Source organism: Rousettus aegyptiacus, unplaced genomic scaffold (assembly GCF_014176215.1).
Source record: "Rousettus aegyptiacus isolate mRouAeg1 unplaced genomic scaffold, mRouAeg1.p scaffold_m13_p_15, whole genome shotgun sequence".
Lineage (NCBI taxonomy): Eukaryota > Metazoa > Chordata > Mammalia > Chiroptera > Pteropodidae > Rousettus > Rousettus aegyptiacus.
In genome coordinates this window covers 764,883-1,053,240 of record NW_023416290.1, presented here as the reverse complement: position 1 = coordinate 1,053,240, position 288,358 = coordinate 764,883, and the positions used below count along the sequence as shown (strand labels likewise).

General features: G+C 42.3%; 1 protein-coding gene and 1 long non-coding RNA gene across 3 annotated transcripts; one reads left to right on the top strand and one right to left on the bottom strand.

Moving 5' to 3' along the window:
* The first annotated feature begins 71,457 nt into the window (after positions 1 to 71,457).
* CNBD1 (cyclic nucleotide binding domain containing 1) lies at positions 71,458 to 235,263 on the top strand. 2 transcript variants are annotated; one of them, XM_036232746.1, is made up of 14 exons: positions 71,458 to 71,545; positions 84,132 to 84,204; positions 87,366 to 87,479; positions 87,812 to 87,817; positions 92,448 to 92,603; positions 123,386 to 123,531; positions 127,320 to 127,513; positions 136,484 to 136,621; positions 137,595 to 137,727; positions 148,527 to 148,636; positions 151,096 to 151,246; positions 173,321 to 173,388; positions 192,804 to 192,863; positions 203,889 to 204,005. In XM_036232746.1, the coding sequence occupies exons 1-14, from the start codon at positions 71,458 to 71,460 to the stop codon at positions 204,003 to 204,005; spliced, it is 1,554 nt and encodes a 517-aa protein (XP_036088639.1). The 2 variants fall into 2 exon arrangements, 1 of the variants encoding a protein (XP_036088639.1); XR_001597916.2 differs by lacking the exons at positions 71,458 to 71,545; positions 84,132 to 84,204; positions 87,366 to 87,479; ... (8 more) ...; positions 173,321 to 173,388; positions 203,889 to 204,005 and adding exons at positions 189,942 to 190,025; positions 235,105 to 235,263.
* Positions 235,264 to 244,538: 9,275 nt separating this feature from the next.
* LOC107514930 lies at positions 244,539 to 254,909 on the bottom strand. The gene is made up of 3 exons (XR_001597917.2): positions 254,686 to 254,909; positions 246,529 to 246,568; positions 244,539 to 245,871 (listed from the first exon to the last, which is right to left on the bottom strand). It is a non-coding gene; the product is annotated as an uncharacterized LOC107514930 (long non-coding RNA).
* Positions 254,910 to 288,358: the final 33,449 nt, after the last annotated feature.

Genomic DNA, 288,358 nt, shown 5'->3' with positions numbered 1-288,358 from the left:
ACTGTGGAAGTATCTTCATTCTTTTACATTCTTTGACAAAGTCGATTGGCCCACTTCAGTATTTGCTTCCAATTATGGACTCTCATTGCTTGTTTATTTTTTATGATCTAGTAAGCTAACTGAAAGCACTTCAGTTAATTGAACATCATGATCTACTTTTATGTAAGGAGATTAGTAGTGCATTTCGTAAAGAAGATTGTCTATATACAATTAGCTCCCTAGCTAAACTGCTTTCAACTGGATTCCATTCCCCGGCCACCTTCTTCCCCCATATTCTATATTTATCAATGATCTGAACCTGATGTTTTAGGAATTTCTGAGCTATACCAGGATATTCTTATTCTAACAAAAAATATGTCCAACTGCTAATGAAAGTGACTGTTGGCTTATGAAAAATAGCTGTGGGTTATCTCAATAAAAAGCCAATGCATACAAAGCAAATATATTAATCCTTGACCCAACATTACTTTTCAACACTCAAATTTACCGATATTGAAAACTTTATTGGTCTCTTAGGTTTGAAGAATGAATGTAATACATAACAATTTAAAAATCTTCTGGGAATGATTATTAGTCCTTTAATTAGAAGCCAAAATCCATTTATTCTGTGGGTTTTAGCCTCATGGTTCTCAGAGTCTGCTGGATATTTAATTTGGAATGTCTTGTAATCACTTTATGATCAACCAACTTAAAAACAAATTTATCTTCTTTACCACCACTCTAGAAGCTTCTTCTGACCTCCTGTTTTGTTGAGGCTCTATCATTCCTTTAATCTCCTCCCTCATCCTTATTATATGAATCGGTTACTTGTTCCTCTGATTCTTCCTGTACAACTTCTGCTCCTTCCTTCTTCATTCTCATTTCACCATCAGATCTGAGCACTTAGAGAATGCTTTACTGTTGTAATAACTTCCGGGTTGGCTACAGGAAGCCACAAGCAATGTGTTTGGAGTCTAGATGGCTAGCTCATGTGTGTGGGTGTTGGGGAGGGGAATCTCACCCACAAGAGGCAATAAGGAGTCCACCAGAGCAGTTGTTTGAATAAAGTGCATATTTTTCGGTAATATCAAAGAAGTCACTGGTTTCATTGAATAGAAGTTCTGAAATTGATTGATAAATATTTCTCATGTTTAATCTCCGTATGCATTTGTTAAGAAATTTAAAAATAACTTATTTTGAAATAATTTAAAGCTTACAGAAAAGTTAGAACACTACAAAGAAATCAGTATCTGCTTCATTAAGATTCTCCAGTTGGGTGACATTTTACATTTTACTAAATTTGTTCTCTTTGTCTCAGTCTCTCTGTATATATGCTAGTTATCATTAGTCTTTTTCTGAACCATTAGAGAGCAAGCAGCAAACATGCTGCCCCATCATTCCAATGTATTTCCCAAAGACAAGCTCTCCTGTATGTAATCACTGTTCAAACCTCCAAATCAGAGACTCAATGTTGATGTAACACTGCCACTCAATTCACAGTCTCTGTTTAAATTTTTCTGGCTGTCTCAAACCAAATTGTGGAATTTATTAACAACTTCAATTTAAAAAGCCAAGTAATAAAAGAGAAGTCTGGATGAACTAAGCTTTCAGAAAATTTTTATAAACTAGAAATTAACCAATTATGGGTATATTAGCAACTTTTATCATTTTTAAATTTTTTAAGGTTCTTTTTATTTCAAATAAAAAACCCCAAACTAATTTAAGCAAAAGGGGGACTTTATTAGAGAGATAGGGAATGACTCCTGGATTCAAGGACAGTGTTGTCTTGCCCTCAGGGTACTTAAACATTTCTCTGTTCTCTGATTCTCATCTCTTCACGTGTTTTGAATTTTTCTTTCTTTTCCTCCTCATTATGTATGATGGAAAATAGCTGTTAACAACACCTGGCACTCACAGTGTCACAGTTCAGAATCTTAGAAAATGTCATAAGTCCATAATTGTTGGACCCAACTTATTGGCCTAATTGTGTCACTGTCAGATGCCCATTCCTTGAGGGCACGGTAACACTGTACAAAATGACCATTCCTGTAGCTATTTTGTGTATGGAACAGGAACCATTTCCAGCAAATTTTGAGAGAATATGTTGGGAGGAAATGTATTTAGAACATTCTATATGGCCTTTTGCTTTAAAAATAAATGTTTCTAATCGTTTTCTCTCTTTCGCTCTCAGCATAAAAGAATCAGTCTTCTTAAGTGCTAGAAAGACAAATTTAGATAAATTTCGATATCATGGGAGGGCTCAGTAGACAGAAAGAAAAGCTGTGTGGGTGACTGGAGTGAGCATCATTCCACAGTTGCTCACGAACTCTCGTGGGCTATAATTTATTTAAAGAAATGCTTAGGCATAATGAGGAGGGTCTTAAAGTTTTACTCTCATACTGCTTTTCAATTTCACATATAAATCAAGAGCTGTAAAATTCAAACAATGCAGAAGTGCTGACTATAGATATTGAAAGTTCTCCAAGCTCTCTCCCTGAGCCCTCGCCCCATCGACAGTTTGGCACGTAGTCTCTCAATTATCTTCCATATTTTGGGGGAAGGAGTATGAACAAATAATATCAACACTGACCATAAAAGAAAAATCAATGCTATTATTGGTCAAGCTTTGATCAATTTATAGGTGATTTACATCACGGCAGTTACTACTACAGTATTAACTTTCTCCTGCCTATGAGGAAACACACTGTGAGTGAGTGAGTAACTCTGGACGTTGCAGTGAGGCAGGAGAGCCATGGTGTGAACTGAGGTCTGCCTCATCCCAAACCTGTGCTCTTTCTACTATGATAAGAGTTCGAAAGATCCAATTCAATGAACCTGTTATTTGCCGAGCACTTCAAAAATTATTTCTATTTTTCACAAAAACTTGGTAAGATAACAGCAATCGATCCTCTTCTGAAGAAGAGATCTGCTCTACCAAAGCCGAAGGGTAAGGACAGAGCCCAGATCTGCAGCCAGCGCGCTGGTGCTCCATGGGTTCGGCCTTTTCCTGCACACTCTAACACTGCAATAGGTTAAGAAAGCAGCATTCTGTCTCTCAACACACTGCCGTGCATGGCATGTCCTTTAGAAATGATGTGAACAGGTGTTCGATTGGTTTCCACTCCTGTGTCCACTCTGACAGAGGCATGGTGGCTGCTCAGAGCACTTGGGTGAGGGTTCCTGGGCCAGTTCTGACTCAGAGCAGGGAAGTGCCTGTGATGGACTCGTGACAGAGTTGTGGCCTTAGTGCCCAGAATCTGCCATCCCTGGCATGATTATTTTAAGAAAGCATTAGATTACTAACCACTAATTAATTACATTTTTTACAATGATTGGCTGTCCTCTCCCCTTGAATGGTCTATTAAGGAAATAAAACTAGTTATAATTAAAGAAAGAACAATCTACGAGGGGGTCTACACAGCTATGTACTAATTCTCAGATAATATTTTATATATCTAGATAAGCTATTTTAATATATACCAAAGTCAAATTAATCAGTACAATGTGACCAGCAACCTTATTTGCTCAGTCTGCTCTATTCCTTCGTAGTGTTATCCTCTGCGGAAAGACAGAAAATTTTAACTTTCTGCTCAGTCTATTTTTATGCTACCATGTTATCTTAACTTTTTGCACATCTTTGAAGCAGCCATTAATCTGTGGTTAAGAAACCAACTTTAATCAGTTTTTCAGATACTGGGTAGAATACTGGATCTTTTTTAATCAGGTAGCTTTGAGAGTACAGATAGGTCTGACAAATAGGAGGGCGTTGGCATTAACATAGGAGAGGGGAGGTGGACCTAAAACTGCCTTTACTCAGTCTGCATGGTGTCTAGACTAAAGTTGCTTTACTTACACCATGAATTTCAGTAACTACTTCAAGCAAAACTAAGAGAAGTTGAACATGTTTTTCACATGGCTACTTTGTGCAAAATGAATAGCAGGGACTGTTAGAAAAAGTTTGATCTTAGGGGGAAGATTTTTACTTTAGGACAAAGCATAGAAGAGAGTTTGGGAAATGGAATTCCTAGGTTATAATCCTAGTTTAATAAGCTAACAGCATTGATCTTTAGCCAATTATTTATATTTTCTTAGGCTCCTTATTTCCTTGTTTTTTAAAATGTAAACTGTAACAAACATATATAAATGCATAAAACAAGTTTTCAATCTGAAAATTATAAACATTAAAAAAATCACTAACGAGATCAATAGAACATGGCCAGAACAGAAATCTCACCCATTTTGCCCTCCAGAGAACCTTCCTACTCCCCAGCACCCACCAGAAGCGATGCTGCACTTTCCTCATGAAAACCTTTCCTACTTGTCTTCATAGTTTTGCCATATTTGTGTGCATTTCTAAATGACAGTTTTTGCTTATTCTTACTTTATATAAATGGAATGATATGTCCTATGTAACCATATATTATTTATTGAGTATAATATACTGTATGTATATATATCTATTAGATCGAGTTTGTTAATCATCCTGTTCAATCATCTATATCTGTACTGACTTTTTAAACAAATATTTAAAATCTCTCATTGTGATTACACATTTATTAGACCTATAAAAAATAGGTCTGTCACTTTGTGATTTTTATATTTTGATCTAATATTAGACCTATTAAAATTATATCTTGGTGAATTAAGAAGCTTTTTTAAGAATCTTTATCTTTCTCTATATCATTTGCTAATGCTTTTTGCTTTAAAGGATGTTTTGTCTGATATTAATATTGGTAGATTTTTTTATCTTGCAATATATATATATTTTTTTCTTATACTTCCAACTATCTGTACTGTCATGTTTTAGGTGTATCTATAAACAGCATATATAGTATTTGAATATTACTTTTTAACCAGTCTAACAATTTTTATCTGGACCATTTAGTGCATTTATATTTAATGTAAATTACCAATATATTAGGTTTAAATGTTCCATTTTATTTTATGCTGTTTGTCCTGCTTGTTTTATTTGTTTGTTTATTTTCTGCCAGGAAGAAGAAGAGTGAAAGGAACAGTCTGCACTTGTGGTGAGGAATTTTTTATTGAGTTGTCATTTAGCATCTCAAGAGCATGCAGTATTATTTTTAATTATCTAAATATAATGCACCTCTCTCATTACTTATAAGATGCGACTACTCTCATCACCCCTTCCTCCTTAATAAAAATGTGTGCTTTCTTATCTTCTTTAATACTATTTTTTAAAATTATTTCCTCTTTTTTTCCCCAATGGTTTGGGTGATATCCACTCTGTCTCTATTCACTTTGTGGTTATGCTAAAAATTCCTACATTTATCTTCAGTCTATTAAAATTTGCTATACAATACTTTCACTCCTCTCCAAGACTATATAAAGACCTTAGAATATTTAACTCCAATTACTTCTCTTCGTGACATGTTATTGTTGTTTTATTTCTTATCCTCTTGTTAAAACCCCATGAAACATTATTCATATTATTTTATATAGTCAAAGTTCTTTTTGATTTAATGCATAATTGATCATGTTTGGCCCTTTGTTTCTTCCTGCATTTTAGACCTTTCCTTTGACATAATTTTTTGTCTGTCTGAAGTACATCCACAGAAGTTTCCTTCATGACAGTTTTCTGGAGATAAATTCTTACATTTTTTGTTTGAAAATATTTTAATTTCACCGTCATTCCTGGGAAATGTTTTTTTCTAGAGACATTCTTGCAGTAGATTGACAGATTATTATCCTCTGGTTTCCAGTATTACTGTTGAAAAGTCAGTTCTCACTCTAAAGCTTTCTTTTGAAGGTAATCTTTTTTTTCTCTGTCTTCTTAAAAGATCCTTTATCTCATACTGGTATTCTGCAGCTTCATTATGAGGTGCCTAGATGTATACTTCTCTTAATATATTTTTATGAGGTTTGCTGGGCATCTTGAATCTATGGATTAGTGTCTGTAACACACTACCTCCAAGATGGCTCTGTGACCCCACCTCCTAAGACTCATGCCCTTACAGAGTCCTCACCCACATTCACCAGGGTTGGTATGTGTAGGCAATCGAACGTGGCAGAAGTGATGATATGTTGCTTCTGAGACTGGGTGCTGGCTCCTTTCTCCATCTCACTCTTGCTCTCTCTTTAGTCATTTTCCCTGGGGAAGTCAGCAGCCTTGTTGTAAGAAGCCATTCTGACAGGCCTTTGTGATGAGGAATAGAAACCTCCTGCCAACACTCATGTTAGTGATCTTGGCATTAGATCCTCCAGTCCAATCAAACTTTCAGTGAGTTCCCATTTTATATGAGAGAAAACTGAAGACCACATAGCAAAGCTTTATGCTGCATTTTCCTTCAATGAGATTATAGGAATTATGAATAATTTATCATCCACCAATAGCCTGACAATATTTTGGTTAATAAACCACCTTAAATGTAGGGAAATGAACTAGCTTTTAATTAAGAAAATACCTCTAGGAAATAAGTGGGGACTTAAAAAGTCATGTATAAAATCTAGCCTCCTGTTACTTTTCGTTTTTTTTTTTGTTGTTGTTATACGAATTGTAGTAATTGCTGCAGTTAGAAAAGTGAACACTAAGAAAGCCAGCTGGAGGCTAGACAAGGATGGAATCATTATTTGATAAGGTTATCACATTACCGGGTCTGGTTCTCAGTTCTGCAGGCCCAGAAATTAATTTTTCAAGCTTGCCCCTAGCTGATATTCTCTGGGCATTCTTACTAAATCAAATCCCTAAGAGACTGTTGTGTTGTCCAGAGTTCCAACTTATTAACTCATCATTTTAAATACCTAACTTGCAAAGTAGCATGTTTGTATCGTATGAGTGAATTCCGTTTCTTCTCAGCAAAACTACCAGAAAAGACAATTTATAAGGTGAGCATGGAACCAGGTCAGTGCAAATGAACTGGATGATTATATGTCTCTTCTACCTGTCTTCACCTGGGGTGTGTTTGTGGGAGGAGTTGGGTGTTTATCTCTGAATTCTATGTGCCTCCTCTGGACTGTCCTGGATGCATCCTCTGTAGAGACCTCTCCTGTCTTTCCTCCTTATCATTCTCTTTTTGTTAATATTCTTTCTTCATAATGAAGACAGTGATATTTATTTGAATATTTTCTATAGTCCTTGTATGCAGAGGCTATAGCCTAATCTTAAATACAAATCTGAAATTATCCTCTTTCCAAATTCCCCAGTCACCAGTTTATAGGTTTCTTGGGGGAGCAGGGGTGATTACTATTATTATTACAGAGAACTATTATAACTTATTGCTTGTTGATTTTCTATATTTCATTTTATTTTCAAAGTCTCTGTGTGTGTGCCTGCTTGTGGGAGTGGAGGTAAGATGTTTGGCTGTCATTCTTCTGTGTTTATTAAATCTAGGACACCATTATGAGAAAAAAATGAACTGTATCACTAAGAAAAAACCTGCCAGTTATAATACAATGCTTTGGCACTTAGGCCCTTTTCACATGTACAGAAAGAGCACTTGTAGACTCATTTAAACATAAAGTTTATAAATTATATATCATTCCTGCTCATGCATAAAAGGGAAATAAGAATCATAAAATATTTTTAAAAATATCTTTACATACTAAACTCTATTCTTCTGAATCGTTTTTCAATTTAGAGTTATTGACAGGAGTGATTTCAATACAATGTCACCATTAGTGCCATCAAAACTACCGATGATGCAGTGTTTATTTAAAAAGTGCTCCATGGACAGCCATTTGTAAGCCCGATGCTTGACTTTTCCTATCTGACAGCTCACAGTTGTCCTTTTCCTCCATTTAATCGCAGGGCTGCTCTTTGAAGCCAGCAGGAATGGTGGCCCTGTGCAACACGTGAATTGATTACACCAGCTTCTCACTGCTTTGAAATTTTTCCCATTTATTTGGAGGAAACTGGCAATTTATCCCACCTTCAGTTGCATTTCTTGACGTGGAGGGGTGATTCTTCAACACCTTTCAAAATTGGCACCACCTGGAAGCTTGTCAGAAATGCAGAATCTCCGGTCCTGTGCCAGGCTCACTGGACCAGAATCCACATGTTTAACAAGATCCTAGGTGATTCAAGTTACAGAAGCATTTCCATGCATCGCAGCTTTATCCTCTTGTAGACACTTTGTTTCTTAATTGGGGTAATGTTCTTGGTTGCTCTTTTGCAAGAAAATACGGATTTGTGGTCATTTCTCCAACAATGATTATTTAATCATTTTCCCCACTCCTCTATTTCTATGTCTTTTTGCACATGTAATATTACTTAGTTTCAATGATAAATCAGTCTAATTTTCGAAGACGTTTAAAATGGTAATTACACTCACAGTGCCAATACTGCCTGTAATTCAACTGAAACACTAATAATATGAACAATGTAAACAATTATGGTCACCGTTCCTGGCCTACAGTGATTGTAAAATGTCATATCTCAATTTCAGAGATATTAAAATAAGAACAAAATGAGCGTGCTTTAGGATTAATGAAATGTGGTAATTATTTTGTTAAACACTAGGCGCCTTCCTGCCCTTTGCTTTTTGACTCCTTTTTCCTGAAAGAAAGGAGGCAGCAGCAGGGTCCATGTGAGTTCAGCCTTGTGCTCGGAGGATGAGAGAGCGAGTGTGTGGATTCCGCCCAGACAGGAACAGGGAGCAGAACTGGGGAGAAGGCCTCGGGACTGCGGACAATCCCGTCTGTGAAATATTTCTTTTGGCATTCCTCCTCAACACAGCAGTCAGAAATCCCCTGCTCTGCTGCGGTCGCTGGTCTCACTCCTCCAGAATCCCCATGGCGGTCTGGGCAGGCTCCTCACAGCTGATATTTGCACTGCCACCAATTCTATCAGGTATAGTCAACTGCCGGTCCCACAGAGTGCCTCAGGGTAAGCCAGGGTTTGGTCAGAATAATTTGGCTGAAGTAAAATAAGGATATGAATTCAGTCTTGTCCAGAATTGTTGGATTGCGCATTCCATATTTTTTCTTGGTAAATTCTCCAACGGTTTGGGACTATGGTATAGTCAAAGGTATTCAAATGTTAGAATATTGAGCACAGGACAACTCAAGTTCATCCACATGAAAGCTTCCAGACCTCAAATGCCTCCATATTTAATCTCCATTCCGTCCTTTTCTTCCCCTCTGTTACCAAATGTCTTGCTCATTGAAAGTCCGTAACGTTTATGGGCAAATTTGACCTGTAGGTCAAGCACTTATGGGAAATGTATCTTTCTGGAAGTATGTCTTTCAAAATCTTTAGAATAATATTCATGCTGGAAGGCAACTCGTATAATATTTACTAGATTTAATTTTCTCTGATTAAATGTATCACGCTTGATAATTTATTTTTCCCTCAGATATTTTTGCATTTAGAGTAAGCAATTACTGGGAGGAAAAACCCCCATCCGTTTTGTGGACGAGGTCCTGTCAGCCTCAGGGCTCTTCCACATCAAGAAGGAAAGGGGACAGCGTGAAAGGAAGAGACCGGCTGCTTGCCACGACCTCCGGTAACACGCAGCGCCACGGGAGGCCACACTGCCGCGACACGGAGACGGAAGCCTCGCGGCCCCCGCGCTGTCTGTGCTTCGCCAACACTTCTTCATTCTGCACTGACACCGAGATTCCTATTCTTTTCTCATAAATATTTAAAGCTCGTCACTACAGAAACTAAGTTAGCTAGTTCCAGGTGGAACCTGAATATCAAGTACTTTAGGGAGCAGAACTGGAATAGTTTAAAAAATAACAGAAAATATGGTTGTCATTTACATAAAATTCAAAATTTGGGAAGTGTGGATTCATTGTGATTCTATTTATTAAAGAGTTAAGCAACTTTATTTTAGCCCAAATCATTGTTCTTTCAAAACATCTGATACAATCTTGTCTGCTTATCAGGAGGACCCTACTGGAGGCCATCTACTCGCCCCACTGTGAAACGCCGGGTACTGAATTCAGCTGGTTCTCTTGAAAGAAGTCTGAGTAGAATGTGTGTTGCACAGGTACGAGGCTCCGGGCTGCCAGCGCCGAGATGTCCACATGGAGGTAAGCATATACTTTTATTTCTGTTTCACTGCTGTATTTCATAACTAACACTTCAACAAATTGATAGTTTGGAAGTACAAAGTAGACAGCTTTGCAATATGGTTTTATAAATAAACAGTATTTAAAGTAAATTCAAAAGCATATTTAGTGTAGAAATACACGTGAGCGTTAGCAATACAGGCAAGCAGAAATGGTTGTAACTAACTGAGACTTCTACTTTTTAGAGATAATACTTGTAAAAATCTTAGTCTTTAATTCCCTTTCTCTGGCTCTTCATGTGGATAGATACAAATGTAGATATCTGTTGATAAGTAGATATAATGTTTGGGATCGCACTGTACGTGCTTTGCCACTTTTTTATTTAGTAATAACACGTCATGAATGACATTCAGTGTCAAATATTACACTACATCTTATTTTCAAGTCCATAATCACAGTATGAATTTAACAAATTCCTTAATGTTGAACAATTTCCCATAAACAGAAACTTACGAAAGCAAGTTCTAGTCACCTTGAACTTTATTAGACTGTGTTTACACAAATGAGGGTTTAAAAAGTATGGGGAAAAAAGAGTTCAGGGGTTAATATGGTGCCTAGATGCAAGATATTTTAGAAAATAAATTGTGGTCAACTTTTAGATTAAAGAGTGCTCACAGTAGTTACATAAAATGGATAGTTTTCTTCTCCACTTACACAGATTTAAGGAAAACAACCCCAAGGACTTGTCACTTGCGCATGGGCAAAGCCTCTTTAAACATACCTGCTGTATATTCTTCTGCCTTTTGGAATCTGAAACTATTAACCAGTTCTAAAGGACTTTAAACTTGAAAAGATTATGTAAGGACCAAAGAATAAAGATCAGATTTTGAAAGTTGTTCAATCTCAAAACTACATAACTATATGGGATTTTTGACGAATAACTAGTTTATACCCCCGCGATTACGATGTGACATAAGTAGATGGCAGAAAGCCTTTTCTTTCCGAACTTCAGTGTTTATTGAAAGACATATTTTCCTCCAAATAATGATTTCTACTTTTAACAAATATCTTACATTTGTTATTTTAATAACATATTTTAATGACTGGATTTAAATACACTATAGACTGTTTGCCATCTAAATATGTAGAGATGCTTCCTGCGACCTCTTCACGATTTACATAACATATAATTATAGAGAATGCACGTACAGCATTATGTAGGCTTTGTCATTTGACACCTTGTAAGATTGCAGGTTTTAGGAACCTGCCGCTCTCGTCAATTAAACATATCCTCCCATCTATTTAGCCACTACTATACACACAATCTTCAACTTATCGCTCTGACTAATATAAACAGAACATGGTCATTTTCCTGCATGGCCTCAGAATTTATGCACTAGGGTAGTGCACATCTACCCATGTAGATATAAGAGCACTAATAAAAAGCAGCTTATGATAAAGAAATATTAGAAGAAAGTATTCTGAAAGTATTGGGGGAGAAGGCCAATTTAGTTTTGATTTGGAGAAATCAAGATTCGAGCTATATTTTAAAGAAAGAGCAAAACTCAAATAGGCAGATAAGAGGACTACTAGGACGAGAGGTCTCAGCAGAGGAATAAGTATGAGGATATTGGATTTATACAGACGGGGGTCGAAGTTGGGATTTCTCTGTTCTGACTGCAGTTCAAGTCCCTAAATTCTTTAAATCTCAGTTTCCTTATCTAAAGAATAGAAAAATACTACTGATACTACCTAACTCATAGGCTTTTGGGGATGAATAGTAGAATAACAATTGTGCCAAATAAACATTCGATAAATTTCAACAATGACTATTATTAGACTCTAAGCTACAGCATCTGGTAGTATTGGTTTTGGCACATAATACATTTTTCTTAAATGAATGAATTATGCTAGAAATATCAATTTGGACAAAGATACAGAGGTATTTATGTAGGGTAAGCTGGGGGAGTGGAGACAGTTTTTTTGACTGTCCACAGGGAAAGCAATGACGGTGTTGATGTGATGACTTTGTACACGTGGGTGGCGCTGAGAGAGGTCATTAGGCTATGAATTAGGGCAACACCAAGGAAGTAGGATGGAGGAGATGGGTGTGTGCCTGTGGAACCCATAAAGAGTCTTCTGATTGCTTGATGGAGCATGAAGGAAGGGGAAACGTGAAAGTGGCTCTGAGGTTCATTGGAGAAATATTCCAAAGGGTGAACTTAACACATTCTATTTAAATATCGTAAGTTGATATTCTTATGGTGCAATCTACTGACAACAGAACAAACACTGATTTCGGACACAGACTTATGCTTATTACTTGTCCCTTCCACTAACATATATGTCACTTTAGAGAAGGTACTACTATACCTCTTAAAGCCTCGGTTTCTTAATTTCTAAAATAATGACAATAATATTCATAATATTTGTGTGTTTTTCTCAGGTAAACAGTGAAATGCTATACAGAATTAATTGTTTTGCTTTATTTTAGTCTAGAGATTTTGAAACAAGGTAAAAACTACAGGCAAATTTGAGAATATGTAAAGATAATTCATTCGACAATGGCAGTTGTTAGAAAAAAGATGAGAGATCTATGTATTATATCCACATTCAGATAAAGAAGCAAATCCAGAGACTAAACAGAGGAGAGACCAGAAAATTGAGAGAATGTAACTCCAGCAGGGCAGGGCCTTTATCTGTTTTCTCTGTTGCTGTATTCCTAACATCCAGCACAGTGCTAGGTCTATAGCAGGCCTCAATATATATTCACTGCAAGAACAAATAATAGCCGGAGGATTGTAGGTTTGAGAATACCAAGAAAGAATGCTTAGTTTGTATTCTAAGGAGAAGTTGAACAGCAAAGTCAGTATTGGAGATAAATAAAACATTGGTGATTTTTCAATACATAAATTTTATCTAGCCTAAGGCGGAGGGAAGCACAGAAAGAGATGAGGCAGAATAAACAAGTATTGCCTCATCATCTACCAGGTTTGTAAGACACGGAAGGTGAGAACCAGGACTGTTAGTTTAGGGAGAGGCAGTGCTAGCCCTGTGCTCCTCTCATTCTGTACACCTCTCCCAGGTGAGAGCATCCATCCGCGAGCCCTTAACGCACATCTGTTAGAATGTGACTCCACAGTCTTTTCCTCCAGCTTAAATCTTTCTCCTGAGGTTTAGATCTAGGTATCTAATGACATACCCTTATTTATTTCTATTTAGATTTCATGTAAAAAGTATAAACTCAGGTTTAAAATTTAAACTGGTTTCCTTTTCCTCAATCACTCCTCCTTGCGTATTTTCTATTGCAGTGAGTGGTACCCTCATCCATCTACTGCCCTAGTAAGAATTTTAGCATTTCCTATCCCACTAAAACACCCATCCATTCATTTTTTATGAGGGACAGAATCATACTCAATGTAGCTCTAAAACATTATGGGGCTTATTTTAAGGACGGAGTGTCCCTTTTTTTAAGTACAGGAACATTAACAAGAATTCAAATGTTTTCTTAGAAATAAGACATTTAAGAAAGGATAGCTGGTACCCTAGATGAGATATTGTAATGTTAACCCATTGAGGGAAATGACTCTGACAATATTTTACACTATTGTCTTCCCAATGCTTAACATGGTGCCTGGTTCACTGAATCTCACTGGGAACAAGAGGATACTTGCTGATCACAGAATGAGGGAAAAGAAAGTAGACAGACCAACGAAACATTTTACCAAGCCTATAGCAACAACAAAAGAATTATTCCTTAAGAGCCAGTAGCCATAATGACCCAAATCCTAATACCTGTAAGACGGATTCAGTATATATCTTGCCTTCAGCTTGCTTCTCTCCTAAGCTACCCACCTATGTGGATGAGAAAACTAATCATCTCTTACTTTTCCATGCTCGCTTAATGTTCCTCCACACTTTACCTAGATGACATCTGGTTGTTGATGATGAGGGGTCTGGGAGGAATCTTGCATTCTCTAGGCCCATAACTGGCACATTCTCTTCCTAAAAGCGAGCTTCACAGGGGTACACATTATAACACCCCCCACCTCATAAGAATTAGCTAAAGCAGCACTGGGGAGTGTGTGATTTCGAAATTTAAATTATTTTATCAGAAAATTCCAAAGTTATAAACAGCAATAAACTGAAATATGCAAGAAGAAATCAAATAAAGAGAAGATATCCATAAAATACAGTATAGGAAAAAAACCAGCAAAAACAATAGAGAAGATTAACTGAACACAAAACAGGTCTTTGAAATGATTAATGAGATATGGAAACCTCTGGCAAAATTGATAAAGGAAAAAAACGACACGTAAATAGACAAAATATAGAATGAAAGTGGGAATACTTATAAACACAACAAATTAAAAATTAAAAAATGTTAAAACTATAATCAATTTAAAATCCAAAATGAAATATATACATACTTTAAAAACCATAAAGGTCACAAAATTGGAAGAATTTTATAGAATTCTGTTATAGAATAATAAATATAAATAAATTGAAATGGTACTCAAAGATTGCTTTTTATGAAAACTGTGCCAAAATTCTACCAATCTTTCAAGAAGCTGATAATTTCAAACTTATAAATTTTTTTCCAGAATATAAAAAGTAGCAAAATCTGTCAAGCCTATTTTACATAGCTAGCTTAAGCTTGATTCTAAAACTGGGTAATGACAGTGCAAGATGCCTACTTTACTTATAAACACAGATGTGAAACTCATTAATAAAACATTAGTCAACTGAACTCAAAAGTATGTAAAAGTTACACATTACAAAACCAGGCTTTATCTAGGAATTCATGGATATCTCGATATATAAAAAAAAATATATAAGAATTTAACTTACTTATTAATTGACAAAGGTAAAAATGATAGTTATCTTAAAATCACAGAAAAACACTTTTGATAAATCCTATCTCTTATAATACCCTTAGGAGGCAAGAAATGGATGAGAAATTTTTTAATTTGGAGAAGGTATATATCAAATTCTTACTGTAAGCACATTAGATGGAAAAACTGGACATATTCTTTTTAACATCAGGAACAAGATGAGGATTTCCACTACCACTGTCACTGTTTTAGACAATATTGGATGCTCTGACAAATACTATAAGAAAAAACTGAGTTGTAAGGATTGGTAGGAGAGAAATACATTTGTCATTTTTACAGGTAGTATGATTATCTATTATATTCTTTTCCTAGGGCTGGCATAAGAAATTGACCCAAACTGGGTGGATTAAAACAACAAAACCTTATTCTATCAGAGTTCAGTGGACCAAAAGTCCAAAATCAAGTCCAAAATCAGCCGGGTTGGTTCTCTCTGGGCAGTCTAAGGGAAAACCTGTTCAGCATGCCTCCCTCCCAGCTTCTTGTGTTTGTCAGAAATCCTTGACATTCCTGGGCTTAGACACACTGCTCAAATATCTGCCTCCATTGTCACATATCCTTATTCGTCACCTGTGTGTCTTCACATGGCCTTCATATAGGGACACCAGTCATTGGATCTAGGGCACACCTTAATCCAGTATAACCTCATCTTAACATATGCAAAGACCCTATATCTAAATAAGGTCACATTCTGAGAATCTGGGTGGACATGATATTTGGGGGATACTATTTCATTCAGTACATCTGCATGGAATAAACAATCTAACAAAATCAAGACATGAGAATGAATACAAAATTTCAGCAAGATAGACACAAAAGCAACATTTAATAACCAATAATACTTTTCTACACTATATCTAGAAAATATAATCAGATAAATATTCTCAATAGCAACAAAATCCATAAAATTCATGGGACTTAGTATGTCCAGGAATACAGAAGACACCCATGAGGGAAATTTAAGTGCTCTATTAAAGTATACAAAAAGATCTAAATAAAAAGGAGATTTCCATATCTTTAATGGGATGACCTCATATAATAAAGATGTGTATTTTCTTATTAAAGTATAAAGTCAATGCAATCCTAATCAAAATCCATCTAGTTTTTTTGAGGGACATGATAAATTTCTTCTAAAATTTACATGGAATAATAGAGATATAGAAATAGAAAAGTCAATTGTGAGAGAGAAAAAAAGATGGGGCATTGCATGCTTTAACACATACAAACGGAAGGCAACAGCATATTAGACTGGATGCCTGTGGAAGGTGAGGGAAATAGGAATAAAAACTAAAGGTAATAAATATACAAGTGAATGAAAAAGGACCTTGTTTAGACCAACGTATGAGGAACTAAGGCTTAATGTAAGTTACCTGGCGAGGCCAGAGTCAGAACAGCAGCATTCATGAAGTGATGTCAATGCTAATACTTTCAACATCATTCCATACATTAGGTATCTGTGTGCCAAGCCTGCATATCCCTATGTTTCTTTCTATTTATGTATCTATGTATCTATTTTTGTATCTGTCCATCTATCCTCCTTTTCTCTCCCTCTCTCTGCTTCAGGTACCACAGCATCCCTACATGATGAGTATTCTTCTCCACATTTAATAGATGAATAGCGGTTGCTCAGAGAACTCTTGCGTCTTTCTCCGTCCTCACCTCAGCGCAATGATTTCTGCTTCCTTTGCCCCCTGCGGCTCCTGGCTGTCTTCCTGGTGAGTGTTTCCAGCCGGACCATGAGTGTGTATGTCCGCACTCTTCTCCCCTCCAATCACTTGCTTCTTGACACCATGACCTCCTCGTTCTCCTCAGCAGGTATATCTGGAGAAGCAGCTGGACCGAGCAGTAAACTGCAGGCCTGCTAAGGGTTTTGAACTTAAAGTTCAAAAGTCTTACAATGGCTGAGGAGATTCTTCATGGTCTGGCCTCTCTGCCTGAACACGGGGACGGTGGCAAGGTGAGCGAGGCATTTAGGATGCAAAATTTACATATTTAATATTTAAAATTAAATATGAACTGATTTCATCCTCTTGATATTTTCAGATGAGAAACTGAGGCATGGAAAGGCCATGTAACTGGCCAAGCTCACATGACTAGTAGCGCTAGAACTGGGTCTGAATCTAGATAATGTGGCTCTAGAAGCCGCTTACCCATGTGTAACCCCCCCCATATGTGTGTGTGAGTGTATAAAAGATTACCTATAATGTTAAAAATTAATACACTATAGTATTCTATTAATTTTTAAAATTTGACTACTGCTCTAAATATGGTAACAAACTATTTACTTAAATGAACTTTAATATTATTGAAAGTTTTATTAGGAGTTTCGAATAAAATTATGGGAGAGAGAAAACCTACTGAGCACTTATTAATGTGTCTAGGTCACAGTGTTAGAGCAGTTAAATGCTGTTTCCATTCTGGTGCATTCACTGGAATATATTTTTTGACTTGACTATTTTTTTCCCAGTAAGTCCAGGATGAGAGAAAGAAGGGAGTAAGTCATGTAGGAAGTTTCACTGCATGGGGGGGGAGGGGGCACAGAATAGGAAAGAGGGCAAGGGCTAGTTTTATAAATAACTAAAACTATGAACTTGATAAAATTATTCTTAATAAGTGAGAGTGCTGAAATTTAAGAGATGTGTGCCAGATGGTATGATGGAAACGCAACAATATTTTTCCCCATACGCTTTCCCTTGAATTCTTGGTAGTAACAATTTTCCGAATCTGTGCCAGAAGGTTCCGGATTAGATTCCGACCATGAGAACCTGTCGCACAAGATTTAGAATGCGGAGAGCAGAAGAAAGCATTATTGCTGCTGTGGGCAGGTTCCCCGGCGTCAGCAGGAGGGCGCATGTGAGGTTCTGCCAGCGGCTTCCCAGCACCCCCATGTGAGTCCCCCGCTTCGGGGCTGTAGGCAGCTGATCACCACTGGCGGTGGTGGCCTGTAGGCCTGAACTTCCTGACTTCCCGAGAACCAGCAGAGGCTGTCCATGACTTGGTGCTGCCCCAACTTTCTAACTGGTTTTTGTAAGCCTGCAACTCCTTTTATTAAGTTTATTTCTGTGTGAACTGCCTAGACTGGATCCTGGTTTTTCTGACCTGACTCCTGATTGCTATACAGACATTTTCTTAGCAAGAATATTTTATTTGATATGTTTTAAAATTTTTCTTTCACATGATACTTTTTAAAAATTTTGTTAGAAAATAAAGGGAAACTGTTATTTATTGCCTTAAAATGTTTTACTTGGGTCATTAAGATGGGCAAATCATATCGGTTATTCAATAATTTATATTTGATATAATGTTTATAACTTGTTTAGTACCCTCAGAGTTTCTGGAATAAAGTTGATGGAGATTTTCTTGATAGATAAGCACTGGCAGATTTTCAAGACAAAAAGAGGAAGAGCCTTTCAAATACTCTCCAGAAAGAATAATCTCTTCTTCAAAGGAAGATGTACGCACATCTCCTGATTTCTCTGGCCATTCCTACTTTCCACAATATTATGTCATTAAACTAAGACTAGAACTATGATGACTCGCCTTTGGACAGGGTTTTTGGTTTACAAAGCACATTCCATATATTGCACCAGTGGATCCTCACACATTTAAGCTCGCTTCCTGTATGTTTCCCTAACTTTCTGTACTTTCCCTTATTGTAGCACTTATGTATTATATCACATTTTTATGCATCTTCCACTACTTAGATTTCAAACTTTTTGAGAACAGGAATCATGCATTAATGATCATTGTTTGCCTGATTAGGCCAGGGCCAAGTTTTTAGCAGATGTCAGAAGAGGTATATTTAATGGATGGATATAAGTGGCTGAGGCTGAGTTGATCCAAGACCTTGAAATCTGCGACCTTTTTATGATGTCACTTTACATCTCATGCAGAATATATTTAAGATACCAAAAGAAATGATCAAACTAAAAAAATAAAAACAAAAGCAAACCCCACAAAATATTTCAAGGAAAACTACTTGGCATAACCAATAAAAGGAGAAAGGGAATGTGGCCTTATCATTGTTTTTAACTTGTTTTAACTCCAGTATACCTTTTCACCATATCTCCCTTAACTCTCCAACATAAATATTCCATGCTGTCCAGTAACTCTTAATAACAGAGAGATGGTTAAGAAAAACAATTCATGTTCTGTGCCCGGACAACTTGACAGATACTACATTTTAAGTGGTATGTCTGAGAAGTTCAGGGAAGCAAAGAAAAAGCAGCGACAGATGGGGGGGTTCGTTCTAAGCCGAATTTTAGGCAATCTTTGTGTTGATGAAGAAGAGTCTGTCATTCCAGAGCACTACACTGTGCAAAGAGCTCCACCAGTGCTGAGGAGACGGCCATGTGCCTGGTGTGGTGTCTGTCCTCAGGAAGCATAACACCAGGTGGGAGAGTCAGCTATTCAACAGGTATGATACGGTATGATAAGAGCAAAGGATGGAGCTTCATTTTAAGGATGCTCTTCATCATAGGCTTGTGCTGATGCCATGCCAACAGTCACAAAGTAAAGGAGTAGGATAGACTTGTGTCCTCTTTACCAATCACCTGCTTCCAGAAACGAAGTACAGTCTGCCCCAGAGGTTATTGCTGTGTTTACAACAGTTGGTTTAGAACTAACTGTCCCAGGCACAGAAAAAAAAAATCTTTACTAATTCATCTGTTCAACTACTTTTTAAGGTAAAGATAAATTAATGTAAATTTTTCTGTCCTTCCTATTGCAGGCCAGAATGGATGCATATAAAAAGTGTGCATATTTAAATGTCTAATTTACAGGAATACTGTCCAAAACAGGCACTGGAGTGAGTGGGTGATGTAGTTAAAGTGAAGGAGGACTTGGATCGGAGAACGGGTTCTTTCATGGACGCAAGGCAATTTCACATTTCTATTTTGCACCGAATTAAATTGACGCAGGTGTGTATGCTAATATTACATATTTTGGCTTGTATATCTATATTAAAGAAATTTAAAAAAATTATACATCATCTTAATTATACCAGTCGAAAATTTTTGCATGATTTAATCTACCATTTTTTTCCCCAAAGCATAGTGACTTTTTATTTTGGTAGAGATTTCTTACCAGATAAAGCGCACATTCATCAAGACCTGCTGTAATTACCTAACAGACGTTAAAAAAAAAAAAAAAAAGACCCATCTACTTTATAAAACAAGAGTGATTACTACTACTTACTGATTACTTAAATATTCATGAGAAAAAGTCTCCAAATTTAGATGGTTATATATTTAAAGATGGGGCACAGTTATGTTTCTTATAAGGAGCTATGGTTACTCCTCATCCCCATGGTGGAGCTCTGGGAGAGCTGTGGAAAATGTCTTTCTTGCTTTCTGTACATTTAAAAGGCAGTGAGCAACAGTGTGGGAGTTTTTCTCCTGAGTCAAATGGACCAGATCAGGATGATTTTGCCTTGGATGCACAAAATTTTTAAAATTTCTTCTGATTGCACATGATTCTTCGAATATTGCATATCTGAATTCTGAAAACGGACATGTCTGTTGGGTTTTAAAAATCTTTGCAGATAATGGAGCACTGCCAAGCGACCAGGGGAATTCTAGAACTGTCTGGAAAATACTGGATGGCGTAGCAGGACCATTTCATACACCTTGGGTACACTGTTTTTCTGACACCTCAGTGTTAGAGCTGAGATGAACTCTCGGAATACTCAAGTCCAAGTCCTAATTTTACTGATAATGAGCTGAAGATTCAGAGAGGCGATGTGATAAAAAGTGAGTTTTACTAGCAGGAATGAGATCAAAATTCAGGCTTCCAGGGTGCCAGTTCAATGCAAGTTCTGATATTTTGCAATCTGTAGACTTTCTTAGACTTTAGGGATGAGAGCTGCAACCCCCACATGTGGCTTTTCCTCCAAGCAAGGTTAGCAATTAGAAGATGTACCTCTGCTCCCAGTATCCCTTCCTCTGACCTTTTCCCTAGGCCACTTTCTTACCCTGTTCCTTGTGCTGTGGGTTGTTCCTTTTTGCCTCTAGAAAACGTGCTATCCCACTAACAGCTTCCCTTAGAGACAGCCACGTAGTTCATTCACTAGAAGACAAAATGGGATGATATGGCACAATGGGTGAAAAGAAAGGCAAATCTTCCTTTCTCTGACATGAGATGTTCTGTCTTGTTTGATCATTAGTTTTTATGTATAGTACTATAACTCTCCCTAGTAGGTTTTGTGCTTATAGAGGGCAAAGAAGGGCCCTGGGATTGTCTCCCCCCTACCCCCTCCATTTGGCAGGAAAAGGAGAGCTCAATGAATATAATGTCACTACAATCCTATTTGAGTAGCACTTCAATTGAGCCAGCAGCAGAACACATAGCACAAGCTTAGTACGAGTCTGCGAGTTAACTAAGTCATAAAGCTAAGGACACATTTCCATTCATCTTTCTTTGAGCTTATAAAATCTGATAACAAGCCAAAAGCCATCTTAGAAAAATTTAGCATGTATTGTCCAAAGTTTGGTCAGGAAAACAAACACTACTCAAGATACCCCAAGCAGAAAAAAGATTCAGTAAGTTAGATAAATTAAATTAGATAATAAAGGTAATTGGATGTTTATGAAACCACTGGCAAGATTGGAAGACCCTGAAAGTCAGAATAGTGCCCTCTGCTCCCAGGTGTTGTAGTTTTCAGAATGTCCCTGGAGTCACAGAAAACCACTGGTTATGTTCCCAGCTGCCTCCAGACCTGAGCTAGGAGAGTCCCAAGCAAATACCCAGAGCCACATGCAGAATACCCCACCTGCTGACGCCCGTGATCTGTGGTTTTATCTGCCTCAGAGGAGAAACAACAATATGCTCTGTTTCTCTTTGCCTCTCTAATTTCATGCAAGTGCTTCTGGCTGACGCAATTCAACCTGAACCTTCCCACAAAAATTTTGAGGAGTGTAGCTTTCAGGCTTCTAGCACTAGAGAGCATGGCCAGGTAGGTGAAATAGTGTCAGGATTCTAAAGACGATCCATCCATCACTAAATATTTGACCCTCTTTTTAACTTTGGATGGCGAACATACAATGCTGTGTGTGTGTGTGTGTGTGTGTGTGTGTGTGTATACATAATGTATTACTGAATTGTACACTTGAAATCAATCTGATTTTATTAACCAATGTTACCCCAATAATTTTAAAAAACAAATAAAAATAAATACAGTCCAATACATAACAGTTTCCAGAGTTTTTAATTCCTCTGCTTTTACCAATTATTTTAGATTTTGTTAATTAAAAAAATCCTTCTGGATATTTTATTCATTTATTCATCTGGTGACTTGAGCATGTAACTCATATATGTATAATGATTTTGCCAAAAAGAGTAATTTCAGAAATTATTCATCAGAATATCCTGTAAGAGAGAATGTGGTGTTTGGACCATTGAAAAAGTTCTTCAAATAAAGAAATGGTGTGGCTATACTCTGACGAAAACCCACCTCAGGGAGATAGTTGGCTTGAAAGAGTTTTATTTTTGAAAGGAAAATATGGTAAATGTGAATCATTTTAAAACAATTCCATTTGCTTTTGGGAGAGACTATGGGATTATAACTTTGAAGCAACTTACTAGCATAACTAACAGGTGTATGATTTTTCTTTGCTTGTACCAATGATAGTTCCTAATATGACAAACACATACCTCGAAACCTTTATAGTAACAAATGAAGAACTGCTGATACTTGAGGGAAAATGAAAGTTCCTTTTGCAAAAATAATACCATTTTCTTGACATTTCTGCAATTTCCTTCCTCTGTATATATTTAACGATTTACACATTTCAAAGCTATCAACATATGAAAGTTAAACATCTTATTTCCCATAGAAAGCATCAACTAATGCATTTTGGAAGAGAGTCACACAAACGCATACATACACACACAAAGATGAGAGATTACTTATGAAAACAGCTATCTATAAGTAGGGAGAGAAATAAAAAAAAAATCCTTTCACCATTGTCATGGAGGGAAAATTGTACTTTTGTAGGTGTGACAGGATAATATTTACTGATTTTTTGCTGGCCCCATAAGTGTCGGTAACGGGATAGGGAGGTGTTTTAAATACCACAGAGGTGGCCTAGGCAGAAGACAGCCCAGGGAGGTGTTTGGGAGGGAGAGGGATTGACAAACAGGAGTCTCTTGAGAGCGGATGTGGGGAGAGTGAAAATCTGGGGAACACAAAAGACTAGTGAAGGATATGACTTGTATTCCTTTAATGCCTCTTGAGAGATATGAGTAAAGCCTGGAATTCTGCTTCACTAATTATTAAAATTAGTAATATTATTTACCTGCTTGGGTTATCCTTCCTTAAACATAATGCTGCTCCTAAATGGAGCCACGTGAGTGATGGCTCACATGGGCGTCCTGAGCACAGGAGGCCCATAACTGGGAGACCAGCTATGGAGTGAGTGTGCCCAGGGGAGTGGGAGAATTCTGCCTGCTGCCCGTTCCCCTGGATAGCTGCTGCACGCCCCTGACGCGGGGGCTGCAGTTTGGGGAAGAGGTGCTCATGCAGTGTGGCATGACACTTCAGAGGCTGCTCACGGTCAGAGAGTCCTACACAAAGAGACTGACTTCCATAAATAATAAGCTAATCGGTCTGTCAGCTCAAAGACACCCAGCTTTTTGTCCAGCCGTCTCTTCACTTTGTGTGTCTGATCTCGTATGTGAGTAACCCATGGGGAGGGGCTCTCATTGTCTTGGTCTTAAGGACCATCTGTACTCTTAGATTTTCTTCTGTCAGGATTAGGTTATTTATTTAATAAACATTTAGTGAGCATTCACTATGTATCCAGATGCATACTCAGGGAAACGGGGTTAAGAAGTACACAATTTAAGTTATAAGTAAGTCACGGGAATGTAGTGTGCAGCGTAGAGAACAGAGTCAGTACCATGGTATTAACTATGTATGGTGACAGGTGGGTCCTAGACTTATTGTGGTGATCACTTTGTAAGGGCTATAAATATTGAATCACTATGTTGTATATCTGAAACTAATATAATATTGTATGTCAACTATAATTAAAAATAAATTTAAGTCTTCATGGAACTCTCATTCAAGAGGGAGAAACAGGCATTTAACAAGTAAAAACATTATGACAATCACAGGTTCTGGGAAGTACACAATAGGTAAGAGGCAAAGTGATTAGGTACAACAGGGGGGGATACCATAAGCCAAGAGAGAACTCTCTGGAAAGACATTTCTCAATAATGAAAAAGACTCATCATGGGAAAAACTGGAGAATATTCTAGGCTGAGGGAACAGCCAGTATAAAATTTCAGCAGCTAGAGAGAGACCAAAATTTGCTTCCATGTGCAAAGATCTACTTTGCTGATTCTCCGTGTTCTTTCTTTTCCATTTCATAATTTTGGGAAAATTTACTTAACCTTTTAAGTCCCAGTATTCCTATCTTCACTGAAGAATAATGTATAATTTTGAATTTTTTTATGGAAACTAAATGAGACAATAAAACACCTAGCACTGTCTCTAGCACCTAAATGATCACTTTTATCATCATCATCATTAAAAAAATAAAAATACAAACTAAAGGTGATGATAGACCTTCCAAAATTCTACCTATATCCTTTTGGTTTTACCTGGCTTTTAGAATGGCCTTAGGTTGCCACTGATGTTAGGCCGAAATTCATTTCAGAGCTGTGTAACTGGGAAACACCTGGACAGAAATCTTATAGTTGTTGCTATGGACCTCTCCCTACTCAATCGTGTTACCACATGACTCACTGAAGAAGTTTTAGAAATCACTGCATGAGAGAGAAACACTTTTATCCCTGTCCCCCTACTGCCCCAATCCATCTGTCATAAAAGAATAAATTGGCTCTTTATCAATGGATTGGCAAATTGATTCAAGATTTGAATCATGCATATAGAAAACTTAATAGTACTCTATCAATAAGTATTAACTGTCAACATTTTTAGTCTGATCATCTAGACTCCAATGTCTAAACTTAGGACAGATTTCATACTTGGCGTGCTGCCCTGAATGTTTCCATGAACTCTGAAGCAACTCCTCCCTCAAATCAGCTCCATTGGAGTGTATCGTTAGATAAGCTGGAGTTGTTCAACTGTGAAACATGAATTTCTTCTAATTCATTTCACTCATGAGACACACTTATGAAATTCTCACTTATTATTTAAGAAGTGCTTTATAAAGAAGCAAATATACCAAGATTATGTTTAAAATATACACATACGCAACCCTTGATTTACCTATCTATCCTTCTTTGAATGTATCTATCCTTACTTTGAATCTATTCTTTACATTGAGTAAAATAACTCATGATCCTCCGAAAAATAGCAACACTAAGTAGTATTACGTAGAGGATATATATTTTAAAAGATAATTTTCCTTAAAAGAGCAAGAGCTTCCAAACGGCCACTGGAAACAATAATTCCAAACAGCTTTGACTTCCGCGTCAGATCAAAGCTTCAGTCAATTTTCTTTTGTAAAAGTCAAAGCCTCCGGTTTTCTCATCTATAAATTTGAAATAATAATAGTTTACCTAACATGTGGAGTTATTGTGAGGATTAAATGCATGTGAAGTGAAGGCACATAGCAAATAAAAAACACTATGAAAGACCCAGAGAGAAACTATGGAAGAAAAGAAAATTTAATGTTTTAGTACCTTTAATGGAGTTTTTTAAAAATTACTGGAGTAAAACTGGTTAATAAAATCAAATAGGTTTCAAATGTACAATTCAGTAATATGTCATATGTATACTGCATTGCATGTTCGCTGCCCAAAGTCAAATTTCCTTCCAGTCACCAAATATTTGACCCTCTTTACCCTTATCCACCTCCCCCTCCCCCTTCCCTCCCTTTAACGGCGTTTTTTCCTGCTTTTCTGAACAAGCCGCCTCACATTTCCATTTCGCACTGCCCCCCACAGCCCCACCATCTCCATCCTTTCCTTGCTGTTGCTCTGAGCAACATCTCTCCTGCCAGACTCTTGCAGCGCCTTCCACCTGGCTCCCTGCGGCCTTGCTCTTCTGTCCGGGGTACACATCATTGTCACTGATGTCAGGGGATGACTAATATTGTAATTACTAATGGAGCTGGAAATAATAGGATAAAATAAGAAGTGTTAATAATGTGAGTTGCCAAGAATAACAGTGACTGAGTGAATGATTGCTATAGTAAAAAAAAAAAATATTAAGTATTGTTATGCTAATATGTTAATGAGGGGGTTAGAATGAATTCGTGTAAGTTGATAAGCATATGTAGAGGTGTGTAAACAGACATCACTCTGAATAAGAGCTTTACTACTAAGAACAAGCCCCCAACCGCAACCCCGCAGTGCTTTCGGTGTTGCTCGAGTGCTGGGCCTCTCAAACCCAGACAGGAACCAGAATGATAACTCGGGATCCAAGGTGAGGCACTACAACGAGGACGACAGTCAGGAAAACTGGCTGTGGGACTGGAAAGCTGGGAGTCTGAAGCCCACTGCTCACTATTACTAACGGCACAAAGACTTTGGAGCAGTTAGTTATTTAATCTCTGAATGTCAATTCTTTCCTAAAAATTATTTTCCTAAAAATATGAACTAAAAATTTCTATTCTCGTCCTCATAGAGGTGTTTTAAATGCTGCATTAGGTAACACATGCAAATTTACAAATATGCTGCCTGAGAAATAGTCAATAAACTGTAGTTATTAATACAGAAACAATGATATAAAGAATAACTGGTTAAGTTTTGAAGTTTTCCTGAGCACTGAGATGCTAAATCACCAATGTGCAATCATATTTTAAAAACTGCTAAGCAAGGGAAGGGTTTTCACAACAAAGACCATCTCTGTATGCAAGAAGGAAGGTATATCACATCTTTGGATTATGAACAAAGTCCATGGAAATGGAATTTGATGAGAACATGCTATGGAAACTACAACTGAAACTTTCCTTCCTATCTCTTTCTGAAATACCTAGCCCTCTCAGTGAATCCACTAACTCACAAGCTGCAGTATGAACTATATGATGAGGAAGGGGTGTGTGTGAGTTTCTGTGAGTCTGTGAGCGTTAGCATTTCTTCGTCTGCCCCCTCCCCTCTGCCCTCATGATTCTGTGCTCTTCTCTGCCCAAGCTGAAATCCCCGTACAATAACCGCCTGAACTCCTTTGTTCCATGGCTTTTGTTTGTTTGGGCCAGTGGTCTCCCGCTGGCTGGTGGACAGGGAGGAGGCAAAACAGCAAGGCTGGGGTACTGGTTTCCTCCCCACCCCTCTCTCCTCCGCTCTGTTTCTACAGCCCTCTTCCTTTCCCCAGAGGGCATCGCTCCAATTAGGCTGGTTCTTATGTTAATAGATCTCACTAAGTTCAAATAACATGAATTCCCCTTGTGCCCCTTTGGGACTCCCAGTGGATAATGCTCTCTTCTGTTGCGGTCCCTGGGTTCCAATAACTCTGCCTGCACACCCTCTAAGAGTCCTTTTGAGGACGACTTAGCCCTGAGTACATCTCAACCAATACTGTATTTATGTGTACGTGTTTCAGAAAAGAAGAGAGGGGAAGAGGATTATGTTTGACTTCTTTTGAAATCAGTCTATGGTCTTCTGCAATTTGCCTTAATCACTTCCTACCAATATGTCACATTGTATAGGAGACCAGTTAGGGAATATGGAATATAGAGAGATAGAAAACACAGAAAAAATAAAAAGAGGAAAGAAACAAAAATTAAATTCTAATTAAATTCAAAAAACATTATTTTAGTAGTGTATTCATTAACGGTTAGATAATCAGAGGACAAGAGATAAATACTAGTTCTATTCATTGCTAGAGCAGCCCCAAGAAGTAGAAGTTGTGAATTGTTATCTTTTTTTAGAGATTTCCATCAGCAAAGAGCATCTTTAAATAAAAGAAAGTTCAGCCATTCAAGATGGCAGAAAAATTCCATGATTGAAAAGCCACGAATGAAAACAAAAGTAATCTGTACTTGTTTAATTTTGAAAAATAGCAGGAAAAATCTGGATTTAACTTTTCAGGCCAAAGTTGACTCTATTTGTTCTAGATATACGTTAGCTCAGATAACTGAGCTTGGGTTAGTAAGTGGTTTCTAAATCGTAGCAGCTCCATTTGTTAAGAGAATCATGCAGAAACAGATATTATCTATAATACACTGTACCTGCACCCTGCTGCCAGAGGTTGATTTTAAAAACCTAAATGAAAATGTAAACACAAATGAGAATTTTTTTTTTTTTTGGATGGCAACATTATATTGCAATGTGGATGTGAAAGTCTATTTCTGTAACTGAAAAGAAGCAATCTGAAGAACTTTTCTAAAATAATTCAGCTCGAAATTTACTTCTAGTTAGATTTCTTTAACAATCCTTTGCATATTCAGTTTTGTCTGTGCAAACATAGATTCAATTTAAGAATTATGGTTCTAGTGTTTTCTAAATTGTTCCATAATTCATGTACTAGCAGCAATACAAAGAATTCACAAAAATATTTTCTTATGTATTTAGTGATGAAAAAACAGAGCTAATTCCAAGATCTTCAGAGTCTGTACTGTAAGATTTTCTTTTTTAAATTTAGATATCAGTTGTGTGTGCAAGGTCATTTTTTTTTCTTTTTCAATTAGAGTTGACATTCAATATCATTTTATATTAGTTTCAGGTATACAGCATAGTGGTTAGACATTTATATAATTTACAAAGCGATCCCCCCAATTAGCCTTGTACCCACGTGGCACTAGACAATATTATCTACTGTATCCCCTACGCTGTACCTCACATCCCCATGACTGTTTTGTAACTACCACACAGTCTTCTTAATCCTTTCCCCCTTTTCACTCAACCTCCCTGCAAGATCTTTTCTAAGCCTCTATTTCATTATTTGTTTTGCCTTGGGAAAAGTTTGTTTTTATAATTTCAGGTACTTTAAACTTATTTACCAAACGATATGAGAGTTTCATAAATTTATGATATTTACAAAGGCCACATCTTGAAGATATTGCAAACCAACTTCATAGGCACTTGATAATAACTGGAAATCACCTTAATTTCAGCTTTATTTCCACCATCTACTCCTTTCTCATGTGCCAATCTTTATTCACTAAATGCTGAGCTTCTATGCATTGTAACAATCCAGTGGACAAAACAGACGACAATCTCTACCTTCCTGATGCTCACATTCTATCCTTTCCCCACAGGCCACTTCTATCACGTTATCTTTGTTTTCTAAACACACTTTACATTTATAAACCTCTTTAGGAATTTAGGAGTAGGACAGAGTTGAGGAGAAGAAATGTGAGAAATGGAAAGCGAATTGGTGAGATGCTGGAGACTGAGCACATAGAAGTGACTGAAGGGCACTACTTTGTTCTTTTTTAAAAGGAGAGGTGTTCGGGTCGTCATAGCATAAGCCCCCTCCATTTCTGCTAACGTTCAAGGAGCACATACAGTCAAGGGAAATAAAACAGATGTTCAATGGCAAACCGACAAAGCAGCTGTATTTTTCATGCCCTACGAAGCACTAGTGAGGTTTTAGGTTTTAATTGTCAGTGCCTGACAACCCTACTGCCAAGTGCAATAGAATTTATAACCTTTTTGGATGTATTGATACAAAAGAAAGGAACCTCGAAAAAGAGCAGGTGATGAACCTGCCACCGCTGTAAATTTCTCCAGTGTTGTATGTAAGATGTTAATATTTCAAATTTTACTCTTTGAGAGAAGTGATAATACAGACAACAGATATAACATGGCAAATATTTAGAGTCTAAATTAAACTCCTGCGGAGAGCCTTTTCCTAACTGAACTTAAGTTCACAGTTCTTAGATTTTAAATGATTGGCCGAAACTGACTGGCACCTTGGCAAGGTTGAAAGCAAGATGATCTCTGGCTCCTCTCCTTCCCTCAGATGCTGCTGCCTGTTGTGGGCCTTGGCAAGTAAGGACTGTGTCTTGAAAATATCATTTTTGCCTAAGATAAATGTCTAGGGGTTGGGGACTGGTTACTTTCTAAATTTCCTGGATGGGACCTTTGCAAAATATGTGTTGTATTAACTCTTCGGATTTTTTTTAAAAAGTGAGGCATGTTAGTGACTCAGTGTTGAATGAAGGAACCTCACTGATATTAGTTTCATTAATTTATATTCTCCTAGAACATCATCCATTTCATACAGGATTTCAAATACATGTGAGGCAAGTAGCCTCTAAATCCTGTCTTTGAGTCTGTTCTTATTAATGATTTCAAATTTTGTGCTTTTGTGTGCTCCTTTTGTTTTTTTTCCCATCCTCCTTTGATTATCTAATAGCCTATTAAGTTTCTTAAAAGAATTATTTCTTGGAATCATTTTCATGAATTTATATTTTAATGTTTATCAGTTCATTGTTTCTGGTATCATTGTTTGTTTCCTTGTTTACTTTTTTCCACCTTCTTGACTTGGATGTTTATTAAATTTTATTTTTTTAAATGTAAGTATTTAAGGCTATGAGTCTTTCTCTCAGCACTTTATCACATAATTTCTAATAATTTCATTGTTATCATTTCTGGATGTCTTGCAGTTTATTTTTTATTTCTGTTTTGATTCAAGTTTTTTTTTTTTTAAATTAGATGGTATGCTTTTCTTTTCTGGTTTCATTATTAATTTCTAGTAAGTTTTGTGGTCAAAAGTATGTTGCCTTTGCTATTTATATTTTTTGAAATTTATTGAGTTCTTTTTGCTCATTAAACAAATTTTATTAATGTACCATGGACATGTAAAACATAGGCATAGTTTCTTTTTCATGATGAGTTGTATACACAGTGGTTACATGCTACAGTATTATGTTCTTTAAGATTCCTATATATTTACTTATTATTTGTCTACTTGCTATATCGAGGATGAGAGAAGTAAACTAATGACCTTTATTACTAATGCATTTGGCTATTTCTCCTTGTATATCTTAGATATTTTGTGAATATTGGTGGTGTGTCATTTTGTCACAACTAATTGTGTGGATTGTACACATTTTCTTATAAAGCATGATTGTATAGTTTGTTTCTTTGTGTGTGTGCTTCAAGTAAAAATGATTATGGTATCTCTTTACTTTCCATTTTCATGTGCCTTGTATTCATTCATATTTTTATTTTTACCTTTGTGATTTGTTTTAGGGGTCTCTTGGACAAACTAATACATGGATTCAGCCCACTAATATAAAGGATATGTTTGGTGTTTTGTATTTTATTCATTTTATTGTAATTCTTTGTTTTTCTTATATTTTTGTGTATTTTTTTGAAACTTGCAATATGGTTTGAATGTTTTGCTGCTTTCCCTTTCGTTTAATTTATAATACGTTTATAATTATTGTGATTTTCCCCCTACATTTCTAACTGTAAGATAATGCATTTTATTCTTTCTTAATGGTCTATTGAGTAGTAACTGTTATTAATGATAAAATAATTGTATTTGTTTTCCCACCTTAGATCTTTCCTTTCCATACCTGATTTTAGTTCATAATAAAACTTTCCTTAGTTCTTAAATGTGTTTTTCCATTATTTTCAAACTTCAATTATAATTACTGGGTTTATCAGATTTAAATGACTCTTGCTTTCCCTATCTCCAGCTACAAAAGATATGAAAATCAGGAGCTTAACTAAGAAATGCCTTGGTGTTAGACATTTTGTGTGCATTTTTTCCAGTGTCCTGTGAACCCAAATATTTAAGTATTCTTAACTTTCTGGATAATTTTTTTTTAAAACAAATCTTTTAATTTTTCTCTACCATTATGTTGGATTTCTTTTTTATCAATATCAATTTCATATATGGTAGAATCTTATTTCTGCTCCATATGTATGATTTTCTCTCTAATCATTTAATTTGCTCATTTTCATCTCCTTTTGCTTCCTTTCCCCAATCCTGTCTTCCGTATACTTTACTGTGTTTGTAGTGAGTGATATGTACCTCTAAGTTTGCTGACCACATGAAATTCTCATTTCTATGATAGCAGTTTTTTTTCTCCCCCACTTTTCTAAGTTCCACCTTGTCATATTTTACCTTATTCTGGTTTCCTATTTTTCCCCAGAGCTAATGTCTCTTCGTTTTGAGTTTTTATTTTTTGGTAGAATTTATTCATTGTATTTAAAAACTTCATGATGACACTGACGGTCATAATTTTCATTTGCTAGTATTTTTCTGGTGAGTTACTCATCTCTCTTGTTCTTTTACTCCTCTTTTCTTTCAGTACATTGGTAAAGATTGTGTACAAAGTCCTTGCATATTATTAATCAATTTGTTTAAAGAGGTGGGTTCTACTTAGACTACATATTTTCCAGAAGTTCCTATGAGAAAGGGGCCAAGGTGGTCTTTTAAGCTGGCAGAAGTTCTTGTTATAATGCAAGCAGGTGTGTGAGTGAGGCATTTTTCAGTCTTTACTTCTAGTCGTCTCAGACTGGCAGTTCCAGGGCTGTTCATTATCTAGTCTGCTTCAATCTGTCTCTCCAACAGACTGCTTCCTGACAATACAGTCTGCTCGCACGATTCCTCATCCGTCTCTGCTTCCAGCCTCTCTCTTTAATGACAAGGCATTTTGGAGGTGCGCCCACAGCTAGCCTGTGTGCTCTATTCTTGTTAGCCCCTCGTTATCGCCTACTTTATGATATAAGAGGTTGTGTTTCAGGTTTCTTCCTCCTTGTTATGGGTAATTTCTGAGATGAGAAGGGATCAAGCACTATTTCAAAATCAGAAGTCCCATGTTCACTATGAATCTTGATTATCTAAATCTCTTTACTTTCTGCGAATATGATGCCATAATTAGTTGTCTATATATATGTGGTGTTGTATTTTAAGAGAGTTAATTCTCTTTATTCGAAGTTGGAAAACTGGCATAAGAAGTCATTTATTTATTTCTAAGACACTGGCAGAAATTAATGATATTATTAACAACACAGAGGCTTAACACATAAGTTTTGCAGCCTAATAACAGGATTAGAATTTGGGTTCTATTTCTCACTTGCTATGAAGTCAATATGCCTCAGTTTCCTCATCTATAAAATGGTGAAAAAAACAATCTTTTTCAAAGAGTTCTTGTGGGAATTCACTAATACATATAACGTGCTTATAACAGGACCTGGAACCTAGAAGGTATTTGATAAATGAAGATGTTATCACCAACATCACCACCATAACTATTTTCACTATTGTTATTGTTTCACCATTTCATAATTACAATGGAAGTTAAGTCTAAAGTTGTCAATATTGCATCTTAAAATCTAATTCTTCCCAGCAGCTTCACTTCCTTTAAAATAGCTAACTCACAGGCATGGTGCAAGATGTAATTGAGAGGTAATTAAAATCAAGTCTTAATTTAAGGTTTTAAAGAAATGATGTTGAATACTAATTTGATATAGACTATGTTGAGCATTTAAAAGATGCTTAACAGAGCCAAATGTTTCAAATTTCCCCTTGATTTGATAACGATGAAGTGGAATACTAAATAAAGGAGCTTTCAGGTAAGATATTGGTAGGAAGACTTTAGAAATAAAATGATCAATGGGAAGACCAATGATATTAGATGAACATCCAATCATTTTAGAGATATTATTTGTTACTTTCTGAAATTAATTTATTGCACATCTCTTTGCGTAGGGACTATCAATGTTTACTGATACTTCAGGAATTATATTACCTACAGAAGAAAAACTGTGGTTTAACTGGCTCTTAAAGTTGGAGGGGGCTCTCGTGCAAAAGTTCTTTACTGTACTCCAGGCAGGCAGTAATTTAGTCTTTGATTAAATTTCTGTCTGAAAAGCAGGCCAGTCAAATTTTGTGGCATTTGTAATTGTTATAGAAACCTACTGAACTAAAATGTGTGTCCCTATTACTTCAGTATTTGGAACCAATGTTTTCCTCCTCTGTCATATTAAGTACAACCACTTTTCAAAAAAGCTACTATGAGACATTATTGTGCTGTGTAGTGAACATGAGCTTTGGGTCACCCAGTCCTGAATTAATATACTGTCTCTTCTATTCCAGGTATGACAGGTTATTAATTTTTTTTCAGTCTCAAATAAATCTATGGGTATTTTTGATTAAAGTCTGTTGCCTTCATTATGCCAGAGGTGGAAACTTGGCTATTTTTTCACACAATTATATCCTGAGTGGTGAACACAATACTTGGCAAAAGTAGGGGGCTTGTATGATGTCTACCCAGCATAGCTGATCAATTATGACTCATTATTAGTTCATCAGAGTCATTTGAAGTCATCTGATGTACAACCCGATTTACAACTCAAAACTTTTATTTAGAAACATTCTCCACAGTATGCAACCTTATTCTTGCCATTTCCTAATTTATATCAACCTTTTCCTTCTGCCTTTTCAGATACTATCTGTTCTTTAAGGCCCAGTTCAGACTCCATTACTTCCTCTACCTGCCTTGAATACTGTAATCTATGGAACTCTCCAAACCCTAATAGTACATTTTGTTATGTTATTTAACATTTAATAAGCTTGCTTGTGTTATTTAACATTCTTAAGTGTATTTCGTTGCTTTTGATCTTTCAAGGAAGGACTCTGTTATGTGGCATCTTCTATGGTGTCACAATGAAACTAAGTGGTTAATGCATAATTGTAGCGGTTTTGATTGGTCTCTGACACAGGATGGTCCTGAAGTATCATCTGACTAAGTTTAAAGGATATTCAACTTAGTTTTCATACCAATATGTGTAGAGGCGGCAACAATAATCACTCTCCAGCTTAGGGAGCTCAGGCTTGATGAGTTAAGCCCCTTCTGGTGCTAGTGTAGAGACTGGACTGCGTTTCCAGGTCCCTTGCACTTTGGAGTGTAACAATGTTTTAGGACATTGTGGGGGCTGGCCATATGTCACAAACAAATGAAGTCTTGTCATGTACAGTGTCACCCTGATAGGCAGCCCATAAGTGAGGTGCTACCTGCACAGATAGAGTGAAATCCTCTATAGCACTGATGGTTAGACAAGCAGGTATAGATCCTGAGGGTGCAGGTGGTGAAAGATTTTTACTGAGAAGCAGGTAACAGGTAAGGACTGAGCAAATGAAATAGGGTAACTGTTTCTTGGTCTCTAATTAGACTTTAGTCTGGTAGTAGGCCTTCTTTTCTGGGCAACTTTATTGAGTGGTTCTGTGATTTACAGGGTCTCATCTGGTAAACCCCGTACTTGCGCCAATACTTTTTCCATCTGACATATTTTGCTTAGAATGATAATCTCCAGATACACCCATATTGTCATAAATGGCTCTCCTTCTTGATCGCTCTATTTTCTTTGCCCATTCACTGTAACTCCAATCCTCCATTCTCTTTTAGTTTTTTTCCCTGTAGATACTTAGGACCTATTAAGCTTGAATTATTAGCAAATGAAAACTAGTGGTCAAGAAGGCAAAATCCTCCAATCCTATCATGAAGTGAAGGGGAAATAATTACTCTTGTTTTTTCTAATTTCATAGAAAAAGAAAAACTCAAACAGTTAAGTTTCCTTACTGATACAAGATGAATGTTCATATCCTGCCACATGTTTCTTGTTTATATATTTTCTAAAAATATTTAAATTCAGGAGTGATATGCACTTGCCTGTTGTCTATCATCTATCAATCATATCTAATCTACCTACATAACCTATCCTCTTTTAGTATCATCCCCTTTCATGAAACACAAAAAAAATCTATGATATATATTTTTGAAATAGAGATTTTAAGTTATTTTGATTAGCATTTTTATCTTCTGTTAATCAGGGAACCTGGGAATTTTGGAACAAGAAAATATCTTACAAAGCACATCATAACATTTTTACATACGTAGTCCATCCATATTTATAACAACTCTTCCAAACTGCCATCCAGAGTAATTTGGGTTATTTCTGTAAAAATGTAATGAAATAGGTATTGTTTTTAAAGAACACAGTCTGTTCAGATCTCTTTGAATCATCTTGACTCCATAAAACTGTATACATGTGATCCAAATAAATTTTTTGCTTGAGTTATGTATCTTACGTATCAATTACGAAATGCCAGTTATTGCAAACACCATCAACCCTAATTTGGTGTTTTGACTTTGTCGATGGTGGTCTGCTAAAGGCGATCGATGCTCTTGTTAGGCTAAAGTTCCTCCCTCCCCCGCTCCCCTGCCCATATGTATCTAGATCAGTTCCTGTGTAGGTAACGGCCCAGCTTCACATTTTAGGAAATTGAAATATATGCTTTCTATGGTGAGAAAAGCTTTCAAACTTTCTTTTATCTCAATTAAAACACCCCTTCATGAACTTCTGGACATGAAAGAAAACACAATAATTTTTTTCCCCACTTTGGCATTCAGTCATGGTTGATTCCAATTCTTGTTTTTGGACTTTATATTTTATAATTTATTTTGCTTTTTTATTATTCCTCAATAAATTTAAAAATTTAATTTGTATTCAAGTTTCAGCAAAGACTCTGATACATAGTTTTAAAAATTCTAAATATCATATTTGAATCATCAATCTAATATTTACTTTTCTGGAAAGAGTTTATATAAGAATATACAACACAAAATAACTAGGAAAAAAGCAAGTAATAGCTTCTTTGAGCTCAAAGAATGTGTTCCCTTTTACTTTTCATAAATGAATACTTTTATCATATAAGTTTAGTGGGTTTGAGGGCATAGAACTCAAAATGCGCCTTTTTTGGGGTAAAGATTAAAAGGCAATACTGAAAACATCAACACTTTAGGAGAGGCTTTATAATGCACTGCCAGTAAGCTTTTCTTCTTGAATGGGCACTTATATACTCTTGTGCAGCAAATTGCCAAGAGTGTCTAATGCTCATTGACACACCAGTTCTCAACAGCACAGGAAGATCTAGCGGGTTTTCTGAGTAAAACCTTGCTTTCATAATGTACCTAAAACCATATACACATTCTCATGACAGCTTGTAGTGGCTTATGAGTAACTGTAATTTTTCTTGTAAAATGTATTCTTTCAAACCTCCAATATTTATGTGACATTTAGCCTTATTCTTGAAGTATAATGCACATGTGTGGATAAATATACTTTAAAATATCCCTAAAATGAAGAGTAAACAAATATCCAAAATGTCTACTTTCAAGACTTGATATCATAGTTTTTAAAATTTTTTCAATAGAAATATGAGAATAAAAAGCACATTTTAATTCTTTTTTTAAAAATTTTGATCTTTAAAAATCATTTAATAAGCATAGGTATAGACATAAAGCTTCTGTTGGCATGCACCAATCAATGAACAGTTGTGTAATCTAATATGAGGAGAGACACTGCTGACTCATTACATCGCCATGGAAAAACATCAATTTTCCCCAACAGAACAAATCCCTCATCGCCTCACTCTTGACTTTGAATGCTCCGGTTCCTTGGTTCCATTTTCATTTAGTTTGTGCTCTGCTTATGGTATTGTCCCTACAATGCTTGAGGGCTCTAGAAATTTAGGAGTTACTATAGTCATTGTCAATATAGTCGAGAACTGTTTTCCCACAACAGAGCACCTTTGACCACTTTCATTATTAACTTTGCTTCTTTGTAGCAGGCAGTATTTTAGTCTTTTCATTTTACTGTCACTAAAAAGCTCACACAGATTTGACAAACATTTTTTGGAGTCTCCGTGCCATGTGCATAGGGGGCAAGGAAGGGGACAGAAGCACGAGGAAATCCTCAGAGAAGGCAGTCTCCTCTCTTTGTATGGCTCTTGCCATACATGGTAAGAGACACGGATAAACCAACAGTTGCTGTACACTGTAACTGACATGTGCTGTAATAGCAGTATGCCCAGAATGCTATTGCTGACCTCTATCTGGGGCAGAGAAGAGCAGATTCATAGGGGATATCAGTCCCGGAAAGTTTTATATTCATGATAATTTAAAAGTGAATCAAAGGCTAATTAGGTCCATAAGAAAGGAGATACAGAATCCAATCTTCTACATAAATTTACAAGGAATGGGCTGGCAATAGTTACCAGTGATTAAGTATAAGACAATAGATTAAGATGGGATTTGTTTATCATCTTGTAAAGTTTATGATGTTATACATATTTATCATGGTCCTTGCCTGTGCCCATGACTCATAAATTTTTAAAAATTATTTTTTTAAAGAGCAGTTTTAGGTTCACAGCATAATTGAGGGGAAAGTACAGAGATTTCCCATATGACCCCCGCCCCACACATGTACAGCCTCCCCAATTATCAACACCCCCCACTAGAGGGGTACACTTGTTACCAGTGATGAGCCTACACTGACATATCGCTATCACCTGAAGTCCACAGTTTACATTAAGGTTCACTCTTAGTGCCATACATTCAATGGGTATGGACATTTATCTGTCATTATTATATCTTAGTTTCACTGCCCTAAAAATCTTCTGTGCTCTGCCTTTTTACCACCCCCACTCGACCCCTGACAACTACTGATTTGTCCACTGTGTCGATAATTTTGCCTTTTACAGAATGTCATGTAATTGAAATCGTACAGTATGTAGCTTTTTCAGATTAACTTCTTTCACTTAGTAATTAGCTTTTAAGTTTCCTCCATGTCTTTTCATGGCTTGATAGCTCATTTCTTTTTAGTGGTGAATAACATTCCACTGTCTGGATGCACCACAATTCATTTACGTATTCACCTACTGAAGAACATCTTAGTTGCTTCTAAGTTTTGACAGTTATGAATAAAGCTGCTATAGAATATGTGCAAGTTTTTGTGTGATTTTAAGTTTTTAGCTCCTTTGAATAATTACCAAAAAATATGACTGCTGGATCACATGGTAAGAGTATGTTTAGTTTTATAAGAAATTGCATTTTGTTTTCTTTCCCTTATAGATTATAGTACCTTGAAGACAGACTATGTTAATTTTTCTCAATATCTGTCCTAAAGTCATCTAGCTCAGTCCTACCCCGAACAGCTCCTAACATACTATCTTAATGAATACTTAACATTATGTGTATATAATGAAGTGGGGTTTTTTTGCTGAAATCATAACATTCTGACCTTAATATGGTTTTATAATGAGCTAATTTTTAGCCCAATTTTAAATAATTACTAAGTGTCAATCCATTTAACGTTCTTGATATTCATTTTTAAAAAGTTCTTTAAAATGAAGCAGTTGACCTAAATGATTTTTAAGATTTCTTCCAATTTAATAGTCTAGGATCTAGTTACTAAGTTTTATTTATTTTGTCAAATTTAAATTAGGGCTTCAAAATGCCACATGTCAAAATAATATACAGATTGTATTCTCTAATCTTTATAGGAGAAAAGTATGGCTGTTCCACCTTAAATAACTAAGACACCTCTAGAGCACTTTGTAATATCTATATACTGCTTTATAATATCTCTATAGCACTTCACATGTTGTTATTATAGATGAGGAATGTGAGATTTTGGACATTAGATAATTGGCACAAGCTCCCCTTGTAAAAACCAGCAGAACTACTGAGCCTTCTGATTCTAGGGACAGGTTCTTTTCATCGAAGCAGTGATGGGGACTGGGGAACAGGACTCCAAGGACATTTTCAGTCCACCCTCGCTGTGACTGAAAGCTCTGTGTTTTCCCCTTTGACTTCTTTCCCTCTTTTGCAAAGTGAATATTTTGTAGTGAAGAACTTCTAGCTCCTAATGGTGATTTCTAAATGCAATGTCTGCTGCACTGATGTGGATGAATGCACACAGAATAGAGGATGTTATCGAGAGCTGATAAAACCCTTTCTAGGAATAGAGAAGAAATATTTATAAGCTTTTGGGGATATCACCAAAAACTTCTGCCAGGGCAGGGTATTAGGTCATTGGTGGATAATAGATTTTTCTAAGACAGTTTATTCAGGATATATGATAACAATATTCTAAAAAATTATAAACTCTCTTCCCTACAAAAGAATGTGTGTTTTAGCAGATTGTTGGAGCAGATGGAGATATGACATTCACTACCATAATTTACATTAACATGCTACAAGATAGATTTGCCTTGATTAAAAAAGAGCCCAAACCACTTCAAAGATTCAGAAACAGCTTTTCATCAGTTCATTTAATCTCATTTAAACTTGATTTGCTTTAGTCGATTTCGAAAAAAAAGACATTATAAATTTATGCCAGGTACAATGATATACCGTAGTAAAATCCTTTAAAATGTTCTATCTTCAAAAAATTTAATTCATAAAAATGATCTCTTGTTGCCAAATGTGTCTCCTTACTTCATTATAATGTTCCCTGCTTACTGAAATAGAATAGTGAATGATGCATCTACTCAAGGAAGCAGAGTAACATTTAAACATCTGTCCAGTATTATCACATGTACTGAAAATTCCTTTCTTTAATCTTGAGGCCTCACTTTAATGGAATTAAAATTCTTTGTTTTAGATTTTTCTTAACTAATTCAACACTAGAATTTCTATACTTGACACTGATAAAGTACTCCTCACCTTGGAAGGTTCAATCTAATTCAAGCTATTCTATTATTAAAAGTATTTTGAATATTGAGTGGATTGTGGGAATAGGGACATGATAGGGACAAATAAATGGGATCTAATCATAACCAAAGTGTGAAGTAATGGCTATTCACATGAGAAAAATTACCTGGTCAGTTAGATTAGTCTGTTAGATCTCTACAAAGGTGTTTTTCTTATAGTACATGCCTAGTATATATTAGGTGCTTTTGGTTTTCTTGTTATTGATTGGGCATATTACTGAAAGCTTAGCTAAATGGAGTTTTTCTGGGCTTCAAGGTTAAAGATGGGCAAATATTACTATCCCAAGTTGAAGCTTAATGCATACAAAGTTGAAGTTCTCAAAAATATGTGGCTTTTTCATAGAGTAGTCACAACTGCTGTTTCACAGCGGCCTTGTCTTAATTTACACAATAATGAGCTATTGAAATTTATTAAGTTGAAACATGAAAATCCCTCTGTAGTAGTTTACTGCCATCAAAACAAAATGTATATACCAAAATGACGTGCATTTTTGCTCTCTACTACATTGTATACAAGTTTGGTTTTTATGCAATCAGTGGAGACTTGTATATGAATCATCTTTTTCAAAACAAAGCAAGATTTATGAACTTTGATACAAATAATGACACGTAGTGAGTCAGAATAAGATCAAGTATATTAGTCAGTATATTAAAGTCAGTTTCACATCTGGTCTGGGCTTTTATGAAGCCATGCATAACTCCATGGTAATATGCAAAAGCTTAGAGTACTTTATGTAGAAAGCTATTAATTATCACCAACTACGGGAAAATGTTTTCATGAAATAAAGAATGCAAACTCAGTAAGATGACAAAGCTCTCAATTCTTTCAAGGACTTGGATAGAAAATAAGGTAATCTCTGGATAATCTTCAGAAGATAAAGAAACAGTTTTTCTGCTGGAATCACAGTAAGAATATTTGTTTAAGAAGTCGTATTTTAAATGACTAGAAGAGAAAAATCCTTTTAGTATCAATTAGAGCAGGAGCATTACTGTTTATGGCACATGCTAATAAACTATTTTTAAGTGCATTTTTTAGCATAATCAAGACATCAAAGACTGGAGTAGAATAATAATCTTTTTTTTTAAAGGCAGTGGTGCCTAGAATATGATTGAGGAGAAAAACTGAAGGGAAATTATTTAGGGTTTTATGAGGAAACATGGACTCATACAGGGATGATTAAGAAAAGGTGGAAGACAGAACCCCCCTCCCACCCCCCCCACCCCCTCACCCCCCGCCCCCTACAGAATCCTGTTTAACAAGACATTCTGGGAGAATGCATTATGGATATTGTTGTTGTATGACCCCCATCCCATAGAAAGTGAATCAGGGAGGGCTAGAGAAAGAAGGAAAAACAATTTAGTGGGACCATTTAGTCCTTCCATTGGTTAATCTCCTATCACACCTAATGAACACGACGCAAATGGTGACCATTATTACAGTTAAGTAGAATGAAGGCTTCTATGTGGATGAATGGGTAAAATTCCCATACCATATATAATGTGTATCTGTAGGGTTGTATGGGGTACATGTGGGAAGTACGTGGGTGGCAAGGAGAAGGGAGTAGAGGGTGGATACTATGGGGCTCCCTTATCTGTATCACTCAAGGCAATTGCAAGCCATGGTGGACATTATGTGACAATCACTCTCTTCTCAATACACAATTCCTCTTTCTGCATGGAGCCAGAGACTAAATATGGGCTTATGTTGTTGCCTTTTTATTTGCATCTGTGCAATTTTCCCAGATACCATTTGCACATAGACTCTGATGATGGGCATGATAAAACTTTCCTGTGAAATGTTCTCCCTGGATGAGAAATGTATAATTCTAAACTGGGCATATGTTACTTAGGAATTATTTCCACTCATAACTATATACAGGCTGATTTAGATACACTGCTTCTTTGAAATTTCTATAACGGCACTGAAAAGATCTCAATTGTTATTTTTTTATTATACTTTGGTAAACATTCTAAATTTTTAGTTTCTGAAATATTTAGCCTAGTCCTCCATAGTTGGATTCTCATTCAAAGCTGCTAATATATTAGTAGGCTATCAAAATGGTGATCTGTATGTCTGCCATTTATCTGTCTGTCTCTTAACCTGCCTGCTTATGTATGTATGTATGTATCTATCTATCTGAATGTGAATAAATATACATAAATATCACTATAAAGGGTTGTGTGGGCTGTTCCTGATGAGGAATATTGATCCATAAGAAAGCAGTATTTAGACATCCCATATTCAACCAATAAATAGGTAGCTATGTAGCCTTAGGAAAATCACTTAACACTTTGTAGACTAATTTTAAGAGGATGAGAGGGTATAAGATAGTGGGAACACAATGGTGAGGAAATGGGAAAAAGATGGCTTTAAGGAAGGTTTGATATACTTGATTTGATATGATTTAAAGACATTGGAGAAGAAATGGTTTGGGGGTGTATGTGTTTGTATGTGTATTTACATGTAAGCATGGGTATGCGAGGTACAAAGAGGGGGCTATTTGGGAAGGCATGCTAACAGTCTTCAAATATTTAAAATAATAGTACCTATCGGATGAGGTATTAGGTTGTTCAGCATAGAAAAAATAACTTTTCTCAGGTAGAATTAACAGAGAAATAACAAATTTTTGTTGTTTTTCAACGTGAAGAAAGGTTGACAGCCTTATTATTCCTAGGATAGAATGTTCAAGTATAAGATGGACAAGCACTTGAATCATTGATGGTGGGGCAGTTATGAGCAAGAATGGTGGTATTAGGCAGACCTCGATCTGATTATAGCTTTACCACTTAACTCGTTTTGTGACCTTTGGCAGATTCCTCGATAGTTTTCAGCTTTGGTTACTTCCTCTACAATATAAATTAACCACTGGATTTTTTGTGAGGATTGAAAGAGGCAATATGTATGAAATTATCCAGCATAGTAAGTACTCAATACTTTTCTTATATTATAGGAAGGAGTGACTTAAGAATCATATGTAAGTTGTTGTATATGATACAGAAAATATAAACAACAAAACCCCAAAATGGCCCCTTTCACCATTGCTGACTCCTGTCAATCTGAAAAAAAGAGAGTAATTGGTGCATATTATAAGATAATTCAAATCATACAAAAGGCAAAAAAATGAAAAATAAAAGCTTCTCTCCTTAGTTCTTTCATACATGATAGCCACTGATGTGAGTCTTTCTAGAAAGACAAGGGTGCCTACTCTTGCCACTTTCATTTAACATAGTATTGGAAGTCCTAGCCAAAACAATTAGGTAAGATAAATAAGTAAAAGGCATCTAAATTAAAAAAGAGGAAGCAAAATGGTCACTATTCGTGGATAACATATTATATATAGAAAATATAAAAGACTTAACTGAAAAACTGTTAGAATAGATGAATTCAGTTAAATTGCAGGATAGAAAATAAATATACAAAAATCTGTTGCATTTCTATACACTAATAAACTATCAGAAAGAGACATTAAGAAAACAATCCCATTTACAATTTCACCAAGACTAAAACACCTAGGAGTAAATTTAACCAAGGCGGTAAAAGACATGTACACTAAAAACTATAAAACATCAATGAAAGAAATTGAAGAAGACAGAAATAAATGGAAAAATATTCAGTGCTCATGGATTGAAGAATTAATATTGTTAAAATGTCCATAATACCCAAAGCAATCTACAGATTAAATGCAATCTCTATCAAAATCCCAATGGTATTTTTCACAGAAATAGAACAAATAATCCAAAAGTCTGTACAGAATCACAAGACCCCAAATAGCTAAAGTGATCTTGAGAAAGAATAAAGCTATAGATGTCATATTGTCTGACTACAAACAATATTGCAAAGCTATAATCAAACCAGTAATCAAGCCAGGGTGGTACTGGCATAAAAACAGACACACAGATCAATGGGACAAAAATAAAGTGCCCAGAAATAAACCCATGCATATATGGTCAATCAATGTATGACAAATGCCAAGAATATACAATGGGGAAAGGAATGTCTCTTCAATAAATGGTGCTGGGAAAACTGAACAGTCACATTCCGAAGAATGAAACTGGACCACTACTTCACACCATACACAAAAACTGACTCAAAACTTATTAAAGACTTGAATGTAAGGCCCCAAAAGCATAAAACTTCTAGAAGAAAACATAGGCAGTAAGCTCCTTGGCCATTAAGTATTGGCAATGAGTTCTTGGATCTGACATCAAAAGCAAAAAAAAACAAAAGCAAAAATCATCAAGTGAGACTACATCAGACTACAAAGTTTCTGCACAGCAAAGGAAACTATCAACAAAATGAAAAGGTAACCTACAGAATGGGAGAAAATATTTGCAAATCATACATATGATAAGGGGTTAATATCCAAAATATATAAAAAACTCATATAAGTCAATAGCAACAACATAAAAATCCAATTAAAAAAAGGCCAGAGAATCTGAGTAGATAGTTTTCTAAAGAAGCTATACAAAGGGACAGCAGGTACATGAGAATATGCTCGATATCACTAATCAGGGAAATTCAAATCAAAACCACAAGATATCACCTCACACCTCCAGAATGGCTATGATAAAAAAGATCACAGATAATAAATGCTGGCAAGGTGGTGAAAAGGGAACCCTTGTGCACCGCTGGTGGGAATGTAAATGGGTGCAGCCATGATGAAAACAGTGTGGAGGGTCTTTGAAACTTTAAAATAAAACTACCATGTGATCCAGCAATTCCCCTTCTGGGTATCTATTGAAAGGAAATGAAAACAGTAACTCAGAAAGATACATGCACCCTCATGTTCATTGTAGCGTTATTTACAATAACCAAGACATGGAAGCAATCTAAGTAAGTGTCCATAGATGAATGGATAAAAAATAAGTGTGGTGTATATATACAATAGAATATCATTCAGCCATAAAAATGAAATCCTGTCATTTGTGACAACATGAATGGACCTTGAGAGCATTATGCTAACTAAAATAATCAGGCAAAGAAAGACAAACAGTATGATTTCACTTATGTGTGGAATCTAAAAATAAATAATCAAAATTCATGGATACAGACAATAGACTGGTGGCTGCCAGGGGTGGAGGGCAGAGGGTGGCTGAGATGGGAGGAGGAGGTCAAAGATGCAAACTCCCAGCTATAAAGTAAGTCCTGGGAGTGAATGTGCAGCATGAGGACTATGGTCAATACATTATATATTCGAAAGTTGCCAAGATAGTAAATCATAAAAATTGTCATCACAAGAAAAAAAACTGTGTGTGGAGATTGATGTTAACTAGTGATCATTTTGCAATACATCAAATACCAAATCATTATGTTGTACACCTGAAACTGTTATGTCCAGTATTCCTCAAATGAATTAATCAATTGAAAATATAACAACTCCCAGTGATCCCTGCCTCCTGATGTTTACTCCCTTGTGTAATCCCGTCCCCTTAAATGTAGTCTGGTCTTACTGACTACCTTGGAAGAAACAGCACATAGAAGTGAAGGGAGCTACTTCCAAGGTTAGGTTAGAGAGACTGACTACAAATTAAAACCACCTCTCAGACTGGCTATCACCAATAAATCAATAAATAGCAAATGCTGACGAGGATGTGGAGGAAAGGGAACCCTGTGTACTGTGTGTGGGATTGCAAACTGGTATAGCCACTGTGGAAAACAGTATGGAGGGTTCCTCAAAACATTAAAAATAGAACTATCACATGACCTAGAAATTCCACTTTTGGTTATCTGAGGAAAACAAAAACACTAGTTCGAAAAGATATATATATATATCCCTATGTTCACTGCAGCATTATTTGCAATAGTCAAGATATGGAAGGAACCTAAATGTCCACTGATGAATGAATAGCGCCATAAAAAATGAAATCTTGCTATTATGCAGAGCATTATGCTATGGAAAACAAGTCAGACAGAAAAAGATAAATGCCATATGATCTCACTTATATGTGGACTCTTAAAAAACAAATGAACAAAAAACCCGAGCTCACAGAAATAGAGAACAGATTGGTGGTTGCCTGAGGGTGTGTGTGGGGGGGTGAGGGGTGGAGTGTGGGCAAATGGATGAGGGAGTCAAAAGATACAAACTTCAGTTATAAAATGAGTTAAGTCCTGGGGATGTACTGAACTGGGTGGTGACAAGTTAATGCTGTGCTGCATTTATGAAAGTAGCTAGGTGAGAAAGAGAGGGTGTTTTAACTGCTCCAACTAGAAATCAGTAGCCAGAGGAGGATATGGAGCCTTGTGACTTTACCCAGCACGCTCCATGGGGAAAGTCATGTGTGCTTTTGTACCGTTATGATGACTATAGGGGGCAGTGTCTGTCCTTCCTGCCTTCTGACCAGAGTTTACCTTGAAGAACTTCAAACTGGCTGTTTCCAGACCCTGTCCCCAGGCTCCCTGACACCACAACAGGACGACCCAACCTCACCAGTAAGAACACTCTCTCCTCTCCATGTTAAACTGTTGATCAGCGAAATGCACGCACCCTGATGACACCTCAACAGCTCCGGGCACGCCTCCCTCTCACTTTCCAAGTCAGAGCCCCGTTTCCAGGCTTCCTGAAGTCATATTCTCAGGCTAGTCCTCAGTTTGTGCTCAAATAAAACCTGTTTTGTTACAGCTACAGAGGTTCGGTCTCTTTTTCCATCCACTTAGCCGAGTGGATCCTGAACGTTCCCACTACAGGAAACAACTCGTAACCATGGGGGGTGGCGGATGTTGACTGGGTATGTCGCGGTCACGCTGCATCGTACAAATACCGCATCACTGGGCCGCACCCCCGGAACTAACAGGGTGCTGTCTGTCATTCACACCACAATAAAAAATAATAATAGGGGCTGTCGGGAATGGAAGAAAAAGAATTAAGAACAAAGGTCCCGATTTGTAAGAGAAGGAAACTGACGCACTGTTTACAAGTAAGTTTAGCTTAAGTTTTCCGATGTTTGGGACTTGCTCCGAAGGCCCGGTTTGGGGGGACTTCCCTGACGGGAGTGGGGCGGGGGGATGACGGGCGCGGCCCCGTTGATGTGGCCCGGGGTACCAGGCGCGTCCGGGGGCTGGCGCGAAGTTGGGGGGGGCAGGCGTGAAACGGGGCAGGGAAGGGGGGGGACGGGGCTGGCGCGGCCCAGCACACAGGAGGCCTGGGGACCGCCCGAGGCGAAGGCGAAGGCGCCGGCCCGGGCGCGGATTCCCGCGGATTCCCGCCCCTTCCCGCCCCTTCCCGCCGCGCCTCGCCTCGCGCCCCACCGCGTGGCCCGACCGCCTCCCGCAGGCGCCCGAGCGGGCGCGCCCCCTCAGCCAACAACGGTCTCTCAGAAGGTCACCGGGCACGGCCCGCTTCGACCGTTTCAGGAAAGAACAGAAAAGAGAACCTTCTAGATCCAGTCGCGGTCCCTCCAGGTCTGGGCCGCCGCGGTCGCGGGCTCCTCACGCCGGCGCTCGCCCTGCCCTCCGGCTCCGGCTTCGCCCGCGTCGTCGCACCGCCGCGTCCAGGTCCTCCCAGCCGCCCGCAGCGTCCTCCCGGGGCCCGGCCTGACGACACGGCCGCCGGCCGGGGACACGCGGGGCGCCGCGGCGGCCACGCTCGCCGCGCGCCTCAGGCGGGTCTCGCCCGACCGCTCCGCGAGCTCGCTGTGCTCGCGAGAACGGGGCCGGCCGCGCGGGCCCACGTGGGCGCGAGGTGCATCCGCGGGCCGCGGCGCTGCGGCCGCGGCGGGGGGCGCGTGGGTGATGTGACGGGGCGCGCGTGCAGGACCCGGGCCGCTGCCCACGGCTCCTCGGAGGAGTCCACGAGGCCTGGCCGCTCCTCAGTCGGCCCTTGGCCCGCTGCGCGGCCGGCACGCTGTCCGCAGGGGCCGCGGGAGGTCGCAGGAGGTGGCGAAGCTTCCCCCCCAGGCGCCCTCACGGTTGCCAGTGCATGCTGAGCTGCCGCTTGGCGTTCACGACCCCGGGGGCTGGGCCGAGCCGGGGTGGGGCAGGGTCACCGGGAGACAAGGCGCCCGGGAGGGGAACGGTGGCGGCCACTGCCGGTGTCTGGAGAGCAACTTAGGTCGTTTTGGGGTTAACTTCCTCGGTGAACTATTGCGTCTCTTCTCTGGGTCCAGATTTGATGGGAGTTCCCTAACCCAGTGGTGACGACGGAGCGAAACAAGCCTCAAGTCTGCTGCTCGTGCTAGGACTGGAAATCCGGTGAGTCTGTCGGCCGCACAGGTGTCCCGAAGGTCACCTTTAGAGCTTTCGCTATGTTCTTGGGTGGCTTTTCTTCCTGTAACAGACCAAGAACGGATGATCTTCCAGTAAGATAGACAGAAGGTAGAAATAGCGATATAGAGAGAAAGATGATAGAGATAGATACATAGATAGGTGATAGAGATAGACATAGACAAATAGAGATGTAGAAATACAGATATATAGACAGATGATACGGATAGAAATAGATGATAGAGGTGGAGAGATAGAGCTAGAGACATGGAGATGCAGAGACAGAGAGATACACAGGTGATAGAGATATAGAGACATAGAGATAGAGATATAGATGATAGAGATACAGATGGAGAAATAAACAGATACATGGAGAGAGATAGATGATAGAGATATAGACAGATGATAGAGATAAAGAGGCACAGAGATAGAGATGGATGCAGAGAGAGAGAGAGACAGGTGAAGAACATCATGAGAGGGATCACAGTGGAGCAAGAATACCAGGGGACCAGGTGGAATCTTTGCGATCTTTTCTGACAGCCTTAGGAGTCACAGTCAGTTCCATTGCATTCTATTGATCACCAGCAAATCACTTGAAACACAATCTGCCACTAGAGGCAACCAACAGTACATTCATATGTTATCTTTTAAATAGCTTACCAAAGGGACAATGCTGCATACCATGCTGCTTTTCCTTTAGTATTTAATCTTGGAAATCTCTCCCACGATAACTCTGGATCAAGCTAATTCTAACGATTTCAGGGCATTCCATTACATGAATCTAACATTATTTTAAAAATTACTGTCATATTCATGTAATTTTAAGTTATTCTATTTTTTTTTATTTTTTTTGATATTAGAAAACCACGTTGTGATAAATATCCTTTTAGATATGTTCATGAACGTTTGTAAGATTATCCTTGGGGAAATTTTTTGAAATGAAACTGGTTAGTTAAAGCACGTGTGCTTTTAAGTCTGAATAGACATAGTCAGATTACGTCTCCAAAAGCCATGCTAATTTACATTTTTATCAATAGTGTATGAAAGTGCCTTGTTCCCACATGTTGGTCTGTGCTTGGTATCATACAACTCTAACATTTTTACTTTATATATGAATGAGGCTGAGAATTTTTCCCTGTGTTTACTGGTCTTTACAAATGTATTTGCATTTGGAAGTAGGAGGGGGCAATTATCTATTCATATTATATTTTCTTCTTTTTAATATGAGCCTTTTAAATGGTAAAAATTAGCTTTTTGCTGTCATAAAAACTGCACTTTCATCTACTTCGTCATTTGCTTAAGGTATTTATTGGCCATAAAATTTTAATTTTTTCCCTATAATTTAAGTGATTAATCTTATATATTTTAGTGTTTGGGTTATGTGTTATCTTTATCTTCTCATCAAAATTGTAAGCACATGCACTTATATATTCTTTTAGAACTTTAATGACTTTATTTTTTAATATTTTAGTTTTGATCCATCTAGAATTTGTTTCCCAGAGAGGGGAACTGACTTCCTTCAGTCACACAGCTAGTGAGTATCAGAGCCAAAGCAAGAAGCACAGCTTTTCGATATCTAGAGTCTGACGTTTCCATTAGGGATTATAAGAGATGAAATCCATTCTGGCCCATTCCAGTAGGAGAGTTTATTGATCGAGCTAAGAGAGCCCACAGAATCTCTAGGAGAGGTACATATGGGCCAGGGAAGCCTGGTTGTTCTGATTGCTCAGCCACATACGGAGGCTTCCATAATGGAGATATTGTAGCTCCCAATGTTCACTGCAGGTGACAATTGGGCTGGACTCTATTAGAGGTTCTATCAGAGGCTCTATTACTGATGCCATTACAATCTGCCACCAGAGGCATCCAACTAGTGAATATTACATGCATATGTCATCCTTTAAAAAGCTTACCAAATACCATAGCCACCTCACCTGTCAGAAGATCAGTTCTCTCTTTTGCATTGCTAAATTGCAAACCCAACTCCATATGGTGCATTCAACTGGCAAAATTTAGGCCATATGTTTGTGCCTTAGGTGCAAGGGATCCTGGGAATGCAGGAAATTGACTTAAATTGGCAGCCATGAAGGTTCACTTTAGCCTCCATCCATTCTTGTCTGATTTTCACTGTTCTATGTGTTCTTTCTTGGGAACAGAAATATCTGTTGCCTACATAGTTCCTGGGAAAAGCAGAATTTTCTGGCATACCAGCAAAGTCAAAAAGTCCTCTCATGCCTTTTTATCAGGAGACAGTAAAGAGCTTGAATATATCTGCTGGTTTTGCCTCTGGTATGCAGATGAGGCAAATAGTATTCATAGTACTTTTCTGAAGTTGTTTGAGAATTCAGCATAAACAAAGTTAATTCACATATGATTTGGTTATTTTCACTCAAACCGTAAATCCAATTTAAAACACCCTTGTTAAACATCTGTTGTAAACTAGGCCTTGTGCTGCTCTCTACATTCATTGAACTTGTGAGAATGCTTTCATAGTCTATGATAAGATTTTCAACTTATAGAGCTTAGTATTCAGAAAGAGGATAAGGAAATAAAATTTTTCATATTAAAAGCATCTAACTTTGGCAAATTTTTGATGGTCTTTTGAACAAAGTATATTTACTTGCTACCTAAAATAACTGAACAGTCATAAAGAAGTTACATATATAAAATTAAATAGAAACGATTAATCACCCTACTTATATATTGAATTATTCAGTGAAGAGTATTGACAGTACACTTGTCAGCTTTAAGCTATATTTTTGTTTATAGAGCCACTAAACATAAAATACTTTTGAGAATTTGGAGCCTACTAAGTCATAATTTAGACATTCTGTTGGCAGATATGCAATTCCTGCCTTATATTTGTTAATTTGACTACTTTCCTATCTTAAATAGCATCATGTCCAGGTACCTGAAAACAGAAATAGTCTGTAAAAGAAATGCAGTAAGAAACTCTAATCACCCTTTGGCTTTCCTTAATTTTCATGGAAAATCTATTTTGAAATTGCATACCTTTTGATTAAAAACAATTATCATCAACTCTATTATCAACTCTAATATGAGAGTCTTTTGAAATAGGTGAAATAAAAATAGTAAATCACTTTTCTCCTGTTACCAGGGCTGTAACTGTGTGATGCTGGGCACGTGCCCCAACACCTTTGGCTCTGTTTCAATATTAATAATATGTCGATATTGTATTTTTTAGCCTCTGATATAATATAAGGAAGCAAAGAAAAGAGGAGTTAGGTGGAAAACATTTTGCGTGGGGAATTATTGGGATTGGGTGAGTTATGGTCAGACGTGCAGCTGGACTGCAGAGCCACTGCTGAGGAAAGGCAGTAGAGGAGACAGAAATAAATGAGGAAATATGACTTATAAAGATCTCATTCTATTTTTAACACAGAATTACTATTTTAATAAAGATTCTAAAGCCTTCAGAGTGACCTGATGGACAGAGGGGCGTGGGGGTTGAGGAGCTGGGAGACGGGGTGAAGGTTTAAAGAAGTACAAATTAGTAGTTGATAGATGGTCACAGGAATGGGGAGCACGGCATGGGGAATGTAGTCAGCAGTAATGTATTGACTAGGTGGAAAGCCAGAAGAGAGAAAGGACAATTAGGGGGATTGTTTTATAAATTATAGACATGTCTAACCAATGTACTATATATTTGAAACTAAAATAAATAAATTTATAAAAAATAAAAGTAAAAGCAAAGAAGGGATGTACATCTATCTAGTCATTTATCCTACATTCCAGAGAAGTGTTACGGAATGTATTCTCAGTGTAGTCACTGTTCCAGGATTACCAATATTTTGAGCAAGATTGCTGAAATGATTTTGGACCTCGTCCATAGCACAGTGGTGATGGTTGTGCTCCCATTCAATGGTCTCTGGTGAAAGTTTTCTTGACACTGAGAACATGTATTTGCAAATGACTAAGGTTGAAGAAAAGGGAGGAGTCTGCAAGCTCACGATACAGTAATTAGTCAGAAGAATAGGCAGAACTAGACACTTCAAACCAGGTTCCATTGCACAACTCTAGTAGTAGTGGTAATACATAATTATAGCTAAACCAGTACTTTTTCTCTTCAAGTTTCATGACCAGCCTTTAGGTGCATCATCTCATTCAACCTTCATAACGACCTTGTGAAGGTGCTGTTTTTATTATCCATATCTAAAAGATGGGGAAACAAAATCTTCAAGAATTTAAAGATAGACTCAATGTTATATAGGCAGAAAATGACGGAGCCTGGGATTCAAATCCGGCTTTATAAGACTGCAGAACTCCGGCTCCAAATCACTAAATTTTATTGCTCTTTCAGTAGCATTCTTTTATGCAATAAATCTATCACTACTTTAAATCTCTTAAAGTAGAGGGTAAAACGAAGGGAAAATTTATTCTCTTTTAAAAACTGAAACATAGTCCCTAGAAAGACTAAACTAAATAAGATAGATCTAGAAGTGTATATTCATTCATTCATTTAATTAACATTTATTGAACATCTACAATAAGCCAGGCCCTCTGCATAAGATATTTTCCCTCTTCCTAAGGAAATTACAGTCTAATAGAGAGATATAAAGACATGTATGTTCGAATGTTAGATATCCCATAATAGAGATCTAATTAGAAAAAAAGAGGCCAAAAATAAAGAGTGATGGGATTGGAGAAGAAAGTCTTCATGAGACAGATGCATGAAATGAGTCTTCAAAGACAAATAGATCTTTGCCAGACCAACTCACAGTAGGGGATAGGATAGGATAAAGGCTACTAGTTAGTGCTAGTCAGGAATACGGACAGGGCTGTGTTAGAAAAGGCAGGGGGTCGTGGAAGAGCATTGACCATTCCAGGCACTGTACAATCTAGAAACTGATTGTTTTAAAAGTTAAAAAAAAAAAAAAAAAAAAAAGGAAAGATAAACCTGGAAAGCAACTCAAGAGTTTTGACTTTTAATTTGCATGGTAAAAAGACTTACTGATGAATTTTAAGCCATGACAAAAATATCAAATTTATGTTTTGGGAATATTACTGATATATGAAGGATAAATTTGAATTGTGTGGAGAGTGGTCTGGAAATTTAGCCTACAGAGTAGAAGACAGAAGAAATATCTATGAGATATGAAAATAAGTTAATAATTCTCACTCCCGAATCACATGGTCATTATAATTTCTTACCTACAGAACTATAGTTAATAGTCACACAATGTCTGACAAATAATACATGTTTAATGCATATTTGGCTTAGAATTACAGCCTTGAGGTCATTTTAAGGAAAGAAATAATTGTTCAGTAGAATGAATTTTAAAATGATTTTAGGGGCTTGTGGGAACCATAAAACATTATTCTGCACCATATTCATCACTTATTCCTAAGGAGTACAGCATCAAGGTGAAACTGAAGAAAATAACAAATGTGTCTCAAATATGTGTGTCCAATAGGAAGGAATGGAAAGGAACTTAAAATAATCAATTTGTGACTTTGTTTACAAAAAATTCTCTTTGAAAATAGCTTTTGAGTAAATTACCTTTAAAAAGCTCTAACCACTTTGGAAAATGTGATCTTCTATTATAAAGTCACTTTTGGACATGAGAGAAATAAAGGATTTAACGTATCTTAGAATCATAGTTGCGGATCTTCATGTGGTGCTAGTTATGCTCTCTGAAATGTATTCCCTAGCTATGTCAAATAATTTATTTTAAAAGTGAAAAATGGCATTAGTATGGCAAACTCATTTCTCACTTATGATGTCTGCATATACATTATTGTACTGTAGTTTATCAGTGAAATGATTGTGTCATAGGAAAAAAATTTCAGGGTTCTTAGTGAGTAAATAGCAATTAAAAGATGGTAAAATTTGCTCACTGTTACCTGTATTCAAATTATGCTAGCAAATAATCAGTGCTTGGAGGGAGTACAACTCAAAGGGCAGAGCCGTTCAGTAAGGGAGGCGTGTCTGCAGACCCCCTTACGTTTGCACGCACGTAATGCATAATGGCACCTTCAAGAGTGGGCAATACCGCTGCTTCTCCCAGAAATCACCTCAACATTCTAACAACTCACCATTTGAAAATAACGGCGGATTTAGTCTGTGACCTTGTTTCTAGGTTGCAAAAACGCAAAAAAAAAAAAATCAAGATACTAGAGACATTTCCATAACAAAAAGGTGGACATATTTCCTTATATAACCAGACTAGAAGACATTTCCTTACAGCTTACCAAAATCATGGTTTTCTCTTGCTTTTTCTTTAGGACCTTATGTTAAAATGCTGCCATCTTGATTTTTCATCTTCAGTCATTCCCTCTTCCCTGGCCTTGAAATTTGCTTACCTTTTGCATGTCTAAAAATTTCTTCCCTTCAGAATTTTCTTTTTAACACCTAAAATTGATATTCTTTCTGTCTTTTTTCTTACTGGAACAATAATTGCTGTTTTCCTGACTTCTTATTTCTGAGTGAAACAACATTTAAACATCAAAACTGAGCCATTTTAATTTCTTTACTTTCAAAATTCTTTTCCAATATGTTACACAGTCTATAGATTTTCACCTGAAACTTTTTCCTGTATCTGTCCTCTTCCTTCTAATCTTGCTGCCCAAGAGGAAACTTTCATTATCTCTTATCTAACTGGTTTCTTCACTTTAGAACCCCTTCCTTTAATTCATTCTAAACAGAGCTGAGGGATTAATCCTCCTAAAGCACAGACTTGAATACATACTACTTATGCTGATAATCATACTAGTGCAATAACAAAAATAAGCTTCATTTGCTTCTCATTTTCTTCTTAATTTCTTTACCTAGCATCCACAACCCTTCCAATTTTGACCCAACTATTTTCACTGTTGTGTTTCTCACTTTTCTCCTTCATGCATTCTGTGTGCTTTCTCCTTTCATTCCTTCTTCCAATCACTTCAGGCTCTCTCATCCCTATGCTTGTGCATAGTTTTTCTTTGTCAGAAACCCTGCCATCCCTGACCTCTGACAGTTGACATTTTATCTATCATTTAAGGCTTATCCAAAATCCCATCTTCTCTATGTTTTTTTCTCAAATTCCTTGATAAGTTATTTCCTTCCTATGAACTGAAATTTGAAAACTTTTTTTTTTTTTTTGTAGAAACAGGGTATCTAAGCAAAAGTTTTCTTATGATACATTTATCTTCTGCATAATTTAATACAAGAAACTTTGTAGAGACAGGCCATTGGCAGTTGTCTGGACTCAGAAACTTCAGTTGTAGGTGGAATATTTTGGACATTATCATCATGATCAACTACACAAGGCCTCCTCTTGTTTGTTTATTCCCCTTTATCCCTATTCCTTTAGCCATTTCCCTCTGCTCATGGAATAAGTGCAAAAAAGTATATCTTTTGTGTGCATGTTCTTATAAAACGTGTACTGTTGCCGTGTACATGTGCATTTAAATGGTTTTTTTTGTTGCTTTTTTTTTGTTGCTATGTATCTCATGTTATTTTATTTTTTCACCTATGTTTCTCTGTAACTATATAGTCCACTTATTCTAAACAAGGCCTGGTACTCCACACAGAGCTGTTTTTCAGTTTGTATGCCTGTGCGTGGTTATTTGAGCTGTTAAAATACAGAAATGTCTCCATATGGTTTGGTAAATGGTCTCTGCTGAGGATCTCCTGGGGGCTCCTTCTCTAGGTCTCTGGCTCTCTCCGTAATTCAGCATCCACAGGGTTAACCTTGAGACATTTGGGGGACAGGGGAAGGAGAAGGTCTCTAGGACCCTGCTCCAGGGCCAGTGCTGATTTTCATTCTGACTCATTGGGGCTGATGCCATACAATTTGTTACATATTTTGAGCACCATTTTGATCGGTGTGAATCCACTACATTTTGCTTATTTGTTCTTCCAGTGACAGACAACTAGATTACCTCCAATTTGCTGCTGCCTCAAACAATGCTTGATGAACATCTTTGTATATGTTGCCTTATGGACATTTTGGGTTGTGTTATCAAATATAGAATTCCTGAGTGATAGGTTGAGGCTGGGTTGTGACCCATCATCATTCCACAGCAGTAAGCAGAGAAAGCCCAGCAAAAGCAGTTTCCTTTAAAGCAGGGCTTTCATATCCTCTGTTGGAGAAAGCTTGGTCACATAGCCACGATTTGCTGCCAGGAAGGATGAGAAATGTAATTACTGCTTGTCCTGTTGCGTGCTTAGGTAAAATTATTACCATATAAGAAAAGGAATAGATTTTATATAACAATTAGCAATTTTCCATGCAGGAGAGGGTTAACTCAGCAGGCCAGGGTTGCTCAAATCTGCAAATTCTCAGGAAGAGTTTGTCTCCAGTACTGACTCTTGGCCAGTGCATAGGAGACAAGCACTGAGCCTTTGGGATAGTCTACTTGATAAAAGTGTCTTTGTGTGCCTAAGGCCCTAGGCATGAGGTACCAGTTTGGTCCAAGGATTTATGTAAGCAGTGTGATTCACAGTGAATCCTTGTTTCTGGTCTGTGAGGGGCTAGAATCTGAGTAGCTGAGGTCAGTTATGCAAGCAGGTACCATAAGCCTGTGTTACTGACCCCTCACTGAACACCCTGGACTTTAAGGCTCAGGCAAACTTCCTGAGTGGGTAGCATTTGGCACGTTTCACACATTGTGGCTGGGAGCATTAAATGCATACATGCCACCCTGCTGAGAGGAGATACGGGAAACTCGTGTCTGATTTCAACCGGAATTTGCCTTTTAGACCTTTTCCCTTTGCTGATCTTAACTGGTACCTTTTTTTGCTATAATAGACTAGAAATGTGAGTTTAACAATTTTTCTGAGACTGTTGATCTTTCTAGTGAATCATCAAGCCTGAGCATAGTCTTGGGGGTTCCTGACACAGACCCAAATTTCATCCTTAAAATAATGAGGAAGAAAAAATTCAGTACTCTAAAGTACTTAAAACTGAATGCATAAATAAAGTTTTCAGAAAGGGGTTCATCCTCCCCACTTTTTAAAGTTCCTGAGAAAAATCGAGTATGTGGGAAGTTGTATTAACTCTTGTAAATCACAAGTACTCTGTAGCTCAGAGCATCTTGCACTGAGTCACATTAGAGGGTTGCACAGCCTCAATATGTCCCTCGAGCTCATTCTGTGTCAGTCTGATCAGGCCTCAGCAGCCGAGGTCCAAGGGGGGCGTCGTCAAGCACCACTTTGCCACACTTGATAAGGTTCACTGTTCGCTGTTGAGAGCTATTTCAAGGAGAGAATTGGAAGAATAACACCCTTTTACTACTCATCATTTGAGTTGGCATGGAAACATTGTTTCAGCAAGTTGGCATGGTAACCACCTTCTCCATGATCCTGAAGAACCTGAAGACAGGGCCTGAGACTTTGGCACACATTTTAGAAGGTTGCTGGTCCCTGAGACAACACAATACCTGTCTGATTTGGATTCTTATTTTTAATTCTATTCATAGTTATTACTTTTCTTGAAAAGAAATATTTCCTGCTTACTCTTATGGGTCTATTACGTTAATATGAGCATCTAGCACAACCATTTTGCGTGATAATGGCCTTCAAAGCCGTTTAATTTACTTACATGGTAGTCATAGAAAATTTTTCTCTTGGGCTAATTGCTTGGCCAAATAGTGTACTTTCTATTCTCCATTTATTTTCATCCTAAATGTACATCACTAAAATGTACTCATTAATATCGTCGGATATGCAATATGCCACGAAATTATTTTGTTTTGAGTCTGCATATATCACTGAAATCTATTACTTAGGTGAAAGACATTAAGGTGAATGCTTGGGTAAATAGAAGTACATACTCAGTTTGCTATAACTATTGTAAATTTGGGAAGAATGGTTACAGGAACAAAAACAAAATGTAAACTTCTTAATGTTCAGGATTTGATAATTTAATGGCTTATTATCTGTTTAGCCTAAGTTTAGGTTCATCCATATGAGATTATCATTTTTATAAGTAAAAAAAGATGAATGAATATTAGCAGTTATATGTAGTTCAACTTACTATATTGTCTTGATTTTCTTAGGGTTTAGTGACAGAGCGTCATTCCAAAGCAACTAATTCCTGTGAGACTGTGTTTCTTAATGGTGGGAGTCACTCTGATTCATCTTTGACATTTCTACAGTTTTTTGAAGATAGCGTTGTGTATAATACAGATTTATAGGGAATAATTGTAATTTTTCTGGCTGGTTAACATCAATGTCCTTTTTAAATGGTACCTTGCCTTTGTTTTGTGGAACCGCCTCTCTTCCACTTTGTGTGGTTGTGGTGGCTGGTAACAGTCTCCCCCTGGGGGAGCAGAGGTCTTGAGGACCTCCCTCCCCTGTGAGGTAATGGGCACATGACCCAAGCTAGGTCAGCTGGCCACCTGGAGAACTCTGAACGTGAGCAGGTGATGCCAGAGTGGGGAAAGGGGGTCGGAAGTGGCAGATTGATCGCTAGAATTCGCGCTCCTGTGCTGTCTGCGGCCCGTGGCTCCTGCCCACCTCCGCTTCTGACCCTCCAGCCCAATCTGTGAGCCCCCTAACACACGTCCCACGTTCCATTTTAAATTAGAATCTATTTCTGTTGCTTATGACCAAGAATCCTACTGTTAAGATACTTATTGTTGTATTATTGCCTTATCTTCATGAGTTATGAATAAATAAGTAAAGTTGGATTCGATGAAAGTGAAGACAAGACTAATTATCTAATAAGCCTCCCCAAAATACCTAATTTAACTGTGAAGCAGTTGTTACAGAAAAATTTTAGAGGAATAATCTACTACTCATGTTGAAGAAGAATATTTTTTATTCAGAATTTTTACAGCTGCCTCCTTTCTGCTATTCATTTCAGTCAGCTGAAAATTGACACAGGAGAGATTAAATATAATTCAAAACAACTGAACGACTAAGTATTGCTACTTCCTAACATTTAATCAATCAACCAATCGAGCATTTGGTAGGCATTTATCAAATACTTACTATATCCCAGGCATTATGCTTTGCCACGTAGACACAAGAGTAAGCAAATAAGAAATGATGATGACAAGTATTCTGTCCTAAGATGAATCAGTCTAGTAGTAGGGAGAACATCATCAAATGAAATAGTATAAGTAAGCTTTGTGTTGGAGTTTTGAGCACCCACATGTCTGCAAAGGAGGAGAATAAGTATGTCAAAGCAGAGAAGGCGATACCTAGGCTCAATATTGAAAGAAGGAAGAGATTTTTACAGGTGGAAGGAACAAGAGGCAAGGGTACAAAGTTGATTAGTCATAAGGGGAATACCATAGATAGTGGGCGTATCATCGATACGAAATTTAATGTCAATACAGGTATTTTTAAATAGATGAGTAGATTGATGAATAACTGTGCAGGTTACAGTGACATTTGAAATTAACTGATTTTAAGGATCCTCACTCTTCGTTGTATTAGTTCACATAGCTGAATAATGAATTCAAGTTGCAGAATATCCCTGGCCACGTTAAATAAGAGCGATGTAAATAAATCGCAAACAGACCCTGATATTTCTGCAGATTTCCTGCAGAAACTCAGAATTTTACTTAATCCAAAAATGCAATTACCTACTATGAACAAAAGTGAATTTGCACATTAACCATATCACACTTTTTCTTTTTTTAATCTGAGAAGATACATGTTGTCCCATACTTCCAGCTATTAAGCTATTAAATTATCAATTTTATATGGTTTCCACATTCATGCCCAACATACTTGAACCACAGAGGTGGAATTTAAAGTGAAACGTGTACTTCTTGGACTCAGCCTCGCGCGCGTGTGATTTGGAGTGTGAGGGAGGGAACGAGGCAGCTCTGACTGACGTGCCTGCGCCGTCGTCGTGATAGTGCTAGTGATCCTGTGCAGTGCGCTCGCAGGCAACCGGGACGTGTCTGTCTTTCCTCTGTTCGACTCATTGCGGTTAAGCTTGTCCAAGGACTCCAATGATTTTTTATATGTACGTACATCACACAGTTTCTTTTGTTCCTTTCTGTCTTATATCTATGAGGTGGGAGGTTTTCTTTAGCCAAAATCATTTATTACTTTCTCAGTCCTATTTAAACAGGTGCATAAAATGCATACAAATTAGATGAAAACGTTGGAAGACTATTTTTACTAAGAGTTGAAAGCTTTAGCTACTATGACTATAATTGAATATGATTGCTCACCCTAGGAAAGAAGGAATTAAATGAGGCAGTGGTCACAGGGACAAGGCATGCCAAAATGTCTCAGATTACTTGTATTTCACTATAGGAGTCCAGGACAGCTGTCCTCTTAATGCTGGGAAACACTGGCATAAACTCTCTGAGCTCTATTGTTATTGTAGAGATGACTGTTTGTGACCCCTTCTCTTGATAGAGCATTGTGGGTCCTGTCTAGGATATAGTCACTGAGCTGCAAATGTCCAGCCATTAAGAATAGAGTGCAATGAGTTACACCAAGAGGTGAGGATTGAGGGAGAGGAGAATATATCAGCAAATGGCTGCCCCGCAGTTCATCGATTGTGTGAGAAGGGACAGCTGGTTGGCCAGACATACTGGTTTTATTTGGTTTCGTTTAACACTCTGGAGTCAGGCTGTCCTACTACCCAAATGCTGTAAAAGCCCTCATGGCCCTGGCAGAGGAGTTTCTTATTGGGGACAAGAGCAGTGAGGAAAAAACTGTGAGAAAGAAGTAGTCACAGTGTGGCCTTTTGGGGACAGACCACGTGAGGAAGGATCTCTCAGCTTCCACATTTGCCTCTGGGGTGGAGCTTCGTGGGTGTAACGTTGCGCAGAGTAGGTGTTCGGTGAGCGTGCCGCAGCGAAGGACAGCTGGCGTTCCAGTTGTCCAGAGACCCGACTCTTAAGCAGAGACGCCCTGGACCGTGTTTTAGGTGGACGTGGCTACTCCAGCCAGTGACGAAGACAGAGGCGGTGCTGGAGGAGTGAAGTGCTCTGCGCCTGGCCATATGTCTGGGGAGCAGGCGAAGTCCCGGAACGTCCTCATTTGGAAGTAGAGAGACCTTCCTACTTATTTTGTCCCCGGAGGCATGAAACACATTTTCACTGAACATCTTATAGGGTTAGATAGAGAAAAACAACTCTAAAATAGATTGTTCAAATGCTTCTCTATGGAAACTTTCAATTTGTTCTGAAATTTAGAAAATTATCTTCATATAGCATTCTGCTAGTGTCTTCCTTTTGGACTCAAAACCAGGAAGAAAGTAATCTTTAAATTTTTACTTACAACTCATTTTTTTAAAAGAATAATTTTTGATATTTTTCTACTTTTGTCATGTTGTAATGAAGAGTATTATAGCATGAAACTAAACAATTTTGACAAATAGGATTTCTGTACATTGTGTTAGCAAATAAAATGGCTTCTCATTTTCTTTATCATTTTTTTTCTAGGAAACATTTATGTCTTTTTTAGAGTAACTTCTTTTTCCTCTTTATGCTTCGTCTTTTAAGAAAATGCCTGTGTTTATTTAACTTCTTGCCATTTTTTTACTAAAAGTCTTATTTGTGATCTGCATTATATTTGCCGTTGGGCTGAAGATGTGGCCTGTGTTTGTGAAGAACTTGCAGGAGGTTAAAAATATGCTTTCCTTTCTCAGCCACCAGAAGCAAAAAAAATCAGTGGTATTTCTTCCCCTAACTTTAAACATCAGAAATCAACTACAAGAGAACAGGATTTATATGTAAGAAATATAATTTTTAATCCCAATTCTGCTACCTACTATAAGTCAGTTGGACAAGTCACTCAGTCTCTCTGAGCCTCAGTTTTCTCTCTTCAATGGAATGATGATTATAATTAATACTTTGGAATGGGAGTGAAGGTCAAATGGGATATCATTGGTGGGAATGCTTCATATACTGTCAAGTGTTGTATATGTGTGAACCAGTATTGCTGCATTATTTTATAAAGGCTCATAAGACAGTGTTAAATCCCTGGAGGACATAAATGCATCTGATGACTTTGGGGTACATTAAGTAAAAAGGTTTATTGTCTATTATTTTCCAGGTATAGTTTGTGGATTGGAGATATAATGAGGAATAAAATATGCCCTCTGAGAGTCTAGGCAAGGCCATGTGGCCCTGCGTGCCTTTAAAGGACTGGGCTGGGAATGGTTCTCTTGCCCCGTGGGGATCCTCTGGAGAGGGTTAGGCTTAGGCCTGTGAAGGCAAAGGCCCCAGTCTGTCCTCATCATTTCTGAACTGTTTTTCTCCCAGAGAACAAACTAACATTAAACACTTTCCTGTGGCCCCTTTTGGAGCTGACCTGGTGCTTTGGATTGCGGTGAATTTTGTGCTCTTGACTTTGGCGCTGGCTCCTTTCCCCTGCCTTACCCGCTTTCGAATCTTTCCGATTTCACTCGTGTGCTCTTTTTCTTCTCATTGCCTGACTTTCATTAACAACTGTCGGTCATTTATTCTGATTTTACAACCATGCCTCACCCCAATAATCCCAGTGACCTCGTTTCCCCCCGATTTTAAGTAACAGAAGGCTTATAAATTCATTATCACTTCTTCTTTAGGAGTGTTCATTTCAGCACTTATGTTTTTGACCTAAAGCCGCAGATTACCTAAAGACCAGTTGTTACTGTGGGGGTGACATGCACTGCACTTAGGAGGAGGTGGAGATTCTCGAATACTCAATCATAATTTGATTTTCCCATTTTGCCGTACAGAGTTGTATGATTATAATTTTAAAAGGGACAAATGTTAATATTGAAGCAGCATTATTTATGGGAAAGTGATATTATATCTTTTTATTCTGTTACGTTGTTCTGAAAACTCAGGTGATTATTAATTAGCTCTATCATGTTTCTCTATATTCACCTATGAAAAAACATATAGTAATAGGCTTAAGAAGTACTTCCCTTCTTTGGGGACATAGCTAACCATCAGTGAATAATAGCGTCTTCACCTTAACAGATTTATTCCTGACCTTTACTCCTGTGTGAAGAATGTCGTGTGGAATTTGAGGAAGGCTACCCTGTCTTCCAAGATCAGAACCGTGTGGTGCAAACACCGTCAAAGAGGGGCCATGTAGTTAAAGTAATGAGTGTAACTGACACCCAAAGGTGATTAGAATTGTCACTGTCTTGGATCTTTTTATTTTTCCAGCAATAGTCATAGATGGTATCTTGAAATCGAATATTTTCCGCACCGCATTTACACAAAGGATTGGGAATCGTGACCGTGCCTGAGTCTGCTCCAGTAGGGGCGGCATGTAAGCACACAGAGGCCAGTGCAGACTTGTTCGTGACGAGTTCTTTCAGAAGTCTTGGGTTCCATTCTAAGTAAGGTACTTCTTAGGTTCATCTTTATGTTCAAGACATTTTAGTGCTGAAGTGCACTGCAATGCCTTTTAAATCCATGAGTCCATAAGTAGTCTTCTGAAATGATCTATTTTAACGTAAAATTGTATATTGGTTGAATTTGTAGTTGTTTCAGGTATCTGTTATAATGTTTCCAACTCATTCTGAAATTTGCATTTTTGTAGAGTATAAAATTGGGCAGTTCACTAAAAGAGTAAATGCTCTTAGGAAGAGAAAAATGTACCATGACTTCTCTTTGATGAGAATGCAAATTTAAAGGCCAGCATTTACTGATAGTTTTTTGTTTTTCAACTTTTTGTGAATAGACAGAAATGACTGGAACCTACCAGCAATTCCAGGCAGATCCGACGATTTCCTGGGAGACTGCAGAATGACTTTGATGCTCTGGAGAACGTAGCTCAGAGGCATCCTAAGTGGGGCTGGCAGCAGTCAGCCGCCCGGCTCGACAGTCCTTCCAGCACTTTGAGACCGCACTAGACTGATTTCTTTTTCTTCGAAGACTCTTTATGATATTTTCTTTAGAGCACCTGCTTTTAAAACTTAAAAATAGCTACAGCATTCTAAATTTGGGGCTCAAAACATGTCTTAGGCTTGATTTCAATTCAATAAATATAATTTAATATAAAATACTATAACACTGGGGATCTTTTTAAGGTTTTTAAATCATTCACATACTGCTAATACATTCTTAGCAATGACTGATGCTAATACAACCCGACAACTTTTAAAAGCAAGTGATTTCTTTTTTAAGCAGTTGTCAATCTAAGAACAGTATCTTTGGTGTAGATTATTTCAAAACATCTGCATTGCAGTAGGAAAATAGGGATGCGTCCGAGTCTCTTCCTCCATTCTGTTGTGAAGCCAGAGCATGGGTAAGTTGAAGGCAGTCAGTTTTCAGTACACCATTCATTTTAATTGGCCAAGAAGGAAGTACACTCAAGTTTATAGATGTACTCCGTAACCCCAGTTACCAGTTGAAAAGACATAATAGAAAATTACCTAAATCAGTTGAAATTGCTAAGGAGTGCCAGACCCAAAAGTCCAGTTGTGATGAAAATCCCTTTAATTAAGTTGCCAGTTAAGTCAAAAATAATATTAATTCTTACTTAATCATGAAACAACACATTTATATAACTCGCAATGTAAATAATTAAAAACTTAAAAATAAAATCTATATGAGAATTTTAGAAAAACAATATTGTTAGTTCAAACACACAACAATAGTAAAGATTTGCAAGATAGTTTCATCAAATATAATGAAATACAGCAAGAGTTATGGTGAGATCTTAGGCTGCTTAGGCAATTTTTTTTCTCAGATAACCAACTAACCATCTGGAATGATGATATACATCATCTCTCCCACACACCCACATGCTCACGTATCACTGTATATCTATATGCATCTGTCTGCATACATATATATGGGGCTGGCCAGGAGCTCCCCTGGGAAGGGGTACCCTTTGGAGCTGAGGCAGCAAGTCCTCCCGTGGAGGAGGATTCTGGCAGTTCGTCTCCATGTTCGTAAAGATCCCACTAAGCCGGCTTAGTTGATAGGCTTTGGCAACACTGGTTAGAAGGAGCAAATTAAAAGGGGAGAAGTTGCCACATTAACAGATGCCCAAAATCACCTGCAGGAATATTTTAAAATCGGAAAGAATTCTCCCAAATTAAAGAATGAGTCTATTTAATAGGTTGTGAGAGCATTACACACTTTAATTGCTTCCAAAGGCATTAACCATAGTATAATTGTTGATGTTCTTAATGATAATTCTAAATCAAGCACAACAAAAACCTATTCAGTAGCTCCTGTTATTTTAATGAATTCATTAATATTTTAGAAAGATTTCCATCTAAAATGGCAAAAAAAAAAAATTAAAAATGTTTTGGTGTTTCGAGTGTAACTTCAGTTATCCAGAACATTTTCGTCAGCCTTTCTAGCACCTGTGATACTGTTTTCTGATCTGGCTGTGCTCCAGGTGAGGGGCAGTGAGAGCAGGTGCCTTTCCAGGCAGCCGGTGGGCCGCCTTGTGCGGCGTGCTCTCAGGAGGGCGAATGACAAGGCGGGGTGGCACGGGGTGGGGTGGGGGAGAGTCCAGAACTGAGCTACTGTGGACGGGGTTGGACTGGGGTTGGGAGTCAGTTTGGTAATGAAAAAGAATGAGTGTGCGAGGGACTGATGAGCAAGGGCTATCAGCACACGTGTAAGGCAGACCTGAAGGAGTGTGCAAGGCAGAGGATGGGTGCCGTGCGGGGGCGGGGGTGGGGAGGATGGTGGGTAGAGCGGGTCACACCCCAACCTGAGGAGGGCGGCATGGGATGAAGATCCAGCGCAAAGAGCTGACCACGTCAGGAATTACGTTCCGTGATGAGGTTTGTGTAGCAACTCCGTTTCCTGGGGCTGCTGAAACCAAGTACCAAAGGCCATGTCGCTTACACAATGGAAACTCACGTTTCACAGTTCTGAGGCCAGACGTCCGGAATCGGGGGGCCAGGAGGGCCATGCCCTCTCTGACAGCTGGGGGAGAACCACCCTGGCCTCTTCTGGCTTCTGCCGTTTTCTGGCCATCCTTGGCGTTCCTCAGTTTGTAGATGTATCGCTCCCGTCTCACGGCCATCTGCTCTTTGTGCTTTCAGGTCACCTTCCCTCTGTGACTGTCCACGTTTCTTTCTTTTAATGAGAGCACCAGTCATATTGATTAGGGCCCACTCTAGTCACCTCACAATTTGATTATCTCTGTAAAGATTCTGTTTACAAATAAGGCCACCTTTTCAGGTAGGACATATTGAAATAAATTTCTAGGCTCAAGATGGAGCCACTTGTGCGGCGGGGTCACTTCAGCAAACTGAAATCCAGATAATTTTTCTGTTCCTGTAAAAGATCCCCTTGACCAAAGATAACAGAATATCCAGCCAGCCAATCGCCCGCTGCCGAGGAGTTTTAATGATTTCCTTGTTCTAAATAAGGTTAGATGTGCAACCCCGGCCAATCAACTTGGGCTAAATGTGCTTTCCTTATTCCCTGATTGCCGCCTTCTATGAAAGTTTACAGCTCTGTGCCTTGTTTTGTAGTTCTCTGGACTCTGGAAAGTGGAGACCGCTTGCTTCATGAAGTCTAAAATAAATTTACCTTAGATAAACTAAATTATTCTCTTTAATTATTTTAATAGACTTAAACATCATTTTGGGAGGAAGTGATTAAACCTATACAGGTAGATTCTCATCAATCCTACTCTGTATGCTTTAAAATTTCATGGAGTTCTCCCAGATTTCATTATGTTATTTATCACTTTTAATTTCTGATATTATGCGCTTTGTCTTTTATGGAATTTTTATGACCGTCTTAATAAAAACTTGGAGGAATTATCCTGGAATTGGTGTGCAGATACCATTTTGAACCATGGTGTTCTGTTCTCTTGAATGTATCTTGCGTGGTGATTTGGTATTTTGTGGAAAAATGGAAATTAGGTAAGTTCAAAGATTAGCAATGAGTTGGTGAGGTAGATTTGTGCTGTGTCACTGCGTAAGCTCAGACGTCTGTAATAAACCCTTCATTCCATGTACCTCCCAGTGGCTCTGCCTCTCTGAGCAAACCGGGGCTGATACAGTTGACAGAGAAAGCAGCAGTTCAAGCCCTGAAAATCAGGTAGGATTTTTTTTTTTCAGATCTAATTCATCAAAAAAGTGAATCATGAACAGTTTAGGAGGACAATTTGTTATATCATGGAAAATAGATAAAGCATCAGAACCGACGTGCTCCGGAGCTGTGTTCCAGACAGCTCTTGCGGGATAGTTGTTCCTGTCTTGTATCTGACCTGACGAGGTCGGGAATTTGCTTCTACTCAGCCATGTCATGGCCTGTAAACCTGTTCTGTGTTTGTCGCAGAAACCATGTAACAAAATAATGTTTTATAAAAATATTCAAATGCACATCAGCCCCCTTTTACATGACCCGGCTTTTACTAATACATGAACACATGTGCACGTTTTCTGTTCAAAGACATTGTGTCTAGTAAACACTAAAATATAGTTTTAAACAACAGCAGCCAACAAACAACAACAACAACAACAAACCCTGGAAAAATATGACTGGAAACAGGCTTTCTTTCTGAGCAATAAAATGTGACCAATAGTTCTCTAGGGAAAAAAATGCACAAAGGATATTTACCTAAGTAATATTTTATGCCAAAATAGCACAATGATTTCTAATACTGTAGGCCATTTCGGAAGTTGCTACAGGACGCCTCGTGCAGATAGTGCACTGTGTGGTGCAAACCGTAGCGATTTGGGGAAGCGGAGAGCGGGAGACAGGAGCATTAAAGGAAGGAGAACGTTCTTCCTGCAGCGCTGGGCAAGGGCGTGGCTCGGCGCGCGTCCTGGGCGTCTTGGAACAGTACAGTGCCCTGGCGTTCAGATCTCTGACATGTCAAGCCTAAATGACGATGGCAGTACATTTGAAAAAAAAAGACAAGATGAGAAGAGGCTCATTTGATGTTGTGAGTGGTATCTCCCGAAAAGTCACTTAGGGCGTGGCAAACCGGGAAGCGCTGCAAGTTATTGGGTGAAGAGGAGAATAATTTTCACTCCTAAACAGTGAGAGAAGGGACACCGAGCAGGAGGCAGAACCTGGCTGGGCAAAGAATTTGGAACCCTGGCTTCGGTCACAAGCCAGGATCGTGATCATTCCTGAGTCATCACACGCCCTTCGGGAAGCTGAACCTAGACTGGGTGAAGTCGTAAGTCCAGCGCTGCCCGCTGCGCACATGAAAAGGAAAATCGTGTGTTCAGGGCACAGAAGGATTCAGGAGGTTCAGTCCACGGAGGAGGAAGCGCCACGTGCTGTCCACAGGCTCCGTGAATGCTGCCACGTCCCTTTTCACTCCTCAAGCCACTCGATCCCATGAGCTAGAAAACAAGCCAGTGCTCAGGACAAGCCTGGACAAAGAATCATGTGGCATGCACACCTCGGTGACCCTTCCAGATGTTTTCCTAGGCAGATGTGAATTTAGCCAAGTGAGTCTTTGAGAATAAGTCACTGAAGAAAATGCAAGAGAGGAAGAAAGAGAAAGGGACTTTACCATTTTTTTGTTTTGTTTTGTTTTTTCCTTTTAGATCAGGAACTCATGGTTCACATCCTTCTGGGTTTAAAGTGGATATTGTGCTTTTAAATATAAATGAATTTTGAGCACCTGCAGAGTAAAATGTTGTGAATTCAAAGTTCCGTATCTGGGGAAAAGTCAAGAGAAAAAGTAGATTGTGCATCTAAGGAATGCCTGCCAGCCAGCGTTCACAGCAGGCAGGAACAGTGGGGCGGGTAATGCTCGTCTCTGTCAAGAGCACTCACTTGCTTAAATTAAAAAATTTTTCTTCTCACAAGAGGGATTGACATTTAAAACAGATCTTGGAAAATGACTATTGAACATGTTTTCCTTTGCTTGAATGGATGCTGGACTAACAGGCCGAAGAGTCAGCCAGAATTTGAATCCTGGAGATGCATTTCAGTGGCAGGAAGACCAGAGAAATTATCTGTCATAACCAAGACTTTGTTTCTGAATTTATAAAATGGGGATACTGTCAGTTTCTGCCTCATAGACTTTTGCAAAGATCAAATTAAGTAAGAGATAATGGAAATCATTCAGCTTGGCAATTGGAAATTAGCCCACGGATGTGATTGGTCATTCAGTTATTACTCTTGTGAGAATGGAAATTCAAGCAGAAATGCTATGAGTTAGCCTTCTCTCGCCATGTTGGGGTAAATTTCTATCAAATAAACTCAGAGCTTGGAGCACAAACAGTTTGTGATATTCAGAGTGAATTTTAAACAGACGCTTAAAAAACTAGGGCACTTCGTGCATAATCTAGTAAAATGAATGGCTCAACATGCTACCCTGGTTAAAAGTCTGGGTAATGTAAACATTTTCTGTATTTCTCTTATTTTATTTAGGAAAAGTCTTTCTTCAATAGGAGATGTCATCTGTTTGTGACTACCTATAAGGGAAAGAATTTTAAAATCAGCAAGAGAATATATTTCTAAAGTTTTGTGATATATTGAACGTGTTTTGAATAATTTTATGTGAAAGCCATCATGAGAATTGCTAATACTATCAAGTCTGACAAGGACTTATGGTCACAGAAGTGTTCCAGACTACGTCGTAGTTGTGACAATGTTTAATTATTTCCTTGAACAGTTGATTTTATTTTAGATATCTTTTGTTTACCATCATCAGCAGTTGATAACATCTTGCTCATTTTAAACAGTCATTCATCCTCCATGAATGCCTTTCCTTCTGAATTTTTATAGTTATCAAAAGGGCTGGGATGAAGTCTTTGATTCTGTTGGTCAGATTATTAAGAGTTATTTAAGAAAGGTAGTTTATTTGTATGTTTTAAGAAAGCAGTTGTCTGGTATTATATTTTTGGAGAACTACCCTCAATTTTTAAAAAATCAAATTGCATCTGGGTTCATCTTCATATTGATTTCTATATTAAAATGGCATCTTTCTTTATACATGAGATCCCAAAATTTTATGGGTATTTTCTGAAGGATGTAGATAAGGAAAACAATTGTTGGGATTTGTGGATAAAATGTAGTCTTGCTATGGCGATGCAGGATGGGGCAGTTTCTTGAGCTGGGGGTAGCTCAAGCCCTGTACTGAGGGAGAGTTCGTGACTGAGCTCAGGAAAGAGTTCAAGTGCATGCAGAGCTAAGAGTCAAAAAGAAAGTTTCTCGGAGAAGGGGTTATGCTCCAGAGGCAAAGCATGGTCTCCTCTCAGAGGCAGAAAGGTCTGAGAGGGACAGACAGAGAAGACGATGAGAAAGACAAAGACCCCAAGTATTCAGGGAATTAAATTTATATATCATTCTTAGTTTCTAGAAATTAAAAGACTCTGTTTACCTATTTCCTTCGATGGCGTGGGCATGCAGTATGGCAGATACGGGTGTGCAGCGAGGGGCGTGCTGGCCGCTCCTCTCACCAACTCCTGACAGTCCCTTTGCTCAGGGTGAAACGTAAGACCTGCTCTGCCCTTTATGACCTTCCCAAGTTAATTACCTCTGCGTACCTTAGTTTTCTCATGTATAAAATAGGGCTAATAAATTGTCCCTACTCGTGGGTTGTGAGGGATAAATGTGGGGGGGGGTGCGTCTGATGTCATGCAGAAAAGTGCTCATTCGGTGCTGGTTATGTTCTCACGATCATGTTTATTGGCGTGCGGTCGCAGAAGGGACGTTTGGACTCTGCGCATGTAGCCGTGGAGAGAGGTATAAATATCCCATTGCAGCTGCCACAGAAAGGCCGATCCCAGTGGAAACAGTAGGAGACAGGAAGAGGGCTCTGCGCTGCGGGCGATGACGGAAGTGGGTCCTCCACCTGCCCCGGCCTCACGTCTGCCGTTCGCTCTGCTGCATCTGCCTTGCGGATTATAATTCCTTTCTTCATTCTTGCCTCTCACCGAATCTCACGAAGCTCCCTTCATGAAGTCCCTTGGACTAGGCCGGGTGCCTTCTGGTCTGGAGTCCCCTTTGGGAACCGTGGCGCACAGGGTATGCGGACTGTGAGCGCAGAGGTTCCGTAGTTCTCAGCCTATCAGAGACCACCCTGGGGTTCTGCTCTGTGATGCCCCAAGGAAAAGAGCAGTCGTTTGCCTTCAGGTCGCCTCTGACCAGCTAGCTGCCTTTGCGTCATCGAGATGCCTGTATCTTCTCTCTCATCAGCTATTCTGTCTCACATGAAAGCCATAAATAATGTGCCTCCTCCGCCACTCCGCAGCGTGCCCGGTGAGTGGGGACCACGCCGAGGGTCTGTCATTGTTTTAATGGTACCTACCCCAGATAGAAGAAACGGGGCATCGGAGGGTTGCTAGAGACACTGGGAATCTTACCGACAGCCTATCTGAGGGATGGGAAGAACATAGACGTGCAAATTCTGCTTCGTCTGCCTGAGCCATGCCAATTCTCTAGGTGTCAGGTCTTTCACTTTGTAAGATGAGCCTCTGTGTGAACTCCCAGAACTTCAAACAACAAATACTCTTAAAGAGGAGAAAATACAGGCTTAGAGAGGTAAGGTGGCTCGCAGTGGTCAGGCCCTTGCTTCTGGCAAGTCTGCTGGGGACCACCCAGAGTCAGTCCCACTGCCTCCGGGAGCTAATTAATACTTAATTTTCACTGAGAGAATTCTCATTCAAAATTTTCAAGGAAAAAGACAATTCCCATTACTCTCGGTCTGAAATTTATTCTCATTTCATTTTACTTTTATTTCGTAGTCATCGATTTATCATAGCAAAGGAATTATCGATGTAGAGTTAAATATTTTGCAGTTTATACAATTGACAGTAGTATTTTATAGAGTCAACGTAAATCCAGAAGATTTTTCTCAAGACTTCTTGTCATAGCCATCAAACTCGTAGATCTATTATTTGATCACCAGTATATTGATCGATAATATGTAATAGTCCTAGCAATAGTTGAGATTTAATACATCTTTTAAATAACAAAGGTAATAACTGTGACCCTTTCAACTTCAAAAAGGTCTTTACTGTATTGAATATGAGATAAGTGAATAATGAATGCATATTGACTGAAATAAAGCATTTACTTTATTAAATATTACTTTATTGAATATGGGCATTATTTTAATAGGGTAAGTTTAGAGTGTTTATTTAAGATGCTAACACATCTGTTTTATGTTTCTGTGAGAGTTCTCTCTGCTGAACGTACTTTGTAAGTTGATGGTAACAGTCTCCAGGGGAAAAGGTGTCACAAGGCGGCAGCTGATTCCCTTTGGAGAGGTATACTTATGTTTAGACAAAGTTCTTATAGTAAACCAAATTAATTCCTACATATGTTACTTTTATTTGCTTTTATTATTCTTATGAAAGTATTTTTGGATGTAGTCGAAGTTTTATATTTCAGTGCAAGTGGAAATAAGTATTAACTGTAATTTCGACAACACCCACAACTTCTACTGCACAGGTTGTATTTGTGCAAAAGAAAAAGGTCGCCCTACGCCTACTTTTTTTTTTTTTTATGTATATATTAGCCTAGGAGACAGAGTAGCTGGCAGTTAAAAAAATCAAATTAATTTAGAATCAATGGGACGAGGTATGCGCCTCCCTCTGTAGTGTCTCCCAAGGACACTTAGCTTGTGCGAAGTGATTAAAAGATGAAAAATCAGGAGCAATTTAGATCTCAGAACTGAATGGAGCATGATGAGGAGCATCGGCGCTCCCGACTTTCCCGACAAAAGTTCCCACTTGAGGTTCCGTGTCTGTGATTTCTCTCCGGAGACGTGTCCTGCTTGCTTAGTGACCATGTCTTGGCGTTAACTCTAGCAAATCGGCACTTTCCCTTAGCAAACTCTGGTTGTCACTGCTGAAGCAGTGGTCTCATGAAAGCGAATCTGAGGATGCTTTTAGTCTATAATGTGACCGGACCTGAATTATAAAGGTGATATAAACGGGGGTGATTCAGAACGTACTGGGTATAAACAGGAAGGCTCAGTGAAGGACCTTACAAATATCTGGCCATTGTATACCTCCTCGTTTACTTTGGATGAGCTTAGTTAGGTTATGGTTGGTTAGCCTTATTTACCTTCTCTAAAGTTTGTATGTGAGTCACATTTATTGAGGACTTTTCATAGATGTCGTATAAGCATTTTGCCTATGACATTGTCATTTCATTCATTTCTCACAAAAACAGTATGAGGTCTGTTGTAGGCATACTAACGGCCCCCAGCGATGCTCACGTCCTCGTCCCCGGAGTCTGTGACTGCGTATGCCACATGGCGCGGGGAGGTAAGGCTGCCGATCAGATGGCCTTGAGATGCAGAGGATCTTGCATTACATGGTGGGCCCAGGGTCATCACAGGGCCCTCCTTCTGAGTGGAAGAGGGAGGCGGGGCCTCGGTGATGCGGCCGACAAAGGCTCAGCTGGCCATTGCCGGCTTTGAAGATGGACGGGGTGGGGGACGGGAGGGTTTCGGGCACCTCTAGGAGGTGGAAAAGTAAAGGACCGGTGCTCCCCCAGAGCCTCCGGAAGGAGTGCATTCGGGTTTCTGACTTCCAGACCGTGAGGTGCCCGTCTGTGCTGATTCGGGCCAGCGAGTCTGTGCTGATTCGCTGCACAGCAGTGGGCGACTAACGGGGCGCATTTCACGGCTGGGGGCAGTGAGGCCGAGGTTTCCCGCCAGGCTCGCACACAGCCGTCCGGGGCGGAGCGCCCCGTGTCCTCCACGGAACGGATTCTCTTTGCTCAGAAACACTGGCGAGGTCCGCGGCACCGGTGTCCTGACCCAAGGCCCCGCCGTGCCTTGCACGTGTCTCCAGCGGGGTGCCGTCTGTGCGCCTGCCGCACCGCGCGTGTCGGCTGCTCACGCACCCCGGACTTCAGGGCGAGAACGACCCCGCATCGTCAGGCGCCCCTCCGTCCCGGCTCCTTACCTGAAATTCAGCTCAGACATACTAAGTCGTTAACGCTTCTTAGGTCACTCACATATTTTTTCTTTGAAACTTTCAAATCTTCTGCTTCTATCATTTCTCTGACTTGTGTTTCAGGATTCTCACAGTTTGTTAGGGTTACTAGGAAAGATGATTGGTCTCAATAAAAAAGACATGACACTCCTCTGGATGGAAGTTGTTTTAAAGACCTTATAGTTAGCAACGCCTACAGTAGTTTTACCACCTGCGTGAAGCATCTGGTCTAAACACTGATTTCCTGGAGAGACAAAAGGAAGAAAAATGTCTTAAACGTGTTTAATAGAACCCACGAAGCCATCTGTTAGCTTTTGGCTGGAGGAAACCCCTTTTATACTTACGATTAGGAATATGGCCTAGGTAACTTTGGTTGGGTTCATACGCTGTGCCTGTTTTCTTCATGCTTATTGGCTTAGCCTGCTGAGAGAGGACAAGTTCAAAAATGGCCGTTGCATTTTGACTACTAGTTTTTCTGGGAGAAAGATTTCCGTGCTTTAACAGAAGGGGTTTTGTTGTTCTGTTAGTCCAGTCAGCTTCACAAGATCTTTGTAGGTACATTTTGCTTGTTCCTTTGGATGTAAAAGGGGGAAAAAGTATACAAGAGCAGAGAGCTTCAAGGAATTTAGAAACAAGACAGGACTCCTTCCACAGTGTTTTCCTCGGCTGTTTATTTTATGGCGTATATTTACAGAGAAGCAGAGAAACTATCATTGTTCCTAACACTTTGAGGGCATTTCCTATAATTTGAGAGTCTTTCACTTCTTTGGTAGCTAGAGATTAAAGGAGTTTCAAGATACAGATTTATCTGGAAAAGTGAATATTGCTCCATTTTAAAGTTTTAAAACATTAAACCACTCAATTCTTAGGAGTACACATGAGAAAAAGGGAGGCTCTTCAGTAGAGAAGAAGGGTGGAGAAGCAGACCAAGAGAAAACGAGGTTGAAGAAGAGGTGAGAGTGGATAGCTCAAGAAGGAGCGAAGGATGGAAAGGGTTGAACGTCAGTGCACGTCTCTCACCTGTGTAACAGATAACAGTCCCCAAGGACATCAGGTGATTTAGGAAAAGAAATGCTGGAAAATTATTTTCTCAACTTTATTTTTCAGTGTAGAAGTCATTTTTTCTTTTTCTTTTTCTTTTTAAATCCAAAGGAGAAAAAGGTTTGTATTTTATTGACAAAAAGCATTTCTTCTTCTTTTTTCTTATTACTGTTATAACTGTCTCAATGTAGTTGTACTTTTTACTAAAACTCTTGAGTAGCCTTTAAAAATTAAGTTATGACCACTTAAACTTGAGCTGGATTATGACAGGGGGTTCAGGCAGGAAACCTGGAGGTAAATTGCAGTACATTTCAGATCCGGTCTCCCCACTAGAGGTCACCCTAGGACACCCTCCCTCCCCTGAGTGCAGGGAGTCCGTCTCAGAAACACTTAGGCATCAGCCTTTTGTGTCAGGCCTTCAGCTGTCTAGACAGGCCCTCGTTCATCGTTCATCGGTTCATCTTTGACTGCAGGTCTCCTCTCCGGCAGGTGGTATGGACTAGATTACTTTTCTGGTATGGTGCTTTAAAAAGAAATTCGATCATGTGAACTCTCTGCTTAAAAGTTGTCAGGGTCCTACTCTCTTCCCAAACTTAGGTTACAATCCATTTCTCTCAGTCTAGCATTTAAATTTTTCACGATTTGGCTAAAATCTGTCTCATGTCCTAGACTTTATACTTCCATTGATGTAACTTTTCACTGTAACAAAAACGCTGTGACTTTGACATCCTTTAAACTCACCTGCAACGCTGCTCGGGGGGTCAGGAGGACTTCCTAGGTTTCATGAAGCATTCAGATGGCGACATTCGGCACGTGCTCATATGTAGGCTAGAATCATGGTCTTCCAGACAGGCCACTGCTGCTCTCCCGGGAGCAGTTCTCACAGCCGCCAGAGCGGCAGCCCACAGAGCCCTCTTTGAACATTCCCCCTCTCCCCGGTGGTAGTTCAGGTTCAAGGTCATGAGAGTCACACAGAGCCAGTGCCCAATCCCTCTGGCTTAAAAGCCTCCTAGCTCAAAAGCCTCCTAGCTCACAGGAGCCAACATCTCTTATAAAAATTCCATAGGCATTATTTCCAAGTTCTCTGCAAGGAACTTCTCGGGTACGAGAATCACTGTGCCCAGGGAAGCCCATTTTGGCGGTTCTCCTTCAGGTCTTGCAGGTCATCTGGTTGTGCCGAGTCCAGAGGCACCTGGCCGATTAGGGGTCATTGTTATCCTAAGCAGTGTGGCCTAGCATACTTTCATCTGGGCTGCAGGGAACAGAGCTGGAGAGTTCCCATTCAGAGGGGAAAGCTGCTCGAGTCACACCATGCTGCTCCTCACCGCGGACTTGTCCCTTAGCTCATGTTCCCTCCGGGGGTCCCTCCCCTTCTCTCTGTTCCCTCCGGGGGTCCCTCCCCTTCTCTCTGCTGTGTCTGCCGCAGTCGCTGCAGTCCTTCAAGGTTCTACTCGATGACTGTCATCTTCACAAGGACTCCCCTGGCCTCTCCGGAGGGAAGGAATTCCTTCCTTATCTTTGAACGTCCTTCGTGCTTTTTCTGCACCTTTCCAGTTGTTCTTGTCACCTTTAACCTCACGCAGGTACCTTACGTACATGTGCCTTTAAGGTCATGCCTCTTATTACATGAATACCTGGAGATAAGTGGTTGCCTCTCACATGCCTAGCATGCAGATGATCAGTAAATGGAAAGAGCAAACGACTCTCATAGTTTGTGGGAATTTTGGTAAATAGGTCTCTTTTGAAAGTTACGCAAGTAAAATATGCATCAGGCACAAGAGAATACTGCAAAATCGAGTCTTTCTCCCAGCCAGTATTTCTTATCTTCAGAAGTAACTATCATGAAAAAATATTTTTCTTGAAATTTTCTATGCATGTTAATGTATACATGCATGTATGTATATATGTGTATGTATTATGCACATACACACACATGTGTATATGGAAGAGTGTATATTTAATCTTGTTTTTCAATACATATTTTTGTTGCCTTATTTCAGACCTTTATTTTCTCACTTAACAATGTTATCCATCACGAAAGCTTTTTGACGCCAAGGCGTACATACGCACCTTAACTCATTTTAGGGGGTATATTGTGTTTCCCTGTTTGAATACACCAAAAAGCCACTCAGGACGGTGCCAGTCATTAAGCTGGTGCACCCCCTCTTCACCCTCCCCTTCTGCATTCCGCCCTATCGGGCTGGGGCTGCGACTCTGCAAACCGGTTGTTCGCAGGAAGCCAGGTGGCTTCCTCTTAGGACCTGTCAACAGCAGGTGCGAGAGGGAGGCCGGAGGGCAGGAGGAAAGTTGAGGAAAGTGTCTATGCGTGTGTCTTCTGTTTCGGGTTTGCTTCTCCTTCTCGTGACTGTCTCTCTGGCAGGGTGTCTTTTTCACCCGAGCAGTGGCTGTTCATTGAAGCAGCAGCAGTTAATTCCACCTGCAGTTGTCCCAATGTCCCCAGAAGTAGCCCTATCACACCCACTCCAGAGTCCCCGGCACCTCTCACGTCCTGCCTCAGAGGTGCAGGCCTCAGAGGTCCAGGCCTTGACTTCGCAGGGCCGCTGCCCCAGGCTTTGAAGTTCTCGGAACTCGGCCTCTTCCCTTTGTTTCACCAGCATAAGAAGAGGTGCTGGTTGCTTTCTGCGTGATACGTGGTATTCCCTTTTTGCAGTTCAGGTCTCTTAACACCTAACTAACAGTTCTTTGTATTATTTTTTTTCCGTGAGATGGGCGTGGTTTCCATCTCCTTACTATTCAGTGGGAATCTGTTTCTAGTTAGTTTAGCTCTTAAAATCAAATCATTATCCTCACGTGCCTTTTTGAGTTTGTAAGCAAGTGTATTAATAGAACTTCAAGCCGAAAGGATGAATTTTGACAACTGTTGCCAAATGGTCTGCCGAAGAGGTCATATGGATTTCTTGTCTCACCATCGGTATATGCGAGTGTTTGTCCTACAGTGGCCATACTAATGTCATGCATTATAGAACGGGGATTTTGCCAATTAATTGAAAAGAGTTTTAATTTCCCCTTAAGTTTGCATTACTTCAAGAGTGATGTTTAGAATATTTTCATGTATTTGTGCCGATTTGTATTTATGTGAAGAGCCTGTTTATGTCCCATTCACCGAGGTTTATCTTTCCTTTTATTTGAAAGAGCTCTGTGTCTAAAAGAAATTAACCCTTTGGCATATACTTTACAAATATTTTTCTCAGCTTGCATTTTTCTTTTGTCTTTATGATTTTTGTGCCATACAGAGGTTTTAGACTGTTTGTTCTCTGTTAACAGTTCTTGCTTAGACTGTCATTCTTCATGCCAAGACATAAAATAATTCTCCCATATGTTCTTTTAGTATTTATACAGTTTAACTTTTTCATATTAAGCTTGTTAAATATTTGGTGCATCTGGAATTTATTTTGGTTTAGAATAGTGAGGTATGGATACAGCTTCATGTGTATATGGATATATTTCCGAATGACCAACCAGCTGTTCTAACTCCATTTGTTGAGTAATGATCTCTTTCCTACTAATTTGAGAAGCCAGTTTTTATTATGTGCTAAATTTTGTATGCGTTCTATGCACATTTCTGGATCTATTATTTGCCATTTCCACTTATCTGTTGTCTATGTATGCATTTGTGTTGAATTGTTAAAATTTGAAGTATTATAATTATTTCAGTACCTGATAAGATTTTTATGGATTGCTTTTTTAAAACAGAATTTTGCTGTCTATTCTCCCATGTATATTTTTCTATGTGAACTTTAGTAATATTATATATACAAATAAACATTTTGGCATTTTAATTGAACATGCATTAAATTAAAAGATTAATTGAGACAATATTGAATTGCAAAAACATTAAACAACTTTTGAAACTCACATAATCTTATAGAAACATTGAAAGTTCAGTATAAAGAAACTTATATTTCCAGAACCATTTGATACTTCATCATCCTTAAACATTTTAGTGTGTATTTCTTAAAAATAAGACCATTTCCTACATAATCAAATATATCTGACAAAATCTGGAGGTTAACAGAAATCAATTACTGTCCTCTAATTCTTAGACTGCTAGATCGAAACTTGAATTCAGTCAATTGTTTCGATAATGTTCTTTGTGATAAAAGGAGCCAATTCAGAGCCTGGCCTGGCGTCTCATTGTCTTGTGTCTTCGGTCCTCCTCGGTCCGTTTCCCCGCCTCTCAGGACCTCGGTGCTGGGAGAGTATGAACCGCTTCTTTCGTAGACTGTCCTTCAGTTTGGTTGGTCTGATGTTTCCTCGTGATTAGATTCAAATTAGACATCTTGACAGAAGTGTCAGAGAAGTGATCCTGTGTTCCGTCTCATCAGGCGGCTTGTGATTTCGCTTAGGCCCACTATTGATGATATTCACTTTAATCAATTGGCGAAGGTGGTATGTCGCTGTAAATTTACTCTTTTCTCTTTCAAATTAATAAGTATTTTGTGAAGAAGTATTCGAAGGTATTAAAATATCCCATATCTCATAAAATATTTAATCAATCACTAGCAAATAAGTATAAACTTATGGTTTCCTGGTTTGTTCAGAGTATTTTAATGAGCTAATATCATTATGTATTTTGATGCCAGACTCGTTCACTGTTTGGCCGCTCAGGGTGAGTGGAGCATGTCGTCGCTGACTGACACAGTATTTTCCAGGCTCATCTTGTGCTTTCCCCATTTGAGCCTTGGAATTCACCATTTTCCTAAGGAACCCTGGTTCATTTTAATGCAGAATTGTGTTTAGAAGTCAAGATCTAGCTGCTGTGTGTTCACTGATGTCAGGGTGTCGCTGCTCCCAGACCCTCTCAGCGGACAGATCTAAGGCATACGAATCTACATTTATCTTTGTCTATCAATTTATTTATATTGAAAACCATGAATTACACTAATTCTTCCAATTCTAATGCAACACTACAGGGTTCATTGTGGTCTTCTCTCTTTCTGTATTTGTAACTCCAGTCTCTGAAGTGAGAAACGTCGTTCCTGTTACCTTTTCCGTAATACCTGTGATCAGTTCCCCCATGTGTGGCCAGTCTTCCAAATGCACACCATTCCCACCAAGTGTCCAACACCCAGCGCGGGACGTCCCCTCCCCTCCCATCTTCCGTGATCGCTCACCCCCAGGCCCCTTGGCCTCCGACGGTTTGCACTGGCCCAGCCCTCCACACCGTGTTCTTGGCCACTGGGCTCCCTACCTTCCACCCCCCTCCCCGGGCACCCCTGATGCCCCCCCTCCTCCGCTGACCTAGTGGTTCAGAGAAAGGGGCGAGCTACTGGGTGTTTGCCTTGGTAATCAGCCACCTCACTGAGTATCTAATGGGCTGCAGTCCAGGAGGTTCTGCTCTACTTATATGGTTCTAATGTTAGCAATGATTTTTGTCTCTTTTGTCTAATTTTTATAACCTGTGAATTTCATTTCTCAAATCGCATTGCTCAGTACTTCCAGAAATGTGTAGCACTAGTGGATATTTTTATCTTATTTCTGAACTTGTTATTTCTAGTGTTTCGACATTAAATATAATTCTGTCTTTTGGTTTGGTATATTTATCAGGTTATGAATAGAAACTTTTTTCTACTTAAATTATTTAAAAACAATATGGAATTTTATTGGATGCTTTTTTCTATATCTATGGAGATTATGATTTTTAAAATTTTGACTTGCTGTAAATTATACGGTTATATTTCATAGTTCAAATTTCCAATTACTTGGCTAAATCTACCTTTGTTGTGTGATATCACTCTGTTAATGGGTTTTGGGCACTGAATATTTAAAATACTCATTTTTATTTGAAAAGATCAGTCTCCGTTTTCTTTTTCATGCTGTTATTGTCTTATTTGGGTACCATTGTTTAGCTTGCTTCATCAAAGTAATTTGGGAGCTCTTTTTTTGTGTTTTGAAACATTTAATTGCCATTAGAATTATTTCTTTGGTAAAGATTTGATAGAGTTCGCCCGGGATAATGCCTTTGGTGCTTTTGTGTGTGTGTGGCAGAGAGTAATTACAGTGAGATGATTCTCCGTTGCTTTCAGGGCAATTATTTTGGTTTTCTCTCTCTTCCAAGGTCAATTTAGGTAATCATTTTCTTGAAAAAAAAATTCATTTTTTTCAGAGTTTTAATTATTTGGGGATATACTTGTATGAAATACTCCTTTGATTTTCTTTATAATATTTATAATTATTTCCCAATTTTATTTCTGACTTTGAGTACTTACATTTTTTTTTCTGTTTAGATAAGCTAGTAATTTATTTTTCCCTTCAAAGAACAGCTTTTGAATTTACTTTTCTAGTTTTTCCTGTTTCATAAATTCATTAATTTATGCTTTTCTTTTTCCTCCTTCCTATGTCCCTCATTTAAAATTTCGTTTTATACCTTTTCCGTCTGGCTTATTTTGTTTGGCATGATTATCTTGAGGTCCATCCACGTTGTCGCAAATGGCAGTATTTCATCTCTTCTTATGGTTGAGTAATATTCCACTGTAGTGACAGAAAGAAATCTAACTATGGAAGGAGAACACACAATGCGATACACACACACACACACACACACACACACATGCACCTTACTGAAACTTACTGGATTTCATTAACCAATGTTACCCTTTAAAATAATTTTTAAAAAAGATTAAAATTTATTTTTCTAAATTCTTGAGTCAAATGCTTAATTCTTTTTATTTTATTCTTTCTCTTGTAATATATAGTGGGCCTTATATTAATAAAGATAATTGATTTTTCAATTGCACCATGGATTCTAATTTAGGATTAACTTTGTATCCACGCTTTTATATCAGCTTCTAATCCTTTTTCAAGTTTACCCTGGTCAAAATCCTTGATTTTATCCCCGTCACAGAGTTAAGCCCCTCTGCATCTGTCAAAACTCCGGCTAAGACATATTCATGAGGGGAAAACAAGATGGGGATGCAATCGTAAACTCAGTACTCTTTGAAACTCCTTAAGCTTTATCCCTGTGTCAAAATTGATCACCAGAAAAGCTCAACTTCTGGTATTTACAAAGCTGCAATTTCATGTTGAAATCTTTTGGCTTTTTTTTTTTTTTTTTTTTTAATGAAACTACTTCAAAGACAAAATCCATTATGTTGCTCAGTACCCTTTATATAGAGACCCTTGTGACAAATATCCCTCTTGGAAATGAGGATGAGTGAAGAGGACATTTTTCAGTGGTTGTAGAGTGTCCTTGCAGGCCGTGAGTACTATCTGGCCATTCTGGTTTTGAGACTGCTTGGCTGTGCCAAACCTAATGTAAAACTTTATCCTCAAGTGCTGTAGCTTTTCTCAGGCAAGGTGATTTTTCAATTTTTCTGTTCCTTGCTAACAATTCTTAGACTTACAACATCCATCCTGTGATACATTTTAGTTTTTATAAGCTGCTTTAGTGGAGGGATGAAAATATTTACTTTTTCAAAGCCCCTTTTTAGTCAGAATTTCTCAAACGTTTTTGACCTTTTCCCACAGCCCTATTGCACCGCCCCCTTTCCTGTCCATGCCGGTCGCCGGGACTATGTCTGACCCTGTGCTAACCTGGGCCGGGAACATCACGAAACCAATAGTAGGCAGAAGAAGCATTTATCCATGTATCTAAAAATATGCTATCATTAAGGTTTTATAAAATATTCTGTATCAGAAATATTAGTATACTAAAAGTATTTTTGATATACTCTAGCTATCACTTGGCTCACCTAAAATATTTATTCCATATGATGCTAGAATGCAATTACGTATATTTTTTTGTTTCTTAAGGCTTAACTGAGTAATGTAGATAAGAAAATGCCTAAATCATATAATTAGTACTTTCGGATTTATTAAATGATACGGTTTTATGTGGCTAGCAAGCAGTTTTTTGTTTAAATTTTCCTTCAATTTCATATATAGGAAGGTGGTATCTATTACTGACGATTAATTTTTAGATCACCAAAGGCTTAAAGAGAACATGAAGTTTTACGATGCAGTAACTTGAAATTGGCCCGGGTGGCTCTGCGCACGGAGAGTGCCGGTTCCCCGTTCTGGGGTGGGGTCAGCAAACACATGTCATAACGCTTCGGGGGCGCGCGGAGCCGGGCGCGCTCAGTGCCCCTCGCTGAAGGAAGGAGCAGCGTGCTGGCGCCCGTCCTGCGCTGTGTCCCGCGGTGTTTCTCACAGCGCGCACTGTCCTGGAGTCAGGAGAGGCCTGCGACGCGAGAGCCTGCCCCTGGAAGGAGGCCGACCGTGGTCACTGCTCTGGCACTGCTGTCCAGCACTGGGGGACAGTCACAGTCACTTTGCCTCTCGGCTATGACTGCTGTCTTTCTGCTGCTTACGCTTGAACTTCAGAAGGAATTACGCACTGAATCCAGACCCCGAAGGTGCCGTCTGTGGTGTGGGTCCGGCCCAGGACGGGGGCCTGCGTGGGGCTGGGTTAGAACCACCAGTGTCGCAGAGAGAGGCAGAGACAGGCCTCAAGGAAACTCTATTCTGAATTGTCCTGTCCAGATTTCTGGAACCAGTTCACCTTCACAAGATATAAGATAGGGTTTGTGAAAGGCTCACTTCCAGAGGAGCAGCAGGACATACACACACTCCAGCATTCACTGGAACCAAGCAGACAGTACCAGCCCAAAGTTGACGCCAGTGAAAATCATCAAGTTTGTTCCTCATTCTAATCACCGTGTTTAACTCTGCTTGCATGTCAAAGACTGTTAATAAATAATAATACCTCAGTTTCATAGTCACAGAATTCTTTTACTATGATGAATGTTTGCAATTAAACTCTATTTACACACTTGGTTAATAAGATTACAGAAAATTACTTGCATTTTTAATTGATTTTTTTTTTTTTTTTGCAGACTTGAAAATGTCTAAGCACATTGATTACGATCAGTTGAATGCATTATGCACCAGGAGTGGACCACAAAGCTGGTAATATGTTCATGCATTTCTCTTTTTGTCACGCGAATGAATATTACTGTGTTTGTTTCATGGATAAAGTATAGTAATGAACCGTTATTGACTCTCATAGATACCTGATTTACCACACAAATAAAAATGTTTGAAAACCGGAGGTTATTTGCCCAGATTGAAGAGGCAGAATATTATATGTCACATTTTAGAGGAACGATTTCATGTGAAACAAACATAATTCAGCCTTAGTTGGGTCCTCCCTAGTACTCTGGAAACAGTCATCGGGAAGAAAGCTTTAAATGTGTTGTGTGTTGGTTTGATATGATTCAAGTCCCCCTCTGTTTATGACTTATATGAGGTTGTTTTAATCTGCCTGTTTATGACTAAGACAAAAAGAGGTTGTTTTAGAAGAAAAGTTGCTTCGACATGAGTGAATTAGCCGTGTCAGGATGTCCTCCTGTTGCTGGCGCTGTGAGTAAGGACCCCAGCTCAGCGGCTGAGGGGCGCAGCGGGGCTCAGCGCTGAGCCCCCGCGGAGAAGCGGCCAGGCCGGGGGGCGTGGACGCCACGGAGAGTTTCGTCTGGTGGCGGTGGCGCTGACCCGGGCAGCGGTCTCGGGAAACGACGGGACGCCCGCTCCCGCCGTGGCCCAGGGGACTCTGGTCGGCAGTGGCTCTTCACCACGCGGCGGTCCCTGGGGTGACGACCCTGGGCGCAGCCTCGCCTGCGCCCACACGGTGCCTTCGCCCCGAGCACAGGGGACGCGGGTCGCCCCCGGCAGCTGGGAGGCAGCTCGCGGCGCTGGAGGCTGGCTCTTCCGAGCGCCCCCTGCAGAAAGGTCGGCTTTCTTCCTTTCCTCTCCCCTGGCCTGGAACACTGTGACTGATCTATCATTGCTTTGGAGGATGTCATTTCTTTCTTCGCTTAAGGACCATTATCCTGTATGCTATTGGCTCGTGAGATTTTCACAGGGGCCCTGTGTTCAGCAAACTGCTGGCGCACACGGACTCAGTCTCCGAGCATGGTTTGCCCCTGCGGACAGAAGAGAGTGGTCGAGACCCCGGCCCTTGGCTGCACAGAGGGTGCCTAGTGGAAATCTGCTGAAGCCAGAGAGCTGGGAAACACGTGGTTCAGCGCTCGCAGCTCCGGAGGGACGTTATGCGCGAACGTGCGCACTTTTTAAATCCGTTTCCTTGCCAGCGCCTCACCGCGGTTGGAGCGTTGAGTGTCCTTCGCATCCATCGGTGTCCGCCCCCTGCCCCCCACCTTCCCTCACTGAGAGGACTTTGCCTCACCTTTATGGGGCCCTGAGAAAATGCCCGTAGGTACAGACTTTCTACTTTAAAACATCTCTATCACATCCTCTGAACCCTTCAAATTATTTCTATGTTTTATTCCTCTTTCCTTATTTCTCAGAGAAAGGGAAGAAGGCGTGCTTCTTTGAAATTCCTTGGATTTCTCCCAAGAATGACTTTTTCCTATGTGCCCGCGCCTCCTCCTCACTCCCAGTGTCTGTCGGCATGTGGTAAAGAATCCAGCACTCAGATTGCGTGGTCCGAACCTTGGCACAGCCATGTACCAGATGTGTGACCTTGGACCACACTCTTGAACTTCTTTGGGCCTTGGTTTCTTTATCTACAAAATGGGGAAGATAGAATATTGGGCAACACAGAGTTACGTAAAGGCTAAATGATCGGACACGTGTAAATAGCCTAGACGAGTGCCTGGCACATAGTAAGAACCGCCACGTTTTATTATTTAGGGGGCAGTATATCCAAAATATTGAGAAGTGGGTTTTGAAGTCAGCTTAGTTTTCATTTGTGCCCTGTGTCTTCCACATAAGTTTTCAGTTTCTATATGTGTGGAATGGGCAAAAAAGTATACCAGTCTCTCAGGTTATACAAATGTGCAATGAGACAAAAACAAAGTGAAGATCTTAGCACAGCGGTCGGCCCATAACGAGTACCCAGTACATAACAGATAAATGTGTAAAACAGATGATTGTGGAATGCGAGTTCTAAATAGAAGGAAAAAAAGGAACAAAAGAAATTTTAAGAAAGCTTCCAGTGATATCAGTGGTTGGAGTTAAAAAAGTGTAGGTTTTTGTCAATGTATTTCTGTAGTGAGAGAGTAGGATTGAAAATGCTGAATGTTATGTCGAATTACATTCTTGATGCGTTATTTAAATTGTTAAATAGTATTCTTAAAATATATATTTTTGTGTGTAGGATTAAATAGTTGTTTTAGAAACTTTGAGAAAAAAGTTGTTATAAATATTGTACTATGTGTCGTTATTATTTACATTGACAATGAAATAAGAAAAGCCTCTTAAGCATTTTTAAATTCACTGCAATGAGACAAATATTGACTAAGATGTTTGTCATTATTCAATTTTAGTATAATCATTTTTGAAAATTATTGAAATAAGCTGTCAAGATGAATGTTTAGCATTTTTAAAAACTGACCAACTTTTCACAGTGGTTGTCAATGGAAGATTACATGAGGCAAGGATTTTCCAGAAACAAATGTCATTACCTGACAGAAAGACAGTAGATGTTGTTGTTGACATATTTAATATTTGCAGTGGATTGAAAGCCGGCTGCAAGTAGGAATCAGCCGGAGGAGATTTGAAGTAGCAAAGCCCACCCAGGCCCCACCCTTGGTTGATCTTGCTTCTTCAGGAAAAGCATCAGAAATCTGTACTTATTAAATAATGTACCCCATATGGTTCCAGCAATCTGCTGGACCAGCCCTAAAAAAATACTGCATGAGATTTTCATTAATTATTGCAAAGACTCAGATAATTATACTTTCCAGTAGTATACTTGTAAACTATATGTGAATAATTTTGGAGGAATTTTAATTCTCTTGTATATTTTATCCAAGACTTTAATCAATTACAGAAACAAAAGTTTTAAGAAGGCTTAACTTAAAATTAAATTTTAATGTTGACATTGTCATAAATTTAATAATCTTAAAATATTTCTCACTGAAGTACACTATAGACAACTTTTATAGTGGGTATTTTAAAAACATAAAATGTTTATGTTTCTTATTTTTATTATTTGCTTCTTAGAATAAGTAGTGTAGAATTAAGTTGTATGTATTGAATTAAAAATCTTTCCCTTGGAAGCTATTATCTTATCATAGTTACAATTTAATTTCTCCCTTTTTTTAAAGTGGGAGTACTTGCAGTATCCTATCAGCTCACACTAGGTTTATGAAGCAATATCCTAAAATATTTCTGAAGAAAGAAGTCAGACTGCCTAAGCTTTTCAAATGGGACAGAAAAAGGTAATGGCATCTTCTTTTGACAGTAGGGCTGACTCGTGTGCGTGCGAACAGGAAAGAACAAATGGAACTTGAACATGGGCATCATGGTATCAGTTCCCAGCAGTCCGTGCGGGGAATAGCCAGGGAAGTTGAGGTCAGCAGGGAAGGGGACATTCATACACTCACTTTGGAGGAATTTTAATTATGTGATATGATAATTGGGACTGATGAATGTGTGTTGTTGCTTCCCGAGTATTATCATTCAAATGAATGAACTAGCCTTATCTAATAACAGAGAAAATACTCTTAGAAATGAGAAAGATGATACAGTAAATGGGACAGAGAAAACTAAGAAAATTGTAAATTATGGTATAATACTTGATGTAACAAGATTAACCGGATAATGTAGACGGTATCGACTCACGAACCGTTCACCCGCCCGGAGCAGTGCCCCGCGGCCGTTCCCCTCGAGCCGGGAATGTGAGCACGGGCCAGGAGCGAGATCGCGACCTGCTTGGAGCTGTGGTCATCATCTAAAATTTATTTTAATCATGGATCAACTAGAGAGAAGCTAAATTTTTGGTACGATCACAGATACAGTTAATCGATTGGACACTGTTTTTAAAAGAGCATTGAATTTTGACCCAGAAGACTTGGATTTCAGTTTTTGTTTTGCTCAAAAGCCATAATGTGACTATAGAATGGTCTCCAAACATTGACTTCAGTTTTTTAAAAATTATTTATTTTTATTATTTATGCCTACAGCACCTGGTCTTCTTAGGTGGTCTCCCATCCAAGTACTAACCAGGCCCGACCCTGCTTAGCTTCACAAGATCAGACATTGGGCTCGTCTCAGGATGGCAATGCCATAGACCATGGGCTGTGGCTCCACTGGGGCAGGAACCCAGGACCTTCTGCATGTAAAGCAGACGTGCTGACCGCCACACTGTGGAGCCATGTCCTGCAGTCAGTTTTTACTCAAAAGAACAGGATAACGTTAATATCCTGCTTCAGAGTTATGGATTGAAAGAGCTTTTTAACTGTACGAGTTATTTTTATTAGTGTGGACTGTAGATGGCAAAGGTGTTTTACGTAGATTTATATCCTTGTCCACACAGTTCTACCATTATTCAAACATGTTAAACAATAATAGAAATGGTGTAATACATATAATCTTAGTAATTAAAAAAATTACTGCATTATTTACTTCAATGAATTTCTTGTCACCCCTTTTAAACTATAAGAAAAGATGTAGATTTTTAATCAATGTATCTTTATATCATTTTGTTTCTGGAGAAAAAAAAAAGTTTAAGAAAATGATACTAATTGAGGAAACATAAGCGTTCATAGAATTGTGGAAACCTATGTTAAAATATATTTATTCAAAATGTGACTTTTGGGGGGTAAGAATTCAAGTATTTACAAGGAAGCCTGCACTCTTGTTATTATCTTATTTGACTTTTATAAAAATCCCTAGCTGATATTATAAACGCATTAGGGAGACGTGTAGTGAAGGTAATGTTTTAGATTATCTTGTGATATGTCTTCTGGTAGTATGACTATTTCTCTTCCTGCACCCCATCTGTCATCCTGGTCTCAGAGAAAAGGGTAGGAAAAATACTACTTTGAGATGGAGGAGGACATGGACGGAGGCCTATAGGAAAGAGGAGTGATGTAGAAACAGGATGTGAGCACAGCTCAGGGATTGTTGATCCTCATCCACTCCCATCCCCATGTGAGTCTCATCCTGGGGGATGAAGCCTGTAGAATCATCCAGATCCCTGCCGAGGAAGCTGTATCCTCCAGGGCACTGATTACCAACATGGACTGTACACTAGAATCACCTGATGCCAGGTCTCTAACCAACCCAGACTATGTAAGTTGGAATCTCTGGGTTGGGGCTAAGGCCTCAGTATTAAAAATATATGTATTCCTTGTGTGGGTGGTATGCGCCCTCCCGTATAGTGGAGCCTTGACTGCTGTTGGCACATCAGTGGGAGGGACTGACCCTCAGGCTGACTGGCTGTGAGGACTGGCTGTGACCGCTGTGCAGGGGCCGACCCCTCAGAGCAGGATTCGCATTGGCAGGCCCCTGCTGCCTGCCTGGTTTGCCCTGCGGGCGAGTCACATGCGGAAGTGTTCGGCTGGTGCTCTGGTGTAGTCTGAAGCTGGCCACTGGGCGTGTCGGCTTCGTGGCATCCCAGAAGGGGTTCTGGTGCAGGCCAAGGTCGGCCACTGCTTGTGCCCTGCCCGAGGCCCCCTGGTATGAACTGCAAAATGATCTGCAGATGGTTGACGCTCGTGCTGGGTTTGGAAGCACGTGGAAGAGGTGAAGCTGCGAACCAAGGCGGAGCCGCTTGAGCCAGGCTAGGGCCTGCTCAGCAAGAGGTGCGGGGCACGCCGAGGCCAGACGGTGCTTATTTGGGGGTTGTAAACCTTTGAGAGATTTTAGGAAATTCTGCAGTGGAAGCTAAGACGGGCCGTTTGTATGGAAAAGCCACTGGAAGTGGCTTGGGAGGGTGTGCAAGTTGGGTGGGGTGGGACCTCAGGGAATCACCAGGGCCGAGGGAATGATGTCAGCCAGGTTGGTGCAGACTCAGATATGGTCCCCACCTTTGCGTGAAAGCTGGGTGTGGGGAGGACTCAGCAAAGGAACAAGGGCTGTCTGGGAGGAAGCCGCGTCTCTGGCCCTCGCCTTTACGCTGGACAATGCAGCTCCTCTTCGTGTGTCCCTAGTGCCTTTTGAGCTGCTGTCCCAGAGCTGGAGCTCAGAGTGAGTGAGTCCATCAGTGAGTGAGTCCACACTCGGGCCCTTTAAGAAGATGCCTAGGAGTCCAGCCACCTTCTGTCTTACTCAGCCACAATCTCTACTGGTTTTCACAGGCAGAGTTGTGGGGTCTTCTCTTCCCAGCACTGGAACCCTGGGCCATAGAGCCTGGTGTGAGTCTGGGACACCCCGTTCGCTCCTTGGTGAGGGGTCCTCTGCAACTGAGATATCTCGTTTGATTCTTTACTGCCCCAAGGGAGTGTGGGACCAGCCTGTTCTGCATCTCCATACCTCTGACCCATCTCAAGGTGCATTCTCCTGTATGTCCTTAGTTAAAGGACTTCTGGTCAGCTAGACTCCAGGTGGTTCTCCATGGTGGTTGTTCTGTAGTTTAGTTGTAAATTTGGTGTGGTTGTGGGAGGAGGTGGGCATAGCATTGATCTGCTCTGCTATCTTGACTGGAAGTCCTCACTCTCCACATTTCTGCCCCAAAGTCTGCCATATCTACCCCCACTTCCCCTCTAGAAGAAAGGAAGACTTATACTATTTGCATTTGAGAATTAGGGCTGGGTCGCGGAAAGCAGCCAATTGCTTTATATCTGAATTCTCATCATTGTTGAGTTTTTCCTGTACTTACTGTTGCAATCTATTTACAGGAGTAAATAGGGATAGAGTTTTAAATAGGGTTCAAGGACTCTGTTTGGAATGGCTGAAGTTCTGTGAACATGTGGAAGGAGAAATATTTGGCTTTTAATTTAGCTGTATAAGTTATGCCAGAGTATCTTCTTTCTGCATATGTCAGATAAATGTTTCACTATTAAGCTTTAATATTCTGTGAACTTGAGGGAGATTTAAAATAAAGAAACCTTTTAGCTCTACTAGCTATGAGTGATTAGACAAATTATATAAACTCAAGATGTAAGTTCCTTATTTTATAAATGGGGGATGGTATTGTTTATCTCACATGACTAATATTAATGAGATGTGTGTGTGTGTAACGTTTCGCAGAGGAGCCAACACATTTAGCACTGAAGTACACGGTAGATGTAAAGTGTGATGTCGTTATGAACAAAACATCTGAAATGGAGTCGCTAATGTCGGGGGCTCTAAGGTGGGGTCAGGAGGCCACGGGGGAGTCAGACTTATGCTTTTGAACTCCTTTTTAGTGCTTGCTGCAAGGCCACATTTGGATCTTACTTCTCTGTTTCCATGCCAACACCTACCCCAGAGTCTTGCCACCTGGACCTGACCAATCATTTCTAGACTAGTCTGAATGCCTGTTAGACAGCCAACAGGAAAAGTTTCAAAACGACTTGTGGGTTTTGCCTATATAAACTGGTGTTCTTTGTCTTCTCTGGAGCACGTCTCAGGTTTCCTTTTGAGTCTGCGACACTCAGATTCAAATCCCCAAATACCCCGAATAAGCTTTTGTTTTACTTCGAAGCCTCAGTTCTCTCTTATTTGGTGGTTAGAATAACCACTATGGTGGTTATTACTCCATATAATGTTTATCTTATCTTTATTTTTTCTCATCTCATGTATATAACTAAAGGTGACTAATCTATGATCATTTGGGTTTTTATCGTCGCCTCCGCTATTTTTTTTCTTAAGGATGGACAACATTTGTTAGATTCTTTGCCCTTGGGTTTTACATGATGTCTTAATAGGAACGATTGGAGCTGCAGAGTGAATGGGAAATGGTCATTCGTTCATACATCTCTCGGGGACCTAAGTGTATAATATACTGCAGCAGACTAATAAAATATGGTAGCTGCTTTCAAGATGTTCATAGTCTATGAATTTAAAAAACAAAAGTTTTTTTTAAAAAGGCATATCGTTGGTGCTAAAAAAAAAAAACACACTGAAAAACAACTTTGGGTGTAAAGAGAAGGGTTTTAACCATTGGTTTGAGATATTTCCTGAAATCATGTATACCTGACTTATTATGAAAGATGTTTAATCACTTAGGACAGTTATAATACCTATAATCAAATTCTGCATGTAGAAAACATTTTAGGTATGCTAATTTGTAGACTTAACAGAGTGACATGTTTAACTGCACTACTGATGACTGAAAAAAACTAAGACATCGAAAAAGGAATATATTATTAAAATGCCAAATTATCGCAAAATAGTGCATTTCTACTCTTGACAATAAAAGTTCATGTGAGTAATTTTTGTGCAATATGCAATACCATAAAATATTCCGTTTCTTTGTTCAGAGAACCTAAAGGCACAGAAGGTCAACCCCAACGGTCTGCTGCTGAGTCTCATGACATAGCTGTCTACGTTAAAAAAGCACGAGGCGGCCATACTCTATATGGACCCAAAAAATACGAAGAGAAGTTAGAAGAATTCCTGGCTATCTTAAAGAAATTGTAAGTATTTTTAATGTTACTACTTGTAGTTGAAGAATTCTTTTAACTTTTTTAAAATGAGTCGTTTGCTGCTAAGTGTGCTGCAGTGGACTAGCACTAATGGTCGATCCAGGAGGGATGGACGTGCTGGAGCTCTGGGCCTAGGCGAACGCCGCTCACAGCATTCCGTGGGTGTGTCGGTAATCTGTTCGATTATGACACACTTTAATTTTAAGTTGCAAGCAAAGTAGGTGTTATTTACTGATTATGTTAAATCAAAATTATGTTTAAAACTTTCTTTCCTTAGGATTGCTCGTTGGTTTTGCTCGTTGGTGTTTCACAGAATTTAAACTGCCTTTCCATCACAGGGCTTTTTAAATAAACGTATCTCATATTCCCTTTAATTTCCTGGAGTACTTTGTGCTGTGATTAGAACGTAATTGCCTGGAGGAGAAAGAGAAGGAGAAGGGGAAGGAGGGAAGGGGAAAAGGGGAGAAGGAGAAGGAGAAAGAGGGCATTAGATCTGGGCGGAGTCTGTTGACCAGAGATAGTATTGGATTTATGATTAAAATTGAAGTTGAAAGGGTATCATGGGAAAAGGCGATATTGGAATTGAGATTGACAACAGAAAAAAAAAGAACAAAAGTGTCAAGACTAGAATTGTGCCTGAAAAAAAGACCAGTAGCACGAATGAGAAATTAAAAACCCGGCATTTATATTTGGAGAAATAAATTAAGAATTCTATGGTTTAAGCACTTTTCTTCAAAATATAATTGCAAATTTGAGAAAATATGAGTGGAGCTTTCAGGAAATCTGAGATAGGTCAGATTTGTGATGCTTTTGCTTGTAACAACAATAAACAAACAAATATAGCAAATACTAGTCATTTTATGAGGGTATTGTCCAGAAGGAAGTCATAAGCACCTGCCATCCAGGGGTATGATGAAACCGATAAGCGGTAAAATGGGAAGTTTAACTAGAATGTGTTAAAAATATGCGCTTTAACTGGCAGAAAATCACGAAAGCACCAAAAGTCGTAGGAGCTACACGACGCTCCGGGCCCTCGTATTCCATCGACCTGCCCCGCTGACCGAGATGGGTAACGGCCTCTGTCCACAGAAATGCGGGCGTGGCCCACAAGCTCGAGGCGCCCTCGGTGACCGAGGTGTCGTCTGGGAGGTGCCACCAGAGGGGGACGGTCTGAGGGGTTGAAGGCGCCGTGCGAGGAGGGAGGAGGGGGGAGAGAGAGCAAGCGAGAGACAGACGGACGGACGGACGGATGGACGGACGGACTGTCTGCCCCGCCGTCCCGACTGCGGCCGCGGCTCCCGCGTCAGGTCCAGGGACGGGGGGTCAGATTGCTGGGGTGCGCGTTCGTGCCCGCCGCTTGGCTAAGCGCCGAGGGGCAGGACCCGAGGACTGACGGGTTTCCTCAGTTTACCTGCCGCCGTTCAAGGGGCGGCACTGCGAAAGAGGAAGCGCTTTAGGGGGGCGAGTCATGGATACACGTTAAAGGCTGTGAACCTACACGTGGCTTGGCATTCTAACTTCCAAATAATTTTCACCGACTTTCTTTTTCACGCATTCGTTCGTGAGTTCGGCATGTCCTTGGAACTCAGCCGTTTCGGGCAAGGCTGCAGGCGCGAGCTCACGGCCTCTGCCCCGCAGGGAGCTGGCGGCCGTGTCAGGAAGGGCCACGGCGCGCGGGCCTGGGGGCAGTTCGGGAAAAGTGCCGGGAAGAGCAGCTACTGCAGAGGAGGGGGAGAGCACGACCAGGTGACCAGGGACGTCCTCTCCGAAGGGTGCCCGTGCTCGGATGACTCAATGCAATGGGAGTGCTGGCCGGCCAGCAGAGGACACACGGCGCCAGACAGAGCCCAGCGATGGCGACAGGCTTCGCGCGGGGAAAGAAAACGGCAAGGAAGGGCGCGCCCGGGTGAGGGGCAGAGGCGGGAAGGCGTCAGGGTGCCGCCGAGGCCCTCGCGGGCTGGGGCAGGTCTTCCATCTTGGGTGATCAGTAGGGTGGGAGTGACACTTCAGGATTTACATGATAACGGGTCGTGTGTGGAGAGCTCATGCAGGGGCCAGGAGAATCTGGGGTGACCTGTCAGCAGGTGAGAGATGACTGTGGCCCGTGTTCTGTTTTAGAGAGTTCGATTTGAAGTGTAAAATTTTATTTTTCTTTTCCTTCCTCTCTGCCGCCGCCGCCGCCGCCTCCTCCTCCTCCTCCTCCTCCTCCTCCTCCTCCTCCTCCTCCTCGTCGTCGTCCCTGCCCCCCCCCCCCTCTCACACACACACAGCAGGCCTCAGTTCACAGTCTACAAAGCTCAGATTCTTTCCCTAACTGGGCCACTCACGGGGAGGACGCCGGGTAAAGGAACCAGCCCAGTGCTCTCGCGTGTCTGAGTTTGATTGCACCGCCTATACCAGCACCAGCTTTTAAAATGCAATTATAGATTGCTTTGGTAAAAATAATTGGTTTCTTTATAAGTGACTAATTTCTGGGGGAAAAAAAGTGACAGGCCTGTGTATTTGTGGGGTTTGTGGGAAGAGTAGGAGAAGAGATAAACTTATAAATGAGCTGTGAAAAGCACTGTAAATCCTCTGAGAGAACTTGGCCCAATTGTTTTTTCTCCTACTTTCTCCAATTAAAGATGTTTCCTTTGAGGGAATGAGGCTTCTGAAGATCATTATGTTTCAGAGGGGCAGTGAGGCAAAGCCACTTCTCAGGAATGACTCAGAGAAACTGCTCCCTGAAAGGACATCAGGATTTTTGCTTTTTAAACTCAAGCTGTTAAAAATCCAAATGCAATATGGTTCTCACACTGCTGCCTTCTACTGAGATGGCGTATAGGATGCACAACCGCAGTCTTGAACTACACGCAGGGGCTACGTGCAGATGAGAGAACACACTTCGGGCTGCCATTAAGTGTGTTAAAAATACAGAATTTGGAGGACAATGACTGGAAATTGGGGGAGCCTTGTCCTAGAAAAGAAAGTCTTTTTTTTTTTTTTGGTGCTAAAGGGGAACATAGTGATCATTTATGACATAAGAATGGAAACTAAAGGAATCAGAGGCACAGGAATCGGATGTTGAGGAGATGAGCTACAAACCCATTGGCAGCAGCTTGGCATACAGGAGAGTCAGGTGCTGACCCTGGGCTATCCATGGCAGAGGCCGAGTTACCTGGGATGCACATAGTGCAAAATGCCTGGACGCGGAGTCAGAACTGGATTTTGAGCTGAACTTCTCCAATTACTAGATATTTGATCTTGGGCAGATTTCTACCTCTTGATACTCAATTCACCAAGCTATAAAACAGGCACAGTGATTAACCTCACAGGATCGCGTTGTGAAGCCCGTAATAAGTTAGACACGTAAGGCCCGTGCGTGTGACTTGGCCCATTACAGACCCTTTGTTCACGTCAATCTTCTCTTTCCTGAAGAACCTTACGCATCTTGATAGGTTTTTTTTAAAAAATAAGACTTTGCTATGTGTTTGCTGCAGTTGAAGTATAAGGGGGTTTCTTTATACTCAGAATAACAAGCAGTGCCCATTTTTATTCAAGAATTAATATGCAAATTTCTATTATAGTTTATGAATAAATAATAGCTATTAGTTATTTGTTATATATTTGCATTAATTCACAAAGTTGCCAGTAACATTTTTATATATTTTGTCACAAATTAACTAGTAGTTTAAAAAATTGTGCCTTTATACATACCTTTGTTCTACCATTTGGAAATAAGCAAATATCCTCTATTACAGTGTTTCTTGTAAAAATCTATTTTTTCACTGTAGATACACCTTAACCCATTTGGGTTGCTGTAACGAAAGTACCGTAGACTGGGAGGCTTAAACAGCAGAAATTTATTTCTCACAGTGCTGGAGGCTGGAAGTCTGAGGTCAGGGTGTCTGGGGAGGGCCCTCTCTCTGCCCTTAGATGGCTGTTTTCTCCCTGTGTGCTCTCCCTGAGGGCTGAGGGGGCTGAGGGGGCTCGCCGGGGTCTCTTTATAAGGGCACTGGTGCCTTCATGAGGGCTTCATGGTCATCACCTTGTCACTTACCAAAGGCTCCGCCTCCTAACACCATCACATGGGGGGTCACGATTTTAACATATGGGTTTGGAAAGACATAGACATTTAAGCCATACAAGTTATTTCGACATAGATATGAGTGTTAAATAAAGCTGGGACTTTTTGTCTTGGGTGACTGTTTCATTTTTGCATTTCAAGTTAGAATCTTTTTTTTCCCCATCGAAAGTTTCCAGTTTGTGTATTTTTTTCCCCTTGTTTTCCTGTTCACTGATTCTCTCTTTAGCTAGGCCTTCTCTGGAGTGCTAGTCTCATTCATACAGTTCTGAATTTCAATTACTGCATTTATCATGCCTAAAAATTTCCAGGGGAATCTTTTTTTACACTGTACAGTTCTTTGCCAAAATTTTCATATTATCATTTAAGTCTTTGGACATATCAATCATGATTATTGATTTGTGATATTATTTTATTTTAATTTATTACACTTAAAAATTATTATATACTTGGGCTAACTATTGTTTTATTGAAATCAGTCTTACGCATTGAAATTTTGTATGGATTAAAAAATAACTAGTTTTAAGGTGTGCTTTGATATCTGATGATAATTTCTTATAATTTTGGAAATTTATTAAATCTATAAAATTGTGACTTCCTCATTTGGAAACATGGTGTATATTTTGCATGTATTTTTGTCTTCTTTTGTGTCCCTTACTAGAGTTTCATATAGGTTCTATACTTTTTTGAGTTAATTTCCTAGCTTTTCTTTTTGTGAATATTATAAATAGCATTATATTCTTATGTATATATATATTCAAGTTCAGTCTTAGAAGAAATTAGTGGGCACAATATGTTTGAAGGAGGATTTCTCTTTTTCAGTTTTATTAAGATGTCCTTGACACACAGCACCGTGTAAGTTTAGGGTGTGCAGCGTGAGTTGGCTTACGTGTGTGGTGAAATGGTCACAGTAGGTTTAGTGAACATCCGTCATCTCAAATAAAAACAAAAGGTAAAAAAGAAAAAAATGTTTTTATTCCTGGTGATGGGAACTTTTAGGATCTACTCTTATAACAACTTTCAGATCATTGTGTTTTCTAAGTATTGTTAGTGTATGTGAAAGCTATTTAACTAGGTTTAGATTTATTTTTAAGTGGCTGCCTTAAGAACTTAAATTAATTCCAGTGTATTTCAACTGACATTCTTTTAATTATTTTTACATGCCATAATATCTGGGAATAATCATTATTTGATTTTTTTTTCAAATAAATATATTTTGTTTTTATTTATGATCTTAATACATCAAATACAAGAGCATTAGATAAATAATTATGGGGATAATAAGCAGCTCTTCGTGTATTTTGTGCTTTTCATGTATTTTGTTTTAAAAGTATATACCACTAGTGATTTATCATACTATGTGATATTGGCCTTTGGTTTAAGGAAGGAAACATACTTTATGTCAAAAAGTATTGAGTTGAGACCCCAGCTTTCATCTTGCTAGATACATGATCATGAATAATTTACATAACCTGAGTTTTTATATTCTTAAAAAGATAGTATATTTATGGTAATTACCAGGATTTTTATGAAGGTTAAAAAGTACATATGAAGTGCAAAAAGGTAGAGTTTTGTCATGTAATTCTAATTTTAAAAGTCAAAGGTATAATTAGACTTTTACTTTATACCAGAAGAAATAGTAATGAACAATACACATATTAAAAAATACTCAATCTCATTAGTCATCAGGAAAGCACAAATTTAAATTTTAATGAAATATCAGTACATGCCCACTAGATTGAGAAAATTAAAAAGTGAGAAAATACAAAATTTTGGCAAGGATTTGGTGCAGTGGGAGTTCTTACACACTGATGTTGTGGGTATAAATTGATATAATACTTTGAAATACATAGCATTATCTAGTATAGTTGAACATTCACATAGCTACAGTCTAGTCCTACGTATATACTACGGAGTAACTATTGCACGTATGTATACCAAGAGGCAAATGTAAGATTATTCACAATAGCATTTTTTTGATAGAAATGCCGTACCTTCTAAATGTCCAGTCATAGCAGAACGGACACAAACCGCCGCGCGTCCCCGCAGTGGAACGCTGCGTTGTGGTGGATGCGCTGCAGCCGTGACCCACGTGCGGCGCCGTGGGCGAGACTCAGAAACACGATGTTCAGTGTAGAGAAGCGAATCGTAATTAAAAATCCGTTCAGGGCCAGGTAAAAATTTTGGGAAAAAACTGTTGGGAAAACTCCTATATACTAGAGGAAATGAAATATTCTCTGTTTTGGACGAATTACATGAGTGTTATGAACTCTTTATAGTAAAGTAAACATACCACCTTTGAATCACCTTCAAGGTCTGATCTCACAAGATGAGAATGTACTATGTCTTTCCCCCTATTTTCTTGTCATTCGAGCTAATGCTTGTCATTTTTGGTTCCTTTAATTGTTCAGTAGAGAACGAAGGGGAGAAATAAGCTACTTTTCACTGATGTTTACCTGAAGCCATTAGTCTAGTTTACAGAAAGCCGGTTTCCACATTGACCTTAGAGTCTCCTGTGTCTGTGTGGGTGGGTGAGTCTCCCCGTGAGGAAGCAGCAATAATACAACAGCCAGACACAGCCTTTCATCTTATCTTCTAAAGAAATCAATGAGACGGGAGATAATTTAAACAGTGTATTTGAGAATATTTATTTCTAATTCAAAGTTAAAATTGGCCAGTGGCTTTTATTTAAAATTTGATTTATAAAATACTATGTATTCGGAGTTCCTAATAAATAAACATTTTTTGTTTGTTTAAATTTCATGGTATAGACAGAATCATCCTAATAACCATCCCACTTTTTGCTTGTGAAGGACATACTTTTTGTTTTAATAACATATATTCTCATTATAGCCCTCTATGCAGCAAATATATATACTTTTGTAGAAAAAAGTGCCATCTGTACCGTAGCCTAGATGTAATTTGAAGTGTATACAGTGAAGATCACTCCAAGTAATGAATCACACAATGTGTTTTTCATTGTCCTTTTATTCACTTAGATATATTAAGATATGTCTTCAAATCAATTCAGGTTTTAAATCTATCAGTGAGTTATTAATAAATAAGATCAAATTACCACTCAGGTCACGTTTTCTCTTTGTAGTCTCCGTTGTCTTTATCATTAATCACTGAAGAACAAGAAGGTTTGTTTTCTTGTGTATTTATAATATAGGCAATATATTTTTCCTTAGTTTAAGTAAGGAATGTCAGAGTGAAAGCTCTACTAAATAACACTGAGTGTATAATTCCAAATGATTACTCTCCTAGAAATATTTAATAGATAGATATTTCAGATAAATTAGCTCTTCAGTATAGAAAACAGATTTTTGTTTGGATGCCGCCCTTCTGCGTAGAGGAGACCGTGTAGGGTGTGTGCCTCTGAGGCCCCGATCTGTCCCAGCGGCTGCCCTTGGTCTCAGAGCCTCAGCTTGGACCATCTACCATTTGCTTCTCAGGTTAAAAGCCATTTTTTACTGAGTAACAGATGATAGAAGAGCAATGTGGAGACATGCTAGATTCTTCCAGCGTTGTCGAAAGTGTAACAATTTATGGTGCTTGACAGACAACTCTTTTTGGTTGAATTACATTACTTACAATAAACAATTGTGCTTCCATAAACACATATTACTCAGTATTTGCTATTTTAAGTGATGTTGGTGCTTTTAAGTGCTAAAAGGCAGATTTTTCAACAGTTTTCAAGTATTTGCCTTTATTTCTTCTTATGGTTACCTTTTTCTGGTATTCCTTACACTGGAGACTGGAAATACCAGTTGGAAATTTATCGCTTTAAAGAATGAGGCAAATCAAGCAATGTCTGGAAAAGAAAAGAATTGCTTTGGGGATCAGGGGTGGGGGGGCGCGCAGCCCACCCTGGCCCCACGGCGCTTCCTCCCCGGCCAGCAGGCCGGCCTGTGCGCGGTGTTGCCCACCCCCCCCCCCCCGCCCCCCTCGCAGGGGAGCTCTCCAGCCCCAGCTCGCCTCCTCTCTCCAGCGTGCTGCACCTGCCTGAGTCGAGGCTTGGCGAGTGTGTCTCATGCCGTAGTCACTGAACTCATTTCTCTACTCCCTTAGTGAGTGCCTAGCTCACTGCCCAGTGGTTGCACCTCAGGATGGATTTATTTTCAGATTTTTAAACACATTTTGAGAAAGTATAACAAAGTCGAAAGGCATGATCCATGAAAGAAATTATTGATGAACTGGATTTTGTTAAAATTAAAAACTTCTGCTCTGAGAAAGACAATGCGAAGAGAATGAGAAAACAAGTCATAGACGGAGAGAAACTATTTGCAAAAGGCACATCTAATAAAGGACTGTTATCCAAAATACATGAAGTATGCTTAAAACTCATCGATAAGAAAACAACTCAATTAAAAAGGGAGCAAAAACACTTTGAAATCTAAGATGTCAAATTTCTAGGAATACCATCGTAGTATTCCCTTATTATGCTTTTGTCTATGGGATGTGAAGTGGTATCTTTGCATCTTCTCTTTCATTTATGAACTGGTAATTTGTCTTTTTAAAAAGCCGGTCTACCTAGAGATTTATCAGTTTTAGAACCAGAAGCCATGCTAGGGTTTAATCTCTTGAGGACATAGTAGTGAAAAAGCAGACACATTGCCCACTTTCATGGAGATCATAGTATCTGTCACAAAGTAATTAGACAGGAAGCAAGTAAACACGTAAATAGATGGTACCGGCTTTGTTACGCGCCACGTATCAGTAACTGGGGCGGTTCGACGGGAATGGCGCGAGCAGAGGAGGGGTCAGAGCCACCCATGGCAGTCGGGGAAGAGGCGTGTAGAGGCCGGGACAGCGGAGCTGGCATGTGACGGGTGACGGAGCCCACGCGGGCGGCAGATGGAGGGGACGGCTCGTGCGCCCGTTTCCCGGTCTCCCGGCGCGCAGGCTCCTAGAGGGAAAGCCCTGGAAGGAAGTCAGCGGAGGTCGGTGGGGCTGGGCCGGAGCACTGAGTGAAGGACGCGGCGGGGTTTGTCAGTTGTCCTTTTCAGAATGTCATTTCATGCCCAAAGCGGTGGGTTGCCGGCTGTCAAGTCCTATCGGCTCTTAGGTTCTCGCAGTTGTTTCTTCGTTTTAAAAATCTTTATTTGAATCTGTTTACATTTGTTTCTAAGCATATTGTTAGATGTTCTCTTAGTTTTATGGGTTTTCATTACACGCTGAGTTCAGTGTTTGGAACACTGAGTATAGAAACCCAGAGGCTAATGTCACTCTGGTGGCGCTCCTCAGACGGGCTACACGGCAATTGCCTCCTTACCTGTTGCCTTTCTGCTTTTGTGCGTCTCCGGAGCGCTGCCTGCAGAATTTCTCCGGTAGGAGTCTGTCTCTGGATGCGCGGGGCGTTATTTTGAAGGTGCGTCTGCTGCTCGGTGTCCACCAGTCAGACACTCCCATGGCGTGGAGAGTTTCGCCACAGCTCAGGTCTGGCGGGAGCAGCAGGAGCCACCAGGCAGGTAGCTCGATGTGCCAAGCTCCCACGCGAAACGGAATCGAATCGGTGCGAGCCGGTGCTGGCAGTTAAGAAAGAGCGGTCTTGTGCCGACGCGCTCCGTGAGCTCATTTGGGAGCCTTATCTCTTTGCTTTACCAAGCGACTTTTATTCATCTTTTTGTAAATAAAATGTGTCATTCATGTTGCAGCAATATTTTCCTTGATACAAAAAAGATTTCTGTTCACATTTCTAATAAATTTATATAATGTTTTACTCAGCCTAATAATATTTCTCTTAATTATGACATCTATTCTGCTTCTTATTTAATATAAATTTGACATATTTGAGTTGAAATCTACCGTGTAACTCTTGATTTTTTATTTGAACTGTTATCTTTTTTAGCTAGTCTCTGATAAATTAGTGCTTTTCCGCTTTCGAGAATTCGAGATGATCTTCGAAGCATCTCGTACCATCTGACCGTCTTCGACTTTTGTTTTCTCTCCACCACCCAACTCAGGTGCGTACATATTCTCCCAATGGGAATCGTTATGACAATTATTTTATAGTCAACGTTTATTTCAGTTCATCAATATGTGTATTTCTTCCTGTAGTCTTCATTCCTGCCTGCGTTTCCAGGCCTCAACCTGAGGTCACTTTTCTTCCTTGGGAAAAATTCCCTTCGGTGTTTCTTTCTAGCTTAGGTCTGCTGGTGACGAATTCTCTTGGCCTTTATTTGTTTGAAACATCTTTATCTCACCTTTATTTTTTGGAGTATGCTTCTGCCAGGTGGATCATTCTGAGGTGCAGCTATTTTCTTTAAGTGCATCGAAGGTGCCGCCGCGCTGAGAAGCAGCCCGGCCCGGCCCACCCTCCGCCCGCCGCCCGCCGCCCCCTCCGCCCCCGCCTCTCTCCTCTCCTTTGAAGTGAAGGTGACTGATAATCGTATTTCCCTGTTTGAAGGAATATCCAATCCTGTCACTCGGCTGCTTTTCAATTTTCTTCCTTTCCTTTGATTTTTGGAAATTTTCCTATAATACGCCTAATTTGTTGTTTCTCAGTACAGACCTTCCCCTTTAATAAAATGCATGAATCCGGGGCTTATTGTCTTTCATTAGTTTTGGAACTAGTGAAATCACCTAACAGCCTCCAGATAAATACTTCGTTAAGTGGGTGAATATTTTGCTTCTGTCCCCCCCACCCCCCGCCCCCGGTTTCTGCTTTTCTCCAGCACTGTAAGAGTGTGCGTGAGACCCGTAGTCCACGGGTCGCGTGCTGCTGAGACCCGTCTCTGCGTTTCATCCTCTCGTTTTTGAAACTTCTGCCTGGGTATGTCCTACTGCTCTGTCTTCCGATTCACTAAGGTTCTGTTTTGTGTCTAATTTGTTGTTTAACTGACACTCGTTATTTTTTTCTATTATTGTAATTTCCTTTCTGGAATTTACATTTTATTTTTTATAAATTTCACTTCTATGGTCAAGTCTCCATATTGTCATCTGTTTTCTTGAGTATGTTTAAAACATTTATTTGAAATCCATATCTAAAAATACAATGTCTGGATTGCTTGCAAGTACATTTCTTTTTTATTTACCCTTTTATTCCTCTCTGTTTTCCCCTCCCCTTCTTTCCTTGATTTTTAATCATTTGATTTATTCTCCCAGCTTGCCTAGTAGTATTTGTTTGTGAGCTAGATGTTGAGTGCGAAATATTGTAGGGACTTTGGGTGATATCTTTTGTGGGGGAGGACCAACTTCTTTTCTGGCAGAGAGTAGGAACAGATCACCACGCTATCATAGTTGGAAGTTTCAGGACTGGCTTCACGTCTTTCCTGGGGCTGGTTCTGTTTGTTTTTCTTAAAGTGCAACTTTTCAGGGTTTTGAAAATATGGGATGTTTGCTGGGGTCTTTCCCTTCTTGGCAGTTTCTGAATTCCAATATTTAATTTCCCTAGTACCGTGAGGCTGGAGAAATCTCTGCTTAGATTTTATCCTTAGAGATTGCTCTTGAGTTGTATTTTCTATTTGGCTTCTTGGCCTCTTGCAGCGTACGAGCTGTCAAATGTCTTGATGGGAAATCAGCAAAGCCTATTGGGCTTGCTTCTGTGATTTACCCTTCTCTGCAGCATTTTGACTCCTGGTCTACTTTAGTTTTCAGAATTCAAAATTCTGCTTTTGTTTGTTTTTGTTAAATTTATCTAACTTTTATGATTTTTTTTTCTTGTTGGAAGTGGTTATCCGAGAACTACTTTACCATGTAGCCAGAGCAGGAGGACTTGAAATCTTCATCTAACAGCCTCCAGATAAAGAAATACCTCATTAAATGGGTGAATATTTTGTTCCATTTGAATGAGAATTAAGAAAGCATTTGATTTAAGAAAAACATTTTGTTGAAAGGACTTGTCTTCTTATTTTCCATTGTTAGAATTATAATACTATGTATTGTCAGTTTGTTCCAGGACAATGAAGAATAAACATGAGGTTCACACTGTTTTCACAGAAGACTAATTGAAACCCTAGAGAAGATAATATTGGAAGACTAGCTCAGATAATTGACATTAAGAAAAATTGTACATGAAATAATTTGTGCTTGAAGGGGGAGAACAGATTAATTGGAGTATAAAAGCTAAGAGACATCTGGGAACCTCGTTTTTGTACTTTTTCTCAGAAGCTAGGGAAGGTCTAGGATTCTGGTGTAAATAAAGCCATGTAGGTGGAACCCTCTAGAGCAGTGGGCCCATCCATTTTGGCACCAGGAACTGGTGCTCCTGTGAGAATCTAATGTCTGACGATTTGAGGTGGAGCCAAGGCGGTGATGCTGGCGCTGGGGAGCGGCTGCAGATACAGATGGAGCTTCGCTCGCTTGCCTGCCTCTCACCTCCTGCTGTGCAGCCCACTTCCTAATGGGCCACAGACCAGTACCACTACCACGGCCCGGGGGATGGGGGCCCCTGCCCTAGAGAACATCCCGATCTGCCTTAGGACAGTTTCATTGTGGTTTCAATTTAAAAGCTGTAAAGAATCAGAAAGGCAATAAGTGAACAGTGAAAAATGTCATCTTCAGCAGCAGATGAATGGCAGGAAATTTGTTGTTCAACTTTATGCAGAGGTCATTGGTTATAGGAATGTTGATGGTTTTGTTGGTTGTTCCTGATGCTGATTTTTGTGGGGGCAGTGTTGTATACAATATGTATAGCTTGTCAGGCATCTTTTATTCTTTCAAAGTACTTTTATAAATGTTGGTTCAATAAGCATTCCTACAGTCTAGAAATGCTTTTGCAGTAAGTGTATTACTATTCCTATTATATTTCAATGTATTATTCATATTGTATAAACACAAAAGTATGGGTAATTAAATATGATTTGGGAGCTATTTTTTTTACATATTTCAGCTACTTTATATTTCAGACATTTTAGTTTTTTAGCATTCTGATGGCTACATTTTTTGATCAAAGGTTAAAATTTAGATTCATTGATGTAAAACAGTGATTCTGAACAGGGGATGTTTTTTGCCTTCCCGATGACATTTGGCAGTATCTGTATATGTTTTTGGTTGTCACAACTGGGGTGAAGGTCCTGTTGATATCCAGAGGGTGGTGGAGGCTGGGAAAAGCTCCTTAATACCCAAGAGTGCATGTGGGCAGTCCCTACCACAAAGCATTGTCTAGTTGAAAATGTCGGTAGTGTCAAAGCTAAGATACTGTGATCGAAAGATAAAATAAATGTAAACAAAATGTTAGAGAAAATACACTTACATGCACTGGTATTCGAACCGCAGGCATTATGAATGTCTAACATTTACTTACTATGTACTTTTTCAAAGGTGAATAAATGTAGACCTTATGTGAGAGAAAAAATTAACAGAAGTATACATTTTAATAATTGAAAGTATTTTTTCATGAAAATAATTTATATTAGAAATGACAGTAACATAACTGCAAGAATATGTGCATGTCAGGGCTTCCCATGTTTTGACTTACAGATTCACTGTAAAATGCATCTCAGGACATATTTAGCAGTAATTTGTAACCTAATGATTGTGGAGAGGTATGAAATGGGAAAATCCTATCTTCCTCTTGGTGAGAAGAAAAATAAGAAATTGCATCGCTTGGCCCAATGAGGCCAACCCAATGAAAAGTAGAAGTTTGTCTCAGACGATTCCAAGTGAGTTACCCTACCATAAGGAAGGAAGAAATACTGGCAGCTTTGAGTGAGCTTTATTTAAAGTTTGGGCTTGAACTTTCAGATGAAAGTTGGTTATACTTTGTTTACTCTGGCCCTTAAATTTATTCAGTCAACAAATTTCCAGTTGAGCACACATTTATATTCTAGCCTTTTGTATCCACTATTACTGAGATCATAGTTCTGAAATCATCTTGTCTATTTTTTTCTGTAGATTGTAAAATTTATTGCCCACCCTCTACCTCCAAAGTAAGCACAACACTGAATTTATTCTCAATAAATACCAATGGATAATAATTCTGAAAACATTTGATAGTTTATTAGAGACAATTTGAAACTTCAAGACAATTTGAATTTTCCACAAAATTTGTATTCCGAATTTGAAAAAAGGGAGGGAAGAAGGGAGACAGTATGAGGAGGGAATTATTCCTCAAGCCCAGGCATTTCCAACCCTCCAGTAGCCCCGTCATCACCATTGCAGAAAAGGAAACCGAAATGTATTCTCAGATTCTTAGTATCACTCAGCTTCTGATTAAGGAGAGGAAACTTGAATGCAGGTCCTTGGAAGCAAAGGTTGGTGGTGGTTATGGACTGAATGTTTGTGTCCCCAAATTCATATGTTAAAGTTTAATCCCTAAAGTGGTGTCTTTGGAGGTGGGGCCTTTGGGAGATGGTTGGATCATGAGGGTGGAGCCCTTGTGAATGGGAATCGTGAGGATACCCCAGAGAGTGGCTTTGTCCTTTCCATCATGTGATGACATAGCAAGATGGCCATCTGTGAACCACGAAACAGGCTCTCACCAGACACCAGATCTGCCAATGCCTTGATCTTGGACTTCCAGCCTTCAGAACTGTGAGAAATAAATTCCTGTTGTTTATAAGTCACCCAGTTTATGGCGTTTTGTTATAGCCGCCCTAGCCAACTGAGACAGTGGCCTTCCCTCAGCTCATGCTTCCTGCACCAGACTCGTGCTCATAACTTCATCGAGTCTATTTTATATGAGTGATTTTGCTGAGATTAACATGAAAAATACACAAGTGTTGCTGATGAGGGACTCCTCATGCAGACTTCATGAATCTTGCAGGTCGAACACATATGTTCAAAATTAAGATAGAATATTCTTTTTAAAACGTGTCTTTTCTGCCGTACACAAATCAGGGAGACCTACAAACACTGGGGGTGCCAAACTCTGTCTTTCTAAAGTGGAGCAGTTGGCAAAGCTGGAGCGGCTGTGGCTGTCGGGAGTCGGTCCTCCCGCCCTCCCTGCCGAGGAGTAGAGGGTACCTCTGTTTGTTGAGCAGTCACTCCAGTTTGAGAGGAAAATGTGAAAGTTCTAATTTTAAAAAATATATGTATGTAAAGATATCTGTTCTAAAATCTGCCTAATTTTCAGAGTATTGATTTATGTTTCAAATGAAATTGGAATTTGTGGGACTATTCGATGATTTGAGAGAGAAGCTTTCGGGCTCAATAATAACTCCTGATTTAGAAACAATATCAGGAAGCAGAAGAGTAATGCTAGGATATCATAATGTCTCACCGAATTGCCTGTTCAATGCACGAATGAGAAGACACGTTCAGAAATAATTCTTCGTGATGTCTACTCTAAAACATAGGCAAATATTTGGTTTTAAATAGAAGGCGATTTAAATAGAAGAGGAAAAATCATTTATTTGTCCTGATAAAAATTTTTTGATGATGTGTTCTCACCCCTATTTCCCAGTCTCCCTCTTTTTTTCTTCCCCATTTTGAAGCCTGAGTAGGTTTCATTTTAAAATGTTCTTTCAGATTTATTTACATGAAGAGGGAAGTATAGTATCTGGCAGGAGAGCCGCAGACAGACAGACAGACAGACAGACAAACAAGGAAACAGCAAAGGAACCATAGTCGTGGACCTCTTCAGAGGCATATTCCTAAGCACTAAATATAGAGCCAAAAAAATTATCATAACTGGTGTACAGTTACGTAACTGTACATGACAGCGGGGGAGGCAAAGTGGTGTAAGTGAGGAAGAGGAAAACAGTCGAAAAGTGTGCGCCCTGTGCGACGGGGACCAGGGACGGTGAGGGGGGGTCTCGGGGTGTCGCGTTAGGAGTCTTTCAGTCCTGTTTGAAAAAAAATTATCATCGGGGAGAAAAGATTTATGGAAAATAATTTGTATGCCATCATTTAAAGTCTTAATTTTAATTAGTTATTGATATTAACATAAAAATTAATTATAATCTATCGTAAAAGTGAAGACCTTGACTAATTCATGTCAATTTAATTTTTAATATACTCTGAGAGGCACATAGATGTGTTCAGCATTCCATTAGAAACTGGAGTCACGAATATAATCAAGAATAAAAGTGAAATAAATTTAGATGTGCATTTTCTCAGTGAATGCTGTATGTTGTTCATTGAATTTAACACATCTGCTGAGTTTTCAGAATTATTAACATCATACAACAGAGATGCTTAGTCGTCAAGAAAAACATTAAAATTTTTTAAAAAAAAAAATGCTTGGTGGCACTAATTTGTTTTAAGCAGCTTGCTGAATGTTTTGTGGCTGCTGGAGTTAACAGAAGTAACCATGGAAACTGTCTCACAATGCTTTGTGGTTGAATGGGATTTAAAATATCCATTTAAAAACATAAACACTTTGACAGCTGTAAGAATATTTACATTTCCTCAAATTTCGATTTGATGGCACAGTTTAGAAAACGAGAGAAATAAGCATTATAACAGAAGCAGTTTTAGATATTCTTGGAATTCTTATGACATATTCCAGTACTTTGGTTTGTCTTTACAGATCGGCTTACTCTGGGGGAGGTGGTGAAGGGACTAGGAACATTATAAAGTCCCTACACCTGTCCAGGTGCACAGAAATCACCTGTCCCTTTCCTCTCTCCTCGCCATGTTCCCCATTTCTTTTACTCATTCTTCCCTCCTCCCCTCTTCTTAAGCTACCTGGCTGAATACACTTTACATGTTTTTAAATGTTGTGAAATGGAATTGCCTGTACTTTGGCGCTCTCAGAATTCGCTCAGCGACGCGGTATGTCGTTAGTATTCTCAGTGAAAATGCACGTGTTTGCCACACTGTCTGCCGCGGGATCTGCGGCGATTTGGCTCCCGCTCGGGATGTGAGGGAAGGAAGCGCAGCTGCAGCCTTAGCGCCTGCGTGCAGGGCAGGCGAGGAAGGGTGGCCACGGCCACGTCTTCCACTTTTTATCTGGAGAACGGCTTTTCCAGGAGCCCTTTTTCCCAACCATGTTCCTGGTGGTGGTTCACAGCTGGGCTAACAGGAAGCTTCTAAACAAGTTTGAAAAAACATAAACGGGCCTTTCCGCCATCAGTGTGTAATGAGATATGGCAAGGGACGAGGGTTGGAAATGGTGTCTCTGTAGTCAACCCACAGTGAATTCTCCCAGATTTAGTGTGTGCGAGGAACCAGTGACTTGCTCCTAATCGATAGAATATGGCTGTCCTCCTATGGTTTTGTTACGTTTGGTAAGCCTTGATCTTAGTGGATCAGAGAGAAGGACTCTCCACCTCGAAGAAGCAACCAGCCATGTTCGACTGCGTAAGGAGAGGGCCACGCGGCAGGGGATTGTGTAGGTGGCCTCTGAGACCGGAGAACAGCTTCCGCCCGATGGCCAGCGAGAAACCGGCGTCTCCAGTCTTGCAGGTGCACGAAAGTAAATTCTGCCACCCGCCTGGACGAGCCTGGAGCGCGCTCTTCCCTAGTCAGGGCTCCGGATGGACATGCAGCGCGCTGACACTTGCAGCCTTGGGAGGTCGTGAGCAGAGGTTGCTGTTAAGCCCAGACTCTTGACCCACAGAAACGGTTGCATAATAAATACATGTTTTTTAAGCCTCTGAGTTGGTAGTAATTTGTAATCCAGTGATACAAAATTTAAGCAGAATACATAGGAAAATGTTAACCCCATCTTACAAAGATCCTGCCTGAAGGTAGAGCATCAATACATGGACAGACGGATCAATGGAAGAGAAGAGATAATTTTGACTTTAGTCTTATTATATATAAGAACCTATTATATCATAAAGGAACATCACAAATTACATCCGAGTACCTCCTCACACCTGACCAAAATGGTACTCTATTTGAGAATCACTGAAATAAATAAGAGATAGGTTATATCGTATTGAGACAAAGCAAATCACAAGATAACTGAAATAATTTTTTGACTCAGTCCATTCTAGGCTTGGGATTGATAAAAATATGTCTCAGATAAAATAATAGTCTACATGGACATTTTAAAGCCTTTGATCATAACGGTATTATAGCTAAAATAAAAACTTTTAAAATTAAAATTGTTTCCATCAAATAGTAAAAAGGATCATGCATCTATTATATGGGGAACTAATAGAATCTGAAAAATAAAATGGGTAAAAGATATAATTCACAAAAGATAAAGAAAACTTAAATCGGGGCAGTTTTGCCCACGGAAGGAGAGCTGGTCAGCGACACGTGGGACCACGGGGCGTGGACCGGCGGCGGGGGTGGGGGGGACGCCGTGTCCATGCTCTCGCTCCCGACTCATCCCAAAACTCTGTTGGCGAGCTCCGATTTCAGAAGCAGGGAAACTCGAATTTTTCTTTTAATGCGCTATTCTCTTCCAAAAAGCCAAGTTCGCGGTTGTCAAGCTGGCGAGAAAGCTTTCTGTGGTTGCTTGCAATAAGTATCGTCCTTTCTTCTCTCGTGCTAGTGGGGAAGTGTTCTGCCCACACCCGCCCAGTCAGCGCTGGCTTGCCCGGAATTGGTGCCATGCAAGAAAGAGACCAGCCGGAGACTAGGGATAAGTGACTAAACAGGATTAGTGTCCTTAATCAGGGCTAATCACTCATTCCAAGTGGAAAATTCATTTGGATTTGGCCGACTAGGATAGCATCGACAGCAGATTGCAGAATAACATGCAAACAGTTATATTTTTAAGATGTTCTGTGATCCTGTTTTTTTCTGTGAATTTTTATTTTCTAATCATAGATATTTAATCATCCGAATCTCCGCTGACCCCTCAGAATGGCTTTTCTAATCATTTACTCTCACGTTGAACTTACTGACTTTTTTAATGGAGCCTCTTTCACAACTGGAAATGGCTGTTTAGTGTGAGTTCCCCAGGACTGAATATGTTACGCACGCCCCATTCTGAGGGTTGCTTAAGGAGTTTTGGGGAGGTGATGACATTTCAAATAGCTTAATTTGTTTTTGTGTCATGCATTACAAGGAAGTGTATTTCAGAGAATATGACGGTCACATTAGGAAATGTTTTTTCAGGTGGTCTTCCCCAGATAGTTATACATTTGTAAAAAAAGAAGCTGCAGCTCGGGCGGAGAACCCAGGCCTCCGCTAAGGCTTCTCTGCAGGCGACTCACAAGCATCCTGCTCGGGGCGTGGCCGGTCCGCACAGCCAGGTGTGAGACAGGACGTGCGGCAGTCACCGTTATTCAGGACCCGTTTTCAGCCGAGCAGTGATTGCTCAGCACAGATAGCCAGTTGTCCGTGGGTGAGAATTGACCATAGTGACATCAAGGCCGTGATGCCAGCCAAATGAAAGTGAACTGCGACTTGCTGGCCAGCACGTCAACCCTCAGGCAAGTGGTAACATCCGTTCAAACACGTTGGCCAGCTGCAGAGGTCTGCGACAACACCTAGGCCTCCCGCCGGTTTCCACGTGGCTTTATGTTTTATCATTCGAGGTAAAGTTAATTTCAGTGACAAATTCTTGACGGTGGCAACCGCTTTCGGGACTAATTTTAGGCTTGAGAAAACTCGACACATCAATGCCCGTGTGTGAGTGCGCATTTTGTGTTTGCATGTAAGTGAGCTTTGTCATCTTCTAGAATATGCCTAAATTGTTAAGGAAAAGCTGACATTGTTTAACAGCTAATATTTGATTGCTTATTGTAAGCTGGGTACTATATTAAAGCACTTTATACATTATACCTCATTTCCCCTTACATTTAATAGGTTTTAATGTAAACCTTGGGGCTTCGGTTAAAAAAATGTATTTTGCAAATCCACAATTCCAAATGAAGGACATAGGTCTTAATATAATATATATGGGATAAAAAAAGAACTTTAGTTGATTGTAATCTTAGTATAAGCTGTAGACTGGTGTAGTTATGTGAAAATGAACATGCAGCTGTACTAATTGTATAGCAACTGCGACACAGGAAATTTTAATAATGAGATTGGCTCAGACCCACTTGAAGCACGTGTTTACTTTTGGTTATGTGTTCTGAAAGAGAGTTTGGCAAATCGTAGCCCATCGAGAATAATGACAACCATAATGATGAGTGGTCTACGAGCTGTATCACATGACGAACAGTTCGGGGAACCTCGGGACTTCGGTAGAGACATGAACACACGGGAGTGGTCTGATGGCTGGAAGTAAGACCCCTTAACACAGGAGCTGCGTTCCCGGAGGGACGAGTGTCGACCGAACGGGTGTTCTAAGGGTTGTAACAGCAGGTCCACGCGGACTACGCGCGGATGTCCGGTTGCCCAGCACTGCTCATCGTGCGCGCTGTGCGATGCTCTGTGGTGCCACCGTCGCCTGGACGAAGTGTGCACATACTCAGGTGGTCGCTCCTGGCTTCTGCTCTTACACAGCCTATTGCTATAGCTTTGTGCCAAGAGCGTATCCTCATTATTTAACTTTACAGTTAGACTCGACAGGTGATAATGTTCTCAAACTTTGTTCTTTAACTTTGAGATTCATAGCTATTTTTATTCCTTAAATCTCCATATGAAGTTTGGAATCAAATCATCAATTTCCAGAAAAAGATGATTTAAGATTTTGATTAGGATTCTATTATCTGTATATCGATTTGAGGAAAACTGACATTTCAATATTGATCTTCCAACTCATAAATAAATTTATCCTTCCATTTATTTAAATCTTTCAGAATTTTTGTGAATTACATTAATAATTTTCCTAAGATAGGTTTTGGTATTTTTCGTTAGACTTATTTGTAGGAGTTTCTTATTTTGATGCTATTATAAATGGTATCTTTTAAAAAGTATATTTGATTTACTTTATTCTGCTTTATGAGAATGCAACTGATTTTGGTATAGTGACCTTATATCTAGCTCCTTGTTAAACTCGTTAATTCAAATAGTTTATCTATAACTGTGTTTTTCCTGTACATAATCTTATCTGCGAAGTCTGGGAATTTTTCCAGTCTTTACTCCATTTCCTCATAGACTTACTACGTCCCTGGCTTTTCTCTTCGGTAGAATGTCGCGCTTGGAAATGGGGCTGAGGACCCCTCTCCCCACAGACCTCAGTCTCCTCACATTCTCCCCAGCTACTGACATCTGGTTTCAGATCCATTCTCTCTCTTGCTTTCTATTTAAAATTTTCTACATTCTGCTTTTGTCCTACCTCGTCGTCTTTTGCATATTTCTTATTATGTGATTTTCCAATACATTAGCTTGAAAATTAACAGATTATATCTTTTTCGTTTCTCTAGAAATTACCACATGTATCTTGGACTTGGCAAACTGTGTTGTTAATTGAATCTTTTATTCTCTCCTGAGGGAAGGAGAGGGGCTTAGGGCACTGGAGAGCTGCTGTTGTCCACCCTCAATCACATGTTTTTTCATGCATTTTAGTTTCTCTGTATTTTAAGTTTCCGAAAGATGTTATTATTTTACAAAGTCAGTATTTTGTTGCCCTTTGTTTCTATTCATATATCCCGTTTTATTTGTCTGAAGAACAACCCTTTAGTGTCTGAAGAACACGCTTTTAGTATTTTTAAAGTATTTTTCGAGGTGGCAAATTTACCCATTTTCTTTTGTTTGAAAATGTTATTCCTAATCTTCACTTTTAAAGGCTAGTTCCTCCAGGAATAGATTTCTGGATTCTGCGCGGGTGCAGGCAGGCTTCTCGTTATTTCCCGTTTTGTCCGCCCTGAGCTTTGCGGAGCCGAGGACCGTGGTCTTCCGCGGCTTCAGTGACGCAGCCGTTCTCTCTCCGGGCTTTGCTCGGCTCCACTCCCCCCTGCAGCGGCAGTTAGTTCACGGGAGATCTTCTCGGCTCGCCCTCTCTGTCGCTCGCTTCCCCTTCCTTTCTGTCTGCGGGCTTCAGTCGGCCTGTTTGCTTCCAGTCGGTTTTGGTTCATAAATTCTATTTCTGTGTTTATTCTTCTGTTACGCCCTCTATTCAGTTCTTAATTTGGTTGTGTTTTTCGGTTTTGTAATTTCAGATCTTCCTTATAGTGTTTATAGACTTTCCAGTTCTAATTTTGCTTCTGTTTTTGTTTTTTTTTTTTTTTTTTTACCTCTGATTATGCCTCTTTGAAGCACAGTAAAGTATAGTTTATTCAATAGCCCATACCTGATAACTCTAATATCTGGAGTTGTTATGAGTTTATTTATATTGTCTGTTTTTCTGCTGTTTTGCTGGTTTATGATGTCTGTTCTCCTCCGGGGCCTGATTGTTATTTATTTTTATGTGCCATCCGCGGCATTGGAAAACTCGTAGAAACACTGTGAGCCCTACCGACGTTAGCAGGCCCAGATTCCAATTCGTGTTCTTCATTTTTCATTTCAAAACTTTAGAAATGGACGGATTTTTAAGGGAAGGGCAACTCCGTATACTGGGTTCACTCTTCTTCATGACGTTATTAGCCCTTTGAGGTCTTCATTTAAATATTTTCACATCGTGTCCAGGCTTTTAAATTGTCCCCTGAATTTTTTACCAAATCTGGCAGCAATCTGGGGTTTGCCCGGAGACGCGCCAGGTGTTGGGCTCGAGCCCAGCGCTGTGCAGCTACAGAGCGCATCTCCCTAACCAGCGTGTGGCCCTCTCCTGCTGGCCCCCGCGTTTAAGTTCCAAGGAGCAATGCGCAGTGATTCTGAGATGTCGCCAGAGAAGCACCGGTGACGGGGCTGACGAACATCGGTGCGGCCCCGCAGCAGCCGTCGGGAATCGCCACAGACAGGGCAGACGTCATCACCGCCGGCGTAGCGACCAGGGCTTATTCTTCTGTTCCAAGACGTTCCTGAGAGCTCCGGGCTTTCGAGCCGGCGCGTACCTGAGCAGGCGTTGAGCTCACCTCCCTCACTTTACAGGTGGGTAGCAGAGACCAGAGCTGCTGAATGACTTGACAGGGGTCCTGTGGGCCACAGGTGGTGAAGCTGGGGCGAGAACACATTTTTTTTGGCTTCGAGTCTGCAGCTCTTTCCATTAACCTGTGTTTATTCTGAAAAAGAAAATTTTTCTGATCACATTATGTGCGCATAAAGTCATTTGTCACTATATAATAGCCTTTTCGATGTGATAAGTTGATTGCAAAAGTTCGGTCCTCCTTTCCAAAGGCCAGACCATATGTGTGCCTGATTACGAATGTAACGTTCAGTTTTATTCCCCTCTGTTTCAAAGACATTCTTCAAATGTTTCACCTTTGACACTGCCATCTACTAACACTTATGAATATTAAGCAGTGTTAGAGGTTAATGCACTAGTAATGATAGATTGTTGTAACTCAGTTGGCCCCTCTTGGCATGAAATTCCCAATAAAATGTTCTTTTTATAGCAAAACCTAAGCAGTCTTAGTTATCTTGCGCCAGATTGAGGACATGGGATGTTTTGCGTATGTGAGTGGCGTGGCTGTCTTTCAGGATAATATACAAAGAACATTGGTGACTTTGACAAATCATTTTATAAATTATTGATAATTTTATCTAGTTTACTGTATTCTTATATTCATAGTTATGACTCTTTAGTAGTACTTTTTAATACAATATCATGCTAAATGATTTAACTTTCAATAATATTTAATCAAGACATTTTAAAATCACCCTTGAAGTAAATGTTTTTATATGTTAATAGTGGTGATAGTATTATGATTAGCATTATTAGAGAGGAGTAAATTTTCACACTAGTTTTACTAGCTTTTTGTTACCAAAGCCCTCATCAGCTCAACATCTCTTGATGTTAATTGTAAAAGAGTATGTTTTAAGGAAATGAGCCTATAACCAAGTCTCCAAGTAAATTGAAATGTTTAATGTAACAAAAAAATAATTAAGCATTTATATTGTTCTTGGTGTTTTGGTGGAGATGTATAACCAAAAGAGAATCTCGAGGTTAACAATACTGACAATCTTGCAGAAGAAATATGGCATAAACCTAAATACACATATACAGCCTAGTGTGATATGAACTATATGCATAATATACAGTAATCTGAGAACACAGAAAAGGTGATGTCAACAAAAGAGATTTAGGGAAGATGTCAAAGAGAAGAAAGCCACCGGGTTAGGCTTCAAAAAGGCCGAGTAGAAGATGATGAGATCATATTGCAATGATTTGAGGGGTAAGGGAGGGGTGGGTACATGGGTTTGGAATTGTAATTTATTCTTGCATTTTCTCCAATAATTTTTTCTTTCCTTCTAATTTAATTTTTTTATAGTATTAGATTTGGATATTGAAAATGTTACTTGTTCATACAGAATGTCTTTCATTAGTAGCATATAGATATTTGCTAATATAGCTAATCAGTTCCTCAGATTGGGTAATCAGGTATATAGTCTTAATTTACGGATAGGAATAGGAAATTCAAGTTGGACATATTCCTTTTTATTTTCATTCTTTTTGCTCCATTTTCTTATTTTAACGTTTTTCTATAGATGCAAGTGTAAAATGAATACACCTTCATAATATTTTAATCACTCGATTCTTCTGCACACCCTTTCAAAGAATGCAACGTTTCTAGTATTCCATTTAATTACCGTTTAATTCATGTGCAGTTTGTGAGTGAGGGGGATACACAGTACACAACAGATAAGCAAGCAACGATGAGACAACACTCAAGGTGCATGTTTTATAAAAATAGCTTCAAATAAGATTATTTCCTTTTTGTCATTCCCCAATATGTCCTCTGGAGAACGTTAATTTATCTTGAACAACTGCCTCGTATGGAAATTAATAATCTCCTAAATTGGTCGACTCGTGACAATACAGTGTTCACCAGTATGTGCTGAAGATGAGGAAGTGGTTGGAAATATATTAATTCATCAGAATATATCAGTTTCCAATATTCAACTGAATTAACAACTGATGCATTTTTTAAAGTTGGATTTAATTAGTGTAAAATGTTTACAACGAGATTCTTAGTTGGCTTATCTTCAGAGTCAAGTATTTTTATTTTTAATATTTCAACTTTATTAAGGAATAATTGACAGATATAACTATATATATTGAAAGTATACAGTGTGATGCTTTGTTATACAAATACACAGTGGAATGATTACCATTTTTCTGTATACCAAATTATTATATATTATATTGATTTAATTCTAACATTTAACAATTATAGGTAGATGGATTAATTTAATTTTGCTGAAGACAAAACTGAGACACGGAGAAATTAGAATATGCCAGAGTGAAAATACAGTAAGAGAAACAGGAAAGGGGGGGGTTTGGCTGTCCTGCGGCCACTCTCCCCCCGTCGGCCTTCCGTCCCGGAAGGACAGTCTGCCTTCCTACCTAACTGCTGCATTTGGTAATTTTCAGAACTTACTGTTCTCTTTTCATTCTGATTTTTCCTTCAGCTGCTGATGATTTAGATACGAGTCATTACATCGTCATCTCATAGATTCGTATCCCCAGGTGTTACCTGTCCTCTGACCTCCGGATTCATCTATCAGTTCTGAAATTGGATGTCATAGTCACTCATATTCACCATTCACAGAAGTTAACTCATCATCTCTCCAAAACCTTGTGACTTCAGACCTTTTCCTCCCCAGTCCTGCCTCTCGGCAAGATGAAGGGCCTTTTGGTCATTGACATAGTTACGTGAAGGCAGAAACCCTGGCGTCTCCTCTCTTTCCCCCTACCCGAGTCACATCTGCCCTGGAGTCTCTTTCTTCTGTCTGAGACGAGGCTGGGGTCATTAATGTGTGAATCAACACGGTCTTTTCTGCTCCTGACTTCTGGGATTATTTTTCTTAGTGAACTCTTGGCAGCTCCTTTGCTGCATACGGTTTGGTATATGGGCCAATCCTTGCAGGAAATGGGCTCCCCGGGGGGCCGGAAGCAGTCTCCCGCCCTGACGTGCGTCTCGCAGGGAAAAATAACCTCCTAAGGATGATTTTGACGTGGCCCTTCATCACTTCTCGTCGTCTGAGCTCTCCATCTTGCCACTCTTCTCTGAGGAATGTCCGTGCAGTGCCCGTCACCGTGGACCCGGCCGCACAGGCTGGCGCTGGGTGGCACGGCCTCGAACATCCCTCCCCGCTGTCGCGGGCCGGCTCAGAGCGCCCCGCAGCAGTCAGCAACTACGAGTCACGCTCGCGATGCTCTACCAGGTGAATTAACTCTATGATCTGTCGGTAATTCCACTGGAATTGTCATAATTCTGACTGTGTTGTGACGTGCAACCCTTGTAAAATATTTTAAGTGGTCAGAAGATTGATGATATATAAATATGTTGTCTAAAGAGGCAGAGAACATTGTTATGCTGGTTAATTTTCCTGGTACTCAAGAACCACCCCGAATCGGCAGCGTTCTCATTGAGAGGCCTGCCCTCTTTCTGGTCCTTCCTTCCCGTCTTCTGATGCACAGCTCTTAACCGGCGCTCTGACTCCCTCTCCAGGTCGTTCCAAACTCGTTTACTCAAGGGCCTTAGAGGAGCGTGGGGGGCCGGACGAGGTCAGGGGTTCTCAGGAGTGAGCAGTAAGGCGGTCCTAATGTCTGGGGTCTGGAATCATTTCTTAACCTACTTCACCCATTTGGAAGTTTCGTACTTTCTCCATATATATCTGACTACCCTCTTTCCTTCACCTGTAATCTCATATTATGATAATGGCTTTTCCGGTGTGCGAGGATATTGTTTAGCTTTCCATGGTTTGCTATGAAATTCCCTTCTTGGGTTTCAGTTCCTTAAATCTCTTGGTGTGTGTTAGAGCCAAGCAACTTTTATGGCCTCGATAGGGAAAAAACGTAGGCCTTCATAGGTAACGGAAAAGCATTCGATAAAAGTTCTTTATACAGCTGGCAAAATGTTATTTTAATTTACCCTCCACTTTATTCCGCTTACATATTAATGTTTTAACTGACTGACGGTTAATATAGTCAGCTTATCCAAGTACCTAATCAAAACTAGATTTAATTACAGCAAAATTTGGAATAGATGAAGATGGCAAAGAGGTTAAGTTGAAATTTATGACATCTTGTCTCCTGTAAATTACTGGATGTTGTCTCTTGTTGAGGGGAAATAAATAGAGGCCGAGATTAAATCCTAAGCGTATCCAGCAGTAGGGGCGGCACTTCCGGTCCCCGGGACTGTTTCTCAGGGACCCTGACGGCATCGCGAGCTGTTCACGAGTCCCTGTGGCATCAGCATTTGTACACGGAGGTCGAGGGATGCGGCTGTCGTGTGAGGCAGCTTCGGCACGCTGTGGCTAAGAAACAGGCGCTGTATGTTTTTAAAATTTGTATCTGATGTGATAATAGTATTACTATAATTCAGCTCATACAACAGTTATTATAATACAGAGCTGTGTTAATACGCCTGAGCCGAGTAAAAACTGTAAACGTCCGAGTTCCCTCCTGCGAGAATCCTGAGCTACAGGGCGTGAAGGTAACGGACAGGGCGTCACTGGCCCGCAGTTTGCAGTGCGTCTCGTCCCACGGCCGCCTGTCCCTGGCATCCCAGCTTTGCTTCATCCAGCGCCCTGTGCACACAGCCGGTCACTTGTCACCCCAAACGTCTGCTGCTGTTCTCGGGCCGCGCTTCTCTTTGTAGAGAGTGGGCCGGGGGGCTCTGCCCTCGGGGAGCTTCCGCTCACCACTGTCTCCAGGGCCCCCTGCACCGAGGCTGTCGTGTGGTGGCAGCTTCTCTGTGCCAGGCACGGTGCCGCCCGGTGCGCATTGCCCACGGGCGAGCCAGGGAGCCCACACAGAGTTCCTGTCCGTCACTGATGCCCAGCATGGGACCCACTGGTGTGCGGTGCAAGCACGGAGCAGCCCGGACCAGCCCTTCTTGTCCAGGCCCCACGCACAAGTGACCGTCCACCACGTCTAGGAGGTGGTCGGAGCCGCTGTCCCAGGCGCGAGCCCCCCGTGCCTCTCCAGCATGTGGCGAGGCCTCGCACGCGCCGCTTCCGATTCTGCGGAGGGTGATGTGAGATGTGGTAACTTGCCCTTTACATCGGAGGGTCGGTGGCCCAGCGGACCCAGGCTAATGAGCTCCCGCAGCCCTCGCGGATGCGGCAGCACCTCGTGACCTTGCGGCATGCATCCAACGAGGGCGGCCGCGGTGCATGTCACTGATCAAGGAGAATTCATGTGACGTCATCAGCAGGACCACCCATCTGTTCATGGGCTATCCTGGTGGTTCAGGGCCTTTGGGATTATCTGGTGACAGATGATTAAAACAACAATAATATGTGTTTTCCATCACATGTGAATATCACGTCGTAACAATTTAAGATAATGGAAAGTCAAAAGCAGTTTTAAAGAGTGAAAGAAAGTAATAAATTTCTTAAAAAATAATGCTTATATATTTGTTTATACATATAACATTTGTGTATATATATGTACTCTGTGTATATACATATACTTTCCAAAGTTTTTTGGAGGGAATAAAGCTCTTCGCTTTGGAAGTTGTATTTAATCCACACATGGCTCTGATTTGTTCTGCTGCTCACGAGTTAGGAGAATTTTCTAATGCTGTCAAAATATTTCTCACATCGCAGAGGCAAATAATGGAGGGACTCCGATAACTTTTGATGGCTGTATAATGGTTTCAAATGTTAATGTAGATTGTTAGATTTTTAAACCATTATTATTTTTAAACCATCGGATTAGTGGTGCTAATTCGATCTCTCTGATTCAGTTCTGCTTTTCTTTGAAAGGAGACTGAGTAGGTGCGTGTCCGCTTGCTGTAAGAAATATTTCCAGACGGGCGCAGCGTGATGGCAGCGGCTGTGCGAGAAGAGCACGTGTGCCTCGCGCGCCGTTTTGCTCCGTGTCTGGTACACTGCGCTGAGCACGTGAGATTCGCCTCTTCCTAACGCGATGGAAGTTGAAGGCAGGCAGAGGGGAGGAGGAAAGGAAACGCCGACATAAACGCAGAAACGTGCGTTGCGTTTTTCACATTGAAATGGCAGCTATTATGTTAGTGTAGTTAGAAAAAAACGAACGCTTTTTCTACACCACTTTAGCCATATCCCATGATTTATGTTAGGCTGTTATTATCCCTCAATTTAAAATATTTAAAAATTTATTTCTTGAGTTTTTCTTTAATTTTTTTTCAGAAGTGTGATTTTAAATATTTTGCTCTTATTCAAGATACATTGTTATTGATTTTTAAATAATTTTATTACTGTCAGAACATACTAATATTTTAAAATTTATTGAGACTTGTCTTATGTCTCAGTATATGGTTTATCTCGGTGAATTTCCCACATGCCCTTGAAAAGAATGTGCAGTCTTTGGTCTTCGGGTACAGTGTTTTATAATCGTCAGCTAGGCCAAAGTGGGCGATATTTGAATTAAATGTGCAATTGCTATTAATACCGCACTTAATGTGGAAGGTACTGCTATGCTCTTGTGTGAAGTCGGTCTGCTCGGAAAGGTGTGATTCGTTATAGGGTGTGTGACCAGAAGCACACATTTTTAGCCCCCTGTTTTATGGGACGCGCGGGGCGGCGTGCGAATGGGGAGCGTTTGATGAAGAGCAGTGACCGTGACGGGATACGGACCCGTCTCTGCCCACGTGGAGGCGGTTAAACGAGAGAGGGGGCTCTTCCGGACGGTCCGTGTGTTTCTTCCACAAGGGGTAGAATGACAGCCTTTCAGAGTTTCTGCCGTGGTTACGGTCGTGTGACAGTGAGCGACTCTTCTTTTAGCTTTTGAAGCCCTTTGGGAAAAGATGTGAAATATAATCCCTCACATTTTAAATTTACCCCATTTTAAAAGCAACAAAATGTGTAATTAAATTATTTCCTGGAAAACCTGCTGTGTTTCCCCGATTGTCACCGGAGGGCCAGGCCCCCGGGTGGGGGGCGGGGGGAGGGGCTGGTCCCTCTCGCGACAGAGGGAAGAGGGGGCGTCCTTCTCCGCGTTCGCTGAGACCCCGAGTTCCTGCTGCTCCTCGGACGTTGAGTCGGGGGTCGCCCAGAGCGCCGCGAAAGGCAGTGACAGGGTGCGGGCTCCGGTGGCCACCTCGCCGGACCCGTCCCCGATCCCCCCAGATCCCCCCGGCGGTGTCGCCGGCGCCCATTCCCTGTCGCCGTTGTCACGATGAGGACAGGAGCGAGGCTGTCTCCTCGCACAGGTGGCAGAGAACAGACTGGGCTGGGGGTGACGAGAGTCACGTCTCGGGGAGGGCCACGCCGCTGCTCCCACCACCGTGCACGGTCCCTGGGCTGGAGGGGACCCGGGAAGCCAGGTCCCCGTGGAGCGGCGCGTGTCCCCTGAGCCTGTGTGCGGCGCCCCGACCTGCGCGGCGCCGGAGAGCCTCACGGGGCTCCCTGCAGCCGGGGTCAGCGCGCCGCGGCCTCCAGGGTTCAGGCATTTAAAGAAATCTCTGAACAATTATTAAATGACCACTAAGTGAAATAGCAGAGACAGGTAGGTGCACACAATAGGGACTACGGACTGTAAGACTGAAGTGTGACAACGATATCCTACCACGCAGATGACATCAACAGAGATCACAGAAGGAAAGGACAGAGAAAAGGGGCAGAGAGTATACGAAGGAAGAATGGCCCCAAACGCCCTAATTTGATGAAGAACATCATCTGCTCATCCCAGAAGCTCAGTGAACTACAAGGAGGATAATAACAAAAACATAACCTTACAGTTACCACACCGAGCTCTATAAAAAGAAGGTACATCTCCTGAAGTGCAAAATTTTATGGAGATGCTTCTTAATGTTGGAAGAACAAATTCTATTTCTAAAGTCGATTACTAAGACAAAACAAAACATCATCACAGATATCTATAAGCATCCCTTAAATGAAAAGGAAATACACATTTGAACACTCAGAACTCAAGAATGTTTTGATTGGTTTGTTTCTTTGTATTTATGCTATGGTCTCTCAATTTGCTTTTTTTTTTTTAAAGGCCCATGCGCAGGACGCTGCACGAACACAAAATCGTGTGGATGATGCTGAAAACGATTCCAGATTTAACTTCCCAGCTAACCGACGAGGATCTGAAAGCACTTAGCAAGAGTGTCACTTCCGAAACCTGGGTGAAAGGCAGCACAGGTAACCAACTAATCTGGAGGGACACTTGGCAAGATAAAGTACATGTCACTGTCATTATAATAGTCATAATCTCACTTGACGTTAAAAATCCACTGCTTAGAGTTATTTCACTTGTAAGTTTATAAGTAGTGGAACGTTTCACATTTTAGTACTTATGTTTTAAGGATGTACATTAGCATTTGCACACGTCAGAGTACCCAGAGGACTCGCTGAAATGTCGCTGTGTTCAATACTTAGAGTTTCTGGTTTGATGGGTTTGGGAGTGGAGCTTAATTTTTATTTCCAGTCACATTCCAGGTGATGCTGCTCACCTGGGGACCATACTTTGAAAAGCAATCATCGATACACACATTGAGTAACCACGTAGCATTGGTTTTCATCGTTAAGACAGAAAGTGGTCAAAGTGAGTATTTGATGGCTCCATACGGATCAGATATTGGGAAAAAAACCTCTCCAGACCGATTTCAGTTTCTTCATTGTAATTTCTTGTCCCTTTACCAAAGATATGTACTAGATACATTAATTTAATAGCAGTATTTTATATTTTAATTTTTTCATAGGGGAGCACACAAGTAAACACATTAGAGTCACACACACCTAAACTAATAGAATGCAACATCATTTTTTTTTGTATTTATTGAGTACCTATTAAAAAGGAGGAACTAAGTTTGTTTAATACATTCTTTACATGAGGGATATTCCTTCTTTATTCCTCACAGTGACAAATGAAAGTAGATATTATTATGATTCTTTATAGATGAGGACTCTAAGGCATGAAGCGTTTCTGATGGGAGTGGAATTTCAGACACACTTTAGCCTTCATGCCGAACCCATTCTCGCCCATCATGCCTCTGGTTCATCGGGATCATGGCATTTAAAATCTAACTGGAATTTTGGAAAACACGTGTCTGTTGAAAAGATTTACATATTTCAAGAGTTTCCCCCCAGTGGCCCTCTCTCATAACTAGTTTCATTAAATTCAACATCAAACCCGGAAAATTAAATCATAGGAGTTTTGCAGAGGATAAATGATTTTGAAAGGGAAGAAAGAACAAACATTCAGCATTGCTTTTCCATTAGCTTGAGGATAGTAATTAAAATTTTTGTTTTATCACAAATCCCTGAAATTATGTTTATTGTAAAAAATATGAAAACAGCCTGCATGCCCTTCACTAGAGGGCGGAATGCACGTCGGTGAGACGGCCGCTCCGCGGGCGGCATCCCAGTCGGGGGCGAGGCAGGGCCACGTGCTCTGACGCGGGCGCTTATTAGCGACGGCCAAATAAAAACAGAACTGGAGAGGCGTGCGAGAACACAGCCACGTACATCGCGTGTCCCCAAACGCCTGAAGTTAGAGCTACAGATAGGCGCATATATGCACACGCACAGGAACGCATGGGAGGAACCCCGGAAGGGCAGTGGGAAAGTACGCGTTTTTAAATGGTTACCCTAGTGGGGGGTAGAGGAATCGAGAGGCAGTGAATGCGAACCATGACCTCTGGCTTTGAAATTACCGTTAGAAGCGGATATCGTATTCTGATGGTATCTTTTTTTCTCAGTTTTCCTTCTTTCTATTTCTTCACTAACTTTTAAAGCAATATTGTATGTATTTTTGTAAGGTCACTTATAACTGAGATTAACAAGGTCAAGTCTAAACGAATGAACAGAATCTTTTACTGAAAGCAAAGGCCTTGACCTTAATGCGTGTGTTATGAATATGAACAAGCGATTTTGAAATAAATTTTTAGTGTTTTTTCTTAGTAGGAAAGACTAGGTAAAAATATTAGGAAATAATATTTACGGATATTAAAATAATCACTAACAATTTGTAAAATTTTAAATTCTCCCTTTATAAAACCTTTACAAATATTTTGCAGGAAGTATCAATATTGAGAGGCTATTCCAATGCAAGATCGGAGGCCAAAACAAGTAGAAATGAATTTCTTTTTATCCCTTCCATTTAGCTCTATGATCATATGAATTTATTATTTTTTTAATCTTAAAATACCCAGTTTTATTTGTACCTTATCTTCTGCAAATTATATAAATTGTAGAATAACCTAAATAAAATTATTAGACGTGTGACTTAAAATAACTACTTCTGGCATCTTAAGAAAGGAAAAATTGTCCATAAGAACAAAACCCCATCTACAAAGATTCCTTAATATCAGAATAGCTATGAAAAGGCCATTCATTGCTTTTGTTATGTTATCTCTGGGACTATTTAGGCTTTATAAGGGGGTTTCCACAAATTAAACCGCCCAGTTTCAAATGTACGACTCTCTGGTGCTTCCCTAGGCTCCCACCTACCTAATGATCTGACAGGAAAAGAGGGGATCAAGGGGTTTTATCTCATTTCTCCAAAGACAGAGTTCTAAGGAGAGAAAAGAGAGTTGTTCCCCAAACGTTTGATAAGATTCTTTGGAGAGAAGTGCAGTGGAGGACGGTTAATTAGGCGTCCATTCATTCAGGCACTTGCTTCGTGCCCAAAATCATTCGGGTGACGAGCTGTGGGCTGGAGATAACAGAGCAAAGTCAGGGCCCTTCTCAGAGAGGCTGCGTCGTCGCTGAGACTGAAAAAGCAAAGTCCGCGAGCGGAATCCCGGGGGAAAAGGCTCCCAGCGGGGCGGCGGTCAGCGCGGCAGGGCACAGACGCAGGTCGCGGAGGGCCCCTGGTGCCCGGGTCACACTCACACCCAGGCTCATAGGCCAAATGAGAGTGAACCGGGTGGCAGTGTGACCGTTTATCCTGGGCAGCTCTTGCAGACATTGACATGGTTTAGAATGGAGGAATTCAGCCGCAGGGTCGCGGACCAGAGTGGGGGCTGGGGGGTGGCCTTCCCTAAGAGCTCACCAGCGTGTCTGCTTCATTCAGTCCCTCCTGGTGTTTGGCCTTGACCCTGTTGAAAAGTCACAATCAAAATGATTAATTAAACTTTCCATTATTAGTATTCTTAATTCATTTTGAATATCTCTTGTTCAACTAATACAAGAGCTATTCTAAAATACAAGGTCCTGAACTAGGAAGTGTCTTCGAGTCCTATGAAAACGTTTCTTTTGGCTTTTCATGTCATGGAGGGCGGCTAGATAAATAATTGTAGAAAACTTACCCTTAACCAACTTGATTTTATCGAGTTCCTTTACTTTTGCAAAATCTTGGAATAAAGATTTAATATCATTTTGATTCATTTTAATGCCATTTTATATTCTTATAGTCAATTTTTTCTTTGTTGCTTGGAGTATTCATTTTTTTCCTAAAAATTACATGAAATCATTTTGTGTATTTTGAAAACTTGAGTAAGAAGCCTATACTATGTTTCTTCTCATTGCTTAGGAATTTCAAAAGCTTGTAGTTATCTTGCAGTATTAATAAATACCTTTTTGTCATAATTCATAAATTTAACACAGCTTTGTGATTTGTAAGTAGGATTTCAATTACTACTTGAGAGTGTAATTCTACTGCACTTTTTTCTTTATGGCATTTATATCATTTGTCATAGCTTTGAGAGCTGATTTCTTCCCTATACTCGATCAGTTGCGTGGAGTGATGATTAACAGCCGTCGGGAAGGGATTCTGTGAGTGCGTAGACATATCTCTGTTGTTCTTGTTACTTGAGTAAATGGTTCGTAAATGCCTCGTGCTACAGAAAAGCCGCCGTCATTGTGGTAACCGAAAGGGACCTACGGATCCTGTGAGCGTGATGGCGCATGGTCATCATGTCTTTCTTCATCCGAGAGCCTGAGATATAAGTCTACAGCGTATCTCTCTTGGTTTTATTTTGTTACAGTGGTTGGAAATGATGGATTTTATGTACTACTGAAAGGCCTGGCTCGACCTCAAACACAGGTGTATAAAAATCTGCTTGAAGAAAGTGAGTCGACAGCCACTTTTATACCTCCGGGTTTCCAGAGCTTTGTTTTCAGTGACAACGTAGAAAACGTGGTACTTGCCGAGATGCACACGCCTCCATGCTACCCAATGGTAAGACCCGCACCTGCCCCTCCACCGGCAGCAGGTGTCGCTGTGGCGAGGCTCTGTCGCTTCCAGACGTTAGGTCCAACTGCGTCTCACTTCAGTGAGTCCAGAAATATCTAAGATAATACAGCTTTTAAAAATAAAAACGACACTGTTAACGTTGAACTTGATATCTGCTTTACAGTTTAATGAGGGATGCCTTCAGCAGCATATGGCCCGCTGGCAGGGGGCTGCGGTGTGTTTGGCAGTGGAGACAAGCCGGTGTGGGCGAACCACCGAACGAGGGCGGAGGGTAGTTAGAGATGAGGAAGATGGAACAGGGTACTTGAGGGGATGAGAGGGCAGATCCCGAAAGGCCTGTAAACCGTGTTAAGGATGCGCGCTTAGTCTTTTTACCTCAAGAGCGATGCCGAGGTTATCGAGGAGTTGATTCCATTACAATCAGCAAGTCTTACTTGAAGAAAATCCTTCATTTATAGGTAATATTTCAAGACTACCAGCTGGTCAAAAAATAAAGGTTCAGGATCTTTTTGGACCTCTGGACACTCCAGGTGTGGTCAGATCTCCTTTGCCAAGAATCGTGGCTGAAAAAGCCAGGTTTAGATCGAGGGTGGTAAAGATGTTCAGAGGAGAAAAGGCCGACAGAACCACTTCGAGCTAAATGATTTAGCGCCATAGAACCGCAGAAGACCCTGAAGCGCCCGCAGACCCAGCCTGCTGTGTGGCTGCACCGTCCAGGTCTGTGCAGTGCCGTCTCTGACCTTCGCACGGCCGCGAGCCCGCCTGACGACGCGGCTCTCAGCGCGTGGCCCCGCGGCGAGGTGGCGCGTGGCCGGACTCTGGGTTCAGGGAGCGCGACGCCCCCTGCTTTGCGCACGCCCAGCATCGTTCTGGCTACTCGAGGTCTTTCGTGTTGCTGTGGAATTGCTTTTCTCTTGTAAAGAGCGCCGCCGAGATTGTGATCGGGATGGCAGTAAATCTGTACATCACTTTGGTAGTATGGACATTAAAAAAATTTTTTTCTAAATTAATTTTTACACTTTGAGATATAATTGACATGATACTGTGTAAGTTTAAGATGCACAGTGTATTTATTGATACATTTACATATCACAATATGATTGCCACATAGCATTAGCTTAATACCTGTATCATATCATATTTAATACCTGTATCAAAAGTCATGATTATCATTTCTATTTTTGTGGTAAGAACAGTTAAGATTTAGTTTCTGGAAACTTTGGGGTTTATGACAGAGTCATGTTGGTTATAATCCCTGAGCCGGTGTGAGATCTCCAGGGTGCATTTATCTACTAGGTGCCAGTCTGTGCTTTCAGACATTGTCTCCCAGGTTTCTGCCCCCTCCCCGAGTGGCCACCACTGTCCTATTTGCTTTTACCAGTTCGGCATTTTAAAGCTCCGCATGTAAGTGCGATCGATCATACAGTGTTTGCCTTTCTCGGTCTGGCTTATCTCACTTGGCATAATGTCCTTCAGGTCCATCCGCGTTGTCGCAAGTGGCAGGATGTCTTTCTCAGGACCGGACAGTGTTCTGCTGTGTCTGTGCGCACACACGCATGTTTGTGCGTGTGTATACACACACGGGCCACATCTTCTTCCTTCGTTCCTCCACGGACGGACGCTGAGGCGGCTGCCCTACGCGGCTGCTGCGCGCCACGCTGCCAGCACCCGGAGTGCAGGCACCTCTGAGGTCCTGCTCGCCTTGTCTTCGAGGATGCGCTCAGAAGTGGAATGGCGGGATCTGTTTTTAATTCGGGGGGAGATTCTATGCCGTTTTCCACATTGGCCGAACCCGTTTACATTCCCACCAGCAGCGTGTCTGGGTTCCTTTTTCTCCACTTCCTCACAGACCCTTACTCTATCTTGTCTGGTTGATAATAGCCGTTTCAACAGGTATGAAGTAATTTCTCGTTGTGGCTTTGATTTGAATTAATCTGATGATTGGTGATGTTGAGCGTCTTCTCATATACTGTTGGCCATTTCTATGTTTTCTTTGGAAAAGTGCCTGTTCAGGTCTTCTGCCCATTTTTCAATTGGATTTTTGTTGTTTGTGTTGCTGAGTTGTAAGAGTTCTTTATATAGTTTGGATATTAACCTCTTATCTGAAGCATGGTTTGAAAATATTTTCTTCCATCATATGGGTTTTTTGTTGTTGTTGTTAATTATCTCTTTTGCTGTGAAAACTGGAACTTTACTGAATTCATTTGTTATTTCTATTATTATGTGTGTCCTTAAATCTAATCTCTTATAGACAGCTTATCACAATCTCTCTCTCTCTTTAAAGTCATTTAGCCACACTGTCTTTTTATTGGGGGAGTTTAACCTGTTTACATTGAAAGTAATTATTGATAAGTGAGGACTTAATATTGACATTTTTAATTGTTTGCTCTCTGCTTTGAAGTTGTTTTGTTCTCTTCTCTCTTGTCTCCTTTGTTATTTGACGATTTTTTTGGTTGTGATTTGCTTCCATTTTCTTCCTTTTGTGTGTGTGTATATATTGTAGGTTTTTCTTTGTGGTTACCTTGAGGCTTACATAAACTCTTGTAGTTCTCTCTAAGTTGATAACAATTTAGCTTCAATCACATGCAAAAATTACATTTTTACGTTACTCCTCTTCAAATACTTTTAGTCAGAGTGACTTCTTTTCATATTGTGCACCCATTAACAATTGTTCGTGGTCGTGGTTATTCTTAGCACTTTTGTCTTTTCGGATTAGAAGACATTTGTATGCCACCACGGCCGTGTGCATTATCCCGTATTCGACTATCTGTTTACCTTCACCAGAGAGGGTGATGTTTCCACATACTGTTCAGCATGTTTGTGCTTCAATCCGAAGAAGTCCCTTCGGCAGTTTTTCTAAGGCACGTCTAGTTGTGATGAACTCCCTCGGTCTGCATTTGTTTGGGAAATGCTTTAATCTCTTTTTCACTTTTAAGGGTAATTTTGCCAGGTATAGTATTCTTCATCGGCAGTTTTTCTTCAGTGCTTTGAATAAGTCATTCGATTCTCTCCTAGGCAGCCAGCTGTGTGCTTAGAAATCCACTGATGGGGGCTCCATTACTGTGACAAATGACTTTCTTCTTACTGCTTTCAAAATTCTCCGTTTTGACTTCCGATAATTTAATCATAACATGTCTTGATTTAGACCTCTTTCCATTCAACCTGTTTGGACTCTTCGGGCTTCTTGAATCTCGATGTCCGTTTCCTTCCCCAGCTTGGGAAGTTCGAGGTCATGATTTCTTTAAGGAAGTGTGGCAGTAGTGGTGCTGGGGGCAAGGTGTGCATGCACAGCACCCCGGGGTGCCGGCCCTGGGGGGCGCGCGGCGGCTCCAGCTCCAGGAGGCACGGCAGCCTGGGCGCCGTCATCTCTGTCGGCCATGACCGTGGCCGTCCTCGGTGGCCAGGGCTGCGGGCCCTGGTCCTGGTCCTGCGAGGGAGAGCTCGCCGTGGGGCGGGGTCCGCCCGACACCGCCTGGCGCGGCCTGGGGCGGGGCCGGGGCAGGTGCCGTGCTCCTCCCTTTCCCTCGCTGGCCGGTCTCAGAGTGCGTGCTCGCCCGGGATGCCGCGGCGTCCTGACGGAACCCCGCACTCGTCCGCAGCTGCTGTACTTCACCTCTGTCGCTAAACCATCGTTTTCGTGGGGGGCCGAGGGCCGGGCGGGACTTCTCGGCCCTCCACATTGCTGACGTCTGTGATGCAGTTTTGATTTATCGTCTTGGCCGGAGACGGAGGAGGGCGAGGGGAGGGTCACCTCAGAGGCTTCCACTTGGCTCTTCTCACTGGCAGCTCTCACTCCCGAGGCCAAGAAACCATCTGGGGATGTACCAAGTATCCACCAAATCATGCACTTAAGGAGTATGGAAATTGCCGTGAATTAGACCCAATGACTCAGTGGAGCCCTTGTGAACCAGACGTGGGCCAAAACTCCGTATTTTGAATGCGCTCTTCACATTTCCTCACTGTGACAGGAGGCCATGATGACCTTGGTGCACCCAGGTTTTAAAGTCGCTACTCCAGCTTTCGGGGTTCAGTAGAACCCTTGCTCGGGCTGTGAACACAGCCTTATCTGTAGCTATGCTCTCCTTACCATTGAATACCGTGTCGACTCTTTCGCTTTTTCTGTCTCATAACTGCGGAGAAGGTTTTTTTATGTTGCCGTGGAAACCTTGCAATACACACCTCGCCTTAAGTCGATGATTGATTTTCCTCAACCTTTCATTCTTGCCCCGGTGCATTGACAGCCCCCGACGACGGTCACTCTGTTCCGTGGCTCTTACACCCACTCATCCCCCAGCATCGCGAAGGGCCGAGGGGGCGTAGCTCGCGGAGCGTTGTCTTCGGCCCGCGCCCGCCGCCGGTCAGCGCCGTGACCAGTCTCCTCGGTTGCGCTGCCGCGGCGTGTCAGAGCCCTTCGGTGCTTCGGCGACGGGGCCTGCGTTGCAGGCTGGCTGGCGGGCAGGTCACGGCTCTAGAGTTCTTTTTTTTTTTTCTTTGTACTTCTGATAGAATATTTTGAAAAAGGATAGAAGTGAAGACTGACAATTTTGTTAAGTGTCAGCAACTGTAGAGCCTTTGCTGTCATTAAAGTCTGCTGAAGGACAAGTATGTGACTATTCCCTAAATTTATCTCAGATTACCAAAAATTTAAATTATGCTTGCCAGCATGGTGCCCTATAGAAAATTTGAGTTATATTTATAAAACATGTTGCTCTTTTCCTAATTTTAGTAACTGGCCTTTCTGTGTTTTTCTTTAATGGGACTTTTAAAAGTAAAAATATTACTATTTCCAAATAGTTTTGCTCAGAAGAGTTTTTTTGGCTTTTCACAAATAACCAAAGGGTTATATATATATTTTTTCTCCATCTGTTTGCCTTCTTTGCCATTATTTGCTTTTTCATTGTGTTATATCAGAGAACCAAACTACGAAGAAGAAGAAAAAATGTCTTCGCTCTTCAGTTTTACCCTCCAACAGTTCTTTTGACTAGTCAGCCTCGTCCGAGCATAGTGACCCCGCCGTGAAAACCGCACAGTCTGAGAATCGAGTGCGTGTTTCGCGGGAATCGAGTGCGTGTTTCGCGGGAATCGAGCGCGTGTTTCGCGGGAATCGAGTGCGTGTTTCGCGGGACGACCCCCCCGGGACGCTCGCCGCGGTTGCCCCCGCTGCGGACGTAAAGCGGGCGGACACCGCAGCGCCGGACGGACGGACGGAGCGGACTGTTGGGTTTCGATTTTGATTTCTACATTACGACAAAAAGCCTTTTGATGGCAGTGCCGATGCGTGCCATGAGGGCGGCGCGGCGCGGCTCTCTGGAATCGGCTTGTTAAACACTTTCCTCCCTCGTCGGCCCCTGGCCCACCGTGCGGCGCTGGGCGGCCGGGGCTGCGTCGCTCCGTGTGCGCTGCGGGGCCGGCGAAAGCGCCCGCCTCAGGGGATCCGTGGCGATTCCGCGAGAAGATGCAACTGCGTTTCTGGCACAGGAGACGCGGGTTTAACAAAAAAGAGTGTATTTTTTATTATTATTTCTATTAGCTTCGTTGTACTTGAATCGCATTAAGAATAAAGGTGTCAAGAACACGTCTGCGCACTGCCGGGTCACGGGCTCTTCCCAGCTGTCACCTGGCCGTGTCCGAGCCGGGCGGCGCCCGGGGCGGTCGCTCAGGCCCGACTCCTGCTCCGCGGAGCGCACACCCGCCGCGTCAGGAGTCGCTCGCTTTCCGTCCCGCACGAGGGCCTCACGCGTGCGTGCCCACCGAGGGGCCGGGGCCGTGCGGGAGAGGCCGCCGCAGCCCGGGACACCGCGCTCGCCCTCCTCTTCCCCGCCCTTCCTTCCTCTGCTCGCCTACCTGGGACAGGCACGCGGAAGGGCCTGCCTCGCCTCGCCGGTGCACTCACGGGAGCCTCCTTGCTTCTCGCTCATCGGGTGGTCGTCAGGAAGCTCGGCCAGTTTTACGATTGGGTGTCTTTCTAATCCATGATCTTGAAACTCAGCTTTGGACCTCGTCGTACATGGCTGTGTGTAACCATCACTGCGGAGCAACGTGCGCTTTCCGAATACAGTTCAGTTTTGCCATAACTGTCTAGCCTTGTCACGATCTCCAAAATCTGGTTTCGTTACATACTGGATGGAGGCGTGTCGTCTCTACCTCGTAGGTATTCACAGGCTGAACAGACTGTGTAGGACCCCCGCACGCATCCACAGCGAGAAGGAGCTGTCCTTGATGTCCTTAGGGAGAGAAGGTGGAGCTCGAGGGGAGCGCCCTCTGCCATTCGGAATGACAGAGGTGAAGATAAAAGCACGGGACTCGATGGCGACGCTTCTCGGCGTGGACCCCACCCTGCTGCTTGCTGCCGCTCCTGCGTGTCCCGCGGCTCTGTCTCTCCGTCTGCGAGGTCGGCGTAGTGGCAGTGACAACACTAATAACACCTTCCTCAGCGCTGGTCCAAGGATTAAATAAGATGAGTCCTGGAAGTGCTTAACACGACATAAGGGCTCAGACATGTTCCGCTTTGATCATCGCACATCAGTAATAGGTATGAGTGGCCAGGGGAACTTAGCAGGCAGCGGTTAATGTCTGAGCTTAAAGGACAGAGTGGTACCTTTTGGCAGGATGTGAAGAAGATAGATTGAAGAGATTAGATTTTAAATGGATGGACTGAGCAGATTCGGGAAAACGTCTTCTGTGGTTTTAAAGGGCTGTTACGAAAACTACGTCAGAATATTTGTGGTGTCAATGAATAAGTTGTATTACCGGAATGATACATTCTTCTAAAGGAATATTTTGGAGATAGGGCTAAAAAAATAGGCAGGAGAGTACACAACCTCAAATTTAAGATTTAAGGAATTGATGCTTATTTGGACATTACTTGAAATCACAGACATCGACTTATATCCTCCACATTAGCATTTAACACAACAATTTACATGTGGCTTATTTTTGAAAGAATGACAAGAGAAGCATCTAGCATGGTGCTTGGTACATGATGAAGAGCAAACAATTCTATGATCACTGCTATGGTTCGGGAGTGATGATTATAAAGACATTAAATCCACAGTGATTAAATTAGTTCGTGCCTGTCCAAATCACATGGTCTCGGTCATGTGATACAAGGACCAGTGCGTAAAGAAAACAAAGTGATATTTATTTGCAATCAGTTTGGCAGCTATAATCGTACCATTTATACTCATTACAATAGGTAAAGGTGATGCCTCTGTTTCCCATCATAATTGTGTAAATTGGGCAACCAGAGATAAAAGCGCACGGGCATCATTTAATTGCTGGCTGCATGAGTTTCATTGTTGACGTTTAGATTAATTCCTACGTTTTGTGGGAATAAACCCCCTCTCAAAGGCATTCTTTACTGGCTCGTATCAGTCCCAGCCAGCCAGTCGGGACCAGCCGTGTGTGTGAGGATCGGTGGAGGTTGGGGGGGGTGCGGGGGGTGGGGGGGATTGGGGAAACCAACTGGCTGCCCAATGCATGTGGCCTTGATTGGCGGCGAAGCTATTTTAAGCAAGCTAATCACTCAACTGTCGAATCCCAATTTCTCAGTCTCCCAACTACAAAATATTTCTAATCTGTGTCATCAGCGCAGGTTGTATCTTTCTTAGCCAAGGGTAATTGAGCCACAAGGATCTTACTCATAGTGCCCGGGACATTTCAGATTTTATCAGATCTTTGGGTAAAATTTGGACAGACTTCAGAGGCATTGGTCCCAGTCCAGACGTCTGCTGATCCCCTCCATTTCTTATCTCATTTATTCAGACTGTCTTGAATGGTTGTCTGATGCTGATCTTCCTGGACACCTATCCCAATCCCCAAAATCAAGGAGACTTCCATGACATCGGGAACATACTTTTTTCGGTTGCCTAGTATAGTATTCCAGGAACTTTTAAGGTGTTCAATAAGAATAAATTAAATTAACTTCAGTTGAATTTAATTAGAGCCTTCAAAATATCAAAGATATCTGTGAAATGAGTTTTGATTCCATTAAATTGCAGATAATAGAGGATTTAATCCCTATCAATTTAGAGTTTCTGTTTTCATATGCTACATTTATTTTGTCTTAATTGATGTGTTTAAAATACATACAATTATTTTGTATTTAAAAGTGAAACAAATATTAGAATAGTCCAACGTTAAGAAACTCACTTAGGAAATATTTTTGCTCTAAAAATGGATTGGAACTTAACATTTAATTGTCTCTCCAGTTCTTTAAAAGTTTAATAGAACTATCTTGAGATTTAGTTATAACATGATTGTATTTTTTATCATACTACATGTAGTGGCCTTTTATTTTCAGAGAGTTCAGGTGTGGTATATAACTAAAACAAGTCTACTACTATTTGAAAATAGGGGAAGAGTAAAAATTACACCGTTTATACCTAGACATAAGTTTAAACAAAGAGGTGAAGTTCTTTATATTGAAAATTACAAAACATTAATGAAAAGAACTGAAAAAAACACAAATAAGTGGAAAGATAGTCCATGCTTACAGATCGGGAGACTCAGCACTGTTAAAAGGTCTGTACTCCCCCAAAGAAATCGACAGATTCAGCACAATCCCAATCGCAATTCCAAAGGCATTTTTCAAAGAAATAGAGTAAATAATCCTTTAATTTATACAGGACAACAACAACAACAAAAAAAAACAGAATAACCAAAGCAATCTTGAGAATAAAATCTAAGCTAGAGGCCAAACGCACCCTGATTTCAATGTATGTCACAGAGCTACAGAAATTACAACAGTGCGACATTGGCATGCTATGTTCCACACAGATCAGGGGAACAGAATGGGAAGCCCAGAAATAAACCCACACATATGGCCAATTAAGTTCTGTCACAGGAGCCCAGAATGTGCACTGGGGACGCGCAGACCCGGCTCCTCCCCGGGCGCGGCGCAGCGCCCCCCGCGGACGCGCGCGGACCGCTGACCCGCCGCTGGCTTCTCCGCAGCTGCGGCCCTGGAGCACCTTTGGAACCCTGGAGGTCTCGGCTCCGTGTCAGCTGGAACCCGGGGAGTGCTCGGTGGTGACGGAAGAAGACTGCGAAATCCTCAAGATCCCCGCGAAGAACTACGCGACGATCAAGTTGGTATGGCGCCACCTAATCTAGTAGTAATGCGAAACCGCCGTAAAATCGGGCTACGTTTGCCCCTCTGCATAGACTATGTCCATCTCTCTTTTAATTTGGCTTGACCCAGAGAGCATAAAAATGTGGTTAATTTGATGACCACCATTTAAACCTCCAGTGGTGATGGTGGACGTGGGAAGATCTCTATAAATATATTTGGTGTATATTTTTGATTCCCATGAATTTAAACTCCCTCCCCCCTTCCCGCATGTTCGGGCCACGTGCGGGGGGTGCGGTGGGGTGCGGGTCCGCGTGCGGGGGATGGGGGGTGCGGTGATTGGACCCCGGACTCCTCTGCGTTGAGATAACTTATTCACTTCGGGTTTAACAATTTATTCTCTTTTAGTCATATCCAGAATTCGTCCTCTCTCCAAGTCCTCCTCCCCCGGTGGCAGAGCTGATTGTGTGAAGGACAGGACGGGAGGCCGCTGGGTCCCGCTGGGCCGCTCCCCGGGGCTCGTGTGCGGGGTGGGGCCGGGGGGCGCCCGTCCACGTGCCGTGCTCAGTGTCCGTGCCGCAGGTGGCTTTCTCAAAATTCACCTTCGTTCCACATCCTTGCTTTTGCAGTGGCTAGCTTTAAATAAAAAGTTTTCTAGATGTTTTCATTTTCAAATATCAGTATTACTTATTCAGTGTTATCGATGACAACATTTGTGTTTAGTCTTGATTATGACAGGGTTTTTAAAAATGCTAAAACATTTAAAGCATCTAAGAATATTAGGGAAGATGGGAAAGTATAATTTTAGTAGAAGCCTTGAGGATAAAAAATTTTAGTGTGGCTATGTGATCATAGAATGCTGCTCCTATAAAAGTCAAATGTATTTTATGCTAACATATTATGTGACCTTTATTTTTCTTTCGCTGTCATTTACTATACTTTTTTATTTCTTTTAAAATTACCTGATATTGAAAATTCGATATTGACTTTTTTCAGGAAAAAACAAAATTTGAAAATAAGCAAATAGTGAGGTTGATCCGTAAGTGTCCGTATTACGCGGAGTGGCCCACTTTGTCCATACACGAGCTGGTTCTGCTGATCAGATGGAGAAAGTTTCCCCCGGGTCACGGTGAGTTTGATGCAATTGTGGATCATTCTTTTACGTAACATTACACTGTTGGAATTTGAAACTTTTCATAGTTTTCATGTTTTATACTATTTCTTCATATGAGCATCTGATTTATTTAATGTTATCTTTCAACTGGACATTTAGATTATTGCCCTTTTTTTGTATCAGAAATTGCTTTGTATGGGCTCGGACAGTGACCGCGTCCGCGTGTGTCTTCCCAGAGCCCTGCGCCTCCCGCCCCACCTGACACTCAGTGCCAGGACCAGACTGAAGGGGACGTGCAGTGAGGTCAGGGTCCCCTTCTCGTTCTGGTTGAACCGGCAGCAGGCTAGCCCCTCTGCCCCCGCGCTGCGCGCCGGCCGTGGGAACGCACCGCGGAGCGGAGACGCACGCGGCGAGGCCGGGGCCAGCAGGCGCGCGGCTGCCTGCGCGCCCAGCTTCCGGCGTGGCCGGCCGGGCGCGTGGACGTCCCGGGTGGCCGGTGCATGAAGAGTGGAGGCGGCATTGGGGAAACGTTATGCCTAATGAGGTGTGAGTGCCATTTTGTTGGCCAGCAGCACATACAGAAGGCAAGTAGTAAACTGACTTGTAAAAAAATGGGAGTCGAGCATTCGTAAATTCCCATGTTTACTGTACCGAAACAATTTTTTTTAAAATGTGGATGTTTTGCAGTTATTATAGCTATCCCACTTCATATCAGAAATTTCAACCTTGGTCCATGTCTCATTTTTAGGGCTCTTTTATATAAAAATGCTATCTCAGCCTTGCCAGTATATCAGGGCATGAATATTTTTCAGGTGATTCAAAAGGAGGAGAGAAACCATAATCAGAGATATTTTTAATTATGTGTGTCAAAAGAATACAAAACTTGGAAAAGGGGAATAATTATGTGCTTTTAATGTATTTGATTACTAATGATGAATAATCTGTCTCCGTCTAAAATACTTAAATTTAGCATCGAAGACTTAAGAAGGTACTGACTTGAAGCACAATTTCTTAGACTAATGCTGAGGTTGAGTTCTTTTAGTAAATGCCAATAAAATAGTGGAAACTGTATTTCATTGGACAATCTGTGATTATATTGAATAAGTCAAAAGCGGCATTATTTTACAAAATATATAAATATATGGTGTTACATTTATACCGTTTTAAAAATCATTTATCCTCCTTAGGGAGGAAATGACAGTTTGGCTGGATGATCTTCAAAGCCCCTTTCAGCTCCGAAATACTGTGCGTCTTATAAATAAACATACGTAGGTGAAGAATAAGTCCTGTCACCCTAATCTAATTTTCTTTTATGGTAGTGACACACTTGATATATCAAAGAGAAACATTAAGTATAATACATCTTGACTTTGCTCAAGATTTATTTTGAATTTTTATCAGAAAATGTAGAGAATGTAGCTCAAATTACACTGTCATTATCTCGGTTTAAAATTAGCAGTAGTCTGATTTCCAAAGCATAATTAAATGTGTTTTCATCTTATTTTAGAAATGTGTATTGGATGAAGTTTCAGAGAGATCAGTTAATTATTCAGAAAGTTGATAGAACTTAGGATTAATCTTGGTCGATCCATGAAATAAGCGAAGCTTTTTTCTGGCTTTATTTCCTTACTTTTGTGTCGTACGTCAAGGGACCCTGGCTGTGATGGACGCGCCCGATGTTGCTTCTAATTTAGGCCTGTCTGATCTGTATCATACCAACCAAAGTCTTCCCAGGTGTTGTTTTACCAAGGTGTGACTGGCTAGAAAATGGCAGCCCGCTGATCTCACTAATCAACCTGTTTCCACGTGTATTATGTGCATAAGAATAATGGGAAATGAACTCAGCCTCGATGAACTGTTTACATACATTTTATTGTTATCCTGCTTATGCTCCATCTCGAGATTTTCTTTTTGACCCACACATTATTTAGAGGTGTGTTGCTTAAGCTCTACACCTTTTGAGATTTTCTATTTATCTTTCTGTTATTGGTTTGTAGTTAATTCCACTGGGGTCTAAGAGAAGAGATTTTATTACCACTATCCTTTTAAATTTGTTGTGCTTTATGGCCAAGAATGTGGTCTGTCGTGGGGACTGTTCCATGTGAGCTTGAGACGAAGGCGCCTTCTGCTCTTGTTGGATTAATTATTACAGATGTTCATGATATCCAGCCGACCGATGGTGTTGAGTTCAGCCAGGTCCTTACTGACTTCCTGCCTGTCGGACCTGCCCCTTTTTGAGAGAGGAGTTGACGTCTCCACATACAGCAGTGGATTCGTCTTTTCCTCCTTTTGCCTCACATGTGTTGATGCCCTATGAGCAGATACGTATCAAAGTCGTTGTTTTCCTGGAGAAGTAACCCCTTTTCCACTATGCAGTGCCCTCTCTGTTACTCATAACTCTCCTTATCTTGAAGTCGGCACTGTCTGACATTAATGCAGCTGCTCCCGTTTTCTTCCGATTAGTGTTATCATGAAATATCTTTCTTCATACATTTACTTTTACTTTATATACGTCTTTATATTTAAAGTGGTTTCTCGTAGCTGTCATATAGTAGGGTCTTGTTTTTTGATCCAAATGGCAGTCTCTGTCTTTTAGTTGGCGCGTTCAGACCATGGACTTTCAGTGTGGCGATCGATGTAGTTGGATAATATCCACCATATCTGGTACTGCTTTCTGTTTGCCGCTCTTGTTCTTCGTTCCTATTTTTGGCTTTTCCTTGTTTTTCACCTTTTGTGGTTTTAATTGAGTAATTTATATGATTTCATTTTCTCTCCTTCCTTAGCATGTCAGTTTACTTTTTAAAAAAACTTTTTAGCGGTTGCTCTAACCGCACGTCACGGATGGTGAGAGAACCTCGTGGTAACAGAATCATCCTTCCTCTGCCTCATTCCTCGCATCGCTGTTGTCATTCGCTTCGCTTACACGCAAGCGTAGCTAAGCAGACATGCGTTCATGAGCACGCGCAGTCAAATACAGTGCCAGTACACATATATATAATTTTAAATTTCCTAGCAGCAATGTTTAAAAAAGTAAAAACAAACAGATGAAATTAAGTTTAATATATTTTAACTCTATTTTCAATAGGCAATCGATATGAAATTTTTAGACGTTTTACATCATTTTATTCATATTAATTTTCGTGTCCAGTCTTCGAATTCCATGTGTGTTTTGTACGTAAACGCCTGTCGCTTGGCCATACTGAGCTTCAGAAGCTCAGGAGTCCACGTGGCTGGTGGCTTCGCATCAGACAGACTTAGAACGCGCAATACTCTTTCCGACATTGTAGAACAGAAAAAAGGCAAAAATATTGGTGTAGCAGATTTATAGAACTGGACTTTTAAACTGCTGACAGTAAGGATGAACTCTATGGCTGCTTTTTTAAAGATCATATAAATCATTTTAATGACTACTTTCTAACAAGTGACTACAGCTAAGAAAGTAAACCATGTCATTGTAGGTTTGCTTTTCTTACTCTGACTTTTGTCTTAAATTTCTCTGAAATTACATGTTTAAAGATGTGTGTTTGTGTAGGGGGATGATAATATTATCTCAGGAAAATGAAAACATATTTGCATGTAATACTTGTATTTTAATTTTTAAACAGACTCTATTAGAATAACAAATAGGTATATTGGGATACCACAAATCTTTTTCTTCATAGATGTTAATGGACCTCAAAAAGGAACATTTATACTTTAAAATTATAAATGTAGAATTTACGCAAACTAAACTGTATTCTGTACAGGGAACTTAGTATTTGAAGGTATCCTGTAACAATTTACTTGAGAAAAGAATCTTCAAATACTTTATAAATCTGATTTTAATATTGAGATTGTAACTACATCACTATAGTTTTTTAATAACAAAAGTGATTTGATATTTCATAAGGCTAGGCCCTGAATGCAAATGTATTCCTTCTGTCACATATTTGGAACTGGTAATGTCCCCCACTCCCCATCCAGAAAACAGTATTAGCTACTTAGGACGATGCACAAAACCGTTACATTACGTTACCCCAAAGTGCGATGGAAGACTTGAAAAATGCCCTTCTCTGCTTCTGAGAACGAGGTGGGACCCCCCCCCTTCCCCCGCCACCATCGCGGCCACCACTCTGACCTGTAAGCGATGTAAGTGGTTCCTTTGGAATTTTCTGGAATCTGTAGAATGACTCTTGCTCAGGATTATTATACGAAACGTTTTGTAGGCTTTCACAGTTTCAATGAAGCAAAAAACTGTGTCTCCACATCTGTTTGTGTATCTGTCTCTAAAATCTCTATCCATTGCCTCCTGGACTGAGCTGTGCCCGGAAGATTTTCGCTGTTTTTCACAAGCGAGTTACTCCCTCGTGCTTCGTCTCCGAGGGGCGGCATCCCAGAGCTTCGAGATCCTAATCCGTGTTCACGCGGCGGCACCTTTTCCTGCTGCAGCCCTTTCGAGTCACCCTTGCCCACTGCTAGGTGTCAGTTACGTGGCAGTCTTCCGCCTTCTCTGGGGGCGACGGCCACGCGATTGGTTTCGCCCCTTTACATATTTACAATGTCGGCGGCATTGCACCCCATTTTGGTTCCCAAACACATTTATTCGAGGTTTCCTAAACTACTATTTCATGGAGCAGGTCTTCGGCTCCTCAGAAATAACAGTGTTGGTTATAAAATATTTGCACTGCTTATCAAAAGAAAGAAAAACAGGACTCAGCTGGAAGCAATCTAGGTCTGACTACAGCATTCTTACTCTTTTAATTTTTTGCATTTCTATATGCAAACGATGGGCACATGAGTAATTATTCATAAGTCTGTATGAAAATTCTCAAACTTTGATAAAAAGTATTACTTGCATGTTATGCATTTTAGAAGACTTAGAAATTTGACATAATAATACTCTCGTAACAGTCCTTTGCTGAAACGAGACAAATCTTGGATCAGCAGAGGGCAGCCACATCCCAGACCTGTATTACTTTTCTGGTCTCTTTAGAGTCTGAAATCCTATAGGAGCTTTTACAAGATACTTACAGCTATGAGATTAGTATCTGCTCTGAGAAAAATATGAGCATTTATAAATTTAGGCTTGGATGCCACAGTATTTTTGCTTAAACTTCTCAAATAGCGTACTTTTAATTTTTGAATTATTTTTATTATGTAAGTTTTGACTGTTTGCCAGTGGAGCGCCGTTATCTGATGTCTGCTTTAGCATTGACTCAACCCTTCCCCCAGAAAGCGTGGCTGGGCTTTGTGTTAAAACACCTTATACTAAATCCTGTTTCAACAGGACAAAGCTACACTGAGCTTGAGAAGGTTTGCTTCTTTTTGCACATACTTTATTAACATGAATTCACTTACATTCCTTAGACAAATGTTATTTCAGAAAATATTACTGAGACTTATCTGGAGGTAATATTTTATTTGCCATAGAGTGTAAAATATATCTCAAATTTGAGTTACTATTCAAGAATAAATGACTTGGATCTGAATAATGTGATGATAATTATTGAGGCATTTTGCACAGAAGACTTCCATGTGTTTAAGCAGTTGTCAGGAAGTGCATTGCCCCCTTATTTATTCGTGCCACACAGCTGTATTGTCCCCCGTCACTGTGCCATCTTCTGAGGAAGCAACCGACCCGTAGCTCTGGCTGTGCTCAGCGGCCCCCCGGCATCTAATTATGCACATAGTATGTGCTCGGTGTACACAGTTGTGGAAAACAGAAGGTGACAAAACCTATGTAACAAATAATTATACTCAGAGAGACATCAACTATTAACGTTCTCCTATATTTCCCAGGTTTTTAATTCAGAAGCAAGTAGCTTTTGTGTATTTATCCAAAGTCGAGTACTATAGAGCTGATGGCACTCTCTTCCTGTGCTGTTCTAAAATGAGCATATTCCATGCCAGTAACAGTTTTGAAAATTATGAATTTTAGTAGAAGCATATTTTCTGTGAATTATCACAATTTATTTAAACGTTTCTCTATTAAGTTGTATAAAATATCTCACATGCTTGGTTTTGAATACCCAATGCATAAATACTATTTACCTGATTATTTTCCTAGGAAAATTTCTTATAATTAGAGGTATTTCTTCAATGCTTAAGCATATTTTATCATTCTTGACGCGGGCTGTAAATTTCTTATAAAAGCTCTAGCCACGTTTTATGCCCTTGGCTTCGGTCTTTATTAGCGTGTTAGCTGGTACAAGACACGGGAGCGCACGAGAGTGCGGGCAGCATGTAGTAGGAAGCGCCATGATTGATGGGAAAGGCCAGTACTTTTTTTTAAATAAAAAGTGTTAGGACATAATCTGCAGACATGGGGAAATAGGTTAAGTTAGAGTTTTAACTTGTCATGTGGCAAAAATTATTTTAAATAGATTAGTTATTATGTTAAAAATAAAAATGACAATTGGAAGGAAATATGGGCAAACAATTTGAATGTTCGACATGTAAAAGTGATGAGATTAAGAGGAAAACAATAGTTTCAGAATCATCAACAAATAATATTATAAAAGAGAATATGAAAGAGTTCACAAAATCTAATAAGAAAAATGGAAATGAGATTTATCGTGTCTTTTTAAACTGTTTTTGAAAGTGCTAAAATAATAAAGAACACTTTTTACACATTTTTGTTGGAATATTGCACACAAAATTGAAAGCTGGATCATCAGTAGGTATACTGAAGTATGATTTTGCATAAATATCATATAGGGCTAATAAACTAATTTGAGTGTAAATAACCAATGTTCTGAAGTTGTGTAATAAAATAAATCTCTTTACGCAATGGTTTACCTACACTGGTCCCAGGTACATTAAAGAATACCAAACAAAATATTTCTTAAATCAGAATTAATCATTGTGAAATGAATGAGGCAAATCATTATCTCAAACAACGAATACATTTAGTTACGTGTATACTAGGTGTGAATGATAAATGCATCGTGGTGTCCGTGTGCTTCCTTGGGCCAGTCCATTTAGTACGTGATTATTCATCTCTGAAGCAACGCTGCCTAAGTAATTGGATGAAATCAACGCAGATAGTTAGGTAGTGTCAAAATGAAGTGACTAATCAGCATATCATTGTTAAATGGACAATTAACCATGATTAACTACAATTTATGATTAAAATATATGATTGCCAGGTGATAACTTCGAAACTTTTCTTTTTCTACACATATATAAAGATAATTTTCTTCTATTAACTTAGTGCTATTTATAAAGCACTGTATTTTTCAGGTTGTTGGATAATCTCTTTGCTCCTCTAAAGAACCCTGTGAGATAAGGACATTTTGCCATTTCAACTGAAAATAGAATTTTGATTCCAGATGTCAGGCCAAACATGACTGCTTCCTTGTCCTAATACACAATATCTCATTGGAATGAAATACATACACCTATCTGTTTCAGCATCCTTCTATATACGTATATATCGAGATTCATCACAGTGCTAGAAAAAAGCAATGTTTTCGGTGAATCAGAAATATTTTTGACAGATGGTACACTTCCTGTGTTATTTAAACCAGACCCTTCTTATGTTATTTAAGTGTTTCTATGTGCTTAGCATCTAGTCAGTCACTGGTAATGTCACCCAAATTCTTCTTTGGTGATGAACAGCTCTGCACAGGAGGAATTTCTCTGTGGCTCTGCCACCAGACCCAGTGCTGCTCAATATGACTTTTCCCTGTGGAATAAAAGTCTTGAGAACCCAACGAAACCGTGGAAAGCAAAACCAAAGACCAGAAGGGCCTACAGTGTGCATTTTATTGAGCGCTTATAGGATCTCTCTACCTGTAGGAATTCTTTGAAGCCTCGGATGAGTGCGAATTCACCTGGAAGGAATTGATCTCCTTCCCCTCCCCCAGGCATTTAGAATTACAAAAACAAAAACAATGTAATTTAAAATAAGTGTTTAGTGCCTCACAGGTGGTGTGAATTCCAGCCCCAACACCAGGACCGGGGGTAAGTAACTTTCAGAGACTTTGTCCTTTCCCTTTCTCCATTCCATTCGGCACCGTGAGGAGGAGGGACTTCCTGTGAGGTGGCTTTTCCTAGTTCACCTTCTGAAGGTACTGCCCTTTGGGGCTTTATGAGGGAGGATGTCTACATCCGAGTTATTTTTTATTTTCTATGCTAATGATAAGTACTTAATATACATGAGGACATTTTAGATATTTAGATATTCTTTACAAGAATGAGCTATTTTATTTTAACGTACCATGAACTCAGAAGGCATAGAATAATTGGAAGGTAGATAATGAATCAATGATCAATTCTGATCTGTATTTCTATTCAGCCATAAATGCTACTTACCTGCACATGAATATACATTTCTAAATAATGCAGAAGCACTGTTTAATATTGTTTAAACTTTCTTTAGTTCGAACCCTTACAGAAATAGTCGGAAAATGTGAACCTCTTTCTAACCAAGATGTTTCTTAATATTATAAAAACAAACTAAATATAATGAAGACATGTTCAGATTAATTGCTCTCAATGGAAAATCAAATTAAAAAATAGCATTCGTTGTCCTATTCTTCCATATTGTTCTATGCCTAGTCGTCTAGTTTTACAGGCGCTAATATCCGTCAGGTAATGAATGGGTGGGCTACTCGAGGCCACATTAGCCTTACTGATCAGATGATCTTCTGTTCCCAAGCCACGTGTGAGTCCGCGAGGCCAACGAGCTGGGGTTTATCTTAATTAAGAAGGTGTCCTGTAGCAGCTTTTCTAATCGCTGGTTTCTATTGAAACGGAGACCTCATCTGTCCCAGTGCGATGCCAGTAGCCAGGAAGGAATTGTGCTACTATCACGACGTCTAACTGATCCGAAGATGGGAATGAGATCGTTTTATTAGACTTGTGATTATTTCCTGGCATGTGACAAACAACAGAAAGGAAAATAACGATGCCTGATACCCAGTTGCTGTGAATTATTCTTATTTTTTTCTCATTATTTACCTTTAAGATAAAATTAAGTTTGTTCTTTTCGTAATGTTCTTAAGCTTTCAGGGTCAAGAAACTGGGTCTCAGTTTGGATGAGGCTCTTTAAAACCTAACTTTTAAATGCAAATCAACTCTATTTTCTGAATTTATGAATGACCTTTAAATAATAATAACTAAAACCTTATATAGTCCACGGCTACGTCTTTTCTATTAAAACCGAGTTGGACTCCTTTGGCTCTTTCGATGTCGTTGGTCGTTTTCCGTGCTGCCCCAAAGGGGAGAGTGTGAGGGAGGCAACCCTTGCCTCGACGTGACTGGCGTCAGGTCTGCGTGAGGGGAAGCAGGGTCAGAGGCCAAACGAGTAAAAACCGAGCAGCACAATGAGGGGGATGTCGAGTCTTTCACGGGCTCCACCATCATATCGCCCTTCAGTAGAAGAGTGCTCTGCTCTAAGAGCACGGTCTGGGAGAAAACCTCCCTCCGTCTGTTTTATACAATTTATACACAATTCTAGAGACATATTATAATTTGAAATCTTAACATCTTAAGATTTGTGATACTGTTTGGCTGTAAGAAACATACTATAAGACAGTATTACCATAATAATTTATTTTAGCAAAATCATATTTAAGGGAAATAAATGATTGGTGGCAGTAGAATAACCTTTCGCATCTTTTATTATAAACGCTGAGCTCTGAATATTATACGAGGAGAGATTACGTAGTCTCATGAACATGTTAGCAAAATAATTGAAATGCTACTTGATGTATCTTAAAGTATTTTTCTGTTTTATGTTGGTGTTTATTTTTTGCTTATGGTAAATTATATTGCCAAGAGATACCTTGTTCTTTTTTTAGCTATAATTTTTAAGAAGCTGTGCTATTCGCTAGCTTATTATTTCAATACTGTCAATAATTTTTGTCATGCTGATATATACTCATAATGTGAAATAAATACGCTGACTAATCAAAAATTCAAAAATTTTTGTTTTCAGTTTTCTACTTTATAAAATCATGGAAAAATACACATGATACACATGTGTTTTTATATTTATATTATCAGTTTTAGGATTCTCAGAAAAAAAATACTGATCTGCTTCAGAATGAACAAAGTAAAAAGTCAATTTGAAACAGTAATTTTAATTTATATGTCTAATTGATTTTACTTAAGTCATGTTGATAATTTAAAATGTTATATAGATCAGGAGGTTTTAAATTGCTTTTTAATACATACATTGATAGTTATAAAAGTATTATCTGGTTAAGCTTCAAGTGTATCTTGGCCTTAGGGTAGTTTCACAAATTTGAGCAAAAAATAAAAAGCTATAAATAACATGATTTATCGTGTGATGCGTCATGCTAAATACTTCATGTGAATTCTGTGTCCGCACTGCTTTGGGGTGTGGGGTGGGGACCCCTAGCTTTGCCACCGTTAGGATGAGAGGCCGGCGCCGCGGAGCCACCACGCCTTCCCCGGCCACACGCGGGTGGGGGCAGAACGCGGCCCCGCGTGGCGTGGAGGCCTCGCCGGAAGCGCGGGGGGCCGGGCGGCGGGTCCGCGGGGACGCCCCGCGCCGCCGGCCCTGCAGCCCCGGTACGAGCCCTTGCACCAAACCCAGCCGCCCGCGCGGCGGTCTCACCCGCTGCTGTCGCCCCGCCGCAGGGTGCTCCCTGCACGTGTCGCCTCGACTGCCCGCGTCCTCCGCGCTCACGTGCATGTTAGTTGCGGGTGTAAAGGCCGCAGGCCAAGTGCTGCCTGTGAACCGGTACCCATTAAGAAATTTAGCACAAGTAATTATTGATTAAATGCGTCATATTTTGTTCTGACATCTAAATTAACTTGTTATAGAAAAGAATGTGTGAAATAATTACTTCTTTTATTTTCAGTGATAGTGGAATGTGGAAATATAATTTCTTTCGTGGCCTTTATTAATTCTGGATATTGTAACATTTATAAACCTATTGTTGGACTTGTGAAAGTACAGTCAAAAAAAGTGGTAAGCTTTTACACTTATGTATTCTCTTTAATCCATTAATCTACTTTAATAAATAACGAACATCTTTTTTGTGCTTATCAGACATTTATTATTTGTCTTTTGTGGAGTTTCTGTTCAATATTTTTGACTTTTTTGTTGAGTTTCTTTTTACTGAGTTGCAAGCAATACTTCTGATAAGGGCCTGAAATCCAAAATATACAAAGAACTTATACGACTCAATAACAACAAAAAAACTAACGATCCAACCAAAAAATGGGCAGAGGACCCAAACAGACACTTCTCCCTAGAGGACATACAAATGGCCAACAAATATATAAAAAGATCGTGAGCTGTTAGGGAAATGCAAATCAAAACCGGAATGAGACGCCATCTCACGCCTGGTAGAATGGCTATGATCTACAGGACAGGTAATAACCAACGTCGGAGAGGATGTGGAGGAAAAGGAACCCTCATATGCTGCCGGTGGGACTGCAAATTGGTACAGCCACTGTGGAAAATGGTGTGAGGGTCCTCATAAAACTAAGAATTGATCTACCATATGATCCAGCAGTCTCTCTACTGGGTATTCGCCCCAAATACTTGAAACCTCATATGCGAAAAGATATTTGCACACTGATGTTCATGGCAGCATTATTCACAGTGCCCAGGACATGGAAGCAACCGAAGTGTCCTATGATAGATGCCTGGCTAAAGAAGCTATGGTACATATATACAATGGAATATTGCTCAGCCATGGAAGAGATGAAATACTGCCATTTGCGACAACATGACTAGACCTTGAAATAATCATACTAAGTGAAATAAGCCAGACAGAGAAGGTTGAAAATCACATGATGTCACTCACATGTGGGATATAAACCTAAAAGCAACGAATGAACAGGACAAACAGACAGAGACTCATGGACATGGAGAATGGACTAGTGGTGGTTACCAGAAGGTAGGGGGGAGGAGGAAAAATAAAAAAATAAAAAGTTAAAATACACACACATGCGCACGCGCGCACGCACACACACGCATGCTTGAAAAAAGAAAAAAAAAGTTGATTAAAAAAAATACTGGAATGTAATACAAGTTGTAAGATGTGTTGAGTTGTGAGACATAGAAATGACCAATAAGCACATTAAAAAATACTTAATGTTCTTATTCATTAGGGAAATGCCAATTAAAACCACAAGGTACCACCGCAACCATGTCGCATTGGCTAAAATACACTTGACATGTGACCCAGACTATGGTTCTAGGTATTTACTCAAGAGACATGAAAATACGTGTCTACAGAAAGACCTGCGTGACTCTTCAGAAGCCAAAACCCGAGTGAGCCAAAAGCGGCAGGGGAGCGGAGAGAAACATTGTGGTGTAGGCTTACAACGGAGTGCCGCGTCTCAGGAGAAAACTAATGTTACACACGAGAATACGGATGACTCTCCAAGCATCGGGTCGGGCAAAAGCATCACACCCAAAAGCGCAGTCGTGTGCGTCCAGTTTCCCGACCTTCTGCAACAGGCGAAGCCCGAACTCGCGTGGTAGGCACACGGGGCTGCGCTGGTCCTCGGCGGGCCACGCAGCGTTCGGTGGACGCAGCTTAACGTGGGAACCTCGCTGAACTCTCTGTACGAGCTACGTTCGGTGTGAAGACCGCCCATTTATAAAAGTGGCCAGTCTCCACGTTAGATGTTGGCTTGTGACCCCAAGACACTCAGTAGGGGCTCCGCCTTCTCAGAGTTCTTGTCACCCTCCTCCCCTGCGGGCCGCTCTCTTTGGGGTTTTTTTTAGTTTTAACTGTACTGCTCCCCAGCTCATCCCTGTTTGGTACAGTTCAGCTCTCCGTGAGAAAATAATTTGGACTTGCAACTGTTTCCAGAACCGTGCACACTGAAAGTCCTGTAGGCCCTTTCCACAAAGCTCCCAGTTTGGGCCTAGGTTGTCACTTCCCTCAGGCAAACTCACTTTCCACGTTTCCTTTTTAACCAGACAGGGAGACCAGTTAGTTCTGCCCTTGATCCCGTAACCAGTCCTGGTCCCGTCACTCGCCACTTGCTCTCTTTATCTTCTGCTGATCCAGCGAGTGTGCCTTGTGACGGGGGCTGAGGTGACAGTTGGTGGTGTAGGAAGCATGCTAAGCCCAGCTGTGCTTACGAGGTGGTGTCCTAGGGCTCCGAAAGGTGGACTGAGTTCCATGTTCCCCAAACATCTTGGCGGATTGAAAATCTTGCCTTGCACGTCACTGGATGGTGGCGCTTCCAGGCGCTTGAGGCGTGCTGGGCTTGTCGATGTACTATTGCTCAAATATGAGTTAAATACATGCGTAAGTAAACGTTTTCTCTGATTTGCATGAATTACAACGTGTTTCAAATACCACAGACCAAAATGATTTGCGAAGAGTATTTCTGATAGTCACAGTATTTATCCAACATATGTAGGTGGTTTAGTTAAACGTCGATTATCTATTTCTCTGGCAGAAAAAAATGCGAAAACTTGTTTATATGGGTAAAGTTAAGGAGATGGAGTCCTTTGGGGAGATAAGCGTTCTTCTCCAAATTCCTTTCAAATGCACGGTAGTTGCCGGAAACGAGGTCGAGATGGCAATCATTGAAGATAAGGACCTGTTTGGTGAGTACATAAACCCTTTTCTCTTATTTTAACTGCCATACCATTTTATTTGTTGAGTTTTTGGCAAGAGTGGGCATATTTCACACACAAATCAGGACACTCGAGTAAGTACAGGTGTATTTATGTTGTTCACAGAGACAACATAACTATATAGATAGCCCTCTTTTTGACTTCATAATATGTCTGATTTAATTGTGCTATTTTAGAATATATTAGCACTATTTCAAAAGGCTTTGATTTGAAATTACTAAAAATCTCCTAATTTGCAAGTTACCATTAATAGCGACCCTCCCACTTTTTCTGGAATATTTTTTGGTTTTTCATCTCTAAATTTATTGCTTCTGTGTTTCTGGTTCGGCTCAAGTGTGTACCATCCTCCAGCAAACAGTCTAGATCAAGTGTATGTGAGGAACATGGATCATATTTAAGCCTTTACCTGAAATTCGAGAGTTCTAGTAGCATGAAAAGGATGGTCAGGCAGCCACCAGTGTTTGGCCTTCAAACACTGTAAATACTCAAAAAGGATACGCAATTCGGTATAAAGGATAAATGAATAGGGGTGGATAAGTCATAACATAATAGGTTATTAAAGAAATGTCATTTTATATGCAATAAAACACAACGTCAAACATTGATTAAGAACAGAAACTCATAGTAATCAACATGGGTGAGAGGTTTGTTATAAATAAACTCAATTGAAAAGGTTTTCACGACAATCCGCATGCGCTGTGAATGAATTCCCTTGTCCTGAATTCCAAGTATTTTGCGTGTCTCTTTTAGACTATGTGCCTTCTAGCTGCTTAGCTCTGATTCGGCTTACCTCCAGATTTATGTATCCATTTTTAAAAATTATAAATTCGAAAGAGCGATGATTAATTTTCTTTTCTTCTGTGACATTCAGATGCAACCCTCCCCAAGTAAATATCACTTAAAAATAATTGCTAACCAGCAATTAAAATTACGACGTTCTCACTTGATGCAGCTCGGTTTCTCTCCTCCTGTACTAATTATGTTAACTGGTGCATGGCAAATGCACTGTGGACTCTTATGTAAATCCGCATTTCACGCAGGAAAGTGCTTTTTCCAGGCGTGTATTAGAACCTTCTTTGCCATCTGGCAGCCTAAGACTCAGCTGGATGTGTGGAAGCAGCATCAGTTGTGATTTCGTGTGTGCCGTTCAAGGTTTAGATTCTATTCCATCTTTTGTTCGCCGGGGCTGACGTACAGTGACAGGCGTGTCGTGTGCTGGTCAGCGGCAGCCCCCTCCGCAAGGACGTTCTCGGGACTGTGTTCGGCTCGTTTTCCCACCTTACGAGGAAGCGAAGGATTGTATTTAGTTTCAGAGTCTCTTCATTTCTACATTCTAATTATTTTATATTTTATTCCAAGGAAAGTTTAAAACATAGCTTAAAAGCTAGTTTTCATAAAAAATTTACTAGTTAATTTTGCTGAATCATCTTTACGCATGAGAAGTGATGCTCTTCAATTTCACATGGTCACATAACTTCCCTGTTTCCGTTCGCTCCACTTCTTCCGTCAGCCGGAGCAGGCGCCCTTCTCTGCTCGCGGCGGAGGGCGGCCCCGGGGGCAGGAAAGGTGCCTCACGCCACTGTGACGCTGCAGACGAATGAAACCGTTAGGCTAGAATCGGAAACGGGAGCACAACCCAGGGAATGCCGACTTGCTGCGAAGGCGAAATGGTTGATTTTAGCTGTTGTGTTACGTCGTTGTTAGGAAAAAGAAATAAATCCGATATGTTCCCACAGAATCCTCAGTCACAGGTCGATTACGGTGCCTGCACTATCAAAGATCGTTAGATATAGTGAATTTTGGGGGACTGCAAAATGTATTACTGAGAAAATAAAGTTCATATCTTTTCTCAAGTAAATAGATCACACTCTCTGCTTGCTCCCACATAAATCATACTGAAGAGCCAGTATCGTTTAAATGGTCCACTTTGTCAACAGTCGTAAATATCTAAAGGGAGTGATGCAATCACTGTACCCACATCTGGGGACAGTAGGACAGAATCCAAGAAACACAAGACACCGCACAGATGTGCCAAATGCCTCATCTGGAGAATTACATCTCCAACTACGCAGACAATCGTGGAGGAAGACATGAGCTATACTCGGTTCCGCATTATTTAAACGGACTTGAGTGATTTCTTTGTTCAAGTTGTTAACTTTCGGAGGATGGGAAATAACTTGTTTTGTAATCTTTTACATACTTCTCAGACATTACTTTGCACGACTAAATAAAGATGAGAGAAGAGTTATTAAGTTTAAACAGGTATAAATATACTTTATTTTTGGTAAGTGTCACTGGGAGTAAAGTTTATCTGATTATTATTTTGATGAGGTAACGTGTTTTGTCCAGATGGTGACCTGATAAGTCATTTAGATGAAAATTATGCATACCAACTATTTTAATTTGATCACTATCTGGAATTCTCATCCTACCATTAAAACGAGTGTACTACCTTTGTGAGGAGAAAGAATTGCTTTATATATATATAAAAGAATTACGTCTTTTATTAATTATATCTCATTCAGCTATGTGTGATTGACTTTAACTTGCCTTTTCTGAAGGTAACATTGACTCCTGACCTTGAACAAGTCAGCCAAGTATCTCCAGCTCTTACTTGACCATAACTTTTATAAATTGGCTTCTGGCCTTCTGTGCTCGGCAGTTGTTTCAAGCTAAGCATTCCTAGTGAGTGCGTTTGAGGGTTTCTGGAAATTCCCTAGCATTAGCAAGGGACCTTCCTTTTGTAATTCCTTAGTAAGGGTACGACCTTTCCTCCCTCGGGGTCCAGGGATAACTTCAGATTTCCCCTGCCGAGGCCGCTTCGCCGTCACCCTCCGCATCCCCTGCGTAAGGCGTTGGGCCCCCGATGCTGTGTGCAGGAGTCTGTAAGTCTGCGGGTCATTCCCGAGTGGCCGCTCACGTGCGTGTTTGCGGGCAGTCGGCTGGTGTGTCCCCTGCCTGTGCCTGTGCAGAGGCGGCCAGACGACGGTGTGGTGGCTCTCGGCCTACAGCTCCCCAGGGCCTCCTGCTGAAGGGTCTCGCTTTCGGTTGGGGCGACGCAGAAATACTTCTCATCACAGCCCCTCGGGGACTGGGCGGTGAGGCCTCAGCGTCGCCAGAGAAGCCCCCGCAGCTCTGACAGCCGCCGTCTCGACCGTCGTGCACCCCCGACGCGGCGGCCGAGGGGCTCCGGGGACTTCTCGTTTTCCTCGACTGTTTAAAACAGGTAGCACCTTGTGATGAGATGTGCGGGCTTGCGTTCCAGGCCGATTCCTTCACTTTCAGGTTTGGGGGCGTTCGCCGTGCGCCAGGCCGGAGTCGACGCGCCTCGGGTATTGTACCGCCGGACGCGTGGGGCAGCGCGCGGGGCGCCGCGTGACGCGCACCTGTTCTCACGGCTGCGCCCCTGCAGGCGGCGCCGCAGCCAACGTGGGGCGAGAGACCTTTCCAGATCAGTGCCCTGGATCCCTGCAGATCGATACCCGGCAGCGAAATCGCTGGAGCGTACGGAAGCTCTATTTTTAACTTTTTGAGGACAGTGCAGTCCATGACACTCCCCGCTTTTCCTGCATTCCCCGAAAGAGCCGATGTCAGCATCGCCCTTAACTGTGGAAAAGGCGGCTTCCTTTCCTGAGGCCGACTCACCTTATCATTTCTTCCCTTTTCTCCCTGCTCTCCATTTCTGCTACTTTAATTAATTTTTAGTTATTACGTATTTATCTTATATCAGATTCTTTTCTATCATAGATAGGTAACAAGTTTTAAAAGATGGATAACTATATCAGGTATCTAATATAAAAGTAGATGGATGAATTCTTTAATAAAAAATGCAGTTTATGTATTTTTTAACTAGTTAAAAAAGGGCAGAGTTTACATGTAGTTTTTAAAATACTGGCTGGGATTTTTCTCAAGTAAAACGGACGTGTTATTGGAAACCAGACTCTTCTGAAGATGATGATTATGACCAGCAATCCTGCCGCTGACCCCGGATTAGAGAAGCATCAGCGCAGCGGGTTCAGGTGAAGCCGCACGCCTCGCGGTGATGCGAAGCAGACAGCTGACCCCGCCCCCGAGCGACGTGATTCGAGATGCGGCCAGGCATCACCTGGCGCGCCTCTTGCTTCCCTGGACGTGAAGCGTTCGGACAACAACAAGTATTTCCGTCTTGGTCCTTAACTTTCGTAGATGTTGAGTCTTCAATATCATAGTGAGGCCTTCATCATGAGTTTATTTTCAGCAAGAAATTGGGATGACAAGCTATGTAACGCAGGTAGGGTGTTAGCTCATTTAGAAAATGCTTTGTCTGCTTCAAAATTATAATTGCTTATAAATAAGAGGGATTTTAATAAGTTTTTGGCTAACAGGAAATTAACACGTCATACCAGAGCTGATAATACAATATTAATCAGATATCGAGTTCCAACCAACCTAAAGACTGGTGAAATTTTTGTATTTCTTAAACTTATTTTAGAATTAGTTCACATAAAATTTCAGGCCAAGTTTCTCTATAAATTCTATGCTTCAGTATTTTTTAGAGAGACCCCTAAATCTATGTATACATATATATAATTTTATAGACTTATACTTACATTGTATTTCCTGATAAGTTTTAGTATTTATATTATAAAACCTTGCTTAATTGCTGGAAACTACAATAATTTGCATCTGATTAATTCAATTACAGCTTCTGATAATTCTAGCCACGCTTTTATAATGTAGTATTTTTATCTTTTGGTTACTTATATTATGTGGCAAAATTAATCCCCTACAAAGTACACATCCCTTACTAAATAATTCATGAAAAAGAAAATCAGACTATAAGAAATAATGTATCCCATCCATCAACGTGGACATGGCCGTTAGAGCCAGTACATAAGATATTGTGCCCTAATGTTTTTCTAGAGTATTTCTGATATTGCATGTTGGCCAATTGCTGATATTGAGTATTACTCAATTTTTTAGGAAAGCATATAATGGAGCAGAATGTGCCCTATAAGTAATTCCATAAAGTCACTTCTCTTGACAGTTATGCAGAAATAAAAAAACTACCCCATTTTGAAATGGGACTCCTTGAACCAAGTTCCCAGCTGCTTTTTCAGTGAAAGGACCTTCGCCGTGGGTTCCGGTTCCCACTGCCAGTCTCGCTTCGGCCGGCCCCAGATCGCCGCGCCACGCCGTGTCCCGCCGGGAGGCCGCGGCGGCGCGGTCTCCTGAGCGCCGGGACGCGGGGGCCTCGCGCCACGCACGTGCGGTGGAGCCGCGTGTCGGGCTCTGGCTAGTGGGAGGGAGGGACGCCCCTGGAGCCCGGCGTGGCACACGGGGTCTCCCTGACCGCTCCCGGTCCGGATGCGAAGCGCGCCGAGGGAGCAGACGCCCCTGGCAGTGGGCACCGCTCCTGGGACGAACCCCCTGCGGGCACGGCTCAGCCAGGCGCAGCGGCGCGAGACTTCGTGCACGTGTCCGTCAGACCCTTGTTGGATTAAGCGACCGAGACTTCGCTTTGTTTGTTATAGCAACTAACAAGTAGGACCCTGAGTCACACACCTGGCAATAATGCAAGATCTTATGCGCAGTTCTTAAAATAGTACAAATTTCCAAATTACTATATAAAGTAAACGTTTTTCATGATTATTATATTCCTAACATTTAGAAATCTCAAAAAGTTTCAGAGCACGTTTAGAATAAGAATATATATGTGCATAAGGGAGGGATACGCTAAGTTTTAGGATACATTGCAGAATTATTTGGAAGTGATATTGCTATAAGAACATCATATATTCAAGAAATAGCAGAAACATAAATCAAGCTTTTTAAAAAAATTAATGCACTTTAGGAATCCCCTGACAAAATATCTCTAAAAATAGCTTATAGTTCAGTTTCATAGTTCCAGAACATAACCAATGCCCTAGACTAGACCTTGTGGTGTCTGTTAGCACACAGAGGAATAAGCAGAAGTTAGTACATTTCGAAGAGAAAGTAAAAAGCTAAACAAAACCAGTGATCAGATGAAGTCTACCAAGATTGTATGTAAAATGACCTACCAAGATTGTATGTAAAATGACCTAGAAATACTTGCAGACAAGGTTCTCAGTAGATCTACTGAGAAAGTTCACGGTGGCCACCTCTTCCAAAGGCATGGAATTCATCACATTCAGTCTTTGTATTCAGTGCAGGTATTACATAGAAACTCTTTTCTCAGAACGGGCATTGCAGTGACTTAATTAAGACTATTGGATTAAAATCTTGATTTAGAAACCATTCTGCAGTCTCAGAGAAAAGAATAGAATGCCTTTGACTTGCGAGACAAAACTTGCATCCTTTATTTACCTTTTCAATGCCCTCACACATATAATATCCCACAAAAACTGCTGATATTTTATTAGAAGTTAAATTTGAGTTAAAATTTTCAAGATCTATTATTCCCCAGAAACAATGGCTTCCCACCCTGACAACTTCCTGAAGTGCTGGTGGGAAACACCTTCACGATCCTCTGTCCACCTGCTGTAGGCCTCGGAGCTACTGGGACGATTCTGGTAAGAGAGACATAGATCTCTGGGGGAGGAACCGCACTTTCTCTGTAAATATTTAATAGTTTTACTATTAGATGTTGGCTGAAAAATTTGGAAATTATGTAAGAATAGGAATCATACCATCAGATAAGTGCTATGAAACAGGAGTGACTTTCTCCAGGCCTCCACGCGAGCAGGCTGGGTGCACGCCGACCGCTCAGGGCACAGTGAGCCAAAGACTTGGTCTTCCAGGTTCTCTGCCGCCCGGTAGGTAGTAGAGTTCGTTGAAGAAATGACCAGCCGAATGGACAAGAGGGTGCAGGCAGCTGCCAGGTTAAAGGATTAATAACAGCAATGTTAGGAGTGATGATAATGATATCGAATTATAAGCTGCATGTTTATTTTTGTGGACGTGATCAATGGGGACTTTGGCGCCTGCTGACTGGCCGTAATAATCGTCCTTGCTGAGTATATTGCGAACGTGCTGCTGTAGGAAGGACGACGTGGAGTCCAAACGGCCTTGAAGGTCGGTTTAGCCTCGTGAAGCAAAATGAGGCCGCGCAGAGCGCTGCGAATGTCGCGTCACTGTTCCGGCTCTGAACATACCGCTGTTTGGAGGACGAGGTGACGACGCCCCCGGGAGTGAAGCCAGGGCGTCCACCTTCGTCAGATTCGGACCCAGCGTGCAGTGCAAATCCAGAAATCCGAACCCCGGGGAGGGACCGTCGTGTTCGGCGGCTTGCTGTTCTGCTACCTCCTTGCTCGTGCCGCCCGCACTCTCCTTGGATCGTCTCCCTCCCTCTGCCTCTCCGCCCCTCATGTCTCCGTCTCAACGGGCACCGCCTCCGGACACACACATGCAATGCACATACACACATGCACATGCACGCACGCACACACGCGTGCACACGACACGTGCACACAGCGCGCACACAACGCACACGCACACACAACACATTCACATGCGCACACATGTGCGCACACACACATGGACACACATTCACATGCATGCACACACACACACAAATGGCTAATCAAGGCCAGATGATTATTGTTTACCTGCTTTAATCTGCATATCCAAGGCTGTGGTGATAACAACCAACCTTCGGAGGTGATGTGTGTGCTTTATTTTCAGAACACTTAACATTTAAGAGCTTCTGTGTTTTATTTCTCTGGTTAGCGGTGGCTATCCATATATCAAAAGGAGACATACATTCTTAGTTATTTTTTAACAAAAACATTTAGTTCAGGTTTCAGATAATTAAACTCATTATTCATGTGAATAAGCCATCTTGATTTTCAAGTTTTTTTATGGCTCTTTCTCTGCCGACTCTTAATAAAAAAGAAACAGGTAAAAAAGAAAACATCATTTTTCATGAGGGCTTAAAGAAATACCTCTGTTATCGTCATTACTGCCATGATGAAGCAAATCAAGGTCAGACATTATTTATTTCCTCTTAAGTGGAGATACTAAACTTGTAAGTTTATTGAATTAAAGTAAAATGATATTGTTTTAATATTTTGTCCCCATTTTGCTCACTAAACATAGATCAGCAGCTCAAAGTGTTTTACTTAATGCTTCTCACTTGAGAATATGATATAAAATTAAATATATGCTTTGAATTTGGCATATATGACTATAGCCTCCTAGATGAAGATTTAGCATAACAATTATAAATGAATTGATTTAAAGATTGTGCAGATATGTGGTTGTTTATATGGGTATGCTATTTATGATATTGGTATGGCATTTTTTTTGTCAGTAATGAAAACAATTATTTTTAATGCCACGTTATGGCTTTTGGAACACAAATTCTGGAGAAAAGGGAGAGAGACAATATTTAAAAAGTATATTAAATGTAGTACAGCATATTGAATTGTAAGTCTTCAAGGACAAAGCTAGTGCTTTAATTTTTATGCTTTCCTTTTTGTAATATAAGTTTTTTAAATAGCTAAGATTACTTTTAACATTATTATTGTGGGAAAAATCAAGATAGTACCTTAAAGTAGTAAAAATAAATAAATAGCATACCTAAAAGTAGTAAAATTCCTCTTCGAAACACCCTAGTTTTCCACTCTCGAGGGAAGAAGCTTCATTATTTTTTAATTTCCTCCAAGACTTTAAACATACGTTTACATAGGTTTAGATGTATGCAAAATTTTAAATGCTGACATAAGTTGGGTCTGTTGAGGTAAGTTATAGGTATCGTTCTTCAGCTTGCCTTTCCTAATAGGATACATGGGACGCGTTCCTTTTTATTTCTCTCACGGCTGCAAAGTTCATGTGTTCTAGTACGGAGCAGGTAACAGTGACATGCCTTACACAAGTCAGAGGAGTAAACTGCATCCCATGACTAGAAATGTTCGCAGAACTGGGCGACTACACCCACTTTCCTGCTCGTGTGTACTGCGTCATCTGTCACCTTGATCCAGCCCCGTGAAAAGGTGGCAGTCCGATCGAGTCCAGGGATCGTTGGTTTGAGAAGAGTGAGATCGAAGAGGCGGGAAGGAGAAGTGAAACAATTCAGCCGCAAAACTAGGGGCGGCCCTTGTGTCTCTCTCGGTTAGTGATGGAGATGAAGCGAGATTTCTTTTTTCACTCACAGTCGTCACGGGTTGGCGAAGTCCCAGGCCTAGAGCGGCTGAGGCGCTGGCGGGACCTGAGCTTGGACAGTGGCTGTTTAACTCATTGGTGTGGAAATTTTTCAGTGTTTTAGTTGGTTCAGCTGAACGGGAAACGGTCCCCGATATTAACTTATTTGCATCAGGTCTTTTCTGGATATATTTTTTTAAAGAGAACGATGATGTCAGCCAGGGATGAAGGACAGGTACAACCAGGCTCCTCGTGAGGGCGAGCAGAGCCGGAGCCCCCACGGCACGCCGCCTGCTTCCCGGGGTCCTGGTCCGCGGTCAGGCAGCAGCAGCGTCACCTGCGGTGGCCTCCGGATATGCCTCGCCTTCCCTTGTTCCCAAGAGTGACTCTCCAGGAGTCCCAGATGCTGTGAGCGGCCAGGCACCTTCCCCCGGGGTCCGCCTCTGCTTAAGCCCCCAGAGTCACCCTCTCTGCTTTCCAGCTGAGAGCCCTGCGCAGGGGTCTGGTACCCGGGCGGGTCACTGGCTGCGATGCCCCCAGGAGACCTGATGCCCCCGGGGAGACCCGATTTGCTGCCGTTCCCTGACGGGTCGGATTCATTCGCTGAGGGACTCTCTCATTCCCGTGTGGAAATTTCATGTATTTGTTGCTATATTTGGTTAAATTATGGCTCGCCGTGCATTTGGGATCAGAGCAGAGTCTTCAGGGACTCGTTAGGAAAATGTCAGAGGTTGCAGCATGTTGATGAATTCTTATGGCCATCATTAAGATTTTTCGAGACAGAGAGAAGGAATGAAAAAAGACCGCTTACAATGAACACTCTCTCTCCTTGTCGCTGCTATCCAAATCGACCCACGCGCCCATCACTGGACCCTTTGTGCCGATGGAGGAGGCGTTGTGATGCGCACGGAAGGTCTGGCAGACCGAGGCCGGACCAGCTCTCCAAGGGCAAGGTCAGGTCAAAGGTGAGTCAGGCCTCAAGCCTCTTCCAGATAGCGCTGGCCAGGCTAGTGGTTTCAGCTTTGGCGGCATGTTGCTTTTTAAAAAATAATGATGCTTTGTTTCTAGCCCCTGAAATCCTTATTTCATTAATTTTTCTTAGAGAGTGGTTTGAGCACTGTTTTTAAAAACAGTTCCCTAGGTAATTCTTGAAGAATAATCTTTCTCATTGAAGACGTCTCTGGAAGGGAGCCTGGAGGACAGACTCAGCCCAGTTTTGATTCGTCTTGGTCTGAAGCCATGAGTTTGCGAACTGGAGGGCGGTCAGCACGCGAGCCTCGCCGTGAGGAACGGACGTTCTCCCACTGGTGACTGTGATCTTCGGGGTTGTTTCTGGCAACTAAATAAACCCGAAACAAACACGTTGAGCTTTTCAAGATACTTACATTGAAATAAAATGCGACTTTAATGTTCTGTATTTTTATTCTCGTGACAGCGAAGTGAAAAGCTATTCGTGAATTCCCTGGCGCCTCGCACGGCGTGGGCACCACTCCGAGGCCGTGGGTTTTACTGAAATTCCTGCCGCGAGAGCCGCTGTTGCCGCCTTGACCGCCCTCCTCCCCCTGCCCCCGCCCCGCCCCAGGGTCGGGACGCTGAGGCCGGTGTTTTCTGGGTGCAGTGTGATGTCCTTACTGTACAGAGGCCGTGGGGACAAAGGCCAGCACGAGGGGGGGCGTGAGGGGAGACCCGTGGGGCACGGAGGTGCCCCTGGCGGCCGCGTGATGTCAGGCAGGACGGGAGGCTGGCCTGGCCGGGCGGGCGGGCGGGCGGCAGGTGGAGGCCGGTTCCGGCCCCCGGCGCTGCGTCCAGCTGGTGGCCCCGCCCTTTCCTCCTGTTCGTACCCCCCTGCCCCCCAGCATTTACCCCAGTCTTTACTGGACGAGGCTAATGGTGTCGAAATAATTTCGCAAGCACTAGTTATTTTTCTTGAGGCAAATGTCCCCAAATGTCTTGTCTCTGGGTGTTTCTTTTGATGTGATGTGTGCCCCGTGTGGACGCGGGTCTGGGGTAGGTTTGCATTTACCTGTGTGTGTGTTTGGGCCTGGTGGAGCTGCCGATGCCTTTGCAGCGTGTTGGCCGCCGGGTTAGCTGTCCAGATCCCTCGCTGGCTGCTGACTGGTCATCCCGTCCACCTAATCGCTTTCCAGAGGCTTCCGTGATGGCGCCGCATCTGAAGTGGCATCTTCGCTTCGTTTCGGTGTCGTCTGGTCTGGGGCTGCACCTGCTCCCTGTGCCAGTGGCTTGGGTCAGAACCAGCCTGAGTTATATCTGGGACACGGCAGGAAGGAATTTATGAGTCATAAAATTCCCATCACACATATCGGTGCTGGGTTGAGGGAACAATAAATCATTCTCATTTATTTAGAAAGTAAACAAATGGTTCTGTCTAAAGTTCCTGGAGAACTTGATATACTCAGTGATTGTTGCAAAGGGAAGGGGGAGTAGGTATAATAAAATAAATGCAGCTCAGGGCTGAGAGATTTGAGTGCAGATCCAACCTCACACTCAGAAGCTACGTGATTTCTTAAAGCAAGTTTTTAACCTATGTAAGCCCTCATTTTTAATGGATAATATGGCAATTACTTTTACTACAAAGTATAATTTTGTAGATTAGAAATAATGTAATGTGCTTGGCAAGTAGTAGGGATTGTTATGGTTAGTCTTATTTACAAAGAGATGATTAGGTAAGAGGATTTCTTAGAGTAATATTCCTAAATGAAGTATGCTGAGCTCATGGGATGCAACCATGTCCTTTGATTTTGTTACAACGTTTCCAATATATATGGCATATATGTAGCAATAATTCGCCTATGGTTTATTGTTGTCCAAGGCAAGGTCTCCAGTTTTCTTAAAGGTTGATTTTGGGAAGGACCTCAGTGAGAAAAGATGCAAGTTTGTTCTGAAACACGGGCACATAGGAGGAGGAGTGAAGCAGGAAAGACATCCTAAGCAGTTCTCAGATGCCGCGCGTCTCCTGAAAACTCCGTCCCTGGGCTGTACCATTATTTGGCATGAAACATGGCTGACAATATTAATAGCATGAGGAAAGGCTATCGTCCATATTCTGGGGCCAAGACTCCCAGGTCACTGTTTCAGAGGATCTGGAACTATCTCGGGTTCTGTTGTGATTCACATTAGGAATATTAGAATCATCGATATCTGTTTCACCAGTGAAAACTTTAGATCTGGTAAACGCCAAACATCTGTTAACTGATAACACTTAACGGGTGTTCAGGAGATGCATCATCCCATGACAAGCTGAGACTCCTGAAATGTGCATCTTACTCTCCCTCTCTCTGTGGACCCCGAAGCAGAGTTTTCCTTTTAGGATTCACCAAATGGCCGACATTACTTTGACTTCTTGTATCATTCTAAAAGTATCTTCTTTTAGATAATCATGCAATCAAGAGGGAATTTAGAAAACCATTCATTTAATGACCTGTATTCAAGAACATCATCTAAGCTGATCATTCCAATATTTTATTCATGTATAGGAAACATTTTTAATGTGAAAATATTTCATAAACAACTATACTGTTATTATTATTGGTAACTATTGAAAGCTACCGTGATTTCAATAACAATTTAAGTGATTTTGTATTAATGAAAATAAATTCCCAGTGCATTAAAAAAAAAAAGCACACGTGAATGAAACATTCAATCACCAGAGGTACTTGGTTTATGTATGGATTTCCATGCCACTGGTAGCATCTCCATGGCCGCCCATGGCACATAGCCCCAGACTGAGAGCTAAACTGCAGATCAGACTTTAAAACGCCTGGAAGGCCTTGCTGGGCCTCTCCCACGTTCCGACAACACCTGTCTGTACCGTCAAGGTCAGTCACCAGCCTCCCTGGCAAGTCCGTGAAGAACCTTTGCTCATTTTTATGCTTATTTCTAAGAAACACTGTGCAGTTTAGTATGCGACTTCCTTTACTCAGTATTCTGTGTGCAAGATCCATCCATATCATGGCTTACGTCAGCATTCTGTTACAGTACTGTGTAATATCTTTTTATCTGAATACACCACATACTTATCAATTCCATTGTTAATGGATATCGATGTTGTTTCTAATTCCAGTGTATCATGAAAAACACCGCCATCAGCCTCCCTGCATTCTAGTAAATGCCTCTTACCGCGCTTCCTTCAAGGGGACCTGTTTCTCAGAATGAAATGTCTGGCTCATACTTTATGCATAAGTTCAGCTTCAGCAAACACTGGAAGATGATGTTTCGAAATCGATGCACACGCATTTTCACGGCCTGTGAGAATTCTCGTGATTTTCCCCGCTTGCCCTTCCTGGTCTTTTCTTTCTCTTTTCAGCAACTCGAATAGGTGGCGATGTCGTCGCCTTCTCGGTGTGCGTCACCTCGCCAAGCAGTAAGTGATCTCAGGATACGCTCCCGTGCGACCGGGTATCCCCCGGGAAGGAGTGCCTATCCAGGCCTTCTGCTCATTTGACTGTTGGCCGGCCTGCATTTTTACTGATTTCTAGATTTTTTTTCATAAATTCTATCCAGAAGTCAGATAGATGTATGTATTGTAAATATTCTCTCCTTTTGGGCTTGGATTTTGTCTTCATTTCTCTGTTTCGTTAGTTCTTAATGCAGTCCAACCCATTACCCCCCCCCACCCCCCATTCGGACACTGTCTTTTGCGTTCTTTCGAGGAAATTCATGAAGATGTTTTCCTACATTGTCTTCTAGATATATATTTTTATTGTATTACCTTTCTCTTTGTTTCTATAATATACTTTAAATTAATTTTTGTATGTCGTTTGAATTCTTGGTAATTACCTCTTCAAATATTGCTTCTATTTCATTGTCTTCTTTCTTCATGGAACCATAATTGGGCATATATTAGATATTTTCTTAACTTTTTTCTCCATATTTTCTAACCTCTCTTACTCACAGCTTCAAGCTGAGCCTTTTCTTCAGAGTTATCTTGGATTCATTAATCCTGTGTGTCTAATCTTATCATCTCACCTATCAAGTCCTTAATTGATGCTATTTTATTTTTAGTTCTATAAATACCTTTTGTGTTTTATTAGCAAATATTAGCTGTTTACTAAAATTCCCTGTCCCAAAATATATTCTCATATAACTACAAATCATAGTTGTTATAAAGTCCTTATATTATACTATTATCATCTGGATCACCTTTGAAACACTTTCAAATTTTTTCATTTTATTTTTGTCTCTTTAGTTGTATGTGTGAATTGAGCTTGTGTTTTGAGAGCCTGTAATTTATGACCGAATCCTAATCATTGTGTAAAAATATTTTAGGGATAATTTCCACCTCTGGACGTTGTCTTCCTCTAGCGATGTTGGCGTTGCGTATTTCGGGCTTCTCTGCTGAACTCAGTGCTGGGACCAGGCAGATTTCAAGCTGGGTTTCAGTGTCTTTTGGGGGGCTGGTCTATTTCAGGTTTGCCCTCCCACCTTGAACGTGGCTTTCGGGATCTGCTGTCTGAACCGGGCTCCTTCCTGGGCCCCAGCTCCATTTCTGCCCCTCCCTGCCCTAAGGGACCATGGAGGGTCTGCACAGCTCCCCAGCCTCACACACACCCTTACACACCGCTCTCTGCCTCCCGCTCAGCCTCCGGGCCCTGCTCAGGAATCCGCAGATGCCAGGGAAGAAGAAATGGCACCAATAAGTTTCATTCCAGCATTTTCTTTTCTGTCTGAGGTTTTGTCCCCTGAAATCTTGGTTGTCCCGGTAACTTTCTGAGTCCCTTAGAGATTTGATACATTTTTTAAGTTTTTCTAGTTATTTCTGGTCTGAAACGAGCTAGTCCGTTATAACCACAGCAATGCCCCAAATGTAGTGGGTTGTTGATAGGTTAGTCATGGCCCGTTCTATAAGGAGCCGGAGAAATGACGTCACAAAGTTGACGTCACAACTTTCTTTAACTAAGGAGCATCGTTTTCAGTTTTCCTTGTAAGGATGTGTTTCTAGTTGGCATTGTCTTGCTACCTGTCTTCCTAGTTTATTCCCATTTTGAAATGGAAGGCCCCAAGCTGACCCTGAACTTCGAGAGCGCACCTGACTAACAGCAGCGAGTAGCAGACCTTCGTTTCCTGCTGCTGACGCGGGAGAGTCCGCTCCCCGAGGCGCCTGCGCCCCCTCCCCGAGCATGCGCCGGCCCCATCGCACCCACTACAGGAGAGTCCGCTCCCCAAGGCGCCTGCGCCCCCTCCCAGAGCACGCCGCCCCCATCGTACCAACTATAGTAGACGTGCCATGTCCCATTTTAATTATGTTAACCACTTCTCTGTCTCTAGCACTAGAATATATAGCTGTCCAAGGTCAAGGACTATGCTTTATTTACCTTTATTTCTGACATACGGTTGAAGCTAAATATGTTTAGTGCATAAATAAGTAACAGGGTTCCTTATAACCCCATGTTTAACTCATGATTCACTAAAAATACCAACTCCTTTTCCTTCGAGAGCTATGCTCAGGCAGGATTAGCCTAGATGTATCTTTAAATATATCTTTACTTCATTTACACATATATTTTAAAAAACTCATCTACAAATCCTCACAAACATTGCACTGTTGCTAAAAGCTGTTCCTTGGAAATATATTAATAAACACACAGTAAGAAATAAGCCACCTATCAGAAGTAGACTTATTGAGGTTTTATTGATAAGCATTTATTGATAAATTTTTGTCCTTTTTCTGTCATAAGCATATTTTTTATTTTTAAATGTTTTTACATCCATTTTTATAATTATAATCCAGTGATTGCTGTTTTCTGAATTCCCACTAAGTTACATGTACTGAATGAAATATTCCCTATGAATTAGATGATTTCTTTCCATTGAAACAACCATAGCAGCATTGTGACAAATGCTATCTTAATGACATTAAAAACATTATTTTTCCATAAAGACTAACGAGTGACCGTGAAGTAAATAGAGCCCTAAATGATATTATTTAAACAGTAAGTGATTTTCAAAAAACATATGGCTGAGACTTGGCATTCCTCTTTGTTTCATTATTGCAACTGAATGAAATGTCATGAGGGTTACGTCAACAGTCATTAGTACTTTGGGGGCACAAAACCCCCGGGTTGCCCTTTCTGATAATCAGACCTGACTTCAGTATCTTAGGTTTATAATAATAAAAATTCAGGAAAAATTTAAATAACCTGTTAAGTTTTCCCAGTTTAAATTGAGACGCCCTTGCCTTTTATTGTGTCCATTTAGGCAAACTGGGAAAATGACATTTATGTGTGTGTGTGTGTTTTTTTAATAATGTCATTTTCTTATAACATTCCAATTCCTCTGATACACCATGTGATTTTGTATGTGTTCCTCTAAAAACTAAAACTAGGATGAAGTGCCATCTTTAATGAAAGCAAAGTGTAAAATTAACGAAAGCAAACTTAATCAGCACGAAACCCTGGTTAACCAGCATGGCTAGGATTCCGCTTCTCCAACGTTAGACCACGTTAGACCACGTTAGACGTGTCCCTAGTGCAGGGGTGACTTTATCTAGACGTGCCGGTGTTCTGAGGCTTTGAAACACACCCATCGACGTGTCCCCATTCAAACAGTTATTTTCCAAGTGTGCGCGAGTCCAAACTGCTGTGGGACCATTACCAAGAAAAAAGTGAACCTGCGTAGTGTCCGAGGAGGCAGCATGTTTTCATACGTGCATTTCTTGCTGCTTTGAGTTTCTGTAGCTGCATTTTGAAATGATTCGTTTTCATTTCCTTGAAGGACTTTGAATTCTAATTTAGTTATACCCTTTGAATTTTACCCGATGAAGCTTAAACAGCTTGGCCACTGCTGGTGTAAGTATTTATGTTACTATCGTATCTGTCAAATAGCCAGATTTCTCCTGCTTTTCTGTCTGGCTTTGTTTCGCCTGTCTCCGTCATGTGTCTACCACATGAGCGCTTGGAAGTGGGCGCTTGAAAGGACATGGGGGGGGTAAGGAAGCAGGGGTTCTAGCCATATGCTAATAATATTAACTAAACATTGCCGGGTACCATTGTTACGTATTTTTCTTTATACTTTCAGTTTATTTCAAAATTTATGGTGAGAAAAGTAACAGAACAATGAAAGTAAACAAGTGTTTTCTCATCAAAGCCGCATTTTCTGTAATTCAGCACTCTGAGTTTTGGGTCCCATTGTGCAAGCTGCGGAGTGTTTGAAGGGAGAATCCACCTTTCTGACGATAAAACCAAGCGTTTCTGGCTTCATTCCCCTCCGTGACTTGCAGGGTGCTGGGAACTCCATCCTAGGCACCTGGACGCTGCAGATCTGACCACCCCCCGCCTGCCCCCGCCAGGCCGCCCAGTGCACGGCACCCGCGGGGCTCCCAGCCCATCGAGGCGGGGGTGCCCCCGGCCTGGGAGGCGCTCTCCATGCGGGCGCGGGGGGCGGCGCGTTGACCTGCTTAGTTCAAGTCATAGCATCAGTGTTCTCGTGGGCGTGGCCGTCCCCGGGGTGCTGTAGGGGGTTCCGAGAGCCTGTCGGTCAGCGGCCCCCGCACCGTGTCCGGGGGTAGGTCCGAGAACACCTGGTTCTGACCAGGACCCACGTGTCACCGGCCTGAGAGCCAGTGCCTCATGGGGCCTTCCGAGGTCACAGGTCATTTCTGGGGGTTGTCTGAGAGCGCCCTGAGCTGGGACCCCTTCCCCACGGCCGGCAGGAGGTCGCAGGTGAGCACTCAGAGGGCCCTCAGAGCAGCTGGCACTGCCACCCCGGCCTCGCCGCCGAGGGGGCCCCAGGAGGCCCAGGCGGGACCCCACACGCTGGCCTCGTTCGTGGGAGCGGAGAGAAGAATGAGGTCTCTCTCCTGAAGACGTACATTCTGCAGAGAACTCCCTGGAAGGTCACGAAGCACCTCAGCGTCCGCAGTCAGGTGCCGATTTGTGCTGCCACGTGATGAACCGCGAAAACATCCCACAAAGCAAAAAAGCCAAACCCAGGAAGCTGCGTGTCACAGGATTCTGTTTGTACGGAATACCCGGACGAGGCAAGTTTGTAGCGACAGAAGGCAGCCTCGTGCTGTGAGGACGGAGGGTGGCCGCTGCCGTATTTGTTCCAGGGATGAAAATGTTCCAGAATTAGACGATAGTGATGGCTGCCCAATTTCGTGAAGATATTACAAAACACCAAATTACGCACTTTTAAATAGTGAAAGGGGTTAATTTTATTATATGAAAAGCCTGTCTTGATGAAAAAATCAGTAAGAATATGTAACTATATGTCAAGTTACATATTTATAACAAATGAGCCTATGCTCGAATATGGCACACGTCACCAGATTTCAAAGGCTGTAATCACGCAGAATGCAAATCTACGAATAAAACAAATAGATAACTAGAAAAGTTCAATATGGTTGTAAATGAAGACACATACTTCTCAAAAGCAACGGTTAAGAGTAACTCACAATGGAAATGGAAAATAGTTTTGACCTTAATTGAGGTGAAAATACCAATTACACCCCAGACTTGTTGATTATAATGGCAATCATCATGCTGAGAGAAAAATTTAGTAGCTACAAATGGCAAAAACAGAAGGGATGAAATCAAAGCACTCGTCACCTGCTTTAATGTATTAGAAAAAGAATACCAATTTAAATAAAATAATTCGAAGGAAAGGGTAATAAAAACAATTCGATGTACAGTAAACATACAGTGGCTATGATCATCAGAATCACAAGATGGCTCTGAAAAAGGGTAATGAAGTTGGGAGAGCTTCGGAGTGATTCATACCACAACGGGAGGGGGAGGAGCAGGGACTCGTCATCTTTTTAGGTATGAACAGATTGGGACCGTCACTGATGCTGACCTTCGCCCACACGAGAGGCTGTGATGGACCACGACGTCCAGCACGTCTGAATGTGTAGATAAAATGGACAGCCTCCTAGAAAAGCAAACCTTAGATAATCTTCACAAAAACAAACATAAAATGTAAATCATTTCAGGTCTGGTAAAGAAGCCGAACACGTAATTTAAAACTTTCCCACAAAGGCCCATGTGGTTTGGTAATCCATGAAGTCTGCCAAATGTTCGGGGAAAACACGTCAGTCCTGCAGAAGCCCTTCTAAGGAACTGGGGAAACAGCCCTAAACTTCAGTGAGCCTTGATACCAACAGCCGATGAGGACGTTACAGAAAAAACCTTACGGCCCGTCTCATAAGGAAGCATACATGCAAAATCGTAACAATAAGAACAACAAATCCAGAAATGTACACAAGGGACCATTTATCACAACCACGTTGGGCATATTTCAGAAATGTAAGGTTAGTTTAACATTTAAAGTTGTATCAATATATTTCACCATATTTTTAGAATAAGTGAAGAACATCATGTAATCATTCTTCAGAAACTCTTAGTTTTTCAAATTTTTGTTCAATGAACCCATATACAGTACCATTTCTGTAACTATTACTGAGGCTTTAGAGCTCCGTGTAAGCACTGTAATAAAAATCTGTCAAGTCTTCGGGGGCATCCTTCTTCAGGAAGGCTTGCTAACAGCAGGGCCCTTTAAATCACATCCTGTAGATCAATCTGACATTACTTTTCAGCCGTCCCTCCTGAGGTCTCTCTGAAGCTACAAAGGAAAGGAAACAATAATTCTTTTATGGCTATTGTAATCACCAAAATGGAGTCACATGTCTTTCTACACCCACCTTTGCAAAAGCATGCCTCTTTCCTTCCTGAAACTGTTAGGAAGAGAGCGAAAAGTTGTGTGTGTGTGTCAGCCGACCGTTATTCTGAGGTGGTACCTTCTCGCTTTGAATTCTTGTCTGTGGCCATGACTTGAGGTGGAGAGAGGCAGCCCCATCTCAAATAAAATCTGCGTCTTGAATGACCACTCGCTCCTGGACCAATTTTTTTTTTTTTTTTGCTATTCAAATACAGTTTAAAAGTTAAACTGCTTCCAAATTTTAATATAGCTATGTATTCCTTCCTCTGATATAAATTACTTGATATTATGTTATCAATTAAATACAGCCTCAGGATTTGGGTAATCTAAGGTTGGCGTGAAGAGCATGAGTATTATTGCTAACATCTGTTACGATAGTGACGTTCCTATGCGTGCCACACCTGTCATCAAGGGACGAGCCGTACAGTCCTGGGTTCTGCCTTGTGTTGATGAAAATCAATAGCAGAAACCGCACCTATCACGTACAATGAGGTAATTAGCCTTTTCTCCTTTTTATTGAGGTAGACCTTGGCTAAAATCCCGGCAGTGTCATTTGCTCACATTTTCTCGAGGCGGCAGCTTCTCGTTGGTAAAACTGTTGCCAGAGCACGGGCCTTGTGGGAATCACGTGCGGGCGGCCTGAGATAACTGAGGCTCGTCTGCAGCGGTGCCTGGAGTTTACGGTGCACGGGCCGCTTTGAGCTTCCTGGGCCCCCGTGTACCTGGCAGTGCCCTGACTGGGACCCATTCACAGACCCGGAAGAGAGAGCCCCTTAACCTGCATCTTCCTTAACCCAACGTAAACAAATCTGTAGGTTTGGACAAGCCGGTTCCCTTTCCTCAGTAAATAAACTCTCACAGCTGCTGGGGCCCCGGGTGGTTTCCTGCGTTTGGAGTGAGGCAGCGGAGGACGTGAGTGGGTGTGGAAGGGCGTGCGACTCAGCGGTGTGACAGGGCCCGCGCGCCCAGGCGTGCAGAGCCAGCACCCCGGCCCCCGTCCGAAGGTCAGGCTTCGTCCTCCGTGCGCCCTGCTGTGAGATTCCGCCGTCGTGATTCTGTGCGTCCTTTCTGGGCACACATCTTTTTTGCTTTAGCTGGCTCGGCTGTGTTCTAATCATTATAGTCAAATGAGACTGAGTTATGAACTACTCCACACTGATTTTTCAATTCTGTTATTTAGAGCAACTTTCATTAGTTTTGAAGGTATTAAGTTATTTTATTAATGTAATTTTAAGTAGACTATAAGATTGGTTAGTAGTTTTACTGATGTCGTGTAGTGTGTTTTGAAATTGACATCTTTGCCTTAAAAATATTAATGGATTCTTCATATGCTCCAATATTGAAGAAAAAAGAGTTTACATAAGCCTAGAGGAAGAATGGATAGAACAGCTTAATAACTGAATGGGTTGTGCATGAAATACCCATGTTCCCAAATTTTATTAAATATTAGTATTTATAAACATTAGGATGCTTTCGGTGTTAGTGAAAAAAGAGAGCTAATTAAAAGGATGACGTTGTTTATTATGTAAAGAGGCAGCAGATTATTCCGGACGGTCAGCAAAGACTCTGGGCCTCCCGTCTTCTCGCACGGCTGTCCTCCTCCTCCGTGTTTGACTCCAGGCCTCAGGCTCGTCTCCCCACGCGGCCAGGACGCTGCCGCCACCGCGAGCCAGCGCAGCCGTGCACACGCGGAGGGCGCTCGCCCGTCCGGGGGGTGCAGCTCTCCCCAGAAGCCCCCCGCACACGGCCTCTTAGCCCCCATCCGTCCAGTGTCTGGTGTGCTCCACTGGCCAAGCAGAACTCTAAATACTTCCCTTTTATTCTCGGATGTGCCATTTGGAAGGTAAATTACACCTGCTCAAGGTTTGGTAACATGCTTATGCCTTGGGAACAGAGGGTCCTGAAAAAGAAGCAAATATCTATTTTTTTAAACTCTGTTGTGGAAAATGGTTCTGCCAGGGGTAAGGTACTGAATGGCTTTGGGGCAGGTAGCCAATAATGTCTGCCACATGGTAAGTACTAAACAATTTCCAATTTCTGACTATGAAGTGAGGCTTGTACAAATTAGATTAAATGATTCATAATAAAATTCTGTGTGGTGATTTGGGTGTCTTTGTGAATTTTGAATGAAGTATCAATGAATCAATTTTTTTAGGAGAAATCCAATTCCATCTTTTATATCAAAATATTGATAAAGATAAGATTAGCAACTCCTTTTTTTTATTACTGTTGATGAGATTCCTATTATTGTCTTTGGTTTTCTTCTAGGATTAGATCCAGTTACCCAGAAACTTATGCTCCAAACAGCTAAACCAACTTTTGGCCATCTCACAGATGTAAGTAAAATATTCAAGTTACAAGAAATATCACTATTATCCACTCTCTAGAAAATAATGGAATAAGATATTTCTAAAAGTTCTTACAGTAATCTACCCACCTACTTATGTGTTTTAATATTATTCATGACAATTTTTCGGTAATATGATTTATAACAGGATACAGAAACTTTCACAGAGCTGCAATGATGAAGGTGATCTTGTGATTTTTATACTTCACTTTGTTAATGTGCTATATCACACTGACTGATTTATGGGTGTCGAACCATCCTTGCATTCCTGGAGCGAACTAACTTGATTATGGTGTATGATCTTTCAATGCACTGTTGAATTCGGTTTGTTAGTATTCCATTGAGGATTTTTGGCTCTATGTTCATTAGCTTGTTATTTTCTTTCTTTTTTTTTTTTTCGTAGCATTCTTGCCTGGTTTTGTTATTGGCTAATACTAGCCTTGTAAAATGTGTTTGGAAGTGTTTCCTACTCTTCTATTTTTTGGAAGAGTTTTAGAAGGATTAGTATTAGTTCTTCTTTGAACATAAATGGTAGAATTCACCAGTGAAGCTGTTTGATCTTGGACCTTTGTTCCTCATGAGGTGTATAATTACTAATCAATCTCCTTGCTAGTAATTGGTCTGTTCAGATTTTCTATTTCATCATGATTCAATCTCGGTAGATTGCATGTTTCTGGAAATGTATCCATTTTTTCTAGGTTGTCGAATTTTTTGGCATTTAACTGTTCATAGTTGTCTATAATGATCCTTCGCAATTCTGTGGCATCAGTTGTAACATATCCTCTTTCACTTTTGATTTTATTTATTTGCGTTCTCTTTCTTGGTCTAGCTAAAGCTTTGTCAATACTGTTGATCTTTTCAAAAAATGAGCTTTTAGTTTTAGTGATCTTTTTTATTGTCTTTTAAGTCTCTATTTCATTTATTATAACTCCAGTCTTTGTTATTTCCTTCCTTCTACTAACTTTGGACTTTTTTTTCTAGTTCCTTGAGGTATAAAGTTAGGTTGTTTATTTGAGACTTTTCTTGTTTCTTATGGTAGGAATTTACCTGGCATCATTCCCCAAACACATATTTTTAGAACTTTATTGTTTGGTCCTAAAATAAAAGCCACACTACTCTTTAGATACCCTTAGCCCAATCCAGGTAGTCTGTTCAGGTATATGTGGCCCTCATCATCACCATTACCTTTCAAAAGATTATGGTAACACTATTTTAGTTCCACTAACTCTTAGAGCAATTGGTTTTGTTGAAAAACAAAATGGTAATATGACAAAAAGCTTTCAGGAAGGATAAGATAGAAGTAACTGTCACTTATTCTCACTCAGTGATTGAGAATGTCCTAAGCAATTATTTTGGCCAACCTTTGCGCATATCTATAAGTTTTCAAACTGTCTTTTCAAACAAACGAATTTCAAAATTCTACCTATTATGCCACAATATATAAAAATGGAGCCCAAAATAATAGATTATTAACATTTTTCTGAAAGGGGTATTGGATCTTTTTTTCTTATCTGTGTGCCCATATGTACACGTGAGCACTCACGAGTAGACACAGGACAGCTCCTGCCACGATGGGAAATAGGAAACCCGCTGCCTTAGACACTGCAGCAGACTGCTGGGCTAAGCCACGCTGTTTAATACCCGTGTCCATCCAAATTAGATTGCTCTGGCTTTGCTGACTTAATGTCCAGCGTCACAGCACAGCCTAACTCGAGGGTGGCATTACTAGAAAAGTGAGAGCACTTCTGACCGTGCTAAACTGTAAGAATGTAAGAAGTGGGTGTAATTTCTAATATTCTTTTTATTAAGACACATGAGAAATGTTTTTTCTGCTTATAGCCCCAGGAATACTTCTTTTCCTGAATGAGTACCTTGTTTTCATTTCAAGGACACTGTGACCCATTAAACGAACCACTGATGCTTCTTTGCGTGGACTGCTCCAGAGCTTTGGGCTGAGTCTGCGTCCCCTCCCTAGCGGACGGACAGGGACGTTCGCAGAGCTCTAGGCACGCTGGTCCCGCCGCCGACGGCGCCGCCTTTACTGCCCTCGCTTCCCTCAGTGCCGGTCTTCTCACTCTGTCTTGACGGTTTTATTTGTAGTGTTGCTTGTGCTTTTGTAAGAAAACCTTTTTAAGATATACCAGGAGAATAAAATAAATAAGTTCAGATTAACCATTTCACCTAGTGGCAACCACCTAATTTAAATCACTACACCTTTAATCCCTATTATCAGAATCACATCATTTTATATGTCTGGTATACATACCACTATATTATTTTATTCATGGTTCAAATAAGAATATACTAAAGCAATGTATAAAAATGACCAGGACTATTACCGGAGAATTTTAGGGAAAGTTTTTGTTTGTTTGCTTAATGAATTAATGTATGATACAAGAGAATTAGCAGAATAGTGATAATATTAATATAATTCAGAAAATATTTTTAACTAAATTGATGAAACACAATCTTTCCTTTTAGATATCTTCTAAATAGACTCAATAAGCTGACATTTAATTTGATTAATTATTTGACACGGTTAATTTATCCTATTACATTTTCAGCCCTAAATTATGGTTACTGTGGATCATCCATACCATATAATACTTGATTTTTAAATTTTGGTTTAAACCAACGTACTCTTTAAAAGAAATAGAAATAATAACTGTAAACACAAAGGAATTTTAAAGGATCTAGCGTGACTGCCTTATTTTATATTCCTACCAAACCATCTATGAAAATAAAGTTTAAAAAGTAAAAAGCAAGAAGCAAAAAGCAAACATTATGTTGCAATAAGAAAATTGCCCTGCTTCTAATTAGAACAAATGTTATTGTCTTTAAAGTTACTCTTGATTTAATGTGCTTTTCTTTTCATGCATAATTATTTTTGAGAAATCTTTCTGTTTGTAATTTTTCAGAAGAAAAAGAATATAAAGCAAATTTGAGAACATGGCAATGATTTCCGCTTTCGAAACCAGGTTTTCCAGTTTTCTAAAAGCATTTCCCTTATTGGAACAACATTTTATTTTGCGTAAATAATTTAAAAACAATACAAGGCATTTGAGGTTCTCTGTCATGTTAACGGGAGTTCCATTTTCGAACCAAGACGGGAGCGTCGGGCTGCTGGCCGCGCGGTGGCGCTGTCGGCATTGCGCGCCCCACGTGTCCGGTGCGCGATCCGTCGTCGCCCCTGAAACACGCGAGGTGTAGAGCGAGTGCCCGTCGGTGGCCTTGTGCTGGGCGTTCGACGTGCGGTTACTGTCGTTAGGCTTCGCCTGTCGTGCCCCGCAGTCATCATGTGTGCACGGTGCAGTGTGCACGACGGAAGTTTTCCAGAGCCGCGCTCCGTGCACGTGACACCCCCAGGGAGCTGGGGGCGCCAGGGGTCCCCACAGCCGTCTTAGCCCTGCCTAGTGGGAAACGGCAGTCGTCGTGGGACAGGTCGATTGCTTATTTATTAGGCGTACATTGATGTGGCGTGTTCTATTTTTCCCACACCGACTTAATTCAAGGCTCGTCTTTTCTCGTGTGCGACGCTCTTCTAACGGCCACGCATTTCTCTTTAGCACTAACGGCTTCGAGTCTAAGGAAAGTTATGATTTGCTACTTAGGAATAGAACTCCTTGTGGCTCTTGTATTCATACCTTGGAAGAGTAATGGTTTTTCATATTTAGAAGTCTTAATTAACAAAAATCTGAAGCCTTTCATCTATTCAGGTTTTGTTCAAATTAGGTATACATATTTAGCTGTTTGAAATTCACGCGATTCGCGTTTAAACCGTGTAACGATCCTAAGTGTACGCGTGTGCGAGAGGGGCTCGGGGGGGGGCTTTCCGAGTGGTGTGTGCTGCGAACCCCGCGGGGTCCCTCTCGCGGCGAAGCGACGGCAGTGGACGGACACAGGGCGCCACCGAGCACCCGGTCGGGGCACAGCGGCAGGCAGGCCGGGGACGAGGACAGGCTTCGCGAGTCGCACCAGACCGGCGGCAGCTCACCGTCCGTTGCCCCTGGCGGCTTGTGTCGGCCGACCCTGCGGGCGAGCACGGACTCGGAATGCACAGCAGAACGGCGCCCCCTGCCCCAGGAGACGGCAAGGCGAACCGCAGGGACGCGCGGGCGCGGGAGAGAAGGGGACGCGAGAGGTCACGTGCGCGCGCCGAGTTCCCAGAGAAACCCAAGCCGAGTGGCAGGTGCGTGCGTCGCTCCGCCCCCGATCCGCGCTGGAAAGCACTTTGGAAGCTGAGCGGGCAGAGTGGCCACCACCGGGCTGGCCGTAGGGGGACAGAGCTGAAGAGCATTTCAAAGTCTTTGAACATTTAGCTGCGAGTGGAGCCTCGGCCCACGAAAGTGTGTTGTGACCTGCAGCCTGAGCCTAACCAGGTCTGTTGCCTCCTTAAATAAAAATGGGATCATTCTCAATAGGATTAAAACGACAGAAACACACACGGTATAAAAATCCATACATAATTTTGGTGAATAAAATCATGCCACCTATGGTTAATTACATATGTACTTAATCTTTTAATCCTTACATTAAAAATGTATTTCCTGACTCATTACACTGACTGGCACATTCTAGTACAATATTTAGTAGATGTTTCAATATTTCACCATTTTAACATGTTTAAGCATGTAAACATGTTTATATATGTATATATATTTTGACAGATCAAGGAAATCCCCTACAATTCTGATGTGCTAGGGATTTTTATAACTAGTATTGAATTTTCCTGAATATTTTTTCTGCCTGTATTGAGAACACATTAAAATTTGTCTTTATTCTTTTAAGATAAGATACTAATGCATTTCACATATTCAGTTAATGTCCTACAGTAATAAAACCAACAATCAACTTGGTATTATTTTGTTATAATACTAAATTAAATACAGCAATTCTTTATTTAAATATTTTGGCATCTACTCACCAAGGAAAAAAAAGTATGTGAGATGATGGATGTGTTGTGTTAATGGATTTGATTGTGGTAATCATTTCATCATGCTTACACATATCAAATCATCATGTTGTAAACTTTAAATATTTACAGTCTTGTCAATTATATGTCTAAAAAACTGAGGAAAATAAATCAAATAAAATACTATCGAAACCATGATATATTTAAGTACACTGAAAGCTAAAAATAATTATTGAGGAAAACAGAAGAAGACTTAACTGAATGTAGAGATATGTCATGTTCGTGCATCAAAAGACTCGACACTGTCACCATGGTAATCGGTGCCCATTCGAGCTATAGTTAAACATGATTGCAATACAAATCTCAGCATGCTTTTCTCTAGAAATTAACAAATTGATTATCAAATGTTTATGGAAATGCAAAGTATGAACCACTTTAGAAATATATGAAACCCTTTAAAATAGATGAGCACAATTTAGAAACTGAGGCACCAGATTTCCAGGCATGCTATAGAGCTGCACTGACCTAAGGATAGACATGAATCAGGGGGACAGAATGTCCAGTGTGGAGTTAGACCCATGCATGCATGGTCGGCAAAGTCAACACATTATGCTGGAAGTAATGGATAATCGTATGAAAAATTAGAAACCTTGTCCTTTACCCCCCCCCATATACACAGTTCAACTAAAGAATGTCCAAACTAAAAATTTCAGAAGAAAATGGAGAAAACCTTTGCAACCTTGGAGTAGACAAAGAATTATTATACAGAAGACAGAAAACATTAACTATATAAAGAAAATTGATAAACTATAAAATTAAAAAATTACTGCTGTTCTAAAATTAGATGATGGTTGTATAACTCTGAATCTATGAAAAAACTCAACTGTATACTTTGTGTAAATTTTATTGTATGCAAATTATATATGAGAACTGTTATAAAAAAGACATGATTGATAAGATAAAAAAATAAACCACATACTAGGCAAACATATTTGAAAAATATATATGTGATAAAGAACTTTTATCTAGAATATAAAAACATCTCTTATGAAGGAGAAAAAAGAAAGACTAATTATACTACAGTCAAAGTTTTGAACAAACACTTCACAATATACGAATAGTCAAAAAACACACGAAAAATCGCTCAACGTAATCAGTCCTCAGAATAATAAATAATAAAACTTTAATGAAACATCACTACACATGTAATAAGTTATAAAGACTGACAATACTAAGAGTTGGCTAGGATGTGAAATTACTGGAACTCTCATATATTGTTGATGGGAATGAATTATGATACAACCTCTTTGAAAAACAGTTTGGCAAAATTATAGAGGCTCTGAATGATATTATTTTCCTCCAGAGAAAATAATATTTTTCTAGTTAGCAGAAAATAATATTTTTCTAGTTAGCGGAAAGATTATGGAAGATTAGGTTGATTTAATCATGACTAGTCTATTTTCAGGTTGCACTTATCCTAGAGTGTAAAGACTTCTAGGGTCTTCTCTCAAAGCCTGGGCTTGGGGTTCTAGCAAAAGCATCTTCTCCTCCCTGGATCTATCCATTTTACAAACATTTTATAAAAAAAAAAGTGTTCCCAACAAGAGGGATATGATGATTAAAGTTATAGTCCTTTTCTTACAAGAGTTAAATGTCACTGAGATAAGTACCTAAGTTGGTTCGTTTTATGGCAGTTGAGGAGACATGCTTTTATTTTCAGTCTTTTCTACTTTAGATCTGAAATTTTAAAATATTAATCTTCTCAAATCCTGTTTGTCGACTATACCAGTAAGTTGGGCAGCCTACCCGCAGATTTTGAATATCATCGGTCCTACCATCTTTGAGCCACTGTAGTAGGTTTGGAATGCATTCTTCCCGAGAACAGTGGGACAGGAGAGGACAGCCGACTCCGTGGTAGAAACTATGGACAAAGCCTTTGATCAGAGCCCTAATGACAAACAGGATTTTCCAGCTGGTAGGTGGCAGGAAGTGGTAAGATGGTCTAAACTTTGAGCACCATGTGGATTGTTAATATGGGAGGGAAAACACAAGTTTGAAATGGAGGGAATGCGATGGGTCTCTGCAGTAGATGAGTCTGAGTGACAGTTTGGTGTAATATTTTGCAAGCGATTTGATTTTTACATAGCCAGGTCTTCTCCCACTATTGCTAGAAGTCCACTGAGACTTTTAGTTGGCAAAGTATACAGTCTACGGTTCACAGAAATCACTTATGTGGACAGTAGTTTGGGGATATGAGTGTCGGTAGGCCGGATATCGGTTGCATGACCCAGGTCTACTTAATTCCTTGACTTCTATACATGTACATTGAAATGAGGGAATAAAGGGTAATTCCTCAGTGATAGAATTCAGATGTAACGTTTAACCTCCACGTGATGCTGGCCTTTGATAGTTTTTGGAGGGGTGTCTGTACCTATGTACAGTCAGTCACAAAGGGTAACATCAACAAGACTTCTGTTAAGAGTCCCAAAGCCTTTAGTCTGTTGCACTATTTTTTTTTCTCTTGACCTGAGGAACTCCAGTTCATTGGACTTCTGGGCACACAGCAAGGGACATCTGTTCAGTTGAGCTTTTCGTAATTGATATGTTAATTAAAAAAGACTTTTGGCTTTTAGCATTTTGTTTGTTTTTCATAACACATATGCCCTGTGGCATTTCACAATGGGTGTTGTCTTAAAGATCTCAAAGGCGAATAAACAAAGCAAGCTATTCAGTATTGCTTCCGGACTTAGAGCTGTACGTGATGTCACTCTGAGTGCTTTCTTTCACCTCTCTCGGGCCAGAATATTCTGGGATTTCCTCCAGGATAAAGATTAGCTCAGCAGGATTTCTGCATCTGTCACATCTGGACTGTCTCAGTGTCGCTTAGGCGGGGCGCACAGAGGCGCTGTGAAGGCCGCAGTGTTCGTAAAGCATGACAGCCGGCTTATACTTTGCAGCCAAAGGCATGTTACCAAATTCTCTATTTTCCGATGCAGGATTCTGGTACAGTATTCTTATTACAGTAACACCAACCACAAAATAATCAGGACACATTTATCCTAAGCTAGAGAGCATTGGGCATCACTGCGTCGTGGCGGAGAATGGGGGGCACAGCCCTTCCTTTGAAGCCGTGACTTTGACGGCGATGTGGTCTACGGCTTAGGAGAAGAGGCGGCGGAGCCATAATGAATAACACTGAAATCCAGAGCAACAACAGTGAAAAACTGAAAGGAATCTGCCTGGGTGTGTACACAACCTGTTGGTAGTTTTTCCTGTTGTTTATGTCCTATCCAGTCCCCAGCAGAGGGGTCATCCATTTCCAAAAATGCCGAAGGTTTGCGGGGGAAGGAACTAAGCTTCAAAATAGTTATATATTAGACAATAAGATAGTGAAAAAAAAAATGGAGATAGAGCGCTTCCGACGATGTGCACGGGCAGATGCAGATACGGACGTGTGGAACTCCCCAAAGGGCCACGCTCTCGCGCCTCAGTTTAAACACCGTGCCCCAGGTTCCCGCATGGACGAGGACGTGTAGCGCCCGGCCCATGGCGCTCACCGGACGCGCTACGTTCGTCCTTAAATCCTCACGACAATTCTGCGGCGTAGCTGCTGCTGTTACCTCTGTTTTCCTGATACAGAAATTGAAGTACAAGGAAGTCAGATAAGTTTCCCCAAATCATCTGGCTCCTCAGGCTCGTGGCTGGACTCGAACCCCGCTCTGTGGCTCCAGTGCCCACATTCCTGCCCACTGAGTGTGTGTCTTGAGTCACCCATTCTAGCGATACCATCTCTTATGTTAATATCCCACCCCTTGGAAAGTGTACGCAACAATCGACCCACATTTTCCTTTAAATGTGGCACAATTTTGTTTTATTGAATCCAGCAGACACCTCATACTGTCTTATCTCTTGCATTACTTAATATTGCACCCCCAAAAAAGATTATACATTTTTCAAGTTAGGGCGATATATATATATATTTTATTTCAGAAACTCCACAGCAACACTCCGTGTGATGTCTTGCATAAGGTACATAAATATATTGCTTTAACTGATTGAAAATGAAAATATGCACTGAATTAATATTTCAGTAGGTTAGTGTAAGGATTGAAACGCACACAATGATCAGGCCATCTGGGACAAATCACACTGGCTAATGATTTCCTCTGTGATTCAGCCAACCTGATATAATTCTTAAGGACCCTTTCTCCAAGCCCACTGTCTTCCTCACTTAACTGTGTGCACCCCGGACCTGTGGCCTCTGCTCTCAGGGCCTTTCCAGCAGTGACAGATGCTAAGGACCTGTAACGTTTCTCACTGGCCACATCCATCCAGTGACTGCAAATGATGCAGAAAGCCATGGGTGGATTTGGATAACACAACCTCTAAACTCCCTCCTAAGTCAAAATCACTTTCCTTCGCACCCGCAGCGAATGAAGTAACTACTACGAGCCTACCCACCGTCCGGCCCTGCTGACGTCAGGGCCCTCTCCTGTTCGCTCTTTATGCTCTGCTGATGCCGCAAGTCCCGAATGCCCCATCTTATTTCACACCTCTGTGCCCTGTGGAGCAGGTGCTTGCATTCTCGTCTTATCAGCCTCGTGAGGAAGGTCACCTTTCAAATCCTGTCCTGGGAAGCGTCCTGTCTGAAGCCTTCCCGCTGCTGCCCACCTGCTCTGTGCTGCCTCTGGCCCTGGCATGTTGTTCGGTTTCACTCACCTGTCATTTAAAATGACCTCTCCCTTCTACTGCGCCACGCGCTGTTCAGGTGTGACCGTGTCTTCCTCCCTCTGTCTCTGATTGCTGTTGAGGTTAGCATGAGGGGGACACAGGAGTCCGCCTAGGCCAGCTGTCCTATTTTATAAGTGGAGACTGATTGCCGTCAATGTTAGGATGCTGTTTTTATATTTTAAAAGTTAACTGGTGTTTTATTTAGAATTAGCAAAGCATAAACCAGGAAACTCTTGCAAGTATAGTGAGTATCCTCATTCAAGTAACATTTACATGTCCGTTCCATATAACAAAGAATAAGAAGGTCCATGTTCTGATAATACCTGTTCTTGTAAGAATTAGCATTGGAAATCCGTCCTTAGGAGTATTTTATTTGATAGCACACCTTTACGGACTTCTGTCCTCTTTATCAGAATCCCAACTTGCACGTTTTTAGAACTTGTCATTGTTTGCGTCTGTCACCGGTCACCTGTCAGGTGGGAGGTGTGTCTGTAGGGGCAAGAAGACGGGTTTTTATTTTTGTTTCAAATGTTTTAATACTTTTGAAAGCTTTATAGTAAGATGCATTTATATTTCAGTAAAGAAAGAAAATAAGTAGCATATATGACTGAATACATTTCAACAACTGTTTAATCAAGGTCCTTCAAAGTATATTTTTAAGAAAAATAACTTGGAGTTGAAAAATGTCTGCTTTATGCATTGTCTGTAGTACTCTTGACTAGAGATGCCAGTTACTTTTTCCAAAATCTTGACTAATATGTCTCAAGGATGAAATATACAGAAAAAAGCGAATGAAAACTGAGGTCCATCCCGTCTCCTGTTATTTCATCCTCTTTTCACGAACTAAAACATTGCTGCAGAAGGAGTCGCAGTGAGCTTATCGCTCAGTGATCCAGATCCAGCGTGTTTTCCAATGCACAATGGCCTTGGGAAAACAAGCGGACCCGACGTGGATAAAACCTGCTAATACGCGGCTCTGCCCTCCATGTCACCTAATGTTCTTTTTTAATTCATCCAGAAAATTAGTGCAAAGGTTTTAATAATTTCTGAAAACCTGTTGCTATTATCAATAATTTCCTCATTTGGAAATATGGCTTCAAAGCCGTATTTCCAATGATTGATAATATTTATGTTTAGCTCTAAATTTCTTCTTTCTTAGGTCTTTCAATATGCCTTTTTCTCACTTGGATTTTTTTTTTTAGATTTCTTATATTTGTATGCTTCGGTGCGCCCGAATGCCTCGTTTTCGGCTCACGTCCGAGTGCCAGTTTGGTTCGGTAAATAACAGCGTTCTCGGTGGTTGAGCTGCCTCGCGGCTCGTCGCTGGGGATCCGTGGTCCGAAGCCACCGCATTTCTCCCCGGTGTTTTTTTTTTTTTTTTCTCTCTTAATTTTATGTTTTCACTCTTCTTTATGCTTGTGGTCATTATTTTCACAAAACTATTCATAAATGTGTGTCCTTCCTTCCGATGACAACTGCGCTCCTTGTTCTGAGCACCTCGCTCTTTGTGACGTTTAGGGAGATTTCTTTCTTGCCTGCCATTCATTTATTCACTTATTCACTCGTTCAGCAAACATTTGCTCAGTGCCCGCTACGTTCCGATCAGTGCTCTCAGCGCAGGGGACAGAGCGGGTGGCACGACAGCCAGCGCCTGCGGCCTGGTGAAGGAGTCGCACGGCGAACCGGGAAGCGAGGGCTCAGACCGCGATCCGCCTGCGGGGATGCGCGCGGCAGAGCAGGCGCGTCCTGGGCTGTGGGGCGCTGTTTACAGAGCGGCGTGCGGGAGGCCTTCGGGGCCCCGGACCCCTGTGCAGAGACCTGCAGGGACCGAGGGCGCGAGCCAAACGTCCGTTTTCCAGGCGCCGGCCCGACACGGGCAGTGGACACGGTGGAGGCCCGACTCTGATCTGGCCTGGGAACGCGGTCACCGCGGCGGCGGGCCAGAGGAGGCCAGTGTGGCCGGAGCGGAGCGGGCGGGGGTGGGGGAGCTCAGACAGGCCGCCGTGGCCGTGGCCGTGGCCGTGGCCGTGGCCCTAGTGTGGCGTCCCACCATGAACGTCCACACGTAGAAGCTCCAACCCGTGATCCCTCTGGCCCACGAGAGATGGCCCTGAAGTCCTGGACTTGTCTTTATTTTCCTGACTTTAGTGTCATTCTTTTTGTTTTGATGTCTCTGTACTTTTTAATGCGTTAAGATAAAACCCCTGTTCGAGCTTAAAGCTTACCAGAGTGAATCATCAGTTCTATCATTTTACTATTCATCTGATATATTAAATTTAAAAAAACTAGTTATGTTTTTAATTTCTAAGAATGTGACACAGTATCAGATGTGTCTGTTAGGGTCCGTCTATTTCGCGGCTTCTGACCTTTGTCTGTCTGCGTGATGAGCCCGCTGGCTGTGGGGCGCCTGTCTTCAGCCCAGCGGGGACTCTGCCCTGAGCCCAGGAGGACACCACCGAGTTCGCACCTGGTGCAGCCAGGCTCTCCACTCTGGCTCCTTCCGAACTGAGGCGCCCCACTCAACCTTCAGATGTGGATTCCTTAACTTTACCCTGAGGTCCATGCTGAAGTCAGCCCCACCGCTCCCCTGAGTGTGAAGAAACATCCGAAGAGGCCGCTTAGTGTATTCACTAACTGGCTGGTCTCCCAAGCAAGTACTCCTTCTGTAAGAAAGGTGTTCTTTTTATATCTAACATCTATTTAGCAGACACCATGTGTTTTCTATCTTATATAATATCTTACTGGTCTGTTCTGCTCTCAACACTTGGGTTCTTCCGACCGCGTCCAACTGGAGATATATTGCATTGGATATTTACCCCATCTAAAAATTATGCACTCCAGCCTGGGGCTCATAAACGAGAGATATTAGGAACAAAGTAAGCGGGAACATTTACGTGCTTGAGAAGGCTTTCCTCTGCACATAGATCCGAGTGGGAATGTACACTTGACATTTCCTTAATAGGCGGTAGCTATATAAGATTGAATGGCAAAAACTGACAGCTTTTTTGTTTTATTTTTCCAGTTCACTGGTACTCATTTCTTCCATTCTCATTTCCGTGGTAGCTAACGGAAGCAAATTAATTTATTTTTCTTTACAACAGTGGAATATTAGTCCAAAATGCTGGGTTATGAATAATGATGGAATCTAATGCTAGGCTTTCAAAATAAATGCAACCATTTACTGGATTAAAGAGTGTACTTTTTAGAAGCTACAGGACTATTTTTTAAATTTTTCATACATTACCAAATGCTAAGTAGTACAGTTCTCAGGGAAGCAAAGTTCTGGGGACGAGCCAGCTCAGGGACTTTTCCCTCTGTAGTTGCTTTGACTAATTTTATGGTAAAATAAGATATATCTGTTTATACAAGCTTAAAATATTTATTGCAATAAAAATTCCAGTAAGTTAAACTCTAATAACTATTTTGCTCTAGTACCTCACATATATTTTTTTCCCTGAGAAATTGACATTACTATGTGAAATTTCATTAGATAATAATACCACCCTTCTTTCAAAAGAATAAATACAAGTAACAATAAGAACATATCATAATGTCTATTTGGAATTTCAGGAGAGGCCTGAAGTTAAAAGATTTCATTATCGGAGTATGCTATTTTTACTGCATATTTTCATGTTCAAATTTAAGTCCTAATTGCCAAGTATGTTGCTGCTTTTCTGACATGTTCTTCCGGTAAGGAATAGCACAAGCATTCTGAATAGCAAGCTGACAATTTAACTGGAAATTTTACAGAATTGATATAAAGAAAGATGCTTCTGGTGGAGAAGAGATATATTTTGTTATAGCCATCGTGATTGAAAAAAATTTTGTATATAGGATGTGTAAATGGATTATCTCATATCACAGAATAAGGATCAGTGGTTGGAAGTCATAAGAAACTGTATCAAGTTAGTGTAAGACAGCATTTTATAAGGACCCACATATCCAGCAATGGCTCTGCTCCATGGAGCATAGTGAACCCCCATCCACTGGAAGTGTTCATGCTCAGATTGGGAAGCCACATGTCAAGAAAATCACAGAGGGCATTCCAGGGCTCTGGTGCTAGCATAGTCAGGTCTAAGGTTCAGTCTTCAAAATTCTATAAGCTTGTTCTAAGTGTTGCTTCTATCCAAATGTGAGGGCCAGAGTACTGTGACTTTGTTACAGGTGAGATTAGTTCTTCACACGCCCGTCGGTGTTTTGCTTTTGCTGACAACAGATTTTGTTGTACTTGGCTAATCTCTTTCTCATTCATCATATGTTAAATGACTTCTTAAAGAGTCTTTCTAAAATTATAAGACAGTACAATACAGTTTGATTTTGTTTATGCTTTTTGATCTGTTTGGCAGTGTTACTGCTTTCTTGGCATGTGAGTTATGTTTAGATTATAAGAATCAAATCCTTTTGTGATTAAATTTCACTAAACGATTATTGTAAATTTTAAAAAGCGTATGTGCAATTACTATTTTCTTACTCTTACTCTGGCACCTTGTTATTTTCAGAGACGAGACTTGGTTATAAGTTTGAGAGCTTGAGTGGGTGATTGGAATGCTTTCCATAGAAAGGCGTTAACTAACATCTGCAACCTAAGTGTAGAGTCTTCAATATCTTCAGCTGCAGATTAGTTAGTAAGTCCTCTATTTCTAATAGCATTAACATTGCATGAATACTTAAGGGTTATTTAAATAAGAATTGGAGAAAATGCATGTTGTATAGAACTGCCTTATATGAAGAACTCCTTATAACAAAATCTGAATAAATCTATCACACTGTGTCATCACCACCAAGAAAAAAACAAATTTGTCACCTTAAAATTCAATATTGATTAGAATTTATTATTTTTCAATGACTTATATTTATGTTTTTATAAAAACAAGCCATTTAGTTTCAATGGACTTTATTAAAATTTATTTATTTTTATGCTTCTTCCTCTGTGTGATCAAAGATAAACTATCCTTGCCCTTGACAAAGACTTGAAATAATGCTGTGACAGAGACTGTCTGGTTGTTGACCGACACCTTTTCACTTTTCTCCTGGACACATACCTAGGTTACTCTTCCATAGTTCTTTATAGTGTCCGATTCCCCCACTCACGATCCTTCATTCTATATCTTCCTTTGTTTGCATCTTGATGCAGAGGATCCGAAGGACCGTGAGGCTTCTGCAGCAGAGCAGCCATTACATGGAAAGGGCCCAGGTCCCTGAGTGACTGCAGAGCAGGGCCACCATCCATCCCTCCCTTACCAACCTCCCTCGGAGTGTGATAGGAGCAAGAGATAAACATTATTGCAGTTCATTATTCCCCTTAGCTGGTCCTTTCTAATAGTAGTCAGATAAGGCATGATTTTTATTGAACTTGGTGTTATTAAAGACAAAAAATACACATTTTTAATGCAACTTTCCAGAGAATTCCTCACAGACAAAATAATCTTATTCGCCATTCTGTCTTTTGGCATCTGACACATAATGGGAACTACACGGTGATTTGCTTAATTAAGTAATTAATGCAAAACCCAGGAACCCAATCAAATGACAATTAAAGTAGGAGATGAATTCAAGAAAGCAGTGGGTTATCGACTTCAGATGCTTTCCAGGCTAAATTTCACTTGAAATATGCAATAAAGATGTGATAATAATAGAATAGTCACAAAAGTTTTTTTTAATTATGTCAGGCAACATGCTTTGTGTTTACCAAAGACAAGGTGGTCTGGAGAGATGGCAATAGTAAGCACAGGTCAGGATTCTCCTGGCAGGTAATATGCACAAAGAGAGATGAGCAGTATTCCATATTATTCTAAACCATAAGAAAGCCTTGGTTTTTAAATTTAAATTCCAATTGTAGTGTGTCAAGTAGTGTGACATCAAGCTTTGTATAGTTCCTTGATGTATAAACAAGAAAAAGAATGAGAGGAAGGAATCATGGGAGAATTGGGAAGGGAAAGAGGGAGGAAGAGAGAGAGAGAGGGATAGAAGGACAGAACACAGGAAGGATTAAAACAAGATGAAGGTATTAAAAAAAATAGAAAAATTCAGATATTCTAGTTTGGAAATTTCTGATAATAAGACTATGTCAAATAGACTATAGTATATGTTTGTAATACATATTTATTATATGTATTTATTTGTAATAATCATTGTTTTATGTGTATACATTTAATTCTAAATATAGTGAATGTTAAAAATTATGAGTTTATCCCAAATTAGTTTTTAGCAGAATAGATTAACATGTTGACCAGATAGGAAATGATTCCTTCTAAATTGTAAAAGGATGCACCAAATGGAAAACACATTCTTTTTTCGGTGTCGAGGAGTACAATGTACCGCTTTATCAACTAATTTGCTTGGCTCATAGGCACATCTCAAGTGTTTCGAGTCATCCAGGATTTTTTTCTCTGGAACTAATGATTTCTGTGTTAAGGTTTTCCATTGACGTTCTTTGCTTGTATGTACAGTGGTGCCAAAATGTAAGATCTGAAACGAATAGCTAGTTGTAAATAGTAATAGTGTTGGTTGATTATTTTTCACTATTAACTTGTTCTCCGTTGTACATATACATATGTATTTTTAGTAACTAAAAGTAAGGTAGGGGTGCTTCCTCAGTGTTCCCCTCCATTTCCTCCCTTTCCTGACGATTCGGCCTTCGAGCCGCGAGGACGGTTCGCGTCCCGCACACGCGGCGCATGCGCGAGCAGGAGCACGTGCCGGCAGCTGGCGGGAGCAGGTCTGCGCACGCGCAGGCCCGTGCGGTGGGCGGAGCTTCGGCCCGCAGGGGCTGGCGGGAAGGGCGCGCCCAGGGGCGTCGTCTGTGCACTGCGTGCTCGTGAGAGCCCGAGGCCGCCCAACCCCTGCCCTGGAACCCCTGAGGCCGCCGCTCCAGACTCCCCGAGGCCGCCGCCCACACCCTTGGACTCGAGGCCCGCAGGGCTGCGGAGCGAGCAGCCGTAGTGGGAGGATTCACCTCAGGCGCGTGTGAGCGTGTCCGCTCGGTGAGCAGGCGCGGGGCGGGCGGTGGGCCAGCCGGGTGGCTGAGGGAGAAGGGGGTTGTGACACGGCCGAGGGGGAAGCTGGAGGCACGTGTGTGAGAGCGCGTGAGCACGTGTGAGCACGTGTGTGAGAGAGCATGTGCGCGCCCCACGCCCGCGTACCGTTCCCGCCGCCGAGGGCCTTGGGGCTGCGACGCGTCGGGATTCTGAGAGCGCGCGCCACTGCCCGGCTTCCCGATGGAGGGGACTCTGGCCCCGGCTCGAGGGCCTGGTGTCCCCTGCGTTCCCCACATTGATAAATTACCTATGAAAAATTAAATTTAAAATTGGATAGAAAAAAATAAGTCTAAAAAATAAATGATGTAGGCAGAATGATCACACCCCAAAAGGTCCACCCTCTAATTCTTAGGACTCGTGAATATGTTACATGACAAAGGGACTTTGCAGAGATAGTTACGGTCATGGACCTTTAGATGGGGAGATTATCCAGGTGGAAAATATCTAATTTTATGAGTCCTTAAAAGCAAGAACTTTTTTTGGCTGTGATCATAGAATATTGCTATCGAAAATGTGAACTTCAACCTGTAACTTCACTCTACACAGAGGAGATGAAGAACTAAAGTGGCTGAAATATCACTTAAAAAGTTAGGGTGGATTCTTAATTCAGTTGACTGAAGTCTAATGCTTACTTATCAAATTCAGTGTGTTGTGGCACTGACCGTGTGAGGATGACTGTACCCCCCAGCCCCATGGGAGAAAGACAGGCAGGCAAACGAAAGGACTTGATTTCTTTCCTCTTTCGTTTAGTCAACAGGTACTTCTTGAGTACCTGCTATCTCCTCAGTCCTAGGCATTGGTAGACAAGTCCTTCACTAGCTTCTAGTGTGAGGAAGACATAAGTGTGTTATGTCAGCTATTTCACTGAAATGGAACTAGGGAAGTCTACACTGAAGGTATTTGAGAAGGGTGAAGATAAATAATGGTGGAAGCCACTTGGAATTTTTGGACCAAAGAGATTAAGACATTATTTTGATAGTGTAGATAAATTACTTTTGCATGTTGCAGTCTTTTATTATTCTATGTACAAATAGTATGAAAATAAAGTTATGGTTTAAAAATAATGGGTTATTACTATTATTTTGATAGTAAAGTCATTTGGCAGCAGTGTAGGGACTGGAATATGGGAGGATGTCATTATCCATTACAAGAACAAAATGCTACTCTCCCCAAACCAAATGCTGCTACCAGGAAGTCTTACACAGATGAGAGGATCTGAGGTGTCCACTCCCTACATTTGTTTAGTGTGTCACCCTGGATATCAGCTAATATTGAACATCTGTTTTTTGTTTTTATTGGAGATGTCTCATTTAGACTGCCAAAAAGAGAACAGGGTCATTAGTTCTACAATGTGAAGTTCTCCAGCAGCTTGTCCCAGTGTGAGGAGTAGTGATGTCAGGAAAGCCATAGACACTGCAGGTCATCCTAAAGCTGAATCACACTGAGAGTCATTATAGGCATGATTTTAAATGACATTGCCAAACTTTCACACATGTGCAAATAAAAACAAAGTCATTTTATATAGCATTTAGCACCTGGGAATCATTGTAGACTGACTGCTAAAGTAAAAACATAAGTAATGAACAAGTTAGGATATTATGTGCCTGCTGAATTACCAAGGGTTGAGTGATACTTAGTGCAGTTTGAATTCATAACTTTGGTAAAAACAAATAATCCATGTGACTTATTCTCTATTAATTTGTTTATTTTATTTTATTAACCATAACAACTTATTGTTAATCATCATGAACTGGAAACACTTTTATGTCAAAGACCATATTGCAGAAGAGAATTTAGATGTTGTACATTATATGTCTTTAATATTCTTATATGTGATAATGTATGAAATCAGATTTGTTATCATTTGCGTTATTTTGATCATACATAGGCCATAAGATACCATAAGGTACAAGTTTTGATATAAATTGTTGGAATGTTAAAGTGGTAGTCTTTTCTGCTTAAGAAACATGTTTTTATATTCATGTTTTTTAATCATGTCTGTATGAAATATGTAAAATTTAATAGTCATATAATCATGTCCTGAAATATAAAAATATCCTTTTACATTTGATAACTGAAAGCTTTGGAGGAGACAATTAGTAAGATAGTTGTTGGTTTTTATTTTTTATATATATTTTATAGACATTTATTCAGCATGTATATAGACCTCCATCTACTCATTATGTTCACAATTTGAATTTAAATACAATAAAAATGAGAAATAATTATATACACAAAAGAAATGGGTTAATAATCCTAATGTGACATAGTACCACAGAAATCATCTTGGCTTAATCTTGATTTAAAAGATGGGGAGCAAGTCTAATTTCACCCCTATATTTCTTAGTTGTTTTCTATTTTACAAAATGGAAGTGTTGTTAAGATTTAAGAATACCTGGAAAGACTGTGTTTGAATGTGTGTGTTTCTTGAATGATATACATATAATTAAATTATTTACATATTTGATAATTCTTATAAGCTGCCAATAGAACTGTTTGTCTTGGAAAATTTAACTGTCTTCCTGACGCATTGATCAGATAAGGCATCCCATCTCAACCACGTGCCTACCCAACTCCTCTGCAATGATCTTTCCAGCTGCCCACAGTTATATACGCTCAAAGCTGGCTTTGGCTATAAATATAGTAGTTTGAATCACAGTACAGAATACCAAATAACTGCAAAAATATTGGCTCATTTGCTCAATTGAATCTTATGTCTTGTAGGAAGATGTCAAAAAGGAATATGTGCAAAAGGAACAACAAAAGGAATGGAACAATTTCAAGGTACAATACTATATATTGCAATGAAATACATGGGGTAACTAATCATCCTTTCCTTGAAGTAGACTTTATTAGTGATAACCTTTTCAGAGAGCATGAAGATTAAGGGAAACAAAGTAATTATAATAAATAGATATTAACAAAAATATTTCTACTGAAAAATGTAGTTCCTGATAGCTTAATACTACCTTGTAAAAGACATGTAAAATTGTAGTAACTGTTTTTTATCTTGAAATTTAAAGGGAAACATATGCATTAAGTATGTACTGTGTGCTAAGCAATTTATATGTTATTTAACCCATGTAACTAAAATTACTGCTTTTCTTATTTTATGAAAGAGGAGGGTAAGGCCTAGGGAGATTAAGAAACTTGTTTGGATGGCATGGATAGTTAATATAGGTGCTGGTACTTCAACCTGCATTTGTCAATTTCAGATACAGTGAGTTTTTTGTAATTTCATGGTGCTTTCTCTGAGGGCTATAAAATGGCAAGTTAGGATGAAACTATATTTCGTAATATACATATCAAAGGAAAATTAGTGACTGTGGTGATTTTCACAGTGTTGTGAGATTCTTCCAGTTTGGGGCACTTCGAAAAATTGGCTGCCAGAAGCATCATCACTGTTATCATCAATGATGTCTTCTACCATCACTCTTCCAATACCTTCTATAAGATAGAGTGAGTGAGTGAAATCCTTTGAAGATCTCATTCATCTATATTTTTAAATGTATTTAGAGACAAAAAAAAAAAAGGAGATAATGGGATTGTAGCACAGCTGAGGCAGGGTCTCCAATATATGTAGGGAAAAAAACACACGTGAAGGTCTAAGTGTACTGCCTTTTAAAGCAGCAACTTCTGGTTATTTTTCTGACTAACATGGTAGAATGTGGTATGAGACATGCCACCATCGACAGAAAGTAAAAGTGGTAGGCAGAGATTTTAAGTAGGGTATTTTATTAAACAAACAAATACACACACAAACGAACAAACTCCTATGGCCCCTCACTTAACTAGAAAGAAGAAAGGGCAACTGCTTGTCACAGCCCAGCGTCAGGCGGTGGGACACCTTAGGGAAGTGCTGCCTGGCTGCTGTGTGTCTGAGCCCCGTGCGTAGTTCTCCTCTGCGTCATAGGTGTGGAGAGCAGGGTGGGGATGCTGACCCACTTAATAAGAAATCGTGTGTTAGAAAAACTTCTCAAATATTTATTTCTGTTAAGAGAAGAACAGCGAAACAAAGAGTGGGACGAATTCCCACATTAAAGCACCCCCTCCCATAACCATCTGCAGTGATGCAATCTTTGGCAGAGTGGAAGTTTGCTCTTGCCTTGATAAATTCCTCATCCTGTTCTCTTGATAAGCTAGTTCTTATATGTTTGTTCATGTTCTTGTCTGTCAGTGAACAATGATTCAGCTCTCATCAGGGATTTTCTTTGTGCCAAATGTTATAGTTTACTAAAAAATTAAAATTAAGTCTATTGTTGAAATATTTAGTATTTTTCCTTTCAAACTCTGGCTCTTTCTAAAATAAAATTTGATCACCTCTTTAATCCAATATACAAAAAATTTTTAAATAAGTAATATTTTAATACTTTTCAGTTTCCTTTAAAGGAATCTAAATCCGTTTTTAAAAATTTGCATGTGATTTTGTAAGAATTTTGCCTCCACCAAAATGTATGGCCATACTGAACTTCTTACAGTTCTTTAAAAGGCCATCTCTTGTCAGAAACACCCTTACCTGAGCTAATTTGTAACTGCTTATTGTCATATTTCATGACTGTGATTTCAGTAAGGTAGACAGACTGAGAGGCTCAGTGCCTGTCACAGAACTGGAGCTCAATAATTATGAAGAATACATGAATGCAAGTATACATTCTACCAGTAGATGTTTTTACTGCCGAAATGGCTCAGCTTGAAGGTGCCTTAACTTGGTTGAGGTCACCCCGAATTTATGATGGAGAATACCTGGAAAGTCTGAGAGTTTGAGGCCCTTCATCCAAGCTATTGTTTCTTTAATGACTTCCTGCTGTCAGACACCCTGTCATCTCATAGTTAGAAAATGATTTATGGAGCTTTGAGCTGGAGGTGTCATACCCTCAGATTCAATAATGTTATTGCGTGAACAATTGACGATGAGCGCTTCACAGGGTTGACCTGGAAGCTTGCTGCTCTTGTCCCAAGTCCTCAAATCTAGACCATTTGGCAGCTGTGCCAGTTCGTCTGCCACAGAAATTCTCGTTCGAAATGCCCCGTCACCGAGCGCTTGAAGCCTGGTCGGGGCAGGACATCTGTTCTGGAGCCAAGATGTTGTCACGGACACTCACCTTGATTTCCTTTCTTCTTGCGGCCCATTCGTCAAGGGAGGGTGGAACCCCTCAGCGTTTTTATTAAACCTGGCGGGAGAGCACACTGCAGTTCACAGTTTGTAGACAGAGTTGCGGGATGAATTGTCAGCTTTCATGTTTCTGCTTTTGAGTCCAGAGCCTTAAGCAGTGTAGGGACTCTGTACACGTTTTTCCGATTGAGTCATAAAAATGGGAACTAAAAACCAACTGGAAAGTGTATGTAAAACACGGTCACACACAGTGGCGTGTTAATCAGTGTTTAACAAACTACTCTCCCTTCAAAAACAAGGCAACGGACACCCTTGGTTTGTAGCGTTCGCCGCTTTTTGTGGTATAAGTGTTCCTATCGTCACCAGTCTCAGGCTGTCGCCGTGTTGCCACTGTCGTGCAGTTAGGGAGGGCCATGCACAGAGGCTCTCATGGGGCCTGAGCCCCGGCACCTGAGAGCCTGACTTTGTGAGGCTGTGCACCCTGGCCAAACCGAGGCCCAAGAGCTCAGGGCTTTCAATTCGGGCATCTCCCTGGACAAAGGCAGAGCCGAGGGGCAGGGGGCTGTTCCTCCAGGACAGCGGGTCACCAGACCGCAGGGGAGGGGATGAAAGACGTGGCACTGTTGCGGAAGGCTAAGCAAAAGTGGAGTTTGTGGGAGAGAGTCATTGCTCAGTACCATTCACTACCACGAGAAAAATTGCTGGATTTCACATGTATCCTTTCTCTGTATCCTTTCCGGTTCTTCTAAGTTAACATTGCTGATGAAAGATGTTTGGTGTCAAGGCTCATTATCTTATTCACCTGACAGTGTATCCTAGGCAGGCCCTGCCCCTGGCAGACCCCACCTGGTGTTCTGGTGTTTGGACTCCTCACACAGGCAGCTTTTTGTGCTTGGTTTGCCCCCCCTCCCCCGCCCCCACAGGTTTTCGTTCTGTCCCTTTACTCAGTTTGGCTTTCTTGCTCTGCCAGCACAAGCTCCATTTGGGTTTGTTCTTACGTTTCCCTCACCCCTTGTCAGCTTCACATTTTCCTTCACATCAAGACACCACTTGGAAGAAGGGGCAGAATGGACACAATTATTGCATATCTCCAAACTGTGCTGAAAAAGCACAACTCAGAAACACTTTCACAAAATACTCCATGAGAAAACAAAAAATTCTGACTGACTCATGTTTAGCCAATAGTTCAGTGATTTTTCCTTTAATGTAAAACCCTAGTTTCCATGGTTTTGAATATAAATATATAAGTATTTCTTCAGACCAACTATGATTCAAAAGTTGTTTTAAATAGTTGTTGATTATATAGCATCTGTCTAAATTGTACACAGGCCAGTTGCACATACTACATGCAAAGGGCTAGTGCCCATTTATGAGTTGTAGGAGGATGGAAATTTTGCCATGAGATTCAGGACAAGGGCAGAACAGCTAAGGCAGTTTACAGCTAGAGGGACACTTCATGTGAAATGGAGCACATGTCATCATACAAGTCTTGAAGCGAAAAGCCAGGAACTCAAGCCCCAGTGAAAGAAAAGGTTGAAAGTCCACGCAGGGAGGCAGTGTTTTGGCATTTCTTGTTTACTTGGTTGTCCGCTTTGAATTTAGAAAGCTGAGCAGGACATAGAGGATGAGGGAATGATTGACAAAGGGTTATCTCTCAGGATTCAGCAGGGAAAAGGCTGAGCCAGGCCACCGATGGCATCGCTTGATAGGTACAACTTTCAGTGTAGACTTCAAGACATAATTCCTTCCCCAGAAAGGGTATGAAGGGAATCTGGTCTCTGAGCTCATAATTCTCAGGTACCAAGACAGCCAAGAGGGATCATAAAATAGGACCAACAGAGCACACATATCAATAGTAAAAGACTGTTGTGAACAATGCTGCAGTGAACACAGGGGTGTAGATATCTCTTCGATATCATTTTCATTTCCCTTGGGTAGATACCCAGAGGCAGGAATGCTGGATCATACAGCAGATCTACTTTTACTGTTTTGAGGAATCTCCATACTGTTTTCCATGGTGGCTGCACCAATTTACATTTCCCCACATCCTCACCAGCACTCATTATCTCTTGTCTTTTGGTGATAGCCATTCTAACAGGTATAAAGTGCTCACATTGTGATTTTGATTTGCATTACCCTGATCTTTAGCTATATTGAGCGCCTTTTCTTGTACCTGTGGGCCAAATATATGTCCTTTTTGGAAAAACGTCTGTTCAGTTCTCTTGCCCATTTTTTAATCTATTGCTTCTTGCTATTGAGTTGTTCTTGATATATTTTTAGTATTAACCCTCATCAGGTACATGATTTGCATATAAATAAAACACATCTAAGTTGGAAAGGAAGAAGTAAAACTGCTTCTATTTGCAGATTGCATGATATATATAGAAAAATCTAAAGACTCCAGCAAAAAACTGTTAGAAAAATAAACAAATTCAGTCAATTTGCAGGATACAGAAATTAACATACAAAAATCAGTTTTATTTCTGTACACTAATAATGAACTATCAGGAAAATAAATTAATAAAACAATCCTATTTACAGTTGTATCAACAAGAATAAAATATCTATGAATAAATTTAAGCAAGGAGATGAAAGACATTACACTGAAAACTATAAGATACATCAATGAAAGAACTTGAAGATGACACAAATAAGTGGAAAAATATTCACTGCTCATGGATTGGAAGAATTAATATTCTTAAAATATCCCTAATACCCAAAGGAGTCTACATAGTCAGTATAATCCCTATCAAAATTTCAGTGGTGTTTTTCACAGAAGTAGAACAAAGAATCCTAAAATTAGTATGGAATCACAAAAGACCCCAAATAGCCAAAGCAATCTTAATAAAGAAGGACTAGAGGTACCATACTTCCTCATTTCAGACAATATTACTAAACTATAGTAATCAAAAAGTCATGACATAAAAACAGACACATAGATCAATGAAGCAGAATAGAGATTCCAGAAATAAACCCGTACATATATGTGGTCCAAGAACTCATGGCAAAGGAGTCAAGAATATACAGTGGGGAAAAGAGAGTCTCGTCAATAAATGGTATTAGGAAAACTAGATAGCCAGATGCAGAAGAGTGAAACTGGACCCCCGTCTTACACGATACACAAAAATATCGGAATTGATTCAGAGTTATGTTGACACTTAAATGTAAGACCTGAAACCATGAGACTATGAAGAGAAATCATTGGGGGGCCAAGCTCCTTGACATCGATCTTTGCAATGACTTTTTGGATTTGACACCAAAGTCAAGTCAACAAAAGCAAAAATAAGTGGGACTATGTCAAAGTAAACTTAACAGTAAAGGAAATCATCAACAAAATAAAAAAGGCAAACTACGAAATGGGAGAGAATATTTGTAAGTCTGATACGTTTTATAATAACAAATTTAGATATATAAGAAAGATGTACGAGGGTTTCACAGACATCTGTTAAAGAGCATGTACTTCTGTGGATGCATAAGGAAAGATATCCACAGCTATAATGCACACAGTTTTGTGTTTATCATTGTCCTGAGTACTATGCATTTATTGCTACAATTGCCTTATATATTTCAAAGATTAAAAAAAAAAAAAAAAAAGCTAAGTTTGTAAATAAACTATTCAGTTTCCTGAAGAAAATGTCATTTGCCCTCTGGTGGTCACTGACTTCCCCGTCTTTGGTTATAGCAGCCTAAGTTATTCCTGAGACTCCAAACCCGGCACAGGCCTTGCTCTCCCACCCTGTGCATGTCTGTCTGCAGGGAAGCGAGCTGACAGCAGGACCGCTTTGCGGATGCTGAGCTTGCCCACTTCCCGACTGCCGCTCTGATGAAAGACATACTCATCTGGGAAATATAAATGCAGTTTCTGGAGAGAGCTAAGTCCTTCTGAGAATGACTGCCTGGTGGGCCAAGTTCTGTCATCAGAAAGTCGCAGGCAGCTCGCTCTGGAATGTGTGTTTGAGGGTGTGGGAACATGCAGACAGATTTTGCCCTTTGTGTTTGACTTGGCAGTCTCTGTCCCCACTGCTCGCTGCGTTGTTTCATCACCATGACATCTTCCTACGTGACTCACAGGACTGCATTTTTAATAGGGAAACCTGCTGCTGCTCATAAGCTCTGGGAAGAGGACGGATAGGGAGGCTGTTAGAAAGTTTTTGTCCATTTTCAAACCAAGCAATAAATCTAAAAAGCTCTGTGTCCAATGTGAACCACACATGAAAAAGTGCTGAAAAGTGTTTAAATTAATTTTCCAGTGCAATGGAAAAAATGCAATTGCTATAATATCAACTCCTACATTTTAGAATCTCTCTCTCTCTCTCTCTCTCTCTCTCTCTCTCTCTGTGTGTGTGTGTGTGTGTCTTAAAGATATGCTTTAATTTACAGTCTACTATGCTCATTAATTCCAGTTTCTTTCTCAGCTTTGTGGCTAAACATGGTCATGTTTTCCAGATAAAGCAAAATGCCATAAGAGAGGTTCTGACACCTGCTACAACGTGGGTGAGCCTTGAAAACTTTATCTTCAATGAAATAAGCTAGACACAAAAGAACACATATTGTATAATCTCACTTACATGATGTACCTAGACTAGGCAAGTTCTATCCTACATTCATGGAGACAGAAAGTAGGGGTAGCGGTGACCTAATGCTCAGGGATGAGCAGAATGGCAAGTTGTTGTTAGTGGCCCAGAGCTTCAATGTGGGTTGACTATGGAGTTCTGGAGACGGATGTGGTGATGGTTACATAGCAGTGTGAATGTGCTGAATGCCATAGAACTGTGCCCTCAGGGTTAAGTGGCAAGTTCATTGTATATTTTACCACATGAAGAGAAAGAATATGAAGGCATAAGACAAATGAATGCATTTTAGACCACATTCTAATTCCCTAATTTTAGAGAAAGTTAATGAATTCTTTTTCTATTTTAGCTGTCTTTGATAATTAAAACTTAATGGCCTAAATTTAATAAATAGTAGCACCTTATATTACCAGGTCTAGCATAACAACAGTAAATCAACAAAATCTAACTTTGACTATTCTTAAGACATAGCCCTTTAAAAAAATAGATAGCTAACAAAGTAAATTAGTAAGAATGTAAAGAATAACATGAGTATTGCTAGCACCTAATTTTCCAACTGCCAGCTCCATTGTGTTTATAATGGGGCCTTAATGGGACACGGTGAATGGTTTCCGTCCGGCTGGTGGATGCTGCAGGAACAGAGGAATGTTTGATGAGCTGCTTGAAAGGTTTCCAGCCGAACTGGAGTTTTCTATGTTCACGAGAGAGAGGAGCTGTGCCAGCCTCCCCGCAGTGCCCGCTGGGTGTCATGCTGCAGAGAGCTGTGTGGTGTGCCTGGGGAGGGGCACCATGGACGGTGGCATCAGTGACAGAGTCCACCAAGGTGAGGAGAGGTGGGCTGGAGCAGATCCTGCCATCGGTGGCCACAGAGAGACCACATGTTCCTCTTCAGAGGCTTACATTGCATTAGACCCGTGACATTGACACTGTTCTGAATAGGACGGACATGGCATCCGAGAATGTCGAAACCCGATTTATCCTCAGTCCACAGAGTGAATTTAGCCTAGAAAAATAAAAGGATTGCTACTTTTTAATACTCAATGGTAAAGCAAATTTTAGGACCATTGAATGAGTTTTATTAAATTTATGTTACATCTTACCACCAACAGTGTCCTTCTGTACTTTGAGAAGTAGATTTGTTTTATTTGGAAATGGGAGCCATGATATTTATAAAATATCATTTTAACTTAGCTGCCTATAAAGTCATAAATGTTTGGTGCTAAACTGCAGTTAACGTTTTTTAAACAAGTGTTCTTGTCATTTTTCTTCTGTCCTGCAATGAGTCCTTTGACCTGGCTTTATTGGCCTTTCTTGCTTTTATTGCATCTCTTATGGTAAGTTATCTCCAGTTGTTTTTGCAAATATGGCTATATAAATAAGAGACAAACAAACATAAAGCAGTTCGACACAGATGCCAACCAAGTGTTTCTGCTGCCACCTGCTCCCGAGAGCAGGAGGCCCCGGGCCCGGCGTCCCACACGTCTCCCTGCTCTCTCCTCACGCTTCGGCCAGCACTTTCCTTCCTCTGGACTTTCCAGGCATCACTATGAGATCCTAAGTTTTGTTAGTTTTTTGAACTATTAAGCAGGATTATGCTATATTTAGAGATTTTATTGTGTCGTAACATAAAGAGAAGACTGAACTGGAATCAAATCTGTACGTCACCAGTTTTTATTTGCTTATTTATTCTGTTCACATCCCCGTACACCCTCCCCTTTGGTAATCATCATCTTGTTCTCAGTATCTATATATCTAGTTCTTTTCCGTTTTTTTATTCATTACTTTTTTTTTTTAATTTAGATTCCATATGTAGGTGCAATCATTTGGTGTTTTTCTTTGTCTGAATTATTTTACTTAGAATAATACTCTCGAGGTCCATCCACGTTGTTGCAAATGGTAAGATTTCATTCTTTTTTTTGTAATGGCTGAGAAATATTCCATTGTGTGTCACCTCTTCAGTATCCATCATCCGTTGGTGGACACCCAGTTTGCCTCCATATCTTGGCTGTTGTAAATAATGCGGCAATGAACATTTGGATGTACATGTTCCTTCGAAGTAGTGTTTTGGGTTTTTTAAGTAAGTACCCAGAAGAGGGTTTGCTGGGTGCCCTGGTAGTTTTTTTTAATGATTCGAGGACCCGTCATGCTGTTTTCCACAGTGGCCACAGCGGTTCGCAATGCCACCCGCAGCACGCAGGCTCCCTTTCCTCCACGTCCTCGCCAGCAATTGCTGTCTGTTGATTTATTGGTGGTAGGCAGTCTGACAGGTGTGCAGCGACATCTTCTTGTGGTTTTGATTTGTAGTTCCCTGATGATTAGTGACAGTGACCATGAGCTTTACTGCTTTCGAGTTGTAGGACTCACAGGTTGCTTGCTGTGTCCAAGCCTTACTTTGGGATTCTCACCCATGGAGCAATGGCTCCCTGTGTTCCCTGTGTGCAGATCTCAGGAAAGGCTCATGTCTGTGTGGCACCGTGGGTCCCTTATCTTCATCGTACGTCTCAGTATCACTGCTGCTTGGTATTCAGTGTTAATAGAAAAATTCATTTAAATGTGTCCTGACTCTTTGGATTACCATGTTAAGTATCTGCTTACTGCCCCGAGATTCATTTTCTCTCTCTTTCTTTTTTTTAATTAGCACTGTTTTAATTACCAAAGTTTTATGGGCAAAAAAAATCAATGGATTTAACATGTAGTTGTTTTCCCTCATAACAATTACTTGGAAAATAACTTAATGGTAGTATGTTAAATGGGGAGAAAAAGTTTTTCAATCTTTCAAATTAAGAAATGTAGTATATAATTAAAATAATGTACTATACACAGCAGTATAAACATAGTGAACTAAAAACAAAAACAAACAAGAAGTTACGATGTAACAGCAGGTACCATATTTATTTTCTGAGTCCTAATATAGTTTGCTTATCTTTCAAATTAAATTAATGTTGACTTGAATATTATTGATTTCATAGTTGTTTATGGGTATTTGCTTTATTTTAAGTTACAAAATGTTTATGTTCCAAGAATTACATATAATTCTATTATTATACATATTTAAGTAACATGTTATATAATCATTCACATCAATCCCAGGAGTCAACTAGAATTTTTTTATAAAGAACTGTCTCATTATCCTTATTTAAAAATCAGTCACATACTCCCTGTCTTTCAAGGTTGAGGTGAGGGTTAAATGAGACATAATAGGCCATCAGCACAAACCCATTCCCTTTACTTATTCATAAATGTCACTTACTCCCTATGGCTTTTATTTTATTCTGTTTTAGTAAGTGAAGCCAATATAAACAAAACCAAAGTAGAAGCAGGTATGTTTTTATAACATTGTTGTTCTCCAGATCAGGCTTCATGCTCCCTGGCACAGTGACCCCTGGGCCTCAGTGACGTTTGGCAGCGCAGGCTCCGTCCTCGCCTGCTGGCCCAGCGCAGGCCGATGGCAGGCCGCATGTGCAGGGCTCAGAGTGCCGCTCTCCATGAGGCCAGGGGCAGTGGAGGGGACACTCAGCGCTCTGGAAGCTTCTGCTGTTCCGGGAGATGGCACAGCTCACGTCTTCTCTCGCTGTGTTGACCAGAGCAGGTGACACGCTATGCCCGTCATTGGGCAGAGAAGCCTCAACCTCTGTAAGAGGAGCGGGTGGAGGGGGCCTCCAGAGAGGCAGCTGGCACTCGAGGGATGGACCAGTTACAATGAGCATCTGGCCTTCATGGGTGACAAACAGGACCATAATTTCTCGTTACCCCTTTAATGTCAGCAACATGAGGTCAGACCTCATGCCATATAAACAGAGTTTAAGGGTTGCAGAAAAAAGCCTGCTTTATCGATTCCAAGCTACAGTTTTTCCTCATAGTTTTATTCTTAACAGTTCAAAAATAATTAGTTCCATTGAGAAATAACTCATAGATATTAATTTTGAAAGTTATTTTTGTTAGTAGAAATTGTGTATAAATTATATTTTCTATAGATTTTGCTTAAATTCTAATCTTAAAAGTTATAAGAGCTTCTCTTTTTTTATTTTTCTACTTGTTTTTCTGTGAAATTCATACTGTTTATGCTACTATAAGTTTTAAAGTTTAGGGGTGACAGGATTAATTATCTTTAATCATCCTTTCTAGGATAAGACCATGAAAAACTCCTTGTATTATAATGGAATTATCCCAGGCTTTGGAAAATGGGACCATTACTGGACAAGCATTCCCAGGAATCTCAAGGACACCCTGGTCAGTTATTAAAGATACCAGCTCATAAGATGCTGGGGACTTCCACATGGATTAATTCTTTTTAGTTTATTGTTTAAACTGACTGTAATGGTCCATCACATTACCTTACACCTCAATTTATTCCTGCAGACAAGCTTCCTACTAATTAATTTATTTACAGAAATACATCCTTACTAATTATATTGATCAACTGAATCTTCTTTCAATTCATTTTTTTCTGCTTTTTTATATTAAGGTCTTATATCATAAAAAGAGATAAAAACATCTTCCTTAACAAATTTTAGAGGACCAAAAATTTTAAAATAAGATTTCTGACATCTAAATCCCAATTAATATATTTAAATTAAATGCTGTGCTTTGGCTCATTAGATTAAGCATGAAATTGGAATCAAAATAGGAAGCTTTTTGTTGTTTTTCGATACCCATAAAACAGTATAGTTTTTACCATCTTAAACTCATTTGCAAAGTACATCCTATTTTCTATGCATTCTGCAGTTTAAGATGGCTTAGTACATTTGGGCTGCTGTGTCAAAATACTGTAGACTCGTAAATATAAATGACACTAATACATGTGTCATGGCTGGAAGTCCAAGGTCAGGTCACCGGTGTGGTCTTGTTCTGGTGAGGACACTCTTCCTGGTCCCTTGTCCATTCCTCCTCCCCAGGCGTGCAGCAGTGGGAGGGGCTGGGAACTCTGTGGGGTCTCTTTTCTGAGGGCGCCGCCCTTCTGACTTAAGCCCCGCCCAAAGGGCCACCTCCGAACACTGTCACCATGGGCATGGGGCACAAACTTTCGAACCATGCCACGTGCAGGTAGAACATCTACCCAATACATTTAGAAAAAAATACTTCATAATGTCAGACTCAAACATGAGTCTAAAATAGAGTAAATAAAAATGTGTGGCTCTGTAGCTCTTCAGTTATTATCACCCTTTTGATATATTTTCTTTGGTGCCATGAGTCTCTCTGATATCTGTAACATCTGTAGAAGAGCTTGCATCGTCATGTGACATCTCTCACTGCTTAACCATCTGATGTTCAAACATTATTTCTGATACTTTACGGTTCACAAATAATTTATATGGTATCTGCACAACTTCTACTTTAAGCAGAAATAGTGATAGAGGGAAAACAATCTGATCCAAATATCAATAGAAACAAAAAAATCTCAGTTGGCTTCTCTTCCCTGCTGAGAGGCAGGGAACCAGCAGATTCAGAGTAGGTTTTGTCAGTGACTGTCACACTGTCCGTGGCTTATCAAACTGAGTGTTTTAAACACCATTCTGGTGCTCCAAATGTCTTCAGGTACAGATCAGTTTCAAATTCGCCCGAAGTTTAAATTCGAGCTAAAATTATAGCAAGTTATCACTCTGAAAACTTATGAACAGTGTAAACAAATATTAGTGGCTCACAACTTCAAACAATTTAGCATTGTTACCATAGATGAATCATCCGGAATCCACTTATGGAGTGTTAAATACACGTCAGGCACTGGGCCAAGCATGGGAAGTTAAAATCTAATTAAGATGTGGACCCTCCTCTTGGGGCTAATCCAGGCTTAGAGAAAAACATGTAAGTAAAATCTGTAATTACGTGACAAATGCAACCATAGCTCTGTATGTTATGGTGTCATCCAGAAAGCAGTGATCAAACAATTAGATTTTTCAGAGGATAATTTCTTAGAGAAAGTGCGCCTTTTCCCAGCACGGCCGGGTGAGGAGGCGCCCCTGCCCGAGGGGGTGAGTGGCACTGCAGAGGCCGGGCATGTCAGGGTCTGCAGTCGCTCATGCGTTCCTAAGCCTGAGGCATGGTGAGCGGCGAGTGACATCAGGCCGGCTTCTCGTCAGCTGCCTGTGCCATCACAAAGGCCTCGTGCTTAGAAAGCCCATCGTAGATTTAATGCTCTTGCCATCATGTCGAACTTCTGAATGATTTCTCAATAAGGGGCCCCACGTTTTCATTTTTCACTGGGTTCACGAATGTGTAGTTGATCCCGAGTGCATTCTGTGTCCCGAGTAAATGTACATGCCCCACCGGAGGCTCGGGTTTTGTCCTGTGAGGCCTACAGGTCCTGGGACAGTTTTATGTAGGGCAACGATGCCGTAATATCTGTATTTTAGGGAGGTCATGCTAGTGGGGAGATCACACCAGTGGAAGCAAGAACGCAATGAGAGGACAGCAGCGGTAATCCAAGCGAGAGAGGGAGAAGGCTTGCTCTGAGCCGTGCTTGTCCGAGAGAAGCGCTGGAAGGACTGGAGTGAGTCCCACACAGAGAAGCAGCAGGAGGCAATCTGTTGTTTCCACCAGGTCGCTTTCACATATTTTAATCATTTAACAACCTGTGACAGCGAAGTCTAACTAGTTGTTGTGCCCTTATTCTTTGCAGTGACACGGGCATTAAGTCCTACCTCTGCCCTCTGACTGCCCACCACATGTAGCTGATGAAGGGCACTCTGCATGTTGGACTGTGGAAGCAGATCTATTCCAAATCATGCAGGAGCACAAACTTGTTACAGTTACAGACTTTATTATTTTCAAAGAATAAGACAATTAGAAGTAGAGAGTTAGATGTAGAAATAGAAATATATTTATAGTTGCCATATATTTGTGCATATAGATACATAGAGTTAGGCAAATAGACATGATAGATAGGTTTTGGGGAATTTTAATATTACATTTCTTGTTAAAGTGAAGAGTATTTCTCTTCTGTCACGGTCAAACACCCAAACACATCTGCAGCCCGATGCCTGTTTCCTTCCTGGGTCACCCTCTCCTGCCAGAGCTGGTGTCTTCCTCCACACTAGGCCAGCTGGGTCAGCACACAAACCTGGTGCCAGAGTGACACCCCGCCCGTGATTGCCAGTCATCGGCCCTCAGCAGATTTCGCTGTGAATAGACCCTCTCCTTCAGCGCCGTCTCTGCGGCCCCGACTCCATTCACTCTTTTATATTCTGAAATATTCAAATTCATGAATCCAGGTAAAAGAGTGACATAGGGAACGGCCGTCTGCGCTGTACTCCAGTTTATCAAATAACACCCTGTAAGCCCTCTTCCCAACAGACTCCCAATCAGCAGCTACCTACCAAGAAAAGTTGGTTGTATTGAAGAAATGCGGAAAGTGACATAGCTCATTTATATGCGTATATGTTAAACATTATGATTTTAAGACATAATGAAATATCATACTTTGATGTATCGTATGAGTCCCATGATTGAGAAACTGGATTTTTCTGTCTTCTTTCTGGCATAAACTACAACCAAAAGCAACATCTACAACTTTCAGGCTTTTTTTTTTTTTTTTTTTCAAGTAGAGTGAGAAGTTAAAGAAATCTTCAATAGGCTCTAAAAGCAGAAAACATCTATTTTCTATGATTTTTTTTTTTCAATCGAAATATTTCCTCTGGTTAAACCCATGATTATAGTGTGACAGTACTTTTGGGGCTCATCTTTCTCTTTATAAAGATTTCAGAGGTATTCAACAAAACTTCCATATGAATAAGAACATTATTTTCACACATTATTTACTAAGTAGTTACATTACTTAATTGTAAGAAGTTCAGTATGCATAGAAGTGTTTCTAAAACTTTGCAATCATTGAATGTAAGAGAGGGCCTTGTAGCCAAATACATCTCAGTTTGCTTTGCATAGTAATCACTATGCTTTTATGTAGGAAGTGGAGAGTATTGGTTAATTTGGTCAATTTATCAACTAATCAGTTAAGAGAGTTTATAGTAATAATAATAGTTAACATAAGCAAGAACTTAAGAGATTTCAAATGGATAAATTCTCTCAAAAACCACATGAAGTAGATATTATTGTTCACTACTTTATAGGTCAAGCAATGGACACGTGGAGGTCAATGTTTTCGTGAATGTTAAGTGTTCTTTTGTGTTTGTCAGTTTATTTCTGATGAGAATTAAGGAAAAGTTCAAGTCATAATAAACCCAACCAAAAGATATTTATGTTGCGAAGGTTTTATTATGCCCCTAAATGAAAACTAAGCAAAGTTTCTGGGTACACCATGTGATTGCGTTCATTACTGTGTAAAAGCCATTTCCGTAGTGGTTGCTGGAAGAGGTCCATGACCCTCTGCCACCGTCCTCAAAGTCTGGACTGTGTTTGATCTAAAAATAGCATCAACAGTAGGGGCTTTCACCAGAATTCTACTGCTCTTCTGTTTTAATTTATTTTATGGCATACTGTTTCGTACCTTTCCTTTATAAATAATACAGTCTTGGGTACAGTTATGTTTAAGTCTTTCATACTTACAGAACCATGAAAATATATCAGTTCACGTACAAATTACTTTTCAAACTCTTGTCTTATAAATGAAACAAAATACAAGAGTTGATTACTGTTCACAAAAATAGAGAATATAGACAGTATCAAGTGGTTTGAATTACCATGACATTACAGAATTATAAGATAGTGGATCTGTAAGGGCCTTGAGAAATCATCTGTTCAAGCTGCCTGCCTTTAGGCAGGTAAGTGTCTGAAGAAATACTTCGTGAAAATATTTTTCTAGTTTCTTTTAATATCTCCAAGAAGAAAAACTCCAAAACCCACCAGAGTACCTCGTTTGAATGATTTTTGGTTACAAAAGAAAAAGAAACCATCATGTAATACCAAAATTGCTTCAGTCCTATTCATTTCTTCCTGTAGTCTGAAGAAACACAAGTCTCTTCATGTTTCTTCTTAGGACCTCATTATTATCTTTTTTGATCATTTGGCTACTCATCATTGTCTCTAGATTCTTAGATAATTTTTCAAACGGAATAGCCAAAATTGAAATTTTTGCTAGTCGATTCTCGTAGAATAATGCCACACAGTAATTTTGTTGCTCAGTCACTGTGATTTGAGTGAAACAATTAAGTTTTTCTATTTTTTCATCTTTTTCTTCCATTTTTGTCTAACCTTAGGGGACCCACGATAGTAACTCTAATTTTAGTGGTCAGGGGACTGACTGACTACCTGTTTCTTTGGCAGAGCCTTAACTGATGTTTTCCCTTCACTAAGGTTCAATAATAACAAAAAGGATTTTATTTATCATTTCCCCGGAATCAAATCCGTCCCCCGGACATGGGGGCGGATGCTGTGCCGACATACTAGGAAAGCAATGTCGGCCTAGAGGGCTAAGACTGGGTCATAGGCTGGAGAGGTTTCCTAGGTCACGGGGCTTTGGGGACTAAATCTGAGACCTTTCTGGGTGACCTAGGACGGTGTGTTATGTACCAATGGTTAGGACAGAATCCGACTCGAGGGCCTGAATTCCAAGGTGAAGAGCAGTACTTTTATTTTATTTGTTGTGTGATACAAGTATATCCGCCCCTCCCACTCATCTTGACTTAATCATTTCTATAATTTTGAACCTTTCCATTGAAATTTCCTAATTGTAGAAACCAGCTTCTCTTTCAGTTAGGATTTGTTGGTGGCAGTTACCAAAACCCAACATTATCTAGTTTAATGCAAGGAGAAAGTTTCAGCATTTAATCAAATTTGTTAAATGCTAAAAAGAAATCAAGATAGTATCTGAGTGTCATTAAAATTTTAATTTAGGTATTTTAAAAAGCAATGTTGTAACCTTTTGGGTGAATGTTTTTCCTTTAGTAGTCAGGCAGAAAAACAATTTGAACCCTTGCATTAGTGACGACAAGTCTGCAGTGCCTTTGCTGAGTGTTTCCAAAGGCTCCCGCCTATGCTCGCGGTCTCCCAGTTTTGGTTTAATTAAATTTATTGTGGTGACAGTGATTCATATTATATAAGTTTCAAGTGTGCAGTTCAGTATTACATCATCTGTACATTGAGTGTGTTCACCACTCACAGTCAGATCTCCTTCCATCACTTGTGTTGGACCCCCTTTACCCTCCCCTTCCCGCCGCCCCCCCCCCCCCCAAAAAAAAACCCTCCTCTCTGGTGACCGCCATGCTGCTGTCTATGTCTGTGTGTCTGTTCGGTCAGTTTGTTCGTTTGCTGCTTGTCTTACATCCCACAAATGGGTGGAATCATGTGGGTCTCTGCTTTTTCTGTCTGACTTACTTCCCTTAGCACGATAATCTCAGGATCCATCCATGTTGTTGCAAATGGCAGTGTTTCATCTTTTCGTACGGCTGAGGGATATTCGGTTGCTGGGGGCGTGTGGAGGGGTGGGACAGAGGTGCCAGGTAGATGTCGCCATAAGCTTTGTAACACTGGACCTTCTTACAATGCACATGTCACTTTGGTAAATATAGCAGTCGAAATGTTAATAATTAACTGATTCACTTAATTTAGGAGTAACTTTGCGTAATGTTTTTAAACTAAGGCAAAAGGAAAACACCATAAAATTATAACTCTTGAAGAAGTTCATATCCTTACTATGCAAAGACTTCTCCTAAATAATGAAGAAAAAGATTAATAGCCTTTATGAAAAACTCAAAATATTAAACAGGCAATTCATGGAAACATATTTTAGAAGTCATTAAGTGTGAAAGTCTTCTCAATTTCTCTCCTAATTAAAAAAAATAAAGTATTTCAGATTGGAAAAACATTAAAATAATTACATTGTTCGTAATTTTTTCAGTGATGTGGAGCTGTGACACTTTGGAATATTACAAAATTGTAAAAGCTATTTTGAGAGAAACTGGGTAATATCTATTAAAACTTTTAACATCTTCAAATTTCAAACTAATTTCTAAACTGAACCTCAGATATACATTGTGTTATAACAAAGTCCCACACTTGCTTCAAAGTCAAGGAGAGTCTCTGCTAATACACTACCACAAGCAGATACACCTTTAAAGAACAACGATGTGCATGTCAATATTTTTGGTAACGGGGTCCTGACCCCATTGGCTGGACTGTCGTGCAGCCCTTGCAAAGGAGCCGTTAACATGAGCTGCCTGGGCCGGCAGCAGGAGGGCAGTGTGAGAAGCGAGTTGCTAACTACTTATTGTGGGAGTCCACCTATGCGTGTCATGTAGGCACACGGTGTGTAGAAAAATGCAGTTAACAGAGGCTAGTCGAAAGGGATAGCTATAATTTATATCTTTTATATCTTTTAAAGATATAAGTAAGTTTAATTTTTTACATAAATTTGAGGGTTTTTTCAAAGATTGTGTTACTTTTCTACTGAAAATAGCATCAAAACGAACTGTTTGTGTGCTTTTGGGTCTGATCAAACATCATTCCTAGAGACCTCACGCGTCTAGATCACAGAGGTAGAAGTGGGAGCAGCAGCCCCCCACGTCCAGTTCGTATGGATCACTTAGCGACGTGGTTACAAGGGAGCAAAGGTAGAAAGAACATGAGGAGGGGCTTATTCTAATCCCTTTGGAGTGCAGAGAAGAAAGCAGGAACCACAGTCATCAGAGAGTGTCCAAGTCGCCGGGTTAGACACAAAGACTTAATGTCCACATCCTCAGCCTCCATCATAGTTCTGATCTATTTATTTTTTACTTAGATTTCTATGATGCAATGGAATCATATTAACTTAATTTGACCCATTTTTTCCCTAAATCTTCCCAGCAAAAAAAAAAAAAGTGATTTCATTCTCAAATTTCAGCAATGAGTATTGCATACAGCATCCCATTTTCCTTATCAACTTTTTTTTCTTAAGAAGTGGAGGGGTCTGAGGAGCATTGTGTTTAACATTGCCTGGGGCAGCCATTTACTCCCCGTTAGCCCACCACTGAGAACTAATGCTCTCAGGTCACACCTGGGCTGCTTTATTCTACTACCAACATTGATTCACGGAGCCTCCACTGATCAGTGTCGAGTTCCTCGCATCATGTCTTTCTAGTTGGAGAACAATGACTGGCTTTAGAGAAGGTGGTCAAATGAGCTTAGTTCTACACCTGAAGTTTTAGTTACTGGTCTTATATAATTTCAAAAACACAAAAGGCCTTTTTAGGCCAACTAAAATAATTTATTGGAAAATTATAACTTTTAAGCTTACATAACTAGTTTATAATAGTTACCAGGCAAAGAAATAACAATTTGGAACAATCCTTTTTATTAAACTTAAAACATATGCTCAAAACAGCCGTGCTTTGCTTTCTAGTGCTCTTTCAAAACAAACCCACTTCCTCCTGGACACAGGACCCAACAGAGCGAAACGCTTTTCCTGGTCGAAGCCTCACGCAGTACTTCAGACTTCCCCTCTGGCGCGCGCCCAGGCTGCTCCGCGCAGCACAGCTGTCCTCTGTCATTCAAAGTCAACATCTCCAGTTATTGTGCAGTTAGAAACCAGCCTCCAAGCTATGGTAGCTCCAAGGGCTGACTGCAGGCAGACTCAGGCTGTTTTGACTTGTAAGCTAGACTTGATGTTGTTTTGCAGAAAAGCTTTGAATTTCAGCCTTTTCTCTCTAAGCCTCCCGTCTTTAATTATGCACAAAATGAAACAACAGACTCTCTCGTCAGTGCTGTTCCTGAGACCATCCAGATGTGTCTGTGTGCGTTTTCCTGTCTAGCATGCTATTGAGCCCTCAGCCCTCAGTATTTGCTTATAACCGGAAGGGAAAAGATAGGTGTACTGATACGAAATGGGTCTGCCTCAGCGACGTGGGTTGTCTGTCCACTGGCATTTACATTCCGTTCACATTCAGGTGGTCTCGCTTCTCCTGGGAGCCGCAGGGGAGCTGTGACTAATGCTTCCGAATTTTACAAACAAAATACATTTTACAGTTTCTCTGCTTCAACCTTCCATGCTCAGTATCATCTCAGACTGAGTTTCTTATGAACCAAACATAATTCTTACTGGTTTTAAAGGATCTGAAACTCTTCCAAATGGATATAGTATTTGTACAAAATACAGATTATTTTTAGGAAACGACTGATTAGTGTACTCTTCTGAACAACATAACTTTCTAGCATTCTTAATTTTTATCAGCATACATGTGTGAATTATGAAGTCAATAATTTTCTTAATTTTTTTCTCTAGAAGAAAGATACATTAAGAATTAACATAGTTTTAAAGCCATTGGGAAGGTGTAGCGCATAAGATTTAAATTGTTAGGGACATTTGCGCAATTTCCATAAGCAGTCTCCGTAACTCAGAGACTCCAACCTCTGTCAGGACGTTAAATCTTCGAGAGTGGACACTGTGAACCCTAAACATGCCATGTGCTACCACTCACGCGCATGGGCTTCAGGCGACAGGCGTGCTGTGTGATGGGAGCCCTCGACGACTCTGCCGGGTTCTCTCCCTTCAGAACAAACTGTTTTGTGGCAGAACAGTCTCTCCCCTGCTGTCCTCATGTTGATGGCATGTCTCTCTGACTGCCATCATAATAGTGACACACCAGCAGGTTGTGTTACATCATCTGCTAAAAATAAAGGCTGTGCCGACGATGTTTGACCCTGGATATGTAATAGTCCTTCTTTACATTACCCTGTACAACTCCAAGGGGAAGGAACCCCTGAGGCCTGTGCATCTTCTGCCACGTGGGGAGGTGTGGCAGAGACAGGCTCATTGGTAAGGTGAGGATTTCCATGATTTTTTCTTCAAATATTTCACACATCCATTTTACTGATAGTAAATCTTTAGACCCTTATAAAGGCAGCATTTCAGTTGAACTATATGTGAAATATATAGCATAGTTGATAAAAAATTCCGACATTGGTTGTAATATAGGTATCATTAATTCTATTTACAGACATTACTAGGGAGAGTTTACAATTAAAAAAAAAAAAAGAGTCCACTTTCGACCTTTTCCTTATCTAGGTATTGGAAGTGCTAATGAAATAAAACGAAAACCCCAATTCCTGATTTTTCCTTTATGTGAACGCTGTCTGTGGAGGCCAGTGGTTCTCAAAGTCTGATGCTGCAATCAGAAGCGTCAGCGTCATCTGAATCTCACAGAAGCGTGAATTCTGGGGCATACCGAGTCGGAAATTTTAGGACAGGCGCCCAGAAGTATGCACTTTCAAATCCATTCATGGGATTCTGATGCAGATTCCAGATTTAGAAATACTGGTGTGAGAGAATTCTTACCTTCTAGTTTTCTAAACGCTTATTTGGAAGCTTCCTGGAAAAGATGGCCCGAGGGGACACAGTGTCACAAACTCACCTCACCGGCAGCTTTGCCACGGTGTGCTGTCACCAACCCAAGGGGGGTCCCTCTTATTCCAGGTATTCAGTTCACAATTCATGAACCGATTCACTAAAATAGAAGTTTTGAGGCTTTGGAGCCATTAAATTTAAAAGTGAGGCGACAATGCGAATAGAGGATTAACTCATAGCTCATAGATATTTCAGAAGACGGCGGGCGTTTGCCGCGTGTGCGCAGAGCCCCGCGTGCAGTACCGGTTCCGGGCCGCGTGACGGATTTCCACAGTGGAATTTACTACCGACGAAATGCTTTGGTCCAAAAATATACATCATGCCGATAAGGAACATGGCAGCTGGATTTCCTACTCACCATGTTTCAAAGGCTGCTGCTTCCTCTTCTGTGCGTACATCGCACCACACCATGATCTGTATAACCAGTGACTGCTGCTCTCAAATCATTCGTGTCCATCTTAGCAGAATAAGTTGTGGAAAAGAAAATAGATTTTCAATATGTTAAGATAATTTTATATAAATCTTTAATCTTGTTAGTAAATGAACTGCCAGTTGGACTGAATTTATCCCTAGCTGTCTTGTTAAGTTTCTCAGGAGCAGGTCTGAGAAATCATGTATGTAAATCTGCTGAAACTTGGTGTCACACGGAAGCACTGCTTCTACTAACATATCTCTGAGCAGCTAGCTTTTAGTGGATCAGTGATTAACGTAAATGAGATGAATGCATATTCTTATACTAAACAGTGAACCATTGTTCAAATTTTTATGTTTTGATGAGGTAAAAAGAACTACAATTTCTATATATATTTTATTCTCTAAATCTTTACTCTAAAATGGACACAACACATACTGCCAGGATTATTGTGAAAATCGAAAGCCTGCATTCAATGACTATGAGTTATGCACAAGCATTAAAAATAGCTTGAGCAAATCACAGAGTTCCGACAGTCATGACAATTCCGTAAAATGATGAGGAGTATGCAAATGTACAAAACAAAAGGACAGGTAGTCATTAAATAAGGCAACAGTATATCAAGAAATAAAGTGTCTGGGAAGTGTAAAAGTATATACAATCGTGCTAAACATGCAGAATAAGAGGAGACGGCCAGGGAGGTTCGAGGGGAAAACACAGAAGTAAACACGGAGAGTAGAAATAAAAATTGGTAAAAACGTCGGTGCGAATAACTAGTAAATGTCAATATTAATTTATATTAGCAGATGCTCTAACACTATTTGCTAAGCAACTGCAGGGCTAGCAAGATGTGCGATTCTGTTGATGTTATGTCTCAGTGGAAAAGGAAGTGATCAAAGGCAACTCAAGTGTTTATTATTTGAACATGAAAGGCTTCGCAGCTCGCAGCCATTTGTGAGGTCTCTATTTTTAAGTCTTCCTCTTTTCTCAAAATCTTTGGGTTGATGTTATTCCTCCATTTGGATTTCTTAAAATAATAAGAAAGGAGACGACCTTAAGGAGACTTACTGGGGCGATCAGCATGGGAGACGGGGTTGGAGCTGTGACAAAGGCGTCGTAGTTCCTGCTGTATGACCGACCACTCGGGGGCACCCTGCGCTCGTTGCTCTGCCGGGTGGGGCAAGTCCCAGAGGTGTCCTGATGAACAGGTCACCCTGGCACTCTTCACAGCCGATTCAGGATGTGTTCTTGAGAAGGCCATGGTCAAAGCGCGAGTCCCTGGGACTAGCCCGGGAGCAGTGGGGTTTTGTGAATGGGAGTGTCGCTTTGCCGCTGGGCCTTGACCTGCATTGGCGACAGTGGAGTGGTCTTTGGCGGGGTTCCTTTGGAAAGGTCCTGCACCAGAAGGCGGGGGCAGCGCAGTGACGGGGGCTCTGGGAGGAGGCCGGGGTTCAGGCGGGGGTGGCCAGCTTTGGAGAGGTCCCTCGTCACTAAGCGTTGCTGTCACTGACATGTTGGCTTTTCTCCCATCTAACGTGCTGAGACGTGGAATGGAAGCAGTGGAAAGGCCGGCTGCAGACGCCCCGGCTGCTGAGAAGGTGGGGACAGGGCCCAGGGAGCAAAGCTCCGCCTCCTAGGGACAGCCCAGCCCACAGTGGCTCTCTCTGCGCACGCCTTTCCTGTGTGGCGCCTGGGGCCGCGGTGCAACAGCGGGGCAGGCGGGGCACCCGGCTGCCGTGGTCACCTTCATTCCCGTGGACTCACGGTGTCTGCGTTCAGTGCGCTGGCGACGCGCTGTGGGGGCGCGGGGTCCGCTTCCCGGAGCACACTTAGGAGGACACTTAGCTGACAGGCTGAGTGCAGGAAGGTGGGTGGGTTGCTCCGTGCAAGGGATGGAAGTGTGCTGGGCAGAGGGGACAGGTATGTCGCTGCTGCCCTGGGCCCTGGCAGGGCCACGCGGTCGATCGACAGTGGCGGTCAGTTGCTACTGTCCTGTTGGATGGTGACCGCACTTGCTCCGTGCCAATCTCTGGCACAGGAGGCCGAAGGACGGGCAGCAGCAGAACTGTTGTGGCCCTGGAGGGACCTGTGCGCCCTCTGAGGGTGAGGACGTCTGACCCGAGAGCCCGCGTGGGGGGACAAGACGCCGCGCGCCAGGGTCAGGCCGCCGTCGGCAGCTGGGAGGGGCCCTTCCTGCTTCTGGGCCTGGTGGCCAGACCCCTGTGCTGGGGACACACGTGAAACCGCACTCATCAGTCCGGGGCGTGCACTGTCGCACAGGGACCGGGGTGCCAGCCCTGCAGGTGGCGTCGGGGAGCTGGAGCCCTCGCTGTGCCTTCACTGGACGGTGGCTCTGCCGGGCCGGCGGCTCCGGGTTTGGAGCGGAACCAGGGGGGCTCATGGTCACACACCCCGCAGCGCCTCTCGCTGTGACGAAGGACCCTGGTCTGACCTGACACCCAGTGGGTGCTGCGTGGGCGGGTCGGGTGCGTGCGGAGAGAAGCAAACTCTACAGCCGGGTCCGGAGCCCGCGGGGGACCCACCCGCTCGGCGGCGCGGAGCTCAGAGGGGCGTCCTCGGGCCGGGCGGTCGCCGAGGGCCGGGCTCACGTCACCAGGCGCCGTCCCGCCGCCGTGGGCTGTCGGCGCCTCCCCGGCCGCCAGCTCCGGCCTCCGTGTCCACGCGCCGGTGTCCTCCCACGCTGCGCCGTCCCGGCCTCCGGACAGCCAGCCGTGCGCGCTCGTGCTGCGGCCCCGCCGCGCCGGGCTCCGCCCGCGGCCTCCGCTCTGCCCTGTTGTCGCGTCATCAGGAGCCCCTGTGGCCGCCGTGGCCGCGGTCGCTGTGGTGTTAGGAGGCGACGCGAGGGTCCAGGCAGGCGGTGGGCTCTCGTGCTCCGGCCCTGCTCGTGCCCAGGCCCCCCGGGCAGCTCCGTCTCCGCCGCGCTGCGGGTCTGCCCCGCCCGATGACTCGCGGGAAACTAGCACGCGGTTGGCACTTGATGTCCTGCGGCCGCGTGCTTCGTTTCTGTGGCATCGAGGAGCCTGCCGGGAACAGCCTTTCCGATGTAAATTCAAATTGATATATTTGCCATCTGTACGTCTCACAGGATTTTGCATTTAGTGTCAAGGGAATCGGCCAGCGGGTTTTTCTTGTCGTGCTTCGTCCGTGTCTGTGAAAGGCGCGTTCGCAGCCGTCCTCCGGGGAGGCCTGCCTGTCCCTCCTAGCCCTTGGCAGAGTTCCTTGGTCATGCTGTCTGGACCAGGACTTTGATTTCTGGGATGAGTTTTCATTATAGTCTTAATTTACTTAATTGCATAGGACTAGTCAGGTTTCCTCTTTATTTACAGTTCTTTGATCAACTTGTATTTTTCCAAGGATTGGTTCATTTGATCAGACTTTTCAACTTTTTTCGTGAAGTTGTTTAAATTCCCTTTTACAGTTTGTATAAGGTGTGTAGAATTTTAGTGACGTCCATTTGACATTGCTGATACTGATGCTTTGTGTCATTTTTTAAAACTAGTTTCTCCAGGATTTTATCAACGCTTTGTTAAAAAATAGAACTTTATCTTTGTTGGTCATTTCCATTATGTTTTTCTTATCATTAATTTTACACTGAACTTTATTATTCACTTCCTTTTAATTTCTATGTGTTTAATGTGTTAGTATTAGTGTAATTACTTGAGGTGAATACTTAGTTTATGATTTTCAATCCCTCATTCTAATATATGCACCTAGAGTATAAGTTTCCCAGCAAGTGTACCTGCCATGTATATCAAAAGTTTGATATTTTGTGGGTTTTTTTAAAAATTAATATTCAGTTCAAATTATATTTTAAAGTTTTACCATAACTTCTTTGGCTCTAACTTTTTTTGGTGTGCTGTAGGCATATTCTCTTTTTTGGTTTGCCTGAAATGTCTTCATTTAGCCATTATTTTAAAGTATGTTTTCCTAGATACAGAATTCTAGATTAGTAGTTTTTACTTTCAGAAGCTTGAAAGTATTTCATGTCGTTTTGTCTAATTGTCGCTCATTGTAGGTGATCTGTCTTTTTCTTTATGGATGCTTTTAAGATGTCTTTTTGTCTTTGGTTTTTAACAGTTCTGTTATGTCTCAAGTATGCATGTGTTTTGTCTGAAATTGTGTTTGAGATTTTATAGAGCTTTTAAATCTGTGGCTGGATAGTTTTCTTCAGTTTTGGAAAATTCTAAACTATTTTCTCTCCAAACGTTGCTATGTTCTTTTCTCCTCTTGGTGCTCCAATTTCACATACAGGAAACTTTGTCATAAATCTTTGTTTACTTTCTTTTTCTTCTGTATTTTCATCCTGTATCTATTTGTAAATTATTCTAGGCATTTTATTTTGCCCTGTCTTTGATCTTTTTATCCTATGTCTAGTCTACTGTTAGTTTTGCTTACTTCAGTATTAAGTTCTCTCTCCTTTCCTCCCTCTCTCCTTCCTCCCACTCCCCATCTCTCTCTCTCTCTCTCTCTCTCTCTCTCTCTCTCTCTCTCTCTCTCTCTCTCTCTCTCTGTCACCTGTCTTTTCCACTGCTGTGCCTGGTTATTTTGTGATGAGAAAATATGTAAATCTGACTCCTGCCAGATGCAGGGGCTGTTAGCAGTCTGGGGTCATGTTAACCGTCAGGCATTGATTGAGAATGTATGAAATGGAACGTTAGTCCTGGAAAGAGACACTCTTTTCTCCTCATTTACCTCATTCCTGATGTGCCTTCTGTCAAGATGCCAGCGCCACCTGAGGACTTTAGAAGGGTCCCCGTCTTGCAAGGCCTGCACTCCAGATGTTGCCCCTTTGAGTGTGAGGTGCTGGCGGCAGCTCAGCAGCTCTTCTGAGCAGTGGGGGTCACTGCAGTGTCGTAAAACTCTTCCTGGACTTTCGTAACCTTGTCAGCCTTGGGACCGTTAGGAGGTGCGTGTAGAATACCCCCTGAGGAGTCTCCGAATTAAATAGAGGACAGAACAAGGAGGGCTGTGTGACCTAGAGCATGGGATGCTGGTCTAGACTCCGATCTATGGAAATAACCAAGGACAGAATAGGAAGTGCACCCATACGAGACAGTATTAGGAGTCGTTACGCCTGATCATGGGCAGAAAAGAAGAGGGAATGCATCATACTGCTGTGCACTCAGAGTGGGAAACACAGTGGGCCCACGTTTCTATCACGTTTTCTGTTCTTACGTGATCCTCTTGAAGGCAGAGTTTGGATTTTCTTTGTTCCCTATGAATTTGTGAGTCCACATTGTAACATGGATTAAAAGAAAAGGGACAGTTCCTTTGTGTGTTTGAGCATGTAGGATGATCTCTCCAACGATGCTTTTCCAGGGGAGGCTTGGTGCCAAGGAAAGAAAGGAGCCAGCGGTGTGCGGGCAGCTGGTTGCACTTATCCGGCTAGGGTCCCACTCATGTGTGGCTTTGCCTGAGTTCTTAACTGTGTAGTTCGCTAATGATATGAGAACAGAGTATAACGGGGGAGCCAAAAAACATTCAATTATATAGCCAACAAATGTTATGTTTGTGCCAAAAGATACGGCTTTTTTTTACATCATACATTATAAAAGTATGATATCATTTAAAATAAAGAGTGTGAAAAAAAGAGAATGCCTAATAACATATCTTGCTGACACATACAAGGAATATTTTTTACTAAAGGCAGCTTGTGTGTGTTTTTTTTTTTTTAAAGAATAAGCCATCCATTATTTTTAATCACTAAAAATCAGTCACACAAAGAAACAAATTAGTTTTCTGTCTATGTATGCATTTTCCATTATAATCATGGAACATATCTTTTTGTACACTAGCAATGTGATTTCATTCAGTGCCTCCAAGTGCCTTAGAATCATTTTTATTCTGCAGAGTATTTCATACAGAGCTTGTGTCTGGGGGTGGATGAACATGAAAAATAGGCCTGTGGGAGGTGTGGGCCAGGGAGGTGATCCTGAGACTCAGGTCTTAGTTTTAGTCATAAACGTTACACTGTAGTAATGTTTCTCTTCTGACACTTCTGGTTGGGCAGGGTGTCCTGGTGCCTGGGACCTCAAAGCTCGTCCCATTGCCCTGCTAGGTGCGGGTTAGGTGTCTGTCCTTCTTCTGAGAATCTCTGCCTCCAGAGTCATGTGGCGGCTTACATCACGCAGGGATGGGGAGCCATTCATGGAGGCCAGGGGCCGGGAGCGAGCAGGAGCCCCGTGTCCTCCGAGGCGGTAGGCCGGCTGCGGAGAAGCTGCCACAGGGCAGGTCTCTGTCCCCTGAGTCTGATTTTACAGCTTTGACATCTCCAGTCCACACAGTCACTTTGTTACTATCTCCTTGCTTGCGTATGGTCCCTTTCCTCTGTTAACATCGGAGACGATGTCTGTACATAAATTGAACCCAGAGTGATAGATGTGGCTGTAATTTTACATAAAACCAATCGAAGTCATTGTGTTGTAGAGAGTGACAAGCTCTTTGACCTGGGGTGTGACATTCATTTAAGACTGCAGTCCAGTTGACAGTTGAAAAACCACAAATAGTTTCTTACACATTAAAAACATTTTAATAATTTTGTATCGAATGTATCTTATCAACTCTTTACCAGGTCTTGGTTGTGTGCCATATGGATAAGACACCGCTACTAAAATGCTCAATGAGTTCTCGTTTCTGAACACACCTTAAGTTACTTGTCGCGAATTATTTTTTAATCAATAAAGTAAAACTGAAATGTATTTGATTATTAAAGCATCTTTGGGTTTCTTAATGTTAACTGTGTTTTGTTTTTTAAAAAGTGACTGAAAGCAAACAATTATATTCAGCAATAGTGGATGTAAAGTTTGATCCTAACATACTTTTATGCTCTGGCATTTAACATGAAAACCGACTCTGCTGTGCCAGAACGAGTTACTTGCATCATAAATATAAATAGAATAGCTCTACCTGGAATGGATGTGGAACATGTGAAAAGCATAAAGAATGTTAAATGAAGAACAGAACACACGCAGAGTACACGAAGCTGTGTTTCTGTCCAAGAAGGTGACACCCTGGGGAATATAAATGCACTGAGCAACTGACCCCACACCAGAAGAATCAGTGTATCTTCTTAATACAGTGTTATATTCACAAAAGAAAATATGTAAATTGCCTCTCCCCCAAAAGAAGTTATAGTTCATAATTAGCAGGAGGGCAGGTCTTCTAGAAACAAAAGAAAGAATTTTAAATTTGGAAGCAGTTTTTGAACAGCACCTGTCTTAGCTCCGATGGGCGGCCCCTGGCTGTTCTGGAGGCTTGGCGCCCCAGGCCGGGGCAGCAGGCTCCGTTCTTGGAGGGCTCTCCTCCTGGCGTGCAGGCGGCCGCCTCCTCGTTGTTCCTCACATGGAGGAGACAGGCAGGCGCAGCTGCTTCCTCCTTGAAGGATGTGCACTCATCATGGGGATCCCACCTCCTCTACACCTAACGACCTCCCAAAGGCAGTTAAAAAACATGAACATGTCTAAGAGAAAGAAGTGGGGTTTTTCTTCTCTGACCTCCAGTAGGACATTCATTTAGGAAGCAGGGTTTCTTCTAAGAAATGTTAATCCTTACCAGTTTAAAGATCTGCTCTGGTAACAAGCACTGTGCTTTTGGCAAAATGATCAAGAAGGACTTTGTTGATGCTAGATCAGCCACAGGTTTTCTAAGAGTGCTAGACAGTTGCATGGCGGAACCCTACACGCACTTCCTGAGTGACAGAAATCTATCTTTGCACATTTACACGCTCCCAAAGACCAGTCTCAAAGGCAATGCGTTCGTCTCATTTTTACAGTTGTCCAACCAGGAAACAAGCTAGAATTTAAATCAAAGTTAAAGAACATATTAAAAGCCAGTGACACTGATACAAGTTTTCTTAAATCACTCCTGCACGTAGCTGATGACATGCTTTAGGGATCGTATCAAGAGTGCTCCCTGGGATGTGCCTCAGCCCTCTTTTGTGTATTACAACAGGATTCACACAGCGCCAGGGAAGTTTTGATTTCGTGAAGCTAAAGTCCAGATCTGATAAGCAGAATTAATTTCAGGCAACATCATCCAAAACCTTTTTAGTGGCCACTTGGCGATTTCTTTACCTCGGTGCAGATATGTCTCAGGGAAGGCCTTGCCCCGCCCAGCTCACTCCAGGCATTTGTCCCGTACGAAGCACAGGCTGTTCTCTTCCCAGTCACGTCTGTGTTTTGCCAAATATGAGAGTTTAAACAAAATCATATACAAGAAAACGACTCTCGCCCCTGACGAACACCCAGAGGGAAATCTCGTCAGTGTTCACGTTTTGGCAGATAGAGATAAAGTAAGAAGACAAAGACATTTTGACCATTTCTGTTCTGTTTTATAAAAGCATTCCAGACTGATAACACATTGCTCAAATGCAATTTTTATTACAGTTTTTATCTCACTTAACATTATGTCCCCCAAAAGGGAGTCTGCAGCTGCATTTCTGTCATCAGGACTCTAACTGGAGCCCTTCGCCCCAGCAGAGCCTCGCGTAAGCAGAGACCGCGACCAGACGCGGGACTTCTCAGCTCTCCCTTCGAAACAGACACTCAGCTCTGTGGTGTGGCAGGAATCTCGTCCTCATTTTCCTAATTTTTTTTCTGAAGTTTTTGTAGTTTGATTATTGTATAGCTTGCCTCATTTAACCTGGTCAGTGATGCATTTTGTTAATATATCACTTAGTTCAAATCTCCATTGGGTTGATTTTGGGGCAACTTCTCTTTGGTCATGGTAGAATATCATTTTAATATTCAGTTAAATTTAATTTGGCATATTTTCATAAGCAGTATTGGTTGATATCTTTGAACTGGGGATGTTGTTTGTATTTTGGTGTCAAAACACTGCTAACATTAGAAAATGCATATGAATATTTTAAAATTTTATCTGTGTCCTGCATCTTGTCTAGAATTTTTAGAAGTGCTTTATAAAAACGATTTTCACACTACCAGGTCTTCTCTATATGAATGGAAACAGAATAATTTTTATTTTTTCAGTAACTATTGAGAAAATCTGAAAACAATTATTTAGTAATCATCAGAAAATTATAACTAAGCATAGTTCTAAGTTTTCTGATTTTACACTGGTATTTAAAGCAAACGAGGTGTCATTAGGACTCTTGACGGGCCTGCAGTTTCCGCATGTTTGTGAGCTAGTGAGTTGGTCTGTGCTGATTTGGTGGATGCCGAGAGGAGACATGGGTCCCATGCAGGACTCCATGGCTCGCCCGTCTGCGTTGGTCCATGGCTCGCGTCTGCGTGGGGCCCCCGCACGTCCCACAGGAGCCACATGGGGCAGCTCGGTCGAGGGCCACGCCCAGCGGGTCACGTCGCAGCTGAGGGACACTGAATGCCGTCTGTTAAAGAGTTGCCCGCACGCCTGCCCCTGAGGGAGACGTGGCCTTCATCATCTGGACAGCAGCCAGGTGTGCCCTCTGCCCCGGGGACGCCTTGCCTGCCTCCCAGGCCTCCCAGAGCCGGTTCCTAGGGACCCGCTCTGCACGCGCTGCGGCAGCCCGGGGAGCAGCGCCCGCGCAGGGTTCTCTCCCGGCGGCCACCACGGTCTCTCCCGGTCTCTTCCACACGCGTCTTAAATTTTGTCTTCATCGTACAATCTACCCTGTGCTGCTGCCCTTTGTTTTTTCACGTCTACATTTAAATTTTGTTCTTTATTCCTCTCTATTTTCATGGTGAAATTCTATGGGATTTTGCTTGTTTGCACCGAGCATAATCCTGGATGAAAATGCCACCGTGTCCCTGAGGGTCGCATCTATTCCCGCTCTGTGCACGGGGTGGTCTTTATTATTATTATTATTATTTTAAGTGTACCTTTTCCTCTTGACATCGTCTGGTTTACCTGTGGGATTCGGAAGTGGGCAGCTGACTGAGAGCCCCCGCGGCAGGGGGCGGGGCCTTTGCGGGGCGCCTTCGGGTTTGCGAAGGGCTTCGCTTTGCCCTTCGCCTTCCTTGATTTGCTCCCTCTTCCCAGCCTGACCGGGAACAAGTAACTCACTAACCTCTGACGTCATCTCAGTGCCCCGCGGGTGGCAGGGAGTCGGCGAAGCCTTTCGAGCGCCGCGGGGACAGAAGATGGAGCAGGAAAACAGGGTCCTGGCCCCGTGGAGCTCGCGGAAGCGTGCACGTCCATCAGAGCGACTTTTCTGCCGCTGCGATTTTGCCATAGTTGCTAAGATTATTTTTTGTTATATGTTGTTCCTCACCGGGCTGCCAACTCCATGACATTGAGTCTATCGTCCATTAGTGATGCTACTACCCACACATTGCCATACTGTCTTTCTCCTACCCCGTAACTCCGCATAAGTGGAACTTCTTACCATCTTAAAATATTTAGCGATTAGTTCCTCAGATTACGTGCCTTTACTGCCTCAGTTTCTTACAGTGTACTTAACATTGCATTTTATTTATTTGGGCAAACTTTTCCTATTTTTCCTAAAAGGGGGTCTTGCAGGACTTCTAATGAATATCTCTGAGGTTGAATCATATGTCAAAACACATTATGACACAAATGAAAATGTAGCCTCAGCAGCCAGTCTTCCCCGGTTAAACTGAGTATCTTCTCTTTCTCTTACTTCACTGTGACATCTCAACTCATTTGGAGCATTTCTAAGAGATACTCATTTATCATTTATCACATGGTAACCGGAATTACCTTTTTCTAAAAAACAATTTATATCACCCATTTTAAAGACTTCGACTTTCTTATTTCCTGTAATATGTCGTATTCCAAGCAAAGCATTTAAGACCATTCATATATGGTTTTCTGGAATTAAGACATATCTTGTACAACTATTCTACACACTTTTTTTGCACTCTAGCCACTACTGGTCACTTTTACTTTTAAGCTTTATATACATTTTATGCTTCCATACCTTTCTTCAGCACTCTATCTTGGCCCGAGCCAAAGAATGAATGATTAGAAGACAAGATAGAGAAAGAAAGTTAACCAAAATAGTATAGTTAGAAATTGTAGAGGACAGATAGTTTGAGAGGCACGAAGAAGCATTAACAGAACATACACAGATGGGCTTTATGAATGAGTTAGGGGAAAATAAGTAAACATTAAAATTCACAGAAATAGGAGAATCCAAAAAATATTGAATTCCCTAAACTGTTTGGAAACAAAAGAAAACAATAACAAGAAAGGAAGATAAAAACCATCTAAATAACTATTAGAGTTTTAAAAGAAGTTATTCCCAAGAGGTATTATGAAGACAGTAATTTGAAATTGGGCACAAAGCCGTGAGTCTGGAGTCAAAAGTTGCTAGGTCATTACCGGACTTCACTATCGAGTTTACAGAATTCCTGCTGTGTAAGTTATAAGTGGGAGAAAATGCAAAAGTAGTGTTAATGTTGCTCTTGGTCCGCTAGTGACAGAGTCTGATATAATCATATACATTTTTAAAAGGAATCTTGTCATTAAGTTAGTAAACATGATCTAAGCTTGATTTTAAAAAATGATGGATCTCTTCAAATAAATAATCTTCATAGAAACACTGAATTAGGGATTTTGAATAGATGGGGGTATTAGATTGCTTTGAAGACAGAGCATCTGTCTATAAAAGAATTGACATTTCACCGGCCGCGCGCTCTGTGCCCTCCTGCCAATAGCTCTGTTTGAGCGGATGTCGTGCAGATGTGGGAACACCTGGCATGTCCCTCCACTCCGCCGGCCCACGTGGGGCGGGACCGTGCGCTTTTTGACGTGGAATTGTTAAGCAGGAAAAAATTGGTACATGGCACCCAATGACCTGTCTCCACTGGCTTTGCCTTTCTTTCCAATAAGTATTTTCACATATCCTCACTAGAAATATTTTGGTGTTCGTGGTTGCTTCTTGTTTGTTTCAGAATATACAATTCTCATTGGTCTTTAAATCATCAACTGCTCAAGTGTTAGGAACACGATGAGTTAAAATCAGTGCATTTATTTCAGTCACTCATTTTTTCTCCCCCAAAGGGTTTGTGGGTTCCTTCATACAAGAAAATTGTTACAGTTGTACACGTCAAATATGCCGGTCTGTCAAGTTCATTTAGCTCACGTGCGTCAGAGATGAGGGGAGCTTCCTTCGACATTGTGTAAACGCGGGAGAGACTGCACTCGGCTTCTCTCTTCATTAGCGTAAACACACGGGGCTGAATGTTCTGTTTGTGCTGTGAGTGAGTATGTGTGTGCGCATGCGTGCACGTGTGTTTGCAATTTTAGGGATTTTTTGGTAGAGGAGGGGTTAAAAAATTGAAACATTTGAAGATTACAGATTTTGAAATTTTTATAATATACATTCATAACTTACCAGTAAGAATCTGCAGTTTTTACTTTAAACTGTTACTCTGTTTTTATGAGCCAGGTGACATTTCTGAGACTTGAGAAAACATTTCGCAGAGATTCGTGTCTGAATATCTGAAGGAGTTTCCCAAATCAGAGCAAGTGAATAAGGCTTACAGCGCTCTGCAGAGAGTGTTAGTGAATCCTGGGGGGAAAGGCAGGCAGTGTCGTCCCATTTAGTGCTGGGGATTTGGCTGAGACGTGGTGACAATGAGAGACTTGTCAGTCCTGAAGAGACTGAGGCCGTGTCACCCCAGGGACAGTCATGTGCCGTGAGCCGCTGTAAAGCACATCTGATACTTATCAAGATGTGAGATGTAATGAGAACAGCCTGGAATCAGACACCGCCCAGACCCCGGCCTGGGAACAGGAGAGCGCGGCTAGGCGATGCGGTCGCGAGCCAGGTCCTCAGGCTGCTGCGCGGCCTCGTCTCCAGGCTCCTCCGCCGTGTGCTTATTTTTCTAGCTACTTTAGAATTTCTTCCTGAAGTAGATTCATTTTCAGATGCATCATGAAATGTCAAAATTGCAAGGTTCTTGTTTGTTTGCCTGCTTGCTTGCTTGCTCTTCTTCAAAACATATAGGTTTCTTTATTTTTTTTTCCTGAAAAATCTACTTTTGTTTATGCTTAAAATCAGCCACCCAGGCACATTTTGTTCAGATTACAGTAATCCTGAATACTAACTCTGGCTCAGAAGTCGTGCCCACCCCACCCATTTGGATCAACAACTGCGTGAATCCTGAGGTTTTCCATTGCAGATAGTCACTGAGCACGGATTTTTTTTTTCTTTTTACTTTCTGTCTTTTTTTTTTGCCAACCCAAAGGTTGTTGCAGCGCTGTGCTGGGGAGTTCGGGAGCTCCTGCAGAATGGTCCGCGTGGCCATCGGGGCCTCCCGGGCCAGCCAGGCCGTTCGCAGGAGTGCGGAGGGTCCCCCAGACGTCCGCGCGGTGGTAGGTCCGCTTCTGACGACAGACAATGAGGGAAAGGCCGACGTGACATTGGTTGGAGCCTCCGCATCTCCAGCATCGTGAATGTCCATGGCTCAAGTGGGGACCTGGCCGCTCCCCAAGTGCATTTCCTCACCTCCGACTTGCAGCCTCGGGTTCTGTGCTTCTGCTCTCTCTCGCCATTTGTCTTTGTGTCCCTGGCTCGGGTCCGGATCGGGTCTCTGTCTCCCTCTCCTCTCTCGCCAGTGTTTCCTGAACGCTTCGCCCAGGTGCTCTGAATTGCTCCCTGCCCTTCTCTGGCCAACAGGAACGTTTCTGTCCCACGGGGTGTCGCTACCCCAGGGTGCCCTGGGCTGATTCCGTCCAATGTGGGCGCCTCTTACACCGTCACACCACGCAGAGGGACGTCTTGCGGTCTGCTTCCCAAACAGCAGTGTCCCCTGGACCCGCGTCGCCTTCCCCGGGGCCTCTGTGTGCGGGCAGGTCGCTGTGGTCCTCACCACCTCACGTGCTACAGGGGCTGGGTGAGGAGGGGACGTTGGCCAGCGAGCTGGGAGGACTCTCCTCAGGGTCTCTGAAGATACATTCCCTTCTTTTTCAAAAAACTGAAAGAAGTCAAGATTGCTGTCCTGGCAAACAGCGCCAAGAACTACTGTAGCTGTTTCGTATTTCTTAGAGGATGACTACGGAGGGCAAACGTTTAACTACTTAAGGCGACAGAGCAGAGCAAGGGGGAACATCTGGATTCTTGATGACGTCAGAAGTTTCCGATTAAACCAAGTCCACAGCCTGCCTGCTTTCTGCCTTTCTTCTTCGGTGATGTAAGTGGCGCTGATGGTGACAATGATGGTGACAGCGGTGCCATTATTCAGGACAATGTGAACTGAGTTTTCTCTGTTTCTTGTAGCCACAGTATTCCTACAGCGTGCCAGTTCTTATCTATACCAGCAGGCTCTGTCTGGCAGTTAGCATGGAATCAGGCTAAAAGGGCTACGAGCGCACGAAGGAGAAGGAGAAGGACAGTGCCGGGCCCTGCCCCGTGACTGCCGGGCGCGGCACGCCGCCGCTCACACTCGCGCCCGCCGTGCGTGCCGCCGTGAAGGAGGAAGGTTGGATTTCCGAATCTTTCCCCAGAGCATCTCGGGATGCCAGAGTAATCGATTACTTTGACGGCATTGCTATAACAGCACTTACATCAATAATTAGGTATTACAAAGACCAGACAATGAATGGATCAACTTCATGTTTTGGCTCATGACTGAGAATCTAAGGTAATTGCGGGGGCCAGTTTGGGGGCACGGCTTTCAGCTCTGGTTGCCCAGTGGGCGATGCAGGTTGAGGACACATGCTGGTTTCCACGAACCCTGGGAAGTGAGTGACACACAGACTTAGCCCAGGCGTCCCCGCGCAGAAGTCACGATGTCAGCACTGCGAGCTTCTCAGGTCTTTCTCCAAGGCGTGGATGAGGGTAAATGGAGTCAATGCCATGCATCTTCTTCACTCAGAGCCCGTGTTGCCAGGACAACAGGGAGAGCAGAAGGGGATCTTCGGACTCAGTGTGCACATGATGCAAACGTCCAGAAACCAGCCAGCACCGTGCTGGCTCGGATGCTCCGGTCCATAGCAAATTGTTCCATTTTACTTGATAGGCCTTTTCGTATCTAACAGAATGGACATGAAAATTTAATGCGATCGTTTGCTTTTATTAAGAAGCTGCTATCAGAAAAGCTTCTATTGTAATGTTAGCCTATAAAATTTTGGGATCCATTTTGGTTCATGTAATTTTAGCAAGAAGAGCACGAAATGCCTTTTCGGACAGCATGGCCGCCCTGTGTTGGAGTTTCGGTGTACGGCTGCTTACTGCTGTGAGGCGCTCGAGTTTGCAAGGGACGGCTGATAAAGACGCAATTAAAATCTTGTCTGTTAAGGAATCTTCTGAATTATTAAAACCCAGATCCTAGTGGTCCTTCTCAAATTGTTCGTTTTAACCTCTCGTTACCGCACGTGCCACCCTCTCTCAGATGTCAAGCAGTCACCCTTCTGAGGGTCAGAGAAGCCCCCCAGGGCTGTCTGGAGAGCAGAGATAAGGGCGTGCGGGTCAGCTTCAGTGGCTGTCAGACGGAGCCATGGGACCAGGCTGGGGGAGCCTCAAGCCGAGCAGCTCAGAGATCGACTCCAGGGCGCCCTCCAGCAGGGCCCGCTTCTTATGCAGCTTCGTTCTCATCCAGTCCAAAGCGTTGCCTTGGTCTTAATGTGCACGAAATGCTGGGTTGAGAACTGAAGACAACTTGCAGACTAAACATACTTTATGAAAGATGGATCCACTGCCTGCTAATTTCACTTAAAAGTGTTAAATAGAAATGATTCTTATTGAAGCCATCCATACTTGAGGGTGATTGAAGATTTATTCATTCATTCATTTATTTTTTGAAGAAATCTTCTCTCTATTTCCAGATGGGAGAAAGGTTTGTTTATTCAGTGCTTGAACTTAAAAATAATCACAAACATTCCACCAAAGGAATTTACTGGGTTAATGCTCTGGTCGGGCCTTCATAGAAGCGCCGACATGAACATTCTGGCCAGCCCTCCTATCTGTAGCACTGAGTATTTTCAGGGATAAGTTCAACTTTGGCCGTGCCCCATTTCCACAGGGGAAGTTGTTCAAGAACCTTCACGGATGTTGGGCTCATCCTTGGTGGCGCAGGACCCTCGACCGGTGTGTGTGTGGGGTGGGGCAGCGCCACGGCGTGACGGGGCAGCCACTGATGAAGGGCACGGCCCCCACCGAAGGAGTGCCGGAGACAGCAGCAGCACGCGGTTCTGCGTCTCTTGGTGCTCGGGCACACACAGCCATGTTTCCATCCATTCCAGAATTGAAGCGGATAAGGGTGGAACGCGTCTCTGTGCTGCAGCTGGGCCTGAGCGGCAGGAGAGGCGGTGCACGAGGTCGTGCTGAGACAGGGGCCCGTGCACAGGGCGGTCCGCCGATGATGTTTTGAAGCCAAAGCCCTGAATTCGCACGGTTATTCAAACCGCTATGCCAGAATCCTTCAGGAGTGTGCCACTGGCGTTCTACAGCGTGTGCTCTCTGTGTTGGGACAGCAGTTCCTGCCCCTGGCGAGTCATGTAATGCAACGGAGAGCAAGAGTAAATTTTCACTATATAAGTGTATATGCTATTGTATGTTATACGTAATATTATGTAATATGTAATACATAATGTTATGTGATACTTTACATGTAATGTGTCATGTGCTATATACGTATGTATGTTATATATACATATATATAACATATATATATATTTATGTAAACTAGATTAGCTCTATGGTACCAGGATCTCGGCTAAGCATTTTCATGCATTTAATACTAACAAAACTGTCAAAGCAATACTGTCATCACTCTTCTGCGGAGGAGGTCAGAGTCAAGGCAGTTTGACGTAGTTGGCGCATCACACAGCTGGTCAGTGGTGACATCGTGATTCTGGCCCTTGCATCAGGGAGACGTGTCCGTGCTGGAGTAGGTGAGGATTCTGTCTCAGGAGTGAGAGGTCAGTGACAGAGGGCAGCCATGTGAGCTCGGCATGGGCGTCAGTAAATGTGTAGACATTTTAAAACAATATTCATGATTATATCATAATCATTACTCGCTTTTCTCAGTTTTTTATTGTTTTAAGTGTGTTGTCACAGTTTCAAAATCTAGGCCTCTCCTACTTCGTCGGTCTCAACTCGGGCCCTGCGAGGTGGGCGTTTGCGCATTTTAAGCTGTCCTGTGGGACCATCCTTGTTGAGGCAGCGCCCCTGCCATCCCGTCCCCTCTGCGGGGACCGCTCCTCCAGCCCCCGGCAGGCGACCCCCGGTGCCGTCTCTTCTCCGAAGCACACGTGTTCTATATTTCTTTGTTCACGTCCGCTGGCTTTATGTGAACAGCCGGATTCTCGCGTGATGCCGAGGTGGAGATGCGAGGGCTGGCAGTCCCTGGGGCGCGGGGCCCAGGGAGAGGCGGGTCTCAGTGTTTTCACTGCAGTTCCAGGAATTCTGGGACATCCTGGACTCCTCCTCCCTGCCCCAGACACAGCTGCCCCTGGATCGTGCATTCTAGGCACACATTTCTAAAGAAAGTAAAGAAAGCAAAGCAGACTGTTTGTGAAGGAGCCCCGGGAAACATGTCCTGCAGGTCCAAGGAGGAAAAACAGTAACATGCTGGTTTTAGGGCTTTGTTGACACATGTGGAACTAACTAGAATCAAATCCACAGAGTTTTACTTAGACGAATAAGCCGCGGCCGGGACCGGGGACTGCGGGTATAGAGCAGGGTGGTGTCAGGGAGGCCCCCCCACCCCGTCAGCCAAAGTCCATGACAGCCCATGGCTCTGATGTCCTGCGACCATACCTGTTAGGAGTTCAGAATTTGAACAATTAGGACAATTTCAGACATGAGTTCATGTGCTGCTATGAGCTTATTAAGTTTGAAACACCGCGTTCTGACTCTCAGTGTTTTGCATTAACTCCAACAATTCACTCTATTGTCTTTATCTCATTATTTCAAAAAAATTCACAAGTTATGTTTAGTGAGTAAAGAATAAGGAAATTTTCGTTTGCTCCTAAGTCTTGACGGAGAGGTGAGGAGGGGTTGCTGAGCCACCACTGGCCATAGCGAACGCAGAGATGCTCGTGCAGCACGTGGGGTGCAGCACGCGGTACGCACTCGGGACAGTGTCCTGGGTGAGTCAGTCAGTGAACGAACACCCTGCGCTCCGCCGGGCGCGCAGAGCGTTAGTGCTGACTGCGACGCAGCGAGCCAGCTCCGAGCCAGCTGGGGCAGCTGGTTCCAGGGCGCGGAGAAGCCTGCGGGGCTGTGCGGGGCCGTGTTCGCAGGTGAGGCCACGCAGGCGGCCCGCACGGGAGCTGGGAGGCCCGTCCACACGCTGCACTGGAGGCAGAACACTCACCTCGCTTCGTCTTCTGAGAGGGTGGACTTCGAACGCCATGTACAGACACCAAAGCCCGGGGCGGTTAGTGCAGAATTGTGGGGTGGAGCCTGAATACAATGTGTCCAGTGAAACTAGAAGGGCTATTTCTCAAAGGAGTTGAAATTCGTGCGTGCTACTATGTTACTAAACTGTGAGCCATTTATCAGCAAATTCACGAAGAGGGAGGGAGGAGAGATCGGAACACTAAACATTCCACACAGGGCTGCATTAGCGTAACCGGGGATGAACGTAAATTGCCTTTCGACCTGTGACAGGCTTGCCGAGAGCTAGGTGGGGGGAGAGATGTTTTGTCCCCACACATGCTATGATCCTCATAACGTTTAGCTTTTAATGCAGCAAGAAGAATTAAGCCACAGTGTGAAACCTCCATAGAACTTTTGTTTAAAAGTGTAATCTTATTATTATAGAAAATGAAGCTACTTAATGTCTTATGCATCCCACACGATTATAGGCAGAGTCTAGTAGAGAACGTTATAATAACTTATAATTTAGGATTTCCGAGCACAGGAAACATGCTGGATGCTGGCAGCTGGCAGAGTTAGGTCAACTCCTTGCTTAGAGGGTTTATAGAATGAGGGAGATACACATTAAAGAAGAGAAATATGTGTGAGTTAGGACGTTGTCCAAATGGAAACGGCTCTCATTTTTCCTATTGAGGTCTGTGTTTTATACAAGAAATCAAATTCTATTTTGAATTTTATATTAACCTTAATGGCACATGTTAGAGAATTATGAAATAAGACTTATTTTAGCCAAATATTGACAAAGTGCCCTAGGTAAGTGTTTAATGCATATTTAATGAACAAATTTTTTTTTTTCTGTTTAGCATTATCCTCAGAAATATTATCTATCTACATGAGTTTCGAAATTGGAAATGTGCCAATACACAAACTTTTAGAAATGTGCTTAGTCTTACATACTTCGCCTTGTGGCTGGAAGACAAAAGCTAATTATTTATTAAGAGAGTCATGTCTCCACCATTTAACTGAACTGATCATAAAACACATTGTACTGAAAAATGCTAAAGAGCCGAAACCAAAGTTTTCATATTCAGAATATGTCGTGTGCTCTACAGATGTGGGTGGAAACTGAAGCCAGGGACGGAGTGGGCAGTTAATGAAAGGGAATGATTCTGTTTAATTCGGTTTCAAATATAAAATTATCAAGGGAGCACTATACACTGAGCATCACATTGGACACTGAGGATCCGAGACGTGGTGGACTAGGAGGCGGTGGCCGGGAAGCCAGGAGCAGTGGCATCACTCTGCGCGGGAGGGACGGCCTCTGGGGGGTGGCCTCTCGCCGCGGAGGCTGTGAGAGAGAGTGTCTCAGCCCCCTTCAGCTAACAATGAACACACACCTGTTCGCTTTAAACTGAGCGCATGCTCATTCGCTGACACATACTTTGCTTATGGTTGAAGCTTTTCTCCTACAGTATTATAAAAAATGTTTAAAAAGAGCAAAATTGAAAGAACTTTATAAATATCTTCCCCCACCATGTTAATTCTGTTCCACTCATCTCTCTCAAATTATTCATTTTTATCTACATTTACTAGTCTGTTTTATTTAATGCACTTAAATTGCAAACAATAGAAAAATCTCCCCTAAATACATACACATGTGCTATTAAATAGAACTATACTTGTTTATGATAATTTTGATGGAAAATCAAAATGAAGTAAAATGTACACGTTTATGCTCTTGAAGGTGTAGAACGTAGTCAAACTCTTGAAGGTGTAGAACGTAGAATCCCTTCCGAACGTTCCTCTTCCTCCTCCCAGTGAATGTCTGCCCTCACATCCAGAAAGGACGGCTCTCGTGATGGTTTCCCAGCATGATTTTATCTCTGCTAGGAGACCATAAAAATGGGATCATAGAGCAGAACTTCTTGTGTGTAAGGCATGATTGACTCAGAATGTCTTTTAGACTCATTTGTGGTGTTGCTTATATCCGTAAGTCATAGTTTGGTTTGTTTGTTTTTGCTGGCTTTTACATTGTTTTCCTGGTGGATTTCTGGGCTGATTTCTATTACAGCTATTAGAGACTAAACTACTATAAACATTCTTACACAAGTCTCCTCAGCACGAGCTTTCATTCCCATGGCCCAGTGTGTGGGATCGATAGGGCATGGTGGTTTGAATTCAGTTTATGAGAAACAGCTATAGATCACCAAAGCAATGAGGAGAGAATTTCCCATGAGTCTCCCACGTTTCTGCACAAGTCCTGCAGGTGAGGCACTATCGCCCTTTGATTGCAACAGTTGTCACATCCTGGGCGCAAAGAGCCAGCATCCCCTCCAGAGCGAGGAGCAGGCTGCTCACTCTGAAAGTCACGGTTCCGTCTCATAATGCGGCCCTTTTGCACGTGCAGGTGTCACCTGGTCCTCTTCCCGCTGCCTGTGCACGCCGGTGGACAGTTCTGACCTTCCACTTCCTGCCACCGCTGTGAGTACCGTTTCCTTTTTCCATGACTCAGTAGTGGCCAGTCTTCTCCCAGCATGTGCGACACTGGCCGACTAACGATTAACCTGTAAAGGGGGTGACTTCTCAGACCTCCGGAGATTCTGACAGGCTTTCACACTCCCGCCAGCGTGTGACCTCGCCAACACTGAGCTTCGAGAGTCTCAGTTTCCATCTCCTCTGGAGTGTGTCTAGTGTACTTGACCGTGATTTTAACTTTTCATTTGCCAGGTTAAGTGACGAGGCTGAAATACGCCTGTGATTGTTTCAGACATTCATAAATTTTCTTTTGTAAATTTCAATCCAAATATTTTGCCCCTCTTTTTCTGCTTTTTAAAAATATTAATGAGAATTAGGAATTTGGTGTAGACATAAGCCCTAAGTGTAGATATAGATCCTAGATACCAGTCTTTTGGCTGATATGTTTTGTCAATATTTATTACAGATGTTTTTGTAGCTTGCTCACTGATTTTCTTAACAGCATATTTCATTTATCTTTTTTTCTGGTATGTTTATTGCTTTTTATAAACTATATTAAGAAAAAAATACTCTGCCACCAAAACACAAAAATACCCTCTTATACTTTTACTTAAAAGCTGCTGTCATTTTGAACCTTTTCAGATAATTGTAGATTCGCATGCTTTTATAAAAAATAATCACGCGATCTCTTAGAGTGTAATTGTTGAGTCATATGCTAGTCACATGTTTAGTTATTTTAAGAAACAGAAAAACTCTATTTCCCCTATGGCCTGATGGCCATATAATTTTGCGTTCTTACCAGCAACACATGAGTGGTTCAGTTTCTCAGCACCCTCCCCAGAATTTGACATTGTCACTACTTTTAAATTTTAGCCATTTGGTTACCCTAGGAGAGTTGGGCTAACAGGTGTTGCGGCTTTTCACACTGCTGGGTTCTTCTGGCATTTGCTTCGAGTCATGGGTTTAAGAGCGTGTGTTCCACTCTGTTATTTCAACCCGGCATATGGGAGAATCCAAAAGAGAGTTTATAGAAAGATAAAAATCTATCATAATACTTACGCTTTCAAAGTGCCGTCCGTTACTGTTTTAGGACACTGTCACTGTTTGTAATGGCGTGTTTTTGTGGCTGTGAGAAATCATTTGCCTACCCCGTCCCGGTCCCCCGTCCCTGCCCCGGGGTGGGTAGCCATCCCCCGCCCCCTCCGCCCGGCCTCGCTCAGCCAGGGCCACCTCCCCGCAGGGTGAGTGAGGGCTGATGGCGTCCAGAGCCCCACGCGGCCCCTGCGGACACCTCCGGAAGGATGTCCGCGTGTTGCGGAAAGCTGCCGCACTGACCTCGCACGTGCTTGCAGATGCGCTGAGTGCGGAGGCGCAGTGTGCACGTGCGCACTGCGCACGGACGCTGAGAAGAACGGCTTTTGTGGAGGCTGATTCCCGGGGTGGCGCACGGCCTCCCTCGCTCGCCCCCAGCTGTGGGGGCCCCGCTGGATCCGCTCCCCGAAAGCTAGCGTGCTCGTTAGCCCAAGACATGAATGAGCACAGCCCTGGAGTTTGAGAGGGCTCTTGGTCGTGTTGCTTCCTGTTTTCCTTTAATGGAAGAATTCCTTGAGACAAGTAAAGAATTAATTTAGCTATTTGCAGCAATATAGGGATTTGTGGCATTTTTCAGAAACTAAAATCATCCTCTGGTTTGTAGAAGTTAAGTGGTGCTTAAGAAAACTTCCGTTCAAAAGGTGGTATTTTCTCATTCCATAAAAATGATTAAGTGCGTTTGCTAGAAAGTGAAATCACGCGCATTCCACCTGTCAGTGACTTTGCTCAGTTTGCAAATAACAAGCTGGGTCTTCCGGGTCCAGGCGGCGGGTGGAGCCTGACCCTGAGAGGCGGGCCTGTCCCCTCGGCGTCAGCACTGGCGGGGTGGCTGCTGGGCCGCTACGGTCAGCTCGGGCGATGGCCGGGCGCACACTGCCGGCCCCTAGCTGGTAGCCCAGGTGGCTTTGCCAGCAGCCCTGAGGGTCTCTCTGGCGAATGACTCACGCGGACGGCAGAGGCAGCTCAGGTCGCTTGTCCCCCAGGCAAGGCCTGTGCCACAGCCCCGAGGAGCAGCAGGGCAGGAGCAGGACAGGGCCAGCATGGCGGGAGGCCTCAGCCCCATCCAGGGGCCCGGGCCTGAGCAGCCCAGCAAGGACAGCGGGGGACAACGGGGTGGCGTCGCGGTATGCCGGGGGACTACTTCCTGTGCTGCCCGCAAGCTGCACGCGCGGGAGAAACCTGCAGCAGGCGCGCAGCATCTTGTTAGATTTCCGTCCTTCAGCTCAGGTTTTATTTGCATGGGGCTGGCGTCAGTGGCAGCAGGAAGGGCTGTTCAAGCTGGCCGGTGTCCTGAAGAGCGCGCAGTGCGCAGGCAGGGCCTTCCAATGACCAGAGCTCCGCGCAAGTCAAGCAGCTCGTGTCTGCTGGGAGCGGAGGATCCACCACACACTGCGCCGCGCAGACTCCGCCTTTACCCTCCCAGAGCGCCTCTGAGCAGGGCCTCAGCCCCGTCCACGGATGTCCCAGGGCGCCCCGACCGGCCCTCCTCTGTCCCCGCGGAGCGGGCAGGGGCGTTCTCCAGGTGGTGTCCTTTTCTTTGATCCTTGATGTTCTGCTTCTCAGACTTTGGTGAAACTATTCTTTCCGCCAGCGTGTTAGTAGAATCATGCACATTGTCTGAGTTAACATAAGCCAGAACATGTTTTCACTGTTCCTGGTGGTAGTCCATATAATAGAGAGAGTATCTTATTGGTACCCTGATGTCAAAGATAGCACTGAACTCAGGACCTCAGGTGAAACTGTGTAAAGATGACAGCAACGGATCATTCCACAGCTTTCTGCAGGATTTCCTTTTGTCTTTAAAATTAGAGTAAGTAAGATTGCCATTTGGATAACTTGTAAAACCCCAAAAATTCTCACAGAAGGGAGGACCCCTGAAAATGGGGAATGCATTTTGTCACAGGTAGGATAAAGGCTTGGATCTATTTTGTTCGAATACCTCCAGCTATAAAAGATTAGCTTATAAGATCAATGTTTCCACCGAGGAAAACCAAGAAATCTGGAGCACACAGACACCGCACAACAACAAACAAACAAACAGCAGCTCGAAGGCAGTGGAAGTAAGCAAAGGAGCCAGGCCGAAGGGACCAAGTCCTAGGAAGCAGGAGACACTGGCGGTGAGCCCCAGACTGCCTGACAGTTTTCCCATCCGGGCCTTTCCAACGGGGCAGAAACCTTCGTCGGCTGGGAAGATAAAATTGCAGTTCAAGGCAGCCATCACATGAAGAGACGAGATCCAAATAATGTAATCTACAGGAAAGTGAGTCTCATGTTTAGGACTGTTTGTTCTCTCAAGGCATTCTGCCAATTCCTAAACTGTGCACAAGATGCTGAAAACTTAAGCAGAAATCGACATATGAGAGGCTAAAAATTAATCAGAGACTTCAGTAATCCCACATGGATGAGGGAACAAAAATTGGAGTTCACAGCCTTTCAGAGAAAATGGGCTCTGGCAATCAAACCTAGGTGTTCATTTGAGTCTGTCAAGGACACGCCCTAGGAGTGAGAGCAAACCAAAATAGAGAAGCCCTAAAAAAAATCTGAAACACGGTCTTTAATCATCTCAATCGCTGACTGGATTAAAGTCATTTCCCATGAATTCAGCTGCTTTCCAAAAAAAACATAGATGCCCCTAAGGGAAATTGGCATCATTTGAAGGCCGAATAGTTCTTTATGCACAATGTCTGGAATTTAATTTTAAAGCTACAAGATTTGCCACGAGATAGGATCAAGCAGCTGAAAATCAATGTGAAAAAAAAATAGAAAATAGAAATAGACCCACAGGTTATTCAAACACTGGGGATATTAGACAGTGTTAATCTGACATTAATGTATTTGTGGCTACAGCGATAAATGTATAGTGAAAGCTATGATTAATATATTTTAAAAATACTGGATGGAAAGGTAAAAAGCACACCTGAAAAATGGAATCCAGAAAGAAGAATTTGGTGGGCATACTAGAACTAAAAAATACTGTACGTGAAATTAAGAGATCAGTAGAATATTTAACAGCATCGTAGCCAGTGGGTCAGCAGCAGATAGCGACATTGACTCAGGCACAGCAGAGAGAACTCAAATGCAGAAATGCATATCACACCCAGGTAAGACATGGTGCCAGCCTCTACCGCGGGTATGGCTGGAGTTCAGAAGAAAGAAATAGTGTTTGAAAAGATATTGATCAAGACTTCTTCGAACTGATGGAAAATGTTAAGCCACAGATTAAAGAAGCCCTGTGATCTACCTAGAAGGATAAAGAAAATTTAATCAAACCTAAGCACATAATAAAGCTTATAAAAATAGAAAATAAAAAGGAAGAAACAACGGATAATAAAAGACAGGATATGTTATCTTCAGAGAAGCAACACTGATGGGTCAGTTTTAAACCAAAACGATTGCAGTCAGAAGAAAACTGGCATCTTTAAAGAGCGAAAATGAAACAAAAACAAATAAACCAAAAGACTAATCCATTGAAAATATCCTTCATCCCTCCTAAAGGAGACTAAAAGAACGTATTTTCAAGCAAGTCAAACTGAACTCAGTCACCACGGGCAGCGTGGCACGCACACCAGTGGGTGACAAAGGGCGGCCTTGTGCGAGGGGAGACGGGCCGGTGGAGCCGGCCAGGGCAGACCTGGCCGGAGCGGACCTGGCAGACGGGACCTGCCCGCCAGCCGCCTGCTCTTCTGAAGCTTTGCTGGACCACGGCCGTAGACGTCATTTCCGTATCGTCTGTGGCTTCCTTTGCACAACGGTCAGGTTGTGCAGTTGTGGCAGATACCATGTGATCCACATACTAAAACATTTACTATCTGGCCTTTGAGGAAAATTTGCCTCCCCTATATTAAGAGAGTTTGAAAACAGACTGAAATATATATGACTTATGACACACGTAACCCTGCTCTGCAACACGTGAAGTGTGATCGTTTTGGTAACGGTGCCAAGTCACACAGAAACACTTAGCGAAGACACGTGACTCTTGCTCCTGTCTTCCTGTCACACTCAGAAACGATTCCAAGAAAAGCGCACGTCTAACTGAGGAAGGCCACATTCGTGGAAGGCTTTGGAATTAACAAGAGACTATCTTCATGACCTTTGCGTAAGCAAACGGTTACTGGACAGGAAACAAAAAGCACTAACTATAGAGAAAAATACGGAAAATTGGACTTTACTTAAATTAAGGTTGTTTTGTTTATCAATAGATATGGTCAAAAAAAGAAAATGAAAAAGCAACCTACAGATTAAGATACTATCACTATATCAACATCTTATCTGTCTGCATAAGCAGATATGTGCAAAGGACTTATTATCTGAATAATAAAGACCTACTACGGCTGTGAGTGCTGGGCAGGTGGACACTCTCGTCCTCCTCCTCACCTTCGCACGTGTTGGGCCCAGAGGCACGTTGTCGCCCTAACCGGAACCGTCTTAGGAAGAATATTACATTGTGGTCCAACATTTAGAAAACACTGCTCATGGAATTTTAGCATTTGTATTTCCTGTGGTAAAGACAAAAAAAGTTTCAGGATGGATAGCAAAACCGAGGATGCGATGCAACGAAGATATTTTTTACCGTGACTTCTTTTTCTATGTTCCAAGTATTTTATATCTTTATTTTATAGACGATAGAAATAATGAGCAATAATGCACATGCCGTCATTTTAAACATGCATGCATGCAGACATACGCGCACACATGTAGATCCATACATACATGCGTGCATACATGTATACATACATAAAAGTGGAGATTAGGGCTTTCTAGAACCAACTCTATCTGCCTCACAGCCCCTCATGGGGCAGAATGGCCACCAGGTGGCACTCGGATTTCAAATCACGATGCAAATTAGTAAGGCAAATAATTACCCAAAATGCTCATCGTTCCCCAAACTTGGCTATCCTGCGGAATAGCTATGTGTCTCCCCTCATCTAAGGACTTGGATGTCCAATAAGTTGAATCTTCACTGTACAATCAAATTAATGCTCACAATTTTAATTAAAGATTTAATAAGGTATACATATTGTTTCTATTGCAATACAAATAGTTATCATTTTGTTTTCATCCTGTAGCCTAAAATGTTTTAAAGAAAGTGCTGTCAAGATATGTCAGGTCTATGAGTCTTAACATCAGTCTTAATACTTTCTATACTGAAAGTGGCGGGAACCACAATGAGAAAGATCGGAATTTGAAAGAGCAGTGCTGAGACCCCACCTCATGCCCCGCTCTCTGCACTCTGGTTTGCAACATCAGCGGACATGCTTTCTCTGTCCCCACTTACTGTAATTTTATAAAATATCTACCACCTCTCTAAAACTGTAAGATTCTAAAGATAAGCCTGGTATGAGAGAAACGTGGTTCAATGAACAAGGAAGGAATTGTAAAATCCTAATGCAAATGCATTGCGCTTTCTGTGTCAGGATTAAGTGAATTTGAGGACATTGAAAAGGAGCTTTCAAAGGTCAGAGGATGCCAGTTCACTACAAGTTTTAAACAAGGCATAGGCACTAGAAAGGTACTTCGGCCTTAAATGCTCTGTGCCAAACAAAAACGCATACACGGCTCAAGGCTTAAATGCATTGAAATCCGACTACATTTAAAACTGGATAACCGTATTTATAGTTTATTCATTTAGTCTTCAAATATTTACTAAGGACTTACTTTGTACCAACCATTGTGCCTTACTCCAGGTTCACCGCTTAAATGCTGATTTTATCCAAAAATCACCCTAACGGAAATATCCAGAATGTTTGACCAAGTATCTGGGCATCGTGGCCCAGTCCAGTTGACACCTAAAATTTACCCTCAAAAGCATGAAACCAGGGCTGAGCGAGGTGAAAGGCTCTACCTTGTGCTCGCAGGTTTCTGCCTCAAGATCAAAATTTTAACAGGCTTTTATGTCCCCTTTGCATAAATCTCATCGGTCTGTTCTTTGTCACAGTTTCTATTCTCCGCGCCTCACAAGACATTCAGTGAGCAGGATTTGCTCAGTAGACACCGTGTTTAGACGTGAATTAAAAGCAGATTAAGTCACGTCCATCGGTTGCCCGCGGAGACCTTCATTCAACCCCCATAGCCACCTGCGGGGGCTCAGCGTGAAAGGTCATTCAGGGACCCCGCACCTTTGTCTCACCCGAAGGTTTTTTAAGATCAAGTCAAATAAATCTTCTGAGTCTCTTCTAAGAGAATTGACATTGTAAAAATATTCTTAATTTTTGAATTTCACGTAAAGTAAATAATCTTAAGATAACGCTGAACACATTTTCAAACGTATTTCATCATTAACATAAATAGTCGGCGAGTCTTCGTGGGGCCCGGGGCACCGCCCCGCGCTCCGCCTCGGCGTGGTCGTCGTCGCGGACCCCGGCTTTCTGACGCCGCACAGTCGGCTGACCCCACGTTCCTTCATTCTCTCCGCGCGCGGGCTGTGGGGAGGGGACAGTGTGTGTGCGGAGCGGGGTGCGGAGCGGAGCAGACGCGGCGCCCGCGCCGCCCCTCCTAGGGGGCGCCGAGCCCCCAGAACCGAGCCGGCGGCCGCGCGGTGCGGGGGTCGCGGACGTCGCGGCGGCCACGTGCGTGTTCTCGGCCCGGCGCCGTCGTGCCCGGGCCCGGGGCGCGTGGCGGGGCCGCCTGCCCGCCCGCCCGGGCTCCGCGCGGGACGTGCCGCCGCTTTCGGGGCTCGGCTCCCCGCTTCGCGCCCTCGGACGCGGGCTCCGCTTCGTCTGGGAACCTTCTTCGGGGGCCGGAGCCGCAGGACGCCCACGGCCCGGGCCCCGGGAAGCTTCTCCCGCCGCCGGCGCGGGGGCGGCGGGCGCGCGCGGGCCCGGGGCTGCGGGGTCCTGCGCTGCGCGGCCTCGGAGCGCTCCTCCCAGCTTTTCTCTCTGCGGGACCCACCTGGAAGGCTGTGGACACGAAGCAGATTATTTTGAACCACATTTTATAGTGAAATGTAAAACGATGTGTGTGCATGAAGCCTACATAATTTATAGAAATAATAACTATTCAGCGTGTCTCGGAGGATTCACCTCTTCCCTGTGCTGAGCTAGCGCGTCGCCCTCACACGGCTCATGCCCGCGTGTGCGTGTACAGTGGACACCTTGGGCCGCACATGACGTTGACCCTGACGTTTCACGGGGGGGGGGGGGGGGGGCCCCGGCCCGCGGGCAGGGGCTTCTGTTTCCACATGGTCCATTGACTAATGCCCAAGACGAAACTCATCTAAAAAAGTTCCTTGCAGTAGAACTTTTCTATTAAATGGTTAAGATCTGATTTTACTTATGCTTCAACTTATAAAATCATCATTCAAAAATTTACTGTTACTAATAAGTAATATGTGGCTTCCTCTTAGTCCGTTAGGTAATAAGGACATTACATTTTTTTTCAAGATGGAGATAAGTTTCTGCTATTGGACTTTAAGTTTAGATCCAGAAGTTCTGAAATAAAATCTAATTTACTAACTATTGCTACATTTAAGTATTATTTTCTACAAAGATTTTATACAAAATAAACATGAAGTTATTACGTCTCTTATAGAGTTAATATATTTCCATAAAAACTCTCAAAACTCATGAAAGTATTATCCTTTGAGATATCTTTTTTGGCCGTTTGTGAATATTTAAAATCTCTGGAGTGATTTTGGCTTTGGATGTGGCGGGCGTATGTCAAAGTGAAGGTTGTTGGAGGTAGACCGACCGTTCTTGTGGCCCTGTGTGCCATCCACGACCCCTCGGTCACCCGGACTTTCCTGGGGGGGGGCCCTCCATCCCCAGGCTGGCCGTGGAACCCCCGCCTGTCCCCCAGCCTTAGCGTGTTGCAGCGTGGATGACCGAACTTCACACACGTGCCCCAGGTTGTTCAAAACAACACAATTCCCACACTCTTCCTGGGACTGTTTGGAAAGAGAATGTGTCTCGTGGAGTTCCTGAGGAGGCCAGTGGTGCAGTCACGTGCTTTACCAAACAATGTGAGAAGACAGAACCGCAGCAGGGAGTAGAGGGGTCGGCTCTAGGCTGACTTTTCAGCAGCGAGGGGGGCAGCAGCGGGGCCTGGCGCCCCCGTGACGGGAGGGGGCAGCCGCGCGCACCAGGCAGCCGCGCCTGAACCTGGGGGCTGCGTTTCGGGGGGCGGTGGGGGGGGGGAGGGGCGGAGAGGCCGAGTGCTGTGGGAGCGGGGTAAACACGGAGACACCGAAGCAGAGAGACTTGCTTCTTAAAACTCCTCGCTTCACTTCGTAAGAAAGGAAATTACAGCTCAGATTCCACAATCGATAGTGTACTTCGATTTTATTTCTGAATTTTTTTTTTAACCTCATCACTTAAAAGAAAGAAAAAGACACGTAGAAATCATTCGGACGTTTCCTTGACTCGCCCTTCTGCGTGAGGACCTTTCGCGTACTCCGAAGTGAGCATGCCTTTCGCTCATGCCCGCCTCCTGCCCTGTGGGCAGAGGACACGCCGCCTGGGCTTGCGGCCCTTGTGCGTATCGGGTCACAGCAGGGGTGTGGCTGGCACTCGTCCGTGCCAGGGTGGTGGTGCGCGCTCACCATAGTCGATGGACGGCCCACACTCCACCCCGAAATGAAATCCAAGGTCCCTGCCGATTTGTTAAGATGCGTTTTTAGAAAATCCACTTTATAGTGCACAAGAGTTGAATACCACTTTCAAATACAGTTTTCTCTGAGGGCCTGGACACTCTGACCCCCAAAGAGTAAATAACGTCCGCTCACCTGGTCATTAACTGGCACTGCTGTTCCAGAAGGACACAGCTGCGTTTCCCTCAGCTGCGAAACCAAACTACATCCGATAAGGCATGAAGCGCATGTGAATGGGAAATACAGATGTGTGAACCTTTTGGAGAAACGACTCGCCCTGAGCTCAGAGCAGTCCTAGTCTTTTGAGCGAGCCGGGAACTGTCTGAGGAGTTTGGGATGCACAGGAAGCCTGCTCGGACGGGAACACGACAAACAGCTCGCGCTCCGTCCTGCTCTTCTGTTCACACACGCGCTTCTCCATAGAGGGGACACCGAGCATTCAGAATCACGGCGCTCGCTTCCCCGGGACAGACAGGAAAACCTACTGGTCCAGGAGCAAAAGCGCAGGCCCCTTGGTGACAGGCATCAGCATTCCAGGTTCTTCTGGATGACTCTCCTCCTCTTCCTTAAAATTTTAAGTCCTATTGGGAGCCCCAATTTGGCTGTTGGACAAAACTGAACAGCGACCGTCCAGGAGAGCGAGTTGAACCATGTGCACAGAACCCGAAGCCTGACCAAGCCGAGAGGAACTTGGGGACAGGCCACGAGCCAGGACGCCTTCTCCATTTCTATTCCATGGTGATCATATTATGCTGTTAAAATTAGTTGAAGACACTTGTTAGCTCTGTAACATAGTGCTGTTTTGTTAATGCAATCGGGAAGGAAAAACATCAGGTTCATTTTTTATTTGTTTTAAGATGGGGCTTAAAACACCAGTCAATAAGTAAATGAAACTGTTACAATCTGTTTTGATCTTGAGGCTTATAATCTTTTTAGGGTTTCTGGGATTATGCGCCACTCTAATTGAGTATCTCTTCTTTGTCTAGACCTGAAATGTTTCAGTTGAACAGGATTAGTAGTAATCTGGAAAGAGGAAACAAGCCATGTTATTCATTCAAAAAATGCTAGATTACCCTCAAATGAAAAATATTTGGCACTAATATAATCTAAACATTGCACACACTCCTATCAAGAGCAAATGGCAGTGGCAAATCTCCAGCTCAAATACATTAAATCTATATTTTAAAAATTGATTTTTATGCATATTGAAAGGCATAAGAAAAAAATATTCTAATAAATAAGAGTACTATTTGGAAACAATTCTTAAATGATGTGCTTATGTACTTTCATCTTTAATCCAGGAAAATCATTCTGTATTTGTAATTTATATTACTTAAAAGTAGGAAACTAAAACAAACAAACAAAAACATGAATTCAGTAGGCAAAGTGTAATAAACATCCAGCTTAAAATGATGGCTTTCAGTTATAGTAGGTTTGGATGTGATTTTGAAGCTTACATAATTTTTAAAACCTAGTATTTATGGCATTAAATTTGGGGCTTCACATATTTTAAAGCAGCGTGTTAACATTAATGTCACAATAGTAATTTTGAGAAAAAGATTACTAATAACAGCTCCTGGCAGGGAAAAAGTAGTCTGCTGTAGGATTCTTGCTGTTAATGAGGCTTAAGTGTTGAGAGGAGTGGATGGGTTGATTCGCTCCACCAGAGTTTTTCCTCACCGGTCTTTCTCACAGCAGTGGGGGGCCAGCTCCTCCTTTCCTGTGGGGCATTAGTGAAAGAGAATTTGGAGATCAGAAGGGGCTCCTTAGGGGCCCTGCGGCCAGAATGAGTTGCTGCGCTCACCTGATTCGCTAAGTTTCTCCTCCTGACTCTTTGCCTCCTCATTTCTCAGGCCCAAATTAGTAACGACTTTTTGTTGCCTTTTATTTCTTATTGGTCAATTTTTATTTCTTTTCTTTGAATATGTTGTATTTGCTTTAGCTCTTAAGCAACCAGAAGATCAAAGATTAAATGCACATATGAAAAAGATGTAAAAGTACGGATTTGGAGTAGTCAAATGGTAGAAGCCGTGGTAATTAACATAATAATAGTAACTAAGACTCGGTGAAAGCTTACTATATCCCAGGCACTTAACTAGTGCTCTATTAAAATGATACATTCTCCCAACAAAATTAGGAGGAAAAGTTTCTTCATTTTATAGATGAGAAAAATTGAGGCAGTGAAGGCAAAATAGCTTACCTACAGTTACTAATAAATATTTTTTATATAGGAAGAAATGGTCAGTTATATCCTTATTATGTCTATCTCGTTATTGAAATATAAAAATTTTCATTTAATATATGTTAAACGAATAAACTAGTTAACAAATTAGTCAATTTTAAGCAAGTTTTAGAAATCGAGGGATAGAAGCTATTTGGGCTTTAAAAAGGAAAGGTCGACCCAAATATTAGCCATGCAGCCGATGGGGGTGTTGCTAGGGCACAGAAAAGGGGCCTTGGAGTCGGGTTTTCGTGTACCGACCTGGCAGCGAGGTGTGTGTCAGCAACGAGGGAGGAGCGTTGTTACACCCAGTAGCGCAGGGAAGTCTGGGTTAATGAATGTCGAAAGCTACACGGGCAAGGACTCCTGATAGAGACCTGAACGTAGACACTAAAACTATAAGCTAATAGAAGAAAATAGGGGAGATGATCTTTGTGAAAGAAAATATTGGAGAATACCTTCATGATGGAGAAATACTTTATGATGATAATTACCAAAACACACACCAGAGGTGAAAACTGGATGGATTAAATTATATCGAATTCAAAGGTTTTTTTTTTTTTCTCTTGGCAGATAGAGATCATTCTCTATATATCCATGAGAAATTTCTTAGTGTCTCGTGTAGCTCGTAGATTGGGGAACCGTGTCTGGTTTTGGTCAGTGGGCTGTGCGTCAAAGCCACGTGCATTAATTCTGGCTCAAGACACTTCGGAGAGACTGTGGTTAAACCATGCTCTGGGTTATCCCTTCCTCTGCCCAAGTAGAGGCCACATTGTGAGATGGCAAAACCAACAGATGGGAACATTTTAGATCCCTTAGTCCCCCGCTCTGAAGAGACTTTTATGGGGACTGGCCAGACTGCGCCAGCAGAGGACACCCACCAGGGCCAAGTGCTAGAGGGTGGGGGGGAGGGGGCACATGTCTGAAGCCAAAGGAGTAAATAACTAGAAGATGAAGCAGGCTCCTGTGAGCCAACAAGAGGATGCAGGAAGCCTAATGACAATCAGAGAACAAAGGACAGGGACATTCGGAACAGAGAAGCACCAAACAGCCAGTACTGTTTGATGTTCTAATTCACTGGGAAGCTTGTCATTGTGAATTTAAAAAATGAAAATGCTGAAAACAGAAAGAAAAAAAACAGGTGCCAGTGAGCGTTAGTGAAGATGAGGAAACAATGACCTTCGCATGCTTCTGTTGGTAGTTTGGGTCGTTCCAGATGGTGGGGAAGTGACCCTGTAGAACACTCAGCAGAAACCACAGCAGGCGGAGCGCCGGGCCCGGACTCCCCTGCCCTGCGTCTGCACCCCCACTCAGCTCCAGCCTGCTCCTCAGTTGTTTGTGGTAGATGTCCATTTTGAGAGGAACAGATAATTAAAAGGTAGCAGACTAAATTATAGAATATTACGTAGCAGTTAGAAGCAAAAAATAGATGTATATATAGCAACACAGATTGTAAAAACATAATTTCGTGTGAGGAGGAAAAGAAATTTAGATACATATATCAATAACATTTATGGAAATTAAAAAACGCAAAATACAAATCCATACGTATGCCCAGCTGCGTGTGTATTTGTGACATACATCGAACACAATAGAGCCACCTGTGCGAGAAGAATAGAGGAGAAGAGGACGAAAAGAGCAGAAAACGAGAGCAGAGGGAGCTCTTGGCATAGGAAGACGTGGCAATGGCGTGTGAGCTGGCGGGCACCGTTAACTGCGATGGCGTGTGAGCTGGTGGGCACCGTTAACTGCGATGGCGTGTGAGCTGGCGGGCACCGTTAACTGCGATGGCGTGTGAGCTGGCGGGCACCGTTAACTGCGATGGCGTGTGAGCTGGCGGGCACCATTAACTGCGATGATGAAGTGCCGGTGCGGCCAAGGAGAAACGAGAGGAAGGGATAAAGCATTGGGAAAACAAGAGTACCTAAAAGAGGTAATAAATTTACAAACGTGACCATCATTAAAACCTGATTTTTAGGCTCATAGAAATAATATGAGAATTAACTCATTAAAACAAACCCAAAGAAGACAAGAAAGAAACAGACAAAAACTTTGCTTGACCCAAATTTTTATTCTAGTATCTGGAGTACACACACAAAAAGGCGCTTATTTGAATTACCCTCCCACATTATTAAAAGCCAAGAAGAAATATTTCTGTACTTTGAAACAGTCCTCGTTTTTTTGTATAATCACAAAGCGCCAAGAGAGAGAAAAACATTTTTTTGTAATGCCATACAAGGTAGACTGGTATTAAATATAGCTTTCTTTGGCAAGACTCATTTGTAGTAGATTTTCCTTTCCTAAATATGTTTATTAAAGTGGAAGTAAAATAATAAGCGATTCCTAGTGAGTCACCCACACAAAATAAACTAACTTGCATGGTGACGTCGAAAATACAGTGCGAGACAGTGTGGGGGTATAATTTTGTTCAGATATTCAGGGAAATGATCACCACAGGAAGCACAGATGGGGCCAGAGTCCAAGTTCATGAACCTCAGGTCTTCTAGTGGCATCTAATCATTCAGTTCTTAAGCAGTTTGCATACTAAGTAAAAATAAAGGGACGAACCCATATTTTGTAGATCTACTGGTGCTCATTTGTTGCCGTAAATTTATGACGATATTTTTGGACAGTGCATGGTGAGATTTGTGACAATGGCCACTAACAAAAGCTTTTATTCTAAACAATTTGCTAATTTTCAAAAGAGCCTTTTGAGCATGAAACTATATACCACCATTTCTTTTCAGCTTTGGGTCAAGAAAAGGCCACTTTACGGGAGTTGTTGATTATATGTTAACATTCACAGGAAGCAGACGGTGGTTATTTTGGGATCAAGATGACAGCTATATGAAATGATGACGTCGCTATATTGGGAAGTGTAATTAAACTGCCTTGTGTCTTGAGTGATAATTGTAATGAGACTGCTCGGTGCAAATCCGACGATGAGACGTGAAGGGATTGGAGGTGGCACTGACTCCGGGCTCGCGGAGAGACACGAGCTCCAGCCCAGACCGGGGCGGAGCGCCTGCTTCTGAGCAAACGCTGAGTGAACCCCCAGCGTCACACTGTTCTCGCGGAAGTCGGAACACCACCGCACGTGACGACTGCCTTTCTCAGACGAGGGGAGTGTTTCTCTTCGTACAATTCTGAGCAGACAGCAGGCCGACCGTTTGCAACCACAGCCTTCTCCCGCACAGGCACAACATGAGACTGGAGGGCAGGAACCCGGAGACGCGCAGGCTGCCACAGGCAGGGCCACGTGGCCCGGGCTCGGGGGCCCCGCCAGGCACTGTTCTTGACCTGTAATTCGCCTCCCTCGGCTTAGGGCGCGGCACCCGCTGTGATGGGGTCCTCAGCCTAAACCACCCCACCAGTGCATAGTATCCAATCAGTAACACATTTTAAGATACTTTGTTGCTTTTAATTTAATGTACCTCACATGCGACGAGACTGTTATTTTTCAGTTTGTATTCTTGAAGGATACTTTTCTTAATTTCGAAACTCAAAACTTTTATCAGGATACCTATACACACAAGAATTACAAGGAAGGCACAAGGGGATATAGGTATGTAGGTGTATATCTTGTATCTGTATAAATCGTTTTGTAGCTTTTTGTACAGGAGATGGAGATGACAGATAGATGGACAGATAGATGGAAAGAGAGAGAGAGAGTTTTTCATTGTCATTACATTAAAAAAGGTTGATGGTTTTGCTCTATATTTAGACCAAGTGTTTGTTTATCTCTCTAGCAGTCATTAGTTCTGCTTCCTTCTCGTAATTATGATAATCTGTATAAATGGGATCATTTCCCTTCCCTCCAAATATATCATCTTTTTGATCATTTTTTTCCTTTGTTCTTTTCCTTTTACTCTTGAAGAACTTCTCGAATTATTCTTCAACGTCACTGATACAATTTTCTGTGATGTAATTTTATACCTTCTCTCTTGGTACCTCAAATGCACATTAATTTGCTATGGTGATTTTAATTATTTACTTTTTCGTTATCTCTGTTAACTCCTTTTAATTTCATTCTGTGTCTCAAAAAGCCAGTTCCATTTTCATCTCAACTTTTTCTCAAGTTTTTATTATTTTATTTTATTGAATACACAGTATATGTCTTTAAAACATTGGTTTTTTTTGTAGCTTTCCTTTACATATTTATATTTTTTTTTCTGCAACTTAGAGCCAGTCATTCACCCTTTGTTGTTGTCACCACTTGAATAATTTTTCCCTTTCTTTATCCTTGAAAGAAAGGTGACCTATGTGTGCCCAGTATTTGATACCTGACAGGTGTGCGGACCCCTTTGGACCACACCACAGCCGCACGCAACACCCTTGTGCGGTTTCGTTCTAGGAGACGTCTGTCCCGTTGCTCCCTGCTCTGGGCAGGCGTTTCCTTCGGCGCCCTCTGCCTGGCCTCAGAGTGCGGGACAAGGTGGCTGCTCGCAGACGCAGTGGGCAGGTCACATGGTCTCTCCCGGGCTCGCAGCTCCTGCGGGTCCTCCTGTGAGTGGCAGCCACCCTCATGAGCAGCAGGTGCCAGTGCCTGGCTCACCCGTGGACGGACCCCTGCGTCTTTGGGAAAGGATAAAGGACCTCAGAGTTCTTCTGTCGAAGTTTTATCAGTAATTTTAAATAGTATGAGATATTTAATTTTTTAAATTATGCTTGTTCTTTCATAGTTAGTCTCAAAACCTAAAGAAAGGGCCACTTTGTCAGCTAAGGCCCGGTATCATGAGATAGGACCGACATATTTCTAAAAGCTAAGATAAGATCTCACTCATCCTTGAAGTTTCCCAAAGCCATTCTTTGATTTTAAACAATGAATAGTTCTTCGTCTAAGAAAAACGGTATTATTAAATCATCTTCAGTAATTGAAAAGGAAGACAATCTGAGTTGCAGGAAGCCCAGAGTGAAATAAAATCATGTGAGGCGAACTAAACTGTTTTATAAATGCCACGTGTGTGGACTCTCTCCGCGATGGCTTTCGCCGGTTCAACGTGAAGGCGATAGAACAGGAGTTGGTGTTAAACAAGACATCTTCAGCGATTCGCTGGACGAGAGATTCCAGTTTTTGATACTGTGCTTGGCCAGACACACACTCCCTGCTCTGTTAACAAGAACGTGGGGTGAACAGCAGGAGCCCTGGCCAGGCTCTGTCGTCGGACCGTGGTTTGCAGCAGAGTGGACGCCCCTTCCCCCCTGCCGGGCGTGGCGCTCTGTCCCTGTGCATCCTGGTGCCGGCCGCAGCGTGATGGGCAGTGGGCAGTGGGCAGGGACGTTCTGGTGTGGTCCGTAGGGGCAGCGGACAGTGGCGGTGGGCAGGGACTTCCTCGCGTGGCCCACAGCGGCAGTGGGCAGGGACGAGCCTCTGTCCCGCTGTGCGTGCGGGAGCACGTGGCGTCGTCCCCAGTGAGCTCAGCTGAGACGGGGCCGTCGTACTTCACCTCTGAGTTGCGAACGCTTTCGGTGTCCCTGTCGATTGTCCGCGGGTACGGCCGCGCTCACAGTGGGCGCCGCTGACCAGCTTCCTCCGCAAGGCCTTTCTCCACCCCCTCCAAGCTCTGCTAGGTGGTCCGCGGAGGCACAGCCAGGGGGCAGCGGGCTGGCCACTGAGATGCTGAGGAATGACCTGACAGTCCAGATTCAGTGTTCCGCATTCGCCAGGCCGCGGGCCTGGCCTCCGTCTGCAGTGAGTGGTCGTCGCGGCCACTCCCCGGCCCTCACCCGTGACAGAAGTGCTTCTGCCGCGCCTTCGGAGGCCCCGCCACACGGGGAACCTCACGGGACCTGCGAAACTGCAAGTAAAAATTTCTTGGAAGTATGCAAGAATGCCAGAAATACTGTTTAGGAATTCTTTATGGTCTCTCTTACATGAAAAACAGTATTTTTATTTCGTGGAGAGAAATTTTTAACACACAAGGTTTTCAAATAAAGTTACAACAGGGCGGGTAGGAGTTAAACGATACAAAATGGATTCAGCTCACATGTCCCTGTTATGACGGGCAGGCTGGTTCGTGTGGGAAGGTCCTCTGCAAGATGGGCACATGCTGAAAGGGGCCTTCCCGTCCCAGGGCATTGGTCGGGTGCATTTAGCCCAGCGAACCTGAGCAGCCCCTGTGGTGGGTCGGCTCGGGGCCTGTCTCCTGGAGGTGCAGATGTTTAGGGGCACTCCCTGTCATTGGAGCCCGCTGACCAGCAGCACGCTCTGTGGCACAGGCCCACGGCCAGCACCCTGGGCTCCCCCTCTGCTCTGTGTCTCCTGCTTGCACTGTGCCGCCGCCCCTCGCCCACACGTCACCGCCGCTGTCTACAACTCCGCCTACTCAGTATGCAGGAGGACATCACATTCTGTATACTAACCCTAAACTGGTGTTGAGACCAAAGTACTTCAGTTACCTCCTCCTTGATTGTTTAAAATACATCACCTCTCCTAATACGCCGATTGCCTCAGCAGCCAACTGCCTTCCACCCCTCCTTCCTCTTAGAAGGAGGCCACCCCTTTCCCCATTATTTGCAGCACCACGAGGAACATTTGGGGTCCTTGACATGCCCCTGTGTCCACCCCGCCTGCCAACTGCCATTCCTCCCACGAAACCTCAGGCACGCCATATCCTCGACAGAGCTGCCTCGACATGAGAGCCACAACTTGCTATTTCGAAAAGATCATTGTACCCGACTCGCTTTCTTGTCAGCCTGCCATCGTCAGAATAACAGTGTGCGTGACCATCCCCATCAGAGGCACCAAACGGTCAGATCCTGCAATTTAATGCCATTCCTGTTTTGTGGTTTTGTTATCTCTTTACTTTAGTAGACTTTTCACATGGCCACAAACAGGATGAAGACTTTCCCACTCTCTCCCACAGACTGAGATTCGAAATTTCTCTGATCCCGACATCCCTTTTGTCGCCCCTTCTCAAGCCTCCCACTGACTTCAAACCCACCCGCTCCTCAGTTCCTTTCCTCTTCGCGAGTCTCCTGGTCTTCCAGTTCCTTAACTCTCTCATTTTTTTTAAAAGATAATTCAGCCACATGCTCACCATAATAACCTCATCCCCACGACCTTCTACTATGCTTGATCTTGCCAGTTCCTCAATGTGGTTTGAACCAATGGGCTATTTGCATTATCTGGATAAAATTACATAATCTGGAAAAGCGGATAGTTTCCAACCTCAAATAGACCCTCAGCTGCTACTTGGTGGTCTCTTCACTAATGTCTAGTTGGTTAAATGTTCTATTTTTCTATGCGGCTAGTCTCAGCCACTTCCTTTCACTCAGCCAAGCAAATCCAAATAAACAAGATAAACTGTCCCATAAGAAAATGAACACGTGAGGCACACTCGCAGCTTCCTCTGGGCTCACAGTTCCCAGCACCTTTGCCTCTGGGCTCGGGGAGACGCGCTCTGTCTCCGCCTCGGTGATCCTGTCCGCATGTCACTGGCCACGAAGCCCCCGTCCCCTGAGGCACGCACCCTCGTCACCCTTTCCCCGTCTCTCCTTCCACTGGCCCCTCTCAACTGGCCTAAAATATGTTAAAATACTCCCCACTCAAAAAAAGGTGAATATTTAAAATTCTTTCTTAATGGGGGAGGGGTGAATGAAGAAACGTGACAAACCTCGCTTCAGCCGGGTGACCATTGTCAGCATCGACGGTCATAACTCATGCCGACAGCATGTGGCCTTGATACGACGTAGTGACGATGACACTTTCCCCAAGGCCGCAGACTTTCTGACAGTGCCCCGCACGCCTCCCCCGGCTTCCTCCCAGCGCGTTCGGAGAGAGGGCAGGGCGGCCGTCGGGAGGAGGGACGGGTGGCCGAGGGCAGTGGGCATCGGGGACGCCGGGGCAGCGCGGTGCGCACGGGGCTCCGCCGAGTGCCTGACGGGCGCGGAAGGAAGTCCGCTGCGGACGGCGCGGTCCGGCCAGGGAGGGGCGGGCCGCGTGGCCGGGGCTCCTGCGTCGGAAGCGTGGGCAGTCTTAGCTGGGTGACGGCGAATGAGCCATTCACCTGCGTTTACTTCTGTAAGATGAGGACAGTATCTATGTCACAGTTATTGTGACAAGATAACAAGAATGTTAACTGGCGGCGACTGTACCTTCCTGTGCCCGTGTCCGCGGCTGGTTCCGCCGTGGCCCGTGGATGGTGACGATGGCAGTAACACGCTTGCGCCTCTGTGATCTCGGAGCTGGGCAGACTCAGACCAGCTTCCCTGTAGAACAAGGCCATCCCAGACATTGCCAGTACCGAAAGCAAACAGTTTAGACGGGGCCACTTTTTATGCAACTCTTTAAATATGCTTTCCACTCAGATTTATTTGTTTTATAACTGACCAGGTTAATTATTTTAAATGAAGATTTGCTTTCCTGTTGTTCCACAAAAGACATTTTCTCTGGATTTTGCAATCATTGCAGTCTCACTGGTTTTCCCACTGCACAGGAAAAGCAAGTGATCAATGCAGAGTTGCCTGCAGAAAACCGGTCGAGGTCGTTTCAATCGATACATTCAACTCGCAATCGTTTACACTGCAGGTTTGCAAAAACACAGAGCTTAGTTCACCGAAGCTCATTTGGAGTCAGCAAAAATTGTGTATCAGAATTCTAAAGTTGTATTTCATTTTAAATGTGGAAAATGAAAAACAAAATTTTATATTATTAATGAATAATTTGTTCTACTTTAAATTTTAAATGCACTAAAATATTTTTTTGAATATGATCTCAAAATATTCATGAACTTGTGAATATTGGGAGAGGTGACAGTGTCCTTGAAGGTAATAGACCAGTTGTGCATTCTTCATTTTTATTTTATAATTTAGAAGTAGGTCAATATTATTATTCACGTTAACCTTAACTAATTTTTTTTTTTTTAATCTGAGAAAACACTGGTGGAAAAAAGTAGTAGTTCCGTTGTTAGAACCGATGGAATAATGCAGAAAACAACAGGTAAAAATAATCTTTATAAAATTCATTTCAGGAAAATATCCCAAAGTCAAGGGAAGATATTAGATAACTTTTAAAATTTTTCCTCAAATTAGCTATAAGGCAAAAAAAAAAAAAAAGAGAGATCCATTACCCCTTTTATTCCTCATAATAGTCCCTTCCCTCGTAAAGCACCTCAGAGCTCTGGATTCTCACTGCTTTATCTGCCTTGATCCGTCGGTAGCTGCGAGGTGAGCGAAGGAAAGGAAGTGAGACTTCGACACTGGGCAGCTGGTGAGCGGCGACAGCCCCTTGCCCACTGCCAGCCCGCGCGGTTGCCATGGCGCTCGGTCCTGCTCTGAGCAGCGTGCGCACAGACCACATGCACGAGTCAGATTAGGCCAGTGGAGGAAAGGGATAAGCCCAGTGTTGTCAGTATTTTTATGTGTGAGAATCAAACTGTGAAAAGTGACTTCGAATTCATCATTAAGCAAATATAGTAAAATTCCCTGAAAAATGCAAATGTAACTTAAGCATCTGGTCCCCAAACAAATAAACTTATAATTTAATATATTTAGCTCTATAGGAATGTCGCGATGTCACAGTGACGTCATTTTAGGGCAGCAGCCATCGCAATCGACGGTGGCGCCCGTGAGCAGCCAGGCTTCCCACTGTCGCTGTCAAACACGGACGGGGGCAGGAGACGTAGACGGCCAGCGGCCAGCGTGCTCACCTGCGCCGCTCGCTCCTCACACGGCCCTGGGGGCGCGGCCCCAGCACCACGTCCGTCCGTCTGTCCACAGGCCCCTCCTGGCCGGGTGCCGGCGGTGTGGCGCTGCTGTCCCTCCCCCTGCGTTCCCCACGTGGTCGGCATCGAGCAGGCCGCCGAGTCCCCCACGGTCAGCGTGAGGCGCCGCGCGCGTCTGGCTGTGCCCAGCCCGGCCGTGGCGCCGACCGGCGGGCTCTTTGGTTCTTCTCTCCATGGCGACAGCAGGCGGAGGGGCTGGGAGCCACCCCCAGTGCTTGACGCGAGCGCGAGCGAAGCTGCGGGCAGCCCAGGGGTTTGGGGCGGTTCGTGTTCTCTCGGGGCTGCGGGGCGTGGCCGGGACGTGGCGGCCTGCGCTGTGGCCGGCGGTGTGTGCGACAGGGGCGCGCGGTGCAGGTTGTCGCAGACCAGGCGCCGGCCCCTCGCGTCCCAGCCTGTCGCCTCACGGCGCTTGGCGTGGGGGTCGCCTCTCGGTTCAGCACCCTTGTTTTTGTTTGTATTATTAACCTCCAAATGCGCAGCATCTGACGCGCAGTCGCCTCGTTCAGAGCCGGCCCCCTGAGGCTTGCTGCACGGCGCGGGCGGCCTGCCTGACCCACGCCGTGGTGGCCCCGCAGCCCTGGGCGCGCATTTCCGCTTCTCTGTCCCCGGGCATGTCACCCCGAGTTCGCTGCCTCCACTGACTGCACCTCTTTCCTTGGGAGTCGTGCTGGGACCCAGGGGAATACGACCCCTGTCGGGAGCCTGTAGGTGTGCATCAGGAACTACTGTCTCCCACCTAACACCCACGTTCCCGTGGCCCGCAGGGGACGGGTCCTTGTGCTACCTGTGCTTTCTGTACTCACTGAAATCCCTGGAAAGTAGAATGTAGGAAGAACAGTATTTTAGCAGTGGAAAATTGCTTTAGCTTTCTGAGAAAGACCATTATTAAGTTTCACTAGTGTTATTTTTTTCTTGAAATTATATTCAACTTTCAAATGTGTGCGTAGACAAATAACTAAATTCTGTACGCCTCCAACAGTATCTGACTTGATTCATTTCTGTTAGCTGTAGAGAAATTAACTTCACTTAAGAAAGATGAATGAGACCAGTCATTCCTTAAATCACAGCCATGGTTTTTGAAGTAGGTATATTTGTTTATTTTCTGGATTTATAAAGTACGTTCAGTGTCTAGGTAACTACACAAAGAGATAAACCGTCCTCTCCTCCTGAGATGCAGTTCTAATAGAAAATGTAGTATCCTCAAACATCCCGAAATGATGCACGCCTCTTCGAGAGAGCCTCCTGCAGGGGACCGGTAGGATATAGTGAAGAGATGGGCCTACAGGGCGTGATGTCCCAGAGAACCAGATTTAGGGATTAATTCAATGCGTAATAGCCAAAGTAGCATCTTATATCTGCTTTAGATAGGATTTTGTGTACATTTATTTTGATGAATAAAATACTTGCTCAATTTAGCCAGATTTTAGAATTGCTTTCTTGCTTAAATGGCCCAATGAATTGATTCAGGTTATCACAACAGCTAGTTTAAGTCTATTTTATTTTCTCCTAAATTGACTCCTCGGTTTGTCTCCATGTAAGACTCAGTGCAGAAATATTTCTGCTGACCCAGCATGACCACTTTCTGTAGCCATGAAGCTAATTTCAGCAGAGGTTTGAAATCAGGCAAGATAATGAAATAGGCTGACAGTCTGGCTCAGACCCTAATTTGCAGTCTTGTTTGAAATTAAGGTTGGCCTTGCCCATGGCGCTGAGACCAGAAGGACCCTTGGCCTTTAGACCTATCATTAGATCAACCAAAAAAATGCAGCTCCTTCACAACTATATTTGTCCTTGGGGTGGTGCGTTTTCCTCGCTTCTCCTTTCTCTCCTGCTTTGACATGCCCGTAGCCCCCAGGCTCCCCTCTCCGTGTCAGGCCCACAGTGGCACGCGCCCCCACCCCCGGCTCTCATGTCCTTCTCCAACACAGGGTCTAGCAAGAGCCGCTCCACATCATCCTGATCGCGTGATCCAGCGATTCCTGCTGAGGGCCCGCGGGCTGGAGGCGCCACGCGGCGCTTCCCTCGCGTGCCCTTAACGGGTGCTCAGCAGCGTTCTGGAGGGTGTGCGTCATGCTCAGGCACCCTGCGACACTGTGCATGGTCCCTCTGCCGCGGGGTCTGTCACTCACTGCCATCCACACAGCAGCTGCTTCACGATGCGACGGCGGGAAGAAAGTGACCAGTGGACACTCCGAAATACATTTACACACAGAAACTGACTTTCTTCTCACCATTTATTTAGTATTTTTCAGAACACCGATGACCCACGCAGCACAGTTTAGGAAGTTGTCTTATTCTAGAACACATCTAGAACATATTCTCTTCACAAAGAAGTAGAAAATTTGCATTTTCTCAGGAGACTTTTAAACATGGAAAGTCTTCACACAAGAGGTCGACCCAAATGCTGGGAATGGAGGGCCACGGAGACAGGTCCGCGGCGATTTTTGGAGGACGCATCTCTCGGGGGCCCTGGAGACGCAGACGCGGGCACACGGGGGCGAATGGGGGGCCTTGCGCAAGAGAAGCAGGTGATGTTAATACGTCAGCAGAAATGTGCTCGGTCCTTGCGCTTCAGCCTTTTCGTCTAAGGACACTGGTCGCCAGACCAGAAAGCTGAGAGCAAACACCGTAATCAGTACCGGAGCACTGACGGGCGAGGGCGCCCTAAAACTGCCCCGCACCCTCCGGGGAGTTAAGCTGCTGATGCATCCGGTCTTCCGAGGCAGGGTACGTTTTCAAGAAGAGGCAAAGGGCTGATTGCGGACACCATGAACTTGTGAGCGAATCTGAATTCCTAAGAGAAGAATCCAGAATATTATGTTAAATTGCGAGTTTGTGAAAGTTCAGTCGATGTTTAAAATAATGAAATAAATGACGCCGAGATAATAACCCGATTTTATTTTTTAATTGGCAACTTAATGTAATACTGTAAATATTGCTAAATGTTTGCTTAGCATAAGCTACATTGGGCAATTTATGATCTTCTGATGGGCTATGTGATAAAATATTGTCTGATACTTAGATGAGTCTGTGGGTCCCTCTCTGATTGAATAGTTTCCTAAAAATATTGATGAATTGGCTGATGTTTAGCTGGAGAAGGTATTATATTGACATGCCACTGAACTCTGTCTTCGATCTTACTTCACTGAAAATTATCCCAATCTGCGTGGTACTTCTGTCAGCAGCTCTGACGGAGACATTGATAGCGAACTTATTGAACTGTTGAGCAATGAAAAATGCACTGGCGTCCAAAAATCCGAACCAGAAATAAACAGCATAGGTAAGCGTTTGGCCTCAAACCGCGATCAGCTTTTTGAAGATATGAGACCTGTATATGGGGCCAGTAAACCCCTTGCTCGAGTGTATGCCAGATTGGACTAGAATTTAATAATGTTCATAGGAAAAAGATTCGGGAGATTTATTGGATTGCAAACTTAATAGGTTTCAACACTATCGATACTAGTAAGCGGCTCACGTAGTATTACGGGGACATAACGGGATTGTCTGTCCGGAGCTTAGATTCAGACATACTGTACTTTGCTGCATCTGGAACGTGTTTGGTCGCGGCTGTGATGCTTCCACAAGGGGCCACCGGCTACGGGCCTTTGAGGTGCAGACGCCAGAGTGTAACTACACTGCATTTCGCCTGTCTGAAGGAACCGCCAGGTTGGCTTGGGTAGAGCCCCCGGGAAGGTCAAGGCCGGCCGCTGTGCATGTCCTTGGTAAGAGGAGATAGCTTGTCAGGCGGCATCCCCAGCAAAAGGTAAAGGAAGCGCCGGCTTGTCGGGTTCGCGTCTTCATCTCCTACGGCTCCCCTAGCGAGTTCTCAGACCTCGGTGTCTTTACAGCGGCACCTGCGCGCGTTTCCAGACCCGCGTGTGCGAGCCGTCTGCATTGCAGCGGTCACCACCAGCGGACTGTTTGTTTGGTTTCATTCTTTTAGCTGTTAATATAAATCCCATAGTTGTGAGTTAAAGATTTGCCTTCGGAGCTCCAATCGCTTTGATGTGGACCCGACGTGTTGTGTGAACATTTTCACACGCACCTTGTCCATCCAGTGGGCATAACTGAGTCTCGGGGGCGGGGGTGGGGGGCTCGGCGAGCCACAGGACGCTGATGGGATGCGCGTGCCGCCGAGACAGGAAGCTGCTGCCGTATCGGAGGTTCAGAAGTGACTCACTGGGTCAGCGTAAATCTACCCTCGTAATCAGAGACTTATTTTCAAGTGAATTGCTGGCTATTTATTAGCATGGCATATTCTGAAAAGAAAAATAGCCAGAGGTATTTAGAAGATTAAGTAATGGTAATTCTCTGACTTCTTGGAAATCCAATAAGAAATTTCTGATGGGTTTCCAGACAAGGCGCAACAGCTGTGAGTTCAGAAACAAAATAATAAATTACTTAGAGTGTTCTGAAAGGGAAGAAAAGTAATCAGGATTATTTTTCATTTGGAAAAGATAAAATGAGTTTCAGAGAGCCACACTGGGTGTTTTGTGAGCTTCATTTTGTGGAGGAGATTTTTATGTGATAAAAGAAGGAAGAGAAGGAGCAATTAATTCCTATCCAGTTCTACTTTGTGGTTTCGAAATCCTGCTGTTCTTCTCTCTCAATTTCTGCCTCTATTTTGTATTTATTTCCTGACCCTACCAATACCATATCAGCATCATTGTCAAGTACGATACAAACATCCAACTGAAAAGTGGGAAGTTCTGACAAATATATATTTCACTTTGTGCTCACAGTAAATCTCAGTATTCACCTTAAATAAACTGATGCATCTGAACAATGGAATTTATTTAGTGCTAAAAAGATGGGAGATTTTAAGCCATGAAAATATAGGGAGGAAACGTAAATGCACATGACTCAGTGAAGGGACTGGTCCGAAGGGGCACATGCTGTCACTCCAGCCGCATGGCATTCTGGGCAAGCAGGACCGACAGGACCACAGTGGCTGTCAGGGGTCAGGTGGTGGGGCATGAACAGGCAGAGCACAGAGGGGGTTAGGGCCGTGACGCTGTAATGGTGGACACATGTTCTACATTGGTCCAAACCCACAGAATGTCCAGCACCAAGAGGGACCCTAAGGCAGACTGTGGGCTTTCGCTGATTGTGACGTGTTACTATAGGGCCAGCCTTGGAGATGGACAGCGTGTGCCTCTCTAGGGAGTGGTGTCGATAGTGGGGGTTCGTGCTCATGTGGGAGCAGGGGGCACACGGGAAACCTCTTTGTCTCCCACTCGATTTGCTCTAAAAAACTAAAGGATGGATGGATAGATAGATAGATAGATAGATAGATTTTTAAGAAGTATTTTTTTTAATCCATAAGGAGCACTGTTTCATTGCCATTTACCAGAATATATTATTGAATCTACTAAAAATGAAAGAAATTTCAGCAGAATGAATCTATGATGTAGAAAATGATGGTGGCCATAATGATTTCAGTCTTCCCTCATTTTTCCAATACTTCGTAAGCATGGATGCTTTTGGTTACAAGTCAGTTTTCCTATACTTCCTGTCACGTTTGTAACGTGGATGCCAGCTGTGTGCGCTAGGAGTGTGAGACCCAGCGCGGTGCTTGTGGCAGGTCCCTACCCGAGTGTGAGCAGACTCAGCATGCTGGGAAAATCTCCACGTTAAGTCTGCAGCTACTCGGCAAAACGCGTTAACCCTGTGGCCCTGGGCTGTCCGCAAGGCCAGCTTCTACGGGCGACGCCAGAGACTTCTCATGAAGCAGGTGCCAGAGAAATAATTTCATGCAACCTTTTCAGCACATGCATATTCTAAACCTCCTGCGGGGCATTTCTTTAATGAAAACGAGAGACTTTGAGGTATTACTCAAATAAATCACGACATCCCCATTGACAAATTTCTATCCATGAAAAAATGAGGAAAAGAGGGATATGTCTCAAAATATAAGGCAAGTTATGTCTATCTTATAAATATTTTGTTTTAATCTTTTCTTTTTTTTATTCATTCTTTTTTCTTTTTAATGAATGTTTTCCTCCAATCTAGCTAAGTCTTAAAAATGTGTTCTTATTTAGATTCATGGTAAAATGATGCCCAAAATCTGCACCTTCTCCAGGTGCCTTCCCCAGGGGGCACCTGCTTCCTCTGCGGATCGGCCTTTTTCCTGCGGGCATCTCTGCTTCCCCCTGACGTGGCATCCTCGGTGGCCTGTGCTGGCGTAGCTGTGATCCTTAAAACTGGGTGGGTCACATGACGCACCTGCAGGCTCCTCCTGCGTGCTCTTTACCTGTGCAGGTGTTTGTTCCTGCATCAGCATCTGCCTAGAGTCTGCCTTTCCCTTCTCACCTGAACTCTGTGATGTCAGGCGATGCGAGCCAGTTAATACTGATTACTGATTGGCTAGCATCTTAAATGTCTGCTTTCCTGGTGAATTATTACAGGTGAACATGATGAGTCTGTGTCTCTGTGCCTGGCAAATGTTGAATAAAATTTGTTGAAAGTTTGCCAATTATCCCTTTCCCAGGTGAAACAAGGCATAATCACACACAGTTCAAAATCCCCATGATCTGGAGTTTTAATTCTCTGCGATGAAAAGGAAATATCACACACACATACACGTGCATGCACACACATACACACACACACACACGACCGCCTAAGCACACACAGTTGACACTCTTGAGGTAGGAAAGCAAGCCAGCAAGCTACCGCCAGCACGCTCCCGTGCCCCGGCACCCCGCTGCTGGCGCGGGTCACGCTCCCGTCGCCCCCGGCACCCCGCTGCTGGCGCGGGTCACGCTCCCGTCGCCCCCGGCACCCCGCTGCTGGCGCGGGTCACGCTCCCGTCGCCCCCGGCACCCCGCTGCTGGCGCGGGTCACGCTCCCGTCTCCCCCGCACCCCGCTGCTGGCGCGGGTCACGCTCCCGTCTCCCCCGCACCCCGCTGCTGGCGCGGGTCACGCTCCCGTCTCCCCCGCACCCCGCTGCTGGCGCGGGTCACGCTCCCGTCTCCCCAGCACCCCGCTGCTGGCGCGGGTCACGCTCCCGTCTCCCCAGCACCCCGCTGCTGGCGCGGGTCACGCTCCCGTCTCCCCCGCACCCCGCTGCTGGCGCGGGTCACGCTCCCGTCTCCCCCGCACCCCGCTGCTGGCGCGGGTCACGCGCCCGTCTCCCCCGCACCCCGCTGCTGGCGCGGGTCACGCTCCCGTCTCCCCCCGCACCCCGCTGCTGGCGCGGGTCACGCTCCCGTCTCCCCCGCACCCCGCTGCTGGCGCGGGTCACGCTCCCGTCTCCCCAGCACCCCGCTGCTGGCGCGGGTCACGCTCCCGTCTCCCCAGCACCCCGCTGCTGGCGCGGGTCACGCTTCCGTGCCCCCAGCACCCCGCTGCTGGCATGTGTGTACCTGCTCTCCTGCCAGAATCTTGATTTGCCCCGACTGTCCCCCTGACTCCAGTCGCTTACCATGGGGACCCATTTGCTATAACAGCCAATTATGTATCTGCCAACAACATTTAATTATGTGCCTTCTAAAAATTAAAACTTACTGTACTCTCAAAAAGAAACATTTGATAAACAAGAAAAAAGCAGAAGATGGGAAGAGAAAAATTCTTGAATTTCTTTCATAGTATTCTGGCTACTACTGTTCAGGAAAAATTTGAAATCTGCTTAATTACAGCCTAAATTTTACCATGTCTGATATTTTAATACCTTTCTCTCCTTTTTTGCTTTGTCTTCCTACTTTTTCTCACATTTTTATCTCTCCTTTTCTCCTTTGCTCTTGGACTTGCCTGCTGTGGCTTTCAGTTCAACTTTGAAAACTTACTTTATCTCAGGTGTATCTATGTGCGTAGCCAAAAGTCGGGGTTTTGTTCCATGATCCAGTCTAACACTATTTTAACAGACGAATTTAAACCATTTACATTTATTGGTATGACAGCTATCTTATTCTTATTTTCTTCACATTATTTCTAACTGGAATCCTTTACTATGTGATGCGTTTCCTGCATTTACCTCTTCTGATTTTTTGGATGGTTCGCCTGTTCATTTTAAGGGTTACCTTTGTAATGAAAACTTAACTCTGTGCACGTCCCTAAATCCTTTATCTCTATAGGCAGGATCCATTATTTCCCACTAAGAACAATAATGAAATTAACCCGTCTCCTCTTCCTATCTTCTCCTTATATTTTTCTATACAGAATGTTAGATAATACTATATTTTCTTTGGTCTTCACCCTTGTATCAACGAAAGTTCTGTTAGAAGTGTGGGGCCTGATATTTTGCTCTGTTGCACGCCTCGGGGATTCACCCGCCTGCCTGCGGTGTGCCCTCTGTCCTCTGGGGACTCGCAGCGTCACTGGGGGATGCCCGCGTGGACCGTGTCACGTCACGGTCCCCTCTGACGTGGGGCGCGCTGTGGGACTGTCTGCGTAGCAGGCCTGGCGGGCGTCTCCGCCTCGCACTGTGGCGTTCTGTCTCCCCGGTGTTTTTAACGTGCCCCGTGTGTCGTGTCGTTTCGTCCGGGCGCCTCGTTTCCCTCCTCTGTACCCCTTACTCTCCGCGGCGTCTGCCTTTTCAAGTGCTGCTTCCACTTTCTTCATTTCTTGCATTTGTTTTCTTTTTTTCCCAAGTATTTCCGGTTCACGTACCGTTTCCGGCTATTGTAACATCGCCTCTTTTCTGCTGCTTGGCTTTCTGTTTCCCGACTCCTTTTAAGGCGTCCCTGTTTTATGGGGGTTTCTACGCCCTTGTCATGGCAGCGTACCTAGCCATAAGTTTCATTTGTTCACGGGCAACGTTTTTTTCTGTTCAATGCCCTGTTGATAACTAATCACTCTCTTCTCTATTTATTACATTATTTTTGTATCTGTGCTGTTCTAGGTTATTCTAATTTCTTTACCCCTGAGTGATTAGGATTTTCCCGAACCATCTCTTTGCAAGAGTTTCAGAGGAGCGGCACGAGGGATCAAAACGGGCGTCATCTCAGACTGGTGTCAACACAAAGGCGCTCTTTTCCTCTCTTCCAAGAGACTGAAGCTATCTTGCACACGTGCGCACACGCGCACACACACACACAGTGTGTCAGGTGGTTTTATTGTAGCAGCGTGCACTCGGCATCTCAGAGTCATGTCGTGTCCTGGGGAGAGTCTTGTACAAGCTCGGCTCACCGCAGGTTTTACCCTGGCATTAGAAAACACAGGTACAGAGCTCCGATCTCACGGTGAGACCGTCTCCCAGCATTCCTGTGCGGGCGCTCCTGAGACGCGCCGTCCCGGCCGGTCTCATGCGCGCTCCCCACGGCTGCTCAGCTGTGCCCCCCGCAGCTCCCGCCTGGTCCCCCCCCCCCCGTCCGCAGCCCTTACCTCTCACGCAAGCCCTGGGGGTTGGAGCGTCTCCTCATTTTGCTGCATGTGCACTTGTGACAGTTTTGGTTTTTCATTAACTTCCCGGGGAAGAAGGGAGACAGATGTTGATTTACATTCCTACTAGAAGTCTATCTCCTTATTTTACAACAACTCATTTGGTTCCTGTTTACTGACTTTTCATTTGTGGAAATTGTTTAAAATTTCCTACAATGGAAGAAAAGCTTCAAACGTTTTTCATCATTAAGCCCAAACAAAGGCCAGCACACCCCCTTTTTCCCAGGCTCACAATTCAGCTAATTATAATTTGGAGGTAAATGAGCAGTCAGTGTCCACATAGATAGTATTAGGTGATAACAAAGTAAGCCGAATGAATATTTCTTACCCTGTACTTAAATTTTTTCCCTGGAACTATTTTTGTTTGTTTACTTAGTTCATGATGCACTTACCATCAGTTCACGCCCACACTCTTCGCGTGAGTCTTTCCTCTGGCAGCAGATAACGCGGACTTCGTTTTCGCTGCGGCTTCCCTCGCGGCCCCTCTGAATCGCCCAGCGCCCCTCGTGTGGACTCCACGCCTCGTCTGCACCTTTCCCGCACTCTCCCCCCGGAATCCTCTGAGTTGTCTTTTTGGATTTCCACGTACTCCTCAGGAGCTTTCAAGAAAGGGAATATGAGTGATCATTTTAATAGTGCGCATCTCTCAGACTTATTTAATTCTACTTTGATTAACCTATTGGCCAGTATAGCAGGAGAATTCTAAGAAGGCGCCCCAGACCCCGCCCTGTGGACGCTCCCTGTAAAATCCTCTCCCCTGGAATGCGAGAGAGGCTGGTGAAGCTTATAGAGATCGCCCCATGATCAGAGTACATTATATGGAAGGAGGGGGTTTTGTAGATGTTTTAAGGTCTCTAGTCAGTTGGCTTTGAGTTAAGCACAAAGGTCGTCATCCTGTCTGGAACCGACCTATTTGAGTGATGCTCTTCAGAGAGGCCTGAGAGGTGAATGACATACCCTCCTGCTGGCCTTGCAGGAGCGAACTGCCCTGCGGTGGGGTGGCCACAGGCAGATAACCGTGGGTGGCCTCTAGGGCAGGGGGACAGTCTGGTTGACAGGTGGAAAGTGAGGACTTCAGTCCTATAACCACGAGGGCTGAATTCACCCAGCAATCAGTGAACCTTGAAGGGGCCCTGGCCTCAGACGGGATCACAGCCCCGACTGACGCTTCGACTTCGGCCCGGGGAACCTGCGCAGAGAGGGCGCGGCGGGCATCTAACCTGTGCAGCAGGTCGAAGTATGTTGTAAACTACGCCTTCATTTGTTAAGATCATGGTATTGCAGTCGATAAAATGATGCAAGTCTGACACCCGATATTTTTCTTTTCCCATCGCTGGAAGCTTTTAGAGCGCTTTGTTTAAATCCGGTGGGCTAAAATGTCACGATCGTGCGTCTGAAGGGGAGTCTTCGCTCAGTCCCGATGCCAGTCATTCCGTGGTTCCTTTTATTCTCGAACGCATGTCCTCAGCTGAGCCACCTGCCCATCCCATCGCCCAGGCCATGGCAATTTAGATGCTGATGGTCCACAGCTGCTCCTCTCTTTTTTTAAGTCTTTTCCTTCATATTTTTCATCTTCGTGCTCTGGTTCTGTTTTCTCTGAGCTATCTTTATTTTCTAAGGTTTTGACTGATTTTAAAATGAATTTTCTTTCTCTCTTTTACTTTTTTATAACATTTAGATCTGTAATTAAACATGCAGCGTCTCCTCTCATCTGAGGTCCACAGTTACAGTTTTCTGAGTATCTTCCTGGTCTCCTCATCGTGTTCGCTTTTTTCCAAGTTCCTTTTTGTTTGTTCCGATCTGTTTTTTTATTCTCTGTTTTTTAAATATTAGAGACTTGCCCCAGTGAGGGATAATCCTTCACCCTTACGTATGTTTAATGGTGAAACGCAGATGCTTGTGGGAAGGCCCAGCCTTTGGGCAGAGCCGTTCTGGGTGGACTTTCTTGTAGGGTAATGAGCCAGGGCAGCTTTTCAGGGGCCGCTCGCGACCTGCCGCTTGCCATGGGTCGGTTTTCCCAGATAGGAATCCTCTGATCTCCAGGGTGTCTTGGCCACTGTGTGGAAGGGGCCTCGGGGGTCTCGGGCAGCGTTCGGGATGGCACCTTGCTGCTTGACCCGGCCGGCCGTCTGCGCACATGGCCGCTCTGGCCACTCATTCCCCGGAGCAGGCCTGAAGCCTTCCGCTTGCGACAGGGGAGCGGCCTGAACTGCTGGCGAAAGAGGGGACACAGAGGCACAGTGGCTTCAGAAACGGACACGCGGCCAGCCACCTCCTCTCATGCCGCTGGGTCTGATCTGGTGGCTTTCCTGCAGCCTCCATCCGAGGGGGTCGTGGTGAACACCGCGGCAGCCTGCGTGCCTCTCGGCGCCCGGCGCTCAGCGCCTCTCCCCCCACGTCGTGTCCCGCGCTCCGCGTCTCTCTCCCTGTGTCCACGTTCAGATGCTGCTGGCCGCCTACCTGCTTTTAGGCTTACAGAATGTTTGGACACCTGTCAACAAGTGCCACCTCTGGGCCTGTTCTCCTTCCTTTTGGTGAGATTATATATTATAATATCTGTATTATAATTGTCATAGCTGTGAATTCTTATGCATCCATTTTATTTTATGAGATTATTATTTTCATTATGTAGTCTTTTATTTATGTAAGACGGAAGATAAATTCTCAATTTTCTAACGGAAATATTTCATCTAAAATATAGTCAAAGAGGATACATTTCAATCAAAATAATTTCAAGCGCTATTGACACTACCCTCTTGGTAAAATTCAATTCAATTTAATTCTTGAATTGTCCTGAAAAAATAATGACTTAAGCCAGCATTAACATGAAAGCTTAGTTAAATTAGAATAAATCATTCTTTCTGTAATTTTGTTTTGTCTTACAGTAAAGAGGTGTGTATTTCCTTTCTTATTGTAAGTTCAGTTATTCAGAGAGGTCAGATGTTTAAAATGTTCAAAATTTCACTGATAAACACACATTCCTCTTTTGAACATAGACAACACTGAAAGCCTACCTATACTCATGCACTTTATTAAGAAAATAAAAGTTGCATGTATCTGATTCTTGGTATTGTGCTTAGTCGAGTATATTTGAATTGTCTGCATTTGGGAAAGATGTTTTTGGCAAGGATTCTCCATCTGTCAAACAATTTTATTTTAAGTATGGAATATCTATGTGATGTGAACTACAAAGACTAGTTTGAGGTCACGTAAGATATAAGGTACTCGTAGACCCTCTCTGTTGAATGAATGGGTGATTGAATAATTAATACAATTAAAGACAAAGCATTTCACCACTGAGTTCTATATAAAGGCTTTATTATTGTGAAGATTAGTTCTTTGAGCAATTGTTATCCTGTGACTTCATTTTCTTCTAGTTTGTTTATTGAACACTATTCTTTCAAACTGAATATATAAATACATATTTTAACACCATCAAAGATGCTGGAGAAATATGGAGAGAGGGAGTTATAACAAATAGATGTGACTATTGATAATAAAACTTCTCTTATTGGAGGATTAATACATTTCAAGTAGGACATGATGTATTCTGCACATATTAAGACTGGAAAATTGACAGAGTGAGCAATAAGTACTTGCTGCCATCAGAAGTAAACTTAATGGTGAAATGTTGTAGGAATCTTTGAAAAATAAAAGTAGAAATGATGGTTAGGAGAGAGAAATTTTGAAAACTTCAAATGCCACATGGTGTGAGCATGGATTTTCTTATTTCTCTGTGTGTGTCTGTGTGTGCATGTGTGTGTGTGTATTTCCCATCTGGCTTCTGTCTTGAAAGTTAAACCTTTTTATAAAACTTCCAAGAAAATTTTCCCATTGATATTTCAGCTCAGTAAAATCAGGAAATACCATATTGTGAGAAAATGTCCTGTCCAAAGAGTGTGAACGTTTGAACAGTTTTATAGAAGCAGGGACTTTGGAGGGTCCGGCCGGCCGGCCCGTGTTTACGTTTATATGAACTTGACCCAGTGTTGCAGTGATGAAGTTCAGCCACGATCATCAGATGTCGGGATCTCTGTTACTGGCTAACCTTCAGTGAAAGACTCTGACCAGATGAAATGGATGCATTAAGAGTGCGAGACCTCTGTGTAGATGTGCGCCTCTCTCCGCGGTCTTCCCATAAGCTCTGAGAATGTTAGGGTTTTCTCAGACCCTTTGTTTCCACAACCCAATTTAATATCTCCTTCTAAATCTGCTTTGCTTTGTAAATTTTTTAACTTGATGAGTGACACAATTTTCTATCGAATTATGCCAAGTGTCACTCTGATTCTTCTCTACACCAAAAGTCCGGTCACTAAGGTTTTATTATTTATGTATTTATGTATTTATTTACTTATATTCCATTTTTAAATATTTTCAGAATTGTCCCTTGCTCAGAGATCTTTCCCAGCCAGCCTCTGTAAAGCAGCCTGCTAATGCCTTCCGCCCACTAGTGCCTCGTCTTTGTCTAACTTGTTCCTGTACCTCTCAGTTTGGAAGTTCTTGTATTTATGCGCTTGTTCTCCATGATTAATCTCTGCTCCTTCGCTGGAGTGTAGACTCCAGTCAAGTTAATCTAGCTCATCGCTGTACTTGGAAAGTATCTGGCACATGATAGCGACTCAGTAAATCACTTGTTGAATTAATGAATCAGTGTTCACGTAGAGTGTTGTCATTAGTTTTGCAGACACATTTAGAAGAGTCTTTTGCTGACTGTTCAGAGAAGCATCTCTTAAATAACTGGATTTTCTTAGCTTCAGTTCCGATTAGTGATTCATCGTGCCAACAAACTCAGGGGGGTAAAAGATGCTTGAGTCCTCTAAGCCTCTCCTCTTCTGACAGTCCTGGCGGACTGACTTTTTTTTCTTGAAAAACTACCCATTCTTTTAATAAAGTATGGTCATAGTTTTTCTTAACAGGCTTTCATTTTTTTTCAGGTCTATTTCATTTTAAAATATAATTTCTTATTAATGATCAGAAAATAATTAAGCTACAAATGAGGTTCTTTAACCTCACACAAGGTTTTTAAAATCCTTTGACCCATGTGATCAAAGTTTTTTCATTTACTTCTTTTAAACCCAGTGTTTCTTGACGTGGGTAAAATAAACAAAGTAGGTCAAAGAGAGTGCAAGTTGCTCATGTCAAACACAACCTGGAAACGATACGTTGATTAATGCATGTGGTTGCAGACGCATGTGCTGTAAGAGCTTCTCCAATTAGATTCTCTGTCAGAAGTAAGGGTTTTCACTTTTTCCAAGGGAATCCCGTTACATTTTTTCATTTTTCTCTTTCCCACAGGGAGAATACCGGGTTTCCCCCCCTCAATTCCTTGCTTCGGCTGTATTATTTTAGTCTATAGAACAGATGGCTTTCAAATCATTGAGCTGGCTCTTGAGAAATGTCTTTGCAAATACAAACTCAGTCAGAAAACCTTTAAGCAATTTTTCATCTGGTTTTCATAGAATTAATCCATGGGACATAGTTTTGAAAATGGATAACATGAGTCATAATTAAGATACTGTAAATTTAACTTCATCTACATTTTCCTTAATGAGTGGAATATTTTAAAGGCAGTTAAAAAGATTGAACTATACTAATAGTAGATCAGTGAAGAGAAGCAAAACTTTAAAATGAATTTAAATTTATTCAGGGATGCAAAGGAAAGAAACCGAATTTAACCCTCGCCGACGAGTCTTTTGGCTTCATTATAGATGGCTTCGTGTTTTGGGAAATGGCTTTGCCATGCCCGTGTTTCAGCACGGAAGAGTACCTGAGCCCTCACCCCTCTTCTGCGTGTGAGTGGCTCAGCTTGGGACGTTGCGGAGGCTCTGCGTGGCGGGACCCTTGAGGGCTCTGCGGTGCGGTGCGCTGTCCAGGGCGGGCACGTCCCTCCTGTCGTGTCCAGCCCGACGCACGCCTCTCCCCCGCTCACCCTGCCGTCCGCGTCAGGCCCGGTGCCGAGGCCTCACTGGGTGCGCGGCGTGCGGCGGGCAGGGAGCAGGGAGACACCTCCCCAGCCCGGCGCAGGCCCCGCAGCCGCGCACCTGCCGAGGCCTCGGGCTCAGGGCCTGCGCCGCAGTGGGGCGGCCCATCGGCATGGCCCGCCCGACCCTCCACCAGTGTCACCTCCCGGGCGGGGCCGAAGTGGCTACCACTGCCGCTGGGTCGGTGGCAAGTTTGCTGAGCAAGGGGACTGCCCTGGGGACTCATCTTGGGCACCAGAAGGCCAGCGCTCAGCGCCCGCCCGCCAGGGGCCCGGGGTTGCACGGCCGTTAGTGGGCTCCATTTGGTTGTGGCCCACGACGGTGCCTGTCCCACGGCGGTGGCCCGTTCTCTAAGGGACAGCTGGCGGTGCTCAGAGGCCTGGCATTATGGTGCCCACATGGAAATGGCAAAACTGGCCCTTCTGGGGACAAGCCACGTGGCGAGACCTGTGGGCGATAGGACAGGAGAAGGACGTACGGGCGAGTCACGTTACGGGCCACACCCCTTTGGTGACTCCGGGGAAGGACGCGGCGGAGGCGCTGTCCATGGTGGTGGCTGGAGAAGGCTCCGGCCCCTGATGTGTCGTGGGCTCCGCAGGCGCCTGCAGCGGGCGGTGCCGAAGCCGTGTGGACGGCGGAGCAGCGCCGGAGCCTCCCCTGGGGGCTGGGGGGTCACAGGAGCCCACGCCAAGTGTGCGCTGCGCATTCGGCCGCGTGAAGCCGGAGCGCGTGCGCGTAACGGGGTCCCCCTGGCCAGGCGCAGGTGGGTCACGTAGGGCCCCCTCCGAGCTGCAGGGGCGGCCTGTGCCCTTGCAGCAGGACACACGGCTCCCGCGTTTCCTTGGGCTTCCCCGAGCCCGTATCCCACCTCGGCATCTCAAGTCGGCAGCGCCCGACCACCTGTGACGTATTCTCCGCAACTCCCCAGCGGTCCTGCCCATACAGAGGCTGGGGAATGTACTTCCGGAAAGTCATACATCTGAGACACTCGTTCTCGCTGGGATGGCACAGACCTGGTCCTAGTTTTCTCACAACATCACTTAGGATTTACTCATTTTATTATAAATTCAGGATTTTAACGTGTCATATGGAAGGGAAAGAATGCTCCGTATTTAGTAATCAGGTAATCTAAATACATTCCCAGAATGGAATAGAGACATCTGTATGTTTCCGAGTGTCTTGTGACTTCCCACTTGTAAAGAATCCTATCACATTTTGATAATGTTATGAAAATCAGATGAACTTAACCATTTTAAGATATCGGAACTGCTCCCATACTTTTAATAATCACTTCCTCTGGTGCCACACTATTTATTGGACCTGGGACTTGGGTTCAAAAAATAGTTGACCCACAACTGCAGGTCCAGCGGGTGGAGAACTCATGTCACGCACTGCCCCTCTGCGTGTGGCCGGCAGAGTGAGATGTCACTGCCCTCCGGTGTGAGGCATGCGGCAGCCAGCTCAAAGCACGCTGTGCGGGTGTCATAGTGAATCTGCGAAATCTGTATTTTTAAAGCTAAAATATCCATCGAAGTGATGCTGATAACCTTAGCAAAAAACTTTGCGTTTGCTTTTTTGTAGCTATGTTTCCAGTTAGTCAGCTGACATGAAATGTTAAGAGAAATTTGAAAGCACTATACTTTAAAAGCAAAGTAAAAATAACTTAATGGAATATATGAAAAATATACTCATTTTATATAAACAAGTACACATGTATACACGCACTGATGGTTAACATTTAAAGCATTAGTGAATATAATGGGTGTTGTCAGATGTCGATACTGACGGGATTTCTCATGGCTAACATCTATGAAATTTGCATATAACTCAAAATGGTTACAGATAAAGAAACTGTCCATCATAGGTGAACTGTTTTCATCATGTCGAACATTCAAGTTCTAAATTTTTCCAGAAGGTCACAGGCCATCTTTTAAACAGATGGTGGTGTGATCATTGCACAAGCATTCAGGCATGCTGTCATTACTGCAGCTGACAGCCTTGAAATTAGAGAGGCCGTCGGTGGCTGTCACGTTGGACAGCAGGGGACTATCGTGATCCACATAATTTAGGAATTTCATCAATATTCTTTAGAAGTCGCAAAGATAATAACTTTGAAAAGCAGCAGTGCGTTCATAGGAAAAGGCTCTTAGTCTGTATGAAGATTTACGTAACAGATTATTCCTTTAGTACAGTGATTTCTCATGCAAATACTATAATAACCAGTATTCCGGCTTCTCAGTATTTCCTGTTATTACGTACTGTGCTTATTTTGGTTTGCATTCCGGTCTTGCCAAGGTAAGAGTGATGCGCACATCTGTACAGATTGGTAGGTCCTCCATTCTTCAGTCTGGAGGAAAACCGGAAAGGAAATGCGAGTTACAGTGTTTTCGAGCTCAGCTCATTCACGTCTCGTTCGGGAACCAGTTTCTGCCACATCATATGTGTGCGTTTTGCCGGAGTAAGAGCGTCACGGTTCTGAGCAGCTGCTTGAGGCCGGCATCCCACTCTCCCTGCCTTCCCTCCACGCCCGCTAACGCGTTTAGACGGAGGTAGATGACTGTTCCGCGACACCGCGTCAGCATCCCACAAGGCCGCAGGGAGGCTGCGGAGGGCCTCCGCCTTCACGCCCTCACGCCCTCACGCCATGCAGTCTTCCTGAGCTCCCGGCGACGGGGCACCCCTCAGCACCGCGGGAAGCGAGCAGCCCGCCGCTCAGCGCGGGTCCAGGATGGCACCCCAGAGACGCGCTGTCTAGTGCCGAAGCCGCCGGTCCCTGGCGAACAAAGCAGCAGTGCCGACCCGTCCGACGTGATGCCCCGGGGATGCTGTGACGTCCCTGCGCTCCACACCGCGCCGCCTTCTCTAAGTGGGAGAGACAGGCTTATCACGTGTGCAAGCCACGAGGAACCACAGATGTTTGTCACACTTTGGAGATGTGTTGGATGACATTTCATAATGCCGAGAAATGTTCCAAACTATTTTAAGAAGAATTTAAACACAAGAGTGCAGGCATGGCATTCAAATAGTGCGGCTTGACTCTCCCAGCGTCTTGCTGGGATCTCCCAGAGATGCAAAAAGGAAGGGACGGAGAGCCAGGGCCACCGTGCTGCGGTCGTCTGCACCACTGCCCAGCACAGCAGGCCACCGAGGGAGCCGCTCACACGCCCTTCATGGTCACAGTGACATTTGCCTTTGCATGTGCGTTGGGCACAGAGACTCACGCGCGTGTGTTTAAGCAAGCCGTTCCATGTGCCATTATGGTCTGAAATCTAGTTTATGTATTTATTTTTAATCTTTGGCTTGTAACTTTACTGACCAAAAGTTAAGGCATCAATGGTTGCTTATTGCTACAAGCAGTTTACAAATGGCCTTTAATATGCAGGAAATTATCATTGTTTTGTGTTTTTGTCTTCATTAACAGATACATATTTTACAACAGCTTTTAAGTATTTAACACATTAGACAGAAAAGGCTTTTGTGTAGCTCATGGTATTATAATCCATATGGCAGTTATTACAAGAGCTATACTGTTCAAACACATGATTTTCAATGCATTGTTGATATAAGTAAAAGAAAGAATTGAAGGATAATTTTTAGAAGAAAGTAAACTCATCATGTGCATACAGATACAAAGATAAACGTGTGTTGAAGAATTAGTTCACCCACTGATAGCAGGAAACCAGGCAGGTGTTATTACTAGTTCAGAGGAAAGGTCAGCACAGCACAAGTTTGCGTGGCGTGAGGGCGTTTCGAGATGAAATGCACGTGGGGCGAGCCCGTAACTGGCGGAGCAGAGTCCACAGGTCATCATTTACCGACGACGTCCAGGGAGTTGCAAAATAGCTCAAGACCATAAATAAGGCTAGAATATGATCAGTCCGGAAGAGTGCGCCACAGAAGATGCATAGTTTCGTGTTGAAACAATTTTTTCCACAATTTCCCACTTTTTAATAAAAATCTTAAAGAAATCTTTAAGTTTCATTAGACGTTGCCTGATTATTTACATAGGTGCAACAAAAGTGTTAAGCAAAAGTGTTCATTTGCCACCTGGGCCTTCTTAAGACTTTTGCTGAAAGTTTTCGCAAGGAATCCCGGATCAGACCTTTAAAAGCCGCCTGGGGCTCGGCCGCCAAGCTCAGAGCGCGACGCCATGTTTCACCTGTGGCACCTATTTATCTGGGTGAATTTTTCTCTATCAAACTTTTCAACTGCCCCCCACCACTTCCTGGGCCTGCCAGGAAGGGCTGTTCCCCACTCCCGCATGAGCGGGGGGACCCTGTATGCCCACTGCCACTCTCCCAAGAGGGCTCTGCGGGCCCTGGCTGCATAAAGCCAACCTTGGTTCCTGCTAATCCCTAAGTGAATGGCCTCCATCTGCAGCATGACACTGCGGCCCGGCCTCGGTCGCGTGGCCCAGGTTTCCAGTTATTTCCTAGGAGAAGGGACAGATTGTCACTGCGCCTCGTCCATTTAGCTACATTGCCAAATAAGGACATGCTATGAGTCTCCAAATCCTGAAGATTCAGTAGGGAAAAAAAGCTATTGTTTGCAAACGTTTCATTTCAGTTTACAAAAGTAGACTTTACTAAATTATTATGACTGAACAGACACTTTGAGAAGAAAGAGAAAAGCTTCCTTATAAATCTAGAAAACCGTACAGTAAACAACAGTATTTCAAGTAAAACCCTAGCCCTCATCAGTTAATCAGTCCTGTATAATTATTTTCCTGCTGTGGAACTTGGCCTAAGGATCTCATGAACCCATCGGCTTCATGACTGAAATTCAGAAATAGAGTCCCTCAAAATTTATCATGACATGATTTGAAAAAGCAAATCGACACTTAGATTTGGCATCTCTGGCCAGTTTCTACTTCCGTGCTCTGAGCGAACGGCGCTGGCCTCTCTGTCACTGTGCACTGCATTGGGAACAGCCACGTTGCCTGCACGTAGTGCAAACTACGTATAAAATCACGTAGTTCAAAACATGCCTTTACTCCGGGGTTAGGTGACATTTTCCAAATGAACCCGCTAAATAGTACTTGGAGAATTTTCTCCAAAAGGTAATTTTCTACCACTTGAAAGGTCATTTTATCTTGCGAATGTTTCTGTGTCAGACTCATAGGGCATTATTTACCTGTCAAGGGCCTTTGACTTCTACCTGAAGAAATGGGTATAATTTGTTTCATTTTATTATTGTCATAACCTCTGTTCATTTCTGAAGACTATTAACGTAAAATAATTTTAAAGCATTGTGAGGAAAATGAGTTGAAAACTGGGATATAAAATTGCTGTGAGAGCATGTGATGCCCGAGAAAGGGCCTGCCCCCTGCCGGCGCACGCGTACACGGCCACGCCCTGAGAAAGGGCCTGCCCACTGCCGGCGCATGCGCACATGGCCACGCACACACAGATGCAGACACATGCACGCATATGCACACAGACACACGCATGCACTCATGCACATGCACGCACACACACATGCACACACATGCCCACACTCGTGCACACACATGCACTCGTGCATGCTCACACACATGAACATGCACACACATGCACTCACATGTGCACATGTGCGTGCACATGTGAATGCCCGCATGTCCGCGCGTATGTGTGTGCGTGCGCACGCACACACACACACACGGATAACAGTAATCAAGGGAGTGGGAGGAAGCCCTTGTGGCCTGACAGTGCTGATGTCCGTCCCACAGGTATATAACGGTCCCCAAACTACAGCTTTTTACATGCCAATTGTACTTCAGTAAGTTGGTTTCGAAGAAACAGAGGAGGCCTTAAGCATCTGAGGGGACAAGAAGCATGAGAGAGGAGCACCCAGTAAGCATTGGGCAGAACCGTGAAGGCTTTCGGGTTGTGCGGCTTCCCCCTTCTCCACTTCCTTCTCCATTTTCCCTCGCCCAGTTTTCTCCTTCTTTACTGCATGTGATCTGTCACTTCTTGAAGTATTTCTCTTGGCTTTTCTTTCTTTTTCTTTGTTCCTTTGTTCCCAATCAAATCCTGTCTGGTCCATGTGTCTTTCTATCAGGACCTCACTAATTGGATATGCTATTTTTACCCAGGTGTTAATAGCTAAAATAATTATTTTCCTATTGGCACAGTGATTCTCATTTGGTGCATTACCTTAACACCTTTAAAGAAGGAGTGCGATGGGCAGTTCAGACACTGTTGACTGAGGTATTGGGGGTCGATAAAACATACCCAGCTGTTTTCAAATGAAATCTGTAACTAGCTGCTTTCCTGGGGGTGTCCAAGCACTGAGTTCTAAGCCAGGTTTAATGATCACGTCTCACCCTGCACAGCTGTAAAATTTGCTTCTCCTCAAGGGGTACTTCTGGGTCCCCTGGACTGTCAAAGCAATCTTGGTCGGGGGGAAGGGCTTGTACTCACTAGGTACCCACCTGTGGCCTTACAGAGCCCCCCACTCTGGGCAGTTCACACCTGGGCTGTGCTAGGGCTCTGTGCGCACTGACTCGTAGGCAGGTGCCAGGTCGCCGTGTGCACACATGGCCACCCCTCAGCGCTTGCTTAAGGAGGGGACTGACGCTAAGCTCTCTGGTGTCATTTCTTCTAAGAACACTAATGCCGCCATGAAAGCCCCACCATCATGACCTAATCTAACCCTAATTATCTCCCAAAGGCCCCATCTCCGAATATTATCACGTTGGTCCCAGGGCTTTAACATGCACATTTTGGGGGACACAATTTAATCCATATCAGGTCCCCCAGAGTAATGTGCATCTCACATGAAGAGTATATTCATTCCGCCCAACAGCCCTGAAAGTCTCAGTTCATTCCAGCACCCAGTCATCTCCAGTCCCCTGTAAGCACACTCTGAGTCTGGCATGAGTGAGGTTCACGATACCATCATCCTGAGTGAGAACGCTTCTCTGGCTGTGAAACAAAACACGTTAACAAATACGTTTCTTGTCCTTTTCCACCTGAGGTGTTTCACTGGGCATCCATGCTGTCACGATGGCAGGTTTCCGCCTTGTTCTGTGGGAGAGCAGTATTCCATGTTCCGCCTCCCCTTATCCACTCACCCACAGGACGCCCAGGCGGCCTGCTTGCCTTGGCCGTGTTAAGCAGTGCTGCAGTGAACACAGGGATGTATATATCTTTTCCAGTTGGTGTTCTCGCACTCTTCAGATAAATTCCCAGAAGAGGAATCCCTGGATCGTATGATAGTTCGAGTCTGAATTCTTTTCGATGAACCTCCATTCTGTTTTCCGTGGCAGCTGCTGGTGGTGAGCATGCCATGCAGCATGTGCAGAGACTGAATTACGGTGTCATACGCCCGAAATTTATATAGTGTTGTTAACCAGTGTTACCTCAGTAAAAATAAATAATTGAATAAAAAATGAATCTAGAGACAGACCTACACCCTTCACTAAAATTAACTCAAAATGGATCACAGACCTGAATGTAAACCATGACACGAAAACTCCTGGAGACGGCACAGGAGAAGATCTAAGTGATCTTGACCATGGCAATGACTTTCTGGATGTGATGGCCAAGTTACGATGAACGGAAAAAATAATTGATAAACTGAGTTTTAATAAAATGTAAAAATCTGCTCTTTGACATTATCAAGAGAATCACAGGGCAAACCTCAGACTAGGAGATAATATTTGCAAAAGATATGCTTGATTAAGGACTGTCACCCAAAATATGCAAAGAACTTAAAACTCAACTATAAGGAAATTAAAACCTAATTAAAAATGAGACAAAAGACCTTAACAGACACCTCACCAAAGAAGATACACAGATGACTTGTAAGTATATCAAAGGATGTGGCATTAGGGGACTGGAGATTAAGACAGCGGCAGATTCGCCACTCAGCCTCTCGGAGGGGCCGCGACCCGGACCCCTGAACCCGCCAGACCCTGTCAGGGACGTAGAGCCGTAGGCTCTCGCTCCCCGCCGACGAAAATGCAGAATGGTGCGATGCTTCGGGAGCCAGTTTGCTGGTTTCTTATGCAATTTAACACACTCCTTCCGTGCGACCCAGCTATTGCACTGCTTAGTATTTACCCCAATGAGTCCAAAACTTACATCGACACAAAAACCTGCACACAGATGATTCTAGCAGCTTTAATTGCCAAGTCTTGGAAGCAGCGAAGATGCCCTTCAGTAGGTGATGGGTTAATATTATCCAGTGCCAAAGAGAAATGGGCTATCAGGCCACGAAAAGACCTAGAGGAAACGTAAGTGCATGCTACTAAGTGGAGGAAGCCAACCTGCAGGCTGCGTCCTGTCTGATTTCCAGCGTGTGACATTCTGGAAAAGATAAAGCTGTAGCGACAGTGCAAGGATGAGCAGTTGCCCGGGCCTGGGGAGGCAGGGGCGCACGCGGGAGCGCAGCGGGTCTTTAGGCAGGGAAAATGCTCCCTGTGGTACCGTAATGGTGAACACGCGTGATCATACATGTCTCAAAACCCGCAGAACGCACGGCACTCAGAAGGAGCCCGGCGTAAACTATGGATTCAGGTGACAATGCTGTGATCAGTGTGGGTCATCATTGTCACAAACGCACCGTGGTGGCGAGGCGTGTTAGTGGGCAGGGCTGTGGACGTGTGCGCCTGCGAGATGGATAGGAGGTCTCTGTACCTTGTGCTGAATTTTACTACGATCCTAAAACCGCTCTACAAAATAAAACACTTTAAAAGTTAAACACGTACGTAGCATATGGCAGAGCGATTCCGTTACGAGGCGCCTGCCCACGAGAGATGAAAGCGGGTGTCCGCCAGGGGCTTGCGCACGTGCTCCCTGCAGGGTCGCGCCCACGTGGCCCGTCCAGGGCTTCACCAGCGGGCGGGTGGAGAAGCCGGATCTGGGATCCGCAGAGTGGAGCAGCACCCGACAGGCAGGAGCGAGGAGCGGATACCGGCACGCGCCGAGCGTGGAGCCGCCGCGGAACGCCGTGCCGAGCAGCAGAAGCGAGATGCCACGCTGCGCGTCGGACGGTTCCATTTATGTGGACGTCCAGGAAAGGCGAGTTCAGAGAACGAAAAAGGATTGTGTACGTTTGGGGCCGGAGGTGAGAAAGAAATTGACCATAAGACAAATATTTTGGGCTTGAGGAATATATTCTGAAACTGAATTTTCGTGATTGCTCAACTCCATAAATCTATTTAAAATCTTTCAATTGCATACATAAAATGTGTGAATTTTATGGCATGTAAATTTTAACTCAACAAAACTGTTTAAAAATTACAGCAAATTTTTGGCAATTTACAAGCTGATCCTAAAAGTCAAAGTGAAACTCAAAGGGCCTGGAAAAGGCAAACCACCTTTGAGAAAGAAGAATGAAGTCTGAAAGTCTAAGGGCTAATACTGTCTGAGTTTAAGACAGAGTAGAACTACAGTAATCAATATAGCATGGTATTTTCATCAAGATGGAAAGAGCAATAAAATTGAATATAGAGTCCAGAAATATGTTCACCTTTATAGAGACAAATTATTTCTGACAAAATGCAAAGGCAATTCAGTGGAGAAAGAAGAGTCTTTCAAAAGGTTATACTGAAACAATTGAAAATCCATATTCAAAAAGTGAATTGTAATCAATACCTTGCACCAGATATACAAATTAACTCAAAATTGGTCAGAGACCTAAGCATAAAACCCTAAACTTTTCAAAGCATTCATAGGAGAAAATCTTTGCGACCTTGGGTTAGGCAAAGATTTTTAATATATAATACCAAAAACAAAACCTATAGAAGAAAATAATAAACTGGGTCTCATCAAAGGTAAAAGCATCCGCTCTTTGGAGGACACTGGGAGGAAGATGAAAAGATGAGGCACGAACTGGGAAAAGTTATCGGCGAAGCGTAATCTGGTGACTGACTCGTGTTCAGAATACACAGAGAACACTTACCGCCAAACAACAGCAACAGAAATGTAAAAAAGGCCCCAAACTGGAACAGACACGTTGCTAAAGAACATATGTTGGGTTTCAAACGAGCACCTGAAAAGATGCTGACCATCACTAGGAAAAAGAAAAGAAAGTTAAAACCCCAGTAGGATTTCATTGCTCCCCTCGCACAGTGTGTTGGTGTGAAACACGGGCTGTACCAAGTGTGAGTGAGAACATGGGCCAAGCGGGACCCTCACGGGCAGCCGGCCCGGCGGGCCGGCACACTCACTCCGGACTCAGGGGCCAACCACTTTACCCCTAAGTAGTCGCCCAAGAAGAGAGGTACGTCTGTTCAAGGACTCGTGCACAAATGTTCAAAGCAATTTTATTTGAAATAGTTAAAAGCTGGAAGCAACAAAATTGTTCATCAAGAGATGAGTAGATAAATCATGGCAAATTCATACAATGGAGTCCTACTCGGTGAAGAGAAGAAATTAGCCATCAATACATTCAACAACGTTGGTGGTCCTCGAAATACTTATGCTAAAGAAATTAGATTAAAAAGAATACACAGCGTATTACTCCATTTCTGTAAACGTCTGACATGGGCGAACTAAGCCGTGGTGACAGAAAGCTGGTCATCGGGTTCCTGGCAAGGGAGAGGCGGCAGCTCAGGAGGAAGGGGTTCAAGAGGACAGTAAAAGGCTTCCGAGGTGATGCCCAAGTTTGTTGTCTTGTGATGGTGATAGTTCCACAGGTGAGAATGTCAAGAACTTGTCGAATTGCAAGCTATAACCAGGTGCATTTACTGTATGTCAGTTATATCTCCATAAAGCAATGAGGAGCATAAGATCATTTTAAGAGCTGGTCAGCCACATGTCAGGCCGGCCTGGCAAGGTTCGTAAGGATTTGAACATTTTAACAAGAAGAGGAAATCACTGAAGCGTCATAACAAGGAAGAACAAACATGGCAAATGCCTGTATTTGTGGGTGGAATTAGGAGGAAACAGGGCAGATCCTTTTCCTTCACGAGCAGAGTCATCACGCTGATGGTAGCAGGGGGTGGTCCCTCAGGAGCTGCGGTGACCCAGTTAGGGGACGAGTAGCATCTGGTGCCAGGAGAGCCGTGACTGGGAGCAGCACGGTGGCCCCGCAGAGGGAGGGTCGGGCAGGACAAAGCGCACGGGAGGAGCGTAGGGGGAAGCGGCCGCCTGGCTTCCCAGGGTGTCCGCACCTGCCAGTTCCAGCATCCCCTGCTCAGTCATCCTGGTCCCGTCACACTCCAGCGAGTTTACTTCGCACAGATCTTCCACTCTGAAGAGAGACAGTGCGCTCGGCCACTTCCTAGTGCTCTCCTTTTTAGTGCGTGAGACCTTGCCAAAGAGACGATGACGGAGTGGTTCTTATCCTCCACCAAGACCCTATGAGAAGTTAAAATCAGCGGTGAGCCGGAAGGAAGAAGACACCAAACTGTCACGAATGGGGCTGAGCCCCAGTGGAACGCGGGTAATTAATGACGGCTTACTCGGATAATTAAAGGTTCTCGTACAGTTTTCAGTACGAATGTAAATCAGCTGCGTAACGCCAAGGTCCTGACTCAGCCGCCCACACAACGGTTTCATCTTCTCCTTCCTGCCAGTTTACTCAGAATGGTCTGTTTTTCCCGAGAACAGAAGGTAAAAAGGACACGTCTCCTAATGAAAGCCATTTGTAACAAGAAACAGTCTTTACTTAAGATGGAAGTGGAAGGTCCAGTAAAGGAATCAGGAAGCTAAACGTGCTCTTGCTGCTGCGGCTTGCGAAGCCTTCACTCGCTCCCGCCTCTGGGACCGGCGGCTCACACCCAGGCACCTGGAGTCCGCCGGTGCCCGCAAATTACATGAGTCACACGTGCTCGGTGCCATGTGTCTGTCTGGCCGAGGATTTGCAGGATTTGACGGACAAAATGAAAGCTAAAACGTTAATCCTGTTACCACCCACGCACTACTAAAGATTCCCATTTCCCAGGAAACTAGAAACCTTAGTAATGATGATTTGTGTATAAAGAGTCAAATTTGATAATTAGCAAACAGGACCCCATGAAGTAGAGATAAAACCTGAATCTCAGCTTCGAACAGGAAACTGTCCATTAGATTTTTAATGAAGCCTATGAGCTGCCCTAGGGCAAGATTTTTATTACATTAACTGTGTTTAAAATAAATAACTCTTAAAATTTTAATTGGAGTCACTTTGTTTTATTTTTAGTCACTTTTTTTCCCCTTTATTCCAAGTTCTTTTAAAATTAGCTTTTTGTACTGGAACAATTTATGGATAAGGCAAAACTCAGCTTATTGCTTACGCTGGAGGGAGAGCAGGACCCTCGCAGAGTCCGGTGGCTCCTCAGTGGGGGAAAGTCAAGGTCGTGTGTTGACTGAACACGTGACTTACGGTTTAAGGGGAGTGGGCCTGTCATAAGTCTCTTTTTTTTTTTTTTTACATTTTTAAAAATACTGTGGTAACAACAACTTAAATGTACATTTCAGGGATAAGAATTTGTGTCACGAAGTTTCGACTCCCCTACCACCCTGAGCATGATGGCCTCATTCGTCGTATGCGATCACCACAGACATGTTTGCAGCAGGCGTGGATTAAAAAGGGGAGACTTTTCTTTTCCTGCTCTGCCCTTAGTTTGAAATGTCACAGTCAAAAGAATGTATTACCCCTAATAATGCTTACAGTAATTTTAATATTTGCTGGATTTCTCATCCTGAGTTTTCACCAGTTGGGTGAAACATTTATCTTGCCTTGATAGTTGTGCTGATCACCACCACTAAAGTCAGTGACGGTCTACATGACATGCAGGAAAACACTTCTAGCAAGGGCCTTCGGGAGCCAGCACGATGAGATGCTTCTTCTGTTCATAGATAGAACCGTCGGCTTAGTAGCGTAGTATCAATAGGTTAGTGAGACGTTTCCAATAACATGTAACATCAAATAGAACATTCATAAAAGCACATGTGAGTTTCTTTGGAGGAAATTTTCCACATGAGAATAATTTAACTTCTACTTCCAAGGAAATCTACACCAACTCTAACTTGGTTCCGGGCTTCACTGCCTGGGCGCCGGGCTTCAGCGTTCTCGTTCATGGCCCCTTGAGAACGTCTGTCCGTGTGGGACGATCTGGGTGACATCGAGCTCACTCCAAGCCCACAGTGACGACAGCCATTCGAAATCACTTTCCATGTAGTACTCTCTTGTATCCTTCCCTTTGAAGATTCTGAGGAGCCTCACTGGAAACGTGCGTGGATGACCGAGCGTGTTACGTGTTTATTTCCCTCTCTCCGTTTTCAGGAGAGGGCTTTGTCCAGGCGCTCATGGCCGCGATGGGAACTGGCGGGCCCAGGGTCCAGCCGTTTGCCCACAGCATCTTCCTGCGGGCCTGTCGCTCCGCAGAGGGGAGGCCAGGCAGGATCTGAGTTGTCCATCTGATAGATTTATGAGTAAACATTTATCTACTTAAAAGGTGATTTTGGCAGATAGTTTATTATGGCACACTTAATAGATAACTTTTCCTCCCTCGATGTAGTCCTTTGAATATGCTTTGTGCATAGTTAAATGAAATTCTTGAAATGCTACGTGTATTTTTGTCTCCTCACAGAGAGCATAATGAGTGCCAATGTCACTATCACACAGATAACCTTGAACGCACTCTAGTACATGAGAAAGTAAATTGATCCATTTTACAAATTTACTCTTTATATAATACTGCTATTATTTCTTTCATGATGGTTTAGAAAAGTGCATTGGTGAAGCCATAATATCCTGGAATTTTTTTTTGGTAGAATGATTTTAATTATATATTTGATTTCTTTAAAAGCTATGGGATGAGTGAGAGTTTGTATATTTTTTGTTCGTTTTTATCAGTTCTTTTCTTTTTTCAAAGAACTGGCCATTTTACCTAACTTTTCAAATATCTTGCGTGTATTTGTTGCTCATGACATCTTATTATCTTAATATCTATAGTTTTACCTTATTTTTCACTCCAGAAATTGGTAGTTAGCTTGTCTCTCTTTTTGTATTGAGGAATGTTTTTTGGAGTTTAATAATTTTATTAATATTTTCTAATAATCAACTTCTGATTTTGTGAAAATCACTATTTAACTGGTTTCTGTTTTAGTGATACATACAGTAACTTTAAGATTTACTTTCTATTTCTTTTTTTGGTTTAATCTTGGCTTCTTTAGAAGGAAGATAAATCATTGGTTCCCAGCCTTTTCCTTTTTTGATATATTATAAATGTCTCTTTAAGTGCCATTTTAATTCATCTACCATAATATTTCACATCATCTAGTTTAATATATTTTCTGATAGCAACTGTGTTGAGTTACACAGATTCATGCATTATTTAGAAGTGTGTTTAATTTTTAGTTATTTGGAATTTTTCTAGTTACCTTTCTGTTATTGATTTTTAGCTTAATCCCACTATTTTTAGAGAGTATGCACTGTATGACTTAAAGGCAGTGATTAAGGCTTGATTTACATTTCTATGTGCATTTGAAAAGACGTGTATTCTTTAGTTATTGGTATGGTGCGGAGATTAGGTACATAGATGCAAAGAGATAAAGTTGGTTAGTATAATTTTCCAAATTGTTTATAGTCATATATATTTTATTTACCTCTTCTATCAGTTTCTTTTTTAAAAAAAAATGCGTTTTCAAGTTCCGAGCTCAGATTGAGGGTCTATTTCTCCTTATAAATGTGTCACTATTTTTGTTTTCTATATTTTAGACTGCTATATGAGATACATACAAATTTAGATTCATTATGTCTTCCTGTTGAAGAGTGCTTTTATTATTAAGCATTACTCTTTAACTTTTTATTTTTAAAGTCTGTGTTTTCTGATATTAGAAGTCTGTGTTTTCTGATTTTAGAATATCCTTATTCTTAAACCCTCTTTCATCTGTTATTAATACATCCAGCCAAGATTTCTGTTCAGTAGCATTTGGTGTATCTTTTCATCATTTTCTTTGAAATTAACTTTGTTTTTGTATATAAAGTGGGTCCATATAAACAATATGTTGTTCATTAACTGGGTTATGGAACGTAATTTTTGCCTTTGAATTCTTGTTTAGGCAATTTAGATTTTTTAAACCTTTTATTTTAAAATAGTTTTACATTTATAGAAAAATTGGAAAGATGACCTGAAGAGGTCACATACACTCTGCATCCAGCTTCCCTTATTATTTCCTTGCGTTAAGGTGCTGGATTTGTCGGCGCCTCACACCAGCTGAAGTGCACACTTCCCTCAGGTCCCTTCGGTTCTCACCTGGTGCTGCTTTTCATTTCCAAGGTCTCCTCCTGGAAGTCACTCCGGCCATGCCTCCTCAGGCCCCTCCAGGCTGTTACAGGGTCTCTCAGTCCCCTGATTTTTACGACCTTGGCAGTTTCATACAATGTCTCTCAGTTGGGATTTCTTCCCCCGCGATTATACCGGGGTTACGTTTTCTGGAGGAAGACCACAGGCACCGTGCTGTGCCGCGGCGGTGCGTCCTGTCAGCGTGACTCGCTGCCCCCGCGACGCTGGCCTCGGTCCCCTGAGCTGGCAGCGTGGCTTCCCCCGCCCTGAGGCCACTCTGGCTCCCCGCTCCGCGCGGTCCACGTCCGAAGGAAAGTCGCTGCGCACGGCCTGTGTTCCAGGCGTGGAGACGTTGCTCCAGGCCCGGAGGGCCGAGGGCCGGCGCAGGGTTCGCGGGCTGGTCCCGCGGCGCACCCGTGTCGGCCGCCCGTCCGCACCCCACCAGCGCAGTCCTGGACGGGTACCCCGCGTCACGGGCGGTCGCTTCTGCCTGAAGAACTTCCTCACTGTTGTGTCAGTATCTCAACTTTTGTTCTGACCGAAATGCCTTTATTTTGTCTTCACTTCTGAGAGACAGTTTTACTGGGTATAGAAGCCTGTGTGGGAAGTGTTCCTCGGGCATTCTGGAGATGTCCTTTCTTGTGTTGGCCTTTAGCGTCTCTTGAAAAGTCAGCCCTCAATCCTATTTTTGCTGTTTGAAGATTTTGCGGGGGGTTTTCCTTGCACTTTCAAGACTTTTTTCTTCGTCTTTGTTTTCATCAGTTTCCCTTGGACGTGCCTGGTTGTGGTGTTCTTTGTATTTTTTTCCCTTAAGGGTACTGAGTTCTTGAATCCGTGGACTGAAGGCTGGTACGTTTTGGAGCAGTTCTCAGGCTGCATGTCTTTAAACATCCCACTGCCTCCTTGTCTCTCTTCCCTCCCCTCTGACGCTCCGGTTGCGTGTGTGTGATGGCTAATGTTATGTGTCGGCGGCGCAGGGCTGAGCCGTGCCCAGGCAGC

Excerpts from the sequence above, each read along its gene's own strand:
- CNBD1 (XM_036232746.1), top strand. The coding sequence starts at position 71,458 with ATGCCTGTATCTTCTCTCTCATCAGCTATTCTGTCTCACATGAAAGCC. Across the intron at positions 127,514-136,483 it reads CGCCTCCATGCTACCCAATG|CTGCGGCCCTGGAGCACCTT; the intron begins GTAAGACCCGCA and ends GCTTCTCCGCAG. Across the intron at positions 173,389-192,803 it reads CTTTTGGCCATCTCACAGAT|GAAGATGTCAAAAAGGAATA; the intron begins GTAAGTAAAATA and ends TATGTCTTGTAG.